This window comes from Neofelis nebulosa, chromosome 14 (assembly GCF_028018385.1).
Source record: "Neofelis nebulosa isolate mNeoNeb1 chromosome 14, mNeoNeb1.pri, whole genome shotgun sequence".
Lineage (NCBI taxonomy): Eukaryota > Metazoa > Chordata > Mammalia > Carnivora > Felidae > Neofelis > Neofelis nebulosa.
Window position 1 is genome coordinate 29,563,719 of NC_080795.1, and position 288,358 is coordinate 29,852,076.

General features: G+C 40.5%; 1 protein-coding gene, 2 long non-coding RNA genes and 1 pseudogene across 3 annotated transcripts; 2 read left to right on the forward strand and 2 right to left on the reverse strand.

Moving 5' to 3' along the window:
- Positions 1–13,277: 13,277 nt before the first annotated feature.
- PAG1 (phosphoprotein membrane anchor with glycosphingolipid microdomains 1) lies at positions 13,278–154,183 on the reverse strand. The gene is made up of 8 exons (XM_058699931.1): positions 154,046–154,183; positions 70,803–70,892; positions 35,138–35,344; positions 33,289–33,340; positions 28,975–29,071; positions 25,838–26,439; positions 22,062–22,121; positions 13,278–17,369 (listed from the first exon to the last, which is right to left on the reverse strand). The coding sequence occupies exons 3-8, from the start codon at positions 35,260–35,262 to the stop codon at positions 17,001–17,003; spliced, it is 1,305 nt and encodes a 434-aa protein (XP_058555914.1). The 5' UTR covers positions 35,263–35,344; positions 70,803–70,892; positions 154,046–154,183; the 3' UTR covers positions 13,278–17,000.
- Positions 81,725–83,492, forward strand: LOC131495126 (uncharacterized). The gene is made up of 2 exons (XR_009253784.1): positions 81,725–81,812; positions 83,080–83,492. It is a non-coding gene; the product is annotated as an uncharacterized LOC131495126 (long non-coding RNA).
- A 54,920-nt stretch (positions 154,184–209,103) lies between the features above and the next one.
- On the reverse strand, positions 209,104–234,950 carry LOC131495137 (uncharacterized). The gene is made up of 4 exons (XR_009253786.1): positions 234,713–234,950; positions 230,561–230,650; positions 212,648–212,754; positions 209,104–209,362 (listed from the first exon to the last, which is right to left on the reverse strand). It is a non-coding gene; the product is annotated as an uncharacterized LOC131495137 (long non-coding RNA).
- Positions 234,951–287,748: 52,798 nt separating this feature from the next.
- On the forward strand, positions 287,749–287,873 carry LOC131495182 (U4 spliceosomal RNA; annotated as a pseudogene).
- The last annotated feature ends 485 nt before the right edge of the window (positions 287,874–288,358 follow it).

Genomic DNA, 288,358 nt, shown 5'->3' on the forward strand with positions numbered 1-288,358 from the left:
TTTTCCAAATCAGATCCTGACTAATACGACCAACGTGAGGCTGTGGGGTATTTTCCGGGGGCAGGAAATGAGGCCAGCACAAGTGGCTGCCACTGGGGCAACGCAGATGTCCCCTTCGACCATCCCTGGAGGTCCCACTAATTCTCTCCCTCGAAGAGCTACCATCTGGATGCCTGCCATGACAGAGTGAGGGGACCACTGGGTTCAAGGTGTTTCCCTTCTTTCTTCTTTGCCCCCCTTCGCCATGCTTTCACTCTCGTCAAACCCCGGAGGGGCCTGAAGTAGCAAGCAGAGGTGAGAGCAAGAGAAGCAGGTGTGGGGAAGGAGAGGGGAAGACAGACTCCCTTCTACCACTGCTGAGCCCACGGAGAGCTGTCCTCAAGACAGAGCGCTGCTAGTGAGTCTGGGAGGGATTAGATCCTAGCAGACACGTAGGTTGGGAAATCGTGGTCTAGGTCATAGTGACTAAGAATCTAACTCAGGTTTTTAAACAAGTCTTTGCAAGGTGGGATCACACATGAAAATGGCTAGATGTGACCGCGTCATTTCCATTCATTTATTTGTTCATTTAACAAATATTTATTGAATATGTATCGGGTGATGGCCATATCTACGGAACAGATCTTCCTGTACTCAGCATTGGGAAAGTGCCAAGGTCCTTCCTGGCTTTCTGTGGCTGTTTATAAGATTCCCCTAGTGGCTCTCAGAAAGATCCATACTGAGACACCAATGTGTCCTTTCTCATCATTAGCAGCATTGTTTAATCTGAAATGCACACACCATAAATTGTCTGATTCTGTATTGAGGAGGCAGCATCTTATTATACACTGGCAGTTTATTTTCTAAATATTTCTAAACTCACCAGGTACCCACAAATGGTGAAACTCTAATCCCTCCAAATCTTGCCCTATAGGTTCGGAAGTAAGAATAGCACTCACCACTGTGTTTCTGCCTTGGATCCCTGGGACAAGGAGGCTGGCTTCTCACCTCTCTAGTGCTCAACTACAAGTTAACCACTTTCTACAGCTGAATTAGAGCCTTGTACTGCAGCCAAAACACAGTGCGGATTAGACAACTAAAGATGTCTTTTCAAAGTGAAACAAAGAAATTAATTAAAGCCAGACAGGAAGCGTCTTCGGTGTGGTGTCTGGCGTTGTAGCCTTTCTCGGGCCCGCAGGCTCTCACAGGGAGGGTGCAACGTGGCAGGTGGTTATTGGGAACCGCGGCCAGACCTTGTAGTCAACAGAGGACCCCTCGTGGGATCCATGGTGGGCACCCCCTTGGTGCTGGCGAGCGGGCTGGGTGGCCCCGGCCATAGGGAGGGAGTCAGAGCTGCGTGTACCTGTGTGAGGGCCTCTGGGGGGCCTGCGTGGCGGAAGGAAGAGGCTATTAGAAGACATGACAAAGATAAACGGGTACCTTGTCTATTCCCCAGCGCAGAGGGACAGGGTGTCTGAAGGAAGGAACGAAGAAAACTAAGCGTGTCGGGGAGAATAGTCAGTCACTTGCATCCATGTCGTTTCATATGTCATCCTTTGAGGTGAGCACCGTCCCATGTTCCCGGAGGAGTAGACCGAGGTCGACGGAGTGGCTAAGCTCACCTGACACAGGTTAAATGGTGGGCAAGTGGCGTTGCTGGGATTTAAGTTCAGGTGTTCGACACCAAGCGAGCCTGCAGCCGGCCCGCTCCCCACACTGACTCCGCAGGGCCTTCTTCCCACGGTTCCTCCCCAGGGATGTGTCTCCTGGGGCCTTCCTGAACGAAACTCAGGAGGGAAATCTCTTTGCCTCGTGTCTTCGTCGGTAAAAGGAGACAGATGAATCCAGTGAGCTCAGACTCCTTCTGGCTGTAACCGTTTGTGAAGCCCGAAGGATTTCAGGAGAGGCGGTGGGGTGACCTAGACTCTAGACGAAGTTAGTCATGGTGGAAAACTTCCCTCCTCATCAGTTCCAGACACACATAGTGGTATTTAGTTTCTCAAAACTGACTTGGAATCGGGCACTAGTCCCCACACTCTTCAGCTGCAGTTCTACTGTTTTTAGAGGGAAATAGAGTGCCTGGCACATCAAAAGATTAGTTATTATCTGGGAGATGAAAGAGTGAGTGGAAGCCAGCGTTGTGCGTATGGGGAAAAGGGAAGGAGCTGTGTACAGAGGAACAGAAAGACACATTTGTGCGTAACAGAATTTTAAATATTTACTACCAGGATCATGTGGCGAAGTCTGGATTTTTTTTTTTTTTTTTTTTTTTTTTTTTTTTTTAAAGCAAAGAAAAGATCTAGTTTCGGTGGGTTGGTTAAATGGCTTCCTTTGATGCGGCTACTTTGTTGACCCAGATACCCAGCTCCTCAGAGGCTGTTTTGTGGAAGGCAAGAAGCGAAACTTTAACGCCGCTGCCTGTTTATCTTTTCTGAGAAGAGGGAGACCCAGAGTAGATGATCTTTTGTATCCAGGAGGCTGTTAATTAGTCTTAGAATATGTAACGGAAGGTCTGGGGCTCAGCTGGGCGTGCAGAACGGGATTGTACAGCATGTTCAAATGAGGAGTTTGGGAAGCAAGTGTGTTCAGAGGAAGAACATTGCGGGTGGACGCCTGCGGTTCAGCTGAGATGCTTAATATTCAGTTCTAACTTTTTCCTGCAGCGACATCTGTTACCTTCATGAATGCTCTGTGTGAATGATTTCCAGGGACATTCAAAAGGTGGGGTCTGAGTCACCGTAGAACAGGAAAGAGAACAGTTGTAGGAGCTAAGAAGACAGCGAGATGGATGGTTTAAGGAGCAAGAGCCATGCATGCCGAAGGTCCCTGGCACTCCACAGATATCTTGGGACAACCTTGGACTTGCACTGTATGTGGGTGCCATTTTGCTGAAATTTAAGAGAACACGACCTTCGTTGATTGTAAGGTCTTGAGTGTGGGGAGCATCGCGAAGGCAAGGAGAGAGGGGCATTTGATTTACAAAGCAGAGTGAAAGCAGGGCCCACAGTACGCATGGCTGCTTTATTTCAGGACTCAGTGGGAAACCACTGGTGCCAAGGGATATGAATATTTAACATTTTCTCAAGGAAACAGTCAATCTGTTAGTTCTACCCTTCCCCATTTAACAAGATGTGGATGATAAGCAAGTGAAAGACACTGGGGACAACTGAAGGTCACTGGATCCAAGTAGTTATGAAAAAGAATGAAGTGAGAAGCACCAGGGGATTGAATACCATGGAGGAAAAAAACCGCTAATAATAATTGTAACTGACAACAAGAATCTCAGAACCAAAAACGTGTCGTTTTCAAAAGCTTCCCAGTAATTAATGAGTAATGGATTAGAGGAGAGAGCAGGGAATATGTTGTTTTTTTTTTTTTTTTATAGGAAAATTATTTTTACTGGGCTGATCAGTAGCGGTAATTCCCTATGCATTCTTTCTTCCCTCTATCTGCTGGTCGGTTCCACTTAATTGAGTCTGTCTTCAGTTACTATGCTAGTCTTCATTCAAGAGTTAGTGGAGTTATTTATCCAACATTGGCTGTGATCCTAATATAACATAACACGTCTTCATTGGGACTGGGGTTAATGTAAACTAAGTTAATGAAGATAGCTATGAGTTTTCAGTAAACCCTCATATGGAAGGACCCACTGATCTGGCTCATGTCTGGTTAATCATCGTTCAGTGGAAACTCCGTAGTTTTCCAATTTAGTATAATTGGAGAGTTTAAATCTCCTTCTTTCCTCCACCCCCAGCCTGGTACACGATATTACCTAATATCTTTTACTAGGAAGCTCAAAGCAATATTATTGAATAATTATGAAACCAGTAGGAAATAGGTGAATATTATATTACCAGTTGTGGAAATGGAAAGGCCGATATTATAAACTCAAACTGAAATCCTTATCTACCCCCCTTCTCACCCTCTTGCTCTGTATTTGTAGTTCATCAATTTTGTCATCTGTCCAGAAACCCAAGAGTTGTCTTTTCATGTCTGTACCTCTAATCCCCGACATCCTATCAGTTGCCAGATCCCTTCTGTTCTACTATCTACTTGTGTCTGGAATTAGCATCTGTTCTTCCTACTCCCTCTGCCCTGGTCCAGCGCTCATCACATCCAAACTGGTCTCTCTGGCCTCTGGTCTCAGCAGCCCCTAGTACAAACTCGAAGTGCCTCAGGTTAGAGCCTCTCAGTGACCTCCCATTGGATCTGCACATGTCACCTGCATCACCTGGAAGGTTGGGTGCTTAAGGGAACAGAGCAAAATCCATCTGATTCACATTTGTGCTGCCAGAACATAGCATAGAGACTGGAGCATTGGCTCCACATAAGCCTCCACCCATCCATCATCCACCCTTTCCACATATGTTTATTGAGGTCCTACTATGTGCAGCTACACTCTAGGTGAATGAGACTATGTCAGTGAATAAAACAGATACTGCTGCCTTTGCATATGTTCCTTCTTACCCTGATGCATATATTTAAGCTTTTATAAACAGGTTTTGTAAACATATGGAGTCAAACATATCTGTGTTTCCTTTATGATTTGTACTTTTTGTGTATTGCCTAAGACATTCTTTGGTTCTAAACCATAATAAAAAATCTTGCATAGCGCAATTATGATTAAGAACTCAGGCCTTGCGGTGGCTGGGTGGCTCACTTGATTGACCATCCGACTCTTGATTTCTGCTCAGGTCAGGATCCCAGGGTGGTGGGATTCTCTCTAAGATTCTCTCTCTTTCTTTCTCTTCCCCACGCATGCTCTCTCTAAAAACAAATAAACAAAAATCCCCTCAGGCCTAGAGTACAGTGACCTGAATTCAAATTCCATCTTGTCCACTAAAAGCTGAGCAACTTAGCTTAGGATTCTGTGCTTTAGTTTGCTCATTTGTACAAATAAGAGCATTTAAGGGTATTTAACTTGTGGGGTTGTTTTGGAGATTAAATGAGCTAATACAATGACATGCATATAGAGTTGTATCTGATGAGTTGTAATTTGTACTATTATTCTATTATGTTCTTTTTTATCATCTCTCTGATCAGTTTGAAATTTGTTTTCATTTACAGTGTGTAAGTTGGGAATTCAATTTTATGTTATTTTTCATATGGAAAACCAATTGTCACTGAATCCTTGTTTCTACTTTTTCGATGGTTTCTCTTTGCTCCTAGAATCACAGTACAATTCCTTATTTTAATCTTTGCTGTATAGGATCTGGCCCCCACCTGCTTACAGAGATCCCTTTTTACTACCCTCCATTGTTGTGCTATTGCTGCCCTTGCCTCCTTTGTGGTCCTGGAACATACCAGCCTCTTCCTCCCCAGGGCCTTTGTACTTACTATTTTCTCTTGTTGGAATGGTTTCCTCCCCAAGTTTTATAGGGCGGCTCCAGGTCATCCAGGCCTTGCCTAACCACCCAGTATAAAACATATCATCCCTCCCACCCAAACCTAGGCACTATTTCATCAGCATTACCTTAGTCCAACTTATTCATTTTATTCATCACATTTATGATCTGAAATTTGTTTTGATAAATCATTTCTTCCTCCACTGAAATGTAAGCTCCATGGGAACAGCAGGCCTTGCCTGTTTTAATGTATTGCTGTATCCTCAGAATCTAGAATTGTGCCCAGGAAATAGTAGGTACTTAATGATTACTTTATGGGGTAGCCTGTCCTTTTCTTCTGACCAAAAAAGGCTTGGTTTTGAAAAAGATTATTCTGAGTATAATGAAGTTTGACTTGAGGTATCACAGAGATAGTTAGGACGGGAACTGGATGGACAAGGGCAAGGGTGATGGAGAATGAGAAATGCAGGAGGCCCGGCAGGTTGTATTGCCTCAGGTCTACTTGCGGGAGAAGAGCTTGGTTTGTTTGCTTGGAGCGCTGGTGCTGGCCATGCTGCACACTCCGTGCCTGGAACACTTGTTCTCTGGCTTATCCTTCTGGCTTATCCTTCTGGCTTCACCTGAACTGTAACCTGTTCCCAGAAGCCTTTCCGGACCCCTGCATCTAGAGTCCATCTCCAAGGACTTGTTACAACTGGCTGAGGTATTGAGTTACTGGGCACCCTGAAAATTTAAATATGTATGCCAAGCCTTTAAAGGTAAGCATTGAGGCCATTCGAAGGGGAACTCCAGGTTGGGGCTCCTGGGTGGCTCAGACTCCCGATTTTGGCTCAGGTCCATGATCTCACGGTTCCTGAGATAGGTCCCTGCCAGGATCTGTGCTGACAGCGTGGAGCCTCATGGGGATTCTCCCTCTCCCTCACTCTCTGCCCCTTCCCCATGAACTCCAAGGAGGCAGGAGTTTTTCTTCAATCGTTGCTGGTTTCAGCAGCTGGCATATGGTAAGTGCTCAGTAAATATTTTCTGAATGGATCAATACATGATTTTTCTATAGTTTCTTTTATTTTCCGGTTAACTTGTTTTCTACTTTGAGGCTGCAGTTTATCTATCATCTGTCTACCTATCCATCCATCCATCCATCCATCCATCCATTTTATGCTGGACCTGAGCATTTAAAGCTGTTTGCGTTGAATGACTTGTCTGCTTTACAAGACAACTGCCAGGTTGTAGGGCTGCTCCTCTACATGTCAGATGCTTCCCTTCCTCTCCCGGCTGCTGCTTTGCAGGCCGGTCTAACTTGGAAGACACTCCTACTTTGTTACTCCACTGTCTCTTCAGAAATTCGCAGTCACAGAGAGGCGTAGGGGAAGAGCTCAAGTGTAAAACTCTCAGGGTTTATACATGCTAGTCCAAGGCAGGCTCACTGGACTACGGTTGATAGAGAAGTGTGAGAATTCAAGTCAGATCAAACATTTATTCAGTGCTTGCTGTGTGCAGGAAACTGTGGTATGTGCCACGGGGGACACTTCAAAGCTCAAATGTGCCCCGCAGGGCAAATGAGGCTGGCAGGAAAGATTCACCGCACTCCAGGATGATCACGTTTTGAGATGACCTCAGGACATACAGATGGAGACATCTCAGAAGAAGATGTGACACCTGGTAGACAGTTGGCTTTGGAGCGCCCGAAGGCCAGCCTGGAGATTTTAGGAATTATCTAGGATGAAAACAAATATTCACAATGGTGACCTTCCAGGAAGGTCCTGAATCATTAACAAAAATAAAAAGAATCATAGTGCAGATTGTATTTACAGAAGTAGAAAGATGGACCAATGAATAATTTTTTTTTTAAACAATGACAAAAAAGAGTGGAGTATATCTGGCTCACCTTAACTAGGGCCTCATAATACTCTACTCCCTGTGATGAGCAGTTGTTAAATATGTCCCAAGAATATGTCCTAGCATTGACAGTGCGCCTCTGACGGAATTGCAAAGACCACTGCATTCCACAGGTGACAGCAAATGTACCAAATTGCTGAGCTCCAAAACTTCAGTTTCCTCAGCTCGTCCCAGTGGGAAACCAGGTTCTGTGATCCAGAGACTCCGAACAAATGTTTAGCCCTGACCCTCTGCACACAGAATGGAGTTGGGACTAATATCTCTGGAAGGGAGAGGAAATTCTCTCCACGTGGTGAGAAACGCAGCAGGGGTTTGAACCGGAGGTGGCCAGGCTCTTCCTGCATTTGCCTTGAGGTTGCCATCTTGCATGAAAGCAAAGGTGGAGAGGGAGCAGAGACCCTTTGGCATGGGGCGGGACAGGGGATGCAGGGAAGCAGGCATGGCCTCTGGGAAGGCACGGCAGAGCATTTTCTGATGAGGCAAATTTGCTCCCTCCTTTGCCTCCCCCATCACTCCCCGCAGCCTCTCATGGGTTTGCAATGCCCACAGTGAGAGTTACGGGTGGTTTTGGCTCAAGACTGTGATAGGCAGCAAGCTCCCTAAATCATAAACAATCCTAGGAGTGGTGGGCACAGTAACCTACCACAGGGAGGAGTTAGTTCCTTAGAAACAAACAGATGAGCCCCTGGGAATAGGGGATTTATAATTGTGCAGATGGGGTGTGGCAGAAGGAGGGAGCAGGGAAAAGGTCCCAAGAGAAGGGCCAGGTTGTGTGTGTGTGTGTGGCTGGGTGTGGGGGGTCTAGTAAGAAGCAATGCGTGAGTTTGGGGGGTATCCAGGAGTTATAGGGCACAGACATAAAGGAATCAGGAGCTTGCCAAAGAAAATCCTCGCTTGCTTCGGCTTTGGGCCCCAAGGCCAGTCTCCTGTTATCAGAAAGGGGGCAGCCAGGTCGATTTAAAAGCTGTTTGCTCTGAGATTCCTGCTGGGGTTAGAACACCCTCAGCCACCAAGCAGGTGGGTTTTCCTGATGGCCTGGGCACTATTTGCTCTCAGGTTGCATTTCTTCACCAGAGTGGCTGGCAGTGTGGGTAGAGGTCGTCACAATTTTCCCAGGCTTGTGAAGATGGTCTGGTTGCATTTACAGAGCGTTTAGCATTTGCGGGGTACCATGCTCAATACCACATTTAATCTCCAAGACAACCCTGTCAGTAGGTTCTGAATTACCGTCCCTCACTTTTTATGTGGAAACAAGGGCAAGGAAAAGTCCAACAGCTTCTTCAAAGTCATCATAGAGCTGGGACTCAGACTCCTTTTCTGCAGTTTGCGATTCTAACCGCTACACTCTGTAGCCTGGTCATTGTCTTTCCTTTCACTTAGTGAACCGATTGCTAAAATCCCCAAACCCTGGTTATGCACGGAGGCATATAAACTAGCATTCCTGACCTTCCCACAATACCAAATGAGTTTTAACAAGCTTTTATATAAAACTGACTTTTATTGCAATTTAAAAAGAACAAAGACAATTTGATAAGTGCCTTTAATTACAATGTACCTGCTATTTACATGTAATTATACTTTTATACACAGCTTGAATAAGGTTCATTACATGTAAACTATAAGGTATTACAAGTTAAACTCCAGCCTTTTGGGAACATTCAGAATAGAAACACTACAGGCAGAAACACACAGAAATCAAATACCCATTTCAGTTCCTTAGGTACCATTACTGGATGAATGATCAAGATTTGGCCACAGAAGAGAATTGTAATTATGCACTGAGTTGAAACTTATTCTTAACATGACTAATAGTATTGCTATTATTTAAACTCTAAACATAACAATTGGATCATTAAAAACAATATAACTGTAATTTATATAGCACCTTTCTTCCAGAGATCAAAGCATTTGTATTTATATTATCTCCTTTGTCCCCATAACATCCCCATGAGGTAGGCAATGGTTGGTATCATTATCCCCATTTTGCACATGGAGAAACTGAGGCACAGAGTAGTTAATTTGTTCAAGGTCACACAGTAAAGTCAATGCTGAAACAGGGATCACAGAGCTGTGAGCTCATCTCTGAATCCAATGTTTCTCTTTAAATTGTCGTCTCTTAGAATTTAATTCAAAACCTCAATTCACTTTTCCAAGAAGTGTGCATTTTTTTCTCCCATAAAAATTGTTGAAATACTATAGGTAAGAAACAAGCACTCTGGGGCAGATGACAGACTGATACCACACTCTTTTACTGAAGTCTTTTTGTTGGCTTTTTAAAAATTATTATTATTATGAGGAGTTTCTTTTCCCAGTTTTACAACCAAGTTAGGTTTTTAAATGAAACACATTTGAAGGATGTATCTTGTTGCCTAAAACTGTAGCTTTGGTAGCCATATTATGCTATCCATAAACCAGGCTTATTCCTGAGTTTACAAAGAAGAAAATGTCTAAAAATGATTGAAATCTTTGAGGTCATCCTTCTCATTTCTACACACTATGGTTTGCTCCTTAGGCTACTCAGGGTGGTAGACAGGGAGCTGGGATAATCTGTTTTCCAGAGACACAAACTGAGACGTGAGGAGTGAGAAGTCTTACCCACGTCGCTTAGTTCAGATTTTATTCCTGCTCGCCAGGCCCCCCGTATCAAATATGTAGTTGCTCCTCAGAAAAATAAATATTTTTTAAATGCCAAAACCTGAGGCATAAATGCTTGTTGACTTGAACATAAAATTCAGCTTGTCTGACACTCTGCACATGCTTCTCCCTAAGAGGTAAGCCCTGCTAACGGTGCGGCCACACGTCCAGGACACCAGTAGTCAGCCACGGAGGAGCCTGTCGGAATGGTCTCTAGTGTGGCTCCAGGAAAAGCAAGAAAACCTATCATCAAAAAACTGCAAAAAAAAAAAAAAAAAAAAAAAGGCAAGCAGGCTTACGGGACAGGTCAGAAACATCATGTCAGATTCATGTGTGGGTTTTACATTAAAAGTACCTAAAAAGGAAATCTTCAGAGATAGACTTGGGCTTTTGGTTCTCGCCTCTTTACCTGGGGAAGGACACTGACTGTTGTCTTTCAGGGAAGCCTTGACTACCTAAATGGGAAGTTCAAGTTAAAAGTTTTTTTTCCTTCTTCTGCTTAAAAAGGGAAAAAGAAAGTTTGCTTTAAACTCATGGTTTCCAACTGCTGAGTTAAAAAACAAAACAAAACCAGACATTGTAATAAGACAGTTCTGAGGTATAAGACAGCCCCTGAGGCTCCAGGGGCTAAGACTGGTCTCCCTTTTAGTCTTAACCGTCCTAGCATGGGTGCCTAACTGGTATACTAGGTGAACTTTTAAAAATTAAATGTGTAAAGAGAATATCCGTTCTTTTAACTTGGCTGGGGGGGGGGGGCGGTGGTGGAAATTACACTCTGGAGTACCCATCCAAATAATTAACTATGACAACTTAGAGTGAAGTAAAAAAAAAAACAACAAAAAAACCCCAAATACATCCTGGATCCTTAGCTGTGTGGAAAGTGAGTGCTTAAAAGGGATCTGGTTTCTCACTTCAAACATCAAACATTGCTCCTTAGGCTACTCAGGGTCATTCGCTGAGTTCAGCGAATGGCCAAGTTATTCTCAATATCTGGTAGCTCCCCGGTGAGATGCTTGACCATTCTTGTGTCCTTGAAGCCTGGCAAAGCAGACCAAACTACTTATAACTACCAGAATCCATAAGCACCGTCTCCCGAGGGAGGGAGTAAATGGCTCTATGGCTAAAAAATATTACACTCAGCTTACTTTATAAGTGATTAAGTCTTATAAGAAAGGGGTGTTTTTCCTTGAAAGGCTCAGCATCCTCCTACTTTACGGTCAAGTTATTGGTCTGTTATTCCAAGGATTTAACTTCACTGGAACTTAGGAGACACAGGCGGTCCAAAGCCTCATGAGGGACAGTGAGCTTACCCAGTTAGAGCACGGTGCTGATTTTTCTGCAGTTGTGACTCTGATTCTGGAGAATTTTTTAAAGTTCTTTTCCACGGCCCTTTAGTGCCAACCATTCCCATGAAAAATGTGGGCAGGTATGAACATGGTTTAGCAAAGCTCATGACCGTACCACCCAGCATCTGCTTCCCCAGGTGGACGCATGACCTTATCTCGGCAGCCTGGGACATAGGAACATGTGAGTCGGGCAGAGCTGTCCGCCTACCGGACAGTGGCAGGGCATGGTTCCATGCTGGCGGGCAGGATCTGTGATCTGAGGAGTGTGTCCATTTTGCAAAAGATGTGTTGGAATGGCCTATGAATAGCAGAGAGCAGCCAGGGTGGGGAGGGGGAACAGGTGTGGTGCTGTGCAAAGTGACAGAAGGTCACCTGTGCGGAAAGAGCCAAGGTAAGATCGGAAGAAATAGTGGCTTTGTGTCCCCGTTCTTTAGACTTGCTCCTTAAAAAGACTAGGGTAGCGGAGGGGAAAAATTAGAAGATGTTAAAGCCAGTAAGATATTTTCAGACTTAAAACTAAGGTTTAAAAATGCCCAGTATCAGAAACAACTTTTTCCACTCTCTTGTGAATTAGACAATTTGACCATTATAAAGACCTTTTGAGACAATGAGTCAAAACGCCATTGTCATGAATTATTTTTGAGTCAGAGGAGCACTTTGAAACTGATCAGGACCACCTATGGGACAGTATGTCGCTTTCTTCTGAGAAACTATTTTTATGAGGAAAAAATGCATGGACAGTGAAATGCAAATTCCTATTTGTTTAGCTATCTTTCAAACTTCCCCTGAAAACTTGAGAGGTGCATTCATAAAACAGGATATTTAAAAGGTAACAACAATGAAACCGTTGCCAATTTCATACACAGAAGTTTGAGGAATGACCATTACCAGCCTTTATCATCCATTACAGAAGGTGATCTAAGACAACCAGAGCATAATATATTTTTAAAAAATACCCATGGTATATAAGTGGTGAACAAAGAAAAATCTAATTTGACTGCATTAAGATAAACGATTACCAAATGGAATGCTTAAAAGAGTTTCCTTTTTAATAAAAGTTACAACATTTCTCATTTCATCCGGCATTAAGAAAAACTGAAATAAAGAAGAACCTGGAGAAACAATGACTACTTTATAAATACCAGAGACTGGACGTAAACAGACCTAAAAATGAGCGATAGGAAAAAAACCCACTTATGAATATTTGTTCTCTTCTGGACCACAGTTTTTAAAATTTACTTTCATAATTCCAGATGAAGACTAGTCTATCACGGTTTCTGGACTGGTCTCTTTATGTCAAACGCTTTCTAGGTGCGTTCAACTTGTCCAATGCCACTATCAAGAATACCGTGTTTACGAAAAGGTACAGCACACAGAGCACTACTACAGGACGAGGCGTATAGATTTCACTGCAAAAAGAAGGTGTATCTGAGATTACAGACACACGTTCCTATTTTTCACATCAGTCACTTACACCAAACGATACACTCGAGCTTCTCCCGGTTACACAGGACAGTAAGCCTGTCAGGATTTCCAGGAAACAGCCGTCAGTACAGCTGTGCTTCCAGGGCCACCACGAAGCTGGCCGGGTACCAGACGCCGACACTTTTGGAAGAATGGCATCACTAGATCACATGGACTCAGTATTAACTAGTACAAGGAGCACTGGAAAAAAAAATGTCATTTACTCATTTACAAAATCCTAACTCAGTCTTGAACTGAAGCTCTGGGATGAGAGCCGCCTCTCAGAACATCTCAGAGCGGTTTTCTGCACGTCATGCTACATCACCGCTCGCTGGTTCTGCGGTAAACTCACACGGCCTTCTAAGGAAAATGAGATAAAATGCAGCCATGTGATAATAGGCCTCTGCTTCTGCTACCAGGTGGCGGGGGGGGGGGGGGGTCACCTCCCGGTGGCTCAGTCCTGGCTCACATGGCTCTTGTTGCATCTCTTCTCAACACTGAGAAGGACGCCTATTTACATTTCCTCCTGTCATGCTGAATATGCAATGAGCCACACACATTTAAAAAAACACCAAAACTATTTTAAAACACCACTGGGTTTCAACGAAGAGAATTATGGACACAATTTAAAACCTGAATTTATTAATAAGAAAAATGGTATGAGGGTAACCTAGGAAGGCTTTCTTGCAATTACTGAGTGAAAACTATTGGGTAGCTTTTTTCTATTTTGCTTTTATGACAATAGTCATCACACTAGTAGGGGAGACATTCCAAAGACATCTTTATATCTGTGTGTGTGTGTGTGTGTGTGTGTGTGTGTAAATATGTATAGGTATGTATGTATAGTATATGTACATGTATACACACAGTGTGTTACTGGTTAAAGTAAATAAATGCTCTAAGAAAACGGAAGTCAAATACGAGAAATAGATATAGTGACAGCCTGAGGTTAAATTTTAGTTCTTTGTGGTGGCTACCTCTTGTTAGCACTTAATCAGAATTAACTCTTGGATTTTGAGGGCAGATACATCAGTAATTAGCCTTCTTCCACAAAAGACAGCAGTACCTTCAAAAGCTTTAATAAACCTAATGACATAATTTAGTGGACAGGAAAGAAAATGTGGGCCACATATTTGCAAAAATTACTTTCTTCTAGAATTTAAAATTTCCTTAAACATTTCACGTAAAATAGGTCATACTTTCCTGCTGACTGCATTTGAGAAATAGTAAAAACAGCATAAAAATTCTTCTAAACTTTCAAAATATCTGACTAAAAACAAAGATCCTGCCTTTAGGCAAGACGAGTTTACAATTCTGACTTACAGGACAAAAAACACTTCCTAAAACTTAGTTTATTTGTGGAATTTCACATAACATAAGTTATAACAATGCATAATATGGATGTCAAAGTTCAATTTTAAAAATACTGTAAAAACTTTCCATGACTACCTTTCACAGATTTAAACTGTAACATTTAGCTGAACATGAAACTTTTTTAAAGAAGCCATAGGCTTTTGTCCAACTCAAACACTAGCACAGATTTTCAATGAATAAAGTAAAAGTGACAAAATTTATGAAATACTGTACTTTAAGGTCAAAACCATGAGGATACATCAATACTGTAGTTCAGTAAGGTACCCAATGGTCTAAACAGCAAGCCTGCTCCCAGAGTTTACTCCGCTTCTCCCTGCCCCCCACCCCTCATGGATTGTGCTATTACTTCTTTTAGCATTTATGCCGGAGGCCCTTCTAGTTTCTTTTAAAATATACTTACAATACTTTAAATCACAACTTATTCTTAGCACAGATTCTCAAATCAAGAGAGAGTTCAGTGCATATTTTATGGCTATATTGCCATAATTTAGCCTTTATTTCAGAACTTCTGGGGGAAATTCTGATAATGAAATTTCAAGATGATATGACTATTTATAAAGAACTTTCCTCTCTGGAAATGATTTTACACTTGAGAGGTCATTCTCACCTCCCTGGCAATAAGTAAAGACATTATGAAATACAGTAAAACTTTGGAGTGGTCAAGCGCTCATAAAGGACATCACTGCAGCATGCACAATACTAGGTATGCGATGTGACAAGGCCGTCCCCAAGTGCTAAAGGAACCCCAGGATGTAGAGATTGTTGGGTCAAACTCATTAATACCAAGTAAGCAATGAAAATCACCAGGCAAAACGGTGCTCATGAAAGATACGAATTCAGAGAACAAGGCCCACTTGTGGCACCTTCCTGATGAACTTTCCCCCCCAATCCAAGGGTATTTCTGCCCTTATCTTCTAGTCAATGATGATTGTGCTTAGGCTCGAGAGGTCTTCATGGGAAAGACCAGGATGACCGAAACATAATGACAACCGACCAGTTTACCCCAACAAAGCTCACTTCACAATTTTCAGAAATGTATCACAGAGCAGTCAAAAATCAAGCCATGAATACAAGGGATGGGAAAAAAAACACGCCTGTGAGCTGGTCCCTACCATTTGCAAGATGCTCCATCCTCCCAACTGCATCCTTTGTCATAATGAGTGAAAACAGCAAGAGTATTCAACCTGAAAAGCCAGACATGTCGCAGCAGCATTGAATAACTGCCTCTTTTTTCCCCCTTTGTCAGTGTAGGAAAAGGTCCCTTTCTGTAGCCACACGGTATAATAGCAGGTTCCTTTTAAAATGAAAAGTGAACAAGTTTCCCAATGTTGGCCTTATAAAGTCTAAAGAGATGATTAAATTCAAACCAGGCTGAGCTCTTAATCAGAGTTATTTCAGCCACTGATTTTTGTAAAATGAAGGGGAAAAAAACCCCAATAGGCAATTTGCATTTGCAAGCACTGGCTTGCAGAACCCATCACTGTTTTCTTAAACACGTAACTGAATCTTAGTGGAATTATAAATACCTTCATGAGGTTAATAATGCAGACATCCCTAGTCATATTTCGTTCTTTCCATTTTTTTTTGACCATTTCAAATATTTCAGTATTGCCCACTGAACTCACTGAAAATGATCCTTTGTGTTTATTCTGCTGATTTCTCTAGTGAGCCAGATGACTTTGACCAGGAGCTCCAAGTACCATTTGAAAAGTTAAGTCTTGAAAAAACCTTCGGTATTTTAAACACTTGATTAGAAAAAACAGCTACGTGTAGTTACCTAGCTTATGTGCTTTATGGTGTCTTTTCAAAATGAGAGTATAAATCATTGTACACAAAATCAAAATAGTTAATATACATTTTTTTCTGGCACTTTCTAGAAATTAGGCGTTAAACATAAAACATCTTATAAATTTATATAACAAAAATAAATGTTTACATTTTAATTTTAGATAGATTACCTTAGGGTAGCAGTTAACTTATGAAATCTCACACTGTTAGTGTGGCAGCAGAGAGCATCAGAAATACACATTCAAGTCCGCAGCCCTTCAGAGACGGATGCCATGGCTGCCGTCCAAATATGTGGTGTGTCCCAACATGGAGATTAAGGCTCTCTGTTTCAGAGAAATGAGCTCTGGGCTAAAACAAGTATAGAAGTACCACAATGTTTATTGAAAATACTGAAAAGGCTCTGAAGAGTTTCAAATACTGGGGGGGCACGCTTTGACTAGAAAAATAAAATAAAGCATCTAAAAACGACTTCAAGTACTTTGGGAGAGGCTGCCGATGTGGAGTGCCTAAATCAGAAGGAATGAAGACCTAAACCTAAGAGGCAGCCCCGGTCCTATCCACCTGCAGTGGTCGTTTTTCCAGGTGCGGCTCTTGGAAGAGGCCTGTGAGCTGACAGGAACCAGCAACCACAGTTTCTTACCATCTTAAAATCCCTAAGTGGAAGGCAAGGGCCAAGCCTCGGGGGAGAATTTTCTCGGAATGAACCATTAGAAATCGGAAGATTTCACGGGGAAGAAATATTAGGGGCAGATAGGAAAAAAAAAAAAAAAAAAAAAAAGGAAGAAAAACCTGGCTCTTCTGAATGGCAGTATTTTAGGCAGGTGGGGTCGTGGTTCTTGAACGCAGTTCTTCCTTACATCTTGGCTTTCCTCACGAATAGGATGAAACCACCGACAGCTGGGACCTTTCCAGAGGGCGGGGGTGCATGAAGGAGATGTGCTTGGGCGTGCGAGTGCCCCCTGCAGGCAGGGACGCACTCGGGTGCACTCGGTACGTACCTCACTGTTTCCGACCCTGCTAAACAGTCTCCACGTTTTCAATCATCTTCAGGTTACCGGAGCAGCATACAGAGTGTGGGTTGACAGAGCTTCTTGTTTCCCGCAGGAGTGCCCCCCAGGCGGCTGAGCCCTCCAGGCGGCTGAGGACACGACATCTGGGGTTGTCTTCGGGGCTGCTAGAGCCTGGTGATGTCTCTGCACTGCTGCAAGTCCCCAATGCTCTCATAGTCATTTTCCTTCGGGAGAAGGCCGTGGTGGCCATTGGTCTCTGGGGTGGCCTTTTCTTCCTCTCTGTTTAGAGCCTGTATTGCTTCATAATCGGGCTCGGGTTCCTCACTGGGTCTCACTGCTGCTGGAAGCATGCTACCGCTGTTTGGAGTTTTCTCGAAGTCTTTAACAGTCGCGTAGAGATCGTTACAGGAAGAGGGGGATCTCTGAGCGGCGCTTTGGATGGAGGTGTAGGTGGACTCTGGAGCTTTAAGAGACTGTCCCGATTTATTCCCTGACTGCCCAGGTTTATTTACTGATGAATACATGGCTGAGATCTAGAAAACAAAGGGTGAATTAAATAAGCCTCAAGTTTGACTTCTTTCTCCCCCTTTACAGTGACAAGCTAGATATTTAGCACTATAGGCATGTGTATGGCCCTTTAAGATTTTTTTTTTTGCCAATTCTCCCCAGCTTTAGTGAGATACTATTGACACATAGCATATGTAAGCTTAAGGTGTACAACATGGTAATTTGATACACATATATACTGTGAAATGATTACTACAAAGCTTAGTTCACTCCTTTGTTACCACTATGCGTGTGTGTGTGTGTGTGTGTGTGTGTCTATATGTGGTGAAAACAATTAAGACCTACTCTTTCAACTTTCAAGTATGATAGTATACCACTGTTAATTATAGTCACCATGCTCTGTATCAGATCCCTGGAACTTACTCAGCTTACAGCTGGGAGTTTGTACCCTGTGACCAACATCTCCCCTTTCCCCTACTCCCCAGCCCCTGGCAACCACCATTCCACTTGCTATTTCTAAGAGTTTGGCTTTTTTAGATTCCACATCTATGTAGAACATATAGTATTTGGGTTTCTCTGACTTATTTCACTTGCATAATGTTCTCAAGGTCTATCCAAGTTGTCACAGAAGGTAGAATCTCTTTCACGACTGAATGATATTCCACTGTGTGTGTATGTACATGTGTGTATACACACATTATATATATATATTTACAATGTATACACGTGGATATGTATCTCACATTTTCTTTATCCATTCATCAGTTGATGGATACTTAGGTTGTTTCCATGTCTTGAATATGGTGAATAATGCTGCTAAGAACCTGAGGGTACAGGTATGTCTTCAACACAGTGATTTCATCTCCTTCAGCTATATACCCAGAAGTGGGTTCTTCACGTGCTAATCCTGAAGTACATTACTAGAGAACAATTATATATGTTCAACTTTGTAAGTAGACCAGTCATATTAACATAACCCCATGACAACCAGGTTCTCTCTGGGTCTTCGGGAAGGAGGAGAGCAGGCAGAATGAGGCCCCCAGGACCTGACTACAGTATCATGTTTTACTCGATTTCTACATCAGAATATTTCACCTGGGGGAAAAAAAAAAAAAAAAAGCTCTACTGCTTTAAGGAAAAAGGAAGAAGACAGATGTTAGAAGAATGGTTCTCAAAAGGCAGGCTTCGAACTGGCAGCAGCAGGATCTGGGTCCCATCCTAGAAGCGCTGAATCAGAAACTCTGGGGACGGGGCCCAGCACTCTGTGCTGATTTTGATGCCCACTAAAGTGTGAGAACCCCTGAATTAGACCGTTTGGTTCGCTCTTTCTGCATCGAAGTGGTCTGAAAAGTAGCTCCTGGATTCTGGCTGGCAATGTACTTCTACCTGTAAAAGCCTCATTTTCCATTAATTTTCAACTTCATTGCATATCACTGGTTAAATAGACATTTACAGATGGGGTAAGTTTTCTCCAGTGGGAAACATCCATTCTTATTTGCAACCAGCCAACCCAGAAATGAAATCTGGGGACAATTCACTTACAGGGCCCTCTTTCCTACTGAAAGCGTGGGCTATTTTCCGGACACCCCTACTCAGTCTCATTAACATACTCCATATAACCTCTACTATCAAGAGGGATTTAATTTTCTTGGTAATGATAGATTAAACACACTGATTAAGAGATATTTTGTGTGTGTGTGTGTGTGTGTGTGGGGGGGTATTATTGTTAGAAACCACGGTTGGAAATAAGTAGAAATATCCTTCATTACCTTCATTGGCCATAATGATTGATTTATTCAAACACCCAGGAAATAAATGAACATGCCTCCTGACAGATGCTTGGCTTCCCAAGTGCGGAGAGATATTTCCTTGCTTTCACATATCTTACATACTGTGGATGAAGTTTCCAGCTGGCCTCAAAAGCGTCTTAAGACAGGCCTGCCGCATGTTAACTGGTCATTTGCATGAGAACTTTTCACTACAGGCTGGTGGCTCTGTTTTGCCAGGCCTTGACAATCCAAAGATTTAAAACCAGAGGAATCATCTTTGGGAAATTCTGCCATGCTGGTCTGACCTGTCTAGTGAATAGTAAATTAACATTCTCACCTTAGAGATCTGAATGGAAAATTACTCTTGAAATGAAGAATGATAATTTCTTTGAAATTAGGAAGAATAAATCACCTGCTTTTCACAGTGAGGTGCAAACATATGGAACTTATTATCTAAAAGGTCGTCCAAGCCAAGAATGTGGACAGATTATAAAGGGTGAATCATGGATGACAGTGAAGAGGGGAGCCAGCAAAGTAGAAATGCACTCTGTGCCCTCAGGGGCAACACTGAAGAGGACAAACACACCATTTCCTGCCCTGTACCGATGAGGGGGGCACACTGCAGCTTCTCGCCTCAACTTTCCTCCCCACGATCCTGCCATTAATGCTCCGCTCTTTGCAACTACTTGGGTTTTCTTGGCCTTTACACTCTTTTTAAAAAGTTAAAGGCTCTTTCATTAACTTGCAACTTACTATTGTCTCTGGGCACGAGCCTAGTGTGCAGAGAATGTTGAGAATCTTTCATAAGTGTTAACATTTACAAGTCTTCTGATGTTCGGATATCTACCTTCTAGGACTATGATTTCCATTTCGTATACAGGTTCCTTTCAAGCCCTGCTGCTATTTAGTGTCACAAGTTTTCTCTTTTAAATTTTTTTTAACGTTTATTTATTTTTGAGAGAGAGAGAGACAGGGTATGAATGGGGGAGGGTCAGAGAGAGAGGGAGACACAGAATCTGAACCAGGCTCCAGGCTCTGAGCTGTTAGCACAGAGCCTGATGCGGGGCTCGAACTCACGGACCGTGAGATCATGACCTGAGCCGAAGTCGGACGCTTAACCGACTGAGCCACCCAGGCGCTCCTACAATTCTTCTCTTTTAAATCTCTCATCTTTATTATTTAGGCTGCAAATTGTTATGATGTTCTTATAAATTACCCTCTTCCTTTCCCCCATTTCTCTTCCTATAAGCAACCCTTTCCCATCATTCTGTTAAATTGGGATAATTGTACTTAAAACTCATGTCTCAGTGTCTGTCTGGACTGGCTAACACTATAGTACAAAAATACCAAAATAAGTGACTTCCATAATTATTTTTTGTAAAGCAGCTTCCTAAAATGAATACATGTGAATCACGGTTCTTTAATCTATGTTAAAAATTCATCAGTGTAACTAGGTCCTATTTTCCCAAACCACAAACAACGTAAGATTAGAAGAAAAGTAATTTAAATTTTTACATAGTCTCTATTTTAAAGGATTTGTTTCCAGACCTCTCATATATTCTTCTTTTTGGTCCCAAGTGGGATGGCCCTGGTGCAGTGGGGACAACAGACTGCTAGAAGAAGGTGAAGGTGCCACCAGGCTGGTGAGGGGCAGGCACAGTGGACACGGACAGAGCAGCATGTGAAAGAAACCCTTTGGAGGTAGAATTCAGGGGACCTGCTACTGCCTGAGCCTGAGGACATAGAGGAAATGGGGGTGTCGTGGATGATGCCCAGGATTTTGGCTTATATGAGCAGGTGGCTAGATGGCAGGTCCTTTCCCTGGGGCAAGAAACACAGAAGCACATGGGCAACATTGCCTATGGAAAGCTCTCTGCTCTTTGAACTCCCAATGGGGGATTGTAGTCTATTTCATTTTTTAATACTCTACACAAAGTCCTATGATGTGAGGGGATGTCCCTGCATATGTATGTCATTTTCCTACATGCACAAAATTTACCATGCTAGGAATTCCAGATAGAAGCTATATACAGCCAGATAAATTGAGGTGTTCAGCCCTCTGAGCCTAGCTTGATATAATAACATATATACCGGCTTATACGATTTTGACGCTTCACTGAAAAGTTTAGCTGGTGAATATTTAGCCCAGGTACTTGGAAGAAGACAGTGCTTTCCTGTTGGCTGCTATTGTCTGACTGTTGCTGCAGCCTGGAATTGTACTTCCTGGAGTTAGTTACCTGCTCTCTGCCTCCATATTCCTCATTAAAACCTTCCCCCTCCACTTCCCAGGCTGGATTAAATTCCTTACACCCACCTGTTCCAGTTTCCTGTGTTTTCCAACCCATGATTAAGTGCCTTCGAAGGTGGACTTCCTTCCTGACTGCTCACTAAAGCTCTCGCACTTAAATCTCTCTCTTGTCATTCTATTCTCTCCCCTCCTCTTCCTATCTTTTTTTTCTGTTCCTTCTTTCCTACTCTGTTTCTTTCACTTAGATGACCTGTTCATCCTGTCTTCCTTTTTCTCCTACCATCTGCCAGTCACTTGAGCCACTATAAAGCCAACATTCCCAAATCCTGGCCTCCACACATATGCTTAAGAGTATTTCAGCTTTGGGGCGCCTGGGTGGCTCAGTCGGTTAAGCGTCCGACTTCGGCTCAGGTCATGATCTCGCAGTCCGTGAGTTCGAGCCCCGCATCGGGCTCTGGGCTGACAGCTCAGAGCCTGGAGCCTGCTTCGGATTCTGTGTCTCCCTCTCTCTCTGGCCCTCCCCTGCTCACACTCTGTCTCACTCTCTCTCTTAAAAATAAATAAACATTAAAAAAAATTAAAAAAAAAAAAAAGAGTATTTCAGCTTTTTCAGAGAAGAGTAACATAACAGTGCATTTATTCAGGGAGAAACGCTCTATTCTTTAAGGTTTTCTGGTTATTTAAAAAGCAACAAAACTCACCTCTTCTTCTGTGAGAGTCGGGTCCTCTTCCCGGGACTTGTACGACAATGAACTAAATCTCTGTTAAAACAAACACAGACCAAGGGAAGATATAGTTTGAAGTCAATAATCCAGCCTTTCTTTTGCATTTGTTTTGACACATCTATAAAAATGTTTCAAAAGATTTTTAGGGAAGATATTATTTTCTACAAAGAAATTATGTCAAGGGGTGCCTGGGTGGCTCTGTCAGTTAAGTATCCGACTTGGGTTAGGTCATAATCTCACGGTTTGAGTTGGAACCCTGCATTGGGCTCTGTGATGACAGCTCAGCCCCTCCCCCGCTTGCACTCTGTCTCTGTCTCTCAAAAATAAACATTAAAAGAAGAAACACTAATAAAAGAAATGCTGTCAAGCAACTAACACTTATAAACACTTGTAAAAAATCTATTGTGTTGGGGCGCCTGGGTGGCTCAGTCGGTTGAGCATCTGACTCTTGATTTCGGCGCAGGTCATGATCCCAGGATCGTGGGATCAAGTCACATGTCAGGCTCCATGCTGACTGTGGAGCCTGCTTGAGATTCTCTCTCTCCTTCTACCCCTCTCCCCCTCTTGTATCTATTGTACAATGTTTTTCAATACCCAGTAGTATTAAATACCCAATGCCCTTCCTGGTCACTGGTGAATTCAACCTTCAGGTGGGTTCTTAGCACTGCTCTGTGTTGGACCACCTTTGCCAGTATACCCGGTCCCTGCTCGGCTGTTTACTTCCCACCTTCCCCTCCCTCCCCAGGCCCCAATACCTCCTCCCCCATCCTCACTCTTACCTGGTGACCTGGAGAAAACTGAAGAAATCAGAAATTTCTAGGAACTTATACCCTACCCCACCCCCATCTCTGCATTCACGAATTGTCCTTCCTCCCTGTCACCAAAGAACTCTTCAAGCCCCTCTTAAAGGTGATCCCCTTCCTCTTATACGGGAGATCCTGCCCCCTCACATCTACTCATGAACATTCACCTCAGCAAGTCTCCCATTCAGTTTATATCATCAGCTTTTCCCTCACTGTGAAATCATTCCCACCCACGTGAAACCATGCTGTTATTTCTCTGACTCTGAAAACAAAACAAACCAACCCTTCTTCCAGTTCCATCTATGGCCTCATCCCTTTATAGCAAAAGCTCTTAAAAGACTTGTCTAAAAAAGTTGCTCAAATAATTTTTCTCTTCCTATTCTCTCTCTAAACCATTTCAGTCAAGTTTCTGCCTCTGACACTCCAGGGCGCCAATGTCCACCATGTGACTAATGTGACTGTCAATCCTCAGCCCTCATCATTCCTGACCCGTCGCTGCGTTTGCCACAGTGGCCACTTCCCTGTCCCTGAACCTTCTTCACGTGGCTTCCAGGACACTGAACTTTCCTGTTTTTCTTTCCTATTTAGGTGTCCTCTGCTCGTTCCTTTTCTTTCCTAGACCTGCGCCCTGGGAACTCTTCCAGTTGTCATGTACACCCAATCAGTGATCTCATTCCCCCCTTAAAGCAATGTCATGGCTGTAAGAAAAAATTTCTGCTGATGACTTCCAAGTGTACAAATCCAACCCAGACCTTTTCTCCTAAACCTCCTCATCCATCCAGCTGCTCTCTGCTGTTTCTACTCAGACATCCAGTATGTATCTCAAATGAAACATGTCCAGCACCGAATACGCAACCTTCTCCAAAAACCTGCCTGCCTGCAGCCCTCTCCATTTCAGTGAATGGTGACTCCATCTTGGTAGTGGCTCAGGCCAAACCTGGGACTCATCATTATCTTTTCTTTCTTTCATCACACATCTGGTCCACCAACCAAGCTCTTGGCTCCAGCTTAGCTCCTCCCATTACTTCTGTCCTGTTCTAAGCCACCATCATCTCTTGTCTGGTCTGTGAGAATGGCCACCTGGTGTTCCTCCTTGCTCCCCCCCTTTACAGTTGAATCTGACAGTACAGTCAGGGGCATCCTTCCCAAAGATCCAAAGAGTCATCCCTTCTTCTCAAGATTTTCTAACGACCCCTGTTTTATTCACATTATGAGTAAAGGCCACATAGGATTGGGCCCCTGGTTACCTTTCTCTCTACTACCCTTTCCTCTCCAGCCACACCTGTCCTGCTCCTCTCCCTTGGACAGGCCGGACGAGCTCCAGCCTCAGGGCCTTCACACTGGCCATTCCCTCCGCTCTTCCCCCAAATGTAGACAACTTATTCAAATGCCACCTTCACAGTAGGCACACCCTGACCACTTGATTCATAATTGTACTCACTCCACTTTCCTAATCCTCCTTATTTTGTTCTAATTTTTTTCCCTATACGCTTTAAAGCCTTCTAAAGTGCCACATACTTTACTTTTGTGCATATTTATGTCTCTCCCCACTAAAATGTAAGCTCCACTGGAGCAGGAAGTTTGGTTCAGAAGTTTTGCTCACTAGTGGATTCTCAGCACCTAGAAGATTATGTGGCACGTAGTAGGTGCTTGAAAAAATCTTGTGCATGAATAAAAACATGAACGAATATTAAATATTTCAAGTTATCTGAGTTGCTTAAAATTAAGATTGTTTATATGAAGATGATGGGTTATTCATTCTTGTATTACTATTGATTCCCAGATGGGTATTTCCATTTTCTAATGGGATATCTGGAGAACCGCTTAGTGGTAGTGGTTAGACAATTGACCTTCTTATCTTTCAAGTGCTTATAAGTAAAAAAAAAACTTGAGTTTTTTTTAGGCATAATAGACTTTACACTAGTTTTATTATCTCTGGTTATATGAAGGGCAAAACAATAGACTGCACTTTTGCATTTATGACTAGGTTCATGAACACTCTTATTGGGGCTCTCAACAGCCGATTTCACAGATAATATGAAAAGTTGAAACGCATTCAGAGAATACCACAAAGAATGACTTACTTGGTATAACCTATATAGCCATAGCCAGGGTTCACATTTTGATCATAAACTCCAGATGTTTTTTTAAGGCTACAACTGTATTCACTGACTAACCCCTACTTGTCGTTCCCACCAAAACCTGAGATGAGAACCTTGCTTTTTCCTGTGGAGAGGACAGAAATCAGATAATAGTTGACTAAAGAAGACTGGGCCTGGTTAAATCCCAAGGAGATACTGACAACTGGAAATGTGAATTTCAAGTTATTGTGGCTCATACATCCAGTTATCAGAAACAGGTAAGGCCCGGGGATTGTTAATACATTTGAGAGCTTTGTTGAATATCTAACCTTAAGAGTTATTGGCTATTGTTTTGAAATTGTCACAAAATAAAATCTTTTACTTGATTTTATATAGAAGTATGCATATAATCAGATATAACCAGTGGCAACTGTGAGTCTGTTCCCTCTGTGTGTGTTCCTATGCTCTGACTTCTGGGATCACCATGCTGCTTGAGGCAGCAGCAAACAGAAGAAAGAGGCTAAACACGGGGCAAACAGTCTAGTTTCCATTTAAATTTCTGGTCTTCAAAATGAAGACAGTAATACTTAGCCCCAATTAGATAGGATGTAAAAACTGGAAAATATCCAAGTAAGGGGCCAAGAGAGAAATATTTTACAAACATGAGTTTTTAGCACTTTATTATTTGGAAGGGTGGGGGTGGGGCGGGGAGAGCCACACACAGGTTACACTGAAGCAGCTTTCATCATTCAATGAACCTGAAAGTGTTTATATATATTTCCCAGAATGATGTGCCAGTAAAAGCCCCAAGATCAGCTAGATTCCTAATCATGACAAAAGCACATGAAGCACAAACATGGGGGCCTACCTTGTTGGTTTCACTGGTCCCCTCTATGGCTCCTTCGTCTCCTGTCTTGCTCTCTCTCTTCTCCTGAAGGTTTTCATTCTCATCCAGAAGTTTAACGGGGACAGGTGGTGGGGCTTCCTCTTCCAGATCGCATGAATTTCCAAGAACAGTCTCTGCATTAACACTCTGTCGACATTTTTTGTTTCTGTCCACCGAGGCATACTCAGCAAAGTCTGCTTGGGGGGCTTGAGGCCCCGGAAGCTCTTTCAAAGCGGAAGTTGACTTTGACCTGCTGCCATGGCCTTTCCCTGGGTTCACAGCTGCCGCCACCTCCTTAATTTCTTTCACAGTTTCATACAAGCAGTCCTCCACCATATTTTCCTGGGAGGAACTATCCTTGAGTACTTCGTACGGCCCTTCCGTTCCCAGGCCCTGGTCCCCATCCACGGCTCTCGCGTTGAGCATCATGTCCACAGCGCTGTCAGGAGGAATTCTGGGCAGTTCCCGGCTCTGATGACATTTTGGCTTCCCCGAGCTGTCCTGGGAGTCCAGCAGATCTGAAGCTGAGGTCTGGACTTCCTCATAATGTTGCATGCAGGTCAGAGTACTGTCTTCTGAAAGAACTAAGGCAGCAGAAGTATTAAAAATGAGGAAAGACAATTCTTTAAATAATTATTACAGCGAATTGGATAATGCAAGGTTAGGTTAAATCAAGGTGCTTTTTATTGGACTCTAAACTGCAAATTACAGATGGTATGATTGTTACTTGATATTCTTTTTTTTTTTTTTTTTTTAACATTTTTAATTTATTTTTGGGACAGAGAGAGACAGAGCATGAACGGGGGAGGGGCAGAGAGAGAGGGAGACACAGAATCGGAAACAGGCTCCAGGCTCCGAGCCATCAGCCCAGAGCCTGACGCGGGGCTCAAACTCACGGACCGCGAGATTGTGACCTGGCTGAAGTCGGACGCTTAACCGACTGCGCCACCCAGGCGCCCCTTGATATTCTTATTTCAACCACAGTTGAAACTAAAACCAGCTATTACATCTTTCTAATACAACATTTAATAAGTTGTCTTGGCTATTAATTTGGTTCACAGTTACTTTCATTGCTTATTGGTGGGACTCTGGTAGGCAGAGTGCCTAACGTGACCAGAGGAAGAAAGTGATATTCCCTGGAGCCAGACCGTGAGTGGCTGGGCACCAAAATGGGGGGCATATATGGTGGCCACCTTCCCTGGCCTTACTGGCCTCCTCCCGTTTGGAGGGAATAACTGGAAACCATTCCCTTTCAGTGGTCACTTTTGTTTGACAGACACGATGGAAACAGGGGGGCAAAAATGTGCCCTAAACCAGTGTAACAAAGGGACTGCACACCTGTGCCTCTTCCTTCCATCTCATTGCCCTTCCCCCTACCATTTCTACCTCACATTAGAAAATCCAAATGTGAAATCCTTCGATTTGCACAGAAATGTTACTGTGCGAAACCATTCAGTCATGTTTTCTGAGTGCCTACTGTGTGCCAGAGATGGTTGGAGTGCGGGGCATACATCAACAAAGCCAGCCCCGCCCTTCTGATACCTACATTGTAGTGAACAAGTTATTAAATTACTGTTGCTCTATTATATGTTCTTTATATACTATCTATTCTTCATGTGTAAGCATAAAAAGTATAAGTATATATGAATAAATGTGTACTAAAATAGGTATATTTATATTCATACATTTATCTTACATGCTCCTTATATAATATATAGTTCTTATATACGATATACAGTCTTTACATACGTATGTATGTGTGTGTTTATAACTTACGAGTTTTAATCTTTATTGACTAGACTGGGATTCTCTGAGACCCCTGCAGCCCAGGACAGTGTCTGACACAACGGCAGGTACCACCCTAGGTTTCCTTACTCATCACAGAGGGGTTGAACTTTTGCCCTCTGGCCCCAGACATGTGTCATGGTGGTCAGAGAACAAGCACTGGAGTCTGCAGATTCTGGGGTAGATACTGCCCGCCCCCCGCCGAGTTTCCTTAGCAGGACACGGGGTACAGGACAACCTCCTACCTCAGGTGAAAGCACTTTGTAAATTGGACAGTGTGAAGCAAATGTAGTTGCTATTTTTGTCAGGGACAGCACTCCGTGCGTGCAACAGGCGGTATGCAGAGTGGATCCAGAGGTGTGCCCAGCACTCAGATTACAGATCGTCAGCACACTGACTGTGATCTCAGGCAAATTATCAGCCTCTCCATGGCGGGCAGAATTATGGCCTCCAAAAGGTGTCCATGTCCTACCCTCTGGAACCTGTGTATGTGTGTGTTATGCTACGTGGCCAAGGAGGAATTAAGGATACAGGTTAACTATCAGCTGACCCTGAGAAGGAGAGTAGCCTGGGTCACCCAGGTGGGCCCAACGTAATCATGAAAGTCTTTTTTTTTTTTAAATGTTTATTTATTTTTGAGAGAGAGTAGGGGAGAGGGGAGAGAGAGAGGATCTAAAGCGGGTTCTGAGCTGTCAGCACAGAGCCTGATGTAGGGCTCTAACTCATGAGCCGTGAGATCATGACCTGAGCTGAAGTCAGATGCTGAACCAACTGAGCCACCCAGGTGCCCCAAGAGTCCCTCTAAGTGACAGAGTGGGGCAAGAGAGTTGGGGAGAGGTGTAAAGATGGAGGGAAAGGCTAGGAATCAAGAAATGCAGGCAGCCTCTAGGAGCTGAAACAGGTAAGGGAACAGATTCACCCCTAGAGCCTCCAGGAAGAAGTGCATTTCTGCTGGTACTTTAAAGCTGTAAGTTAATACATTTCAGTTGTTCTAAGGCACTAAGTTTGTGGTGATCTGTCGAAGCAGCAATGTGCTGCGGTTTCTTCACCTCTAAGCTGTGGACAGTAACAACAGCTATCTTACAGGGAGTGAGAATATTAATATCAGTAATCTTATAGTAGTGGTATGGATGGGTTAGTATACAAACAGATCTTAGAGCAATGGCACAGAGAAACCAATTAATAAATATTAGCTTTTCATCCAAATGAGAGGACATTCACTGAAACTGGTAGAATACCAAGAGTGGGCAAGAACACATTTGCTAATTTTTGAGCTATGTTTTTTGAAATGTGATGGGGTCTGCATGGAAAGCTCGTATTTTTGCATAACTTACTGTCCCCATTGGTGAGTATTCCGTTCTGTTCACTGCTGGCAGGTGCATCTGTGGCCAGGCTAGTTATTGAGCGGCTGAACATCTCCTTGTCAGAAGGCTGCAAAACAAACATACCACATGAACAATCAGACTGTGGGCAGAGGAGAGTGGCCATGCCTTCTTCTAAAAATTAAAACCGCAGCAACAAAAACACAAATCCACTTAAACTAAGTGAAATTAAACAAAATTGAATTGCTAGTCACACTCTGAATGCTCATCAGCTACAGGTGGCTAGTGGTTACTGCAGATCAGGTACAGAACACTTCCATCACAGTGGAAAGCTCTATTGGACAGAATTGTTCTAGAATCTTCGGGGCACTGGGAATCTTCAAGACCATTTGCAGAGCTTTCCACCTGGGGTCTTCAACTGGGCTACAGGTAAGTCATGAGGGATCAGTCCCCTTAGCTTAAGGTGAGAAGGTGGCCAAAAGGCCCAGTGCTGGTCAGAACTGACCCCAGCAGAGAGCAGCCGCATCCTTCCTTATACCACAGGCTCTGTAAAATGCTGTTTTTTAAAAAAAAATTTAATTTTAGGGGCGCCTGCATGGCTCAGTTGGATAAACGTCTGACTTTGGCTCAGGTCATGATCTCGTGGTTCGTGTTTGAGCTCCACGTCGGACTCTGTGCTGACAGTTCAGATCCTGGAGCCTGCTTTGGATTCTTTGTCTCCCTCTCTCTGCCCCTGTCCTGCTTGTGTTCTCTCTTTCTCAAAAGGAAATAAACATAAAAAAAATTAAAAACATTTTAAAAATTTTATTTTAGACAGAACATGTGTGCATGTGATCAGAGAAGAGGGGCGAGAGAGAGAGAATCTTAAGCAGACTCCACACTCAGTGAGGAGCCTGATGTGCGTGGGGTTTGATTCCATGACCCTGTTATAGCCTGAGCTGAAATCAAGAGTCAGATGCTCCACCGACTGAACCACCCAGGCGACCCACAAAATGCTATTCTTAAAGGCATGCCACACCAAGACAAATATGCCATCTGAAGGGAAGAGGCTTAAGTCTGGTCAAAGACAGATACTATAATCGATTTCTGAGACTTTCATAACCAGCCAAGTCTCTGCTTTAAGGTTCACAAGAACAATCATGTTAAATAGTAGGTTTGCAAATCTTTCTCATTCTCACAAATTCTGGATGCTTGGAGGGAAGAAAGTCATTGAAGGTTTTTTCTACTGGGCTCGAATACGGAGATACTATATGGAATAAACAAGTAATCAGAAAGCACATGTTTCTTTAAATGCCCAATTGGTTCCATGTAGCAGCCTGAATCACTGCTAATGTGACCTGTCCCCAAATCCTTCTCGCAGAATACAGTGTGCATGACCCAGGAGGCCACACTTGGACTATGTTCCAGGATTCCACATGGAAATTCTGATATAAACAGCACCAGAAGCTTGGCTAGTTGGCCTCACAAATTCTCTGACTTCTTACTGGGAACCAGATAATAATAATAATAATAATAATAATAATAATAATAATAAAGCAAATAGCTCATGCTATGTCATGAACCCTTAACTGAGAGTCCGCTGTTTCAGTTTCACGCTGCTCCTGAGTGAAGGGTGCCAGGAGGTGGGTCATTGCATTAGGACACCAGGAGCTTAAGGTGCAGGCTCTCATATCCCAGAAAGGTTGCACCCAGACAGGAGTCAGGTGTGAGCGGGGGAAGCTCCCAGGTCGGCTCATCACAGCATAAGTACCCATCGCTGCTGAAACAGCATAACCTGGGTCCTAGCCACCACTTCTCCTCTCAGCTTCCATGAGAAAATGCCCCCAGAGGAGCCTGGAGTGAGCCTCCCTCTCTCTGTAGCACAAGGAGCAAACTTCAGGACACCCCCATGCCTCTGGATCTTTTCAGGCTAGGCTTTAGTGGTGGCCCATCTGGGGCTTAGGAGGGAGCAAGGATGTACAAGAGCTGGGATCAGGGGTGGGGTGCAGAGGCGAGGCTGACTTGGGGGGCTTCTTTGGCCTAACTGGCGAATCTGCAAGTTGAGTAAGATCGAGCAGCTGAGAGAGAAGCTCTTAAAGAGAGCCGGGTGGACGGCTGTGGTGGGTGTGTGTGAGCTCACGTACCACGGCCCGTGTGAACACGTGCTTTTGCGTGCTCTCCCCCACACGTTTGTAGAAGAGAGGCTGTGCGGTTATTAGTTAAGGATACAGCACGGGAATGGCCTGCGTTTTCCTTTCGTCCCCCGTGCCACTACCTTCGACCTCGTCCCTGACCCTGGGCCACGCAGGCATTGAAGGTCTGCAGCGGGAGTTCTCCCGCTGGGGCACGCATCAGAACCACACGGCAGGGGGGCTTGCTGACGGCTCCCTGGGCCCCGACAGGGGTGTAGCAGCACAGGGAAGGAATCTGGGAGGAGGACAGAGACAGAAGCCCTTCCTCTAGCCCCAACCAGCACCAAGGAGCACGGGGGTGGTGACGAAAGCCAGGACCAGGGACCTACGTGTGGGAGAAGCAACCGCAGAGCTACCCCTCATCTCCCCCACCTTTTTAAAAAACATTTGTTATTTATTTCGAGAGAGAGAGGGTGCACACGTGTATGTGTGCATGGGCTGGGGAGGGGCAGACAGAGGGGGGAGAGAGGATCCCAAGCAGGCTTTGCCCTGTCAGTGCAGAGCCCGACATGGGGCTCGAACTCACAGACCATGAAATCGTGACCTGAGCCTAAATCAAGAGTTGCACAGGGTGCCTGGGATGCTCAGTGGGTTAAGCATCTGACTTCAGCTCAGGTCATGATCTTCCCATTCGTGAATCTGAGCCCTGCATGGGGTTCTGTGCCGACGGCTCAGAGCCTGGAGCCTGCTTCACATTCTGTGTGTGTGTCTCTCTCTCTGCCCCTCCCCTGCTTGCACTCTGTCTCTCAAAAATAAACAAACATTTATAAAAAAAGAGTGGGAGGCTTAATCGACTGAGCCACCGAGGCACCCCTCCACCCTCTCGATGCCACCACAGCAGCGATCTGCGCTCTGTGTGCTGGACGGGGGCGCTGTGCACAGCTGAGAAGTGGGGTTGACAGCCAGAGACTGGAATGGGGGTAAGAAAGAGGGCAAAGGGAGAGCTGAGAACGCAGAACAGCAGCGGGTGAGGTGTGCGTGCAGAGGAGGAGGCAAGGACACCCCAGGGGCTGCCGGAGGAGAGAAGCCCCAACAACTCCAGCCTGCTTGGGATACAAGAGCCTTGCGCGCCCTTGGTGGGGGGTGGTGACTGGGCCCGGAGATGCCTCCTGGGTAAGCTCTGTCTGCTGGCTGCCTATTTCACACCCTCTTCCCGACGGCAGATTTTGCCTGATCTTAAGGAATTATGTCAGGGAACGGAGACACCTTCTCTGTTTTAGCACCGCCATGGGGCTCGAGCAAGACCGACGAAGTCAGCCCTGCGAATACGGGGTGGCCCCCTCCCCAGCTGCTGGAAGTGCTCAGCCAGGTAAGGGCATGACCCCGACACTCAGGCTGCTCCTCACCAGGGTGGGTCTAAGAGCCCCTTGTGGCTCGACAGCACCCCATGTGAGAGCTGTGGAAACCCAGCCGGGCCACATTGAGGCCGACGGGGGTCCTACCTTTTGGTTAGCTTCATGACCAGCTGTTACTGGTTGAACTGGATACTCCCCAAATTTCAGAGGTGAAGTCCTAACCTCCAATACCTTAGGAATGTGACCTTATTTGGAACAGGGTCCTTGCAGATGAAACTCAGTAAGATGAGGTCACATTGGAGTCCTTACCAAACGAGGAAGCTTGGACAGAGACATGCAGAGGAAAGACCACATGGAGAGACACAGGGAGAAGACCACGCGGAGCGGCAAACCCCCAGAAGCTGGGAGACAGGCCTGGAACAGATTCACCCTCCAGGCTCTCAGAAGAGCCAGCCAACCCCACTGATACCTGGATTTCCATTTCTGGCCTCCAGAACGTCAAGACAATACATTTGGTATTGAAGCCCCACTGTTTGTGATCCTTTGTTATGCAGCCCTAGCAAACCAATATTAGGCTGCAGCTGGGCAGGGGCTCCCTGCAGTAGGTTGGCGCGCTCTCAGGATCCTTCCGGCAACAGCACGATTGCATCCATTTCTGAAACTCTCCCAACCAACCCGGCTAATTGCACAGGCCTCTAGCCACGCTGAGTAAGAGTCCTTCAGAGGGAGGACTCTAGGCAGCCGGTTAACTCTGGTGAGCTCCTTCCCTCGGTTTCCCTCAGGTTGCCAGCTTGTGGGAACACACTTAGATAAGTGGCTGGTGTTCGAAAGCACACACAGACATGTGTATACGGGCTCACCACGTTCATCAGGTTCTCGTGGTCCCCGCTGTGCTGTCTCGGCTTCTTTTCTCTGAAATGGAAGAGAAAACATTGCTGTAACGTCAAATGTGCCGTCTAAAATCAAACAGACGCTCCCCTTGGCTATCCGAATATTTGTCCACATTTAAATCTCTCTTTTAGGATCCTGGTTTGTTTTGCCAAAAAAGCAAAAGCTGGACCGTGACTCCATCACTCCTTTGCAGGCGTCAGGGTCTGAGGGGGGTCAAGTCACAGCATGAGACCAGTCACCTCTCTAGCTCTCTTTCTCCCAGAGTAGAAAATAGAAGTTCACAAGAGGACTGAGGCACATTCCTGAGCAGAAACTTGTCTCGACTCTAGAATACTGGAAATAATTTTACCTGTTTTTTCCTTTTTTAAAAGAAAATCCAGACAAACTCAGAGTCGACTACCCAGTGCAATGGGACTGGGAAAAAAATGAAAGAAAATACAAATTTTGGCACGTTGGGAAGGATACATGCTCTCAGGATGAGTCATATGTACTTCCAGTCTATGGAAAAGTCCATCGAATAAAAATAGAATTTATTTTTACTCAGGACAGTCTAAGGAAAGCCATCCGTACTAGAGAATACATGTCCCATATTTGTCAAGGCAACAGTGACGCCTAGTGGGAGTGTAAATAATTACAGGCAGGCCCTCCCTAGTCCAGGGGAGCAAACTCCACCAGCCTCTATTTTTGCACCTTCCTGAGCAGACTCAGATCCAGCTGTAGAGCTCCAGGTCTAAACTGGGAGGAGACTGGAAGGCTACTTGGTTGGGAGAGTCTGACTTTCCTCTTCTTGACAGACACTTCAGGGTAAGAAGTCCTGTCAGATTTGTAAATGACCCTTGTTGGGTCTCTCCTGAAGTTACTGAGAGGAAGGTTTGGAGGTAGACTGGCTGGTTTGCTCCAGCCCCACAGCACCAATCTGCCAGGAGGCTGCATGTATCCTTCTTATTGTACAAATTTAACATTTATTCATTTTTGAGAGAGCGAGAGAGAGAGCAAGCAGGGGAGAGGCAGAAAGAGAGGGAGACACAGAATCTGAAGCAGCCTCCAGGCTCTGAGCTGGCAGCACAGAGCCTGACATGGGGCTTGAACTCACGGACCACGAGATCATGCCCTGAGCCAAAGTCGGATGCATAACTTACTGAGCCACTCAGGCGCTCCTGCAAAGTATCCTAACAGCATCTGAACACCTGGGAAATCACTCCCAACATGTTAGAAAGACCTTTGGTTCTGAGCAAAGAGCTTTTATTTTAGGGGGGGGGGTACAGACATTCCAAATGAGGGAGACATGGAAGGGGAGAAGAAGCATAACTCTAAAAACAACCAAGATGATTATTTCATCTCTCTTCTAGGAAAATTAATGTTTCTTAAGAAATTGCAGTTCTAGATCACAAAACTTGAATGGTCCTTTCAAACCACGTAATAGCAATTATAATCAGTAACTGTCAAGTGGCAGCAAAGAGTATCTTTCATGCACATCATACTAAGATTTCCAAATGTCCATCGACAGGAAAACACAATATAAATTTTAACAACGATGTGCTCAAAAGAATGGCAAAATTTCATTTTGGGAAGTTTCGTATACAAGGGTTCTCCCAGTTGCTCCTGAGCAAAATCAAATATGGATTTTCATTCGATGAATACAAAAAACGTCCTGAGGTGCTCTGCAGCACAGAAGCTAGTTAACTTTAGAAACACAGGGGTTTCTGTGAATGTCTGTGTAGCGGGATTCTGTTTATAACGTGCTTTTCCTATGAAGAGTCTTCTGGGCACAGGGAACGGGTTATTTCAAGGTTCCGGAGGATACACAGGAGATCTCACCTGTCACAACTGGAGCACAGAAAGACGAGGAAGCTGATGAGGAAGAAAGTGACGAGAGCCGCCAAACTGCCCCACAGGACCACCTGCATCTGTCCGCTGCTCAGCACGCTCCCCGAAGGTCCCATGGCGGGAGCAAGAAGTGGCACAAGCTGGTGGGTCAGTCAGTCCTTCACAGGTGGTAACATGGGCACAGAGTGCTTCGTCCTCCTGCGGAGAGACCAGTGTGTTTTGTTTTGTTTTGTTTTGTTTTAAATTTTTTTTTCAACGTTTTTTATTTATTTTTGGGACAGAGAGAGACAGAGCATGAACGGGGGAGGGGCAGAGAGAGAGGGAGACACAGAATCGGAAACAGGCTCCAGGCTCCGAGCCATCAGCCCAGAGCCTGACGCGGGGCTCGAACTCACGGACCGCGAGATCGTGACCTGGCTGAAGTCGGACGCTTAACCGACTGCGCCACCCAGGCGCCCCAAGACCAGTGTGTTTTGAAACAGCTTCTCACGTGAAGTGACACAATCTTGTGATTAGTGCATGTCAGGAGGAAGCCTCAGAGCAAAGGCAAGGATGTATGTGCGGGATGCCCTGCACTCACCTGGACACCTGGCTCTGGGCAAGTCCCCTCTGTTGTCCAGGCCTTTGTTTTCCTAACCTAAAAACGTACAGTGGGAATGCACGAGTACCCAGCAGTGCTTGAGGCAACGCGTGGCTTGTTAGTTTGCTATGTCTGGGGACAGATTCTTAATGTCCTCAAATAAAATTCCAGATAGTCCATAGCAAGTAAGTGCTTATTTGGATTTTTTTTTCCCCCAGAGGGGTGTAAAGCATTTATTACAGCTTTCATAAAAATGCAGTTCACATTTCCCCACCTATCTCCCTAGCTCCCAAACCTACTTTTCTTCGAGAAGGTCTAAGGCCAATACAATTAACGAAAGAGAATGTCTTTTATTCACTTTCGTAACAGTTATCTACTGTGAATATGTACCTGTTTTCAGGGCCGGCTCTCACTGCGCTTCTGCGAGCCCTCAGTAAGTACATTTTCAAACGAACAGATGAAAGTGTGTGCTAAGAATACATCACCAGCAGTAAATAAGACCTATTTACAAGCAACTACAAATGAGGCATGAGAGCTGTATCTAGTACATTTTTGGACCTGGCATGTCCTGGGACTCTTGCTATAGGCTTTCCTCACTGAACTGCTACAAGACGGTGAGAAGGCCCTGCTCATCCCCATTTTTCAGACAAGGAAGCTGAATGGCAGAGACACTGAGTAAGTTCTCCTACGATGTCACAGATGCTAAGTGGCCGGTGAGGATATGAGTCGAGCCGTTTCTGACTCTAAACCTGTAGTCTTAGCCCCGCGAGGAAGGTCCTTCTCAACGGGGGTACAGCTTGCTCCCCATCCTGGCGACAATGCTTCCAAATGCAAATGGCCACATGAGTTCTGGGAAATATTTCAAGAGTGACAGATTTTGAAAAATAGAGCCATATACCAAAAATTAATGATTGTCATGGGAGATACAGGCTTCCAGTTATGGAATGAATAAGTCATGGGAATAAAAGGCACAGCAGAGGGAATACAGTCAATAGTACTGTAATAGCGTTGCATGGTGACAGATGGTAGCTACAACTGTGGTGAGCACAGCATAACGAATAGAAATTAAATCGCTATGCCGGACACCTGGAACCAATGTAACACTGTGTATCAACTATACTCACATAAAAAGAAAATGTTTAAGTTTCTTTATTTATTTTGAGAGGGGGATAGCAGGGGAAGGGCAGAGGGAGAGAGGGAGACAGAATCCCAAGCGGGCTCCACACTGTCAGTGCAGAGCCTGACATGGGGCTCAAATTCATGCGACTGTGTTTATGACCTGAGCAGAAACCAAGAGTTGGACACTCACCCCGACCGAGCCACCCAGGCACCCCTCAAATAAAAAAATGCAAGAAAAAAATTTTTTTAAGTTTATTTATTTATTTTGAGAGAGACAGAGGTAGCGCAAGTGGGGGAGGGGCAGAGAGAGGGAGACAGAGAATCCAAAGCAGCCTCCGCACTGTCAGCTAGGAGCCCGACACGGGGCTCCAACCCACGAAACCGTGAGATCATGACCTGAGACGAACCAAGAGTCGGACGCCCAACCGACTGAGCCACCCAGGCACCCCCTCCCCCAATTTTTTTGAACAATTATCTCTTGTCAGAGAGGCCTCATTTAGAGAACGTCTGCTTTGCTCAGTTCTAGAATATTCCATCTTAAAAGGAATAGCCTATAACTTAATACCAAGTTTCACGAATAAAGTAAGCAAATTATTGTGTTAATGAATCAGAACTCAAAAAACTTTTTTGTCGTGCAAAAGACTGTCCACGTTTACATTTTCATTTGCTTCTCTGAAAGAGCCATAACTGCATCTCGGGAGCCCTGCGTTGTCCGCATCCAGCCAGCGCCTGGAGGGCTTAGGGCCAAAGAGGAGCACACCTTGAGGGCTCGGAGAATAAAAACCATTTCAGCAAAGGCAGTTGAACTGGACCGGATTTTCTCTGAGTGAAACACATTGCATTTATCTGCATATTTAAGGTTGAAGAATAATAAAAAGCTGGAGAAAAAGAAACTTTTGTCTACCATGTATGCAGACTATTCTTGATGAAGTCCATGTTTTCCTTAGGTCCCTGAATCAACACCAACACTTCCTAATGCTCTGTAAATATAGAAACATACAACTTCCGGTGTGATAGGGACCGTCTTCCTATGTCGGTTTGAAGTTGCACCTGCAAACACCACACGCGTGCAGTAATGGATGGTCAAATTGCTCTTGTGTGGTTGCCCCTGGATGGCTCCCACCGAATGAAAATGACCAGCACGTCTCTCCTGATTTGTTGAGGCAATGAATAATTTACTTTAAATTTAGACTACAAATTGGTACCACAGTTACTAAAATATAGTCAAGCAGGCACATAAATCAAGGCGACCTATGAATACACAGGATATCAATTTTCATATACAGGTCCAAAGGATAACACGGTTTAGGAAACACAAACAAAAGGTATCTGTTGCGCAGGCATTTGTTTGTTCCTTCCTTCCTTCACTCATTCACTCATACAACAGATTTAATCAATGTCTATTTATAAAGTGCCAGATTCCTAGAAAATAGTTTGCTGTGTGAATTATTCAAAAGCCAGATATCCATCCAGGAAGCGAGTGTGTAATCTGTAGGGCCTTTCTCTATTTCTGTACACGTTTCCTTCTTTTCTCGCTCTCTCTCATCGGGGAACGCCGGTAGAATACAATGAAAACATGTGGGGTGCCCAGCCTACCAGCACAGTGTAGGGAGAGAGAGGATGAAAGCGGGTTATTACGAGATACTGAATAAAAGATGTAACTCAGAGAAAATGTGTCAAAGCTCCTGGCACTCTCCTTCAACTAAAATTTGTTGAAAAGCTACTGAAAGGACTACTTTTAGGTGGACAAGAATCTCCCCATGGGAAGAATGATCATCATCATGTTTCTGAGCCAGATACATTGTAATCCCTCAGGATGGGGGCTCCTGGTTTTTGGGCCGTGTCTACCTCTCAGAAACCTTGAAGTGAAACTCGACAGGAGGACCCGAACACCACCGGTCGCAGCAGGCCTGGCAGAGTGCAGGGGTTTACACATACATGACCTCTGACTCTCACTCACAGCAGGACCTCCCGGGTGGGTTTATTCCTATTTCAGAGGTCTGCACTCGTAAATTCTTCTCTCCTGGTCTCTTCCTTTCTCTGGACTTCCATTTCCAAATTCTCTTGCCCATTCCTTCTCTGGTCATCTCCTTAAATTTTGGTGTCTTATCTACAATTAAGACAGGACTGTCCCCCCGCCCCCTGTGCCTACCCCCCACCCCCCCGCATGTGTGTAGATGGGCTGCCCCCTCCTGCACAGATGCACATATGACTTCCATGTTCTTTTTTCTTGGTGGGGATGGGGAGCACAGGCCTTGTGTGGATGGTCCAGGGCTGTCCGAGCAGTGTGATGGCCTGTCTCACGCATTGGTTTCACTGAGGTTAAACGGCAGGGGTCAAGTTAGTGTGTTCTGAGGAGTGAGCGGGCCAGTGTCTTTCCATGTGGCCAAAAGACTTCTCTCAGGATTAGCAACAGAGAGTCAGAATAAGAGGACAGGAGGCACAGTGTGTGGGAAGTAAAAAGTCACCCTGAAAAGGAACGCTCCTGCCACAATGATGACATTTTCCAGACGACTCACTGTGCCCTTTTACCGACCAGGTTCCATGTGGAAAAGATGATCTAAGGCTCCAAAGTCCATGATACTGTTACTGGCCCTGAGGACCATCTAATTTTCTGCTAATGCCTATATCAAGCGCAGTATTTTCCGAGTACCTAGAATTAATCCACACCAGCAGAAATACATGAACAATTTGGAGTGATCTCTCATTTAAGAGAGATTTAAGCCTATTTCTTTTAACCCTGTTCTTATGTGACTCAATAAAATTATATTCAACTATAGAATATTATTTTCTCGAAGCTTCAAAGATATTTCATTGTCGGACCGCATGTATAAATATTCTATGAGTTACTTAACATAGGGAAAAGGAACAGCATTCATTGCACCTCAACTAAAATTTATGATGGCACCCAAATGCCGCACCAAGATGAGTTGCAGAAAATCATAATATTCACTTAGAGTAATAGTTGCACATCAGTTATTTTTGTTTTAGAACAGACTTCATTATTGGCTGCACTGATATACAATCACGGCTGAGACTGTCACTTAAGACAAATGTGTGATATCGTTGTAACATAGGCAATGGTTCCATCCATCCACCCCAATTATATAGAATTCAAACTACTGTGGGAATTTGTCATTTGGCCAAGAAGGGTCAGTACGTGATCTTATAGAACGTCTGTTGAGGAGCCTCTAAAAGGATCTTAAAAGTTTGCCTGAATAATTATTTTGAGCAAAATTATTCATCTCCAGAATCTCTTATCCTTTTACATCCATTTATGTTTCTAACCAATAGGTGATTCAATCAGTAGAAACACGGATGGGATGGCCTTTTACTTTAAAAAGCAGGTGCCACTATTAACCACAAGGTGGCGGTATAATCCTATTTTCAGCCTCTTCAAGGAGCGACCGCTATACCTGCGGTTGGTGCCTTGTGCTAGGCATTTTGTCTTCATTAGCCTAGACTATCAGCCACCAAAATCAATTCTAACAGGAAAGAAAACAAAAACCAGATGAAATTAATGAAAGGTGACAACCAGATGACAGCTATTTTTATTATTTTTATTTTTTTTATAACACTCTTAGCAGGTAGGTGCTCTGATCACGGCAAATTCTGCAAGTAATAATTTGGTAGTGTTGGGATGGCCGGTGAGATTAGTTGCAGAAGCAGACACTTTAGTTCCTCCGAAGCAGGTTTAGGTTGGTAAATGACAGTCATTACCATTTTACAGCTGTCCTGCTCAACTCATAATTAAGTATGATAGAAACCGCCTCCGCTCATGACCCCTCACTGATGAACAAAATGAGGACAGGACCCAACCCCATGGGAATATTCCTCCTTCCTGGTCATTACCAGGTGTGGGAACCATGAGTTAAAATGATGCTTTATGAGCTACAGATTAGCCGAACAAATTTCACAATGGCTGAGGAACTAAATTCCCTGCAGGGCTCCTGTCCTGTGAGGCACATTCGCTAAGGCTAAATTAACCTCTCAATAGAATTCTCGAGTGCCCTGAAAGAGTTTGAAGCTAAAATATTGAAATTCAGGTAGATTTCAGAGTAAGGAGACAGTGATACAGGCAAGCCTGTATGCTGTACTCTGGTTGAGCGTTGACCAGCCATCTAAGCAAATGTTTGCCGTCCCTCTGGCTAAGGAACAATGGTTCTCTGCCAAATAAGGTCATTACAAAGACATCCTGATTTCTGGGGCGCCTGGGTGGCTTAGTCGGTTAAGTGTCTGACTACCGCTCAGGTCACGATCTCATGGTCCGTGAGTTCAAACCCCACGTCAGCCTCTGTGCCGACAGCTCAGAGCCTGGATCCTGCTTTGGATTCTGTGCCTGTCTCTCTGCCCCTCCCCCATTCGCACTCTGTCTCTCTCAAAAATAAAAACATTAAAAAAAAAACCCCAAAGATGTCTTGATTTCTCTTTTTTCCTGACTTGGGGGAAATATATCCAAAGAGAGGAAGGTGGTAAAGGTAAGGTTTTCTTGCTTATAGTTTCTTGAACTATAAATTTTAAAACATCACTACGGAGCAATGACTTGACATTTCTTTGGTAGCCGCCTAAGGGAAGCACACTACCTGTGAGCACAAGAGACAGGAACCTGGAAACCTTTAGCATCACTGGCTGATCCTGTTATGGAGGGGTTGCTGCTGAAGACAGCAAGAGCCAGGCATTCATTTGAAGAGCGAGTTATAAATCCTTAAGGCCATCTGTCAGTGTAACCTGATTACTTTTCGTACATACCAAACGTATTGATCCACACAGGAAACGGGAAAGCTGACCCTTTCAGGAGGAGGGGTCTGTGTGGCTCTCACTTGTCTTCAAAGATACATTAAACTTATATTACAGAAGTAACATCGTTTACTGTTTATAAAAGCCCCGTCGCCATTTTGGTTTTTTGCCTTCAGAAAAGCCAAAAGGTAAGAGACTTTGATGGATGAGGAATAACTTCTAGGGTTGCTTTTGCTCATATTCTGACTTGAAAACCAATTGCCAAGGTTTTTGGTTTTTTCTTTTTGTTTTTTATTTTTTAATGGCAAATCTCAAGACAGGGAGGGAGGAGAGGGAAAGGGGGAGATAATGATTGATTCTCAGAGACCAGGGGAGGTACACAGGTAAAAAGGGGTTTCATTTTGCATAAGCAAGTCTTCATGGAAAATGTGCAGTTTGGGCTTTAGGGTCTATATCTCCTGTGCCTTCCATGTTTGTTCATCTGATCTGAATTCAGAGCTCCCTGAGGGTGGGGACGTGTCCACTTCATCTCCCACCCTATTCTCAGCATCTACAATAAACTGGAAAGTAGGAACCAATCAAGAAATTTTTATTGAATACTTATTTCTGTAGGAACAATGAGGAGTAAATTCCCAAGCTGACTCTCAAAATGCAACTTGAATAATTTATAAGGCAAGGGAGAGGAGGAGAATAAAAGAGACGAGCACATCAAGCAAATAATTAAAAAATACGCCAAGTATGTCTTAAGGCAAAGCCTTAACTCGTGAATGAACACAGCCACCTGGCTTCTTTGTCCTGTCATCGAAGCAGCTGAACATCTCTCGAGAAAAGGCACAGCAGTGAGAATGCTGGTGTCTGTGTGCATGGCTGCTCACCAACTGTAGCGTCCAAGCTTGGTGTTCCTCTGACCCCTTCTCAGCAACCGTCTTTCATGCCTTCCCGGCTCTTCTAGCCCTCAAAAGGTGCTAAGTCTTACATGTCTCAAGGGAAAGAGGAGCCTTAACTATTCTTGGCTCTTCTTCCCACGTTTTTCATCTGATGAAAGCCTCACCATTCTTCAGATCTCAGTGTAGTGTCACTTCCTTGGAGCGACTTTCCTGACGATGTACTTCAATCCCCTTCCCCCCACACTGCTTTAGTTTTAGGCCTGTTTCATAAAAGCCTGAAGAAGCTTTCTCCTTCGTGGCATTATTCAACATGGAAATGATGAAGCTTTGCGCTGTCTCCTCCGCCGGCCTAAGTTCCAAAAGGCAATGCCATGAACAGACCTATCCGGTTCACAGCCGCAGCCCTAGTGTGCAGCACACACAGTAGGCATTTAATCATCCGAATGAATAAACAGTTGAAGGAACTAACAGATCGGAAGAGAAAAAGCATCCATGAAGGGGTGGATATTGACCAGGCCTTCAGAGACAGGAAGGACCAGAAGAAACCCCTTTTCTCAGTATTTTCGAATGATGTTGAAATTCCATGGGGGACGTGAGGAGTTCCAAAAGTCTGCTTGTCAGGCTACCAGGCAGACGGACTTCCACGGTACTGGCTCCATCCTACTAATGATCATCTTGACCCTACCCAGGTCCTGAAGAGACCTACCACGCACCAGTTTTGACTCAAAGGCTTGAAATTAAAAACACTGAAAACGCCTGAGCACATGCAACACGCCAGCCACTTCCTGCACGTTATGCTGTTTAATCCTTATGGGCCTTTGGGGTCGGGCCACCGTATCTATTTATGGATGAGGAAACCGAAGTTCAAAGCTAAGTACCATGTCTAGGGTCATGCAGCTCTAGGTTTCCTGACTCAGTGTCCCTGGCACTTTCTACCCTAGCCTAGTGCCCAGCAGTGTGTTCTCACAGATGGGGCGGTGACCATCCCCATGGTGTTCATAATCCCCAGGTGGCTGCCTGTCCAGGACACAAAAGCCTCACCCTCTTGGCAATCTGAACCTCTCTCTATCATGACTTGCCTTTAGCACCAGAGAGAAGAATGTTCCCTCTCTTCTGGTTTGCCCAGTGCTCATTCCCAGCCACGCATTCATCATCTGTCCTCCTTCCAAGGGATCGAGAATACTTTATGGCCCTTGCCCGTGTCTTGTGAGGATTTGGTGTTAGCACGCAGGCCAGTTTACTGAGGCCAGGATTTCACAGTATTGCTCTGTTAAGCATTGTTTTGCACTGGTTTTGTTTGGCTTCTTGGGCACGGTGATTCAGCCACCTTCTCGTTCATAACAGTACAAGACTTAACCAAGAACAACTTCAGTGTCTTTGCTGTGAGGTCCAGAAATTTACCCTTTGACATAAACGTCTCTCAAATCCTCCATTCACGGCTGATGACATTTAGGTGATCACATTCACTAGTTGGTTGGACTGTGGTCGGACAGCTAATTATAAATGCTCCAGTATCCATCACACGCCGATTAGCTTTTACCAAGCCCTCACCCGAACCGTGCTGCCTCGTTGAGACAGCACATCAAAGGGTGCTTACCCTGGGAAAGGTAAGCTCTCAAGATGGAAGAGATACAATTTAAGAGGAGATGGCAATTTGTCGTGTACCAGGGGAATCCCACTTTGTAGCGTGGGTTTCACTGTGAGCTACAGCAAGGCTGGACAAAGCAGTCGGCTGTTTCTACCGCACCTTCTGATGTATTTCTACTTGTTCATTACCGTAAGCTCGGCTGACTTCAGAGTTCCTGTTTTCCATGGATGCCGGCGAGCATGTGGCTCAACGTGCCACCCGGCGCCTGCTATACCACGGTCATCTTCGTTCGCACCTTGACTAAGTTTTATTTTTATTTATTTTTTAAGTTTATTTATTTTGAGAGAGACAGAGACAGCATGAGCAGCGGAGGGGTAGAGAGAGAGGAGAGAGAGAATCCCAAGCAGGCTCTGTGCCATCAGTACAGAGCCAGACACGTGGCTCGAGCTCATGAAACTGTGAGATCATGACCCGAGCCGAAACCAAGAGTCGGACGCTCAACCGACTGAGCTGCCCAGGCGCCCCTCTTCTCGACTATATTTTAAAAACACCATGCGTCCTTTGTATTATAAAACCAGCAGACGACAGACTTTTTATTGACTCCAAAATCTTCCAAAAACATGCATGTGGGTCACTTGCTACTATTACCGGGAACTACTTGGGGCTGGGACTAGCCCCTTATGTTAGAGTAAGTCAGAACTTGTGTTTGAAAGTGGAGGTTCTCGGGGCTCATCCTCAAGACTTTCTGCCAGGAACAGGCTATAGAAGATTCCCCAGCTCTGTGCAGACAAGCGGCCGGGCAGTGGTTCTAGTAGGGCAGCGCTTCTCAAAGGTTGGTCCTGGTCCAGAAGCCTCAGTGTCATTTGGCAACTTGTTAAAAATGTAGAATTCTGGGTTTCCCTGAGGCTTATGAATCAGAAAGTCTGGGGTGGGGCCCTCAGTTTTTAACAAGCCCTCCAGGTGATGGTGATGCAGGCTGAAATTTGAGAAGACTGTTCAAGAACAGCACTTCAGTGCGTCTACAGATCACCTGGGGATCTTGTTAAGGTGCAGATTCTGAATTCTGTGTTTGTAACTGGCTGCCAGGTGAGGTCTAGGCTGCTGGCCAAGGACCATTATTTGGAGTCGTACTGTAGCGTAGACGTTCATCTTCCTTCCAACAAGGATGGAAGGGTCATCCAGCCAGATCCCTAGTACTGAAGCTTGGACTTCATCTCATTCAGAGTTACGTGAACATGAGGTCACAGAGCCCCTGCACCTTAGGACTTTCTTCATTCCCATATAAGTACTAGCTCTTTACCAATCCAGGGTCCCATAAAATGGCAGTGAGTGGACACATCATCTGTTCTTTTCCACATAATTAACCAAGCCCAAACCTCTCGTGCCTCAGTTTCTCCTGAAAAATGAGGCCATTTATAAAGTTTCTTTCCAGCTCTGAGACTCTATCATTTTATGAAAGTAGCCAGAAATTCCTCAGGTCTAAAATAAAAATTCAGGACTCTCCACCCAGAGGGACTTGCTGTCGACCCAGCAAGAACGTGAAATTCTCAGTGTGATCAATAGTTTCAACTCCCCAGAAAGCACAGTCTTAGTAATTCCCTGGAACACCTGACAAGGATACAGCAGTTACAGGAATGTTAGGAGGAAGAATCGCAGGCAGCCTTTTTAGTCCCACGTCCAGTGCCAGGAATCCATCCCAACAGTGCCTGACCGGAGAGCCCAGCACCAAACACTGGCTGCAGGGATGACTTATGAGTCTCTGACTAGAGTCATCAACATCTAGTTGGCATAGTTACACATCGATAATTCCTATTTATAACAGCCTTTAAACAGAATGCAAAGACAAAACCAAAAATATGCAGATGGGCATACACAGGTAACGGAGAGAGAAAATGCTGCTGCTGGAAGCTTCTGAGGCTTTTTTAAAGAGGCACATGCCCAAACTTAGGAAGATCTTACACAGAAAGCAAGTCTGAAAGGCATCTATCTAGTTTCCGACCTCAGTACTTGATAAGCCTGAAGAGGCTCCAAATGTAATAGAACATTCTGGAGAAGTTCTCGGTCTCTGTTTTTAAAAATAGTTCTTTGGGTTGGTTTCATTAGTTGCTTGACGAATACCTCTGATGTTTCTTACTCTTTAACACTAAGGCACAAAGTGTATTTTACTCTTTGACACTCTGTAATTCATTAAAAAAATAATTGCTAAGTCCCTACTATACACTAAACACTGTTTCATCTTCTAATCGCCCCTCGAATATGAGACTAGACTGGTTTGAGGCAACTTAATTGCAAAACTCAATATGCAAGAGGGGAAAAGTGTTTTGAATTAAGGTCTTAATACAGAGCTATATTTTGATCAAAGATTAAGAAAACCCATTGTTGAATTCCAAGCATGTGAAATCAGAAAGAAACAAAAAGCCACAAGCCCTTTTCCTTCCACCATATTGCATTAGTCACAATAACTGCAGCTTGATTCTGTGTAGCCCGATGGCAGAGGCCCCATGGCATGGACACAGCTGCAGTGCCCTTGGACTGATGTTGTTTCAAGCTGCGAACTGTCCTCAATGTGTCTGGTGGATTCCAAAGACAGCCTCTGCATGTTCACAGGGTGCGAAGGACCACTTCCCCTGCATGCACTCAATCACAGTCAGGGTTGGCCAGCCCCTGGGGACAGGCCAGATTTCAAGGACCAGGGAAGGCACGTGGAGAGCCTCACCATGTCCCTACTAAGTGGGAGAATAGCTGCTTTCACTTTACAGTGAGAGGAAGCTTAACAAATATTCACGCAAGCGTTGGCATGTGCATTTAAAATCTTACGAAGGCATAAATTACTGGAACAGACCAAGTCAGCTGGTAAGGAACAGGGAGGGGAAGGAGAAGGATGAGAGGGGGGAGGCCAAAATGCAGGCACTGTGTGTCTGAGGTAGGCAAGGGGAAGAGATTTGGGGGCCTTTTTTTTTTGTCATTTTACCGACAGCTGGTCTTCACCCATGGGTTACTTTGTGAATTTAAGAATGACATATGTACGTACCTGTCTACATCGATATATTTATTTTCCTCTCTTCCTTTGCCCAATCTAGGGAAGATAAAACCATACCGGCAGAGGTAGGGGAGCAGGTTAACAGAGTGACTACACCTTGGAGATTCTGTTCTTACAAGGTCTGACGTGACCAAACAGGGAACTCCACAACCGGAATGAGTCACCTCCTTTGGAAAAGGTCCACGCTCATTCCAGAGCCACTCGTATGCTAGGCAGCCAGAAGACTCTGGACTAGATATAAAAGGCAACAGGGAGTGAACTACAGGATTCTGAGGACAGACACGGCAGGATAGAAGAGTACTGCACTTCTGAGTAAGAGAGTGTTTCCTCAGCTTGGAGGGAGGAGTATTTTGGCTGTGACCTTCCCGAATAACTACCCCCGATGTATTAAAGTGCACGGCTTCCAGGTCCCTCCATCCTCTGGCCTCATCGCTTGGCACATGCCTTCCTTCCCAGGCCTTGGGAGAATGCCAGCCATTGCACAGATGTCCTCCAGAATTCTCTCTCAAGTCCTGCTTCACAACACCCAGGGCACTTGCTATGCTGCCAATGCCCAGGCCTGACCCTCAGATATTCTGACATGATAGAGTTGGAGTGGGGCCCAAGAATCTGTATTTTTAAATGTTTTTTTTTTTTTAACGTTTATTTATTTTTGAGACAGAGAGAGACAGAGCATGAACGGGGGAGGGTCAGAGAAAGGGAGACACAGAATCTGAAACAGGCTCCAGGCTCTGAGCTGTCAGAACAGAACCCGACGCGGGGCTCGAACTCATGGACCGCGAGATCATGACCTGAGCCGAAGTCGGCTGCTTAACTGACTAAGCCACCCAGGCGCCCCATGAATCTGTATTTTTAGCACGTATCCTAAGTGATTCTGAAGTGAGGAGTTCACCGAAAACCCTTGGCTCAGAGTTTGCTACGAGCCCAGTGGGGATCCTAATGAGGTGGAAGTCACTCATCAATTTTTCAAAAGTTCAGAAGCCCTCAAAACTGACACAGCATTTGGCCAGGGAAATCACTGTGGGAAGAATTAGGGAAGGACGAGAGGAAATGTTTTTGTAAACATGGCTTCTATATGCTGTATCATTTCTATCGGTTCATCCCGTGAAAGGAAAACTCGAATCCTGTATTGAGTCCCAGTGTACAAGAGGTAATGAGACTCCAGGGAAATCCACAGGGGGATCTCCGCAGGGCACCTCCTCTCCTTACAATGTCATGTAGCTAATGTGATTATAAGACCTAATGAACTGAAACTAATGCAATTTTGAAAATCTTCGTAGCTAATGAAAATCACATTTTCTCCCTCCAGATTTCCCATTTTCTCTGTTTGTAAATCATGAATAAAATGGAAGTTATGGGTTGAGGCTGTGTTTATGGAAAGTCTTAGTGTAATTTGGAGAGGGTTTTTTGTTGTTGTTGTTGTTGTTGATTTATGTATTTTGAGAGAGAGAGAGAGCATGCACAAGCGAGAAAGGGGCAGAGAGAGAAGGGGAGAGAGGATCCCAAGCAGGCTCCATGCTGTCAGCACAGAGCCTGATGTGGGTTCACTCCCATGAACTGTGAGATCATGACCTGAGCCAAAATCAAGAATCGGGCACTTAACTGACTGAGCCACCCCAATGCCTGAAATTTGGAGAGTTTTATATTTTGAGTGTCACAGTGGCTTCCAAGATGAGGGATCACATTTGGAATTCACATTATATACCACAGTATTAAGAGATGTGTGGGAGAGACCCAGAATATGGTTCCTAACACTGACATTTTAGAGATAGCCTTCTTCCCCTGCTGATGTCAAAGCACTCTGTACCTTAAATAGTCAGTGTAGTCCCTCTGCCCCAATTTCCATTTTCTCTGGAAAGCAGAGAACAAGGAGAGTCTTCAGATTGCACAGTAAGAGCTAATTATCAGGGTAAGGCTTTGACATCCCCCACCCTTCATTTCCTTATGCCATGTTTTCACCTCTTTGGGGGAAGAAACATTTCAAAGGCTTTAAACTGAGAGGTAGGGGAGTGGCCTAAGGTGGCAAGCTTCACAGGATGGGAGAGGCACGTGGTAGAGATGTGCTGTGGTAAGATCCGGAAAAAGGTGCCGGCCTTTTTGGGACACATCTTCTGCGTGTCCAAGTTACTCAATTTTAACTGTAGTAAGAAAAGAAATACAGATATTTATGGAGTATAAGGTAAAACTATTAGTAACTCAAAAAATGGAACATGGGAACTCAAAGAAATTTTGCACATGGAGTCAAGAATGTGAGTTCACTCTTCTCTGCCACTGAGAGTCTGAGTGGCTCTGCTTGTGCTGAGAGCACAGACTGGACCATGTGAGTGGTGCCTCCTAGAGGTGTGGGGGGTGCACTGCACAGCCACAGCAGCAGCTCTGTAAATGCATACTGTGGGAAATGTAATAGTGGGATCTGATCTCGAGAGGATCATTCCTTTATTTCTCATGCCTCTATGCAGAAAGACTTCAAGAAAAATATACTTACATAAGGAACAAGAAGGTGTGTTTTCAGGACAAAAAGAAAACTCATTAAAAAAAAATCAAAATAGTGACTGACACCTAGTTATTACTATTGGGGAAAGACGTTAGTATTTATCATTTCAATCCTATTGGATTAAATAATCTAGGCCAGGCTTCATTCCAGTTGTTTTTGTAAGCAATTATTTATAGTGGATATGAGATTTCTCAATACTAATTGTAAAACAATACATTGCTATGGCTGAAATTTAAGAGAAGCAGTTAACTTTTTTTTTACATAACTTTTCTTAGACCTTTCTTCAAACTCTTTGAAATCCGACTTGATTTTATTTCCTGATATACTGGAATATTATATCAGGAATAAGCAAATTTCAGGGACAACTGGTCCACCAGCAGTCACCTACGTCCTATATTTCATCTTCTTGAGAACATGATTAAAAACAATCTGGGACATTCCGTAACATTCACTAGTCTATCAAAAGTCTTTGATTCTGCAGCCAGGATCTATCTAAGATGCCATGATTTCAGTAAAGTCCTCACACTATAAATATTCTCCCAAGACTGTTTCATAGTACTACCACCATAAAAATTGTAAAGGGTAGGGATAGGCTGAAAGATCAAATTCCAATCTTTCATTTCCTAACAGAGTTGTGACCTGATGCCTTTTTCTGTAACCTATTATTGGATATGGCTTTCAGGTGGACTGAAGGACAGTGTCCTACCCTGGTTAACTGGAATACGAGCATCCTCCATATTGTCAATGACGTGGTCCTGTTGTCATGAATGAGGGCTGCATTAGGTAGCAGCTGAACCGATTGACTAACGTCTTAAAGAAGTGGCTATTATAAAACAGTAATATCAGAAACTGTCATGATTTGCTTATCTTCATCTTTTAGTAAAACTATTAATGACATTGTTCTATTGTGTACTACATAAAGCTTGGTGTGTTTGTGTGATAAATTCAGAGATTTTAGTGCCTGGAAAAGGTTTTTTATCCTGATAGCTTAGTTTGCCTTTTTAAATAACTCAACTATACATACGAAAAGTCATATTTCCTTTTCTCTTCCCTTCTCATATAGCTGGCTGGAAGCTCAAAGATGTAATTATCCTCAATTATCGCAATTACCGTAGTCTAGCTTTTTCTTTCCTCTCTCTACACCAGCCCCAAATGCAAGTTTTTTATTTCATACATTTGGAAGAGTCTTACATGAATGTCTTTATTATAACAACCTCACTATTTCTTAGAAGTATATCTTAATTTCTAAATATTGCATACATGAAGTTTTAAATTTAATTATCATGAACTATTCATAGATTTTTAAAAGTTTTCAATGTCCAGAATAGGTTTTAGAGGAAGAGACATTTTTTAAAAGGCAAAGGATAAAAGAAGGAAAAAGGAAGGAAGGAAGGAAAAGAAGACTTTCCCACTACGTTAATCTTTTGGATCGTAAGTTCTGATCTTTAAGGAAATGTTGAAAGAAGTATCCAAATGATATATGAGATGCAAAGACTAAGATAATTAAAATCAAACCAACTTTATCCTAAAGGCTATACAGAATTATTAAATTCCTCTGAATTAGACTAGAGTTTTCAACCATGGCTATACATTAGAACCGCTTGGGAAACTTTTTACAACATACCAATGCCCAGGCCTAACCCCAGAAATTGGCTTCAGTTGAGCAGGGATTGGGCCTGGACACTGACATTTGTAAATGTGTCCCCATAGCATGTGAATATATAGTTAGCGCTGAGAATCACTTAGCTAGACTCTTCATTCATGTTTCTAAACTCTTAACTGGGACCTGCTACTTCACGTTATTTCTTGTAGTACTGAATCATGGCATAGTCAGGATGTGACCGTGTCAAACAGATATAGCTCATTGTTCCTCTCCCCATATGAGTCCACACTGGTAACTACATAAACCAAGTTTTCTGCACATGTATATCCTCAGAGCTTGGGCCAAAAGACAGCATGTATAGAGTCCATTCCAGAAGGTGGCATTTGAGCTTGCAATATAGAGACCCAGACTCAGAAGATGTGGGCACTGAGTCATGTTGTCGGATTGTCCGCTGTAATGTCTACCTATTTTTCTCTGCGTCCCTCAAACACTAATCTAAAAGTTGTATGGCTAAACATAATTGGGTAAATTAAAATAGAATTATTTTACAGTATATTCAAATATGAAAATTTCACCAAGAAATACAAAAAAGTTCTCCTGGTCCGTTATTCTCACATACCACTGGTTTTAGATTACATGCCAAAGTTGACCTAAAAAATACATTCATTATCTTCCACTTGCAAAATGATCTATAATTCTTAGAGGAAGAGCGTCCTGGCAATCAATGCATTATTAAAACAATACCTTTCTTTATGCTTTAGGCTACTTTAACTTTTCTCTTGATCTCTATTGTTTAAGTGGACACAATACACTTTGTTCACCTCAGTTTGACAAACATTTATTGAAAGACTACCATGGCTTTTTCTTTCTAGCTCTTGAACATAAAGAGTTTGTCCTTACCCTGGATCTTTTATAACTAGCTGTTTACCTCCTGGAATGATCATCCTTCAGGTCATAACAGAGCTGCTTCCTCTCCATTTTCTTCTATCCTGTTCAAGCATCACGTTCTCAGAGAAGTCCACTCTGAGCAGTCATTCTAAAGCTCTCCTGCCCATCCCTACCTCAGCCATATCCCATGATCTTCTCTTCCTTTCCCTATATGAAAGCATCTTATATACTGGCCTTTGTATTTATGGTTGCATGATTCCCTTTAGAATATAACCTCCATGAGCACAGGCACTCTTTGTCCGTGCAGCTATAACTCCAAAACCAGCAAGAGTGGCAGTCACTCAGCAAATATTGACAGAGTGAATGAATGCATACCTTTGCAGTCTGACCAAGAGTGTTCTGAATACAGTCTTATATTCTTTAAGGTTGAAACTACTGATGTTAATAGATCATAAATGAGTATGTACAGTTGCAATTTTAACATGCAGTTCTCCAAACAATATGCACGTACTGGGATTTTAATCAGACCCACAAAGCCAGCCACTTTTGCAGAGAAGGTGATATGCACCCTGTGCCTTGCTGGCTCTAAGCTTCTGCCAGAGAGCTTCTCTGTTTGCACATCTTGCAATGTTGGCTGTTTCTTTCAATTCCCAACAGAAAGCAGCTAGACGTTAATGTTTGAAACTGCACTTCCAATCTTCTGTTGGGGTTTCTTTAGACCACTTTATTGGGGGTAACACGTGCTTATTTGGCATAGGATCCTCAGTGTACCAAGGAAAAGTTTTTGGATCCCTTGTTATTGGTCATTCCCATACACGTCTGGCTTGGGACAGGAGTTACATTGCAAAAAGCATCCACTTCATGTTGGTGGATTTATTACAGCCTGGGATCTTTTGTCAGTAATCTTACCCTTCCATCATTACCACATGATACTAATAGATCTGGCCAGGAAGTCAGCTGTAATATCTTCAGGACAAATCCTACTGACATATGGAATCGACAGTTGGACACTACCTCTATTTTGAGGCGCTTCTGTTGGGTCTAGATTAGCACTTTAAGCCATATTGATAACACACTCTGCCAGCTTTCCAAATATGTGCTATGCTTGCGTGTCAGCTCCATTCAGAATCTTCAATATTTCAGTTATCCATTCAGTAGAGAAAAGTATATTGGATATCACTATCAAAGTCAGCTACGTTTGTATCTTGTGAAACATGCAGTTTCGTGCCCTTGCCCAGAAAAGGCACCTGATAAATACTAGTTCCTCCTTCTGCTTTCCTCGCTATTTATATAAGAAGAAGAATATGCATCTTAAAGAAATTCAATGTATATAAAGTACTTAAATCTATAGGTTGTATCTGATTATTTCTCTTTGTTAAAAATGTTTATTTATTCTGAGAGAGAGAGAGAGCACAAGCAGGGGAGGGGCAGAGAGAGCGAGACACAGAATCTGCAACAGACTCCAGGCTCTGAGTTTTCAGCACAGAGCCCAAAACAGGGCTCAAACTCACGAACCGTGAGATCATGACCTGAGCCAAAGTCAGACGCTTAACGGACTGAGCTACCAAGGTGACACTGATTATTTCTCTTTTTAAATAGAGTTAAATTCAAATGGTAAGCTGTAATCATTATCAATATCAGAATTAGCTGATTCAAATGAAGAAAGTTTGATCACACTATAAAGTTCTAAGAGATGGTGTTATCTTGCTTTCTCTTTCTTTTTTTTTTTTTAATTTTTTTAACGTTTATTTATTTTTGAGACAGAGAGAGAGAGAGAGACAGAGCATGAACAGGGGAGGGGTAGAGAGAGAGGGAGACACAGAATCTGAAACGGGCTCCAGGCTCTGAGCTGTCAGCACAGAGCCCGACGCGGGGCTCAAACTCACGGACCGCGAGATCATGACCTGAGCCGAAGTCGGATGCTTAACCGACCGAGCCACCCAGGCGCCCCTGTGTTATCTTGCTTTAACCACATCCAATACATATAAATTTCTGTTTATGAAAGAGTGAAATGAAATGAAATGACATGGATGTTTTTATAAAAAAATATTATTTTAAATCATGACCAATTCAAATTTGTTTAAAACATAATTCAATTTCAAATAGACTTTTATAGAAACTTACAGGAACCTATGTAATGCATACAGTAGGCCATAAATAGTCACAAAGCCAACACATAACTAACCATTATTTCTCAGCAATGATCATCCAAGCCTGTTCAAACTACAGGGTTGGGCTGATAGGAAACTTTGTAGTAAGTGAGTCAGGATGATTACACCTGAGCCCAATGATTAATCTTAATGTCATGAGTGGAGGCATAATCAGACATGGGGTTCTATTGTGTGAGAGGAGGCACTAACTATGAAGTCTTCTTGCCAAAAATGTGAACCTGAACTGATTAACCCTCTAGATATAACCACCAGGATTTTACTCATTTTTTTTTGTTGTTGTTGTTGCTGTTGTTTTACTTCCATCACTGAAATGATCAAATTACAATCAAGGATTTTGTCTCCCCAGGTCAGTTAACTCACACTTACAAGATTGTGAGGTTTCTGATTAAGTTTATGTATGTGTCTATCTATGAACAAGAAAGAACAAATTTTATATATGCCACTTGTATAACTATCCATAATGACTGTTATCAATGTGTCAACTAAAATGCCACGGACTTGTAAGGAAATGAAAATGACAAACTGTGGCATTAACCATACACTGAGAAGACACTCCTAGGGCCTTTCTTGCTCCTTTCCATGGTTGTATAATTTTGTGATTCTTCTTTGAGGTTCAGTCTTAGCCCCTTTTCCTTATTTCCATCATATTTACTTCCTGGAGTCCTACGCAACAAAATATGTATTATGTACGTCTGACTTGGCACTTTTTATGGCAGACCATAGAAAAAAGGCAATAACCACAACATTAATAACACAGGAGATGTACATGGGTTCAGGGGTCTGACAGACACAGGTTAAATCCTGCTCCATTAGTAAATCACCCCATGATCACCCCATGATCCAGGTGGAGTCTCTCAGTCTGAGTCCTTTACTCATCTACGAAGACCCAAGAGTCCTCATCTTCCCTCACCCCACAGGGCAGAGTTTTTTAACTCTAACTTAAGAAAACCACAGCACACAGGGCATGGTGGTTAACACTCAGCTTGAAGTTCAGGGCAGCCATTATTATCACCTTATTTTTGTGTAATACTCCAGAGTTTATCAAACATTTTCACAGATTTTACTTTTTGACTAGCTCAACAATCTTATGAGAAACCTTTAAGGCAGCGTTCTCCTTCTTTTAAATCATTATTGGTGTTTTACAACAAGGAAACAATGGACCAGAGGGAGTAAGAGGCTGGCCGAGACCCCACCTAACCCAGGAAAACAGCACTGCCATCCCTGCCTTCCACTCTAAACCTGATGTTCTTTCCTCATGGTATTGAAAATGCAGTATTTAATACACGGTATTAAAAAAATGTGGTTTCATACAAAACGATGTTCTCATCAACAAGCCAGGAACGCAAAGAGCACACAGCTGTCCCAGCCACCAACTCCAATGCCACAGCGGCCTGGCGGGTACTGCAAACACAGGGGCAGGCCAGATGGGAATTCACTATGCTGAAGTATTTTCTCTTTCGCAAAGACACGTAATGTTTCTCATTTTTCTTTAAAGAAACGTTCATTTCTTTTAAACAACCTGTTCATTCTATCTTCTGCTTTTTTGCTTAACTCGAACTTAATAAAACCACGGCACACGGGACATGGTGGTTAACACTCAGCTTGAAGCTGGGGAATAACAGCGTAGGGTGGAGCAAACCATGACTCCACACCCTCCCACTTTGGGTGCTGGTTGCCATTCTTTTAAAAGGCATGACATCCTCTCGAAGGGACAAAGTTCTACGGTCTTAAAAGGTAGACTGGTGGTGTACTACTCAGTGTCAGCCTGTGAGAACTTGCATTAATACTGGAGATGTAGAAGACAGAACCAGTATTTATGTCTTACTAATCATCTAAAATCTGAATAAGACCAATTATGCCTCCTAAATCTGTCGATGGCTTTCATTTGAATAGGGTTTCCGACAGCTTTCAAAGTGTGTGTTTTAGGTAAAATGTTTAATATACTGTAAATTCTTTATAGTAACAATACCAAAAACCTCAGGATCTCCAAGGATCTCTGAGACTGAGCGTAGCACATTTGCATTTAATTTTTATTTATAAAAAATCATTGCAGTAATTTAAGATATTTGCAGGGTAAACTTCTCTGAATTGGGTTCAGAAGCCTGTATACAACTTCTAGTTTGCCAAACAAAGTTAAAAAATATGGAATTCCCCTTAAAGATATTAGGTATAAACAGAGCCATCAAGTTGAGGATAGCAAGCCCCAGATGGTCTATTAGTATCAGCAAAAACCACTGTCCTTGCCAACATGAATTTCATAAAGCAGAAATCACTCTCAGGCATGCACAGACAGACATATCACGTCCATGAATACTTATTACCATATGCTCGGTACCAGGTAAGGTACTTTATTACACGGTCCATAAAACATTACTTTAAACACAAACACCAAGTGTTCAAATGAACTGTTTACTCTTACGGCAAAGGCACTGCACTCCCGTGTCTTAGGGTGAGACAGGGTCGTGATTATAGCTGGGACCGGCAGGCTTTAAAAGCAAAAGCAAGGCCATCAGCAAACGTGTTTGTGCTGGGCTGTCTTGAATGTTTTAACTTCTATTCTCTTTTTCTTTCTGATAATCTAAATTTCCGGGGGGCAATGTTTGTGTTGTTAATAACCTAATGACTATAAATATGATGGAGCGGCCATGTAAACCTAAGTGTCTTTGTACAATCATTGCTGGTGAAATAAGGAACGGAGGCTTCTAGGGTTTCAGTAGCTCTTCACGCCCATCACTCAGAGAGGAAGAAAGTGAGACAGCTAAGGATGAGGACCATTGGTCTCAATCACTCCGCCTCAAGAATCTTCTAAAATCATAAAAGGAACTGCAGTACAGTGGGAGCTCGGCACCTGGAAATTAGTGTTATCAGGTGGACATGGCCTTTTGAGGGCCTTGAGGCTTCTGGAGGTGGACGGCTGGCTAATAGAGGCTGGATTTGGGATGCAGAGCCCAATGATCATCTGAGATCCCTTTAAGGAGCTTAGAAGCACCACAGATGTAAAAAGCAGACACCATCCTCAATGAACATTTACCATTTTTCTATACTACACGTTCTTGAGTCACCTCTGATGTTCTATTTATTTCAAAGAACATAGATTTTTTTTTTTGACCCAGTTCACATCACTGATTAGAGAGAGTCTAGCTGTCAGATAAATAAATCTCCATTGAATCCAATTTATGGGATCCAAGAGCAGTTTTTGGATCAATCTGGAACTATATGGGGCTACGCTGGTTTTGTGAAAACACTTACAACGCAACAGTGAAAGAAATCAATAAAGATTTATTAAGGTTTTCATTCTTTGCATAGGTTTAAAAATGGGTTCTAACCCATTAAAAGGGCCTTTAATATTTTTGGAATTGAAATACTACACTTTACTATCTCTATTTTTTTTTCTGGAGTTGACTCTTCTCATTAAGTATATCTTTCTTCCGGGCAGCTGTGAAGATGCCTGGCCCCACTGCTAGGTTTTGTCAGACTCATCAGGTGACAATTCCTGAATACTGTGCCAAGATACACACGCACTCATAGGCAGTGAGCTTTTCTCTACTTACATTACTTTTCTGCAACAGGGAAAGAAAGCATAACATTTATGTAACCTTTGTGAATACCATTTGGTGGTTCATCTGATGCTCTTGAAAATAGGTAATTAAAAGAATCTTGCTGAAACTCTGGTTTCTAATATATGTAAGAAAAAGTTAATGGCTTCTACTTACTGAACATCCACTATCTGCCAGACACTTTTTATTTATTTATTTTTTTTTAATTTTTTTTTCAACGTTTTTTATTTATTTTTTTGGGACAGAGAGAGACAGAGCATGAACGGGGGAGGGGCAGAGAGAGAGGGAGACACAGAATCGGAAACAGGCTCCAGGCTCCGAGCCATCGGCCCAGAGCCTGACGCGGGGCTCGAACTCACGGACCGCGAGATCGTGACCTGGCTGAAGTCGGACGCTTAACCGACTGCGCCACCCAGGCGCCCCTGCCAGACACTTTTTAACTTGGAGCCTCATCTAGAAAAATCAAGTTACAGTTAACTTATTCTTCACAGGACTGTTGCGAACCATAGGCAGGTGGAGAAGGTTGTGTAAGTGGTTACAATTCTTCTCTTCCCTGCGTCCTCACCCCTAGCAATATGACTTTGTAGCCCCTTACAGTAAAAAATGCTGCCCATTTCTCTACTCTTAATTCTCACCTAGCCTTGCAACTCACTTTGTCTAATGAAACGCAGTGGAAGCAACAGTGTGTCAGTTGTGAACCTCGCCCATAAGCTTTGTGGATTCCTGGTCTCATTCTCGGAAGCCTGGGGATCCTCTGTGTGACCCTCTGTATGAATAAGCCCAGACTAGCCTACTGAATGAGAGGCAGGTGCCCAGGTATCCTCACTATACCCCCAGCTAGGTGCAGACACCTAACTGACTGTAAGATGACTACAGACACATACGTGAGCCCAACTGAAACCAGCTGCCACGCTGGGCCAGCCCAAACTATAAACCTACAGAGTAAGGAGTCCAGTAAATGGCTGTTGTTTTAAGCCATTAAGCTGTGGGGTGGTTGTTATGCAGCAAAAATGAACTGATACAAAAGACATTACTCTCTTCACTGTACTAAAGAGAGCTATAGAAGGTAGTAACTTGTTTCAGGTCACTCAGATGATAAGTTATAAAGCTATCAGATTATTACATCTGTTTTATGGGCCCACCCAATTTGATGTAAATGATGTAAATGCAAATGAAAAAGTACATGCTGAGTGCCTTCTAAATGCTCTGTGTTGGGCTAGCCATATTTCCCATATTCAGGAAACTTTACAATCTCCATTTTGTTTTTCATTAAGGAAACCGCAACTTGACAGTTTCACTCATGCTATTGTTTTCATCTCGCACCATTTGTTTTCCAGGTTCGAACCTGCTCAAGTCATCTCTCCGAAATCTCCCTTAACGTCCCAAGACAGAATCAGAATTTCCATCTGTGGTTGATTGCAAAAATAACCACAATCACTCTACTCTTTCCTTTATCCTCACCCTTTGTAATAGAACTTTTCAGGACTATCCATCAAGAGATAGAGTCTATTTCCCTAGCCCTTGGACCTAGACCCGACCTATGACTTGCTTGGCCAAGAAATGTGGCAGAAGTGATCGTGTGCCAGTTCTGAGATGAGGCCTAAGGTGCCTCATAACCCTGCATTCATTCTCTAGGTAACCCTAACTCCCTCAAGTGATGAAGACTAGGCTAGCCCTGTTGAAGGATGAGACAGAATGCTGAAGGATGAGAGATAACATGGACCAGAGTTCTGTCAACCAGGTTATCCCAGCCCACACCCCAGACACGTGAGAGCCCAGCTAAGATTAGTAAAGCCAAACCACGGCTGAACATTGTGTGTGGGAGCCTGGTGGGGACCTGAGGAATTCCCCAACTAAGTCCAGCCTTCATTGCCAATTACAGAACTAATGGTCATACTGAGTCACTAAGCTTGTTATGAAGCAAATGATAGCACAAACAGATCCTTCGTACTTTAAAACTTAAAGTACCTTTAAAGCTTGTTTTTGGAACAGCACATGTATTCAATAAATGTTTATTGAATGAATGAATAAATGATCAAATATCCAATTACACTGAGATAAGATTTCTCTGACAAAACAAAACCCTGGCTTTTTACTTTTATTCTGAAGTGACTAACTTTTTCTTTCCTGGCTGGGAGGCAGAATGATGTATAGCACAGGGACTGAAACTTGCCGGATGTGCTCAGTAAGTGTTAGCTCTCACTGATCTTGTATGGGAACTAAAAAACCACGTAAAACAAAAGCCACAGAAAACACTGTAGCACTAAGGCATGCAATTTCAAAATCGGGGCAAACTCTCCTGGTATTTGTGAGGTGGAGATTTAGGGCAAGGGACATGCTTTTGTTCCTTACTACTGGCAAACTTCTTTCCCTTCGGAAGTAGACAACAGTCCCCTCTTATCCATGGTTTGGCTTTCGCGATTTCAGTTATTCACAGCCATCTGTGGTCCGGAAGCAGATGACCCTCTGATACGTTGTCACAAGGTCAGCAGTAGCCTAACGCTATGCCTCAGTCATTCCCCTCACTGCATCTTATCCAGAGGCCTTTTAGCATCTCTCATCATCATCACCGGAAGGGTGAATGTGGTACGACAGGGTACCGTGAGAGAGAGAGCACATTCACATAACCTTAATTATAATGTGGTTATAACCGTTCTATGTAGTATTAGCTATTGTCATTAATCTCTTACTGTGCCTAATTTGTAAATTAAACTTTACTGTAGGTATGTATGTTTAGGAAAAACATAGTATATCTAGGGTTCAGCACTACATGTGGTTTTAGATATGGAGGGTCTTGGAACGTGTCCCCTGTGGACAAGGAGGGGGACTACGGTTCACTCTTTAAGTGACTAATAGCTGCTCAAGTCACCCAATTTCGAAGGGCCGGGGAGTTCTGCTGGACGGAGACCATCGCAAGGCCTCAAGGCCAGGAGTCTCAGTTTTTGCTGCATATTGGAAGCACCTGGGAAGTTTTAAAACAATGCCTCCAGAGATTGGTTTAATTAGTTTGGGGTACAAACTGCACACGGGGATTTTTAAAAGCCCCCTGAGTGATTTTATTGAGCAGTCAAGGTTGAGAACCACTATTCAATTGTTCCGGGAGTACTTCCATCAGTCAAGTGGTTATTATTCGATTTAACTTTCAAGGCAGACCTAAGTTACCTTTCTTTTTTTTATATGCCTCTACTCAAAATACAGCACTGACTGAAATACTAGAGCTAGAAACTAATTTCTTATGGACAATGGCTGACTCAAAAGGAATTAAGAAATAATTATCAGATGAGTAACTTCCTAATGATTAACTCAACAAGTGTAATACGGCTACTTGGCAGGATCTTAAGTGTGTTTAGAGGCCTTAAGCATAATTAGGTATTCAAAATTTTATTATCATAAACTAGAATACCACAAATAAGCTATCAATTATATTAAATAATAAATTCAAACTAAATTACATTTAAGTGTATGATCCAAAGGCACATTAACTGAAAAAATTCGGTTTGAGATGTAACTTATATTTACTTATATGTACTTCATCACAAATTAAGGTATAGTTTAATATTTTAATAGGATTTTTAGTTCAGATTTGATGCGGGTATTTCAAGAAACTGTGGTCTTGTCTTCTTTTAATGCATAAGTGATTCTCACGTGGCAACAGTATTATTTTCAGGGACTATTTCTTTTTTTGGCAGAGTTCAAAAATGCTGAGAAAATGATGGATAATCTCATGCTATGAACTATCATAAAGTATGCAAGTTGGCTTAGTGCCACAATTTTATCCTCAATAAATTCCATAGCTACGATCACAAACAGACCTGTAGCACACAGGATCAGAAGTTTGTATGCCACAGATTCCCCGAGAGAAAAATCTGATTTGGTCCTCTGACTTCCTAGAAATGGAAAATGAGGTCCAGAGAGGTTAAACAAGTCAAGTAGAGCCGCTAACCAAACGGCTGGGAATCCAGCCCAGGGAGCCTGAGCCCACACCCTCTCAGCCCTCTGGAGACGGACACGAGAAAGAAAAGCAACGCATGTGCGAGCCTGACACCAATGGCAGCTGGCTGGATCTGGCCCCAGATGTTGCCAACCCCTGCTACAGACAGCTATGTTCAAAGAGGACTTCGGCAAAAACAGAACCAGTTATCACTCCATACTCTAATTATTCTTGTCACAAAACAGACTGCAGTCAACTCTGCCATTTAATATATTAGCTATAGTTATTGTAATTTTTCTAGTTTACTATTAACTTTGTACGTTAACATGGTACATTTGTACCATTAACGAGCCAACATTGGTACATTATTATTAAGTAACGTCCATACATCATTCAGATTTCCTTCGTTTTCAGCACTGTCCTTTTTTTGTTTTAAGATCCCATCCAGGGTACCACATTAGATTTAGTGTGCTCTATTTTTTTTACTAGTTTAACACTGTGTGTGTGTGTGTGTGTGTGTGTGTGTGTGTGTGTGTGTGAGAAAGAGAGAATGAGGGAGAGAATATGAATATCTCTCTTCTGTTCAGGCAAGTAAGAGCACAGAATTACTACTCTCATATTGTCCAAGGTAAAAGGAAAGGGCATATTTTAATAAAGTAATCTGGAGTTTTAATTATGAGAAAAACACTGTGGAGACATTTAGATTAAAAGGAACTTGACATTTGGAGGGACCCAGAAACATGGTGTCTGATTTCAACATGGGTTAACAAAATCGAAAAAGCAAGGAATGGGGCAGAGTAGTGTGAGAATTTAACGCAATAAAAGGCAGTTCACATAGAACTATAGTAATGCAGAAGAAAGAAGTAATATTGTGCAATTTGTCATTTTCTTTAGGGGAGTTTGCATTTTTAAAATCCACAGAAATGCAGTTACAGTTTCCTTGCCAATATTTGTATAAAACATTTTCCAAACAAGACTGATTCATCTTACTCTGAAATGAATTGTTAGATCACAACAGAGAATGTTAAAGAGTTTGTATCCCTTATAGAAATGCCAAACATTTTACTCTGCCTGATGCTGTACTATAAATAGGGAAATTCAAATGCTAAAAATGTTCTCCAAGTTGCCAAACATAGTTCTTCAGTATCTACTTCCTAGTACAAATGACTCATTCTTCCAAAGTTTGAAAATGAAAGCTAGTTACAACTCACAGAGAAATATTGTAGCTTACATCAAATAATTAAATGTAAAAGAGATTTCGTTTATATGTATTTCTTTTTCCTTAGGTCCAATCCATTGAAATGCTTTTTCAGACTTTTACTGAAGCTTTATTAAAGAGTAGCTATTTCGATGAAGGTGGGTTTTTAAATGAACAATTAGAATAGTCAAGCAACATTAAGACTGTTGGAAAATAATGATGCTGAATGAAATCATTTTGAAATGCATTAGCTGCATTTGAATGTAATAAATGTAAAAATTTCTTTACTGTACTAAAAATAAGTTAATAGTGAAGTTGGAACATGAAAACTAATAAACTCACCTAACAAGACAGTACAGATAATACTCCAGTGACCAAGAACACAAGGAAATGAAACTCTGAGAAATTTAACGTGATTAAGAAAATTAAGACTTCTTAGGAAGAAGTCACCTTTTGTTGTAAAAAAGAACAATAAATAGTGGAAATGCCATTGATTTATGGTTGGTATTTCAAAACAGTATATGTACGTATGTGTATCTTACAATAAGTAAAGAGAACATAATCAGCACGGGGCAGGGGAGGTGGGAACACATCTGAGGTCAGCACTCCCTGAAAGAGGTAATCGCTGACTTTCCCTGAGAGCTGGAACAGGAAACTACAGCAGATGTTCCTGTCATGTAGGGCGGGGGGCATAAGGCAGGCAGAGCAAGAGTGGTTTCATAACATTTTCTTCTAATCAACTGACTCTACCGGTGGCCTTTAATCTTCTTTCTGCAAATCACCATACCTCATATTATCTCATTACCAACCATTTACTCCAGAACAGCAAGATTCTCTTTAAACTGCACACAAATAATTATTGCAACGTCTTGTCCAGGCTGCACTAAAGTCTTCACCTGTTTTGACTTGCATAGTTCTATTTTTGCAAGCCTCCATCAGATATGTTTTGGTTAAAAATTTTATGGTATACAAGACAGAGATGACTTAAGTACAATTATTTGATTTTAGATGGCTTATTATGAAAGTTTGTATTATTATGCTCATTTACATACAAACCTTAATAATTCTGAGGGTTTCCTATTTAACAAGTGATGTGCTATTCAATGAGCTCTAAGTTCCTTTTATAATAAAATACTTGACTTTCAGACAAATTTTTGAAAACGCATATTGGTGTATATCACATATATAAATATTTTCATATGTAAGTTTCAAATATATAGGTTCCAAATTATATTTAATATGTTACAGTACCAAAACAGACAATAATTGCTTTCATTAGCTAATGTTTGAGTATTCAACATTTTGGACAAACATAATCGACCTATGATAATTTTTGTGTTTACTGTTAAAACAATGAGACAAGATAAAAAGGTTGAGGCTGCTGTTTGTAAGCGTTTCTCTGCAACAAACATATTTTGTCTGATCTGACCATGTTGTTAGCTTGCCAACAGGAGCTTGAGGACATATATATTAACGGTATGGATGATACTTAATTCTAATAAATGAAAAGCCAGATTATATGATTGTCACTACTACTTTTTCTTTTTTTAACATTGAATTTTATACCATATTCCTTTTTTGCGCCGGGGTGGGGGGTGGAGAGAGAAAGAGAGGGAGATCAGGGGAAGGGCAGAGGGGGAGAGAGGGGGAAAAAAGAAGAGAGAGAGGGAGACAGAATCTCAGTCAGCCTCCTCACCCAGCACAGGGCTTGATCTCACAACTGTGAGATCATGACCTAAGCCAAAATCAAGAGTTGGGTGCGCAACCAAATGAGCCAACCAGGCAGCCCTACCACACATATTCTAGTAAACTAATATAAAACTTAGCAAATATATTAAGATATTTAAGATTCACAAAAAGTATGATATAACAAATGCTCATATAACCACTACCCAATTTAAAACATAAAACATTATCAATACTATGATAAGTATATAAGAATTTTGACCAGATGTTTGAAGCTTATAATATAACATTGATACTTCTTATGCCTATTGTCTCACTAATCAGCTATCTGGTGTGTGTATATATATACACACATACATACATATATATGTGTATATATATACATATATACATACATATATACATATATACATAGACATATATAAATAAACAATACATGACTGTATTAATTAAAACTGCATTGGAAACTTGCAGCATTTGAGTGAGCATATTTGTTCATCTGACTGTCATCAGTGGCTTTCTATGCTCTTAGAGGTCCTCCAACAGTTTTGTTTTCTTTAAAAATATTTACATAATCACGCTATTTACTAATACTTTAAAAAGAGTCCTTGGACTTGAACCTTTACCACCCTAACAGTGTAAAATCCCTGGGACACCTTTGAATCCCAAAGATCTTCTGAAGAGGCTGTAGGGAAACCCTGATCCAGGCTACGACAAAGGGTAAGAAGTTGGACATGAGTGGGGGACAAGGGGATGAGCGTCCTCAAAACTGAATGGAAGTAATGACAGCGTACAAGGGAGGCCACACAAATGGGCTCTGCTGTATACACCGTGCACCCCAGCACAGCAATCCAGACCTTGGCCTCCCACCACACAGCTCTCCAGGTTCTAGAGAATACTCCAGAGTCCAGAGAAATGAGACCCAGACACCTTCACATATAGCAAAGCAGAGCTGGTCTACAATGTGTAATGATTTAATAAATGAGGACGATGTATCCACAGCTACCTATGAAGCACATTTATAGACGGCCCAAATCTCTTTGGGACCAGCCTGTCACAGAGCCAAAATTTCTATCTAAAAGAGTAAAAGGCCACAAAATATAAACATCATGAGAAAAATTTGGTCTCAGAACTAGGAATAGTTGTTTCTTCAGGAAAAAATGTGTTTTTAGCTTAGGACCCTATTAATCACAAGGCTATGATTCTAGTTTTCTCTTCAGACTGTTCATCAGAAAGCATTGAACAAAAACTTGGTTCTTTCATATTAACCATGAAAGATTTCACAGAATTCATTCTGCATACTAACCTCCCTCCTTCCTCTGTGTTTCCTACATTATATTCCCTGTGCCTCATTTTACCTTCACCTGTTTTTAATCCACTCTGTCTTAATGTGTTATATATTGTGCCTTATTCTTACAAACCCTTCTGGAGCAAGCTAGGATATAAACAAACAGTTGCCAGCTTTTCATAAAGATGAAAAGAGCTTAGAGATAATCCAGTTCTATCCTCCATATTTTACGGATGAGAAATCTGAAGTTCTAAGGTTGCAATGATTATTGGTTTAAAGACGAGCTGGAATTTAGGGATCCCAAATGTAGCTGACTGATCTTTCCTCAATACCTGATTACCTTCTATGACACATCTGTTGTCTCTCCTTTTCTTTTCTTTTTTCTTTTCTCCTTTTCTTAAGGCAGCACTGCCCAAGGGGTGCTGGTAGACATTTCTCCCCATCGGTGGGAATAAAAAATTTAGGAAATTCTGCATTCTACATCTTGCTCTGGAGAGTCCCAAGAAAATTCTGAGAAACCTGCAGTAAGTACATCGATTTAATTTCGTTTAACCCACGTCTCTCAAACATCTGATCGTAAATAAAACGTTTTTTCTTTTCTCTTTCAGGAGCAGCAGTAGGGAGCTGAACCTATTAACATCTCTCTTTGGGAAGTGCTGGGTTAAGTAAGACAAGACCGACCTCCCAAAGCCAGCTGTCTAAATCCTCACGACGGGTGAGAGGAGAGTGGTCAAACATCCAACTGACTGACATATCAGCTTGAATAGCGGCGTCTCTCAATGTTGGCAAGTCCAACACTGCTGGCCTCACGGCTGGAGCACATCCCACCCAGTGAAAGAGGTGCGGAGGCAGAGGGACAGTGGCCGCCCTTGGCTTCCTCCTACTGTTGCTGGGGGGCCCTATGCAGGCGTGCTGCGGAGTCCAGCTCACCCTGACAGCCGTGGGATGTAGTGGCTGGAATCCCAGGTTTACCACACAGCATTAACCTGTACCCACTCTGAATTCTAGAAGGACAGAAATCAAAAATGCTTCTCCTGGGGCGCCTGGGTGGCTCAGTCGGTTGAGCGTCCGACTTCGGCTCAGGTCATGATCTCGCGGTTCGTGGGTTCGAGCCCCATATCAGGCTCCATGCTGACAGCTCGGAGCGTGGAGCCTACTTCTGATTCTGTGTTTCCCTCTCTCTCTCCTCCTCCCCTCCTTGCACTCTGTCTCTCTCTCTCTCTCTCTCTCTCTCAAAAATAAAAATAAACATAAAAAAACATTTTTTTAAAATGCTTCTTCCACCAATGTAAATAAAGGCTAAGAGACAAGGGGTGCACAGTTTGAAAACCAACAATGTAACACATCATGTGCACTTCCATGGGGGTGGCATGTGTGTTTACAGATCCCCAAGGGACATGGCTTCGAAGCAAGCTCTGTCGTTGGTACATGTACAGGAGGTACCTGTGATTGGGCGCATGGAGCCCTAACACACTCTGGCACAGACAGCCCCAGTACACATGCCATCTTCCCTTACCACCTGCGGAATCATGGATAAGTCACCCACACTCTGTGCGCTTCAGTTTCGTCTTCAGTAAAACGGGAATAATATTAATGGTAGCAGTAGTGGGAGAGTCAAGTGGATTAAATGAATTAGTATCTGCAAAGTGCTTAGACCACTGCCTGTCTCATAGTAAGAGCAGTTTAAGTGTTTGTTAAATAAAATAGTTAAGCATTACTAAGCATTTACTCCAATTTCCCTCTATTGGTATGGGTTTCCTTTTGCAACAGACAAAGATGAGCTGTCACTGGTGAAACAAGACCCTTGCAACTCCTCGTTTTAAGACAGGGATAGTCCTTGTCTCCTAGTTACAAGCCTATGAATGAAGCCAGACCAGGCGATTCTGCCTCTAGAGGTGCACACACTGACTTAGCTGCCTGGGAGCTCCCAGTGCTTTCCGGCAGGCCGTGGCCGCATGCTCTGGAGAGCCAGTTGTCACTGGCGCATGCTAATGATCAGGCCTCCAGTGCAGCGGTTACCGGGGATTCCAGCAGAATAGGAACAAGAAGGCAGGATGGGAGCCGGGGCCACCAGGGCACAGAAGCGCTAGCAATTCCTGCAAACTGTCTTCTGAGGCCCGCGGGTCGTCTGCCCCAAGCAGCGTCTCCAAGGAGCCGTTGCGGGGACAGGAGGGACTGGCTGCACCTCGGCCTTACCTCCCTGAGTAGCCCTTCACTGGGTTGTTAAAAATAATAAAATAAAAACGACTTTAAGAACGGACAATATAAATGTACCCATATACTGAAGCAATGAACGGAAACAGTCCTGGTTAATTGTTCTTGGTTCCTTTGGTATTTACTTGAAAATATCATCATATAAATATATTTTGCATATTTTTAAAAGGTTATACAAACACATCTTTGAAAAGATTGCCAAACACACTTTAAAAGACTGAGAAATTTAAAAATTAAGCAGATAATGTACCTGAATGTGTCATAAGTAGCAGAGTAAAAGATCTGCTTTCGGTATTTAAGGCCGACCCTTATATAGGTTACATAAAAAGCCGAGAAGGGTTTGCAATAATCTAATGACTGAGTGTATTGCGACATTATCACAACTATAATTTTAGAAATGTCATAATTTACGTGATATAGTCCTTATAAAAACATGCAGAGAGTTCTTACAAATATAAGCCAAGACTGGGGAATATGATAAATCTCTCTTGGAGCATAAGGACGAGGGGCCCTTGAACTTGGCTGGGAATGGCCCCAGCACACCTGCTCTTGGAGCTCTCCTGGTCTGGCTCATGTGCTCTGTCTGGGAACATAGGAGCCTGCAGCCTGACATCTTTTTCTGCTCTAGTAAGAAACACACAAGCACACATATGAGGTCCCTGGACACCAGGGGCTGTTGGGGACCATCGCACCACACAGTTCCTGTGCTGGGGCGGGGAGGGGGCAAGTGGGGTGAACATAGAACCTTAAGAAGAAGAAACACTGGGCCTCAGTTTTGCTTTGCTTTCTGCCGTTTCAGTTTCCAAGGCAGGGTTTGCACACTGCTTTGCACTTTCACTTCTACAGTTGTTAACTTTAAAGTTCTGAACATTTGGGGCATGGCACCCTCTCACAGAGTCCCTAGCAGTGTACTTCTTGCCTCAAAGCGTATCTTTTAATGGGTCTTTTTTCTCTTACCTTAGGCAGCCCACACCTGCTTCTGTGAAATCATCAGATGATGCACACAGGTTATTTTTCATTTACACTGACATGAATACAAATGCACAGGGAACAATCTCAAAGCAGGTCTGGTGTGTTCATAAACTTTCATGATTGCAATTCTTGTTACTACAGTATTTTAGATAGACACACTGCTATCTTGAGCCTTTTTAATGTAATACATGCATAATGTAAGGTAAGGAAAACTATCACTTAAAGGAAACTATTTCCCCAAATTGTGACTTGCATCTACAATGAGAAACTACTGAAATAAATATATTATATTATATTATATTATATTATATTATATTATATTATATTATATTATATTATATATATTTTTTTTACAAAACCTCTAAGCTAATCTGTTGCTCAGAATTTTGAGATTCTCCACTGTTCTGCTATTTTCCCATTCTGTATGCACAGCACAGATTCCTGCCAAGCCTATTACAGTGAACAAACAATGTCTTCTCTGTCAGAACAGACAATGAATAGTATCAAAAAATTCTCCTCTAACGTACAGCCTCCATTTCCCCCACTCAGCCCCTTCAGAAAAGAACCACCAGGATGAGGACTGATGAGGAAAACATTACTTGCTCCTTGCCATCTGAAACTGCATTCTCACAAGCTAAGGACTAAGTAACGTCAGCCATTTATTAACTGCTAAACAGAGAAAGCTGACAAGTTTATTTTCTTTTAAATTGGATCGTATATTTTTGCATTTCTGTGGGTTGTGTACATGGGTATCTTTATCAGGAAGGAAGGAGGTGTTTTATCAGATGTAATTTCAGGGCTTCGCAAAAACAGCTTTTGGCTAAAGACTGAGCAGCAACAGGGGAACTTCATAGAAATGACACAGCGATTTGTGTTAAAATATTGGCAGCCAATTCATGAATGCTAAAGCTGACGGTGAATTCAGCTGCTTCTGTTAAGCCTTTATTCCCGCTAAGCTCATGATTCATAAAGAAAGCGCCTGGAGTTACTCCTCTGAAATGTACAGTATGATGCTGACAGACTCCTTTTGGGGGTCTCTCTCTCTTCTTCTTCTCTCTCTCTCTCTTTCTCTCATTTTCATTTTCTCTCTCATACGTGTACCCCTCCCCCTCCCAAAAGAGGTATTAAAGATAGGATTTTCCCAACCAAGAACTTCATGAAGTATTTGTCACCAACCAACCACAGGCTCACTTAGTAGGTAAAAGGAGAGCATGGATTTTCTTTAAAATCCTCCACACATTTGTAAGTCTTCGTTGGTGTAAAATATTATGATTCCGCTCCCTTTCCCTTTGTGACACGGGCACAGCATAAATGGTCTGGTAACCTCTAAGAAGAAGGATGCCACACGTTCCCCATAAAGGACAAAATGCTATTGTAATAACCAAACTACACCGCCTATCGCTTTCATGAACACCAGAGAGAGATTAACACGAAGCAAAAAGTACAGCTTCCCCTTTCCTCCCTTCCTTCCCCCCACATTTGGAGCACAACTCCATGAGCTCCCGGTTCAGCCGCCATTCTCCCGGGAACACGGTTAGGAGACACTGCAGGGTGTCCCCACGGTCCTGCTTTCTTCTCTCCCTCCCTCTCGCCATGGCACTCTGAGTCTGTGTTAGTCTAAACAATCCAGCCTTTGTGCAGGACCCCCGCAATCTGCAAATCCTAATGATGGGCCCCCTTCTTGTTACAATGGGAATGTTTACCTTGGAGAAATGTTTGTCCAAATAAGTAGCCAATGTCCTGGCAATGTACTGCCTCTGAAATGTGCTGAGAGGCCTCTCTTCCTCCCCGATCTATAACCAAAGAGAAAGAAAGTTAGGGGGAAAAGGCAGATAGACATAGACTTTGAAAGACACCTGTCCAGTTTGCTGTACAAATGCTTGCAAATTTACGCCAAATGCTAAGTTTTTTCATTCCTTCCTGAGGAAAGCTAGCTGCGAGGTCGAGGAAAAAGTACAAACAGCAGTAAGTAAATAAAAAATGTTTTCTAATACTCAATGGCGAATCAAACACACATCAACTTATTGGTTCTTTCCATATTTCCCCTAATATTGTGATAAATAAATCTATGTGTTATTGTGGTTAATATTAAAATTCAGTTCCTGAATTTGGGATAAAAAGTGATTTATTTGAAGAGTATGTTTTTAAATAAAGTAAGCCACGATTTAATTATGAGAATGTCATATTAAAAGGAGCATTATGGGGGCGCCTGGGTGGCTCAGTCGGTTGAGAGTCCGACTTCAACTCAGGTCGCGATCTCACAGTTCATGAGTTCGAGCCCCGTGTCAGGATCTGTGCTGACAGCTCGGAGCCTGGAGCCTGCTTTGGATTCTATGTCTCCCTCTCTCTCTGCCTCTTCCCCTGTTCATGCTCTCGCTCGCTCTCTTTCTCTCTCTCTCTCTCTCTCTCAAAAATAAATAAAATAAACGTTAAAAAAATTTAAAAGGAGCATGATGGGTACGGTGTGAACTGGGTGGCCTGAATGACACGCAGAGCTCCTAATCCCAAATTGCTCCTTCGCCCATTCCACTGTGGGCGTGAGGGAGCTGTGCACAAACAGAGGGATGACAGGCAGGGATGCTTTCCCTCCATTTCCCTCCTGTTTCATGAGCACCCTTCATCCCATCCCACCCGTGGCTTTGCTCTAGTTTCGGTGCCCAGCCTTTCCTCCATCCCCCTTTCCTCTCCAGATCTCTTCCCGTCCCCTAACAAATATCCCCCGAACCGAACCTCTGTTTGATGGAAGACACCGCAGTAAGTGCAGGGGGGGGTGGGGGGGGGAAGGCATGGAATGAATGAATGACCTCATACCCTAAGGGAGATATCCTAGCTGTTAACTAAGATTCAGAGCTTCTCAATGGTTTTAACAGAGATTCAATTCCTGATTTATAATATAAAAAGCTGAGTAGAACATGAGCCTTCCAGATCTGCATGTAGTGATGTTCTATTATGAGGACCACATATGATCATCTTAAACTGTATGTTGCTTTCTCCCATAGCAGAGTCAGCAGATTATTTATATTATCTCAAGGTACATCTATTGTTTGCCTGACAGTTACTAAGTGAGAAGTGGCTGCCTTTTGTTTGCTGCTGCATTCAGCTATTATTATTTTCTTTTTTTTAGTAAGTCTAAAAAGACCAGAATAGGACACACAATCATGGGCTGTCTTCTTTCAACTCGATTCCAGGTCTTTCCACTGTCAATCATGCAAATTAAGAGAGGTCTGGGCGGTTTCACTGGGTGAGGGCTTGACAGACAAGAGCCTTTCCCAAACCACCTTTCACTCTTTCATTAGATTTTAAAACAAACCTCCTCCTGAAACCCTGCCATGCAGATATCTCTGGATGCGGATTCCAACTGTAAACACCTCCACTTCCGCATGTCATCATGGTTGGTCCCAGAGAACTCTCTGGGATTTGTTAAAAATAGAAGCAAGATTTGATTATCTAAATCAAATTGCTGCAGCAAAATAAATAAATAAAATGAGAAGAATATTCTTCTTAAAATGCCAAATCTTATTAATATGTATTAGAAATAATATTTTTGCATATGCTTTCTCTATTGCTAGACGGGAGTAAAGAGTCTAATTTGAAAATTGAGCACACAACTTGACAGTTATTTTAATAGCCTAAAAGTGGTGCATAATTTTGCACTTTCAGAATATGCATCTTGTGACTCAAAAATATTTCAAAGAAGCAAGGTAATCAGGACACGGTGGTACTGGAATAGGACAGACATACAGTTCAGTAGAAGAGAATTTACCATCCAGAAATAAACCCATATATCTATGGCCAATTAATGTTTGACCAGGGTGCCAAAATTGTTCAAATGGGGAAAAATACTCTTTTCAACAAAAATATCTGGGACAACTGGATAGCCATGTGCAAAACACCGAAGGTGCACCCTCAACTCGGAGCATATGAAAGTTAACTCAGAATGAATCAAATCTACATTTAAAAGCTAAAACAACAAAACTCTTACAAGAAAGCAGAGGGATAAATATCTTCATGAGCTAAGATTTGGCAGTGGAGTTCTATATATGACACAAAAAGCGAAAGCAACAAAAAATAGGTACATTATCAAAATTAAATACATTCATGCTTTAAAGGACACTGTTAAGAAAATGAGCTGGGAGGGGCACCTGGGTGGCTCAGTTGGTTAAGTGTCCAACTTTGGCTTGTGTCATGATCTTGCAGTCTGTGGGTTTGAGCCCTGCATCAGGCTCTGTGCTGACAGCTCAGAGCCTGGAGCCTGCTTCGGATTCTGTATCTCCCTCTCTCTCTCCTCCCGTCCCCCTCTGTCTTCCTCTCTCAAAAATAAATAAACATTAAAAAAAATTAAAAACAAAGTGAAGACAACCCCCCAAATGGGAAAAAATATGAGAAAATCATATCTGATAAAGGACTTTTGTCTAGAATATATAAAGGGGTGCCTGGGGTGGCTCGGTTGTGCGTCCGACTTTGGCTCAGGTCATGATCTCGTGGTTTGTGAGTTCGAGCTCCGCGTTGGGCTCTGTGCTGATAGCTTGGAGCCTGGAGCCTGTTTCAGATTCTGTGCCTCCCTCTCTCTCTGCCCCTCCCCGGCTTGTGCTCTGTTTCTCTCTGTCTCTCAAAAATGAATAAATGTAAAAAACATTTTTTTAGAATATATAAAGAACTTTTATAACTCAATAATAAAAAGACAACCCAACCAAAAATAGGCAAAAGATCTGAACAGACATTTCTCTGAAAATACATACAATGGCCAATGAGCACGTGAAAAGATGCTCAGCATTATTAGTTAGCAAGGAAATCGAAACAAAAACCACAATGAGATGAGACAGCGCTTCATCTCTAGTAGAATGGTGTTAATCAAAAAGTCTACATGGTAACAAGTGCTGGTGAGGATGTGGAGAAATCAGAACCCTCCGTACTGTGCTGATGGGAATGTAACATGGTACAGCCATTTAAAACACAGCCTGGTTGTTCTTCCAAAAGTTAAACATAGGAGTTACCATGCGATCCAGTAATTCCACTCCTAGGAATATCCCAAGAGAAATGAAAACATATGTTCACACAAAAACTTGTATACGGATGTTCACAGTAGCAGCATGCATAATAGCCCCAAAGTGGAAATAATACAAATAGCCATCAACTGGTGAATAAACAAAGAAAATGGGTGTACCGATATAAAAGAATATTATGTGGCCAAAAAAAGTGGAATGAAGCACCGACATGTTACAATATGGATGAATCTTGAAAACATGGTAAGTGGAAAAAGTCACACAAAAAGCCCAATATTACATGACTCCGTTTACATGAAATGTCCAAAATGGTCAAATATATAGATAGAAAGTAGATTAGTGGTTGCTTAGGGCTGCAGGAGATGGGGATGATAGCTAAGGGGTTCAGAGTTTCTTTGTGAGGTAATGAAAACGATCTAAAATCGTGTGGTGGTTGTGCAGCTCTGTAAATGTACTGAACACCATTAAATTGTACACTCTAAATGGGTGAATTGTGCAGTGTGTGAATCATATCTCAATAAGGCTGCTACCAAAAATAAACTCCAAGAAATGTGAACATTAAAACATCAGTCATTTTCCAGGTCAATTTGAAAGAAATATGGCAAACCCAAGTGTAAATCTAGCTGGAATCCATAGGTTACTGCACGAAGCAGGATCACTGGGGTCCACGGCCAACTATCATATTCTGAGACAACCTGAACATAATTCTGCGTGGATCAAGTGTCCCTTTTAGATTACCTTTCGTGTTCATGACTATCTGGAAGTGTGCACAGCAGTTAGTCACTGCACACGATGACAGATCCAATCAAATAGAAATCATATGCTTTCCATGTTGATTTCTTTTTCCGCTGAATGGAGTTTTAGGACTTCTGAAATGAGGGATCTACTCAAACATGACCACCTGCCACTGCATATGCTATGTAAGTGGAATGCCTAACTCAGCAATGTTTCTTCTATACCTATTGCACTGACAGAAGTTTTCATTAGGGCTGTGAGCAGGTTCTTAACATGGATGATGACATTCATAAGGCGGCTCAAACAAGTGAATTCTGATAATTCATGATGCATTTTGTCTGCTAACCTGAAGGCTTGTTCTAGCTAAAGTCACTCAGAAAAACTGACATAGAGTTCAATTTCTGGGCCACTGGGACCCTGCGCGTTGGGATATGCACCTGACAGATGGCTTGGCCCAACCCACAGCTGAGTTGAGGCATTGCTGAGAAGAGGTACAGGAAGAGGAATGTTCTTATTGTTTTGTTTTTTGTTTTTGTTTGTTAAAGTTACGCCCTTACAGTCCCTTCTAGGGAAAGAGTGATGACGCTGATAGCATATTCCCCTGCTATCTGGTAAATACAGGGACTTGGTAGCAGTGACTTGAGCAACCCAATTCCAAATTCACATCTGACTTTTAAAAACTATACTTGGAGGCAGGTAATCCGCTCACTGTGGGACTAGAATCATGAAGCTCAATTAGGATTTTTAAATTTAAAAGAAATTTAAAGATGATCTACAAATCAACCCCACTTGATACTTGGACACTTTTTACAATGTCTGTGACATTGTAGGTTATAAATACAATATCGAAAGGACTTGGTCAAACATAACAGTTAAACGTACTGAGCACAGAATGAATAACAGTGCCTAACATATAATAACTACTCTTTGAGTTGTGGTAGGGTCCCCTCCCTAAGAAAAAAACAAAACAAAACACAAACCTCAAGGCAACCTGGCCATACGCATACGTGACAACATCCCTCACGACCTTGTAACATGAGACCACTTAATCAGACTACATGTTTGTGTGTTACCATATATGGGAGACAAAGAAGTAGAAAACATATAGAAAGAAAAAAAATTATGCCATGTGGCGTTCAGGGCTCAGTTCTTCAGGTACGAACCCAACTGAGCGGTGCCAGTACCAATAAAGTTGCTTTTTGGAAAGAAGTCTCGATGTCACCACTCTCTGTGTGAGAATCCTGCTACAGAGTGAATTAATTTAAAAAATTCAGAGTAGATTTGAAGATATTGCTATAATAAAGCTGCTCTCTCTCGCAGTCCCTGTGGACAAGGAAAGGAAGGAGTGGGATTGGGGATCACTCATGATTGGCGTGTGACCGCAGCAACCTATCACGCATGCAAACGCCACCCAAGTAAACACCATTTCTATCCACGTTGCAATGGAAACAAACTAATAAACAAAACTTAGATCTGCTAATTGAGCCTATGCCAGAATTCCTTCCCTAATGAAGGGTCCCCAGAAGGCATTCATTTCTGTCTCTGGGAAATGCTGTTAGATTTGGGCTGGGGTAAGGAAGGTTCTTTTTCACCCAGCGACTTAGTAGCCTCAACCTAGTTGGAGTCCTGGTTCTAACTTCTAGGGCCATACAGACCAAGTCCAATAATTTCCCTACATGGCAACCTTTCAATGCTCAAAGACACATATTTAAAGAAGTTCCTCTTCTCCTGCCCTTGAGCCTCCCTTTCTCCATTTTAGAGAATATAGTTCTGAGTACCAGCTACCCTAACTCAAAAGAGCACACAGGCTGTAAGAAGAAGGGAGCTAGGCCCTGGCCAGGCCTGCTCACAAGAACAGAGCAGGCTGAGAGCTTATTCCAGCTGTAAAGCCCAACTCAGGAGAGTGGCCAAGCACAATGTCCAATGGACAAGGTAGCCTTGATCTCCTTTAGGAAACAGTCCTTATGTGGGTTTTGGTAATGGTGCTAGGGGGATGCTTGGGGACCAGATATCATAAGGAGACAAAGCTGTCAACAGGGAGCACAGGCTGGTGAGCCCAGAACAGTGCCATTATCACCCTGGGGTCTAGTCACACCTGCAGAATCTGGCCACTGGGCACTGATTCAGGGTAAGAGCCACAATTCTTGAGAAGACCTCCTGGCAACATGAAGACAGACCATGGTACCCAACATAGACGGTCAGTCCCACACATTTAGATACATAGGAAGAGAAAGAGCTGAAACTTGCAAGGTCAAGGAGTGAGTATCATGGGAATCTGGAAGTCATTCCTGAGACACCAGATCCTACACCTGGGTGGCAATACAGGCCACTTGGAACGCAACACTGGTCATCTCAGCGGTCAGCACTGGGGCAACACGACTGTCAGCATGGGAGTTTGAAATTCAACAAACAATTTAGCTAGTATGGAGCAAAACTGTATTGTGGGAAAGGCATGGAAAAAACATGACTAGAGATGTGTTGCACTGCCCTGGGGGCTAGGTTTCAACATCTTTCGTACTTCCTGTTTCAGTGAGAACAAGCTCAGACTCGGGGAGGGCAAGATGATGCATGCAAGAGGAACAAGGAGAAGAAACAGGGGAGGCAGGAGGAGACATGCTGGGGGCCAACACTTTCATTTTTGAGTTGTTCTCTTCCAAGTGACCAACCTCAAAGGCAGTCTCTAAAAGAAGTAGCACTTTGTCACTGAAGAGTACAATAGGCTTATTCGTGTCAGTGCAGACACTATACTCTTATTTAGGAAAACCTGTGATCACAGGAGCTTTTTGCACCAGCTACACTGTACTATTGGTATATATGGATCTTATACTTGACTTAAACAAAATCTAAATTTCTTTCATATATGAGGATTCTAAGCCATACCTCTCCTACTGTCCTTCTGCAATTTCACTGGTGGTGGTGGTGGTGGTGAGGTGCTTACATCATCCGTGTGCCATTCCTGCCTCTTAGATCTGGATCACTGAGGTAAAGGTCAAGATGTCCTCGAATTCGGTTTCTCTACTTTGTTATTACATTAGCCATCTCTCCTAACTTTGGGCCAAGCATTGGTACAGTTTCACCCAAGTGAGGCTGAATGTTGACTAGGACAGGATTTGGTTCAAATACCAGAAAACTTTCTCTAAGGAGAGAGCAATTTATTAATCAGTTCCCTCTGGATATACACACCAAACTGGTTATTAATCTAGCTAATTATACATACCCCTATTTGTCCAAATGATAAATGTTAGCAGTTTGATATACTTTGGGTACAGAAAACCACAAATATATCTATAAATTAATGCATATTTCTTATTAATCCATCTGAATTTTTTTAAAAAAAATTTTTAAATGTTTTATTTTATTTTTGAGAGACAGAGAGAGACAGCATGAGTGGGGGAGGAGCAGACACACACACACACACACACACACACACACACACACACACACACACACAGAATCTGAAGCAGGCTCCAGGCTCTGAGCTGTCAGCACACAGCCCGACGCGGGGCTCAAACCCACAAACTGTGGGATCATGAACCCAAGTTCAGATGTCTAACCGACTGAGCCACCCAGGTGCCTCAATCCATCTGAATTCTATGATAAATTAGTAAATCCTCAATAGAGATCAATCTCAAAGCACAGACACTTGCTTCCATGAAAATGTCAATATCCAGTCCTTCACAATAATCATGCAAGAAAATAATACCGAATATGCTCAATGGTTAGAGCAATTAAAAGGGTAGCTAAAGCCAATGTATATGGGTTATGATGTCCTGAACAATACTGGAAAACCATAATTTACCATGGAAGCTTCTTCCTCACTCATCCCAGGATTCTCGATTCCCTCACTGCACTTCTCCCCTTGCTAAGCTCCCTTGCGTTTTCCAGCAATTTTTTTCTTGCCAGCTCTCCCAGCTGTGTCTCCGGTCTCTTCCACCCCCCAGCTGCTTTAGCTTACACTTCCAGCTTTCCCGGGATTTTCTGTGTTAACAGTTCTGGTTTTCATGCCATCTGATGTCTCCTGCCTCATTTCTCACACGTTCTAACAGCTGAAATCCTTCATGGATGTGAAGCAACAGTCCATTAAGAAAAGAGTGTTTTCAGGGAGTTAATTTTCTTTACTGAGAACAGAAAAATGGGAGAGGCAAGAAAGGAAAGTTCAGAGGTGCCAAAGAGAGGCTACTATGAAGATAAGATGAAAGCAAAAAAAGAAAAAAAAATCAAAAAATTTTTAGGCCTCAGAAAGATGTACATATGACACTGGGATAATAATTCCTTCTGAAAATCCTCTTAAATGGTGTGGTTTAATAAAAATAATCCTGTTCCCGGGGCGCCTGGGTGGCGCAGTCGGTTGGGCGTCCGACTTCAGCCAGGTCACGATCTCGCTGTCCGTGAGTTCGAGCCCCGCGTCGGGCTCTGGGCTGACAGCTCAGAGCCTGGAGCCTGTTTAAGATTCTGTGTCTCCCTCTCTCTCTGACCCTCCCCCGTTCATGCTCTGTCTCTCTCTGTCCCAAAAATAAATAAAAAACGTTGAAAAAAAAAATTAAAAAAAAAAAAAAAAAAAAATAATCCTGTTCCCAAGAAGCACATATTTTTCTTGAATTCTGGGGAACTGATGATAAAAATCCTTAAACACGTATCCTCATACTATCTACAATATACAGAACCCAGGTAAGCACACATACAGTTATAATACACACACCGAGTTATTAACAAATGACATTGTATTAGCAAAAACCTTCTTTTCATAAGAACATTACCTGGAAAGAGGTCTAAAATGACACTATTTCCCATAAGCCTTATCTGTAAGCATGCATCCTAAGCCAGGCTTGGATTTGAATTCCTTGCCGTTTCAATATTAACAGAGAAAAAAACAAAATGACCAAAGTGCTCAACAGGAAAAAAAAAAATTCTTTCTTCCTGGCAAAAAATCGAATAGTTTACAATATGCAAATTTAATGTATTTAAAGAAAGGTGCATGCTTCTCAGACATCTGAACATAAAGCAAGGTAGCACAAACACTAACAATAAAAAGATTAGCTTTGGGAACTTAAATGCTGCTTTGGTGAGCAGAAAATACATAAATTGACTCCTCTACTTACTAGTTAGTGAATTGGTAGTAAAATAAATAAAGACATCCTCCTTTAGGCACTGTAAATAAGCATGGAATAATAAACAGGGCAATTAAAGAAGTCAGCCATTCATTCATTCATTCATTCATTCATTCATTCTTATTCACCTTTCAGCGTTATTTTCCTGCTAAAAACAAAAAGTAAACACTACTCCAGTCCCTTCCACTCTGTTTTATCTGAGAATCTGCCTTTTGCACTGGAACTTAAGCTGCCATTCATAGAGCCTAGAGCTTTGGCTTGTCTTTGCCTCATGATGGGTACCTGACTGCGTACCCGCTTGGCACACTTCACTGTCTATCACAGAGCCTCAGATCGGCCTTCAGACATTTCCTGGTGAGGGGTAATTTCTGTTCTATCTAGTCTTGGGATCATCCAAGAGATAGTGGAGTTGGAGGATCACTGATCACCAAGCCTTCCCAGACGTTGTTTGAAGGGGTGGGTACATACGGGGTGAGGGAAGAGGGCATAGGCAAGGAAGACTTCCCCTTCCCCAGGAAGCCGAGGAAGGTGTGGGATCAAACACTAACTTGAGCTTTGCCCAGGAATGCTTTTGAGAAACCCCAAAATTCACAGAAATCCACTTCCTGTTAGAAGTCCTGGCTGCAGAGTAAGTTCAGGATAGAAAGAGCCATTCCGCCTATTATTAAGGTTCTGCAGAACTGGCTGTATTATTTATGCTGGCCTGAGGTGATGGCTCTGCCTGTGGAGTCAAGAAGGGGGATACATCTAAGCTCTGGTTGTCCTCCTGGCAGCTTTCCACATTATTAAAGATTGCTGTCTGTAAAGTGTCTTACAGGACACTTTTAAAGGAACGCATTTTAAAGGAATGCATAAGGGTGTGTGGTGGGGGCAGGTGGGTTAGCATTTTGCAGATGGATCCTATAGGACCCAGTAATTCACAGTGCCCCCTTCTTTCTGTATATGATATATATATATATATATATATATATATATATATATATATATATATATATATATATGTATGTATATTACAGACTATAAGTCTATATCCACCTCTCTCTGTATACATGTACATAAATAGAATATATATTTTCTATATATGCAGAGGGAGTATACACACTCAGACACATTTGACTTCACTCTGAGACTTTCAACACTGCCTATAGATAGCACGCCAGAACTGCATCACTGGTATACTCATGTGGCCATTCTCTTACAAACTGAGGTAGGTTTTATGAGATGCTATCGTATGTATGACATTTCAATCTTTTCTCTGATGGAAAACAACTACTAAATGACCAAAGTTGACCTTTCGAGAAATTCTGAGACACTTAGTGAGATGTAATGCTCAGTATCCCAGAGAAAGTCAAGGAGATTCATTTGAATGGAAATAATGTGTGACCTAATCATGTATGCTTAAGCACACTAGCAAGAGCCTTGCGACTGTCAATGCTCTATTATGATTTGTGAACATGGTGCGTTTAGAAGAACTGAAGGCATCATGATGGTCTCTGATCTACTAAGCTGCATCTTCTCTGCGGGGTGGCTATACTTGGAATACTGGACTTTGCATGTGTAATCATGACCATGTGCTGCCTTTTTAGCCTGTTATGGGTTGAAATGTCGTTCCCAAGGGTCAGCCCCCAGAAGGGCTGAAGTCCTAATCCCCAATACCTCAGTATGTAACCTCATCTGGAAATGTGATCATTACAGATGTAATTAGTTGAAGTCATAATGGAGAAGGGTGGACCCCTGATCTAATGTGGTCAGTGTCCTCATAAAAGGGGGAGACTTGGATACAGAGAAATGTATACAGGGAGAATGCTCTGTGAAGACAGGAGGTTCGCAGCCACAGTCCAGGGACGTACCAGCAGCTTAAAAAGAGGTGTGGAACAGACAGAACCTTTTCCTGCGCCTTCAGAAGGAGAATGCCCTGCTGACACTGTGATCTTATATTTATAGCCTCCAGAACTGTGAGATAATCCACCCAGTCTGTGGTACTTTATTATGGCAACCCTAGGAAACCAATACAGAGCCAGGGCATGGAAAAAATGGTCAAGTTCTCTAATATGGAGTCCTGACTTAAATGCACAGAGGTGAGGGTGAGCAAGGCAGTGGTCATTACTCTGCATTTCTCATATCAAGAAGGTTTACACATCAGCCCAGCTGCTATACCAGAACTATTTCTTAATTATATAAATTCAAGTGAACATTGAAGTAACAGGGATGTTCACGTAACTCGTGATACAATCTCAAAGAGGGAATCTGTATTTTTAAATGCTGTTTTCAGAAATAGATGAAGGGAACAGTCACCGAAACAATATGAAGTAGAATTAAAGAGAAAACTTCCAATATTTTTTTTAATTGTGAGGAACATTTTGAAGGGGCTCCTTAAGAATCTGGACTGATCAAAACTCCTAAGGTATTTTTGACTTCATTGGGACGTATTATATTTAGACTGATATGACAGATCATTTACTTTTTCTTTGACTCCTGCCCTTGCTTAATTTATGCTTTTCTTTGTCGTTGAAAAGTCCCTCAAAATTCATGCTTAAAAGCCTGCTCTGGTTCCCCGTCCAGTGTTCTACTGTGTAGCACCTGTGCCTATTTCAGAATTGGATTAATATAATTTTAGAGTTAAAAGCAAACCCACAATATTTCGGCCCAACTAATTTTGGCAATAAGAAAACCAATGCCCAGCTGTGATGACACAGCTCTTTAGGGTCTGAGCCATGAACAGAACCCAGGTCCCTTTTCGTTCATTACCTTTCTGTAGTGGTGCCCTCATCATGTCTTATGTGTCGAACACATGTCTACCTGTGTTGTGTTCTCCCTAATCAGCTGATTTGGCTTCAGGGACGGTGTCTCTTTTTGTTTGTCTAGAAATCTCATCCAAAGACTCTGCTACACTGCCATATCCAGAACAGGCATACCAAAATGCCTGTTTAAATATGTATTATTTATGATCTAGCTAAGTTTCTGTAATAAGATACCAGCAATGGAGAGTTCATGACTGCCCTTTAGCATATTGTTATTTTAAGTCCCTTCAATTTACTTAATATCTAGAACATATGTCCACTAACCTGCCTTGTATAACTAATTGGCATTATGTACAACCCAGGTTTTATTTTCTTTATTGTTTTGATTTCCAGACCAATGGCATTTTAAGTGAGACGTGAAGTATGGGCTCTGCTACCGTGGCCCTTTGTCTGTCTGGTCAAAGAAGGAACATAAACCCATCTAACTGATCAAGTAGAAGGGAAAAGGAAGAGGGAAGAAAAAAATGAGAGAAAAAGAGAAGAAAAAAACCCCCCAGGCTTTCAAGACTGTGAACTCCTTGGAACAAAGACACAATCTCTATTATAGTTGATAAAAATCACCAGGAAACAAATGTTCCAGGAGGTTGTATCTTAGCATATAACACAGAGAGAGCTAAGAGCAATTTCCATATCAATCTGCCCAAATGGAAAAACTGGTGTCACCTACAAGCCTAGAAAGAAACAAATATGTCCCCTGAACCTAACTGTGAGAGCCAGAAGCAAGAAATACAGAAGCAGCTTCCTCATGGCAGAATTGCATTTTTTTTTTTTTTTTGGTCTGCCATCAACAGGTATTACCATGGTAACTATCCTGTAGTTAAGAAGTAGTAGAGGTAAGGAAATCTATACAAAACCACCATACAGGAAAAAATAAGAAAAATGTGCTGTCGCAAAACTAACCTCAGACCTAAAAGAATGAGCAACAAGAGACTTTCTTGGCCATTTGTCAGATCTTTATGTTGTTTGAAAGGGATGCTGCAGGGGGAGGGAGGGTCTCAGCCCAGGAGCATATTCCTTGGAGGAAGCAGGGAACTCTCAGCGGGGACCGTTGTGGCTCGTGATTTTATTTCAGGTGCTAATCTATACGCCCATTCCCATGTGCACCTTGTAGCCTTCTGAAGATGCTGTGGGGAAGGTTACAGCTGAGAAGTGTTGTGTCTGGAAACTGCTAAAAACTGAACATCTATCAGTGAATGACTTCCTTACTGTACTTCTAACTCCTGCAGGGAGTATATTTAGTGACATTTTCTCTGCTCTAGCCTTCAGATAGAGAAGCTGGGTTTGCATGCTATGAATTAGTGAAACAGTTGATAGTATTTCTTCATATGAACAAATATAACCAATACCTGTAAAGCTGGTGTCAGGAAATCCCTCAGAGCCTGGCTAAAGCAGAACCCCACAGCTACAATCGTTCCTTCACTGCTCATGGCTTCTGATAACACCCTCTCTATGCTTAGCATCATGAACGAGGAGACAACTATTTCTGAAATTAAATTCTACATTTTTATTTTGTAAGCTATTGTTGGTTCGCCCCCCTCAAAGGGCACAATCTACCCCCTTTTATGTCAAGATTTTTGTTGTTCAAATGACCACTCCACTCAATAAGTGACATGAATTAATATACTCTGCTAACTTCTATGATTCTTCCAAGTTAGGACAGCTGACAAAACAAGTTTTTGAAGGGTAATGTCTGAAAGGTTTAGCTTGAGAGACAAATCAGTGTGGTATTAAGGATATTCTGCTAAGCCAGGCAGACATCAGACTGTCGTACACAAGAGACAGCTGAGATGTGAGCAGATAAGGCTCTGAGACCTAACTACCTCTCTTGCCTGTTTGTGAGACTCGGTATCCCCTTTCATAAAGAGGTGTAAGCACTCCCTCCCTCAAAGGGTTGATATGAGGCTCACATAAAATAATGCGACGAAAGCGTTTTGTTCATAAACAGTAAATAAGAGCGGATGTTGGAAATACTATTGTCCCTTGTTTTTCAAGCTTTCTGCAGTGTTAATATTACTTATCACATTTTTGATGCTAAGTAGACCACAAAATTTTCACATAATGTTCTTGGAAGAAGATCTCTTTCCTTATCATTCTTAGGAGGTGCTTATCTGATTTGGATGTCCCAGTCTTCTATTCCTTTTCTTTTACCTTTGTTTTCAGTCTGGCAGATTTGTATCACAGGCACGGGTGTGTGTGTGTGTGTGTGTGTGTGTGTGTGTGCGTGCGCGCGCGCGCGCAAAGGAAGAAGGGGTAAAGGAGGAAGACAGAAAAGAGGGAAAAGCGAGAGGAACGCATGAGTTAAAGGGGGAAAGTTTTCCTTTCCATTCCACAGATAGGCACCCATCTCCGCTAGTCTGTTCTTTTATCTGCAATTGGTAAGTGGCTAGCACTAAGTTACTGGTGGCCTAATACACTCTTCAGGAGAAGCAGTTCTGGGGACGACACTAATTTCTGCAACCAACTCTCAGCTCATGGTGCTCTGCTTCTCCATTCTCATGGTGAAGGGCTTTGCCAACTGTAGCTGAAGATGAAGAAATCCTATTTCTCAAACTGTAACACGTACATCTTTTTAACGGTAAGATACACCTTCTATCTTTTTTGTTTGCTTCTTTTATTAAAAAATAAAACAGCTCTCTCTCTTTAAAATGTTGCCCCTTTGCTTCTGAGGGGTTTTGAATTCTCGCCTCCCCATCATCCCTTCCATTTATCTCCTGCTTTCCCTGTTCCTTCCGTCCTGCTGTTCAGCACATTCACATACTGACCAAGTCTCATGGGTTCTACCTCCTTGAATGTTTGTTACAGTAAATTTTCAGTTGTTATAATACCTGCGTATTGAAAAGGTTCACAGAATACAAAAAAAAAAAAACCCTACCATGAAAAATGAAAAGTTCCTTTTTACCTTATTGCCCTAATCCCATTTCCTATCCTACAGGTAAGCACACTTAGAATTGAGTAAAACACTTAAAAAAGCCTGGAAAGATATAAAAATCTAAAGTTTTTTTTCTTTCTTTGCTACATATTTGGTAACATAAAGCATCCCTACAGTAGGCATTTTTCAACAGTTTCATTGTACTCATTTGCTGTATGTTAGAGAACTTCTCATTCTAGCACATATGGAGTTATCTCATTAAAAAAATTTTTTTTAAACGTTTATTCATTTTTGAGAGAGAGAGAAAGCATGAGCAGGGGAGGGGCAGAGATAGAAAAGAGACACAGAATGCAAAGCAGGTTCCATGCTCTGGGCTGTCAGCACAGAGCCCGATGTGGGGCTTGAACCCACAAACCATGAGATCATGACCTGAGCCAAAGTCAGACACTTAACTGACTGAGCCACTCAGGCACCCCTAGAGTTATCTCATTTCTTTTAATACCTACAGAGCATTCAATGGTATGGAGATACTATATTGGGGCATTTCCATGCCAATGGATATTTACATTGTTTTTGGTATTCCTCAATTAGAAACAATGTTATATGATTGCTCTTGCCTATATATCTCTGGTTGTGAGTGAGGATATTGATAGGACAGATTCACAGACATGGAATTGATGGGTCAAAGGGCATGTGTACTTTTCATTTCATTCTCCCTCTCCTCACTGACCTAAAGCCAATGTTGTATTAATATACTGTCTATGAGGCTGTAAAAAAGAATGTACTTCTCTGTTTTGTTGGGTTTTACCACCAATCAGATTAATTTATCTTAATACCTTCTGGCATTCTTGGGTATCTTTGTCTGCTAATGGTATATCTGCCTGGCTTTCCAGTGCTGCTGTGGATTTGTTGGTGTCTCTCTCTCTCTCTCTCTTTTTTCAATTTGATGAGAGAAGAATAAAGTAACACCTTATTTACTTGATCAGACATCCAAGATCCATAAGACTTCTTGCCTGGACAAGGTCAACAGGTTCCTAACTCTTCTTGACTCCTTTATATTTATCCTCCACAGCTGACCAAGTGACTTACTAAAATGCAAATATAGTCACTTAATTTCTTTGCTTAAATTCCTTCAGTAACACACTAATGCTTGGTGGGCATTATAGTTTGCATTTTCTCTCCTAAGAAATGGATGTTGATGTCTTAATCTCCAGTACCCCAGAATGTGACCTCATTTGGAAATAGAGTCTTTATAGAGGTAATCAAGTTAAAATGAGGTCATATCCAATATGACTTACAAAAAGAGGAAATTTGGACACAGAGACAGACATGCATGGAGTGAAGATAAAGTGAAGAAGCACAGGAAATGCATCATGTGACGACAGAGGCAGAGAGTAGAATCAGGCTGACCCAAGTCAAAGACTGTCTGGGGATACCAGAACTAGAACTAGCAAGGAAAGGTCTTTCCCCTACAGAATTCAGTAGGAGTGTGAACCTGCTGACACCTTGATTTGGAATTTCAGCCTCCAGAAATGTGCGATAATGAATTTCTGTTGTTCCAAGCCACCCAGTTTGTACTACTTTGTAATAGCAGCCACAGGAAACTAATGCAGAGGGCCAAGTTCAACCTCCTAGATACCTCACATAGCACCTCTCATGCAGTGTGGCTCACTGCCTCCGTATCTTCCTTCCAAACCTTCCTGTGAACAACACCCTACTGCCTTATGTCTCACGTGAAAAGATGCTTCCTACCTCCTTGACTCTGAACCTCCTTGCTTCCGAACACACTGGTCCCTCTACCCAAATGCCTGCATGCACTGCTAATGTGCCTCAGCTGATCTCCCAGGGCCACCTCCTTCAGGAACTGTTTTGGACATCCCCCTTCTCTGCCAGGCTTCCCAGGCATATCTGACTGTCCCGTGAGTCCCCTCTGTGCTGTATTCAGAGCATCTGGACATTATTTTGTAGCTGTTGTTTACACACATCCATCTCCCTCTTCTCTGCTGTGAGCTCCTTGAGGGGAGACCCATTACCTTAGCAGCAAAGTCCCTACATACAGAATGTCCAAAATGGTATTTTTCTCGGTAAACAGTGCACAGTGCCATGACTACAGCAATTTATCATAGACTTTATCTTATTAAACATGTCTTGTGGAAAGAGTGGAGGTTGACTGCAAATCTGATGCACACAACAGATAATGACCGAGGAGTACTTTCCCACATATGAATATGTGACTGCGTTCGGGCTTGCCATTATTTTTTATGAGATTCATTCTTTTAATCTGTCACACTTAGAAACTTGAGATGATTGCTTCCTTCATTAGAGTCTTCATTAGAAACAGAAAGTATATCAGTGCTTGCCTAGGGCTGGGGCGGGGGGGGGGGAGTGCCGAAGATGGGGACATTGTGTGACAGTGAAGGAACGAGGGGTTTCCTTTTGGAGTTATAAGAATGCTTTGAAGTTGACTATGATGATGTTGCAAAACTGTGAATATACTGAAAGCCACTAAACTGTATAGTTTATTTTTTATTTTTTAAAATGTTTATTTTGAGAGAGAGAGAGAGAGAGAGAGAGAGAGAGAGAGAGAGAGAGGCAGAGAAAGAGGGAGAGAGAAGCCCAAGCAGGCTCCCCGTTGTCAGCACAGAGCCCGACACGGGGCTCAAACTCACGAACCGTGAGATATGACCTGAGCCAAAATCAAGAGTCGGACGCTTAATCGACTGAGCCACCCAGGTGCCCCTAAACTGTATAGTTTAAATGAGTGAATTGTAGTACATGCGAATTATAACTATTTAAACACATTAAAAAAAAAAAAAAGCATGATACATTTAATTCAATCCAGTGTGCAAGAACTGTAGTCAAAACAAGTTAACTCTTTAGTTGCCAAACATCTCCATAGATAAAATAAATCTTCTGCACTAATTCAAGAGAAAACAAACAAAAACCATATCCTGTAAAGTTTACAACATCCTAAAGAAATCACGACAGACACCGGGACGTATCACACCAGGCTCGCACACTCTGACCATCCTGTTGCCAACATACAGCAACTTCATTAGGCCTCGGAACTTCTTCTTTCCCTCTGTATCATATTAGAGATATATTTAGTTCAATAAATACAAGAACAAGGAAGGAACCAAAATGATGAATGATAGCCAAGAAGGGAATTACTCAAATCTACCAAGTTTTAGATAATGGAGGGGAAATCAGTTATGTGTTGAATCCAATGACCTCTGTACTAAATCAAGACGGTAACATTTGTCAGGATGTCAGGCAAAAGAACACAGTATCTTCAACACTTGCCAAACTGTTCAATATTTTCTGAATAGACAAGGCAAAGAATGACAAAAGCAGACATCCTGGCACTTACTCATATACTATTTGTATTTACCACCTATGATGCAAATGCCAGTCACATTTCCCCAATGCAATTTCAAATTCTAGAAGACAGAGAAGGTATGGGGGGCCTGGGTGGCTCAGTCGGTTGGGCGACCGACTTCGGATCAGGTCATGATCTCATGGTTCATGGGTTCAAGCCCCGCATCGGGCCCTGTGCTGACAGCTCAGAGCCTGGAGCCTGCCTTGGATTCTGTCTCCCTCTCTCTCTGCCCCTCCCTAACTCACGCTCTCTCTCTCTCTCTCTCTCTCTTTTTTTTCCTCTTTCTCAAAAATAAATAGTAAACATTAAAAGGCAGAGAAGGTAGCTAATGAGCATTCTCTGCTCTCACCATTCCATCCCCAGAGCATTCAGCAAAGAGTTAACAATTGCTTTATGGGGCACAGGATACAGCCATCTTAGAATCTCATTGTACTAAAGGGATTTTTTTTTCCTTTTTAGTAACTAACACTGTTTTGGAGCAAATGTGATTTACTACATGGAATAAAAAATCTATGTAATAAATGACTCCATAATTGATTGTTACTGTTTTGAGGCCCCATTTCTAAGGACTTTATTTGGGAGAAACGTAGGCTATAAAAAAGCCTTCAAGATCAATAGGTTGTTGGCTCATGAACGTATCTGAGCATGACTCAATGAGCAGGATTCCACTGGGTCCACCCAGATTGACATACTCTACAAGTTCAGCTTTGAAAACTACCTCAGAACTAAATCTATTTTAGAGAGCACTTTTAATGTAACCACAGAGATGTGCATCATGGAAAGGGAGGGAATAATTACGCTCTGCAGCATGTCCTTATATAGGTCACATACTCCAAAAATGATACTCTTTGCTATTGAAATCTGATGATTAGTTACCAAGTTCAAGACAAATCTGGAAAACATACAGGTACACGTAATCAGCGAAGATAAGTTATAGAGAGAACCATGCAAATATATGAATACCCCAAAACATTCCCAGAGTTCAATGCAATAAAAAAAAAAAACACCTCTCACACACATTCACAAAGAGATACTCAAGTGTGCCACTTCTGAAGGCTCCTCAGTTCCTATGGAGGGACTTCCCAGCCCTCTGTAACCTCCCTTCCACACAATCACCTTCCCTGTGCCTCTGCTGATACCATTCACGCCAGGAATTTTCTCTCCCCTTCTCTCCTGGCCACTTAGTTCCAAGTACTGAAGGTCCTTCTTTGTAAGGCATATTCTTTTCCTTCTGTCCTTAGATTCTGCTCAGCTCATTTGGCATCAAGTATTATCTTACCTGTCCTATATCGGGAGTGAATCCTTTCTCTACACAGTTCAAGTAGATAACACTCTGGGTTTTTCCTGGGTCTTTCTAATGGGTGACTGGAGAAAGCACGAATGAGGTATCCTAGGCTCAGCAACTCCTTTCATCCTCTAGGGAGTGGGGCTGACCTCTGGGAAGATGTGTTTTTCTCTGATCTTCATGCCATAGTTTGAAGCCCACAGAAAGCCCTGTCCCTGCCAGTGTGGCCTGCACTTACTTCTGAGTTTTGGTATCAGCACAACAAAAAACCCTGCACTCCAACCTGAGCTTTACTAGTAACAAAAGTGATATTTAAGTCTTACCTGCCAATTATTTAACCCTATCTCTTATTTTTTCAGAACTTGGAAGGGTCTGAGAGGTTTCACTATTGTGGTTTTTATCAAAGACTCCAGCCGCATTCATATACATGAGAGTGTGTGCGTGTGCATGTGTATAGATATAGATAGCTTAAAAAATGGATGTGAGGTTGTGTACCATGTCCCTGCCTGGACATAATTTTGCGTCATGTCTCATAAGTCTTTGCCACCCAGGGCTTCACCACAATGCCCAGGGTATAGTAGAAATAAGCTCAGATGGGGTTAATACGAATACATCATCCAATTTATATAGAAGATTAAAAGCAAAACTTAGGACTACAAATACCTGTGAGTCTAGCTAATGGTTATGACTTTATTAATGCATTTTTGGTATCACTTAGCAGTGTTAGCATAAAGTTAATACAGGCGATTAATAAATGCTAAACACTGTGATCCTGCAGAGTAAATTTAACAGCACACAGAGCAAGAAGAGAGAATAAAATATAAGGCATATACTGATTTTTTTCATCAAAACCCACAAGATCTCATTTCAACAAAACCCTGTCATTGAATTTACAGCACATCTAAGAGTGAATTGTATGTGGGGTGTATGCAGGTGTATCCATATCTAATTTCCAAAGCAGTAATGGTAATCCATCATAAGCCAAATTTTCATTTACCTGCACCTTACACCTTCCTATAATATATTACGTTATCCTTTGCTTGCTTTTACATAAAAAGCCTCACATAGACATATAAAGCTACTAATGTGCAATGTTACTGGGGAATAACAATTTGATTCTCTAAGTGTATGTTTGTGTCCTCCATGAAATAACAAAAGTAAATTAAATGCAGAAGTGATTACAATTATGTAAAAAAATACAACTTTAAAGGTCAATTAATGTGATAAATGACTAATTCCTCTTCATTTTTATTTTTTGGCATGCAATCTCTTTTTTACTTACATATGCATTTATTGAATGCTAACTGGATGCTAGAACCAACAAACATATGGTACTAATGAGCAGTCTTGTAACGCAATGATAATGCTAGTAAGGACTACTTATAGAAAGCCCTCTTCAGTTTTCAAAGATGTGTCATGCATTTTTCTTTAACTCTCACAGTATCCCCTGAAACAACAGGGTAAACATTATCATATTCACTTTACAAGTGGGGAAACTGAGGCTCAGAGAGGTTCAGTGATATTCCAAAGAATTGGCAGGGCTGGTACTCCATTTCAGATTGCTGATTCCCAGTAGTTATTCATTTGGAGAATCAATAGTTACTGAGCACCTACTGGGTAATAAAAAGCACGTTGGTGCTGGGTTAAAGATGGTCCCTAGCCTCTCCCTAGGTCATCCTATTTGACATAGGATCAGTCATCGACATGCATATGGCATATTCAATGTACTATTTTAATTTTATATATGGGTAAAAACACAAATAAGCTTGCAAATATTTTTCCTATAAGAGCAAAGCTAGGGAAGGCTGCTTTAAAATTAATACAGCTTAATCGTTTACTTTAGAAATTAAAAACATGTTTCATTGTTACTCCTCAATGCTCAAATTCAAATGATAGTGTTTCAATTAAAATTGAAACTCCAAATTAAAAGTATCCTTTGGCATTTTTAAATGAAGCATTTAATCTATCAAATGAATGAGAATTTAATCACATAAATTAGTCTACCTCATTCATGTACCAAAGTGTCAAAATTTATCTAATGAAACAAACTTGGATTTAAACATTCACAGGAACAGTGACGGGAATGTTGCCGGAGAAGACCCTTTTTGATGTTCCGTTTTGGGTTTTCACATATCCGAAATCACAGGGAAGCACTCTGTAGCTTTCAAGCCACAATTTTAATGTGAGATTGCCTCTTCATAAGTGCAGTGGTCATAAAATGTCAAAGTATGAGAGAGAAGACCCGTGTTTAGTCCTAAAATGAAAAGGAATGGCATCCCCATTGCTTTTTATCTATCTTTGCCCATAAATTTATCAATAAGTGGTAAATACATTTGGATTTAAGGCAGGTTCCCTGCCAGGCAGGAACAAAGGCCAGCAAGCATGATGTAGAGAAACCCAATGAAGCAAGGAAAAAAGGAGTGCAGGTAACTGAGTCAATCGGCCAGTGAGCTGACCCCACAAGCGTGGCCTCGCTCTCGCTGATCAGCTGGCAGAACACAGTAGAACTTGCGCTCATTACAAAGAAACAGCGACCTCCACCTCATACCTTCACGGGTTATCAACCTTCTGGAATTGAACAAGGAGAGAGGTGCACCCAAGTGTGCTGTACCTGTCCATCCCTTCCACCACCTTCTTCCTCTAGAGGACTGTAACTTTATATTTGCCTTATGCTTTCCTTGTCTTGAGATGAAGTCCATCTACGGTTTAAAAAACTCTTAATAAATGCAGCATTATATTTCAGTGTGTGTTCCCTGTCAATCTGTAAGCTACCTCTGATATTGTCTGAATGCTGGGGTAGGTAATTGTGATGCCAAGGTTATCACAAGCCCAAGTATCATGCACGGTGCCTGAGGGCATGGCTCTCTTAGGTAAACTGAGCACAGCCACACTAGAGTCCCTGTTAGATGTGATGAGAGGGAAGGAAAAATGAGAACACAGTGAAGTCCTAATTTATATAAATCACTGTCAGCTGCCATTTAAAAGACCACTTAAGCTTTTTCAAACCATCAGGTCCCAAATTGCCACATAAATTATTACAGAATGGTACATCTACTTATGCATTTCTCTATTTGTATTGGATTAATTAATTGGATAAATCTTCTGTTCAACTTTCCCACCTTCTTTGGCTTATCAGACACAGACAAGATTTTGGCAACCCAGAAAAATAAAAAACAGAAGAGGGGTAATTTACAAAATAATTTCATTCCAGAGTTCATGTTCAAACCTGTCATTAGGAACACAGAATGCATGTTCTTATTGGAATGAGTAAATGAAAGTTATTTACATTCTTAAGACAGGTCATAACATTTATAAAGTTAAATAACTTTGTGGAAAATAAAGCAACCAATGAACATTAAGACCCTGCTTATCTATCATATTCTGAAATTTCCTTTGCTCTTTAATTTTATAGAAATATTTACAAAGTTGCCATCGGCAAAGAAACACCGTAATACACCATTTTCAGTTATTATATCAGATATGCAGTTCCATGTTTCAAAACAGCCTCTATATGCCATTTTAAAAATTATAAAATATTATCTATTTTTATATCCTTGGCCATGTCCTCATTGTTGAGGCAAGTAGTTTCCTCATCTTCATTTTGAAAACACTGTGCTGTTATGAATATCTGCATGACTTCAGCACATTTTTCTCAATGATATGAAGTCATGATCTCATACGATAGAAAATAGGCATCCAGGAAGACCCATTTATTCATAAAGATTGAGATTACTCTTCCTTCCCTCAGCTCACGAGAGCACCTGAGTGACAAAGCTGATACCAGAAAACCGAACAATTGTACAAGATGTACAATTAACGAGTGTATTGCCTCCAATATGGCTGTGGCTGTTGTTACTGTTGCTGCTGTTGTTGTTATTATTGTAACATCAACCACCACTACCAAGACAATTTCCTAAGCATCTATCACCTGCCAGGTGCTCTGCAAATATTATTCCTATCCTTTACAACTTTCATAAAGTAGGGATTAATATTCCCCTTTCACGTATGAAGATGAGCTAAGGGGCCCATCTAAGGCTACACAATCTCCATCAGAGCCACACTTCTAACAGAAGCCTCGATCTCTTTGTTCTGCCCCAAACTGCCTAGTTCTCAGAAAAAGATGACTGGAAGGGACTATCAACCTGCTAAAATCTATTCACTGAAGACTTGAAAGTGATTTTTATGTGAGACCTTGTAGGGAGACTTTGTGGGGCACCCTCCAGCGTGGGTGGCAGGTCCCGGGGGTGCCACTACCACAGGTGGATGGAACAGTGAAATGGTAATACAGGGCTAGCAGTCACCTTCGCTGAACCAGACTGCCTGACCCACAGGGTATTGAGACAATAGTTTTTAGCTTAATGTCCTCAACCACTTGCTTTCCTTCTCTAAGTACTTCAGCTATTTTGAAGTCTGCTGGTGGGTGGCATTTTTCTCTAAATCAGAATGTAAAATCATCCTTAATGTGACAGTAATTGAGCTACATTGCTTCTTTACATGTCTGATCAAAATATAGCTTTGAAAGTCTACAGATAATTAAATTTTCAGGAAGTATTTGGAGAAGCTTATTAATATATTACATAATCATTAACCAAAGAAAAATATTAATCTTTAAGATCACCGTTCAGCACGGGGAACTATTATTCTTGGGATTATTTTGTGTGAACAAGCTCAAATCCTAATGTTACACAAAGGCTAATGTCTTTGCTCAGAGGATTAGAATTAATTTATGACCTCTGCTTTTGACGTAAATGCTGTAAACATTTCTGTTGTTCTTGAAAACAAAGACTGCTCCTGCATAATTTTTCAGATAGAGAAACTGAAATTAAAGCACTATGAAAATATTTGCCAGATAAAACAAACGCCAAGATCAAAAACGCTAAAACACTGAGTGGATATTTATTATCCCCACTAATCCTTTTGCATTTCAAAGTTTATTTATTTTTACTATGCTCTTCTATGGTCCTCATCAGTTATTATAAGCATAATTTTAAATTCATAAAGGAGAATGCAGAGTTAATAATATCATGAGCTTTAAAACAATATTCAAGTAATACTGATGAGGATAGAAATGCGTTTGTTATCTGAATATGTTCTTTGGATGAACCAGAAAAAAAGGGTAATCTAATGTTAAGGTTTTAACTCCTCATGCCCCAGCCAGTGAGGCCCTGCATAAAGAACAAAGATTTAATTTTAAAACATCAATGAATTATTTTCCTTTTTAAATGTTTATTTATTATTTTGAGAGAGAAGACAGAGCTCAAACGGGGGAGGGGCAGGGAGGGAGACACAGAATCCAAAGCAGGCTCCAGGCTCTGAGCCATCAGCACAGAGCCCTATGTGGGGCTTGAACTCATGGACCGCGAGATCATGACCTGAGCTGAAGTTGGACACTTAACCAACTGAGCCACCCAGGCACCCCAAAACATCAAGAAATTCTTTTAAAGTTCCAACCCAGTAAATCAAATAGCCATGTTGTCTTCAGCGTATTCAAATAATAAACATACAATATTCTGACTTCCCAGCACATCTAAATCCTTATTTGTGACACAGTATCTGAAGTTCAGAAATGAACCCATCTTTCCATGACTCAGTTCATGAAAACATTCCAATAATTCCTTCTCACTGAATACATCTTATGGCAACTTCTAAAAGGCCAAAAAAGGGACTTCTAGTCTAATTGCAGGTGGGGCCTGAGAATATAAGAATGATGAGCACGGGTTAACTAAAAGCCTAGATTATGGTGTACAAGGCACTGGTGTATTCTGAATAGTCAATGCACTGGCTTTAGTGACAGATCAGGCGTGAGTATAAAGGAGAGAAGCACCTTGGGCATATGGTGGTGCCATTAACTAAGATAGGAGACTCTGACACAGCAACTGATTAGGGTGGGAAATAAACAGAGGAACTCAGTTTGGTTATGTGTTGACTTTATGGTGGATGTGGGGCATGGGGGTAAAGGAATCTGGTGGGTAGCTAAATTTAGGAATTAAGTTCTCAGGAGAAAGGTTGGAAGTAGTGAGCAATATCAGGGTATGCAACTACTTTCTGTAAGGGGTAAATATTTTAGGCTTTGCAGGCCATATGATCTATCACAACTACTCAACTCTGTCACTGCAGCAAAAAGGCAGCCATAAACAACAGCTAATGAGGGTGTCTGTGTTCTAATAAACTTTATAAAAATAGGTATCAATGTATTTGGACTGGCAGTCACAATTTGCCAACCCAAGTTAGAGGACAGTGAGGTCCTGGGATTGGATATGATCACCTAGAAAGAACATATATATGTAAGGCAAATTCATATGATACAAATTTGAAAGCATTTAATTTTCAATTTCTGTGCAGTTCAGTAAGGATATATTTTTACTTTTTTCCTTGACATGTGAAACAATGGCTAGCATAGGGATACACATATATGGTAGTAAGAAGTACAAGAAAAGCCACTAACCTAAAAAGAAAACATAATTTAAGTTATAAGTAAAAATAATCAATTTCTACATTCTATTTTACCAGTGATACTATTTTTCCATTTTTTTAAAGTTCAATAATCACACAAAACATACTGGATTATTAAATATATTTAATTATAAATTTTTGTTAAAGTCAGTTTTTAATTTCTCCAAAAGCTTATGAACCCTAGGATGAATTGTTCCCACCCATGAAATGGATGGAGTATTTCAATATTAAAGAAAAGCCAAGGAAGGCACAGCAAGAGAAAATATAATGATTTGGTTATGTAAGGGCAAACAGCATTCATAACACTTAAAGTGTGTCTGCTTATTTCTATAATTATTTCATATAACTACAGATAGCTTTATAACTATTTCATTAATAACAGCCAACATCTTAAACATAGACTCCATTGCTAAAGGACTAAATAAACTTTGTGTCTATTTAAATGAAACTCATAGAAACATTCAAACAGGCCTTGGGTGCTATGTTAATGCCAGGAATTAAATGACCAGTATTTATAGCACAAAAACGAAGCACCAGCTTCTACTTAGAAGGTGCAAGTCAGGGTTTGTTACCTGGGCCCTAGAGATAGATAACCCCACGGGGTTTCTGGCCAACTTTGGGAGGGTCTGTAAACGACCTGCAATTATATGCAAGGCTTTCTGTGCATGTGTCCTTCAGAGACAGTCCAGAATGCTCATTAAATTCCTGAAGGAGTCTATTCCTTCTCCAAAGCTAAACTGGGAGCTGTAAAAAGGTGTCTCTAAAAAGCACATTTTTCTTACTTTAAAAGCCTAAGTATTTTTTTCCAACTTCCTATTTTTGAAAACAATAAAAGACGAGGGGTGCCTGAGTGGCTCAGTCGGTTAAGCATCCAACTTTGGCTCAGGTCATGATCTCACCCTGGGGCTTGTGGGTTCGAGCCCCAGGTCGGGCTTGCTGCTGACAGCTCAGACCCTGGAGCCTGCTTTGGATTCTGTGTCTCCGCCTCTCTCTGCCCCTCCCCCCTCAAAAACAAACATTAATTTTTTTTTTGAATAAAAGAATAAAAGACTAGATTAGTAGTCCAAATTAAGCAAATAAAATTTTGTGTTTCTGCCCCAGACCACTGGCATCAGATCCGAACTCAAAACTGTCCATTAGTGAGAAACCAAGTTTCTGTCACACTATTTACCAAGAGAAACTTACTCCTAGAATTTTTAAACCACCCATTATTTTCTGGGATCTAAGACACCTTTTTATAAAGCTCAGAAATAGAAATAAATAAATATCCCAAGAGCTGAGCACTTCTGAAATGCTGGACTATTAATTAGTAGACCTTATCTACAAATTAATCTGTAGAGGTAATTCTTGTATAAGTCAAAGAACGTTGCAGTATCAGAATGTTTTCCTTACATGTTGATTTTTAAAAATTGAGAATCCTACTATTCCATTCATAGGCTATAATCCATCTCTTAAAAATGAAAGGCATTTTGCATCTCTTCGGAAAGTAACCTATTCTTTCCAGAAAAAAATAAATTTCTCTCAAGTGTCAGATTTTTTATTTTTTTAATGTTTATTTTTGAGAGAGACAGAGAGAGAGAGAGAGAGAGAGAGCAAGTGGTGGAGGAGAAGAGAGACAGGGAGACACATTCTGAAGCAGGCTCCTGGGTCTGAGCTGTTAACACAGAGCCTAACGCAGGGCTCGAACTCACAAACTGTGACATCATGACCTGGGCCAAAGTTGGACGCTTAACAGACTGAGCCACCCAGGTGCCCCAAGGATTAGATTTTTGAGAGACTACAGCATTTACAAAAGGCTTTTGATACACCCTCCTTGCTGATTTAATTTTCTGCCTTTTCTGTATTAAGAGCTAAGATCAATTTGGAACAACTTTTCCTTATTATTGAAAATCAGTGAGGAGTGTCATTAAATGCTTTCAAGGTAACTAATATGCAAGAGATTACTACTTCAAAGTGTAAAAGATGTTGACCTTTCTAAGACAGGAAGCAAGTATAAGTAGCAAAGGCCCTGAAATTTAAAAGCTGTTTTCTGTCCACCTAAAACTGTCCAACAATCATCTTTGATGACCCCAGAACCAACATCTCCTTGGTTAACCTGAAGCAAGGGCCCATAAAATTGTATGCAGGCTCTACAGCAGCGTCTTTGTTGCCTGAAAGAATACTTCGATTCATGCATGTTCCAATTTATATCTATTCTGCATAAATGAAGCAGACTTGTAGAAAAGACTGGATTCATTATCATGTAAAATACAGCCATTAGTAGAAAATCGATATTCCCAGACATAACAAGATCAGACTCAGGCTTCTGGGCTGGAGAGGTGGAATGTTTCCAAAAACAAAAGCCTTCCTTCTAAAAGAGTTATTCACAGGGGTAAGTTAAATAACACTACCAAAAAAGGAAGTTACAACAACCCATTGCTTAAGTCTACCATCAAAGCAGAGCCCTCTACCCAGTTGACCTTTAGTATTAATGCCAGTGCATAGGTGGTTCTTAAATGCGTATGTGTTTATCTCTCAAAATCTTTTGTAAGCTATCTTGTGGTTGGAAAACTCGATAGGACTCACGCGCCTGAAATGCCTATCATATTAACACACAGATGTATTATTATCGCACAAATCAGATGCTGCAACCAGGAAGGAACCACCGGTTAATTACAGAAATACAGAGTTTCAAGTACCGTGGATTCTACAGCTAGGGGAGGTGACAGTAAAGCCTGCTTCCAGGCAGTGATGATGAAATGGTTTCGAAGATCAGCAAGAGGGGAAGATCCAGAGAAGAAAGCATATCCAGAACATCTGGGTGCTTACTACATGCCAGGCACTGCTCTAGGCACTGAGGATATAAGATAAACAAAACAGATGAAGAGTCAGCCTACTTTCCTACAGGTGAAGACTGACAAAAGGGATTAACACTAAAGTATCAGATGGGGCAAGTAAATTAAAAAGGTAAAGGAGGGCACCTGGGTGGCTCAGTCGGTTAAGATCCGACTTTGGCTAAGGCCATGATCTCACAGTTTGTGAGTTTGAGCCCCACATCAGGCTCTGTGCTGACAGCTCAGAGCCTGGAGCCTGCCTGCTTCAGATTCTTTGTCTCCCTCTCTCTCTGCCCCTCCCCCACTCACACTCTGCCTCTCTCTGCCTCTCAAAAATAAAGAAACATAATTTTAAAAAGTTTTTAAAAAAGGTAAAGGAAAGGGGTGCCTGGGTGGCTCAGTCAGTTAAGCTTCCGACTTCGGCTCAGATCATGATCTCACAGTTCGTGAGTTCAAGCCCGCGTTAGGCTCTGTGCTGACAGCTCAGAGCCTGGAGACTGCTTCGGATTCTGTGTCCCCCTCTCTCTCTCTGCCCCTCCCCGACTCATGCTCTGTCTCTGTCTCTCAAAAATGAATAAACATTAAAAAAAATTTTTTTAAAAATAAGGTAAAGGAAAGAGGCACCTGGGTGGCTCAGTGGGTTGAGCATCTAACTTCAACTCAGGTCACCGTCAATGAGTTCAAGCTCCACATCAGGCTCGCTGATGTCAGCACAGAACCTGCTTTGGATCCTCTGTCTCCCTCTCTCTCTGCCCCTCCCCTACTCTCACCCTCTCACTCAAAAATCAATAAACATTTAAAAAAAAAAAAAAAGGTAAAGGAAAAAGAAGTTGATAGAGTATCTTGAGGGATTCCTAAGCTATGGCTGCTTGGGGAAGTCTTTTTTGTGAAGGTAACATTTTTTTTTTAACGTTTATTTATTTATTTTGAGAGAGAGAGTGTGCAAGTGAGGGAGGGGCAGAGAGAAGGAGAGCCTGAATCCCAAGCAGGCTCCATGCCATCAGTGCAGAGCCTGATGTGGAGCTCGAACTCACAAACCATGAGATCATGACCTGAGCCAAGATCAAGAGTCAGATGCTTAACTGACTGAGCCACCCAGGCACCCCTGAGAAGGTAACATTTAAGTGGAGATCTGAAAGACAAGAAGGAAACATCCTCTACACTTTCAACCTATAAAAAACTATCTTTGATGGGAATAGGGCATCGCGTGGCAAATTGGAGAAACATAATTTACTCTTGGAACTCAGCAGTTTTCACCATTTTTTTGTGTGTTTGAGGCACACAAAATCTTCAAATATTAGAATATTCATCAGATTATATAAAAAAGATTGTAAGACAAAGCAATCTGAAATCAGTCAACAACAATTTGATCTGTCACTCACAACAATTCAACTAACAATGCCTCAGTCATCTGTAACGGCGCCCACACTCATCCCCACCGTCACCAGTTGGCTTCCTTTCTGAGTTGCTATTTGCAGCATACGTCACAGTCCTATATCGAAGAGGCAAAAGTCTCCAGTTAAAGTAAACAGGAGATCTTTCTTTAGTAGAGGTTCAAGCACACATTCAACTAAAAATTAAACTTCCCTTATCTTCTGCAAACATAACTTGTTTGGCTTAATACTTGCCTAATACCACCTTAAATTGTACATACACATTTTATAAACCACATATATTCAAATGTGGAAAAATAAATTTTAAACATTAATATCTGGTAGCATGCTTGTGTGCTGTGGGGCATTTACTGGGCGATGGCAAAGGATTATGTTAATGAAATGTCAAACCCTGGTTTGCCACTCTCGAGTTTTTATATTTTCTGTCTATCCCACTAGAAAATATTTCAGTTTCACAGAACTCTCAACCTTGTGGTCATTCCCCTACAGGAAGTTATAGGAAAAAGTTTTAAGCTCTTGTCTTTCTCCCTGTTTTCTGATTGTTCATAGTTAAGACCATCAGAGACAGGCTCTCAGAATAACTTGCCTGGTGCCTAAAGACATGCGTGAGGCACACACAAAGAAGGAAGGCCCCCCGCACAATGCAGCAACATATTAAAATCAGTAGAAATCATGGCTGATCCCAGAGGTCCACCACTCGGAATAACCATGTGTTAACTTAGACGCAGGGCCATCTAGCTGTGACACCTATCACTCCCTTGATGACCAGCGCTGATTTGGTTGAGTTCAGAGGACTCTGAAACACAGGGCAAAGGATGACGTTCCTAACCAGCTTCCTAGAGGAGTGCAAAATTGATTTTAAAAAATAAGGCAAAAGGGTAGCATTAAAGACCATGAAGCCGATTATACTGGAGGAACGTCAACAAGACTTTGGAGGACTTTGCGAAAGCTGTTTAGAAAACATAACAAATAACCTTAACATAATGCTTAGAGTCTAAACAGCCAACTCCCTCTTCATCCATAGGCCCTGGAGTGTGCCTTTCACATCAGGCAACCTGGGTGTCAGCTGAAGACCAGATCTTAACCTCTGTGCTCCAAGAAGTAGCTCTCAGTATCTTCTCATTTTTGCCAAGTAGGCCATGCACTCATGAAATGAACAGCAATGTTCTTGGAGTTAATGGGAGAAATCCTGTAACACTGATATGCCACCAGGTTGTGGGGCAAAGGAAAACAATTGTGACCAGCTGCGAACAGTAACCACGGTACACAGTTTTATATCCTTTCCTTTCTAGTTCCTAGAACCCTCCTCTGAAGAGGTTCTCATTGCTGCTACCAGGAGACAAGAAACAGGTGAGATCCAAAAGGACAGTATCTTAGAGACTTCTCCCAGAACACTGGAGGGGGACTGGGGCCCCCTGAGAGCTACAGACCTGGCTGGAGGAGGTGCTGATGAACACATCCCAGTCTCTAAACTTAAGATGTGTCCTCAATGGCTCTGAGGTTTCTAGAGAAACTGTGGCTATTGGTAGCTGAGCTAATCATCTGAAATCTTTTCACAGAAAATCATGGACCATGGAAACTGGAAAAAGATTTCCCAGGAAGAAATCATCCTCATTTCAACCAGCCATTCTTTTCTCTTTTGTTTCCTCTTTCCTTCCTTCCTTTTTTTTTTTTTTTTTAAGTATTGACTAGTTACTTTTAAAGGAGAAAAAAAAGTCTTGATATACAGAAGATGATGGAAGTCAAGTGAATGCTGGCAAATTTCACAAACCTTCATTTACCTTCATTTACATGGACAAACAAAATGACACTATACACAAAAATTTAGTCCTTGAGAAGTTCAGAAATTCACCGTGGGTCACCTGCAGCTAGAAGCAAATAGTGAAGCTAGCGTCTAGGTCATCTGATGCCCCAGCCGGTTCTTCTGGGCTATAAGATCAGATAGCTAACAGAAAATTGGTATTTACAATTCAAGATGGTGACATTCTAGCCACTAGATACATTTTTAATCTCCTAAGAACCAGCTGATGTTAAAAAATTTAGAACAAAATAAAAATACCCATACCCGTGTATGAACAAAAAAGTGAATACTTTCAGAATTACACATGACTTATATAGCCTAGCTATGCAGAGAGCAGTCATATATTCTTTTTTAAAAAGATACATATATTTAAAAACTTATTTATTTATTTTTGAGAGAGTGAGGGAAGGGCAGAGAGAGGGGGGGAAAGAAATCCCAAGCGGGCTCTGCACTGTCAGTGTAGAGACAGACGCGGGGCTGGAGCCCATGAACCATGAGATCGTGACCTGAGTCGAAACCAAGAGTTGGACGCTTAGCTGACTGAGCCACCCAGGTGCCCCGAAAGAGCTGTCATATATTCTTAAAATACCACCAAGTACTCAAAAGTAGCCCAAAGTGAAGGAAGTATCCTCCAAAATAAACACAATTGTGTTGCCTGCCCCTTGTGTAGAAAAACCCACGTTCTGGGGTCCCTGGACTATGAGGCAAAATTACAGGGTTTAGATCAGCAGGGCCAGCACATCTTTTGAGAGTAAGCTGATAGATTTGGTGTTAACAAGGGACCGTTGCTGAGGCTTTGATTCTATCCAGCCTGATGTTCCAATTTTAGTTACACTTCATTTAGGTTCATTTGAAGAGTGGCACAAAAAAACAGAGGAATGAAAGTTAGCCATACGCTGAAACGTCCCTTTCACACGTGGGAGCACAGCAAATGCACTTTTTCAGGCTTCTGAAGTAACCCTCTAGCATCATTGATTTTTGAGTCTTACAAAAGCTCTTTGTATTGTGCCTGCACCACAGATTTACACTGCTATAACTCCTGTCAGACATCATCTTAGCTTTATGAATAAATAAAACTATGCTCTAGGGAAACATTGATTTAAGAGGAAAAATCAATACCCATCTAGCATGTGATAGACTTGAGCTTTAAGGCTACTGATTGCCAAAGTACGATGCAATACTGAGTGTGAAATCATACTTTTTGCACCCTAATAAAAGATAAGTGAGGGTATGTGAAGTTGGCAAGCAGGAGCTTGCCTTCCATGGTGCTAAGTCTATCAGGATGCCCCCTTTCCTTTACAAAGCAGTTAGTGGATACTTCTAAAAGGGAAGAGAAAGGGAAAGAGAAAAAAAGAGAAGGATGAACCAATGATGGCAAAATCTTGGTAATTTGTGAACAGGCATTAGGAGTGTATGAGAACTCACTATATTATTAACTCTGTGTGTGCAAAATTTTTTGTAAGAATTTGAAAAGTACATATGTTTGCTTGGAGAAAATTCTATAAAGCTAGTATTAGCCAAGATGCGGACAATGGTTCTCTTTGGGTTAGAGCCGCCTGTGGGAGCTTTTTTCCTTCCTCGGAGCTTTGTAGTTTTCAATTTTCTGTAGTGAATATGCACATGGCTTTTATAACTCAGAAAACACACACACAATAAATGTAGGCATAAGGATAACAAAAAAAAAGGAAGAAAAGAGAAGAAAAGATTAGAGTGACAAGTATTTTGTTGACTACTGGCCTAGAGAAAGCCAAGATTCACAATGTAACACATACTTATATTCAACTCTTTCTTACTGACCTTGGACATTTTTCAGGGCACAAGCAGGTTGCTATTAAAATTAACAGATTTAGGGGCACTGGGTGGCTCAGTCAGTTAACTATCCAACTTTTTAGCTCAGGTTATGATCCTGTGGTTCGCAGGTTCGAGTCCTGCATTGGGCTCTGTGCTGACAGCTCAGAGCGTGGAGCCTGCTTCAGATCCTGTGTCTCCCTCTCTCTCTCTGCCCCCGCCCCACTCGCACTCTGTCCCTCAAGAGGGACAGAGAGAGAGAGAGAGAGACAGACACAGGATCTGAAGCAGGCTCCAGGCTCTGAGCTGTCAGCACAGAGCCCAACGCGGGGCCTGAACCTATGAACCTCAAGATCATGACATGAGCCGAAGTCTGAGGCTTAACTGACTGAGCCCCCTAGGTGCTCCTAAAAAATTTTTTTTTAATTGACTCATTTAAAAAATAAAGCTAACACCTTATACTGCAAGTAACCTCATCTTTGTGAGCCAAAGATCAAACTAGACATAAAAGTGGGCTACAGTCATCAATTCCTCAGCCCTGCATTCACCCAACAAGAAAACCTATTTTCACAGTGAAGACAGTTGTTGAAAGTTCTGGCAGGCCTGTGGTAACCTTTGATTACAAAGCCACTCCAGAAAGCCACGGCCTTTGCTTTCCTGCTCACAATTAGTTGGAATTAAAAATGAATCCCTTCCTTTTTGTCTGGCTCCTCGAACATGCAGCCTATTGCTAATTGTGTTAACTGTGGTCTCTCAAGAAACACACTTGTTTGTGGAATTGGATCAGGGGCTCAGGTCTGACCAAATAGTTACTGTTGCTCTTTGTTCACATCGCTGGTTTTTCTGATAAGTGGAAAGAACGCTGGAAGTTTAAAACACACTTCCAAGCCAAAGGCACATTAGAAGCCTGAAGATGGGTCGGTGTAATTTAAATTTTGAATCTCAAATTCAAATATAATAAAAGTAACTACTATCATCACCCAAGGTGGTGAGAATATTGGCTAAATCCACTTCCAAGGTGGAAATGACACACAGTTACAAGTTTCAAAAGTATGTAGCCACTGTGTGAGTACTATTAGCAGCAGAAGAGGGAGATGGACCACAGATTGGTTTTAGTGGCTCATCTTTAATGCATGAATATGAAAAGTAAAATAGTAAACATTACTGTTGATAAAAAAATGTTTATACTTAGAGAAAAGCAGAACTTGAGATTACTTTTCACAAATATCATCTTATTTTTTATTACAGTTAAATCTTACCCTCACGCTCAGTGTCCACAGGAGGGTCAGACATACAAGAGGATAATTAAGTACAGTACGACCAGAGATACAACTTAAGAATTCTGGAAGCCCAGCTCTACTGGGGGATAGAGAGAGCTTCTCAGAGGACCTGGAAATTGAGGCGGACCTTGAAAGATGCAATGCACAAAGGGGCAAGGGTGTTCTCAGAAGTGAGAACAGCATGTACAAAGGCCTGTGTGCCTAAAAGGACATTCGGGTGTTGGAGTATCCTGAGAAATTCTGTCTTAATGAAGCAGAGATGTCAAAGTAGGGGAAAGTAAGCAGTACCCTGTGGGGGGGGGGCAGGGGTGCGGGGGGGTTACAGAACCAGCTGTGGGGCTCCACACCAAAGTGTTTAGATCCATTCTCAAGGTTGAAGGGCCCACAGAAGTCACTGAGCAGGAACCAACGTTATAAATTTGCAAGCCAGGTACCTAGAATGGGTACAGTCTGTTGGAAGAGAGCTATATTCGCTCTAGCAACAGACTGATGCATAGTTATGAGGGCCAGAGCTAATGTAGTGATGGTGGGGGGCAGAGCACAAGGCTGGAAACATATCTACAATGAGCATTTGTGGCAGCTGGCAGTTAATGTGTGGCCTCATCAAGCACCAGTCACTGTTCTTGGAATTTTCAAATATTATCTTAAATCCAGAATCTGATGTGGACCTGAATGCAGAGGGTGAAGCAATGCCAGGTCGAAGATTTCTGGCTTGAGTGGCAAGGTCAACAGTAATGCCTTTAATTGAAATATTGATTCCGGGAGAAGGAGCAGAAGAAGGAAGCAGAAGGTGAGAGAGGCGGGCAGGGGGGAGATGTTTCACTGAACCCATATTAATTCTGAGAGCTGCTTGGAATATACAAATGAAGATAACCAAAACATTGGGGTCAGGAATTTGGCAGGGAGCACACTGGAAATCTGACAGAACAACAACAACAAAAATCCTCAGTAAAATGTAAGCAATCAGCCACATACAAAAAAGTAGCACACAGTACAATCCTTTCCAAAAACTTAAGAGTGTGATTCCACTATAGAAACATCTGAGACCTATTCTGGAATATATAGATCCTTGAGTTAAATCTTAATTCCCCCCAACTGGAAAATGCTCTGTGTTTCAGGCCCACAAATAAAATGAGTAAGGCAAGAGGCTCTAGTGGAAATGGATGTGCATTAGAGAAAATATTTAATCCCCGAATCGAGATTCTTGTCAAATGTTGAGAGATCACAGGAAGGCATTTTTGGAGGGTGGATAATCAAAGCTCTTAATGCACTGATTCTTTAGACTAAGTTAACTAACAAAAGGCAGGCTGTTTTCCAGGATCTGTAGTTATATTTAGAAAGACCTTAGAGGGGAACCAAAACAACCCTGAAATTGCTCCCTGTTCTCCTAAGAGGAAGGGGTTACTCTGAAAGAGAAAGAGATTCTCAACAACTTGAAAGAAAGATTTAATTAAGAGACAGTGGCCTATTTTATGAGATTCATTTTGTAAAGAGATTGGGAACATTCAGGCCAGATGTACTCCTTTCTTTCTAGCCCATAGAGGAATTGGATAATGATGTATAATGGATGGGGGTCAGTCAGGTCACAGTGTTTGAGGTTTGTAAATCTTTTAAATGGGTGAACATAGCACTTCAAAGTCCAGGATTCGTTATAAAAATTGATAATCATGTAGGAAACTAATTGCTAAAATTAAAAATGGAATGCCTTTGTGTTAACTTGTCCTTTATTTAGGTTGGATGATTTTTTTTCTGGATTTGGTTCTGTTCAAAGATGACCCAAGATCATTAAAGAAATTTGATATAACTTTATCATTAGCACTACCTGAGATTACTAACACCATTAATAACAGCAACAGTAAACACAATCTCATATATTTTCATTTGGGGTGGTGGTGTTAGCAGTGAATAATGTGGTATCCGAGTAATCTCCCCAACAAACCCACCAGACCATCTAATGATTATCCCCATCTGAAAGACAAGTAGAGAGACTGACAGGGTAGGCATCTTGCCCGGTCTCCCGTTGGCATTAGAAGGCAGAGTGTAATGCCCATCACCAAAGGGAAAACCATACTATAGAAAGCATAACCATTGGTGTCTCACAGTCTCTATGGCAAAAATCCACGGTGCCAAATTTGAAACGGCACAAGCTAATATTCTTGAGATTTTTCAACTTCAAGGGGGCGCTTGGGTAGCTCAGTCGGCTGAGAGATTTTTCTTTTTCTTTTTTTTTTTTAATTATTATTATTTTTTTTAACGTTTATTTATTTTTGAGACAGAGAGAGACAGAGCATGAATGGGGGAGGGTCAGAGAGAGGGAGACACAGAATCTGAAACAGTCTCCAGGCTCTGAGCCGTCAGCACAGAGCCCGACGTGGGGCTCGAACTCACGGACCGCGAGATCGTGACCTGAGCCGAAGTCGGTCGCTCAACCGACTGAGCGACCCAGGCGTCCCGGCTGAGAGATTTTTCAACTTCAAAGCTGTGTCTGCAGTCCTATGATGCAGAGTCCCCAAATACTCTATTGATGCCTGTCGTAAGTTAAGCTCAAAGCAAGCCTGACTAAGCAAGAATGTAGAAAATATCAGATACCATGAATACCTTGGAAACGTTCTTTGCCAGCTCTGAAGTTACACCCAACTGCTGGAATGAGAGAATGACCTCGTGTTTTCTGGAAAGGAAACACAAGGAGAAACAATTTCAAAACTCTGAACTGAAGGAAAATTACAATAACTAAGGGCAAAATGATTACCTTTTCATTTACGTATTCAAGTTTTGAGCAATAAGTAAAGCAACTGACAAACAACTATATAATGAACCTTCAGTATTTTCATGCTATAAAAAAAGAGTGTTGAAAAACAAAGGTTAAAACTTGCTTTTAAAATGTTCACAGACCAAATATTTACCCTAAATTTTATATATGTAGAAAAGTAAACATGGCACGAATCATATGTGCTCCCAATGATGAATAATTATGCCCATGCTGTTTTACACTCACTGCTTCGATCTACCTCTCTCCCCCAGACACCGACAGTGATAGTGGGTTAGTATCGCACACCTCACACATAGACCTTTACAATTCTGCAAGGTCCCATGGATTAAAACAAAAAGGGTTGCATGTCTCAAGAAGATGACAGCCTTATTAGAACAAAGGTGGCTGGAACAAAATTGAAAAGAACCATGCGATAATTATTACAACATAGTTAGCCATTTTATTTTGTTTTCTTCTTGAAACATGCTATATGTTGCATGGTTTCTCATGTGAAAATAAAAACTGTATTACTTATAAAGATCACTTCTTCTGAAAGGAAGTGTGGTTCAAGTTTGAGGAATGTAATCACAAATGGAAAATTCCGTTTTTTGTTTTTTTTTTTTAATTTTTTTTTTTTTTAACGTTTTTTATTTTTGAGACAGAGCATGAACGGGGGAGGGTCAGAGAGAAGGAGACACAGAATCTGAAACAGGCTCCAGGCTCTGAGCTGTCAGCACAGAGCCCGACGTGGGGCTCGAACTCACGGACCGCGAGATCATGACCTGAGCCGAAGTTGGCCGCTTAACCGACTGAGCCACCCAGGCGCCCCGAAAATTCCGTTTTTGTTGACTATGGATCTAAGAAGGCACCTTAAAGTATGCTCAGTGAAGTAAGCAATGGTCATGAAAGAATGACCCAATGACTAGACTGAATATTCTCAGAAACAGTATCCACTGATATAAACCAATGCATTTTTTTTTCTTTTTTGGTTAAGTTTAAAAGGGAAAAGAAAGAGCCATTTCTTACAAAAAAAAAATATGAAAAGCAAAACAATGCTAGAGATTAAAAAAATAGTAAAATTGACAATAAGCAAGGTTGTGGTCCCTCCATGACCTGCCAGGTCAGACTCTCCAGTGGCCAACAGGACAAGAGCTCCCAAAACTCCTCCTGCACCGCATGGGGCTCCCATCTACATGGTCTAAGAGCCTCTTGGATATAAGTTCCAAGAGAAAAGTGCAGTAAAAGGCAAGGGAGAGTTACATGTTGAGGGAGCAGGAAAAGAGTAAAGATCACATTGGCCAACAGTCTGCTTTCAACAAAGAAAGACAATGGAAATTCTTTCCTCTCTCCCTTTTGCTGGGAAATTCCCCATTCTGAACCACTAAGCATTATAGCTCAGCAATATTACGGGTTCTGGTAGGTTTCCTGAAAACTGATCATTTATAAAACCAGGAAGATGCATTTCAAGCTCTAATCAACTGCATCAGAAACAGATGTTGCAAACAGTACCTGTTCAAAAGCGGAGAACTATTTTTGAGATGCTGCTAAATCTGTCTAATAAGCCTTATTGATAAAACTCTGTGCCAAATAAAATCGACGATGGTAAGTCTCAGTTCAAGAGACCGAGTTACCAATATATATATGATACAGAGATACAAGTAACAATAAAAGTATGTACAGATTGTGAATACAGTACAGCTAAGAGCATGAGGGCTCCATATGTAGAACTCTCCACAGATCTTGGGATGAAACCCGAGCCACTGGCATGGTGTGACTAGCTCCCCACCATGGCACCTGCCACCATGCCCAGCACCCTATTTCAACATGTCTCATCTTCCTTACCTCCCACCCACGGTTCTCCATGCCTCTGCCACACTGCTCATTTGCCTGTTGTTTTTTCAAGCAGCCAAACAACTAATCTAGAAATGAGTATCTAATAAAGCACTTTTTTAAAATATTCATTTATTTTTGAGAGAGAGAGAGAGACGGGGGGGTGGGGTGGGCAGACAGAGAGGGAGACACAGAATCTGAAGCAGGCTCCAGGCTCTGAGCTGTCAGCACAGAGCCCAACACAGGACTCAAACCTGTGAACCACGAGATCATGACCTGAGCTGAAGTTGGATAGTTCACTGACTGAGCCACCCGGGTGCCCGAAGCACTTATTTTTAAGCTGGAAACTATTTGTAATGTGCTTATTAAGAGTAAGTGGATCCTGGTACCCAGCAGGTGGGTCCTCTAATCTGTTCCAACCTGGGTCCACCGCCTGTCACATCCTTCTCAATCTTGCCCTTCTTTTACTTCGAGTCCAGTGGAGAAATAAACTATAAACACCAGTGTAAAGTACAGAGAACTGGCATTTGGGGCTGGATAATTCTTTGTTTTGAGGGATTGGTGTTCCTCCACCCCTCAGCTGTGACAACCAAAAAGATCTCCGGACTTTGGCAAATGTGCCCTGAAGGGCAAAATCATTCCCCAGTTGAGAATCACTGGTCTCGAATGAATGATGACTTATTAAACACAGTAATATTTATATCTTAACCCATACTATGCAGAAGTCAACAATTTGGATGGGGACCATCAGAAAGGGCACAGATGGGGGTAGAGAGAGGGAGGAAAACACATATATTGAACAACCTCTGTATTCTCAGTCCTATGTGAGGTCAGTCATCTAATTTAATACTCACAAAACACACTGGGCTTTTTCTTCCTATACTGAAGCTTTCTTACAACCTTGAGAGGCAATGATTTATTCTGGCAATGTTATTAAAAGCAAAACTCTTCAGAATAAAATTAAACTATTTCTAGAACTTCACACAGACACTGATATGCCTTTTTCTTCACTCGCAACAGACCAACTGCCTAAATTCTCATCCTTGAGAATGAGTAGCACCACACATTCTCATGGTGAGTGCCTCTATTGTGGCTCCATAGTATATTTCCTCTACCAGCTTAAAGCCACGTAGTTGTTTTCATAATCGTAGGCCCAAATGGCCCCAAATACCCCCTTTCCTAAATGTACAAGTCAACCCGTGGAATTGTCAAAGGCTAACTGATTACAGCTCTTTGTCAGTGTCCCAAGTGAAGACAACACACTCTGTAGCCCAAAGCAGGTGGTTTGGCTATATCCTGACTTAACTACCAACCTTCCTGAGAGTGTTTAATGAGAGAAAGACAGGAATTCTTAGACAGAATTGGATGTTGGTCATTTTCCCTGCTGATCTCCCAAGGACCTAGCAGGCTCAACTATCTCTATTACATTCAACACAGTCAGGTCCAAAAGAGTCCCCAAACAGGGGTCTCCCGTAGCCTTGTGTATTCAGAAAGGATGATAGTGTCTTTTAAAATATATATATGTTGATATGTCGTTTTTATTACTTGGCTTTTTTGGACTCTGTTCAAATATAATCACATCTTCTACTCTATTATATCTGCTATCTGTTCAAATACTTTATTTAAGGAGAGTTTCCATGTGCTGGACAGCATTCTAGGTGAAGTTTCAATACTGACCAAGACAGACAAAATTCCCAGCCATCATGGAACTTTCTAGCAGAGGTGGGAGACAAGCCATCCATCTGGCAAAGCAGTTCTGATAATTACTGAACTGAAGCTAGTTCGGGGCTGGGTACAGCCCTAGGGGAAGGCATTACTTTAAGTGGGGAGTTGGGAAAGACCTCACAGAGAAAATGCTGGCTGAGCAGGGCCCTGAAGGCATGGGGAAGGTTTGGGTAGGGATGTGGGGGAGAACAGAAGTGGCCAACTGGAGGCACATGCTGGATTGTGGTGGGAAAGCAAGTCAGAGAGGAGCCAGTCATGCTGGCCCCTCAGTGTGACCATCATGATGGCACCACTGGTAGAACTGGAGCATGCCCAGTGCCCTCATGGCTCCTGCAGGGAGGACACCAGACATGGGCCCACATGCAGACATGTGGGTGAATCCAGCAGAGGGAAAGTCAGAAGGAAGGTTATTAGCTGAGAATAAGGACGGGGAAGGAAGCAGTGAAGGTTTCATAGGAAAGCAGAAAGTAGAAAGAAGTCTTCTGGGAGAGGGAAAGCATGAATGGACAAGGGAGGCAGCAGTCTTAGGGGCCCACTGAGATGAAAGTGAGACCTATCAGCATAGGGGTGTGTGTTCCTCCAGCCACATCAGCAGCCCAGGTGAAGAGATGGGGCAGGTAGAGAGTCGAGTTATGCAGGTCAGTACAATGAAGAAAGAGAGAAAGAAGCAAAGAGCCTGAGGATGTATGCAAAGGAGTGTTAGAGAGACAACGGGAGCTAAGCTGGGTACCTGGAAAAGAACTGGAAGGAGTGACAGATAGTGGAAATTAGGAGGACCGATGGACCCTAGGTACTGGCAGAATGCAAAAATGACTGGAATTAAGGTATGGGGGTACAAATGAACAGAAAGAGGTGGTGATTGGAGGATAGGATGCTTGGGGAGGTGGGGGGTTACACCCTCACTATTCAAAGTGTGGTCCCTGGACCAGCAGCATCAGCAACACCTGGGACTTTGAAATGCAGAATCTCAGATCTACTGAATCAGAATCTACATTGTAACATGTGACTCGGGTGCACAACAAAATCTGAAGGAGGACTGGCTTGCTTTGAGCCAAGTTAGCTCAACCCCCACTTGACCAGAAGCCACAGGCACCAGACAGAAAGGTGCTACTGAATAGGTTTCTGAGGTTAGGGACTTCCCTGGGGATCCACTTCCCCCTCCTCCACTTTAAACGGCTCCTTTTGGCTTCTTGGGTCTTTATCCAGCTCCTCACGCCCTTGCTTCGTCTTGCCCTAGAGCCTTATGATATCGCCGGCAGGCTTTAGATTCCATGTACCAAAGAATGCTGGCCCCTCCAAGTGCCTCATTCATATCCCCATCCTTTCTGAAGGTAAGTGGCATCCCCTTGCTTCCTGAGACCAATTTCCTGTTGGCCCCCTCTGCTCGAGGTGGCAAGCTGACACTCAGTGCACTCCGTCAGCCTACATGATTCCACGCGCCTACAGAGACTGGTTACCAGGCACTGATGCAAAATACACGGTATTGGCAAAATACGTAAGACGGCTTTCTAAAGGTTTACCTTCCTGCTATCATAATTACTCAGGATTTTTTATCCCCTTTAATATGAGCAGACTGCCTTCACTATAGCTAATTTTATAAAACAAAGAAAACAGCGGCTGTACACGACATTACGGAACGAAAGATGAGGCTGGGCCTAATTAATGTAGGCTCTGCTTCAATAACAGCTTTATTCCTAATAAACAGAATGTGACACTTTCATTAACCCAGACACAAACTCTCGCACAAATACGCACGCATGAAATAATATAAAAATTCCAAATTTAGAATCTCTTCTCTTTCAAGACCTAAATGATTCCAGAGGCTGCACTTCCAATAGTTTCATCATGATTACTAAAAATTGCAGTTGTGAATCCTACTGTTTGCAGTCACTGTGCTCCACACCCCATACATTCTCATCTCATGCAATGCTCATGAGAATTCCGTGGGGTCTGTGCTGTTGTTATGCTGCAGATGGGGAAACTAAGACTTGGGAAGGTTAAGTAACACAGCCAGTGAGTGAGCCAAGTTTCAAACCCAAGTTTGATCCAAAGCGTGGGCTCACTCACATACCATTTCAGACTAGATTAACTTACAGCTGTCACCTAAGAGTATGGCCATATGATTTCCTCTGTGTCTCTGCATCCCAAAGCATACGCACAGTCACTACGAAATATTGTATGTGCCTACACGAATCAAGAAGGTCTAAATCAATGGTCTCTAATCCCATTATCAGTAAATATTTGATGATGACCCTCTTGGTTAGATGGGACCATTTTCTAGATCTGTGATAATTCTTTTAGCTGTTTCTCAGCTAGAATAAATGAACAAACTGAGCCAATCTGGCATCACTCTGATAAATTTTGATATGCATGCAACAAACCTATTCATTACTACAGGTACCTGAATATACTTCCCGACAGGTGGGGAGCCTGGCTTCGAGGAACAGAATCTGTTCTGCTGTCAGAAGAAAATACCGACAATGGTCACTCGTCTGACCCCTTCCTCCAGCAAGGAGGCAGAGACCTCAGGTTGGTTTAGCAAGCACACAGAAAAAAGAACAGAATCCAAACCTTATTGTGTGAATTAATTGCCACAAGACTTCAGACACACTGGTTTCCTTCCCTGAATCACTGAACTGCCCACGAGGCAGAGGCCACAACGTCTGGCCCTGCCCACCCCCCTAACCCCATTCCTGAGGGCAGTGTGACGACTTGATGGGCCCAAGGCCCTTGGATGAGAAGAGCTGAGGTTAAGGAGACTGTGTCCACACACTCAGCACTGAGCAATGCAAAATCTGGCCAGGACACCTGCTCATGGTAATCAGAGTTTGGCATGTGAGGCTGATAAAATATTTCTTTTGAAGTTAGTAAAGCCAAAATAAACAACAATAACAACAAAGGAAGCCTCAGAAACTGACCTTCCCATTCCCGAGTCCCTATCCATAAAACAGAAACAGAAACCTCTTCAAATACAATTACAGAACAACCCTTACAGTTTCCCAGCTTTTCAAAGGAACCAAAGCTGTAAGAAAAGAAATACCTTAAGGCTCATGCTAAATACATAACCTTTTTATTTTAACATGTTCTGTATCTGGATGAATATTTATCACTCAATATTTATGACTGTCTCTATTGCATATTTCTCCATCTGTCTTAGGTTGTCAAGTCTGATAAGGCAAGGGCCAAACCTATTTAGTTCTTTTTGTAAAGCATGTGAAATTGTTATGCGTAATTAGGCACTTAAAGGGCTTTTGATGAAGATGATTATGAAGAATGAGAACAGTTAATACCATGGCAGGCATGTTTCCTGAAATCTTCCTGTCTTTCTGAAATGTCGGATGATCACACTCTCCCAGCCTTGTAGAGCTAATGGGCTTGGGGATCGTGCAGAGCTAGTTAAACAACATGTGGTCTGCGGCCTAGCAGCAGCGTTCCCGGAAGCTCGTCAGAAAGGCAAACCTCAGGCCTCAGACCTACTAAATCAGAATCTGCAATTTAACAGGATGCCTAGGCAATGTGTATGCACATTAAAGTCTGAAAGCACAGACCAGAGAGCCATTTGGTTCAACAAACTTCATTTTATAGTTGAGGAAGGAAGACACCCGGAAAGCCTCAGTGATGTGCAAGCAGGAGCAGATCCTGAACTGGGCCTGGTACCTTGCGACCCCAATGTTCTACCACCTCTTGCTCCTTCAGGCGTATTCCTCCCCAAATTACTCTTCTGTGCATCTACAAATACATAGCAATCTACAGCTTCTTGAGAACACCGGATGTATTTATTTTCCACTGGAGGCCTTTATTCTTTCAACATTTTGAACACACTTACAAAGATGCTGGAAGCAGATCTAGAAAACCATCTCACAGTAGCAGGCTCGCTCACTACGCGCGGCAGAGACGAGACCACACCGTGGCTTCTTGATCGAAATCCGGATTTCAGGTCCAGGGATGCAGCCCAGGCTGACACGCAGCTCTGCCTTGGACTCCAACTAAATGAATAGAATTCAAACCCTCAACGATATGTATTCCGAGCAAAAAAACAGAACGGCTTGAGAAACGGCAAAAGCTTCTTTGAGTTGCTGTTAACATGCTGGCTTGTCACTGCATCTTAAAGTTTATTTATTTATTTTGAGAGAGAGAGAGAGAGAGAGCACGAGCGGGGGAGAGGCAGAGAGAGGAGAGAGAGAATCCCAAGTGGGCTCTGCACTGTCAGCGTGGAGCCCGACACAAGGCTCCAACCTGCAACCGTGAGATCGTGACCTGAGCTGAAGTTGGACGCTTAACCGGCTGAGCCACCCAAGTGCCCCTTGTCACTGCATCTTTTAAGCCAGTTCCCTGCACACCTTCCTGGACTGGCCAGATTACATATTTCCTATATCAGATTAGGAACAATTTCTTTTTTATTTTTTTATTTTTTTAATTTAATTTTATTTTTTAATTTAAATTTTTTTTTAGGAACAATTTCTAATTAAATTAGGGGAATTTTATTATGGGTTTCCCCCTAGACTTCAGCCACAAAAAGTGTTTAAAAATATTCAGTATTCAAATTCCATCACTGTTGTGCAATTATTATTTTGCAAAAGGCTGAAAAGGACTGACACACACTTTAATCGGATCTGGACATGACAGACATCTGTCTCGACTCACACATGAATACGAACTGGCACCCTCCCAACATATGGTGACTTTTCTGGAAAAAAACAAAACAAAACATGAATTTCTCCAGGTATGAAAAAATTGGCTATATTCTTTCAACAGCTCAGAGGGGTTTTTTTTGCACATTTAGAAATCAGAAAAGAATTTGTTGAACATAAAAGAAATGCACTGCATTGGAGAAGGCATGTTTTAAAAACACAAAAGATTAACCAAGTAAGTAATTCAACGTTTAGGCTAAAGGTCTGAGAAAAATGTGAAAATTCTGCTGTAAGCAGAACATTCAGATTAGTTGGAGCCAAGAACAGACTGACCTATGTTGTAGGTAACACCTCCTAAATAAACCTTGAGAGAAACCACCATATGAGAGAGAGCCAGGCTCACCCAGAAGCATTCGCCTCTCTCTCAAGGTAACGTCCTTCATAAAAGAACATCATTTCATCACTTGAAGGTACAAAGTACCCCCAGAAAATACCAGAAAAGATGAAGGAAAAAAGTACCAAGATACTGCTTGCTGAAATGCACATCCCAAGAAGCCTATCACAAACCAGTTGAGGTATCAGGTTTTAAGAGATTTTCATTGCACTTTTGAGCTTGTGTTAAGTCAGTATATTAAGCACTAAGAACAGGGCCTATGTCAGTAAAATCTACTAGCATTAGACCCACATTCCCAAATTCCCCAAAAGCAGCAACTGAATGAAACTATTTAATTGCTGCCCTTTTAAAAATATGTTTATTTATTTATTTATTTTTGAGGGAGAGCACACACAAGCCAGAGGTGGGGCAGAGAGAGAGAGGGAGGGAGACGTAGAATCTGAAGCAGGCTCCAGGCTCTGAACTGTCAGGACAAAGCCCGACCCAGGGCTTGAACCCATGACCTGAGCCGAAGTCAAATGCTCAACTGACTAAGCCATCCAGGTGCCTCTTAACTGCTGCCCTTTAAATAAAGCCTATGTTCCCTGTTTGCCACAGTCCTTACCACTCCCTATCATCTCCCAGATACCACACCCAAGTACTAGCTGCTTTTGAGCACTGCATGGCACTGATGTTGTTCTTATAAAGAAAGGGGATGTCATCTTACCCACCTCTTTACCAAATCACTGACCTCCTGGGAGGGCTTTGAGATGCTCTGGCTCACTCAACTCATTTATGGCACCCACCTGAGCTTGTGACTCTTGCCCTGAATAATGCTATCAAGCTGTTACTTCTGCCAGGATCATTCTCTTTTCCTTTCCCATCTGCCCAATTAGAATTCACTTTTCAAGGCTTCTGCAGTCTTCCTAACCTCATCAGTCAGAACCTACCGCTTCATTATTACATGTACTAAAATCTTAGAATGAGTTCTCTGGACTATGAATCATTTTAGGCCAATGGTTGAATCTTTTGATCTTCTTCCTCATAATGTAAGGTCATCCATTACAACATCCAGCGGCAACTTCTCAACCTCCTTTCTACTGGAGCCATAGTTATCACCATCCTACACATACACACATACCTCAGAATGGACTGGAAGTGTGAGTGCATATGTGGTGGTGGGGGGGGGGCTCTGCTGGAAGGGATGTAGCAAAGAAGGAGGTAGGTAAAAAGGGAAAAGGAGGCATTTGTATGCCTTCCGGATTTGGATCTCTTATCCCCACAGGACCTATAAAGAAATGCAGTAACTAAGGGAGACCGGAGAAGACGAAGGAAAAAAGTTGTTTCCTTTTCTTCCAGTACTTCCAAACTCCCCCTCCCCAGCTTCCACTCTGCAGGTCAGGTCTACGTGACAAGGTAAGATCAAGAATGAGGAAGAGGTGGAGGTGAAGGCAGAGGAGGCAAGAGATAAGAGAAACATCCCCACTCTGGCTCCTCATGACTTTCTAAGTGACTCTCCATAATTCCCCACCTCTGAGATACAGCAGCTCCTGAAAGAACAGGAAAGAGAGATGCCAGAGAATAAGGGGCAGTCAAATCTCCTCACACCAACCTTGCCTGCCATCTCAAAAGCCTTTAAACTTCCTTCATTCCTATGTCCACTTCTCAGTGCCAAGCTTCTCCCTGACAGCATGAATGCCTCTTCCCACAATTCAGTCTGCTCTTTCCCTTCCGCCTCTAAATCCACTCCAAGGAGCCACACCTGGGGCTGGAAGAGCAGCTCCCTGAAGACCGGACTCACATCTTGCCCAACAGGTGTGTATAATGGTGCCTACCATTGCCTGGCCCAGGAATCAAGGCCACGTGAATGGAATTGGATCGGTGAAAATTCCTGAACTCAAAAATACTTTTCCTTGTGGGATCACTGTTATAAATGTACTTAGCAAAACTCTTGACATATTGAAGTAGGAAAAGAAGAAAGAAAGAAAGAAAGAAAGAAAGAGAGAGAGAGAGAGAGAGAGAGAGAGAGAGAGAGAGAGAAGAAAGAAAGAAAGAAAGAAAGAAAGAAAGAAAAAAAGAAAAGAAAGGGAGAGAGAAAGAGAGAGAGAAAGAAAGAAAGAAAGGAGGGAGGGAGGGAGGGAGGGAGGGAGGGAGAGAGGGAGAGAGAGAGAGAGAGAGAGAGAGAAAGAAAGAAAGAAAGAAAGAAAGAAAGAGAAAGAAAGTGTCTGCTAGTATATTTCTTTTAATGCTAGAGTTTCTGGGTTCAAATTGCTCAGTTACATGTTTTTTCTCACGTACTTGTTTCTTGAAATAAGGTGACAAGTTTTTTCATCTGTATAATAAAATCAACTGCAAAAAACATTTAAGTCTATTACTAAAGATGCTTTAAAAACAAGCGTCTTGTGGGGCACCTTGGTGGCTCAGTCAGTTGAGCGCCCAGCTTTGGCTCAGGTCGTGATCTCGTGTCCGTGGGTTCAAGTGCCACATCGGGCTCTGTGCTGACAGCTCAGAGCCTGGAGCCTGCTTTGGATTCTGTTTCCCTTTCTCTCTGCCCCTGCCCTGCTCGCGCTCTGTCTCTTTCTGTCTCTCAAAAAATAAAAAGTTAAAAAAATTTAAAATAAAAGAAGTATCTTGAAAAGAATTGAGGTCACTTTCACAGTTAACATCAAGGTTTTTCTCCTCTAGTCCTTAGGCAAGTGGGGATAAGAACTAAGTCTTTTTCCAACAGGGGCAAAGATCATCCTAACATTATATAAGTCATGAGTGGCTGTATTTTGGAAATGAGCAGATATTTGGGTTTACTACAAAGACTAAACCTGAAAAAACATCTACGGTTGGAAATAGGTCTTCAAAGAGACGTCTGAGAATGCTCACACATTGATAAGGGTCCCAAAAGCAAGTGTTGCTTTGACTGTCATTCTTTATCCTTCCTTATTTTTATCTAAGTTAGTTCCCAGGCTCCTGACTCATTATATTAAAAGACAGGCTGTTTCAGATGACCTTGTAGGTACAGAATAAAAAGAGCAATTGACCAAAAAGAAAAAAAAATGTACCGTGCAGAGATGTTGCTATTTCTGAAAGGAAACATTGACTGGCGCAGGAGAGAACAAGCCTGTCTTCTGCCTTTGTCCTGTGAGCCTTCCCTCCTATAACAGCCAACACTGCCAGTGGGCTGACAACATACACCAGTCACTGTTCTATGCACTTTTCATCTGACAACAACCCTATGAGGGAAATACGATTATTATCCCACTCTACAGATGAGAAAACTGAAGTATGGAGAGATTATTTGCTCAAGTCACAGAGCGATTAGGGAGAATGGGAGGTAGACATACCAAAAATGTCTGGCTCCAGAGTCCAAACTCTTATCCTCTCAACGTTTACTCTATTTGACACCCTTTTGCTCAACTCTCCATTATGTTCCTTCCCTCTTGCAAATGCTCGAGTTTTGCCCATGCTAGCATTACGAGCTAAGCAGATGCTGATCCCCTGATCTGGTGAAACCCCAGCCAGGTCTCAACCTTCTTAGACCTTCCCTTCGAATAAAGCTAGCACAGATCAGAAGCAAGCTGTGAAATGTGCAGGGAGGGTCCACAGACTAGATCGAGCCCAGGAGACTTTCCATTCCTGAAACCTCCCCCACTTTTCTATCAGCACCAGTCACATGCCCAGCCTGGAAGGTTATCTTCTTCATGGGCTAACACAACTTATGCAGACAAGGCAGCCTCCTGCCATCTCCTCTTTGATCAGGAAACAAACATAATTGTAATATCGTTTGCAATACCATTATCCTCAGACCATGTTGAATTACGGAGGAGTTCAATATCGAACATAATCAGTTCTCTTCTGAATGTGTGCTCTGTACCAAAAATGTGCTAAGTACTACGAAGTATATCAATATGAATAATTTATTAATCCTTCCCTCATGGTAAATTTCCTTCTGTGAGATTCTTTACTCCTATTTCCTACTAGGTCACCTAGTTCAGATTGAATATCTGAGAATGAGGAGATACACTGCGCATTGGGCCCCTCAGGAAACAGTTGGGGCCTCTGAGTTGTAAAACTGAAAACACCAGAGTACTTTGTTAGAAAACCAGATGCAGAAGAAATATCATGCATATTGTGTGCCATGAAACCAGATCAATTTATAAGCACCTCACTGAAATTCCAGATAGAACTATGAGAAAGTCTTCAGCAAGAAATGTTAAAGTGACTATAACAATGAAGAAGTAACTACACAATACTCATTACTACTGATTTAAGAAATGCCAAAGGAGACATATTTTCTTTCACATATACCTATTTCATTTTAGTGAATAACTTCCATAGATGGTTAAATGCTCCTCCGATTACATCAAAATCTTAGAACAACTGCAAATTCTTTAATAATGGAGATTTTCAGAAATACAACTTTATAATTGGGGAAGATACAAATTACTAAGATAAAAGGTAGAACATTAAAGCCATGAGAAAGAAATGTAACGTGTGTGTGTATGTGTGTGTGTGTGTGTGTGTGTGTGTACACAGCAATAAATTCTTACTGAAGAGATCAGAAAGGCTGCATAAACTCTGAAGAAGTCCCATTTGGGCAGGTGAGGTGAGGAAGGGTAGGAGAACACGGTCCTAGCAGAGGTTAACAATGTTGCAGTATCATGAAAGCCAAGAGTCATATATTCAAGTGCTGTCCCCTGTCATGTAGGTACCATATATGAGTGAAGTATACAGGAACTCAAAGCCTTGTCAGGTCCATGATTTGGTAGAGAGGTGGGTATAAATGTGACTTTCCTCTACTCTGCTTTAAGAAAAACAACTGTGCCACACAATGATAGAAGGGCAGCTGATGACTGGCTGTGTATCTGCGAGCAATAAGGTGTGGTGAAAACTGAGGCGAACATTCCTCATCTAAAGGGGTGAGTCACTGAGCAGACAAGCAGACGTATCCTACTTCTTTGGGGGAACTTGGAAATGTGAACCCCGTGTTGGCAGATTTTCTGTGTTTTCTTAAGAGAAGCTAGAAGTTTGGATTTTTACATGTCTCACAACGTTTAAAATTTTTTTTTAATGTTTTTATTTATTTTTGAAGGAGAGAGAGAGAGACAGAGCATGAGCAGGGGAGGGGCAGAGAGAGAGGGAGACACAGAATGAGAAGCAGGCTCCAGGCTCTGAGCTGTCAGCACAGAGCCAGATGCGGGGCTCAGACTTGTCAACTGCAAGATCATGACCTGAGCCCAAGTCAGAGGCTTAACCAACTGAGCCACCCAGGCGCCCCACGTCTCACAATGTTTTAATAGATACTAATATAAATTTTAAAATACTACTTTACCATTCAACACTAAGTAGGTCAACAAAACAGCACTGAGGGTCAGGTCTGAGGGCCTTATTCACTTAGCATAATTCCATGGAGCTTCATTCATGCAAGTTTTTTGTATCAATAGCTTAAGTTCCCTTTTACTGTTGAGTAGTACTCCATGCTGTGGATAGAACAAAGTTTGTTCAACCCTTCATATGCTGAAGGACATCTGAGTTGTTTCCAGTTTGGGCTATTACAAACAGAGCTACTAAAAATACCCATGCATAGGTCTTTGTGAGAACATAAGTCCTAATTTCTCTGGGATAAATGCCCAGGAGTGCAATTACTGGGTCGTACAGTAGTTGCATAGTCTTTTAAGAAACTGCCAAACTTTAAAATCTTTAACATTTTACATTTCCACCAACAATATATGAGTGACCCAGTTTTTCCACATCCTCACCAGCATTTGGTGTTGTCACTATTTTTTAATTTTAGTCACTCCGATAAGTGTGTAATTATTTCAGTATTGTTTTAATTTGCATTTTTCTAATAGCTAATAATGTTGAACATCTTTTCATGTGTTTATTTGCCATCCGCAAACCCTCTTCAGTGAAATATCTATTCCTTTCATTTTCTAATTGCATTGTTTCTTTGTACTGTTGAGTTTTATCAGTCCTTGGTTAAACACATGGTTTGCAAAGATTTTCCCCCACTCAGTAGCTTGCCTTTTCATCCTTTTAAGAGGGTCCTATGGAGAGCAACAGTTTTTAATTTTGATTACATCCAATTTATCATATTCTCCTTTTATAGACTGTGCTTTTGGTGTCCAGTGTAGGACCTTTATACCCAGCTCTAGATCTTAGAGATTTATTCCTATATTTTTCCCAAGAGTTGTATAGTTTTACTCTTTACATTTAAATCCATGATCCGTTTTGGTTTTTACCCATGTGAGACAGGTCAAAGTTCATTTTTTAAAATTATGGATATCCAATTGTTCCTGCAGGATTTGTTGAAAAGACTTTTTCCTGAATTGCTTTCGCATCTCTGTCAAAACTCAGAATCTCTTTATGTTGTTTATAAGCCACAAAGTCTACAGTATTCTGTTACAGCAGCCCAAACGGACTAAGACAATAGCTTAAAATATCTGGGATGCATCATCTTACAGATCCGGAAATGAAAAGATGCACAGCATTCCATCCAGAGGTGTGAGGGGAAAATTTGTTTTCTTGCCTTTTCTGGTGCCTTTTCTGCAGAGGCTGCCTGCAAACTGCCTTGTGACCCCAAGCCACACTGCCTTTACTCCCTCTGCTTCCATCACCACATACATCTCCGTCTGGCCCCCCTGCCCCCCTCCCCCACGCCTCTTGGAAGAAGTCTTGAGATTATTTTGGGCCGGTCCAGATAATCCAGGATATTCTCTCCATCTCAAAATCCTTAATCACCTCTGCAAAATCCCTTTCACTATGTAGAGTATCCATCTCAAAATCCTTAAATTAATCACCTCTGCAAAAATCCCTTTTACTATGTAAGGTTATGTATTTATAGGTTCTCATCATTATAATGTGATATCTTTAGGGAGCCATTATTCAGCCTACTACCCTTAGCTTCCTGCATCTGTATGCTTTAATCTTTTGCCAAATTTGGCAGGTTTGCAACCATTATTTCTTCAAGTACTTTTTCAGCCCCTTTCTCTTTTTCTTCTTCTCCTTGGATTCTAAAGACACAAACATCAGGTCTTTAGTTACAGTACCACAGGTCTCTAAAGTTCTGTTTTTATGATTTCTTTAGTCTGTTTTCTTCTCTTTGTTCAGATTGGGTAATTTTTATTGTTCTTTCTTCCAGGGCAGTGATTCTTTCCTCTTTCCCCTCCAATCTGTTGTTCAACACATCTGCCGAGATTTTTATCCTGGTCATTGTATTTTTCCAGTTTAAGATGTCCACTGGTTTCTTCATTATATTACCTATTTATTTGATGAGATTTTCTATTTTTTTTTTCATTTGTATCTGGCATGTTCATAATTGCTCAGCAAAGCTTTTTTATGACGGCTGCTCTAAAACCTTTGACGGATAAACCTAACATCTCTGTCATCTCAGCGTTGGCTTCTGTTGATTGCATTTTTTTCATTCAGTTTGAGATCTTCCCTGTTTGGGGCATGACAGGTGATTTTTATGAAAACCTGGACACTTTGGGTATTATGAGACTCTGGATCTTATTTAAACCTGTTTTAGCTTCTTTCCTCTGAGACCACTCCGGCAAGGGAAGAGGAAGGCTGTGTTATCATTGCCAGGTTGGGGAAGAACCAGTTTTCCCTACACCACCACTGACACCTGACAGAGAGAGAGGTTCCTCCCTACTGCTGGGCAGGGAGTTGCTGTGGCTTTCCACTGGGCCCCTGCTCACCCCTTCCTGGCTGGGAGGAGTAGGGTTACTGCTTCCTACACAGTCTCTACTGATACCACCCCGGTGGTTGGGAGGGGTGAACATCTAGACTCCTCTTGTGGTTTCCACTTAGAAAGAGGTGGAGGTGGCAGATTTTGTTACTGCCCAGCAGAAATCAAAGTCTTGGCTCCTTGCGACTCAGCCTTCTGTGACATTACCCAGCGGAGGCGGCTGGGGTGCCTCCTTAGAACCTGGCAAAAGTGGAAATCTCAGCTTCCCAATCAGCCTTTGCTTGCAGGGTGGGGCCCTGGTTTTTGCTTGTTTGTTTGGGGTGTGTGTGTGTGTGTGTGTGTGAGTGACGTTTGGCTAGAGTACAGAGTTTGTTGTCTAAAAGTTTTCTGTCTTTGTAGGGTGTCTCTTCTGGTCCTTTGGCTAAAGAGGCCAGGCTTTTGTTGTTTTGTTTGTTCCCATTGGTGTTTGCTGATTGCTGGCTTCTCTAACTCTGAATCTGGGATATAGGAGGCAAAAAGAAAACCCATGTAACTAATCACTGTCATTCCTTGGGTCTTGAGGTCCACGATGCTCTGCTCCTTCTCTCCACCTTTCTCAGCCTTCTTCCGTCTGTTTTACATAGACTGCCTAGGGGTTTTAGTTGCACACTCTGGGAATAACAGGTACAAGGATGTCCCCTCCATCTTCCCAGAAACAGGAATGGTCCTTCCTTTCATTTTGAAGTTAAAACTAGAAACCTTATCAAGTAAGGAGATTGCACTGACTATGCTTGAAAAGCTACATTAAGTAGTAGCAAAAGTTGACATGAAATCAATTGAGAATACTTACCAAATAAATTTAAAAGAAACTTTAGAGTTTCCATGGCACTTAATTTGTAAGAAACACTATTTACAAAGAATATGTTTTAAATGTTTTCAAAAATATCCAAGTTGTATTAGTTAACTTTGTATTTTAAGATATTTCGAGAAAAAGAAAGGGACTTTATCTCTGTGGCTGATGTTTTGCAATTAATTATGTAGAATACTGAGGTTTTTAGCTTCCCCCCTCTCCCCACTTTGGTAATTATTTGCAGGTGTCTTTCTTTCCTAAGCTGTCTGTATGAAGAAGCCGCACAGGTCTTATGCATGATTATATATACATTATCTGAAAGCTTTTCTCCCAAACGACCTCTTTATAGAATTTAAGAGAACCAGATGTATACTAAAGGATGGCAGGCATTATTAAAGAGAAGACAGGGTCCTAACATTTCATCTATTTTCCTCTAATCAATCCTGTATTTTATTTTGAGAGAGAGAGAGAGAGAGTGCAGGGGAAGGGCAGAGAGATGGAGAGGGAGAGAGAGAATCCCAAGCTGGCTCTGCACCGGCAGGACAGAGCCCGATGCAGGGCTTGAACTCACAAACCATGAGATCATGACCTGAGCTGAAATCAAGAGTCGGACGTTTAACCAACTGAACCACCCAGGCATGCCAACCCTTTATTTTAGATGAAATGGGCAGAGTGGCAAAAAAACCAGTAAGAGTAAATAAAAGTCTGCCTAGAATACACTGAGATAAAGTCTGTTTTCAACAGAAATTCTTTTTTACAGTTCAATATAAAAGGTTACTCTCAAAAAATTTAATTAAGAAAGTGTCAGAATCAAATAAGACATAGACAGTCCCAAGAAATGTGTAAATTAGAATAACCTTCAAATTGATAAAGCACTTTAAACAATCTAAGAACAGCTCTGAGCTAAGACAGCTGGGCATTTACTTGGAATAGTTCTGGAAAAAACCAGGGTTTGGATTTTGTGCTCCACTTGCCAATTAGAAGCAAATGGTGATTCCGTAGGGTAGAGTAGTAGTCTCCAAATTCATCACGTTATTACTTCACAGAGCTATTTTCTCTTCCTTGGGTGAACAGAAGGAAACTGCACGGTACAGCACTCAATGGAATGTAAAATAAGGATTAACAAGCCATTCTGGAGATTTAGCAAAATTAAGCTTCATCAACCAGCTTGACTCACAGCCAATCTGGCAAAATGCATCCTAGAAAGAAAACTCACAGTGAAGTGACACGTAGCACAAAAAATTTAAATAACTCACAGAAGCATTAAAATCATGAAAAGGTGCATTGTGTTCTGTGATCAAGCAAGTCCATTACTAGAATAACAAGACTCCATTCTGTACTCAATATGCAGTGCGAAACAGCCCACTGTCAAGTCTGCTTGGGAAACCCACAGTACGTTCTCTTACCTCTCTCCACAGAAGACAACTAATCCACAGAGAGCATCACATAGGAGGGTGTGGAAACGTACTTTCCCTTTATGTGAAAAGGACACTGAGACATCCTTACAGAGCTGAGGTGTGCCAAAGGCCATCTCTAGTTGCCTGGCAGCTAGAGACTGAATAAACTTGGGGTCTGTTTAGTCTGAATAAGTCTTTCCTATACACAACCGAATTATTAATATGGACAGGTAAACTTAAGCACACAATATATGAAATCTTTGAATGCTTAAAAACTAAAGCATGCATTTTGGTCAGTTATGTTTCTTTATGATTTTTTTCATATACAATTATAATTCTTCTGGCAAGCAGTGATATTTTTTAGTCTGGCCAGGATATATGGGCTATTTAAAAACAGGCTTTTGCCCTACTTTAATAGCTAATGCATACTGTAAATCAGAATTTAAGCTCAGACTACCGTAAAAAGTCCTAAAGTTCATTTTCTATCCTCAGGCAGGACAGGCCCAACATGGGTAGTTCTTATTCTCACTGATAGAGAAGAAGAAAAAAAAAGTACGTATGTATGTACGTGTGTGTTTATTTTTCATGAGTTTATTTATGTTTAACCTAGAATCCATATGCTCTAACTTAAACCTATTTCCAAGTATCCATGTCTCCTAGTCTGAAAATAAATCAATAATATCTTCCTTTTTTTAATGTTTTTTTTTTTGTTTTTGAGAGAGACAGAGCACAAGTGGGAGAGGGACAGAGAGAAGGAAACACAGAATCTGAAGAAGGCTCCAGGCTCCAAGCTGTCAGCACAGAACCTGACGTGGGGCTTGAACCCACAAACTACAAGATCATGACCTGAGCTGAAGCTGGATACTTAATCAACTGAGCCACCCAGGCGCCCCACCAATATCTTCCGTTAAAATGCTTATGTATTATTAGTAAAAATATTAGAGCAACTAGTTAGTCATGTAATTGTTAAATCCCACCACACAACCTTACACAAACATCAGTTTCTGGTAAATGAAGCATTTCAATGTAGAAGGCAAAACCACAGAACACTCAGAGGACAACATGGAAGTCTTCCTGTGACCTCAGGATCAGAAAAATTTTCTAAAGACACAAAAATATATAAGCTATATTCTTTTACATATATACATGAAATTATGTAAGATAAAATCATTATTAACTGGGGATTTTTTTCACCTGTGTTTTCCTCTAATGAATATAATCCTAATGTACTTCTCCTTGTTATGGGTAAATTGCAAAGTGACTACAATACCTTTAGGTGCAATCAGAGAAAAATGGGTAAGAAGACCTGGAAAAATAGTTGGAAAGCGCTAAGCCTTAGAAAGAACCCAATTAAATCTGCCTTGCCAAAAAAACATTTAAACAAAACAAAACAACCACACACACATTCAGAAAAAAAGCTAGCTTAACAGGACATTAGAAAGAACCACAGATGCTAAGTGCTAGGAAGGGCATGAAAAGTTATTACCAAAAATGTCAAAATGAAAGGCTTTGGACAAACTAAAGAGGTTCACTTGTCATCGTTGGAGGGGAAGTGGAGTTGTATCAGGAAAGAACGGGAGTCTTTTTTTGGGCAATAGCTGGTCTATTTGTTCTTAGCTATTTGAGAAACCATTGTACCAAACCCTCTTGAAATTCATTACGCTAAATTATGTTTCTAAGTGGAGATATATCACGATGCTTATGTTAAGAACTGTGAAGGCTCTGAGATTTTATCCAACTTGTAAGCTAACAAATTTGCCTGCCAATTTTCATGAATGCTGTAAGAAGACACAAAACTCCTGGGTCAGAGACAAAGGATTATATTACTTATAGCACAGCAAATGACATGAGTTTCATGTTTAGTCATTTCTGCTTGGTGTTCAAGTTCCAGGGGGTACTATGGAGAGGCTTAGGTGGATGCTGTGTTTGCAGTGGGCTTGCATTACACCTAAAGAACCGTGAATTTGAAGAACAGGAATTGTTCATGATGGAGCCTTCCCCTGAAGGAAGACATTATATTTACTGTAACGAACAGTAAATAAATCTACCCTTTGCTATGAATGCAGACAGGATCTCTATCTTCTAAGGCCATTCATATTACAAACATCCTTGAAAAAATAGTTCAGAACGAAAAGGCAGTTCAGAACGAAATGTGCTTGCTAGACATGTGGAAATGTGAGAGAATCCCCGCCCCCCAACACACAACACTCTCCTATGAAATAAAAAAACAACAAAACCTGTGAAGACTTTGATGAAAATTGCATTACAGTTACAGATTAATTTGGGGAGTGACTACATCTTTCTTATACTGAGTTTCTCAATCCATGAACACTGTCTTTCCATTTACTTAAGTCTTCTATGTGTTTCAATAAAATTTTATAATTCTCTCCAAAAAGGTAAGATTTTTCTATTCTTGACTCTTCTGTAGTTTCTGTTGCTAATGTGAATGGTATTTTTTATATTACTTAAAATGATCTAAAGCAATTATTGAATTCCCTTGGTGTTTAGGAACACGATGATCTATCTTACAATCTTTTTCAACTGTTTCCCAGGTAACTTCTGGAATTCCCTCTCTGCTTTATTAATCAATAGCATTCCACAAATATTCAGTGAGTACCTTTATTATATGTCCTTGGAGCGGCCATAAAAACAGTCAAGCATTATGCAGCTCTTACTATGTGCCAGGTTCTATAGTGATGTAGTAGCTCTTTTATTTCTCAAAACAATATGAGATGGATTCTGTTATTCAGATGAGGACAGTGAAACAGACAGGATATGTTGCTTGTCCCAGGTCACATGTTGGCAAGTGGAAGAACATGCTAAATGCCCTCAAAGAGTTTCTAGCCTAGCCTTAAGATTTATATACATCTGAAAACTTCCATTCCTGAATAACAGTGACTTTCCTCTATAGGAGGGAGTTTCTGGGATTGGTGAAAATGTAACTATGGACTTCAAGTCTGGAGGTTGGAGTCCTGCCCCACAAACTCCTAGCTTTTTGATGTAAATAGGCAAATAATGTACCAGCTTTAAATCTTCAGTTTTCAATGCCACAAAGAAACGCTCATTGTTCTACGAATTTCACAGGTTTAGCAGGGGAAGCGAGTGAGAAAATAACAAATTGTGTAAAATGTCATAAAATGTAAGTAAAGTGTAAATTGTCATAAAATTGCAGGCATTAATCCTTACTCTCCTATTTAGGAAGTGTCTATAAAACATCCACCCATCCTATTTTTATCTTCAGTTCATTTCAGATCAATTTAGCAACTATTTGATTGGTTACTAAAGACTAGATTCAATGCTAGACACTGGGGAAATAAACATTAATAAGGTGTGATGTCTGCCTTCAAGGAACTCACAGTCCAATGGGAGAAAGAGAGACCACTAACCAGGCAATTACAAGAATGTGAGTCACTCTTTAAAAGGGATATAATAGAGCATTATGGGAATACAAATAAGAGACGTCTACATCAGATTAGGTTAGGGTGGTTGTACAATTAGAGAAAGGGACACCTGAAGGTGAAGCAGGAGTCAGTCAGTTAAGGGATGTAGGGAGTAGTTTATGCAAAGTCTCAGGCCACACAGGAGGGACTCTGACTTGATATATAAGTAGAACACATAGGAGAGTGTAAGAAATAAGGCTGGATTGACCATCAGGGTCCAGATCACTAAGGACTTTGTATACCATGGTGAGGAGTTAGCACTCTTTCCAGGAGGCCGCATTCCGAAAAATCAATGGAGAGTTTTAAAGAGTAACATGGACAAACCGGCATATCAGGTCATCTTCCCTGTTATTAGAGTGGAAAACAGTATAGTTGTGGCTACATCTGGCAGAATGGAGACGAGTTAGAAGACTTCAAAAATAATATTGGGCCATATGTCATCTAGATGATAACATTCTAAACTAAGAGAATGGCAGAGGGATTTGAAATTAAAAGATTCAATATTTAATAGGTATAGTGTACAAACCTTGTTGGCCAAGGGCTATGAAGGTGAAGGAAAAAGACGCATCAAGACCTAAATGTGAGACCTGAAACCACAAAAACCCTAGAAGAGAGCATAGGCAGTAATGTCTCTGACATCAACCAACAGCAGCATTTTTCTAGATGTGTGTCTAAAGCAAGGGACATAAAAGCAAAAATAAACTATTGGGACTTCATCAAAATAAAAAGCTTTTGCATGCTGAAGGAAACAATCAGCAAAACTAAAAGGAAACCTAGTGAATGGGGGAAGATATTGCAAATGACATATCTGATAAAGAGTTAGTATCCAAAATATATAAAGAACTGATACAAGTCAACACCACAAAAACAACCCAATTTAAAAATGGGCAGAAAACATGAACAGACATTTCCCCAAAGACATACAAATGGTCAACAGACACACGAAAAGATGCTCAACATCACTAATCATCAGGGAAATGCAAATCAAGACTATAATGAGATATCACCTCACACCTGTTAGAATGGCTAAAATAAAAAACACAAGAAACAGCAAGTATTGGTGAGGATGTGGAGAAAAAGAAACCCTTGTGCACTGTTGGTAGGAACGCAAACTGGTGCAATCACAGTGGAAAACAGTATGGAGGCTCCTCAAAAAGTCAAAAATAGAACTACCCTATGATCCAGTAATCATACTACTGGGTATTTACCAAAAACATACAAAAACTAATTCAAAGGCCCCTATATTTACTGCAGCATTATTTACAATAGCCAAATTTTGGAAGTGGCCAAGTATCCATCGACAGATGAATGGATAAGGGAGAATTGGTATATGCACACAATGGAATATTAGCCATAAAAAAACAATGAAATCTTGCCATTTGCAACACCATGGAGGGTCTAGAGAGTATAATACTAAGAAAAATAGAAAAATACATCAGAGAAAGACAAATACCATTATGATCTCACCCATATGTGCAATTTAAGAAACAAAACAAAATGGAAAAGAGAAAGAGAGAGACACCAAGAAACAGACTCTTAATTATAGAGGACTGATGGTTATCAGGGCGGGGGGGGGGGAATGGGTGAAATAGGTGATGGTGATTAAAGAGTACACTTATCAAGATGAGCATTGAGTAGTGTACGGAATTGTTGAATCACTATATTGTATACCTGAAACTAATGTAACACCGTATGTTAACAAACTGGAATTAAAATTAAAAACGTAATTTCAGAGAAGAGTGACTTCCTGTGTTATTTGCCCAGTTTACTGAAGGGATGACAGTAAGAAAGGCAAAGACCACAGGAAAAGATACGATATGGCAGAAGGAGGCATACGAGGCAGAATGACCAGGTGCACATCTGAACATGTTAAGTTAGAATGTCATGTAGCAAATACTCATTTTATGTCAGGCACCCAAGGGGAACTCCAAAAAAAGACACGAAACACAATTCTTCTCCTCCATGACCTGGTTGAGAATGTACATATATGGATAAACTATTCAAAGCAGGACTTGAAAAATGCTAGATGCAATGAAACCCTAAAGAGTGAATAGCAAATTGTATCAATAAGTTGTGCCATAACAGTTGTATCACAGAGTGAAGCAAATAACCCTGACAATATTAGTTTGGACACATGTTTGAATAAAAATAAATCCATTTATGAATATTAAAATGATATCACTTCATACAATAAGGCTTCAGAGAAAGATATTTATCCTGAATACAATTTCATCTTTGCCAAAAATGACAAATCCAAAGAATCTTTGCATCTCAGAGCAAAGGGGTTTCTAAATGTCAACCAACTAACCATCAAATGTTTGATGTCCCTCTACAGATTCAGCAATATTAGCTTGGTCCAAAATTGTATTCCTTGCAATGGAACTGGTCAGAGAACTCTAACAGTGTTACAACTTCATAAATTAGGCCCATCACCTAGCAGTATGCTTTTCTCAACATCATACAAGAAAAAGCAACGAGAAAACTATTTCTCAAGTCAAGTCTGTGGTATACCATTTTAACTAAGTCAGAAGGACATGTCATCTGATTGAATAATTCATTCTTTAACCCGTGGCTGATCTCAAAACTAGGATCTATTTCTTGTAGTGGTGAGCTTTAATAGGAGAAATCACAAGAAAACAGAGGGAGTAAGCACAGACCGTGACTTCTATCGATCTCCCTTTAAGTCCCAACTCAGAGACTTTCTAGCTTACAGGCAAGTCATGCAAGCTTCAACTAGATTTCTTCCCTTTCAAAATGGGAATTGCAGGGCCTTGATGATATACATTAATGTGTTTGAAAAATGCTCGGTTTTCAAGAAATGTTTGATGAATGAGGCCTCTGAGACATAGTCTGAACAAAACAAATTATAAAACAAAGACAATAATATGCTAACAATACACAGCCTTTGGGGCACTGTCAAAGCTAGCTGCGCATAAACAGAAGTGATTATGTCCCCCGACCCGAGGCCGTCCCAGGTAAGTTGTCCTCCCTTCCTTCAGTAGGTGACCCAGGAATCAAGGATGCAGCTGGGGCTTGGGGGGCAAACTAGTACAATTAACTTTTTAAAAAGCTTGAGGGAGGTCATAAAGTCTCGAGTACAGGGATGCCCAGGTGCCTCAGTCAGTTAAGTATCTGACTCTTGATTTTGGCTCAGGTCATCATCCCAGGTCGTAGGATCAAGCCCAGCGTTGGCCTCTGTGCTGAAAGTAGAGCCTACTTAAGATTCTCTCTCCCTCCCTCCCTCCCTCTCCCTCTCTCTCCCCCTCTGCCCCTCTCCATTGCATGGGTGCTCTCTCTAAAATAATAGATTAGATAGATAGATAGACAGAAAGAAGGAAAGAAGGAAAGAAAGAAAAAATTGTGAGTACACATAACAAATGGCATATTATTACTTTACAAGACAGACTATATTCTAGGATATATATATATATATATATACACATACATATATGTATGTGTATATATAATATGTATGTGTATATATAATATGTATGTGTATATATATATATATATATATATATATATATATCTGTCTCCAGATGTTACAATCTACGTAATCAACACATAAATGCTTTAACTAAGATCATGACGCCAGTCTCTCTCTTTACAAATCCACCATTCTTTAGACTGAAGTTAAACCTTTAGCTTTCTTTCCCTTTGAAGACTGTCACTGAAGTTCCTCTTTCACTTACACACAAATGCAGGCACAGATGGGGGACATTTTGCTTTCACAAGAAGATGCCCTGTCTTGCATGCTATATCCCCAGAGGTGGCTCTGAGCCCACCTGACACCATCGGTGATGGGAATGAGACCGACCACCAACACTGAGCAACGAAATGTCCCCCTGGGAAGACCTGTACACACGAAATGAGCCTCTCTGGACAGTCTGCCCCACACAGTAGCAAATGAAGCTGATGGCTGCTGATAAAAATAACCTTAGGAAAGAGTGTTCATCTAATGTTCGTCACCAAAGCATCAATCTGTACTGTGACAATCATGGTCGGGTCTATACACAAAAAGGCCTGCCTCTCCCCTGTCAATTCTACACGACCTAGCCATCCAGCTTCAGGGAAGAGAGTGCCTTCATCGCTTCCAGGAAGCTCATTCCAACTGGGTTCAATCCTGAGCCAGGCAGTCACAACTGGAGTCCAGTGCAGGTGGTGGTGAACGTCCAGTGCAACGTTCCCAGAGGACGTTACCCTCCAGCTTCCCGTTTTCATGCCTCAGCCTCCGAAGGGGGAGCAGGGCAGTGCAGGACATGGTATGAGTGGGGTGACCTTGCTCTGGGAGAATTTTTTTCTTGCCCAGTTTTCATGCTCTTCATCTCTACATATTCACCTGGGAGTGTGGGGGGGGGGGCGGGGGGGGGCTTTTATGAGCTGAACTGTGTTTCCCCAAAATTTATACACTGAAGTCCTAACCCCTAGTCCCTTAGAATGTGAGACAGGACCTTGCAAGAGGTAATTAAGTTGTGATGAGGTCATTAGGGGAGGCCCTAATCCAATATGACAGGTGTCCTTACATGAAGACGAGATTAGGACACAGAGAGACACCAGGGACACACATGCACAAGAGGGACAATGATGTGAAGAGGCAGCAAAGTGACAGCCTTCTTCAAACCAGAGAGAGAGGAGGGAGAGGGGCCTTGGGAGAAATAGAACCTGCTGACACTTCGGTCTTAGACCTGCAGTCTCCAGAACCGGGCGAAAATAAATTCCGTTGTTAAGGCCAATCTGTCTGTGGTATTTGTTATGGGAGACCTAGCAAATGAATTCAGGGTGCTTCCTAAAAGTCAGGCCACTGTACCCTTTATTATGAAATTAAATCTTCCAGACAAATACATTCAATACCCTATTAACAGAAGAAAATAAAGCTGGAACCTTCCTCACATGTTCAGATGGGGGCAGGCAGGTAATTCATTTAAGTAAATGTGCTTTCAAGCCAGCTTTTAAACAAGAGTTCTAATCATCAGTGGACTTTTCACTCAGCAACCCTCCTCCACCTGTTCAATATCGTTTTTACAACTCTCAGTTCAAGAGCCACTTAAGAAATAAATGATTCATGGCCACTGAAAGCATGATAATTTTCTGTGAGGCATAATGGTTGGGTTTCTACGTCCACAAGTAATAAAAAATAATGCTACCCCTTAACCCTCTTAACTTCTCTCACAGAAAAAAAGGCAAAAAGACCCCCCAGAAAGACCCAGAAAGACCAAGTCTCTCCTTTGCAATATGTATTTCCCCGTTGGGCTTAAAATTCTACCTTTAAAAAACAAAATTAAACTTTAGAAAATAAAAGCTAGTTAACAATGAACATTTCTGGTTTTATCTGAAGATGGGATGCGTTGAGTCTCGGATTTGAGAGAAGGACCGTATTCCTTCATAAAACGCATTAACCTGCAAAGGTTTTCTGAATTTTGCAGGGCCAGAATTCCCATTTCCATACAGGCAGGCCTATCTACAGAAAGGGGCGGACTGCTTTACCAGTCATAACACGCCCCGGCGGTGTCACCTTGGGCCAGATGCCTCATCACACTCACCCTGTTTCCTAATCTGTAATCTACGGAAAACACACTTCTCTTACAGGGCTGTTGAGAGAATTAAATTGGATACGCAAGTAACAGCACAGTCCGTAAACACAATATTTCTCAAAAATTGGTCTACAGACTTCATGCCTCAGACACCTGGAAGCTTCATGAAATCGTGGGTCTCACTCCACACACCACCAGATGGGGATGGGGTCTGGAAATGGGCATTTTTAACAAGCATTTTAACAAGTGAATTAAGGCTCATGTCCTTGACAGGCTATGAGGCTCAATCTGGGTCTGGACAGGGGACAGAAGGGGAACCCAAGATCAGCTTCTTAGCATCCAGCTGGCATGCTGCCTGTTTTGTTCTCAGTAGGTACCCTGGTTCCGGGATCTGGGTTCCAGCCCGGGGCCCCACCATCCCTGTCTCTGATTCCAATTCACCTTCTGTCCTGCCCCACAGTGACTGTCCTAAAATACACACCTGGACATGCTGCCCCCTGCTGCAGAGCACCCAGCCTCCCCACCCCACCCCCAACCCCATCTCTTCTGACTGCCTGAGTCTGCCTGCCCGGCGGCTGGTCTCTGAATTCCAGACAGCCCTGCTTGCTTAGCTCACAGTTCAGCTTAAATGTCTCCTCCTCACAATGGCGCTCCCAACTGCCCAGTCATTCCTAATAACATAAGTATATTTTACGTCTCTGCCCAGGACCTAATACCTGCCAATATTCCCTTCTTTGTGCAGTTATCTGTTCCCACCATAAAGTCAGAAAAGGTAGCTTGTTGGCCGCCATATGTCCTACCTCTCATGGTGCCTGGCGCACAGTAGGAACTCAATAAACACATGCTGAATGGATGAACACGTTAATGAATTTCTGGCCCATACCGCTGCCAGCCGTGGTGAGGTTCTCACACTGTATGTGTCAGGCTGATAGACAGAAAAGTTCCATTTTTCATCATGCAACAGGATGACTGTAGGGCAGTACTTTCTTTGTGCAAGATCTGTGGCTAAGGGGAAAGTGTTAAATACGTTTTCTGTAAACTGACCCACTTATATTAAAGAAAGCCAACATTTAAATCGCTCCTGTATCTTCACGGTTATTTGTGAAGTGAAGCATTTTTTGTTCCTCGCACAACCAGATTTTCTATAAATTTCACAATGGATGTCCTTAAAACAGTTAGCTGTGCATACTTTTTATGAGTACCAAAACCCCCTCACTTAAATTTTCCTACTTATTGATAAAAATAAAAGTATTGTCTTTGGAACAAAATATCCCTTAACAACAAAACAGTCGGCTCCAGACAGTATTATAAATCTATTCATGTTATAACCGTTCTCAGCCCCTTTAGAAACTGTGGAACAATGGAGCCCATCCAAAGGCTCTTGTGTGCTGCTCTCTGGAAAATGGACAGGCATTCTGACCACAGAAAGTCTAGGGAAGAGGCTTTATAAAGAAGGCTATCTGAATACATTTCTGCCCAACTTCTGAATTCTTTATTGTGTAAGGAAGAATTTCAGAGACCCACAGGTATACTAAGGATAAAAGAAAACTATGAATAGATGCCAGTTCAATTTTAGTAGTGGCCTCCCCTCACCCCTAATTCAGAAAAAATTATATTCTATACAATAGTTTCCCAGCAAAGACCCTGCCACCCATCTTTCTCACAAGGGAAAGGCGAAGTGAAAATCTCCACCTCGGAACTTTAATTGGTTATCCTGTACATGTCTTGACGGCAATGAGTTTCAAACTAACAACAAATGAGGGAGGAGGGCACATGGCTTTGGTCTACCGAGAGTCACAGAAAGGAAAAATGGAAACGGTCGGTTGCAAGACAGGAGGCCATAGTTACGAAAGGAAAATAAGGCCCCTTATGGTCAGCCTCATGAGGAGATAAGTACACACTTCACCTCAAATGGTTTCTTGCCTGCCTGGGGCACATGGCCGCCAGGGATTTACAGTTGGGAACATAGTCCACACTGGGCAGGTACAGTGGCACTTACGGAAACCCATTCCTCTGAGCTGAAACGGAAAGTAAAAAAGGGACAAGGGAGTGTTGCCATTGTTCAATCTTTCTCCAACCTTTTTCAGACTTTCCTGTTCCTCCTTCCATAGTGGCTTGAAACCTACAGCACCCAACAAGTATCATGCCCTCTGAACAGGTGGTTCTCAATGATGGCTGCAATACCTGGGGGGGGGGGGGGGGGAGGGGCTTTCAAAAACCACCAAGGTCAAGGCCCCCCCAGGGCACACCAATCAGAATTACTGGGGGCAGGCCCTGGGTATCATGAAGTATTACACCTCTGCAGGTAACGCTCTTATGCAGTCAGTATGGTGAACCATTGCTCTGAAGGTAGCTAGAGAGAAAAAAGGAGAAAGATAAGGTGAGACAGATCAGATGATCCGGCCCAACAGAGGGGAAAAAGCTTCGCCAGAACACAGAAGGGGAGCATACTTAAATGAGGAAGGGAATGCAGCAGCCACAAGGTGAGGCCCCTGTGGGCTGTCAGCTCTTTAACAACAGGAAATGTGGTAAGAAGAAGAAATGCTCGCAAACTCAGGAAGATGCTTGGCAAGAAAAGACAGGTGCAAAACCAAGGCAGGACAAGTTTAGCTCTTTAAAGTTGGGAGATAGGAGAGAAAATGATACTTGCAAGGAGGCTGCAGCTGGGGGAGGAGGTGGGTGTAAACCAAAACACCAAGAATGAGGTCTGCAGACAGGAAAGGCGAGGGATGTACTTCCACTATCACGTGTCAATGATTCAACATCTTTTCATGTTGATGGTTCACCTTCAGATAAAAAGTTTGGTATTACTCTGAAACAATGAAGAACTTTAAAAAAGAGGTAACAATAGCCATATAGTCCCTAAAACATGCTCCTGAATACCTACACAAACATTCAAAATTACCAACTTACTCACTCAGCTGACCTTTAGCTCACATTGATCTTCAAGAACTTATTACTGTCTTAATGATGTTCTCGAGTCCTCAAAAGGCAAAATTCTTGGATGGCCCTATAAGCATGCAGTTTTACCCCAATGCTACTGTAACACTCCACTCTGTTCTCTCCTCTGATTTACAAAGATTGGGTTCCCCTTGCTGGTCAGTGGGTTGCACAATCTGTGGTATATTCTGCCTAAGTAACATTGCCATAGGACTATGCATACTCACATGCAACAAGGGTAAATTTCACACATTGATCGAAATATTCATTCACATTCATAGCTACTTAGAAGTGCCATGGAAAATCAGTGAAACCCCAGGGCCAAACAGTTACAACTTTCTGAGTACCACCATTGGAATCTGGAAATTAACACAGATATCAAATTCATGTGAAATAAATCGATATGAAAATAAATACATGTGAAAAAAAAACTAACAAGACTCACTAAGTAACTTTAGGCAAATTATTTTAAGATAATGGAGAATTTTTAAAAAATTGGAACAAGTCTGAAATATCTCACTTTGTACTAGTGTCTTACTTCCAAGCTGAGAACCCACTCGATAACACGTTACGTTCTTCATGTCTTTATCTTTTGTCTCACTGCCCAAGATTTTGGAATGGGTGTGAGGGTTACTTAGCATGAGTCTGGGGAATGATGGCTGCCATTGTTCCCTTTGGATTCTTCTCCAACGACATCTTTTGGACCTAATAAAACCATCTTCATCTTCTGGGACCCTTGACCCCAGGAGTGGGGTTGGGCGGGGAGGGGGAGGGTGGGGACTGGAGTAAATGAACATGGCTACAATCCAAGCCTAAAACAGGGAGGTGAAACCACAAACCACAAGAGAATGTAGATCTGGCGGCCATAACACATCCATACCTGGCCTTCTTCCACCAAAATTGAACAGCTAACTTGGCATTTTATCAAGTCTGATGGGAAGCTAATGATGTGAAAGAAAGACAAGTACACTCAGGGCTAAATTGCATGAAATGTGTATGTGGCACAGGGGACAGGAGAATGGGAGCTGGAAAGAGGATGGAACAATTATTTGGAATGTAATCTCCTGGCATACACTGGGACACGTTCACAAACCTTTTCCCACAATTCCGAAATGCAAAATTTCCTGAAAAGAGGGTTTCTTTGTTATTTTGCTACCAAATGAATTTACTCCAACTTGAACTGGCATCAAGTTATTTGGTCATTCTACGTCCTCCTAAATGTGAACATTCATCCACTTTGTTATAGAAACTACTGTTGCCTGGATCGAATGAGACTGTTACATAGCATACAGTATATAAACTGTATTACCTTTCTAAAAGTTGAATTCTGTAAAGCATTTGGCCCCAACGGGATTGCTGACCTCTACACAACTCTCCAGACCAGTGAGTTCTCTGGATTTAATCCTTTTGTAGTTTCCCCACATCGTGCAGGTATGTTCACCCGACCTCAGTCAGCTTATCAGTGATTTCAATGACATTATTTTAGTAGACAGATTCACAGGGAACAAAACTGTACAAAGCTGAAAATCAGGCATACCACGGACTCTTTAATGTAGCATACATGCTGCATTAAATACACATGCTTATCTTCTCCTTTGCCACATTTTCACCTGATTAGTCTGACAATTCTGATAACGAAGTATACCCACACCTGCCACTGTAGCATAGGTTCGGCACGGGTAATATGAAAAATATAAACGTGATGACTTTCAAAAAGAAGATATCAGGGGCCCCCTCAGTGACTCAGCTGGTTAAGCGTCCTACTTCAACTCAGGTCATGATCTTGTAGTTCATGGGTTTGAGCCCTGCATCGGGCTCTATACTGACAGCTCAGAGCTCGGCGCCTCCTTCAGAGTCTGTGTCTCCTTTAAGTCTCTCTGCCCCTCCCCACCGCGCGCATGTGCTCTCTCTGTCAAAAATAAATATTTTAAAAATTAAAAAATAAAATAAAATAAAGTTCTTAAAAAAGATATTAAACTACATTTTTACTTGTAAAAATTAATATCCCAAATGAAATGTCCAGAGACTGGCTAAAAGGCAAATCTATAGAGACAGAAAATGAGATAGAAAAGAGAAAGGGACAGAAAGATCAGTGGTTGCCTGGGGTGACCACAAACAGGTACAAGGGATCTACTTGGAGTGATGGAGAAGCCCTAAAACTGGACTGTGATGATTGTTCCATAATTCTGTACATTTACTAAAAATCAGTGAATTGTACACTTAAAACAGGAGAGTTTTATGGCACGTAAATTACACCTCAATGAAGATGTTAAAAAACTAATATCCAAAACTTCTAAAATAACACTTTTTATGTCCCTACCTCCTCTTCTTTCCTGATGTTTCAAATTAATACCAGTTGACATGGAGAGAGAAGGTAATAAACGACCTATTCCTGATTATCAAGGGAAAAACAGAAATTTCACCCACAAATGATTAATTTTAAATGTAGCCAGAGAACATAATTTCTTCCAGATAGTCCCTTATATTTAGCAAATAAAATCAAAATTAATTTTTAACATGTCATACATTCCTCTAATTACAGCATATATCACATTGAATGATAGTATTTTATTTGCCAGTCATCTTCAAAGAGAGTGTAGGGGCACCTGGGTGGCAAAGTCGGTTAAGTGTCCGACTCTTGATTCCGGCTCAGGTCATGATCGCACAGTTTGTGAGCTGGACCCCATGTCAGTCTACGTGAACAGCACAGAGCCGACTTGGGATTGGGATTCTCTCTCTCCTTCTCTCTCCCCTCCCCCACTTGTTTCCCACCCCCCACCCCTGTCTCTCTCAAAATAAATAAATAAACCTAAAAGAAAATTAAAAACAACAAACAAACAGAGAGTGTAAACTCCTGAGGGCTGGGACGATGTCATGGTGTGTCCTGTACTTTCAGGACCTTTTATTTTAGGTGCTTAACAAACAATTACATTGATTGCAAGGATTTCCTCCCAAGGACTATCTATCACATTTCCATTTGCTTGAACAATATAAAGACAGGCCTTGCCTTCTAGATCAGAGTTTCTCAACTTCAGCACTATTGACATTTGGATCAGATCATTTTTCTCTGAGGAGAGCTGTTCTGTGCACGGTAGAATATATGAGGGCAACACTGGCTTCTGCCCCTACATGCCCACAGTACTCTACCCAGCTGTGACAACCAAAAATGTCTCCAGACATTGTCAAATGTCCCACGGAGGGCTACGTCACCCCTCGTTGAGAACCACAGCTCTAACTAGAAAGAGTGTAAGACATCCACAATGCCTTTTGTGTTATCATTTTCTGAAGCTAGCAAGAACCCTGAGAAAGAAAAAGTGTATGACTAGGAAATGATAATTTTCTGACCGTAGGTTTTGGCATATTATAGGGAGAAAAAAAGGAGAAAATGCCCTTTATGCTTCTTATAACTGTGGAGATGGAAAAGGCTTATTCTAATCCAAGGCTGACAGTTTTCAGGATATGCAGAGCTGTGAAGATACATAAGAGAAGGGTCCAAATCCCAAATGGCCCGTGGCTATAAAACAGTATAAAAGAAGCATGTTTATTACCAGCACCGGGCTGGTTATTATGAATTGTATCTAGAAGAACAATTTTGAAAATGCTATTGAATATTTATTAAAAGCAAAGATCTATAATATAATAACTCAGGTCCTGGACATGCCACTATTAGCAAATCACTCGGCCAGTGAGAAAGGTTAAAAACTGTGGTGACAGGGGCACCTGGGTGGCGCAGTCGGTTAAGCGTCCGACTTCAACCAGGTCACGATCTCGCGGTCCGTGAGTTCGAGCCCCGCGTCAGGCTCTGGGTTGATGGCTCGGAGCCTGGAGCCTGTTTCCGATTCTGTGTCTCCCTCTCTCTCTGCCCCTTCCCCGTTCATGCTCTGTCTCTCTCTGTCCCAAAAATAAATAAAAAACGTTGAAAAAAAAAAAAATTTAAAAAAAAAAAAAAAAAACAAACTGTGGTGACAGAAATTAAGTGTTAAGTTTAATATTTCAGTGTTTTATTTTTCTCAACAATGATAGTGTTTAGTAATCCTGTTCCAAATATTCCACCACAAGGCCTAAAAACCTGTTATCCATACTGTATGTTTTCGATGAGACTCCAAAGTTTTTAGTTTTAATTCTACGTTGGAGATACTGAGCATTTCACACTGATGTTAAAGTTCAAGCCACACATTCTGGGCAAAGTGACTATTACATAATGAAGCGAAAGGAAAATATTCTTAACATCATCCAAATATGTTTGAATATTTATGAAGATTCATACTTTGCTTGAAAGCATCTTTAGTTTTTATTGAGAAAAACAAAGGAGTACGTTTCTATACTCAATACCAACAATTTGGGTTCTATAGATGACAATCCTAGTTTTCAACCACTTCTGCATTTTCAATCTGTTATATATAAGCTACGGTAGACAGTTACATGTCAATTCCTAACATTTAAAAAGGCAGTATATCTTTTAAATTCTGTTTGTAAAAATGTTTATGTTTTTCTCTCTGCCTATTGGTAAATGTAACCAGGTTTAGGACTCTGAATATTAAACATGTAATTCCTAAATCCAATAAGAGAAAGAATATATACAATATGCAAAAACTCTCTATTCAATCAAGCCCTGACTGTACACATAAATACAGAATTCAAATTAGATTACTAATTTAGACATGTTCTATCATGTCAAGTATACACTAGCATAAAAATATCTGAACAAAATTCAGGAGAGGAAAAAAATTGTTCTTTTTAGCAAATGAAAATTCCTAGTACATAACATTAAAATATATATACTCATAGATGGGGCGCCTGGGAGGCTCAGTCAGTTAAGCATCTAACTTGGCTCAGGTCATGATCTCACAGCTTATAGGTTCAAGCCCTGCATCGGGCTCTGTGCTACAGCTCAGAGCCCGGAGCCTGCTTCAGATTCTGTGTCTCCCTCTCTCTCTGCCCCTCCCCTGCTTACACTCTGTCTCTCTCTCTCTCTCTCTCTCAAAAATAAATAAACACTAAAAAAAAAAAATTAAAATATACACTCAGGGAAAGATTAGTAGGAAACGTAGCTTAATCAAATCAACTCAACAGAATACTAACTCTGTGCCCTGGATTATCATATTTGCATTTGGATGAAATTGGGACACATGAGGCATGAAATGGCCAAATTAATTTTCATTTTACTTGAGTTTCCTCACATATTAATATAAATATAAAATGCAATAAAATCATATATAAAATACCATATTACTTTGTATTATTCTCTAAATTTTAATATGCCTCTACTATAATTTCTCAATGACCCTGGACCAAGGCCACTATAATACACCAAGGGTAATGGTAATTACCAGAATTAAGATAGTTGCCTAATGTTTTTATAAAACTTTTTAAAATTTATAAATGTATGGTTATTTTTAAAAATAAACACCAATAACAAACGACCAAACCATAAAACGTCACAAAAGCATAAGCCCCTTTGGATTCAACTTTTCCTACGGAAGCTAAAATGTCAAATTGGTGCCGTGAAGCTTGAAATTGAGATTTAAGGATAAGCACTGGTACCAGCATTTTGCTACTTGCTAGAAATTGCTTTCATCTGGAAATTGCCATTTAGCAAGGTTCATACATATTTTTTGGTGAAATAAAAAAAACACAGCATCATAAACTTTTCAGTCACAAAATTCCATGTTTGCATGATTCTAACATTCCTGTTTATTAATAGCTGATATCTGATTTAATGTAGCAAAATTAGGTAAATCACAATTTTAGAATATCAGGAGCCAAAAGAGAAGCTGTAAAACTAAAATAAACCCTTTAGATTTATCCTGCATCATTCTACACTGCTCAAGTGTGAAATGCTCAAGACAAATGTTTTACTACTTAGCCTTAAATGGGTAACATAATAATAGCTGCTTTGGCCAAGATAAAGCTAGCTACATCATTTAATGTATTTGGAATATACAAGATTAATATCATAAAGAGAAAACCAACAATTTAAACCTAACTTGACTGATTTTTGTTTCACATGCACACACACACCCACACAGAATGCTTCTCACATACAACAACCATTGCAACAACTGAAAACAAGTTTCCATTGCATCACAAATACCAAGTTTAATTACAATAATTTTGCAGTTTAAAATATTAAATTTTTTTATTTTATAACTCAGATACTTTTTTTTTTTTTTTAACGTTTATTTGTTTTTGAGACAGGGAGAGACAGCATGAACGGGGGAGGGTCAGAGAGAGAGGGAGACACAGAATCTGAAACAGGCTCCAGGCTCTGAGCTGTCAGCACAGAGCCCGACGCGGGGCTCAAACTCACGGACCGCGAGATCATGACCTGAGCCGAAGTCGGATGCTTAACCGACTGAGCCACCCAGGCGCCCCTCGGATGCTTTTTTTCTTTTTTATGCTTTTAATATAATGAAAGAAAAAGATGCTCATTTTGTGAAGAAAGTTTTTTTTCCCCAGTCTAACTTACTTACATACATTTACATAAATAACCCGTGGCCCATCAAACACAGACTGCAGCCAACACAGTTCCTACTGCTGGTGCTTTAAGTAGACTAATGAAAACAATCTCTTAAATGTTCCACCCTCTCATTTTTCTTTAGTAGCTATTCACGGAGACACAGGCAATGTGGTGGGATGGCCAGAAGCAACAATGTGAAGTCAGATGCCTCAGGTTAGGTCCTGCTAGTTCTACCATTTATCACCTGTGTTATCTCCACACCGTTGTCTGAACCCTGCATCTCAGTTCTCTCGTCTCTCTAATGGGAATAATTCTGCCTGTAGGTCAAAATCAAAGCCAAAAGGGATGACGACTAAAATATATGATCTCAACTAAAATACATGGTCATTATTTCCATCATGCCCAAATATTCTAGGTTGTCTATAATATAATGAGGCCTGTTTTTATGACAAGTGGAAATTATAGGAAACTACGCTCACTAGATCCCAAATAGACCAATGAGCCAAATGATTATAACTATAAAAGGACTGGTTCAAAGGTCTGAACCCTCTAAAGATGCTATGGCCATGATCAAAGCTTAGTGTCTGCAAACTGTCAAATAATATGCCATTTCTCACTTTTCCTTCCAGCATGCTCATTCATGGATACAACGAGACATGCCTGTTGGAAGAACCAGGCACTTTATCCACTGAGAAAATGACTCTTCCGTCCTTCCCACTTTCCCAATGTGCCCTCATCCTGCTGTCAAGAAAGGAGAGAGATGAATGGAAATGAAAAATAAGAAATGGCAAATTTATCCTCTATGCAGCTTCAGATCCAGGAGCATGTTTTTTCAGGATTTTCTTTTTTCTTTACCCTTATCCCCACCCACTTTCCAGACGGTAGGCCTTAATGTTTATGGACGGGGACAGAAAGCTCTATGAGAATGCACCACCATCATCGGTGTAGATACAAGCAAGTTAAGAGGCAGACCTGCCCGTCTGCTTGCTGCCTTTTCTTTCTCTTTCATTCCTGTTGTTACCTGGCTCCCATTCAGGCACCTGATTTTGCTTTGCCTCTGGCTCCTGCCACTTTGTGTCCAAGCACTTGTCAAAAACTTCTCTCACTTCATCTCACTAGCCCTTCTCCTTTTCTTCGGCCTGCCACCTTGGCCCTCATCTTTCTTTCCCACTCCACAAGTGCTCCCAGGCAGATCACTACCTCAGTAACAGTGTCAAACACACAGAAGATCTGCAAACTTTCGTCTTCAGCTCGGCCTCAGTCTTGAATTCCAGAACCCCAGGCCAGTACAACGGCCCACTGAATCTCAAGCCCCGGATGTCCCTCTGGTGCCTCACATTACATAAATCCACAGATAAATCTGTCCGCTTCCCCTGCAAACTGCACCGTCCTCCGGGTTCACGATCATGACCAATGGCACCTCTGTCCACTCAATCACCCAAGCCAGAGACCTGGGAGTCATCCTCAGAGTCACCACTCCCTCCCTGCTTCTTCCCCTCTCTCCCTCTCCCCACTCTTATGGGTCTGAGTTCAGACCTCAGAACCTCACTAGGGTTCATTGAGCCAACAATTTTTATTTATTTATTTATTTATTTATTTATTTATTTAATTTATTTATTTATTTTTACAGGGCTCCTCGTTCTGCCCCACATCCCATTCATTCTCTACAGAACACCCAGAGTAATTGTTCTGCAGGAACAACCTAAAGTGCTCACACTCATCTGGACCAAATATGGCCCCCAAGACCCTTCCTGAACCAGCCCCAGCCTCTGCTCTCCACCTCCAGCCTTGTGCACTGCCCTCCATGTGGACCAGCCATGTGGAACTACCAGCTGCTCTACAGACACACAGCCTGCCCTCTTTGGTACTTGCTCTCTGGTCCCTCTGCTCAGAGTGATTTCTGTCGGCCCACTCCCATCCTCAGCTGCCCGGCCTGCTCTGACTTGCCTGCCAGGCTCAGATCCACCCTACTTCCTCCAGGAAAGCCATCCCCTTAGGGTCAGGTACCCCCGACAGAGCCCAGCATCTTTTACGCACTGGTTCCAACTGCATCTTTTCCCCTCCCTTCTGCTGAGATTCTTGAGGGCAGCGCGAGGATTCTTTGTACGTTTGAGGTTTCAACATCCAACAACATGCCTGGTATCGTATCAATATATGTTCGGTGAATGCATAAATGAATAAATATCACTCCAACTCCATCGGATGCAAATACTGCCATGCTGCTAGTGATTGATTATGTGTGAATTAGAGGTTCACAGCTCTACTTAGAAGGCGTCAGAGAAAAAAATACTAAGGCCACAGTGGTTGCAATTCCCGAATGCTGAATGCAGAGACTATAGTATTCTTGTGAGCAACCGTGTTACAAGTTGGTTTTATTCAATTAAAAAAAAAATCATTGTGTTGTGTGGTTTCATTGTCTCTGACTTATAGCATAAGCTGCCTCAACATTAAAGTTTCCAGATAGCTTCAGCATGTTTAACCATAATGGGAGTGATAGAGGAACGGGTACAGGGCCAGAGCAAGCACAAGTGACATTAACAGCAATGATAGAATCACTAATGAAGTGAGACCAGATGCCCAAAGACTTACCTGATCACCCTACGTCACTTAGAGAATAAACCCACAGAAAGGCTTACATATGCAACGCTGGGAACCCTCTGAAGACTGGAACGACAAATGGTAACAATACTGATTTAGTCACACCTTTGGGTACTTTTACAAAATCATCAGAAGCTGATAACTTGCAAATGAATATGTGACATGGTATGCAGAGACTGGGCCTGGGTCCTATGAAATTGTAAAGAAAGGTACAAAGCTGCTGATGATCAATTTTAAAACTTTTTTTTTTTTTTTTTACTTCCCTATTCCATAAAGTTCATAGGGTTTCAAGTGCTCTGTATTTTAGGCACAGGCCCTCCAGTCAGGCCAGATTTCCCTCGTCCTTTGCAATTAAGTCTATATTTGGAAAATTGAATTTTTCATAAGCTTTTAGTCACTCACAGGTTGGAAAATTGTACAGTCCTATAAAATCAAGGAGGGGGAGTGGATGAAACACCAACACAGTATGCCAAAATGCTGCTACAACAAAAATAATAACTCAAAACCCAAGGGATATGAAGAACTTATTGAACAAACGTTGGCTCCAATGTGAAATCTAGAAAAAAAATCGAGGAAGTGGGGCTCAGAGGAAGGGTTTTGAAAATATTACAAGTTGGTTATAAAACCTGTCTTTGTACTCTGTGTTTGGACTGAAATTAGACTATAATGCAGGCACAGAAGATTGGATGCAATGTCCCAATTCTGAGACAACACACTGGAACCTTGTTAGACATGCATTCATTTACTTTATAAACCATAGACTCATTATGAATAATGTACGACACTGCTGTAGTAATGTTCATAACTGATCATTTAAAAAACTTTTTTCTAAGTTACTTTTATTTATTTTGAGAGAGAGCTAGAGAGAAAGCGGGGGAGGGGCAGAAAGAGAAGGAGAGACAGAATCCCAAGTAGGCTCCACACTGTTAGCGCAGAGCCTGATGCAGGGCTCAAACTCACGAACTGTGAGATCATGACGTGAGCCAAAGTCAAGAGTTGGATGTTTAGCTGACTGAGACTCCCAGGAGCCCCCAATAACTGATACTTTTTTAAACTTTTTTTTTTTTTTAATCACCGGAGAACAATCTCAGGTCTCTACACTTCCCCTTTCTTCAATGAGTGACACAATCAAGAATATGACCCAAACATAGACAAAGTTAACATGCCTCTCTACTGTGAGGTTCAAGGCTTTATGCTTCCTATTTCACAATGCTAACATGTGATTTTCTTTTTCGAGCTTGTTGCATGAACTAAGCTTAAGCTCTTCCTCCACAAAGACAAGAGAGACGACACTATTTGTGCAGTCAATGCCAGCTGCTGGCCATGGGCAAGAAGGTGGGCAATGAGCCTTCCCATCATCCCTTCAACTCCATCCCAGGTTCACTGTGGGGACCAAGCGAGATATATGGGATTATTTAGAGAAGCACAATATAGGACCCCTCGGCAACACAGCTGAACTATCATAAAGGCTCCAAAATTGGATGCGGAATGTGCTGTAAGGAGCCCAGGCCTCATCGGACAGCCGTGGGCTCCATTCTTGGCTCCATAGCTCACTAATGTGACCCTGGACAGGTGCCCTGACCTTTCTAGGCCTCAGTTTCCACTTTTGAAAAACAGGATAAGAAAGTAACTACCACATAAGGTCACTATGAGTTTAAAGTAAATTCTGTATGTAAAGTTCTTAGCATGGCAGCTGGCACATGGTAAGTGCTCTGTATTATCTATTCACTCCAATTCTTATCCAGAAGGCATGACCAATAAGGACTACAGATGTGGCAGATAAATCATTCTCAAAACAGTCTCCCCCCATTCCCACGCTGTGTCCTTAAATTCAGCAATGCCCCAGCCTTGAGGGGTTGTTTCTGCCATGTTGAATGCAAACTGCTTGCTTATATGACCATAAACTTGTCTCATCTCATGGATGAGACATCTCTCATGGATGTATTAAACTCCAATATACATGGATGTATGATGCAAGAGCTCTAGAAACAGAATCAGCTCCTAACTCTCCAAGCCAGAAGAGAAAATAATTCAAAATAGTAGATATGACTAGGGAGAGTAAATGATCTTCATTTGCTTTATCCATATTGAAATTAGAGTGTATTTCCTGTACATAGATCTTCTGACGGCAAGAGAAAGCTGGTGTCAGAGAAGTTATTTGGAGATATAGAGGGGGCCACAGATAAGCCAATCAATAGTTGACACAGACAAGAAATAAAACAGAACTATGTAAATTCTAAAGAATGAGTTAAAACTAAATTATGGAACTAGCTTAAGTCACAAAAGTGGTCAAGGACAACTTTTACTACAGAATAACCCAGAAAAGAGGAGCATCTGAAACGTAAATATTGATGGGGTAAAAGGGAATATCTGTACTCTGACAAGAGGGGTTAAAATTGAAGTAGAAGGTATTTCAAAGATTTCAAATCAGCAAGGGCTCTTTTTGGCACACTGTCTGTGGGATTGTGCCTAGGCATACTGAGGCCCTCTCCTGAAAGCTCATTCCCAGGAAGTTCTGAGATATAATTGACACATAAAATTATATCAGTTCCAGGCATACACCATGATGATTTGATATATGTACATATTGCAAAATGACCACAATAGGTCTACTTAGCATCTATCATGACACAAAGTTTTCTTGTGATGAGAACTTTTTTTAAAAGTGCTATTTTTTAAAGTTTATTTATTTTGAGAGAGAGGGAGAGAAAGAATCCCAAGCAGGCTCCACACTGTCAGCTTGGAGCCTGATGTGGGGGCCAATCTCACAAACTATAAGATCATGACCTGAGCTCAAATCAAGAGTCAGATGCTTAACCGACTGAGCCACCCAGGTGCCCCTGTGATGAGAACTTTTGAGATCTACTCTCTCAGCAACTTTCAAATACACATATGGTATTATTAACTGTAGTCACCATGCTGTACAGTTTTGATTTTAAAAAAGAAAGCCAACTTAGAACATCTGCCTTGAAGTACTTTCAGTGGCAGAATACGTTAGCTAAGAGGTTATAGCAGTCTGTTGCTTATGTGCCTTATATGGCAATCAGATTTTAATATTTAGAAAAGAGAATATTTACCAAGAGCTAGAGCACTATGTAGTATCTGGATGATAACCTAAGAAAGCCACACGCGTGTACACACACACACACACACACACACACACACACTCACAAAGTGGCCTCTCAATCATTTCCAACCTCTGAAGTCAGGTGAATTCAACAGGCTCTGGAGTAGACTTTTAACAAAGTACTCCTCACAAAGGACCCCCTGAAACTACTTCCAGTGACACTAGTATTAAGGCCTAGAAGAAGCATGTTTATCTGATGTAACATAAATAATTTCCATTTCTGAATATACAGTAAAATGTGCGGCAAAGTACAATCCTCTCCCTGCCTCCCCCACCTCTGCCACCCATGGTCTCTCTGCCCCATGGCTGTTCCTCAGCTGGGGATGCATTCATGCTCAGGTATGGTGCTCTTTGTGGATACATGACAGCTGCTTGTGGTGGTTTACTAGGCTAAGTGGATCCCTGTAGCCACATCTGCAGGCAGGAAACAAAACAGAGAGCACCTTCCTCCAGCATGAACTGTAACATTACACCATCCCCCCACCCCCTTGATTCTCTGAATATATGAATGAGGAAGTAAAAAGCAATGGAATCCACTTGAAAGTGGAGGAGAAAACATACTTCACCTGCTGGCACATCTACCTTGTGCTAGGCTAAGCAAGTTATTTAACAATAATTATGGTCATAATAATAGCTCCCAGTCTTGGAGAACTATGTTGTGAGTGCTGTTAAGCACTTTGCATACTTTAATGCTTAACGTGAACTTCCTCATCTGTAAACTGAAGATAATAATGCCCCTATTTTATTATTATGAGGATTGAAGGAGGAAAGATGCCTCACTTTGCAAGTTGAGGCAGCAGGGTCAAAAAGGACATGATTTGAAAGAAACAGACCCGTGGGTTAAAATCCCAACTCTGATTTGATCTCACTGAGCTTTAGTTTCCTCATCTCCCGGGCGGAGAGGAAACCAACCACCTCAGTGAGGAATTGAGGGAGACAATAAATGCAGCTGGTGTGCATCACTAGAAGGTGTTTAATAAATGTTTATACCCTCTCTCCTGTTATACGTGTGACCTGTTTCTGGCAACCTCCATCAGTAGCCATTCAATGTCCCCGGTACCCAATGATGCATTTCCTTTCAGAGCAATGATAATTTTATCAGTTTAATATGCCAACGTTACGGACTTATTCAATCCTGCTCATAAGAGGAGATAAAGACACTGAGACACAGAGTTTAGGTAACTTGCTCAGATTCAAACACATGTTCCAAAAGCCAGCAGCTCAGCTGCCTAGTGTACTCTCCTAACTATAATCCAATAGTGTCGATGGGGGTGAGTCAATTTGACATTCCATGCTTGGATGTATTCTATTCTAGACATAAGCAATGGATGCTGTCACAAACCACAACGTGATGACTAGCTTTCTAACTTTTGAAATAACATTTTTGTATTTTCCTAGAATTCTTTAAAAACCTATGATGTTTTTAAGTGAAGTGCCTAAAAGTAGCTCATCTTGTTCTATGTGTTGGAATACCATAAATAAATGCACTTCTCTTTCTAAAGATTACCTAAATAAATCTTACATGAAAACACACTCCTGAGTTTTGGTTTAAACATTTATTACAAGTCCAAATTATACATATATATACATATATGTATAAATATATACATGACTAATGACTATGACACCAAATAGTCTGAAAATTCTCCTTGTTTATAATGTTCAGTCTTAACAGTCATGGCGGTACCATGTGTATTTCAAAGTATTCCTTTTACAAATTTAATCAACTCAAGTATTAAACATCAGTGATCATAATCTATTGCTTTGCTTAAAAGGAATCGCTAGGGGACAGATGAAAAAGAAAGGTTATAGAATTCTATCCTTCAAAGTAGGACAGGGCAGCTACCTATAAATTATGCTCTTTATTTATTAAGATAATTAAGCCCATCAGTACACTTAACTTTCAGACTCAACAAATGTCTGGGACGAACAATTTCCACTTTTTCTAAAACAAAGGGGATGTGTTCAGAAAGGGTCTTCTGCAAGCTCTCTGCACAATGCATGCTATTTTAAAACATGATTTATGTGTCTAATTCCTGAAGCTGCCTTGAAAAATATACTGGGTTTTTCCTCTCATGCTACCTATTAGGAGAAGACACTCCAATTTGAAGAGTGCACTGTTTCAGACTACAGGACGCTCTATCATGTCAGCATTTTCATTAAATACTGTTCAAGCTGGACCTTAAACAAATGGAATGGAGAGCCACAGCTGCAGCCACTGCAGACACAGGTATCCCGCCGGGAGGCTTATATAAGAGGCGCAGGACAGTCAGGGTGAAACCCAAGTGTCATCATCTGAATCCTATTTCTTTGAGACTTGCCCACATTCTTCAAGTGAATGAAATCACATACCATGAACGGATTTCTCATTTTATTTGCCTTATGGCACAAAACGCTCTATTGACTTAAAGTAGCTTTTCCCCTAAAGGACTGGGCTCCAATTTAGGAAAACGCTGGCAACTTCTGCCTAGGGGAAGAGTAAAGTGGGATGCGCGGGAAGCCCGAAGGGCTGGGAAGGAATGGCTTAGCTCCCATCCCCAAAGACCTATCTCATCCAGGAATATTACAGAAGTCACTCCCCGGAGGACTTAGGATAGAGGTAACAAGACCCTACCCGCACAGCCCCCACCCCCAAACATATAGTCTAGGAGCTCGGAATGTGCAATCAGCAGCAGGCGAAATGCCCTCGGAGCACCTGTCCTCTCACAGCACATTTCCAAGTGGCACATTAATCAGAGGCTGCAGCCAGTCCGCCCTGGACTGCCTCTCCCCGCGTGCAGCGTCCGTTTCTTCGCACCCTGAACTCGCCGAGATGTAGCCCTGCTACTAACAAGAGGGGCCACCCCAAGCTTCCCACAAGAAGATATTAAAAACGCACCTCCCCTTCCCAGGCTCCCTCCAACTTCAGAAACTACAGTCAACTTACTGGGACGCAGGAGACAGGGAGCCTTCCAGGGGGACCGAGCTGCGCAGCGCGCAACCCTGCTGGCCTCTCACTGCCCGGGCGACAGCGGCGGGTGCAAAGATAGGCGCTGTCGCTCTGCACCAGCCGCCTAGCTCCGCCGTGCCCGGGGTCGGGCACTCGCCAGGGCGCACCGTCCGGCGGCGGCGGCAACGGCGACCGAGGATGCACCCGGCCGCGCGGACCCGAGAGCTGCAGATGCCACCGACCCCGAAGTGCGGCGCTCCGAGCCCCTGGTGCGTGTCGCCGGCTCCAAGGGAATGGCGACTCAACAAGGAACGCGGCAAGGGAAGAGCCGAGGCGCTGTTGCCCGCAGAACCGCAAGCCCGCTCCCAGGCAGTCGGTCACATCGCGGGTGCGCCGGCGGGGGAGCTAGCGGGCGAGCACCGCAGTCCGCACTCGCCGCCGCGCCGCGGAGAATGACAAGCGCCGAGGCGGAGCAGCCGTGCGGGGCGCGGGGCGCGAGTGCGCATGATCCCGGCCCGCTGCGGCACGTCACGGGGGAGGGAGGGGCGGGGAGGGGGCGAACTGGGCGGGGCCGGGGGGGGGCCCCCGGGGCGGACCCGGGCATAGCGCCCTGCTCCCTCGCGGGAAGGTACAGGAAGTCTCCCGCCTCGGGGTTCGTAAACCTGAAGCTGTGTGGTTGAACTTGTCTCCAGAGTCCATTGTCCCTTAAAAACCACTGTTTACTCTAAGCGGTCCTTAGGGCGCTGGGCAAGGCCAGAAAAGCCAGTTTAACTCAGGTTATAGCCTAATCATAAAGGACTGCCATTTAGGGTAAATTGGTCCTCTACCTGGCTGTGCCTTAGAATAACTTGGGAAGCTTGTAAGAGCTGTTTGCCCAGACCGCACCCCCAGAAACCAGATTAAGTACAGGAGAAATCCCTGGGCGCAGGTATCAGTAGCTTGTAAAGCTTTCCAGATGATACCGAGGTACAGCAGAGGTTTTCAAGCCTTTAATGTGTATCAGAATCTTTTTTATTCTTCTGAGGATTTTGTTAAAATGCAGGTTTCTGATTCAGTAGGCCTGGGCGCTAAGGGAAGATTCTTCATTTCTAACAAGTTCCCAGATGATGCCAGTGCTGCAGGATCAGACCATCTTCTCTTTGCCACTCAAACCGTAGTGTAGAATTTTGGAGCAGAGCTTCTGAAACGTTGGGCTGTGTGAGAATCACCAGAGTAGTTTTTGTTTTGTTGGTTTTTTTTTTTTGGGGGGGGGGCTGTTTGTTTTTTTAATGCAGTGCACATTCCCAGGCCCTATTCATGTGGTACAACGGCTGGGGCTCTGCTAATTACAGCGGTAAGGAGCACTCAGATAAGTTTGATAAGGGGGGTTGTTTGGACCAAACTTCACAATGTTGGACCAGCAACCTGGAGGTGAGCATACGCTTTTGCACTGAGAAGAGTCAAGCCAGGTCTAGAACTCAGAACATCTGACTGCAAGTTCAAGTCCAAGCCTAAATGGTGCTTTCTCTGACTAGTCCAAATCTTCTACAAGTATTATGCAATACTTTACTTAGTAGGAAATATATATAAATCATATGAAACACACAACACATTCTGTATTCTTGACACATATCGTTAAAGCGAGCTTCAAGTTGGCTGAAGAAGAAGGCTCATTAGAATGCAAGGGGTGGAATAAAAGAGTTTAGATGGCCTGTACCATTGCACATTGCAGAGGAAAGGGTATGTAAGAGGAAACAAATCTTAGGTTCACCCTAGAGTGTGGGAAGGCACCTTGGAAAAGAAGATTCAGGGATCTGGCTTGGCCTCTGGCCTCATAGCACCGTATGAAACTCAGGTGTTCAAGAGCTTATGAGTATATGGCATGTCACATGTATTACCTCATTGAAATCTCACAATGCTCTTGTAAGTTGGATAAAAAAAAAATAATAGGCCCATTTTACAGATAAAAAAGGATGCTCTGGACATTAGTGGACTCGCGCAAGCAGTGGAACTTGAACTAGACACAGATCTAAATGTTGGATGTGGCTTCTGTAATTCTAAGGAAAACAGTGATTCCAGTCTTACAAAGAAAATGGTTTCTGTGTTTATTGTTCACATCCTTTAAAGACTGTGCCTAAGTTTTGAGTTAGGAAGGGTTTCATTTTTTTTTGTAGAGAAAAAATGCATTTTGTGTCTTCACTCCAGTTTTGCAGCTCTAAAATTGTAATGCAAGCTGTTGTTCTAAGAGCATCCCAGTCCTGGGACATTGCACTTACGTAATGTAGGCTTCGCCAAGAAGTTCAAAGAGCAACACTCTTGTTTTCTGGTGACAAGTGTAATTACCATCTTCATTTTCTCCAGGCCCAAAGAAGTAAAGTGATACAGATAAAATCCAGGCAAGAGCCAGTCTCTAGCCTCTGTCCTTTTCCTCTGCTCTCCTTTCACCAAATGACATACTGAAGATTATTTTTCATTTCCATATTTTTCAAACCAAGATTTACCATCATTAAATTAGAACCCAGTGTATTTCAAAGCCACTCCTTGATACAGAACCAGAAGTGTGAGGAATAATTCTTGGGCTAGTGGTAAATGCTATAGACTATATTCCCAAGCTGCATGAAGTTGTGGAAGAAAGTATGTGATACTTATACACAGTCTCTCAATGCAGAGGTTTGCCTTGGAATCCTACCCACCTTTATCTTTGCTTTCAATGTAACTTTTCCTTAGAGCTATTCTTCTGTGTGATTAGGAAATAATAAATGAATGGCTGGTTAAAAGAGAATTCTCTGTAAATGAAGGAGCTAGTTGTGGAATTTTGTTAGTTCCGTTTTTAATAAGAAAATATTTTAAATAAATTTTAAAAATAACAGAGGTAATATACTAGTCATCTTGAGACTTTTAGAAGAAACCAGAGCTGTCATCCTATTTTTTTAGGTGTCAGAAACTCCAATAAAAATATTTTTCTGTGTAGTGTATGAATTCATTTGTATATTGATTTAAGAGATCCAGGATTTAATTATATAAAAAGTTAATTGGTATGTCCTACTGCCATTGTATTTTGAGCCACTATAATTGGTATTAAACACATGAAATGTGTAATATTGGCTTAATATTGACTGTCTTAATATTGACCATGTCTGAACTTAGAATTTGCTTCTCATTAGCTGGTAGTGGTGGCTGGCAGGAATAGCAGCTACAATTTTTCCCCCTCGGAGGTTTACATTCCTTACGGGTCAGCAAAATCTGCTCTTTGGGTGAGAATTTCTTCATTCAATGCCTTTAAAAGTCCCAACAGTGAGGATTTCAATTATATAGACACTAGCAATACCAGCAAACGTATTCTCTGCTCATTCAAGAAGCTGTACCTGGAAGAGATTTTTTTTTTTTTTTTTTTTGGGACAGAGAGAGACAGAGCATGAACGGGGGAGGGGCAGAGAGAGAGGGAGACACAGAATCGGAAACAGGCTCCAGGCTCCGAGCCATCAGCCCAGAGCCTGACGCGGGGCTCGAACTCACGGACCGGACCGCGAGATCATGACCTGGCTGAAGTCGGACGCTTAACCGACTGCGCCACCCAGGCGCCCCAGGGAAGAGATTTTTATTAAGCTCTTTTGGCTAAGAATCACAGGCTTGTCACCTAACTGAGAAGTTTGGGCACCCAAATTCTCTATATGTGTTCATTTGATATCCTCATCCATTCACTCAAAGGGATACTTTGACATGAAAATCTTCCAACCTCTGCCTACTTTGTACTTGTAGTCCAGATAAGAGAACTGTGGGGAATCCAAGGTGACTGGCGAAGCTGAGACCCAAGTGGGAACATAGGATTGGATTTCACTAGGCAAAAACTTAAGGTTGCCGTAAAAATTCATACAAGTTGTGCTTGATTTGTTGGACATGGCTTATTACAGTTAGCTTTGTTTGAACACATGCAGCTGCTAGGAACTTCACTGGAAACCATAACTGAATCCCTGGTGGAGTGTTCAGGGGGAGGAAGTGGGGATAGGAAGATTAGCATTCTGTCTTTTTCTCCTGGGAAACTTTGGAAAACTATTGGAAAGCTCAATTCCTCTTGCTCTAACTCAGGAAATTTACCAAGTGCCTGAATTTTTACTTCTAAATTGTTTGTTTTAAAGAATTTGTTTAGAACTTAGAGCAGTCAATTTGGGGTGCCTGGGTGGCCCAGTCAGTTGAGCATCTGATTCTTGTTTCAGCTCAGGTCATGATCTCACCGTCGTGAGTTCGAGCCCCACATTGGCTCCTTGTTGACACAGCAGAGCCTCTCTCTCTATCTTTCCCATGTGAGCATGCTCTCTCTCTCCTCTCTCTCAAAATAAATAAATAAACTTAAAAAAAAAAAAAGAACTTAGAGCAGTCAATGTAATAAATGATCTGTATTTTCAGTCTAGCTCCAAAATGTTTTTTAAACCCACAAGTACGTTAATATAGGGTTCACTGTCACCCTAATCCTGAAAGGAAATAAGTTCTGGGTGAGAATTCTGGCCTAATGGTAAGAGTAGGGATTGGGGCTGGAGAAGATGGAATTTGGGAACTGAAGAGGGAGACTGGCTGTGGCCTTTAGTGACTGAGGAGCAGAGTTTGGTGAAGAGTGGATTAGCAGCATCTGAGATAAAGTTGGGAGAAGTGTGACCTTGTGACCAAGGAGAGAAAGAGGGTTGAAACTGTGCCTGGAGCTTAGTGCTTTTGCCTTTACTTCAAGTTCTTAAGGGCCCCACGTTTGACTTAAGCCGCAGGAAAGAATGATCAGAGATGAATAGATTATGAACCCCTTGTAAATAGATAACAATAGGTTAATGCTTTAAAGAACTGCTGAAGGAATGTACATTCAATTGGAATCTCTAAGAATTGCCTGCACCACCCTCCCAACCACGTTGTCCACTAGCAGAAGAAGGTAGCTGGCGGAGAAGCCACGTGCACACTCAGAACCACACAGAGTCATCTGGCTCCCGCTGCCCTCGTGTCCTTCTGTCCGCCGAAATCACATGGCTGCCAACCACAATCACCTAACATGGCTTCAAGCACATAGTAGGTTCTGAGTAAATGCTAGTTGTTAGTATCAGCTTTTTTTCTCCCCTAGAGTTGAAATCTTTAGCTAAATGTCTCTTCATGTCCCCTTATCATTTTAATGTAAGCAGTGATTAACTGTAGATTTTAATGGAGTGCTTTCCTTTTCTGACAGAAGACTTAAGAGTGACTTCAGGGCTCTTCTGAGAACAGGGGAATCCTGTAGAAAAGGATTTCAGGGGAGATCAAGACAAAGCCTGCTAATGTTACTCTGTGGCCTCACGCTGTACTGCAGAGGAAAACACGGGGCTTAGGACTTGACATATGTAGATCTTTCTACTGGGAGAAAGAAATGATGGTGGGAAGAGAGAGGGTACCTAACAAAAGTGAAGCAGTGCCTTCAGGAAATGTCTTTACATTACAGATTAAAGAATGGATATTCCCACCACCTTGTCACTCTGACCTTACACTTTCCTTAAATTTCTATCCTGACATCTTCACTCAAGATTTGTGGCTGTAAAACTAATGTGGATTCTCATGATTTCAGAGATTTCTTAGGCTTGCTTTTTAATTCTTCCACCTTTGTTACATCCATAGAATATAATTCCTTTTTTTAAGTTTAATTTATTTTGAGAGGCGGTGGGGGGGGGAGGGCAGAGAGAGAAGGGGAGAGAGAGAGAGAGAGAGAGAGAGAGAGAGAGAGAGAGAGAATCCCAGGCAGGCTCCGCACTTTCAGTGCAGAGCCTCATGTGGGGCTCAAACTCATGAACCGTGAGATCATGACCTGAAGTGAAATCAAGAGTCAGATGCCTAAACTGCTGAGCCACCCAAGCATCCCTTCCATAGAAATATAATTCTTACAAACCTCTATTTTAAGTAGGCATCAGAGAAAACTGTGTCTCATTAGTAAAAATCATTTATTAGTCAACAAATAAAAATTCAAGATTGAGAAAGGAAGATGTATAAAATGAGCAAGAGTTTTACTTCCACAGCGTCCAAAGTCAGAAAGATGTGAAAGCCTTTAGCGGCTAATGCAAGTGTGTCATTTCTAGCCCTACTGTACATTTTCTTCCTCCATTCCCACTCTCTCAATCCTTCTTCAGCAAACACGCTTTTCTGCTCTCAGACTCACACTCTCCCTGGAGTAGAGGCTGTCTCTTGCTACAGAGGATAAAAGATGACAAGAAGAGGAGATTCAGCATGCTGTGGTTTTCTCCCCGAGCCAGAAGTTCATGTAGAAATGCAGGAATATGGACTGTTTACATGGCTTTCTTCCTCAGTCTACATAAGGTTCCTTAACTTGAAAATGAGGATAATGGTAGTAGCTATTATTAATCTCTGAGTCAGCCATTTACCGATTCCTACTTCCCCATGTAGAAGGGGGATCCAGTTTCTGCTAAACTCTTTTCCCTTCCCTGCCCATCCCCCAAAAGAACCCCTTCTAGGGACAAATGGTGGTTAATACTAGTGAATGCTAGTGAGAGTGAGGGCTCCCCAAAGTTTCCACACACTTGGCAATGGTCAAACCTACTACTGTTCTGAACAGGCGACAAAAATTCCTGCAATTTGAGATGTTACTGGTGTGGTTGGTGGTCAGACCCTTAGTGGAGTCTCAAACATATTCTTCGGGGAATGAATAAAAACACAATCATGTAGCCTGATGGGAAGGCAAAGGGCCTTGGAGATTTCACAGCAATTCATATAGAGAGAAGAATTTGCAAAGGAAAAAGCCATAAAGTAAACCATCACTCCAAGATGTCTTGTAAAAACAGCAGTTGGTTTTAGAAATATTTAATCCCAAATTCCACTGAAGTGCACGTGGTATTTCCTGTTTCTGGAAACTTGGAAAAAAAATTAAGCTCTGTTTGAAAGCAGGCAGGCAGAGCCAGATGTTGGTGTTGGTAATGATCCGCAGAGCCTAACACTCGTGTGGCAGCAGTCAGGGAAATGCGTGACAGCTGTCTGAAGCCACGGGAGCCTAATTTCTCTTGGCCAGAAAAGAAACAAAGTGCAGAGTCTGTTTTGTTTATATATACAAGAGGACAGCTGAGCCCAAGGCACATTATTTTGGTTTCCAGAGCCAGTAACAGCAATTTGAAATATTGTTTATATTCCTTTGACATACTTTGTCCAAATCACTTATTCAAGGAGTGTTCAGTTTCTAACCAACTCCAGTGCCATTCTAAAGTTTTGTTGCTGTCATTGTTCCGGGTGTTGTTGGGTTTTTTCGTTTTGCTTTGTTTGTTTCGTTTTGGTTGTTTTGTTTTGGTTTGGTTTGGAAAATACTAGGCTATTAAATTTTGAGGCCAAATATAGGCAATCTGATAGTAGTTTTCTTTGCCCATATTAATAATTAGAATTTTTTTCTGAAAATACATGATTGAATTTCTTGATTAAAAGAGCCTTGGGTATATAGGAGTGCTTACAATGGACTTTAACTTTCACTGTACCCCATCATAAATCTGCTTTGGTCTAACTGGTTTGCTCTTCATTGCTTCACTATCCTTTGTACTTTCTTGCTTTTATGTTTTACTTTTGTTTTTTACTCAAGTTTTACACTTACATCTCTGTTCATCAAATGTTAGCCATACTCTAGTGGCTAATTCATGTCTCACCCCATTCATGTAGTTGACCTTGATCACTCCAGCTCCCCTACTGGAGGAGTCTCTCCTCTCAAGAGCTTCTGCAACACCTACTGTCTCTATCATCCACATAGCACTCCTAAATTGTCCCTGTTGCTGGCACAGAACTTCAAAAACCCTTGGAATTTCTTGAGTGATAGGAATGTGTTATGGTACACATAATGAACCCCTTTGGACCATACTTGAGTTTATGCTAATGAAATGTGGAGGAGAACCAACTAAGTGCTTAGAAGGTTGGAACCTTCAGCCTCGTCCCCTGACCTCTGGGGAGAGGAGGGCAGCTGGAGATTGAATTTAATCACATGGCCAGTGATTTAATCCATCATGCCTATCTAATGAAATAGCCATAAAAAACGCAGTACACCCAGGCTTGGGGAGCATCCTGGTTGGTGAACACGTTGACATACTGCGATGGCGGTGCACCCTGACTCCACAGAGACAGAAACTCCTACACTCGGCACTCTTCCAGACCTTGTGCTATGTACTTCTTCATCTGGCTTTTCATTTGTATCCTTTATAACAAAACGGTAACTGTGAAGTGTGGTGCTTTCCTGAGTTCTGTGAGTTGTTCTACTGTATTAGCAAATCTGAAGGAGGGTTGTGTGACCTTCCGAATTTGTAGCCAAGTCACACAGAAGTGCAGGAAGCCCGGGGACCACTTGCAGCTAGCATTTGATACAAGGGCAATCTTATTGCGCACCCTACCCTTTAACTTGTGGGATCTGATGCTAGCGCCAGTTAGTATCAGAATTTAATTGAACTGTGGGACACTCAGTTCGTGTCAGAATGCAATATTACATAGTGCATTTAAAATCACACCGTGTTCTTGCCTTGCTTTATTTATAGTTTTGATTAACATATAGCAGAAATGACATCACCACTTCAAGATGAATAAAGCAATTATATCAACCGTTTATGTCTATGGCAGTCAAACTGCAAAGTTGACTGATGGTCAGTTTAGTAATCAACAAATTTTAGTATGTGCATCCCATCCCTTCAGCTGGACTGAAGGCTTCTGGGAATCAGGTTCACATTTGGTTTTAAACCATGCCTAGTGAATTGTCTTAAGAGTCCTAAGTGCTAATGACTGGCTTTATGGCTTATAAGATGATGTACAAGTAAGTACTTACTAATTATAATACTCACCTTGCATTACGTGCCTATTTAACAGTCTCCCCTCTGTGGACATTACTTTAGTACTCTTTTTTCTCCTTATTTAATAAACAGGAAACACTAAGCCATAGATAAGCATCTTTCCTAGGATCTCAGAGTAAGTCAGAACCAGAATTGAAATTAAAAGTCCACCTCTGCTGGATTAAGTATTAAGAGATTTTGGTCATTTTCAGTTCCAACCACAGCATGGACGATGATAGACAGTGAAGTAGCCATTGAAGTTCAGAATCAGATTTTATTATGCATAGTGTGCTTGCTATTCTTCTTAGAAGTGTTCATTTAGCCTTATGTTTATGCTAGTAATTAAATCCAGTGTCTTCTTGCCAAATTAAGTCAGTGAACCATTTATGATGCTGGAAAAGTTTAGGAATCTAACTTAATTTAACATGTACACTTTTTGAAATGATGAGAAATAGACTTCAAGTAGTGACAAAAATAGAAACAAACATTTAAAAAAAAGAAATCTTGAGAGTATAAAAATAATTGTATTGCTTATCTAGCAGGTTAAAATTTAATTAGCCCTATTGAGTTGGAGCTAGACTCACTCTTTTTGAATCTTCTTCATGTTATAAATCATAATTGAAACAGTAACTTTAACAGCCAGAGTTTTTAATGGCTATGGGGAATACCAGCCAACAATTTATTGCAGACTGGAGAACAGAGAGAAAAATCTCATTTTATTTTATCTGATTTAATGTTACTCTTCAGAAGTAATTACTTGCTTTTCTAACACACCAAACTTTTACTTTATTACTAACAGAATCTCTGAAAATGATGGCAAATGGAGTTAGGGAACTGTCATTACTGTAACATTCTATTTGACATCATGCGATCATGTCCATTAAGAGCTTTAAATTCACCTCAAATGTGTGGTAGGAAACTTCAAAGTTTATTTAACCCGGTGCTGAGTACACAACAAGCTTAATAATAAACATGTGCTGATAAAATGATTCTCAACCCATTTCCCTAGGAGCTTTATCTAAACGGCAAACACTGGCAGAAATAATTGTTTTCCGCAGTCTTAAGTTTAGACACCACTTGTGACACTTTCTCAGAGACAAAGCAGATGATTTCAGTGGCCATTTTGTAGTTGTTGGAAAGGTCCATGGTCCTTCCCTTCTAAAATACTCTTGGATAGTGACATGCTCTTGACCCTGGATGTCTGTTCCATATAAGCTTTTGTATACGTATGCTCTTGAATGGAAGCCACCTGCCTGATACTTCTCAAGAAAAGGCCTCAGACTTGGCCTGATTCTAATTATTTCAACACTATTTAATTCCAGGGGAGTCCATATCACGGGTTTTCTTTTAAGATCCACTTATGGGAATTCCAAACTTTCAGAATTTCAGAGCCATGTCTAAGCCAATCTAGATGCTTCTGAATTAGGGATGATAGGGTTCCCGGTGGGCCCACCCTCCTGGAACCACAGGAGACTCGATGGAGGCTTGGGTAGAAAAAAGTAGCTTTGGTTAGAATTTTGTATCTGCCACAGTAAGGATCCCCAAACAGTTTGTCTTTTATGTAGAAGAGAGCTGATAATGAGGTTTGGCCCCCAGCACAGGGGTTAGCAGCAGGGGCTCTGGTGGAAGATAACCCAGGTTTATACGCCTCCATTGACAGGTACGGAATCCTAGCCCAGTTGCTTATTCTCTTCATGTCTCAAAAAGGCTCCTTTATAAAATGTAGCAACAGCTTATCTTATTTAATATTTAATAATAAGATACAAATCAAAACTAATGGTTTCTAAGCATTTGGCACAGTCTCTGGAACCTAGAAAGTGTTCAAATAATAACCAATAGTGCTTAGTCTGTGATGGGGAGGTCAGTGCAATATATTTTTATTTATTTATTATTTATTTGACAAAAAGTGTCAAATAAAGGACTAAGAGGAAGAGAGAGAGAGAGAATCTCAAGCAGGCTCAGCACTGTCAGCATGGAGCCAGACACAGGGCTTGATCCCCCGATCCTGGGATCATGACCTGACCTGAAAGCAAGAGTCAGTCACCCAACCAATTGAGCCACCCAGGCCCCAGGATATCTATCTATATCTATATCTATATCTATATCTATATCTATATATAATCTATATCTATATCATCTGTATCTATATCTATATATATTATATATACATATACATACATATACATACTTAAAATTTCACAGTGTGAGATACCACATTCCCATATTACAGATGAAGAAACTGAGGCTCATGCAGGCTAAGTAGCTTGTCCAAGATCATACCACTAGTAAGTAGCAGATTGCCTCTACACATTTTAATTCAGGCCATGTGACTTCAGCGTCCATGCATTTCACCACTATTTTCTGCTGATTCTCTAATCAATAAATGCGATCTTTCATTATTGTTATTTTCCTTCCTGTCTTTCCAGCTTCATGACACAGACATGCCCTTTGTTCCCTCAAGTCTTGTGTTCCATGAGAGGCAGCCGCTGCCTCCTCCTATTTCCAAGCCATCCATAACTCATGGCAAGCCACTTATCGCTTGCACGATTCCATTGTGAAGGGGAAATGGTAGCAGGAAGATGGGAAAGGCCACACATGAGGAGTTACATTCTTGTTTGGATTGGACACTCTCCTGGCTATTTGAATGTGAAGCTCTTCTCTGGGCCTTAATTTCCTAAATTATAAAATGACAGATTCAAACTGGAATATTTCTACACATCTTCCATATCTAGGATTTCATAATTGTCTATTTACCTAAACTTAAATATTAACTAAATACCTACTAAATGAGAACACTGTGTTCTTTGCTAGGACAAAAAAAAATTAGTAGCAATAAAAATGATGGAAAAAATGAATAAATCGAAACCATGATCCCACCCACAAGTAATTTTTATCAAACATGATAGACACCTGCATAAGTAAATAGGGTGGAGAACCTGTGAGGTAGGAAGACCTGGGCTCAAATACAGTTTTTCTTTCCTACCTGTGTGTTATGTTAAACAAATTATCTATCTGAACCTAAATTTTCGGGGCGCCTGGGTGGCTCAGTCGGTTAAGCGTCCGACTTCGGCTCAGGTCACGATCTCGCGGTCCGTGAGTTCGAGCCCCGCGTCAGGCTCTGGGCAGATGGCTCAGAGCCTGGAGCCTGTTTCAGATTCTGTGTCTCCCTCTCTCTCTGCCCCTCCCCCATTCATGCTCTGTCTCTCTCTGTCTCAAAAATAAATAAACGTTAAAAAAAAAATTAAAAAAAAAAATGAACCTAAATTTTCTCATTTATAAAATGGGCTTGATAATACTTCCCTTGTAAGATTTGGATCAATGTTATTAAAGGTGTTCAACAAAGGCTCAGAGTAAACACTTATTAAAAAGAAAGAATATAGCAATTCAGTAGGAAAAATATATGCTGTGGAAATTTTAAAAACGCATATGGAATCACGGACGAACTTGATTTCCATGCTCTGTTTTCAAAATAAACTGAAAAAGGTTATGTTCCAAAATTCATTATAAGCTGGTTAAGAATTTAAAGTCAAGACACCAGCACATGATTTTTACAATTAGGGTCTCTTCCTTCTCATGATCACCAGAAATGCCCTCATCATATGCTTTGGCAGATGTGTTTGTGCTCACCTGTGGTGTGTGTGTGTGTGTGTGTGTGTGATCTTTTCGTGGACGTAGCCAGACAATGCATAGGTTGTCTGCTATCTCAAGACCCAAATCCCTGTAAAAGGCAGTCACATATGTATAACCAAAAAAATGTGTTTTTCAATAGTGAAGAAGCTGTTCTTTCTTATCTTGCTACTATCTTCCATGTAAAAGGGGTTCCGTTAGCCTAAACTGTCTGGACTCTTTTCTCCCTGTGACTAGTTCCCCCACCAAGGAGGGAGAGTGACATATCTAACTGGCGAGGTTGACAGAAGGAACAGGGTGTGTCCAGCCCATCCCCTCCTCTTCTCTTTTAGGTATGAGCTGCCTGTAGGAAGTGAGTGTTTTGCTCTGTTCTGCTCTGCTCCTTCTCCTCTTTTGTGTTACGAAGACTGGTCTGCTCCCAAAGTCCAACACCCTCTGCAACAGAGAGAGTGAGCCTGCCATAATGAGATCCTTGCTTGCCCATGGATGTATAAGTCACATCCTCCCATGACATCTTTATTGGTAATAAATGTTATATTGTAGCCTCCATCTACCTAACTTCCCTAGGTCTTAATTTACTTGGAATTCAAATGAGGAAAACAAGGGCGTTAACTGTTGAGTACCCTTGATCTCCAATATTCAAGAAGTAGTTGCACCTACCCCAGGGGACGTCTGGTTTTCCTGCTCAAGTAGATGGGCTTATACTGAGTCATTTTCATTGTCTTCGTTCATCACTCCCTGATGGTGCCATGTGGTTTTCAGCATGACTGTAGACGAGGAGAACAATTTCCCACATAGGTTTTGAATACTTTAAACCTGAGTCAATGAGTGGGAAGAATTTAATAATCATTTCATTCTCTGCATGTGAAATGTGCTATAAAGAGATGTCAACGAATACTCTCATAATTACAAATACATAATTTTAATATATTATTTTAATACTAAAGGAGCATGTTATTGTCAGACACTTGATAAGAGTAAAATGTGTATTAAAGTGGGATACAGCTATGAGACGTGAGAAGCATGTCATTTAACCAATTTATCAATAAAAAATGAAGTGGAAAGAGATGAGTTCAAAGACGCACTGCCCATTGGTGACCAAGCTGGATGCAAATGATGGCTTTGTGAATGTCCTGATTAAGCCCTGACTCTGGTGCCCTACCTGAACATCACAGTGCAGAGCTAACACAATGATGGCTTTTCAACTCAAGGCTCCCACAATAATGTTATCTGTTCAGTTCAATCCAACAAATATGTATTTGACTCAAACTTTCTATATGCTATGCTCTATGTTCTGTTTGGGCAAAAGAGCAATGAACCAGACAAAATGTGGGCTGTGCCCTCACGGAAAATAATGGAAAGAACCTAACTGTATTTGTTAGTTAAATTTGTAATCCTTAGCAAAGAACTATTTTTTAAAAAATAAAAATGCCATATTTTCAATGTATGTACTATGATTCTTATTGCTTTATTTTTTTATAATGGGAAAAAATAAGGAAAAATACCCTGAATGTCTATCAACAAAAGATGGTTTCATAAATTACTATACTTCTATTCTATGGAATATTATGTACTTATTTGATAGAATGCAGTAGATCTATCTGAGGAGATTTAGGACAGCATAATGATTCATTGCTAAGGAAAAAAAAATTAGTTATGTGTACCATTCCATTTTTATAAAAACAACAATAGTGGCAATCATATTTATATGTATATTGTATGCCAGTTTAGCAAAGGAACAAGTAAGGAAAGTGCATACCAAAATTTTAATAGTGGTTACATAAATCAGGAAAACTTTTGAACTGTAACACAGGGAGGTAGTAACCTTCAATTAGAGGATTGGAATAAATGCTTTACTGGTAAAATAAAACACTTAATGTCAGGTAGAAAAACAGATTACATCTCAACTAAGAAAAACAAACAGGAGTATGGCAGGAGATGAGAGTGTCAAAATGTTAACATTTGCCTCAAGGTAGTACAATGTAAGGAAGATGTTCATGCCCTTTGACTTGTTAATTCTACTCTTGAGTTCCTTTCTGAAGAGAGAATGTATCAGAAGAATCAAAATAAGAATAGTTTCTTTTAAAGTAATTACAAGGGAGCTTATGTTGTTAGTCCAGCAATGATTATTTAAAACCATTTTTGGAACTTCTTTTGGATTTGCCAGTGTATTCAGCAGAATTGTTGTATGTTACACATCCAGTTAAGCAGAAATTTATCATTGAGCTCATCTCTATGAGCTAGCCGTGTTCCAGTCACTCTGGATAAGACCCACTCTAATCTGTGGTATCATGATGTAAACGCATAAGAAAAAACGCACATCTCAGAAATTACACAAGACTTTCCCCTCTAGCTATTACCTATTTAAAAAGAGACATACTCTAAAGCCGTCGAAAAATAATAAATAATAAATAGGATGCTTCTTATACAGAAATTTATATTCTCAAACCTGAGGAGCTTAAAACTCAAAAATGTGTTTTCCTGTATGAACACAAAGTGCGAGGGTAGAGTAGACAATCCATTTGACAAACACTATTGGTTGCCCACCACGGTTTATCTTCTCATCTTTGGGAAATGCAATGGCAGGCATGAATAGAAATTACACCAAGTGTGGTTGCTAGTCACCGAGACCACTTCTGAGGCACTTGGGCTGGGCACCAGGGAGTGAGATGGAGAGAAGGGAAATACACAGGGAAGTGGAAGCTTAGTTCCTACCTGGAAAATCTAGGCTGTTAACACCTGCACATGGGACAAGAAGAGCTGAGGTGGAGTTTTGTCACTGCCAAAGTTTTTGAACTTGAACATGTCAGTTAATGTTGGAGCAATGACGCTTTGAGTTGCTCTACGCCGAAGTGAAAAAAAGCTGTAAAAAAAATATGCAAGTGCTTTACAAAATTATTGTGAGGGTTAAAGGAGATAATGTATGCAAAAGTGTATTTTATAAAGTGTGAAGTTCAATACATAAATTTGATATATCAATAACCAAAGGTATATTTATACTATTGGGGACACCTCATACAGTGTCTTCCACTTGGTTATTTATTGAATTTGGTGTGAGAGGACATATGTTGGTGACGAAGCGACGTTTTGACAGCTATCTTCATAGAAAAAGCTAAGGTTCCCTGGGTAGTGTAAAATTAAAAGACAGTTATCACACTTCATATGGGCACCGAATACTTAACATCATTCAATTTTAGAACACTTGACTCAAGTTTCTATTGGTGACTGGTGTTTTCTCATCTATTCTTTCCTGGAGCACCAATTCACTGATTCAGTGTGACTCATTTTTTAAAAAAATTTTTTTTTAACGTTTTTATTTATTTTTGAGACAGAGAGAGATAGAGCGTGAACGGGGGAGGGGCAGAGAGAGAGGGAGACACAGAATCAGAAGCAGGCTCCAGGCTCTGAGCCATCAGCCCAGAGCCCGATGCGGGGCTCGAACTCACAGACCGTGAGATCGTGACCTGAGCTGAAGTCGGATGCTTAACCGACTGAGCCACCCGGGCGCCCCTCAGTGTGACTCATTAATTCAATTATTCAGCCAGGAAATATTACTTGAGAACTGACTGTGTTTCAGACACGCTATCAAGAGCTGTTGATACAATGGTAAGGAAAGGCCTTCATACTCCTGTCCTTAAGGAGGTTACATATAGTATATGAGACAGATAATTGTCAGGTAATCACACAAACCCTTATAACCATGACAATTGCTCAGAGGGAGAAATATGTAATTCCACAGGAATCTATAATTTCTATGTTTGATTTGGTCAGAAAGTCTAGTAGTACCCGGAAGGTGAAGATGAGAGAGAAGAACATTCTAGACAGAGGGAAAGGCTTGCACAAAAGCCCTGAGGCAACAGGGAGCCTGGCAGTATGAGTGAAGGAAAGAAAGCCAGAGTGGCTGAATCCAGAGTTAAAGAAGAACATGAGGTTGGAGAGGTCCAGGGAAGCATAAAACTTGAACACTATGTTAAGGAGTTTGCAATGTTTCCAGAGAGTAGTCGAAAAGTAATTGGGGTTGTAAACATGTGTGTCTTGACCAATCTAAATCACTCACATGGTGCTTGCATGACTAGACAGAGAGGTGGGCCAGGGTTAATGTATTGGTTTTCTACTTCTGCCAAAACAAATGATCACAAATTAAGCAATTTAAAACAATATCACAGTTTCCATACGTCAGTTTTCTGGGCACAGCATGGCTCAGCTGGGTTCTCTGTTTATGATCTTAGGAGGTAGAAAACAACATATTGGCTAGGACTGAGGTTCTCATCCCAAGCTCATGGGCTGTTGCCAGAACTCATTCCCTTCTCCTGCTTTCTAGGCAGCCCCTCCCATCTTCAAGCCGGTAAAGCCACCGGGTCAAGTCCCTGTCATGCTTCCAATCTCTCCAACTTCCTCTTCTGCTGCTTTCTGCCGGCAGAGAGCTTTGCTTCTAAGGGTTCATGTGATTACATTGGGCTCACCTTGATTATCCAGGATAATCTATGTAAAAGTCAAATTTGTTAATAATCTTCATGACATTTGTAAAGGCTCTTTTGCCACGTAACATTAAGTTATTCATAGGTGTGACATCAGGGGCAAAGGTTGTGAGGCCAATGTTCTGCTTACTGCACTTGATATACGGATACCAATTAGGAAGTTATTCTAATAGTTCAAGCGGGAGAGGTTGGTTACCTGGACAAGAGCAGTGTTGGCAGAGGTGGAAAAAAAGCGTATATGTTAGAGGAATCTTGGGGAATGAGGGACAGAAAGGTGTAAAGGCATACTCCCAGATTTCTTGCTTGCACAATTGGATGAATGGGAAGCTCACTACCTCACAATGCAAGCTGTTCCATTTTGGGACAATCTCCATCATGATTCTTCTTTCTTTCTTTTTTTTTTATTCGCTATAATTTATTGTCAAATTGGTTTCCATACAACACCCAGTGCTCATCCCAACAGGTGCCCTCCTCAATACCCATCACCACTTTCCCCTCTCCCCCAACCCCCATCAACCCTCAGTTTGTTCTCAGTATTTAAGAGTCTCTTATGCTTTGCCTCCCTCCCTTTCTGTAACTTTTTTTCCCCTTCCCCTCCCCCATGGTCTTCTGTTAAGTTCCTCAGGATCCACATATATGATTCTTTTTTCATGAGCCTTCAGTCTTACTGCTAACTTTCCAGCCTCTCTCTATCCTGCATTTCAAACTGTTTCTGCATTTCTTCTTTTCTGCATGGAGGCAGCATTCCGGCAGATGCTCCTGGCCTCCTACCATTATTTAAAACATACACCAGAGAAGATCTGTTTCTTTAGCAATTTGTTTCTGATTGCAAATGCTATATATATATATATATATATATATATATATATATAGAGAGAGAGAGAGAGAGAGAGAGAGAGAGAGAGAGATTGTAGAAATCCATTAATACCAACCTTCAAGTCTAAGAGAATAAAAGCCCCAACCTCAGAACCACTGTTTATAAGTTAGAGTTTATTCTTGATTTTTTCAATGTATATAAATATTTTTTATAGAAAAGGAATAAAAATATACTCTTCTATTTTTCTTAGTGCTGTATCTTGGCAATCCTTACATGTCACCATATGTGGATTTTTCTGGTTCTTTTAAGAGTGGCATAGTATTTTCTTTTTAAATAGATGTGCCATAATTTATACAACACGTCTCTATTAGTGGCCTGTTTTCAATTTTTGCTATTATAAGCAATGCTTTCATCAATATCTAGGTGCAATGTCTTTGGTCACTTGTGTGACATATCTCTGAGATAACTTTCTAGAATTGGAATTGCTGGATCAAAAATTATACATATTTAAATTTTTAACTGTTATTTCTTTCACTTAGCCTGGTAGACGAGAGTATGATTTCATTTAGAACCAAAGGAAATGAAAATCTAACTAAGATAAGACCAAGCTTATCTCTTCAAGGAGTCTAGGAAATGTAAGTTTTAACAAAGATAACACATTTGTCCCAGTGTTTCTGGTACTATGTTAGGTTCTGGGAATAGTGTCATGGTAGTGGGGTGATTCAAAGAATGGGAGTTGAGTCTTTTCCTCAAGGATCCCTCAGGCTAGGTGGTAAAGTGTAAGGGTGGTGGAAAGCATTAAAGAAGCACGAGGGGAACTTGGGAGGTAATGAATTTGGAAGAGTTTGAGCTGAGTCATTTTGGTAAGCAGGATTTTGGAGGGAAAGCATTTTTGTGTCCATCTTTAAATAGCTTCATGAGTGTGCAGAATACAAGTAGACTTTGTAACTTGAGGAATAGGGTACATACGATAATGAGGCTGGAAAAGCAAGTGATCTCAGTCTGTTTCAGTCAGGAATGCTTTTTATTGCAAGTGACAAAAAAAGAAATAGCAATGGCTTAAACAAATACAGGTTTATTTTTTTTTCTCCAAGTCTAAGTGTAGGAGGCTGAGGAGCTGGTTTGGTGACTAAATGGTGTTGGGGCCGGTGCCTCTGTAGTTCTCTTAGCCTTTATCTCAGGGTAGCAAAATGGCTACCTCAGTTTCTGGTCGCACCTCTGCCTTCAAGGAAGAAGGAAAGGCTGGCACTAGAACGAACAGCTGCCCCCTGCCTCAGGAAAGCAAAAGCTTCTTCAGGAGCCCCCACAGCAGATTTCTGTTTCTGTTTTACTGGCTACCACTCGTTGCAAGAGAATCTGAAAGTATGGAAAACAGAAAGCCGTAGTTTGCTTGGGCCAGCTACGACCACTGCCAGGAAAAGGGCACACAGATTCCCAAACAAAACTAAGGCTCTGACACCCCAGAAGAAGAGGGATATAGATGTCAGGAGATACCGAAAGCTATCCTTGTGGGTTAGATTTTGAAGGGCCGGTGCACTCTGCTGGACTATGAACTTCTCGGGAGGCCAAAGGCAACCAACCACTCAATTTTCCAAATGGATTATAAAGGTTTCCGGTAGTGACTGTTCTTTTCCAAGCAATTCAAAGATTCTGGACTTGGTGGAAAATTATTTCAGAGTGATAGCCACTGATCAAATGAACAACTCCCTTTATTTACTTTACAGTATGAAAGGACAAGATTGTGCTATCTCTTTCATCGGCAAAGCTTTCCTGACTTCAAACAGAATATTGTAAACAAAAGCACTTCACAGGATGTTGAGATGAAAACAAGTTATGAAACCAGTTTACATGGCACAGTTTAGGAAGAATCATAAGACATAAACAAACAGCCCTTTTGGATTAAAAAAATTCCATATTTACATACAGATGTGTAATCACTATCAAGTTATTATAAATCTTGAAACATCCTTAATTAGGTAGGCATACAGTTAGCTCAAATGTGCCATGGTTTTTATGGTTCCACATAGTTTTTCTTAAATATAAAACAAATTTTGTTCTCATCAAATCAGAGTAGCTGAGAACTATAACTAAACGCTCCATATTAGGTTATCTATAATTCATATTCTTTCACTATGATTGTTGATATATTTATATTTAGTAAACAAATGGGGACATAGAGAATGAGAATAGGAAGTCCACTATGAATCTTATATAAGTTTACCTGTTGGGGCACCTGAGTGGCTCAGTCCATTAAGCGTCCGACTCTTGATTTTGGCACAGATCATAATGTCATGGTTCATGAGATCAAGCCCCGCATAGGGCTCTGTGTTAAAAGCACACAGGTGCCTGCTTGGGATTCTCTCTCTCTCTGTCTCTCCCCTGTGCACTCGATCTTTCTCTCTCCTTGTCAAAATAAGTAAATAAACATTAAAAAAAAGAGAGAATGTTTGGAAATTATTGAATTGGCCTTATATTAGAATTACTATTCTCTTGTTAAACATTAAAAGTATTTTGGGATAAGAGAAAGAGAATTATTTTCTTAAATAAATTACTGCCTTTTTAAACTAAGCCCAATTATAAAGCTATAATTTCTTATGTGAAAATATTAGTAGAAAGATTACAAGCCTAGCTATATTCTCCATAGACACTCATCAGAGTTATGCCCACAGCATATGAATAAATGGCTGTAGTATTCTTTAGGAAGAAAATTTTCATCATATGAATTGTTATTTCATGTTATTGATATCCAACAAAAGGCATAAATGTTTCAAACTTTCAACAACAGACACTGCCCTGAGTTACTAGGTCAATTCCACACTAAGTTATTATAAACACAACTAAGGGACCAAAAAGAGGAAAAAAAACAAACAAACAGGCAAAGACTCAGCAGTGATAAAAACATTGATATGCATCCATCCTCCCCGCCATAGGTGAAAAATACATTGATGATTGACAGATTTCAAAGTAATAAGCACAATCCCCACTCTCAGAAGGATGTTGGAGATAACCAGGCAAAATTTGTTCTTTTTGTCAGACAAAGTGTTCCCTACCCCTTCCCTTCCCGAATACTTCCCCCTTGCACCCTATTGGTGCTGACCAGTCTGCGGTACTCTGGAGAAGACCCCTAACATGGGTCAGGGCTGCTCTTTCTTCTTGCTTCATGATTGCGTCAGCACAGGTCCTCTGGGAGACCAACAGCAGGTGTGCAAGAGGTTTTTCTGGGGCGTTGTCTGTGGCAGGAGACAAGGGGAGGCTTCAGATCACCCTACAGATCCGACACTTGCGAGAGGAGAGAGGAAGAAGGATTGGGCACACAGAGCCCACGCAGGGTTGAGACAGTCTCAGTCAGGCTGATGGGAAATACTCACAGCAAAGTCTCCCATTGAAGAGGTTCCCTGCTGGTCAGAAAGAGTGGCTTTGGGGTATTTACTACTGGGGTGAGCCCATTTACAACTGCTGGAGATCATCAATCATGGCTACTCCCCGAGAGATTGCCTTGGAGAGAGATCTGAGTAAGGCATTCCTGTGGCCATCACACCAGCATCATCTTTTTAATTCTGGATCGGCTCATGTCACTTGCCTATCTGAAAGTCTACAATAGCTCCCTGTTGGCTACAGAATAATGTCCACTATGCATTGAAGGTTTCCTCAACCTTGACATAGGATTCATTCATACTGTCTACTTTCCTTTAAGTGTATCTCCTCCCGATTCTTGTTCTCCAGCCAGACAACTGAACACCATTCCCCAGAGCTCCAGTGCAGTGTGGGGCCTCTGAGCTTTTGCTCCAGCTGGTTCTACACCTCCACACTCTCTTTCTCAGCTCCTCAAAATACCATTCGCATTTCCATGTCCATGTAGACTCCTTCTCCTCTGAGGCATCTTTCTTGAGCCATCTATTCGGGATGCAGCACCCTCCTTTTGTGTTAAAACAGCATATTGTGCAGATGTGTATTTGGCATGGATTTCATCTTACTTTGTCTTATGTCTTTGCTTCAAAAAGCTAGGGGACAGCGACTGTATCTCTAGGACCCTTCCTGAGTCTTACACATAGGAGGGGTAAGTCGACAAGTGTTTACTGAAAAGAAATTAATCCAAATGTGGGAAAAGACATTTGTTTGTGAGAAGAGAGGATGGGGGAAGAAAGGTGGCATTATCTAAGTGATCCCCAATACATTTCTGCACACGTGCTTGCTAAATTCTCTTTGCTTCTCACGGGGAGATAAAATATCCCCTTCCCAGAAACCTGAAGCACATAGTGTCTAGCAAAGTCGAGAAATAAGGGGCAAGGAAGCAGATGGAGCTCCCTTTTTTATGCAGCCCTTAGAGGGCTCAGCCCTAAAGAAGACAATCCAATCTGTGTTTTCCTGTAGAACTCTTCCCTTTCTTACTTGGTGTATCTGTGTGGTCTAAGATTCCCCCACCTAGCTCTTATGTGAAGACCAGACAACGAGGTTTCTCATGCCTTCTCATGTTTATCTTTGGGACCCTATCACCCAGCAGAGGACCTGGCAGAGATTTTGTGCAGAATAAACGACCGCAGCGAGCTGCATGAGCGTGATGTGCGCTAAGCAAGAAAGCAGGCACTCTTACAGAAGCAGAGATCTAATCGGCAGAGGTGGTTGCCAAGAAATCACATAGAGAATTACAGAGACAAAACCGGTAGCAGAAGGTGAAGGCACAGATGGCGGCAGGCAGAAAAGAAACAGAGGGGAGACACTTGGCTTTGCAACGGTCAGCTGGATCGGGCTATTTCTGACCCCAGTAGAAATAAAAATATTGATTGAATTCAAGTTAATAAGTCTTTGTTGTGGGCTCATTTTTGCAAAAGGCCATCTTCATTTCTGTAGCTGAGACCTCCCCCCCCCCCCCAAAAAAAGTAGGATATAATTAATTTCTGGGTGCAAAGTAATTACAGTCCAATTGAGAACACATATATAAACACACATTAAATAGCTTAATTATGACAGGATAGAAGACATATTTGAGTTTCTTTACTCTTCTGTGTTTAATTTACCAGTAAATCCTGATGGCTTAATCGACAAAATATATCCTAAATTTGTCAGCTTTTCTCCATCTTCACCAGAAAACCTTAGTCTAAACCTCAGTGCCCCTGACCTGCAATAACCTCTTGGCTCTGATTTTTGTCTCCCTCATGGTCAGTAGACAAAGAGATTTTTTTTTTTTTTAGTTTATTTATTTATTTTGAGGGAGAGTGAGAGAGAGAGAGAGAGCACAAGCAGGGGAGGGGCAGAGAGAGAGAGAGACAGAGAGAGAGAGAGAGAGAGAGAGAGAGAGAGAGAGAGAAAATCCCAAGCAGGCTCCACACTGTCAGTGCAGAGCCCGAGGGGGAGCTCGAACATACGGACTGAGATCATGACTTGAGCCCAAGTCGGATGCTTAACTTGCGCACATATGAGTCAACCAGGCGCCCTGACAAAGAGATATTCTGAAAACCATAAGCCATATCCTATCTTCTCCTGCCTGAAACCTTCCATGGCTTCTGGATACACTCAAAGTAACAGCTGAGGTCCTTATGTGATCCACACTAGTCTTCCTCTTAGATCCACCTCTACCCAACTTCCCTTTGCTTGCTACCTCCTATCCATACCTTCCCTCTTTCTGTTCCTGGAAACTGCCATGCGTGGGCTCCCTTTAACACATTGGTAGCTTTTGTGCATTCTGCCTGGACCATTTGCACTCCATCTTTGCAGGGCTAGATGCATTTTTATTCAGGTCTCAGCTCAAATGTCATCTCAGGGAAACCCTTCCTGACCCCTTAATCTAAGCTATCAATCCCCGCTTCAGGCACTTTCTATTATCACCCTGTTTCTAATGGATCTTCCTAACACTGAGCAGCATACAAAATAATCTTTTGTTTTGTTTATTGTCTGTGCTTCCCCCAGAGAATGTGAGTTTTTCAAGAGCAGCGGTCTTGTTTTTTGTTTTTGTTTTTTTTTTTTTCATTTCTGTATCTCTTTTGCCCTAGTATCACAATGCCTTGTGCGTTGTCCATTCTCATTAAGCAGTTGTTTAATGAATGGATGAAAAGTATGAGCTATTGAAAGACAAAGAAAGGAGATTGTAGCTCAGCCTAGTTGGGAGGAAGAAGTACTCAAAGGAGTTCTTGGAGGAAGATAGATTTTTTTAGCTGTGAAGAATGGTATGGGGAGCCAGGACTCAGAGACATGCACACGTTTGTCAAAGGGAGGACTCCGGGCCTGGCTGGAGCAGAAGGTACACAGAGATAAAGGCAGGTGTCACATCAGGCAGTGGAACCTGGAGGGAATCAGAAAGCAAAGGAAAGTCATCACAGGGCCACATAGTATATGTGCATTTTGCCTCAGGTGGCAATGCCCTGGAATCCCACGGGGTGCGTGAGAGTTAAGATGTCTATTTATCATCTTCCTTCCAATTGCAACAAATATGGAACAAATGACGGTCCCCGAATCACAAACATAATGAAAAAGATTTAGTAAGCCCTGTATACTTCATATTTATATTAGCAATGGTGTTTTTATTTTATTTTTTGGCTCCTCTGCTTCTCATGAAGTGGTTCACTATTTTGATAGAGTTGCTCCCTGAATTATTCGATCTAAGAATAGTTTTCATTTACTTGACATTTTATTTTCTCTCAGGAATGCCCCTTATAGAATATGCATTTCTTTTCCTTGAATGAAATAATATATGTGAAAGTACTTTGCAAGCCATCAGGCACCTCCGAAATAGAAGGTAGAATGATTATTACCGCTAAAGGTCTTAAGGGACATTACTGAAAGCGGCAAGTCTCACTGCCCTGGTTTCCTTGCTTTTTATCGCAATAAGGTGGACTATTTCATTATACCTGGAGATTATTTTCTGTTACAGTCAGGAGGCAAACATGTTTGTTTGTATATCTCCCAGTTATTAACTCAAGGAAATTAACAAAACCCGTGTATTTTGAGAAAAATCTTGGATGCACAATCGATCACATAGTACATTGTTGTTCAGAACAAAAAAGAACAAAAATTCTGCTGATTTAAAAGAGCACTTATTCCTCGCATTCCCACTTGACTCCTCTCTCATTAGTACAGAATGTCTACGCGCAGAGTCAAGAAGAATGGCAATTGCTGTGAGCACCTGAGGTGGCGATGGACGACTGTAGAGATTGGGAGACTTTAGTTTTCTGTTCTAATTAATAGTGAAACGGTTCCATTACAAATTTTAAGGAACGTACTTGAAATACGAAAATGTCTTCTGAAATAGGATCCATCTCTCTCTTTGTCCTCCATGTTTAGCTCGATCATAGTTCCTGAGCGTAGTATTTCTGTGGTCACACTGATGCTGTCTGTGCAATATTTTATAAAGTGATCATTTTCTCATTTTATAGATATCATAGGGGAAATGAATTCTGTGAGATCCTGGGGCTCCCGGGGCCTTCTCCAATAAAAAATAAAACTCGGCTTTCGGTTAGGAAGCAAAGGTCAGTTAGAGATAACAAGGAAAAGAGTGGTTTGGAGTCCTGACCTGGATCGAATTCCAATGAAATAAGCTGCAGTAGCAGCAGAAGGTGGTGGGGCAGATCTAGCTGAAAAAATTAGGGAAATAGGGACGCAGAGAAGGGTTTCCATTGAAGAGTCAAGTCAAAGGAAACTGTAGTGTTTTGGGTGGAGAAGTAAATGGAATCTAAGAGCAAATGCAAACTTCTAAGAGAATAAGGGGGACTAGGATCCTACCTACTTTAAGAATGGACTGGGTTAGGGGCACCTGGGTGGCTCAGTCAGTTGAGCGTCCGACCTCAGCTCAGGTCATGATGCCCCGGTTCGTGGGTTCAAGCCCCGCATCGGGCTCTGTGCTGACACCTCAGAGCCTGGAGCCTGCTTTGGATTCTGTGTCTCCCTCTCTCTCTGCTCCTCCCTTGCTCACACTCTGTCTCTCTCCCTCTCTCAAAAATAAATAAACACTAAAAAAAAATTAGGAAAAAAAAAGAATGGACTGGGATTAAAATTTGTCTGAACGGGCCAGAAAAACCTGGACTTTGAATGCAAAATAATAATAATAATAATAAAAATAACAAATATCTACTGATATTGTTATTATTAGATTATTACTTTTTTTGATTTCTAGATTATTATTAGATTATTAGATGATTATTATTAGACTTCTTTTTATTACACTATACGTTTTCATGAATCATTCTGCATTATCTTATTAATCTTTACTAACTCATGATGTAAGAACTAAAGTTATTCATATTTTATAGTTGAGGAAGGAAAGGTTTATGAATCTATAAACCAAGTGATGGAGCCAGGACCCAAACTATGCCTGCCTCATTCCAGCACTCGTGATCTATCTATTTGTCAAAGGTATAAATACAGTTTGGGATATATACTCACTTTGAAAAAAAAGAGAAACACATATAAAGAAGTTAAAATTCACCATAATTTTACCATGTAAAAATAATGTGACATAATTCTTCAGATAACCCCTATTCCTAAAAGTAGCTGCTGTTAACACTTAAGTTTATATAACTCCTGTATATATATGCAGTTGTTTAGTGTACATATTTTTTTTCTTTTTTTTTTAACTTTAAAATTTTTAAATTTTAAATCCCAGAGAGAGGGAGACACAGAATTGGAAGCAGGCTCCAGGTTCTGAGCTGTCAGCACAGAGCCTGACGTGGGGCTTGAACCTGTGAACCGTAAGATCTTGAACCTGTGAACCGTAAGATCATGAACCAAAGTCAGATGCTTAACCAACTGAGCTGCCCAGGCACCCCCATATTTCTTTTCTTAATGTAGAAATGTTTTATGTTTTCTTATAAACAGTGTTCTGCAATTTTTTATATTGAAAATGTATTATAGTAAACCCTTCCATATCTGTGTGCCTTTTTCCCCTGAGGAAAACAGTGCTACAAAATATGTACATACGCATGTGTACATTATGTATATGTGTGTGTACGTATGATATAACTATATATGTGCACACATAGTACATATATATTTTAATTGATACTGCTATAGGAAGTGGTACCAATTTATATTTTCCTCAGTGTATGATGTAAGATCTCCCCTTTTCTCACATCTTTGTGAAAACCAGTGGTTATTTAAAAAATTTTTTTCTCGGGGCGCCTGGGTGGCGCAGTCGGTTAAGCGTCCGACTTCAGCCAGGTCACGATCTCGCGGTCCGTGAGTTCGAGCCCCGCATCAGGCTCTGGGCTGATGGCTCGGAGCCTGGAGCCTGTTTCCGATTCTGTGTCTCCCTCTCTCTCTGCCCCTCCCCCGTTCATGCTCTGTCTCTCTCTGTCCCAAAAATAAATAAAAAATGTTGAAAAAAAAAAATTTTAAAAATTTTTTTCTCATACAGGGGGCGCCTGGGTAGTTCAGTCGGTTAAGCCTCCGACTTTGGCACAAGTTACGGTCTCATGATTTGTGAGTTGAAGCCTGTCCTTCTCTCGCTGCCCCTCCTCCCTTCTCATGCACACACTCTGTATCTCGAAAGAAATTTTAAAGACTTAAAAAAAAAATAAAATAAATAAAAAGCTTTCTGATTCTAATAGTGGAGAAATAGCTCATGTTTTGCATTTTTTTGATTACTATTGAAGATGAACGTTTTTCACATATTTGATGACTAACATAAATGTTTCTCTTAAATATACTAACATAGTTATATTTTTTCTCTTAAACCTGTACTGTTCTGTGTATCTGTAGTTTTACACATGTGCATAATATGTAATCTGGGAAGTGGGGATGGATAGTATTGGGAAAGAATGAATGTGGTGAAGGTTGGTGTTCGTACAAGGGGAGGAGCGCATCGAGACAGTACTTGACTATTTTATAGAGCTATCCCAAATATTTGACGGAAGGTGATAAAAGAATGTTTAAAAGCACTGTTTCCAATCTTTGATCATTTCTACTCGTTGGTTGTCATGTATTTTTTTTTCCACATCTATATCTCCTTTCTAATTTATAAAATGGGGATAAATTTTTATTTCCTTTTAAAAGGATATTTTGAACATTAAAAAAAAAAAAAGACACGAAAACACTTTGAAATCATCATTACTCCATAGTATGATGACTACTTTTATTTTATTTTGTTTTATCAGTGACATCCTCTCAGGTCTGATCTAACCCATTTCAAATCCACCCCCACACTTTTTTTTTTATATCCCTCTTATAAAAACACTTTTTAAAATGGTGGAAATAACACATCTTTGCCATTCTTTTGGATTGCCGTTCAATTGTCTTTCAGGCTTAAATAAAGATGTATTATTCTATTTTTAAGTATTTTTATTTATTTTTGAGAGACACACAGAGAGAGAGAGAGAGAGAGCTAACAGGGGAGGGGCAGAGAGAGAGGGAGAGAGAGAGAATGAAAAGCAGGCTCTACACTGTCAGCATAGAGCCTGATGTGGGGCTCGAACCAATGAACCATGAAATCATGACCTGAGCTGGAATCCAGTTAGACGCTTAACCAACTGAGCCACCTGGGCTGCCCAAAGGATGTCTCCTTCTAAAGTCAAGAGTGAATTATCTGCGTTATCTTTTAGTTAACGATGAGAGTAGGAGAGTTTTACAAAGAAATGTAAGGCTCTGGAATATTGATTTGATTCAAAAAAATCTAAACCTGTTGTCCTCCAGGGCATTACACAAAGCCTATCTGTTAAATCAGGATTTTCCTGATAAAAATGGATATAAATGGGCGCTCTTGACAATTTGACCTATTTGTATTCTGCTGGGCTGCTAAGCATATGCCTAGAGGGTCCACCAAAGAGTAGGTATTATAAATCAAAATAAAAAAAATCCTCTTGGCTGTATTAGAGCCATTATCCATGATCCATTAGAAGTGATCCCCCAAATCTTCATCTAATCAAGTGCAGTTTTATTAACGGCTATACATTCTTAATAGCCAGCTCGCTCTATTCATTGTAATTCAAGGTTGTGCCTCTGCTGCCATCGTAAATCACTTGTTATGCTCTCCTGCTTTATAATACCAGTGTAACCTTTTGCTATACCTTGCTTTCAAAACATTCCAGTCTGATTTGATGCAGTTTTATTCCACACGCATCCTTCTCTAACCTACAGGATAGCAGACACGATCGAGCACATCTGAGAATTTTTTTTCCCCAACACCTCTAATAATTGAAACTCCAAAAGAAAATGGAAAATTCTTGACAATTGTGTTTATCATTAAGAGCTTCTTTTCACAGGCATAGCAAACAAGATCTGGACTGTGTACAATAGCTAGTCAAAGATGGATGAATAATTGAAGCTTTATTTCCCGAGCATTCCAAAGGATCCCATTTATGAGACAGCTAAAACATGATTCATTGGATCCATTAGTGGTTCCCACACCAGTGGCAGACTGGCAAGAAAGACCCACATTTCCAGGCCTTATGAAATGGTAGTCTTTATATTGCTTAAAACAAAAATGGTTTCATACTACTTTTCATATAGATTTGCAGACTTGCATTGATTTTTCCCAGGTTGTTTTGCAAGACATAGATCTTCTCCAGATGCTTGGGTCACACTTGCCAAATAGGTGCTCAATCCAAGGGTCTCTGGCCTTCCATACCAGCAGTTATTAGGGAGATACTCTAAAAAGCATAAAAACTGAATGCGTACTAGAGATTTAACTAATGGCGTAAACTTTTTTTCTCTTACCTCACGCTTGAAACACAATATGATATATTTTGGCTGAGAAGCGTTTTCTCTTACTTTCTATTTTTATACACAAACTATCAGACAGGGGCACAGGAAATCTATGGCAGCCCAACCCAAGCTGTTCTGAGATGAGACTAGAAATTAAGCTTCTAGCAGGAAACCACATGCGTTTTGAAATCCGGTATAATATGCAACAAAAAACGTCTCTTCCTCTTCTCTTTCCTATACCAATGATCATTATCTTCTTTTACTGGAGAAATTGGCCCTTCGCTTCTTCTTTTGTTCATGGGGGAGCATGAGGTATCGTTAGAATGAGATGAACTTTCTTCGCTGGTACTGAAGTATTTGCTCTCTTGATGTACTTTCCCACCGTTCAATTCTTTGCGAAAAGCTTAATTTTCTTTTTAATATCCCTTCTATTAGTATAGAGTCAGATTTCATTATTTTTCTTATCTATAGTTTCCCTAGCCATATCAAAGATGCTACCCGGGAACCAATTCTTTAAAAATAAAAAAAGGGCTTAAGGCCTTTTATTGCTTCTCATATTGAAAAAAAAAAAAAAAACACTAGAAGCCATGAAAAAGAAAGGTGTTTTGCTTTTGCTTATCTAGGAAAGCAGTGTAATGTCATTGAAGAGAAGGACCTCAAATGCGTCACAGTATTTCTGCAGGAAAATTGGACTTATCCCTGATGCATGGCTGGGTGCAAAGGACCCAGATTAGAAGTACAAAATACTCCATTTCTGGATCCCTTGTACAGAGTGGAGAGGGATGTTGCTTTGCTAGAGAGGCCAGGCAAGACCTCTTTGAGGTGACATGTGAAGTGATCATGAGATCAGGAGAGGCAGGAGCCAGGCGGACAAGATGTAGGGAAAGAGGGCTGCAAGGGCAAGGAAGAGCAAGTCCAAGCCTGAGAAGGAAATGAATGTGGTGATTCTCAAGAGCCAGATGGGCCAGGGCACCCGGAATGAATTGTCAGAGCAAGAGGTGAGGGTGTGGGAGATGTCAGCTCACAGAGGACCTCACAGGCCAAGGTAGGAAGTGTGGATTTCATCACGGTCTCAAATGGAAGCCACCTGAACATTCTCAGCAGAGGGCTGGCATGATGTGACTTGGGTTTTGCAAAGTACATCTGCGGAGTTGTTTGCGGTTACTGGGCAGGACGTGGTCTGGCAGGAGGCTCAGGGAGACCTGGCTGAGGAGCCTGTTAGGAAGTGTAGGAAAAATGTGATTGCAGCTTGGACTAAGCTGTAGCAGTGAGGTTGGCCAGAAGTGCTTGGAGTTGGGGTATATTATGGAGGTGGAACAGGCAGGACCTGGTGAAGGATTTAATGAGGAGCTTGAACAGCTGAGTTAGTGAGTGATCGGCAGAGGTTGGACAAACAGGTTGGTTTTACTGAAGTGGAAAATATAACCAGGACATTATAGGATATGAGCACAGTGAGCTTCCTCAAGCCTGTTCCTTGGAAGTTTGAGTCAATGAGCGAGTGAAGAGGACTGATCTGGAGGTCACATACCTAAAGGAGACTGGAATTTGATTCCTCGTGGCCGAAATGGGCAGAGCACACGGGAAGCTAGCATGCGAAGGTGGTAGCCTGAACTTGGGGAGGATAGAAAGGAGCGCTGGAAAGCATAAAGCTGAGACATGTTACAGGAAGTTGGTGGCCCATCCGTTGTGCCAGGAACTTCCAAAACAGCAGTCTCATCTATCAATTCGGAGAAAAATCATTTAAACCTGGTGGAGCATCATGGTACCGGGGTGGCATCCTACTTTGGCTCAGGTCATGATCTCACGGTTCATGAGTTCGAGCCCTGCATAGGGCTCTCTACTGTCAGTGCAGAGCCTGCTTCTGATCCACTGTCTCCCTCTCGCTCTGCTCCCTGCCCCCCCCCCACTTGTACATGCTCTCTCTCTCTCTCTCTCTCCCCAAAATAAACATTTAAAAAATTAAAAAAAAAACAAACCTGGTGAAGCATCATATAGATGGGCAACCAACAGATTGACTGCATTCCCCACATGTTGTCTACTTGTCTCTATACCTACAGACACAAAACTTTTTTTAAGGATTGGATGGAATAGATGAAGCAAGGAAAAAAATCTGGATTTCATTTCAGACGTGGTTTCAAATCCGTGCTGCCTTCTATGACCGTGAAAAACCCTGGAGGGAAAAAAAGGAAAGTAAATGGATGTCCTTTCATATAATAGCTAATGAAAAGCCTTTACCTTCGGCTTCTGCTTAGGGAACATTTTTATGTTTACATTTAAAGACAAGTGGGTGTGGTTTTCTGGAAGTATTATATTTAAATATAATAAATCAGTGGAGTACAAACCAGACTCAGGACATGCTGGGAAGCTACTTCGCTTCTCAGCATCAGTTCTGCACTGGAAATAGATCGCTCTCTCAGTTCTTCTGGAAAGATGATCTTTCTTGAGCCTTCCTGTGAAGATTATGGGAAGAAGCTGTGTGTTGTGTTTAACATCACGAAAAATGAGTTGAGAGGTCAACAAAGCTATAATAAGCTCATTCGTGTATTCACTTGACACATAGGAATTACACTCAAATCCAAAAGTATGTGATAAATATTCAAACGTCTTTGAGGTCAGGAATCCTATCTGGTGCATCTTTGTATCTCTTACAGCACTAAGCACCAGTTGGTGAATGAAATGAATAAGACTGGACAAAGGAAAGGCAACTGTTTGGAATGTTTAGAGAAGCCTCATGGACGAAGTAGAATTTTCACTTGTCCTTTAGCTGAGGGAGAGTCTATCTCGAAATGAACAGAGGTAAGGAGTTATAGGAATTGATAAATCTGTAAGTAAGATTTGTCTCCTAATCCAAATGTGAGCAGACGGACTTAAAATCATTCACTCACTTATTCAACAATTCATTTAGGATCCACTATGTTTAAGGCATTGTGCTATGTCCTCAGCATGCACTATAAAATAAAATATTCATAGTCTCTGCCCTAATGAAACTGAGAATCTAGTGGGGGAGATAAGAAACAAATAAATTCGTAACTGAACTGAAAAATAAAAACAAATAAGCCAAAATAATCCAATTTTTTTCCTTGTGATGAAAACTTTTAAGATCTACTTTCTTTGCAATTTCCAAATATATGATACAGTAGTATTAACTATAGTTACCTGCTGTACATTACATCACCAGAACTTCTTTATTTGATAATGGGAAGTCGGTACTTTTGTTACAAAAAGAATTTGTAATGGCGTGGGGTGATGAATGTTGAGTAGACTTATTGTGGTCATCATTTCACGATATATAAAAGCACTGAATCATTATGTTGTATACCTAAAATTAGTATGTTGTATGAAAAAAAGAAAAGAAAATCTAAATTGTTCTGATAGAAAATAACGAGGGATTGGTTGATTGGTGGGGGGGGGGGGCGGGGGAGGTGGGTAAGTAGGGGAGGTTGTTGCTGAGGAATTGACATTGCATTTGGATGAGAAGCAACCAGCCACCTAAACAGCAAAGAATTTGGTGGGAGAAGGAGAGAGTCAAGGTGGTTGATGTTCCCGGCCGAGGAAACAGCATGCAAGAGCTGTGAGACAGCAAATATCTTGGCTCTTTTGGGAGCTGAAAGGAGGATTTGTAGCTCAATTTTTGAGGCTTGGTTTTGAATAAAAATGGGATATCTAAGTGGAGATCTCCTAGAAAAGAGGAGGAAATTAACAGCCTAAAAGGGAGTGAAATGTCACTGGTAATATTGATTCATTTCATAAATATGCACGGCGTCATTCTGGGCATTCTGGAGGTAGTGGTAAGAAGAGCTGGAAGGGGATGACAAATCAGAAGACAAGTAGCTCAATAAACAATTTAATTTCAGATCACGATAAGGTGCTATGAAGATGGCACACGGCATGGGAGTGACGGTAACTGCTTTAAGTAGAGAAGTCAGGGAAGGCTTTGGAGGAAAAGACACCAGCTGCATAGCCTGGAGTAAGAGCATTTCAACAGAACATGTGCAAAGGCCCTGAGATTTGTGGTTCTGTGAAGCTTTTTCCAGTGTCACAAAGGCTAGGAATATCCTCGTGGTCCCTCTGTCTCACAGCATGTAGGTACATCTCACTCCTTTGTGTCCAAAGGCAGCCTATAAGCCAAGGTTGTCCCCACATGCTGCATTTCCTCTCTCTCCTTGACCTTGGTCTTTCTTCCTGTCACCCTGTGCCACTTATCTCCCCTCCCCCCACCCCCAGCTACACTTCCAGCAACATCTTCTCCTTCTTGAAACGGGCACAGTGAAGTGCTGTGGGCTATAAGCTGGGAGGGGCCCCCAATAGCCAAGAACAGGAACCCTGTGTGACCCAGAAGGCTGGGTCAGGAAATTGAGTGTATGTAAATGTAATCATGGGCATTGCTCACTGACAAACCCAAGATTCAGTTCAACAACATGTCACTGAATTCCTGCTGTGGGGGCTCATGCTTGCATCACCCTAATGTATGTATGCATGTGTGGCTGAGAATGTGAGGTCTAAATGTGGAAACAAGTGCTGTGGTAGACCGAAGTAAAGTAGAAAATTATGTTCTCAGAGACACTGAGACTTTATCAAGTTGCAGTTAAGGATGAACTGAGATGTTATTAAGATGCTATTTAATGAGAAACTATATAAAACAGGCAAATATATTTTCTTTATAAAATTAAGTCATACAAGAGTCAGACTCAACAAACATTAAATGAGCATCTATTATATACCAGTACTCTGCTTAGAAAATAGATTTGATTCTGTCCTTTGCAATAAGTTTAACTTCCCCATTTTACCAGCCGGGGGGATGGGGGGGGAGGGGACAGCCTGACACATTGGTCATGTACTAGAAAGAGAAGAACATCTTGTGAGAACAGGTCTTTTGATGCCAGATCCTGGGGTCATCTGGTGAGGCACCAACTGCCTATTCGGCATAATGGCGGCAGGTTGGAAGGGAGCCTGGAGCGCAGTCACGTCCAATGCTGGGTGTCCCCGGACTACAAGCGTGAGTTACAGTCTGTTTTATCTCTTTCTAGCCATGTATGATTGGGCCAGTAACTTTACCTTCCCAAGACTCAGTCTCCTGATCTTAAAATGGGAATAATAATAAAACCTACCTTGTAGGGTTGTTCAAGGATTAAAGGAGCTTCTTATATCAAATATCCGGCATCACGTCTGGCACATTTGGCACTAAATAAATGACAGCTACCTATCATATCAGAGGACAGATGTTAGCGTTTAGGGTGGTCTTTTTTATATTTATTTATATTTGAGGAGAGAGAGAGAGATTGAGAGGGAGAAGGTGAGCAACAGGGGGACAGAGAGAAAGGAGACACAGAATCTGAAACAGGCTCCAGGCTCTGAGCTGTCAGCACAGAGCCTGATGCGGGGCTCGAACTCATGAACCACGAGATCATGACCTGAACCAAAGTCTGACGCTTAACCAACTGAGCCAGCCAGGTGTCCCCTACGGTTCTCTTTTTAAGCTTGATGACATCCACTAGCTTATTGTATCCTCCCAGACTGGAGGGGGTGGTTCAAATGGAGCTAGCTGATGGAGGAAGGGGTCTCTCAATAACATTGTCCCCAAGCAGGTGCTCTTGGCTCTCCCACCCTCTGCATGGAGGGTGAACATCCCAGTTGCCCTCATTAAAACATACACTTCCCACCACCCAGCCTCCTGGTGACAGAGATGTCAAGGGGACATGGGTGGCAGTCAGCAGTGACACTCATTATCTCAGAGCATATCTGCAACCTGAAGTCTCTTGTCAGAGAATGTTGAGGTTTCCAACAACTGAAAGTCCTCATGTTTGAATCAAGGTGCTGCCTTCTAACATAATCGTCGCTCCCCTGTACCTTCTAGATGGCTGAATAGGACGATTTACATAAATATCCTGTGCACTATGTCAGAACATTTAAATGTGAGTGTTTGAATCAGGCTCTTATTAACAGGAAATTCGTTGCTAATTTAATTTAATTTAAATTTTTTTTGCATGCTAACCTCATCAAGTATCCTGCCTAATAAATTATTGAACAAAAAAGTTAAATATAAGTGAGCCACATGACGTTTGTAGTTAGAAAATAAATCAGAGAAGAAGAAAAGGGAAGTGAATTGTTGTAAGTATACTAGAAAGGCCTTATGTATTCAGAAACTCATTTACTTTTCTCCCAATCAATATGCAGTGCTCAGCACAGAGAACTATCCGAGACCTACTGAATATAAAGCACGCCAGATAACAGCAGTGATTACAACATGCAATTGTGCAGCTGTGATCCAGCCCCTCCCCTTCAGCCCGGTCGCCTCCATCAGATTGGCTGCTATGTTAATATTTTAGGCTTAAAGGACCAGAATTAATGCATTCAGTTTTATCTCTGATGTGTTCGTTTTCTGTCAAAAATTCCTGGCAGAATTAATAACCAAGGAATCAGGATAATTAGATGGAGTGATGTACCCCAGGCAGTCCTTGGAATCACTGGGCACACCATCTTCTCCTGCCTGGTCATGGAAACTTGGCACAAGATGATATCCCCCCCTCATTTTTCTGCAGGGCAACAATTTTCAGCTATAAATAGGCTACCGTTTTTTTCCCCTCCAAATAATGAAGATAGAGGATAATTTTTCTCTGTTTTGATGAACAGCAGCAACTACAAAATCAGATGAAATCTGGGGAGGAAACTGGAAGAGGTGTAACAAAGTCTCTATCACTGACAAAGTTTAAATTAAGAAGAGTATATATAGCCTGATCATTTTACCGCCTTTTTTTTTTTTAATGGTGATGAAGTAGTTGTCTATTAATAGAGAGCCTGTGAAATAGGCAAAGATCCTCCAGAGAATGTTCTAGTTCATTCAGCCCAACAGTAAAAAAAAAAAAAAAAAATAGGGAGGTTTTTAGGGGAAGACAACAGACACACAGAAAGCTGACAGCTGGAGAAGATAATGTAAAACTATAGCAATTTCACCCCTCACCCCCCTTTCCCACTCCATCTCCTTCTTTTCTCTGATGCCCTTACTCTCGAACAGGAATGTGGAGGAAGAAAGAAGGGGAAAGAATTATAGAACTATCTGGCGGCCAATAAAATGAACACCTACTTTATGGTCAGAAATGATTAATCTTTATGATCTTTCTTTCCGCCATTTCCCCAAGAACGGTAGAGAACTCGGAGTCCTGTTGCTGTCACAGGCTAAAATCTCCCTTATCCAGTTCTACTTCTGGTTTCTAATCTCCTGTTGGTTGCTCTGAGCTAGATTTCTTCGCTTGCCTCTGAGCAATTTACTTAATCCTGAAGACGTTCAGAGGGAGAAAATGCTACCACAGATCATTCTGTGTCTAAGCTTGTGACCACTGTGGAAGGTGCTTTTGAAGCTCTGAAGGGAAGGTCACATCTTAGGTGGCCTCTGACCTGAGCCTCCAAGAGCGTTAGGCTTTGTCAGGAACAGGAACAGCTTGCTGAGGTCAGCTGAGGAAGTCAGCATCAAGCTGTCCTCAAAAAGGAGGTGAGGGGCGCCTGGGTGGCACAGTCAGTTGAGCGTCCTCCTTTGACTCAGGTCACGATCTCATGGTCTGCAGGTTTGAGCCCCGCGTGGGGTTCTCTTCTGTCAGCGTGTAGCCTGCTTCGGATCCTCTATCTTCTTCTCTCTCTGCCTCTCCTCCACTCACTCATGCTCTCTCTCTCAAAAATAAATAAACGTTAAAAAAAAAAGGGGCGCCTGGGTGGCGCAGTCGGTTAAGCGTCCGACTTCAGCCAGGTCACGATCTCGCGGTCTGTGAGTTCGAGCCCCGCGTCAGGCTCTGGGCCGATGGCTCGGAGCCTGGAGCCTGTTTACGATTCTGTGTCTCCCTCTCTCTCTGCCCCTCCCCCGTTCATGCTCTGTCTCTCTCTGTCCCAAAAATAAATAAAAAATGTTGAAAAAAAAAAAAAAAAAAAAAAAAAAAAAAGGAGGTGAGCTGGGGGAGCAGGAAGGTGAGAAGCAGATGAAATTGAAAAAAGAAGATCTCTCTCTTGATTCTTTCTTCTTAAATCAGCAGAGATGGGTCAGCAACAAAGGAGACAAATACTTGGTATGTCAGAAACAAAGCTAGTGTAAGAAATTAAGAAACTGGCTATAGCAAAAGTCCGATGAGATATACCACCCACCCCTAGAAAGATGGTTTCCCTTTGCCCTGGGACGTTGTTTACAGTAAGAAGTTGAGTAATGCCCACGCTTTAAAGCAACCCAGTACAGATTTCCAAATGCCCCGTCACTGTCCCAAAGCATCTGGCCCTATCTACTCTGATTTACTGTCCTGGGAGCAGTGACTGGCATAAATAATTAAATAAAAGTACCCACATAACTCTTGTCTCCAATCCCTTATCTAAAACTTTCACTTTCCCGGGGCACCTGGGTGGCTCAGTTAGTTAAGTGTCCAACTTCGGCTCAGGTCATGATCTTGCGGTCTGTGAGTTCGGGCCCTGTGTCGGGCTCTGTGCTGACAGCTCAGAGCCTGGAGCCTGCTTTGGATTCTGTGTCTCCCTCTGTCTCTCAGCCTCTCCTCTGCTCTCTCTCTCTCTCAAATAAATTAAAAATAAAATAAAATAAAATTTTCACTTTCCTAAATTGTGGAGAAGATTAATTTTTAATGTTGTTATATTAGTTAGAATAAAACCTAAGAATAGGCACATTTGAACATTTGATAGAATTGTACTTTCTTCCACTCATAATGAGAGTAGCATCTAAGGCCCCCTTCTCATTCAACTGTTACTAAAACTTTAAAGGGAAAACAATCCATTAAATAAAAATGGCTAAGCATTGAGAAAGTATCAACTGAATTGTCCCTTAAGATTACCAAATTCAGTTAATCAGAAATATGGTCAAAAATAAAATATACCTCCAATTCTTGGTTATCCGCAGAAAGCAAAGCAAAGCTGAGAAGTGAATCACAATATAGTGACCACATGATTCTAAAATGTGTTTTTATTTGATTTTTAAATATATTTAGATACATTTTCATTGCAGGAATAGAGACTTTGTTGTTGGACCATGTTTGGGGTTAAATCAGATGTGACTGGCAGATCTCATTCTAAACTTTTGTACTTCCCAAGATCACTTTTTTTATTTAAAGTTTTTATTATTTTTAAGTAATCTCTACACTCAATGTGTGGCTTGAACTCACAACCCTAAGATCAAGAGTCGTGTGGTCTTCTGACTGAGCCAGCCAGACTCCCCCAAGATAACTCTTAATTATAGGACCACCAGACTACTAAAGACTCTTAGGCTCTGGAAAAAACTTATGGGTGGTGTGTGTGTGTGTGTGTGTGTGTGTGATCACTCAGAATAATTTCGAAATATAATTTTTCCCATACCATTTCCTATTGTGGTAACAATATAACACCTATGTATTTAAACATTTTTGAGTGAATTTATTTTATTAAGTATGAGTTAAAGTATTTTAAAATGATAACAACAACAAGATAATAGGTTTCCAATTCTGGCCATTCTTAAATCTCCATCTTAAAAAAACATTTTGGGAACTGTAGCACCAGTCTCAATACACTAGTGAGTCCTTTGATCTTTTTGTTTATTTAAAAAATCTAGATGGAACTAAAGTATATTATGCTAAGCGAAATTAGTCAGTCAGAGAAAGACAAATATCGTATGACTTCACTCATATGAGGACTTTAAGATACAAAAGAAATGAACATAAGGGAAGGGAAGCAAAAATAATGTAAAAACAGGGAGGGGGACAAAACATAAGAGACTCTTAAATATGGAGAACAAACAGAGGGTTACTGCAGGGGTTGTGGGAGGGGGGGATGGGCTAAATGGGTAAGGGGCATTAAGGAATCTACCCCTGAAACCATTGTTACACTATATGATAGCTAACTTGAATGTAAATTTAAAAAAATAAATTAAATTATTAAAAAAAATGAAAAAAATATCTGAAAGAAAGTGAAACTGGTAAGAATGAGAATACATACTCCCAAGCATACCTTACTAGAGCAATATTGTCATCCAAATTTCTGATAAAGACATTTAAATGTATAAAAATAGACCACTTGTTTTACAAAATATTGAATTCCACAAAATTTTTGTCAGGAGAATTTGATTAACCCACCAAATTTCATTCAAATTGAATTTGACTAGATCCTAGCTGGAAAAGCTGATTCTACTGAGACAGAACTGCTATAAACTGCATCATAATGTGTTCAAAGTACCGACTCTCCCGGATGGGACTCAGGTAGCAACATAGGCATCTAGAAGCAGTTTAAGAAGTGATGAAGGCCCAAGGGCACAGTGAAAACAACAAATAATGAAGTAATGGCTGAATAAGATGTGTTCTTCTTAAGTCCATCAAAGGTAATGATAAAAAATATCCTAGGGATGGAGTTGATTACCTCTTCTTAAGATTAAATTCTTTCATTAAAACATCTTTAAAATATTTATTATTTATAAATGTCTTAATATAGATCAACTGGGGACATACTCATTTTTTAAACTGATAGGAGACACCAAATGCTTACAAATTTTCCAGAATTTAATATTAAAATAATTTAATGATAAGGCATCTAAAATCACACCTTTTCCACTCAGCGGCAAACTCTGAAAGAAAAAACAACAACAACAAAACCAATTCCTAAAGAACAAGAAAGAACGGTAAAGCAAAAAATATCATGGACAATTTGGCTTACAATGTCATTCGCTATAGTCTTGTGACTCCTGGAGATTATTTTTAAAATGCATGAGAATTTACGCATTTTATTTTTTAATTTATATCAGTTTTACATATCATTTTTAAACTATTAAGTCTGGGGGAAAAAAGATTAAGGCTACAGGGGGAAAATTTTTGCGTTATTTAGTTCAGTGCAATAAAGTCATTTCATTTAATGTCCCAAATCTAACTCCAAGGAAGTCTGTGCATTCTTTTCAAGGCCTAGGAATAACATTCCAAATGAGCAAGGGGACCCTAGCTGCAATTTTAACTACCGGTGCTCAAAAGTCCACAGTGATCTTGATTTGCTTTCCTCTCCTTTTTTTCCTGCTCTGTGGTTTCTATGATGGCGAGTTCCTTTAATACAGGTAGACCAGTACCCTCTTCCTTGGACTCCAACAGTTCCAAAGGTGCCGCATCTCAGCAGGTCTCTGTGAAATCCAATCCCAGCAAGGAGAGATCTAGAAATCTACCCACAGAAAATAGATAAGCTTCCAATAATTAAAAAGGGAAATCAGGTTAAACGATTTAATGAGGTTTTGTTCTCGAAATTAGTCTCGTCGTTTTAGGAAAAAAAAAAAAAAAAACAAACCCCAAACAAACTCCAACGAGCCTTCTGTGCCATAAAAACTCAGATTTGCATGGTGTGTGCAGGTTTACCAAGTTTTTTCACAGATAATTTTATGTTAAGTTATATAGTGCCTGTTTAATCTTCCATCAGATTACAGAATTCTGTTGTGATCACAGTCTGAAGTTCATGGCTGACTACAGGCACGACCTGGTCAATAGCGGTTGAGTTGTCTTGGATGAAATAGAACGCAGACCGATAATGGAAGCCCCAGAAGGCACTTGTTCATATACTATTCCCTCTCTAGCATGATCTCAGAGCCAGGACTTGAGAGTTAACATCACTGTGAGACTTCACTGTACCTAATTTGATTTTTTATTATTCAAAATCATTTCCTGGGAGACCACATTCTTACTTAAGCTTAGTTTTTAAAACCCCTTTGTCTTCACCACTGTTTCTTTTAAGCTTTCCAGATTGAATTCTCACAGGAAAGTCTCTTTGCAGCCAACATCCACAGAGAGGAAAGAGGAACAATTGATACATGGGTTTGATTTTGAAACATTGATACGTTAAGGTAAAATCAAATGCTTCACATTGTGAAAGTAGCTAACATTCTTATTTCTAAAATTCAAATAAGCATTTCCTAATCATTTGTGTAGATCCAGTTTTGACTCATAATTTCCAGACTGCCACCTGGATGCATTCAAGCTGTTCTGTGACACAGTTGAGCTAATTTTGAAGGTTCCTCCTTTGTCTCTGGGCTCCTTCTCTTTTATCCCCCTAGGACTCTGCCTCAAATTATTTTATCTGAAGCTATGTCTGAACATGAATAGACAAACGGAGAACTGAGGCAATTATGCTATTAATTCAAGCAGAAAAAGAAATACGCTTTGCCAGAGTTATCTGGAAATTCCTGGCAAACGTCTTTTTCTGTTTCATTGATCTGGAAGATTGCCTAACTTCTTTTTTGGGGAGGTGTAGATCTGGTTGATGTCACATGGCTCTGAGCATTCAGCGTCCACACATGATTGCCTCATTTCCTGCCACCTCAGACTGTATCTATTCTAGGAAGGCTAGGCCATGATAGAAGGGTTCAGCGGTCCTGAGGTACAGTGCTTCTGAAGATATCCCTGTGACCACTTGGACTGATATTTTAAGTACTTAACTGACCTCAGGGACTGTTAAACCACTCATGGTGAACTGGACCGAGTGACGTTTTTATTCATTCATTCTCTCATTCTTCATTTATGGGCGCTCTGTGCCAGGTCCTGAGGTTATGAAAATGAGGCTGTCGGCACAATCACTTGCAGTGTTCAAAGACCCATTAAAAGGTAGGTACGATGCAATGTAATAAATGTGAACAATGAATCTACTGTGCACAAAAGCACACACCCTCTAGAAGTTTCAAAGACAGAGAAGCAGAAGCCACAAAAACAATTTCCCATGAATCTATTTTTCATGCTTATCTTGTTTTATCTTTCTCCTACAATCCCTTAAGAATGAGATAAATCAGTCTTACTGGAGACTCATTTGCTACTTCTCAAAAAATATTCGGTCTCTGAGAGTTCTGGGGTAGACATTCTCAACACATGAGGGCTTGGCAGAGGTTTGTCTAGTTATCTCTGCCAAGGGCTCTGCCGGGCAGATGGCAACAGCTGTTTGTGATAGATTCAAAGAAAGTGCAGGAGGATGTCCTTTTTATTACACGAATGACTTTTTCCCCAAGAGTGGTTTCTCACTGTATCAGTGCATAATTGTTTTTGCTAATGCATTTGCTCCAATCATACAAATATGTAATAACTCTGTGTAGTGAATCATTAGCAATTTCCTTAAATTCATTTCAGTGTTTGCATGTTGGTATTCAGTTTATGCTAATAAACCTAAAATATTCATGCCTTTAAGTCTAAGATTGCAGACTGTGTTAAAAAATTTGTTTTAGTAAATGTACATTTTAAATCTGCATTTGGTAGAATCATAAAGTGTCAACTCTGCGGGATTATCCTTGAAAACAGTATTCTAATTTTCTATTCACTTTTTAAGCAGAATTCTTTTATTTCCTTCACACCCCGTGATCACTTAGCTACAACAAAACGACACATGGTCATGTTTAACTTCAGAGCATGAATTGGTGTTTGGTAATGGAAGAAGATCAAAAGTGATTGATGTTGACCTTTTTTCACTTTGACTTATTCACATTGAGATGCAGGCTCTGATGCATTTGCTGAAACAGATATTGGGAATAAGTACCTTATTATCATTGCTTTTAATCAAAGAAGGGGAAAATAAACTTTGAATTCAAGCCATAAAAAGACACCACTATGAAGTACAGAGGTTTTCTACATTATTATTCTTATTAAACATAAACTGTGTGTCGGGTACTCTGCTTAATACTTAAGGTTCCCCATCTCATTTCATCCCCGCCCCCGCCCCCCCCGAAGTCCAAGTGGTCCGCACTATACCCTCAGCTGTGGTGTTGCAATAGTGTGTCTCAATTGAAGGCGATGTTGCCTCCCTGGGGACATTTGGCAGCGTCTGTAGATGTTTTTATTGTCACAGCTGGGGAGGGGACAACTGGCATTTCACGGGAAAAAGCCAGGGGGTACTACTAAACGCCCTGCAATGCACAAAGCAGCATCCATAACAAACAATTGTCTGGTCCCAAATGTCAATAGTGGGTCGAGAAACCCTGGTGTAGCAGCAGCTGGGTGGGATGCCCGCGTCACAGTTCCTCGGAGGGCTCACTTCAGAGCAGCTGTGCGGGACAGCTGTGGTGGTCACTGGGCCACGATGGCCAGCATCTCACCACCACGAGACGTGGTGGCTCTTTGCTTTTCTGCCGCAGGGCTTTCTCTGAAACACCCGTGCAGGTGCATCCGGAGGTGGTTCAGGCATTAACACCTGGAGACAACTCTGTATCCACGTGCAACCTCCCTGTTGGCCGGCGGGATGATTCTGAGGGCCCTCTATACACTTCCTCTGCACATCCCCGGATGGAGCTCATCCGCTTCTATATGAGTGACATCTAAATATCTGCACATCCCCGGATGCACATCCCCGGATGGACGGTCTTAGTTGCCTACAGTGGTAACCCTCGTGGACAGCAGGCACTTACTGACCTAGTGCCATCTCCCACCTGCTGAGGGTTGCCCCAGGGTTGATAACAATCTCTGCAGTTCCAGGCTGTGTGTGTTGCTGAACCTCAGAGAAAGCTTTGGGGGCAGCAACACAAAGACACTACCACCTGAGCTTGAGGAGGAACGCTGGTTACTGCACTGAACCGTGCGTTAGCTGGGGGAAATCAGGAACATCCATGTTGTGGGTTTTATCGCTTCCCTGTCTCCCTTCCCATACACTTTCTTCTTAGACTTGCCTCCCAAATAAAATACTTATCACCGGAATCCATATTTTAAGTTCTGCTTTCAAGGAAACTCAAACTAAGACACCAATCTACCACGTCTGCTATGGTATATGGAAAATCCAATAAAAATAGAACCAAAAGCTGGCTGTATCACCGGATGAGCAAGGGAAATCAGTACATTAGCACCTTTTGGCTAAAAGCCCCTCTCTACTTTAAATTTCATAGTCAACTACTTAATATTGCTTTACTAGGGCTCTAAATTCTGTCAGTAGTTTATCTTTTGCAAACCCAATAACCCATCTCCAGTGACGGCATCAACCTTGTTGTTGTTGTTGTTATCTGTGCAGAAGTCATATTAGCTTGTGGGAGGAAGCCAGTTGGCCTGACCTATTGCAGATTTATGCTTGAAATTGGCTTTTGCTACTGTTTGGAAATCTTTCGTGAATCTTTTAATAACTTTGTCACCTATTTCTCATTCCTTTTTAGCCCCTAACCTGACTTTGTTAGCTCTTTTCTCCATGACCTTTTTGTACCATTTGACATCTTCTTCATGAATTGTTTTTCTTCTTTCAACTGCCATTTCTATACTACATTTACTACTCCTTTGATATCTCTGACAGCTCTCTCTCTCTCTCTCTCTCTTTTAATCCACTGGTTTCTCTTTTTAGTCCTTCCTCCCATCGGAGGACAAGACCTATCATCTGCCTTTTTTCTGTACTTACTCTCTGGGTGAGCTCATCCACTTCTATATGAGTGACATCTAAATATCTGTTTTCAGCCCTGATATTTCCCCTAGGTCCCAGGGTCATTTCTCACTGTCCACTTGATTAACCTGTCAGCTAATCTTCTCCTAGGTGGCCCATATGGCTCAGAAGAAGTTAAATCCTCTCCCAAGGGAGGGTGCATCCAGGAATGCACCAGAATGGTCTAAGGAGATTCTCCTTCTTTTGCCCAATTGGTCCAGCAGTTGTCATGCAAACCAGTTCAGTTCCCTGAGATTCAAGAAAAGATTTATTGGGGCTCTGGGGGAAATTCTTCTTTTGTCTTCTGAGAGAGCTTCTAGAAGCAATTCTTTTTCCCTTGCTTTTTTTTCAGGGTATATTCACGGGTGGATGTGACATCTGGATTGAGGGAGGTGCAGAGAGAGGGGGGGAGAGAGGATCTGAAGCGGGCTCTGTGCTGACAGGAGTGGCTCAAACTGACAAACCGTGAGATCATGACCTGAGCCAAAGTTAGGGGCTCAACCGATTGAGCCACCCAAGTGCCCCCCACCTCCCCCCCCCCCGCAACCAGACTTGTTTTTAAGACTTCTCGTAGTCAAACTTCTTTTTATATACTCAATATGGTTTCTCTGTGTTCCCCGGTATTCAATGACAAACTTTCTTCTGAATATTCTCTCAGCTGGGAAGTGTTTCTCCAATGAAATTCAATATGCGCTTTCAGTCTCCATTCAAGTCCTAGAATCTCAATAAACTCCTTCTGAATAGAGCTAGCCTCTATTTATTCAAATAGTCTTTATTAGGTGCATATTATATGTTTTAGGCATTCAAGAGGCAGTGGAGCTATACAGACAAATGTCTGGAAAAAAAAGTGTCCAAAAAAGTCTCCCTAGGGGAGCAACAGAAAAAAAGAAAAGTTGAGAAGCACTATTCTAGATACTGGGTAAATAGCAGTGAACAACAAGGAAAAGAAATCCCTGTTTTTATGGAGCTTATACATGGGAGGAGGATCCACAGGAAACAGCATAATAAGTAAAATGCATAATGTAGTAAAAAAGCAGTAAGTAACAAGGAAAAAAGTAAAGGAAGGAGATACGAAGTAGATGTATGGAAGAAATGGCATTGACACTTGAGATAAGGTGGCCAAGAACATTTGAGTCAAGGCCTTTTTGAGCGAGGGAGTGAGTGAGAATGTTCCTCCACAAATGGAACAGACTGTGCAAAGGCCCTGAAGCATGAACAAACCTGGCATATTGGAGGAGGGGCAAGCCAGTGTGGTAGGGGAGGAGTTGGGAAAGGACGTTAAAAGGCCATGTCAAAGTGTTCACCGGGCCCAAGTCACGAAGGACTTTGTTTTTAACTCTAATGACAAAAGAAGTCATTAGAGTATTCTGAAAAAGAAATAATGTAATTGGATTTACACTTTTACCGGGCTCACTGTCACTGCTGTGCTGAGAATGGACTGAACAAGGGAAACAGGGCACCAGGGAGATTAGTTGGGAGGTATATTAGCCTGCTTAGGCTGCCATAACAAAATATCACAGGCTGAGTGGCTTCAACAACAGAAATTTGTTTCTCACACTTCTGGAGACTAAAGTCCAAGATCAAGGTGCTGGCAAGGGTTTATCCTGAAGCCTCTTCTCTTGGCTTGCAGGTGACTGCCATCTTGCTCCGTGCTCGCACAGTCTTTCCTCAGTGTGTGTGCGCACTGAGCGAGAGCAGGCTCTTGCTCGAATCTTCCTGTAAGGGCACTAATCACCCCAGGGCTCCACCCTCAACACCTTGTCCACACCTAATCACATCCTAAAGGCCCTAACACCAAATACCATCACCATGGGGTTAGGAATTCGAGATACGAATTTGGGGGGTGGGTGGGACACAACCATTTAGTCCCCAGCAGGAGGTTACTGCAATAACTTGGGTGAGAGGTGATGGGGAGTTCCTATGACATGGTGTGGTAGTAAAGGACAGAAATGAATACAGTTTTAAATATATTTTTTTAATGTTTGTTTATTTTTGAGAGAGAGAGCACACGCACAGTGTGCGAATGCACACACAGACACACACACACTCATGGGGGAAGGGCAGAGAGAGAGGGAGAGAGAGAATCCTGACTTGGGGTTCGATCCCATGACCCTGGGATCATGACCTGAGCCAAAATCAAGAGTCTGATGCTTAACTGAGCCACCCAGGCACCCTCAATACAATTTTAAAGGTGGGACAGACACAATGTGTTGTTTGATCTGCTGTGGGAGGTGAGAGAGAGGAGTCAAAGATATTCTAAGGGATTAGATATTCAGAATATTATATTTCTACTGAAGTTTTCAATATTGGTACATTGAAGAAAACAAACCAAAGCCAGTAAGATTCTTGGGAACACTGGAATTTGAAAACATTTGGTCTAATGAATCTCAATTTGTAAATCAACATGTGGGGACAATTTAAATGAAATTAAATTTTAGGGGTGCCTGAGTGGGTCCGTCGTTGTGCCTGACCCTTGGTTTCAGCTCAAGTCATGACCTTACGGTTTGTGAGGTTGAGCCCCATGTCATGCTCTGTGCTGACACTGCGGAGCCTGCTTGGGATCCTCTCCCTCCCTCTCTCTCTACCCCTCTCCCGCGCTCTCTCTCTCTCTCTCTAAAAATAAACAAATAAACTAAATAATTAAATAAATAAATAAATGTAAATTTTAAATTAAATTGAGTTAAATTTTGTTTAACACAATAGTTAGGTACATTGGTATTTAAAAGACAATGGCCTGGAACTGAAACCATCTTGCAGGGCATGGGACACTCCCGCACAACTGAAGAACTCTTTGCCAAGGATTCCATCACTGCTGTTAAGAAATATTGGTGCAGTCTTTTTTTTTATGTGTGTATTTATTTTTAAAATCTGTTATTGCACGTCAAGGCAACAGAAGACAGTATTTTACTGCCAGCTATTTAGGTCCATTCCCTCCCCTCCCCCACTCAGCTGTGGTCTCTGACTTGAGGGCAGATGTGACCTCATGTATTTCTTTCACATCCTCCTAGAGAGAATGGCATAAGATGCCTTTACTTTGGTGTGCCTCTCTCTGTCTCTTCCCTTCTTCCTCTGTCTCTCGTTTACTGTCTCTGTCTCTCTCTCCACATACATGCAGTATATACTCTCATTTTATACTCTAATTTCTTACCGGAGTGCATGGAATGATATATGCTAAGATGATTCTAACCATGGTTAAGGGTTGACTTTTGCTTCAAGGACTTACCATACAGGAGATGGTAAATAAATATTAGTTTTTATTTGTTATTATTTTTTAATGTTTACTTATTTTTGAGAGAGAGAGAGAGAGAGAGAGAGACAGAGAGAGACAGAGCGTGAGTGGGGGAGGGGCAGAGAGACAGAGAGAGACGCAGAATCCAAAGCAGGCTCCAGGCCCTGAGCTGTCAGCACAGAGCCAGACATGGAACCTGACCCCCATGAACTGTCAGATCATGATCTGAGCTGAAGTCATACTTAACCAACTGAGCTACCCATGCACCCCAATATTACCTCTTATTAATGGTAATAACAGGAAGCATCTAAAATGATTTGATGGAAGCAAACGCATGCCTTACTTAAAAAGTCTTCTAGTCGCTATCACTTTGCCTACTGTCTTAAACTCATATCTTAATAATAGAATTTAAAAATTATTGTCAGAGTGCCTGAATGGCTCAGCTGGTTAAGCAACCGACACTTGATTTCAGCTCAGGTCATGATCCCATGGTTCATGGGTTTGAGCCCCGCTTTGGGCTCTGCACTGGCAGTGCGGAGCCTGTTTAGAATTCTCTCCCTCTTTTCCTCTGTCTCTCAAAATAAATAAATAAGCTTAAAAAAATGTAAAAATTATTGTCAAATTAATGAAGTTTATTTTCTTAATCTTAACATAATCTCAACTCGTTAATATTTATTTCTTCATATTCTCTAACAAATTTTGTTCACGTGTAGTTGGTTTTTTATTAGAAATAATAATAAGTGAATATGTATTATTCACTTATCATTTTGTAAATATGTTTCGATGTTTCTACCTGATTATCATAGTTATCATTTTAACAGCTGCATAATAACCCATCAAATTTACTGATAGTTCCTTATTTTTGTGTTGGACCATTTGTTTCTCATCTTTAGTGAGTTATATATGATGTTTCTGCCTAGGCTTTCTGACATTGATTTTTCTTATCCTCTATTACACATAACCCCTCCTCCATGGATTATTGTCTATTTTCTTGGTTTCTGACAATTGTGATTTACAGATGCATGCTGACATCAATCCACCTATCTGCTTTAGCTCTGATCAATAATAGTTGCTTGATCCTTCTAGCTTTTCTTCAATATTTACATTCCTGGCTCCCAATAGCTAGTGCTTCGGATCTCTGTGGCTCAAGAAGGATTTGTTATAGCTTGAGGCATGTGTGGGAAATCGGTTGGATGTTTCATGGTAGGAGAGAAAACCTATCCCAGAATAATTGAAACTTTTTAAAAATAAAAGCCACATATTTCTTCTTTCAATGAAGTTCTAAATTATAGTAAATATACTTCCAGGGTACCCATGAATTGCCTGATGATAATAAAAAAATAATAGCTGAATATTGTTTTCAATATTGAAGAAAAGCAAACAAATCCACAGCAATCATAACATTACTTCATGTGCCTAAATTAGGAGAGAGTAATGCTTTCATAGAAGATGTGATCTGGGCTCAAATAACATTCATCGGATGCAAAGGATTTGCTCTTGACTTCAAGGCACATTAAATCTCTCAAAGTTAAGGTTCAATATAGACATAGGTCAGATTCCATGACAAAAACTCAAAGAAAGCAACCAAAATAAGATAACATAGTAAGGTTGTAGGTAAATAGTCTACAGAAGTCAATTTTATATATTTGATAAAAAGGAGGAAAAAACTCTATTCAACAAGCAAGATGAAATGTTTAGGAATAAGTGTGCAATCTATGTAAGGATCTACATAAAGAACATTAAAAAAATTAATGTCTATTTATTTTGAGAGAAAGAGAGTGGAGGAGGGGCAGAGAGAGAAGGAGAGAGAATCCCAAGCAGGCCCCACACTGTCAGTGCATAGCCCGATGTGGGGTTTGAACTCATAAACTGCAAAATCATGACCTGGGCCAATATCAAGACTCAGACACTTAATGGACTGAGCCACCTGGGCACCCCAATAAAGAAAATCTTAAAATGCTACTGAAACACATAAAAGAAGATGAATATATGGAAAGGTATTGCACTTCTTTAATAGGAAAAATCCATATCATAAAGATGTGATTCAATAAAAATAGCAGCGGCATGTTGGAATTATTTTGGAATCAAACAAGCTAGTGCTGAAGTTCAAATGGAAAAAGGAAAAACAAGAATCGTCAAGAAAAATCTGGAGCAGTCTTGAGAAAGGTTAGCTCTTCCTCATATTGAGACATACTTTGAATCTTCAATAATAAAAATAACGTGACACTTGAGCAGAATGACAGATCAGTGGAACCAAAAAGAAAAAAAAAGAGAATTTAGTATATAAAGAAGGTGGCGCCCCAAATCAGTAGGATGAAGATAGAGTTTTCAGTGAATGATGATGTTCAGTCAATTGGTAACGTCATAAGCAACCTATAACTTGATAGCGCGTCTTTGTATCGACCTTCCTCCTGTTTCTCTTCTCCCATCGCTCACTCCTCTAGATCACACTTTACAGTAAACTACTTGCATGAAAGGCTTTGTTGCAAGTTCTGGTTTCTAGAAAACATAGGCCAAGGCACCTTTTCATCTCTAACCTCTTCATCCCTCTCCCCATCTACACTCTTTTCTTCTATCTTTTATAACTTGTCAGAGGTTATACGTTTCCCATTCATCACTCCCTTTCCTGTATTTATTTAAGTCTTGGTCTTAACAGTCATTTAGATGCAGTGCTCGCTGTCAGTAACTGGCTAAAGATTTTCCTCTAGCTGATTCCTTAGGAAGGGTTTCCGGGGACGATATTCCCTGAATTCTCAAGAGTTCAAAAACAATCTGTCCGTTGTCCTTACACCTAAAACCCAGTTAGACTGGGTATAAAACGTGTAAGTCACAATTTTTCTCTGAAGATTTTGTAGGTGTTTTGTTTTGTGTTTTGGCATTGGAAGGTGTAGAAAAGTCTGAAAGTAGTCTAAGGTCTTTTTTTCCTGAGTGCCCAAAGAGTTTTCTTTCTTTTAAAAGTTTACTCACTGTGTTAGTGCATTTCCCAGTATGGGTCATTCTGGGTTGGTTTACTCTGGCAAGTGGTGCATTGTCAGTGTGTGGAAAGTCATTTATTTCAGAGAAGGCTTCCTGATTTTTGTTTTCATTTTGCTCGTTTAAAAAAAATTTTTTTTATCTCTGTGCTTATTGTGGGACTTTTACCATGTTTACTTCCCTGAAATCCCCTCCAAATTTTACATTTATTTCTGTTGTGATGATAATTTTATTTTACTTCATTCCTAAACTCCTCTGGCTCATGTTGCACCCCTCTCTGTTACCTTGATATCTCTTTTCAAAGTTATTGTATTTCTGTCTTATGCCCTTGTTACATAGAGATGATGGCTTCATTGGACTTCTTCCCCTTGCTTTAATTCATTGCAAAATATTCGTCCATAATTTTTTTCTGCTCCATGGCAACTTCTTTCTGGTGAGATTTTCATCTTCCATCCGTTTTTCTGTTCCACTTCTTATTTATTTTTCCTCCGAAAACTTTTTGGTATGGATCCTGTTTTAGTGCTTTTTGAATTCCATATCAATAAAGTATGCACATTTTTCTCAGGTAAGTTATTTGTAGGAGGCTCATGATATCATGATATGGATGAGTCAAGCCTATATATCAGGCTAACTTGAATTTTTCTTGTGATCTAATACAATAAGTCCTTATTTCTCCCTAGCTTGTGGAGATAAGTTGATAAACTGCTATGCTTTTTTTTTTTTTATCATGAAAGGTCCTTCTTTTCTTCCACTGCAAAAGAAATGGACTGCTTCCTGCAAATATGGCAGTGTGTATGATTCCCCATCTAATCTCATGTTCTCTGCCTCTTGGTTCCAAGCCAGGTCCAGGAACCTCATGCTGCTCTTTGGTTGCCCCTATTCTCATTACAGCAAAAGGTTTACATTTAGCATCTCATGTGGTCTCCCCAACTTCAGGAAATTTATTTTGTTGGCTCTTTGTGAGATCTGCTACTACTGAGCTCCTTCTGTGTGGTATTCTAAATCTGCTCCTTCCTCCAGTCTCTACTGCTTTGGGCAGTCTTCCCACTTTTTAGAGCCTAGAGTTTTAGCTGTCTCCTAGTTTTACTAAAAATGGCACCAGAAATAGAGTTTGAGCTGTTTTGTTTTCCTTCCCCCGTATTTCTTGTTTTTTGGATAGTTTTCAAAGAGAGAAGAGGTAAATGCTGACTTAATATCACTATGTTCCAAAAGAAAACCCTAAGTTTCTCTATAAGCAATTTCCTCATGAATGCCATCAACAAACGTTTGATTCTATCTACACGAAAATAGGCTTTGTTCAAGCGCCCAAAGAGTTTCTTTATCCAGATTCCATTATGACACTCTTTTATGCCCATGTTCTTATTACATGAGTACTATGTGCATAGACTATATGATCCCCTCGTGGTGCCTTAACTCAGGTGATCCACTCACGCACCATAGTCTATGGTCTCTCATGTTCTTTCACTTCGTATTCCTACTACAAGTATTCTTGCATCTAGCTGATATCTATTCCCTTCGAATTTAATTTTCTCCCAATTTATCACCATGATAGATAGAAGTTTCGTTCTGTATCCAGCTTAGGCCTGCACATGATGTTGATTTTAACAGTCTCTTGGTAGTACATGAGTTCCATAACCATCTAGTATATCTGCCAAGAAAAACCCAATCTCAGATTAATCTAAATGCATCTTCTCTTCTCTAATACTGAGAACTGAGAAGAAAACCAATATCACACAACCAGTGAGATGTGTTACCAACACAAATATATGGTACCTACTCTCAGCCAAGCAGTAGTTATGGTAATCATCATCATACTAACACTAACTGGTTAATTTATTTAAAGCTTTCTTATGGGAAGGAAGAGAGACTTTGCAGTCTTTCCCATTCCCTACTCATGTTGTTTTTATTTGAAATCTAGCTCCGTATCTTTCTAGCTGTGTGATTTAGGTAAGTTATTTGACCTCTTGGTCTCAGTTTCCTCATCTACAAAATGAATAAAATAAGAGCATCTACCCCTTAGTGCTGTTGGAAGGATAGAGTGAGATAATATGATTAAGGGAGAAGATTAGTACATGTGGAATTTAAGAAACAAAACACATGAACATATGGGAAGGGGGAAAAAAGAGAACGTGAAACAAGCCATTCATAAGAGACTCTCTACGATAGAGAATAAACTGAGGGTTGATGGAGGGGAGTGAGTGGTGGATGGGCTAAATGGGTGATGGGCATTAAGAAGGATGCTTATTGTGATGAGCACTGGGTGTTATATGTAAGTGGTGAATCACTAAATTCTATTCCTGAAAACAATATTGCACTATACGTTAACTAACTAGAATTTAAATAAAAATTAGAGAAAAGGGATAAGATTGGTGTCACACACACAGTTTATACTCATTAAGTGGTAGCTAGTGTCAGTATAATTTCTATATATTTTTAAGACACGTTTTTCAGACAAGACAAACTGAGACACAGACTGAGTAATTTCCATGGAGTAAAATTCCACAAAGGCAGTGTTCTTAGTCTGTTTGAGCTACTATACCAAAATACCACTTGGTGGCTCATAAACAACAGAAATTTATTTCTCACAGTTCTAGAGGCTGGAAGTCCAAAAATAGGTTGCCAGCAGGGACAAATTTTGGTGGAGGCCTTCATCTGATGTATAGACTGTTGACTTCTCACGTGCACTCACATGGCAGTAGGGGTTAGGGAGCTCTGTGGGGTTTCCTTCATAACAGCACCAATCCCACTCATCAGGGTTCCTTCTTCATGACCTGAGCATCCTCCCCAAAGCCTCACCTCCTAATACCATCACACTGGGCCTTAGGATTTCAATATATGAATTGGGCGGGGGGGGGGGGGGGGCGCGCATAAACATTCCAACCATAGCAGGTAGTGGCTATATTACTACTTTTTTTTTTCTACTGCTAAATATCTAATATTTTGCACAATACCTGGCACATATGAGGGTCTATTACTCAACAAATAGGTGATAAATGAAAGAAAGAATGAATGAATGAACAAATACACTTTCCACAGGTCATACAGCTAATAAGTGGCAGAGCTAAAATTTGAACTTGGATCTTGTAGGCTTGTCAGTCACATCTATTTCAGCCACATTCTATTGCTCAGAGCAAGGCATAAGACCAACTGGATTTCAAGGGTTGGGGAAAGAGGCTCCAGTCCTTGCTAAGAAGAACTACAAAGAATGTGTGGCCATAAGTAAACAACCACAGATATTCTCTCCCATTCCCTACTCAAATCTTTAGCACTCTCCTTGAGTCTCCTTGCTCTTCATATATGTCCACCTTGGGAAGGTAAATAATCTCTAACTTATGGAGAAAATGGAGAATCTTAGACAGAAATTACTTTTGTTTCCTGTTTCTACCTGGCACTTAATTCACTGTAGATTGTGCCTCTCCTATCCCCCAACTCCCCCATCCTTGGCCCCACTCCCAGAAATTAGTTGTTCCGATACTTACCTTTTTATTCTTAATTCCAGGGTCACAGATGTACAGGTCTTATTCATGAAAAAGGCTAGTCTCTTTACTGTTATGCCTGTTCCCTACTTCCACTTTTTCTTCAAGAAACTTCCATCATCGCTAAAATCTTGGAATAACTTAAATATCTGTTTTTAAGTTTCAGGCCATTTTATAAACATGCTGGTATCTTTTTCATATTTTGGAAAAAAAGCACTCCAACTTTATCTTTTGCTTTTAGTCACATGAATGTATTTGCAAAGAGATATCTCCACTCACCATCTGTTTTTCTTTGCTTTCTACTGATGTGTCAACCAGTCAACAATAGGCTTTTACACGAACATTCCAAAAAACACAAATTGTTTCCACAAAGGTTACCCATGACTTCCCGGCTGTTTAACATAATGGATTTGCTTGAATCATTACTGGATGCTTCTTATAATTTCACTAATTTCTTTTCTCTACTCATGTCTTAAATGTTGGTTTAAATTAATGATTTTACTCATGACTGAAATAATATGATCTCATACTGGATGATCTCATACAGTCCCTGGTACTGACCATCATCATAATGGCCATATTATCTCTGATATGTGCTCATAGACTCATATCCAACTCCCAAATGGACATTTTCCTCTGGATATTCTACTAGCATTATATCAGTTCTCCACTGCTGTATAATAAGCCATACTAAAATAATATCTTTAAAAAACAACAATTTATTTGCTTATGATTCTGTAATTTGGAGCTCAGATGGGTGGTTCTTCTGCTGGTCTGGCCTGAGGTCACTTAGGTGGCTGCAATAACCAAATGGGTTGGCTGGGGATTGGCTAGTACAGAATGGCGTCATTCATGTATTGGGGGGTCTCATCTCAGAATGCCGGGATGGCTGCAACTCTCTCTCTTTATGTTCTCTCTAGTCCTCAGGAGGCTAGTTTCTTCACAAGGTGATGACAACCTTCCAAAAAGTTGAGAATAGAAACCGTAAGACCACTTATCGTGGGGACTTACCAGTCACATGTTACTTCTGCCATATTCTCTTGGTCAAAGCAAATCATACAACCAGCTATATCTTAAGAAGTGGGAAAATAGACTCTATGTCTTGCTAAGAAAACCTGTAAAGAATTTACAACCATATTTAAACTATCACATACACCTTATATTTAACATCCCCTAACCACTGTTCATCATCTTCCTTAAATTTTCTAATACTCCCATATTTTCTTTTTTAATTCACATGGTCTCCCAGGCCATAAATCTAAGAGCATTTATTGACAACCCTCTTTTGTTTATCAAGTCCAATCAATCTCCAAATTCTGTCAAGTTTATCACCTCACTTTCTCTCAAATCCATTTTTTCCTTCCTATCATGTTAGCTTCAAGTTTTGTATGGATCTTCGGATTGAAACTCCAATTTGGCTCTGTAATCTACTTGCAAGATTCCTGCTAGGGTGATCTATCTGAAGTGCAAAATGATCATAATGAATCAAAGTAGATGTATACCCTTTTTTTAACAAACTTATTTTTTAATGTCTGTCATCTGAATCTCATTCCCATGCTTGATTTGTTTTACCTCTTTCTGCATTTTTCCCCCCTCTTGCTGTTGAAGCTGGGAAGAATTATCACTGTTTCCCTAGCCTGTGGCTGCTGGGGTGCATAACCATAGCAGACATGCCTACTACAGACTTTGAATCCAAAGCAAAAAGTGGCAGCAACACCCAGTCTCCCAGGCAACAGTACCAAGAGTGGCCTCCGAAGTCCAATGCTGGGAGTTCCAGCATCCATCAGATGTAGGGCATCGGCGTTTTTGTCCAAACAGTTTGATGTCATGGTCCTGCCGTGTTTTGTTCCTGCCTATTTTCTGAGCCTCATTCTAGTCTTCTACATAATTCTATGTACCACCCAATGGCTTTTCAACATATTGGTTTTTCTTTTTCTCTTAAAATTGGCCAGGGTTGGTTTTTGTTGCCTGCAAATCAGAATTTTGCATGCCTCCTGCAATTTTGCCTCATATCTTTCAATGAATCATTCAAGAACTAATGTCGAGTAAACATTTATTGAATGAATTATTGAACCTGGTGTCTGACTTGGAGGGGCAGGCAATCTATAGAGGGAGAAGAGACCCATAAACATGAAAAAGTTCCATGATATTGTTGTCAGTAGTTTGTAGTTGGATACATTGTAAATTACTTTATGAAGTTCTCTCTGGGCTTTGGCATGTGTTCTATGTTGGTGCTGTTAAAGAAAAACCATTATATAGGCTTGGCCCTTAGGGCTAGCATTTAAGAGAGTTCAAGGATGCATAAAATTATTTTAATTTTAAGAGAAAGACAGTGGTGCTCTCTTTTCTTAATAAAGTGTTGGTAGAAAGTATAATTTAATCAGTTAAGCCTTGGACTATTATACAATGGCAAGAAAAACAAACAGCTACATTAAGTGCCACTCTGTATTTTATTTATTTTTTTTTAAATGTTTATTTACCTATTTTTGAGAGAGAGAGAGAGAGAGAGAGAGAATCCCAAGCTCAGAGCACAGAGCCCAACACAGGGTTCGAACCCATGAACTGTGAGATCATGACCTGAGCTGAAATCAAGAGCCAGACGCTTAACTATCTGAGCCACTTAGGTGCCCCTCTCTATTTTAGAGTATAACAAATTTACTCTGACCCAATCCTCTTGGCACAATATGGTTAGAATCAGTTAATTAGTGACCGACATTCATTCATAATTCTAAATGACATTATGGAATGTCCAGAAGTTTCCAGTAATCTCATTCCATTTTAGCTGATTCCTGCTGAGTTAAGTTTTCATTGGTAGAAAATACAAAGATGCATGTTATTTGTTACTAAATAAATGAAGCAAGTAGCAAGTATAATAGTAGTTCCGAAAACTTTTATAAATAGTATCCTTCACTTTTCATTCCAGACTAATATGGCCTTTGAATTCATTGTGCCTTTGAATATATGTGCTGGCAACACTTTATGAACCAAAGAGATCAGGGAAAATCTATTAGAAATGCAAGACTTGATCTGGGTTGTGACACATGACAAAGATTTAGATACGGATATGCAGAGAAAGACAAAGGAGGTCATTAGTGAGTGGAAAGACAAAAGAGGTCATTAGTAAGTGGAGAATGGAATGGGCAAGATATATGGAAGAGGGACTGTATTTGGCATGTTAGAGTGGAAGTAAAATCCCAGTTCAGTTGAGGAGTATTAAAATAATGTAGTAATTAGAGAAGGGGTTGGGGAAGGTAAAGTTAAGGATAAGGAATAGCCATCGACAATTTGTGAGTGGAAAAGGAATGGATGTAGTGTATAGACAGATTAATTTGACAGTCATGTGCATGATGGATGGAAATGAAGAGATATTGGAGTCAAGAAGAGTAGGTAAGTTGGTTAATGCAATTATTACCGCATGGAGTTATTGTCATTATCAGCTCACAAAGATCTGGCAGTGAGTCAGGTAACAGTAATGGAAAAAAAGCAGAGAATTTTAAAGATGTTATGAAGCATAAATTCACAGAATTTAAAGATCAGACATGGAAGGAAGTCCAGAGAAAAATAAATGAAGAGTTAGAGACTTAGTAGCTTGTTGGTTTATTAATGTAGAGAAGCATGGCTTCACTAACACATGTGAAGTCAGAAGAGGACAATTTTAAAGGCAAAAAGACAAATCCGTTTGCAGATATGTTGACTTTGAACACGTAAGTGGAAATGGTCAAATTCCATTTGTATATTGTAACCTAAAAGAGGCACTCTGGGCTATAAATTATCCTCATAGAGAAGATGGTTTGGTCTGGGATGAACGAACTAATGAGAAAAGTAGATCTCTGGGAAATGGCCATTCATTAGAGATTGGAGGAGAACAAGAAAGCAAAGAGAACTGAGAAGGAGCTATCTGAAAAAACAATGGAAAAGTGAAAATGGAATCTGGATTTGGAGGGCTAAGCAAGAATGGATACATTAGTATTGTTAAATTCTATTCCAGCATTTCCCAAGCATCCTTAAGTTTATTGCATTTTATCTGTATGAATTATCTGCCACTATAGAACAACACTCCCTAAAACAAAAACAAATATTTGCTATAGCAAACCATTTCTGCAGGTTAGGAATTCAGAAGTAGCTTAGATGCAATGTTTTGGTTTGGGGTCTCTCATGAGGTTATAAACATGATGGCAGCTGAGTTTGTAGCTATCTGAAAGCTTGACTGGGGTTGGGGAGTTTTGCCTCCAAGATGGCTCACCCACATGAGTAGAAAGTTGGTACCGGTTGTTGACAGAAGAGCTCAGTTCTTCTCTACATGGATCTTTCCAGGGGGTACTTTGCTGTCTCTGAAGCATGGCAGTGGACCTCATCCATAGCAAGTGAGCCAAAGAGAAAACAGGAGAAAAAAACACAGTGTCATTTATGACCTAAGCTGAGAAGTCCCACTCCATCATTTTTTGCAATATCCGACTGATTAGACATAACAGCCCTATTCAATATCACAGAGGACTAGACAAAGGTATGAATAGCAGGGGGTGAGGATCGTTGAGGGCATTTTAAAGGTTGGCTACCACAACATGCCTCTTCCTGTCACCAATCAGAAACTTCGAAATATTTAGCCTTTCCTATAAAACTACTGACTTCTAAGAAATCAAGTTGATGAAAAATTTCCTAAAATAATGAGAATACCCTTTTATAATTAATTCTTTTCTTCTTTCTGGCTCATTCGTTTTTCATCAATACCTGCTCTGAACTTGTAACTTGGAATGCAGTATTATGAAGTAATTGGTTAAATCCATGGGGTCAGTCACCAGACGCCAACGTTATCCTCCTTAATGAGACATTTAATGTAAAGCAGATGGATTAGTGATGTTTCCAGGCTCATTTGTTGATTATTAATGCTTGCTTTTTTTCTCTTCCCAAAGCATGTAATCTGCTTTAAAGGCACATTGATTTTTTAAATTTTATTGTAATTTTATATTTATCCTTTTATCATTTTTTTAAGGAGGCTCCACACCCATCACAGAGCCCAACATGGGCCTTGAACCCACGAGTCCAAGATCAAGACCTGAGCGGAGATCAAGAGTTGGATGCTTAACTGGCTAAGCCACTCAGGTGCTGCTATCCTTTTATCATTCTTAAATGCTCTTCCAGTATGATAAATAAGCAAGGCCTTAATTAATTAATTAATTAATCAATTACATTAATATTTAGTGAAAACACAAATGGCATTTTCAAAATAAGCCATTCTTCTCAAATTTGAATGTGCAGAAGAATCACCCAAGAAGCTTGTTTACAAATGCAGTTTTCAGGGCCCACCAATAAAAATATACTCAGTAGGTCTGGTACAGAGCCCTGGAAATGGAATTTTAAATGATTAGTCAAGATGATTCTGAAATAATAAAAAAAAAAGATGATTCTGAAATAGGTGATCCACAGAATGATAAAGTGTTGCATTCTTATGAAACACTTTCATTAACTTATAATGTTTATATCCAGCATTTTGCCAAATAAATTGGAGAGAATAAAAGATTTCTGAGAAAAGTAGCTACCAAATTTTCTTAAAATAATATATTTTAGGCACATACCTAAGGGAAGAACAGAACTTTCCATAGTTACTAGCACAGGCTTGAAGAAAGAGGTAATGTGCAAAGCAGCAAGGTGTGGAGATAATACCAGGGTTTCTCCCAGGGTAATTGTAAGGATTAAATAATTAACATGAAGTGCTTAGAACAGTAACAGTCACAGAGTAAAATTTTCATAAAATTTTCTTGATGATTTTGACGCTCTACATTTTATCGTTTAGACTGGACCAGAACATATATTATTCTTCTCTTGGAAACAGTGGTTAAAGATGACCACCCATTAATCAGTTAGCAGGAACTAAATATTGCTGTCAGATTCTATTGTGTATATACTCTTAATAGTTTGCAGTACATAAATATGAAGAGTGAAGTGTATGTAGTTCTTATGTCAATGAGTTCAGACATCTTCCAAAAATACCTAGCTGCTTCAAGCTGAAAAACACAAAAGAGAAAAACAAACAAAAGAACTTCTGTATTAGGGCTTCCTAATACAGGTTTCCTGGGGCTGCTGTGACAAAGCACCACAACTTTGGTTTTGGTTTAAACAACACAAATGTATCCAAGAGTCACATGCTCTCCCGACTGAGCCAGCTAGGTGCTCCTCCCCTATTGTTAACATACTAGTACATTTGTCACAACTAATGACTTGTTATTGATACATTATTAGCAAGTAAAATCCATACTTTATTCATATTTTCCAAGTTTTTATCTACAAGTTTTTACCTAATATCCTTTTTTCTGTTCTTGGATGCTATCTTAGGTACCATGCTACATCGGGTCCTCATGTCTCGTTAGGTTCTGACAGTTTCTTAGACTTCAGTTTTTCACGATACAGACAGTTCTAAGGAGTACTGAGCAGATGTTTTGTAGAACCTCATTGGGGTTTATCTGATGTTTTTCTCATCATGAGAATATGGCTGTTTGCTGAGAAGGAACCTAACAGGATTTTGAGGGTCATCTAAAATGTACAGGGGGAAAAAAAAGCCCATCAAGTAGATTATATAGTCTCACAGTTCTGGAGGCTGAAAGACTAAGATCAGCCTGTTGGGAGTGTTTGTTCCTCCCGAGGGCCATGAGGCCCGTTCCAGGCCTCTCTCCTTGGCTTGTAGATGGCCTTCTCCTCCCTATATGTGTCTGTGTTCAAATATCCCGTTCTTACAGGACATGCTGAATTAGGGTTCACCCTTGTGACTTCATTTTAACTTAATTACCTCTGTAAAGATACCAGGGGTTAGGATTTCAGCATATGGATTTGGGGAGGACACAATTCAACCCCTAACAGACTCTCTCCAATCTCCTTGCAAGGTTTTGTCTTGTTTACAGACTTTCAGATTGGGATTGAGGGTCCCTAATGAGCAGATTTAGAATACACACATGCACACATACACACGTACAAAGATAGTCAAAGCCTGCTTTTCCCACATACTGCTTTTTTTTTTTTTTTTAATGTTTATTTATTTTTGAGAGAGAGAAACAGAGCATGAGCAGGGGAGGAGCAGAATGAGAAGGAGACACAGAATCCAAAGCAGGCTCCAGGCTCTGAGCTGTCAGCACAGGGCCTGATGTGGGGCTGGAACTCACGAACCTTGAGATCACGACCTGAGCCAAAGTTGGACACTCAACTGACTGAGCCACCCAGGTGCTCCCCCACATACTACTTTTGTAATAAAGCTTTTTTTTTTTTTTTTTTGAGTAGATGGAGGTTGTGGTAAAATTGGTGATATAAAGGAGTGAAGTATCTTGTCCTTGCCCCAGCAGGGCTTACACTCACAGGGCACACAAGGAATAAATGTGTAGAAAAAAATGAAATAACAGTACAGAAGCGTCTATGAGCTGAATTGAATTCAGCTGAGAGTGTGGCCGCATGATTTGGGTGTAGCACAGAGGAGGTGCTCAGTAAACCATATTTCTTGCTACTTCAGCGCTAACTTGGTGTTCTTTCAGAAAGACTTCATATGCAATAAGAATGGGCTCTAAGCAGAAAGAAAAGGCCAGTAAAGTAAAACACGTAGGGCATCTTTGTCTGGAGTCGGTTCTTTTGTTTATAATCTTAATAACAGGGACGAAGTGGTCAATCATTTTCACTTTTTAAGTAAATCAGATTAGAAAGTCTTCCCTTTCGTTATTCTTATTTTCTTTGGCTCTGAATTTGTCTCTTTTAATATTGTCCTACTACTATACATCACATTGTAAATCTTTCATTTTTTTTAATGTTTATTTATTTATGAGAGAGAGACAGAGAGCAAGCAGGGGAGGGGCAGAGAGAGGGGGAGACACAGAATCTGAAGCAGGCTCCAGGTTCTGAGCTGTCAGCACAGAGGCCGACACGGGGCTTGAACCCACAAACCGTGAGATCATGACCTGAGCCGAAGTCAGATGCTCAACGGACTGAGCCACCCAGATGCCCCTGTAAGTCCTTTCAAATAGATTTTGGAACAAGATGAGATATAAATACAGTAAAATGCTCTGAAGGAATTGTCTTATTTTGTTTGCCATAAGGAAAATACTTTTAGAGGTCAAGCTTTCAAAAGCTTGAAACTATAAACAAGAAATATGAGCTAAGGAAAGGTCAAATACTGGATAAAACTAAATCATGTAATTTGGATAAGATGTGTGTGTGTGTGTGTGTGTGTGTGTGTGTGTGGTGTGTTATGAGAGAGTAGAATTGTGTCAATTTAGTCGAGGGTAGGTTTACTAGGAGAAAAGGTCACCAGTCCATAGCTGCATGCACTTCATAATAAACCAAGAAACAGAAGTGAATAATAGTGATTTATGGGATTCCTCTTGATCCTGACATTTCATTATTTTTATACGGAAATAACGTTCCTAGTGCATGCTTTTCCTCATTATGTTTCCTCATCCTGCTCTGAAATAATATATACATTGCCATGAACCAACTCATTTTATAGTTTTCTGACTTCTATCAGGAAAATAGTTGTACCATAAACAAGGTTCTTGATCTGTTTTTAATTGTGTTTCTGAAGGTATGAAAAGGAATGGCATGAATATGAAACCTAAGACTCAAACCTTACTTCTTACAAATTACGCACACACACACACACACACACACACACAAACCATTCCACTAACTGGTAAACACAGTTTTGAAAGAAATAACAAAATTAAAATGATAAACTTTGTTCTTCCTCTTTAGCTGAATTTTTACACCAAAAATTTAATTATGCTTTTTTTAGAATTTTTTTTAATGTTTATTTTTGAGAGAGAGATAGACAGAGAGCATGGGAGGGGCAGAGAGAAAGGGAGACACAGAATCTGAAGCAGTCTCCAGGCTCCAAGCTGTCAGAACAGAGCCCGACATGGGGCTCTAACTCACGAACAGTGAGATCATGACCTGAGCTGAAGTCAGACACTCAACCGACTGAGCCATCCAAGTGCCCCTAATTATACTTTTGAAACAGTATGATTACTTTTTTTTTTTTCCAACGTTTTTTATTTATTTTTGGGACAGAGAGAGACAGAGCATGAACGGGGGAGGGGCAGAGAGAGAGGGAGACACAGAATCGGAAACAGGCTCCAGGCTCCGAGCCATCAGCCCAGAGCCTGACGCGGGGCTCGAACTCACGGACCGCGAGATCGTGACCTGGCTGAAGTCGGACGCTTAACCGACTGCGCCACCCAGGCGCCCGAAACAGTATGATTACTTAAGAACTAGAGAACAGAGCTTTATTTGTAGCAAGATTTTAATATGGTTCTCCTCATTGCCTACCAGTTTTTTGTTTAATATGGAACTTTGTCATAAATGATTCAAGGCACAGAATTTTAAGAAGGATGAAGAAAGTTTGTTGGGTCTGGCAAAAATCTGTGGCCTATATATTATGATTTGGCTACAAACTCATCACATGGTTATGACTCTGACCTCTAGTCTGCCATTTCAGGATAGGAGTGTTGTAGTCAGATTGGACACAGGATTAAATCTTTATTTGACACTCAGTTGGAAGAGGTACTTTATCTTTCTAAGCCTCAATTTCTCCATCTGTAAAATGAAGACAATGATACCTATCTTATAAGACCTTGAAGAGAATAAAATGAGATAATAATATATGTGACCAATGCTAGGCATTATCTCTCGGAGCACTTTCCAAGCATAGTTCAAAGGCTAATTGAATGAAATGAGAGTGTTTAAAAATAAGACTTATTGAAAATTAGACTTGGAGGGAACAGTGGTAGTTAGATTGGCCAATGCCTTCTCCAAGTAAACATCTTTTGACTTTATAGCTTCTGCTCTAAGATTGTCGGTAAAGAAGTATTCGCCATCTGCCAGTGTGGTTGGCTCAAAGCTGAACTGTTTTAATTACTACCACATTTGCTATGTCATTTTATGAATAAAATATTGACATGCTGCCTCTAAAATCACATTGGAAAAGGAGATCACGTTATTGCGATACAAGGCTGTGGACTTTACACTCGCAATGACTATGGTTCACATGGCAGGAAAATATGGCAACCCCATGGTATCTAAGTGAAATATCTCATGCCTGGGAGTGCATCCTTTATAAAACAGATGGTTCTTTGTTGAAAACAAAATATGATTATGGTGTTTGCATGCAAGAAATTTTATACTATCTAATTATAGGAATCAAACTAGTTGTAACTGTTTTGGTGTGCAAAGCTTCTTCAAATCTGTAGGAAAATTTTGTACTCTTAACTCTATACAATTGAGAAAAATGAGATACAGGTAAACTATCACTTTAATGAATACTATTATGATGACCAGATCTACGAAACAAGACTGTTTGCAGGTTCAGACACACGATCCGTTGTTAGTGTATCCTGTTAATTTGGCTAGTCTGGCTTCAATATATACTACTGAGCCAAAAAGTTAGCATAACTGATGCTATGTTCACTAGGCCCTTTCTAGTTAAGACTTTAATATTTATTAATATTGCCTTGACATTTATCATTGCATTGTAAGTGGACTTCAATGCGGCAAATGTTTCTTTAACAGATATGAGGCAAGAATGACTATCCTTGGTTTTAGAGAGGGTATAGGGATCAGGTAGATCAGCAGAACTATGAGGGGGGATGGGAAGAGGGAAAATGGAGAAGTTTCTGAGTGAGCTATCTTTAGTTGATAAATGAAAGTAAATAGCCTCTATGTCAGTACTTTCAACAGAGGTAATTTTTCCCGGGGGCGCTTTGAAATGTCTAGCGATATTTTTGGTTGACACAGCTCCAGGAGAGGTGGCATTGGCATCTCTTGCGTGAAGGCCAGGGATGCTGCTAAACGGGACAGCCCCTCACCGCAAAGAATTATCTGGCCCCAAATGTCAATAGTGCCAAGACCGGGCACCCTGCAACTTGCAAGTCTGAATTACATCCCCTTATATACATTGTATGAATCGACATATCTATTTCAGTTGGACTTGTAATGTAATAAAGCAATTCTTACATTTTCTCAGTTTCATTCATATGGGATTCTACTCAAATTGTATAATTTAAAAAATAGTTGCTTTCTGAATGTCACAAGAAAACAACATCTCACAGTCATAAAACCTATCCTGCACAAACAGTAACCTTAGTCGTTCTCTAAATATAGCAGAAGAGGAAAAATACGCAGACACCAAGTTTGTAAACACCTTAAGCCCATTTGCATCCCTGAAGATTCTATGGACGGCTCTGGGCAATAACAGAAAAAACCAATCAACCCATGGGACACGGAGTTATGGTGATTTAAGTTGTAAATACTGGGGCAATAGTAAAGACAATTAAATTGGGTGCAATATTGAAGAAATGGCTGGGAGCTGGAGCAAATCAGCTTAGCCTGGGGGGAATTAAGGCTCACGAGTTAAAAATAGGAAAAGCAGCTCCAGAAACAGAGCTGAAAGGAGATTAACCATCAGACCCTAGGCTGTAGACTGTAGTCCCCATAATTCTCATGTTTGGTCAGTTATTATTACGCAACCATAAAATCTTAGTGCCATTCAACAATAAGTGCTTATTTTCCATGCGTCAGCTTGTTGACTGGAGTTGGCTGATCTAGACTCAGATGGATGGTTCTGCTTTAAGCTCAGGCTTGGCTACGGTTGGCTCCACTTGTTTTTAATCTGGGGCAAACAGGTACGCAGAATTCTTTTCATGGCAATGACGGAGACTCAGGAAGATAATTGCACAAGCACGTTTCAAGCTCTCGCCGATAGTGCAAATTCTAAAGACAGGGAAGAATACTCCTGTGGAGGTAGAAAGGGGGATGGACACTTTAAAACAATAATGAAGTTTGCTACGTCATTTATAACTGAGCCCAGATTTTTTGAAGCAGTATAGCTTTTGTGTATTCAACTGCAATATCTTACTTTCAATTCTCGGAAAGAAAAGATGGCCCAAGTAGTGAGTAATGGATTCCCGGGTCTGAATATCACTCCCTCTTTCTACCACTGATTGAGAAGCTGAGCAGATCAGTTTTTCTGCAGTCTCATCTCTACCATCTGTTACATGTAGATAACATTTGCTGTTGATTTACTCTTGCATGTCTTCCAAGAAACAAGGTAACTCAAATTTGCTAGAAAACCTCCGTGGAAGGCAGTAATGAAGGACTCATCATTATCTAATTCTTGAGCCCCGGTCATTTTTCTGCACATCCTTTGATGTTATTTAGAATATTTTCAGAATGGAGGAAAAAATTTGTCCAGACAAGCGTTTGATGCTTTTCCTCATCTCTCTCTCCAAAGGATACTGCTTTGAATTTGTTTAGCGTTTTAGTAAATCCATTAACCTTTCACCTGAGACCTAGAGAATGGGCCTGATGGTTTAATTCCATTTCCCGAGGAATTTAAAACCACATCATAAACGGCATCGTGTTAGACATTAATTGTGATGCATTTTCACACCAAATTCAGAAGCAGGATAATGAAAGTAGAGAAAATAGTTACTGGAGAAAGCCAAAGGAATTTGTCAGTCTTGGCTCGTGCTAATTTTGGCACAGCTGGGTTAACTCCTGCTGATGGAAATGGTATGTACTTTTACAAATATCCACTTAAAATAAGCTTGTTCTGTATGAACTTGCCTGTATGAGTTTGCCACCTATAACCTTTATTTAATCTGTGACAGTCTTAAGTCTATTGGTTTCTCCATATGCTATAATGTTCACAGTTTGGAATTAAAAGGAATACCACAGAAAGAACGATCTCAGTTTCTGAAAAGAAGGGCTAGTTGTAAAAGTCAGTCTGCTTTTCTGTTGCCTCATTTCATTGCCTGAATCAATCCTGAAAAGCAGGAAAAACATTAACAGCCTCAGCAGGTTACTCTGAGGGGAGAAAAAAAAAAGAGACTTCGTTTCCTTTATACCCCACACAGGTGTGATTATCGCTGGGAACGGACACCCCAAGAGGCAAGAGCTGACTGGCGCCTGACCTGCTATCTACCACCCGGATAGCACGCCTCACCTCCATACTTTCCACCACTCACATCAAACCTAGGATAGTGCCTACCTTGTGCCTTAGCTCATGTTCTGCCTGCTCTCCAGCACCTGAACATCAAGGTCCACCTGAGGGATTCGGCATTGTGGGTGTCCACGGCTCATTGTTCTGCAAACTGACCTTACAAAGGTTAATCTTATAACCAGGTTCATTGCCTCCATTTTCTTTTATTCGATCAAGGATTTCTCTCCAGTCCAATTTCCCATATTGTTGAGGTACCAGAGGACCTTATCTGGTTAAGGAATTAAAGTCTCTGATGAGCAATAACTTTCAGGAAAGGGAAAATGTGAATGCAAATTCCAACATTTCTCGCAGATGTCATTTTATGAAAACAACGTTTTATTAGAATTATCTTAGGGGCACCTGGGTGGCTCAGTCGGTTAAGCATCCGGCTTTGGCTCAGGTCACGATCTCATAGTTTGTGAGTTCAAGCTCCGCATCGGGCTCTGTGCTGACAGCTCAGAGCCTGGAGCCTGCTTCGGATTCTGTGTCTCCCTCTCTCTCTGCCCCTCCCCTGCTCATGCTCTCTCTCTCTCTCTCTCTCTCTCTCTCTCTCTCTCAAAAATATAAATAATAAACATTTTTAAAAAAGAATTAAATCATTGCCTAAGTAAGTAAGCCTTTATTATTTGTGAGATGGAAGTAGGTGAGATGGGAACAGGCAATGGCTAGTGATAATACGACCTCCACTCTGTGGTATTATAGTGGCCATTCATCAAAAGATATTACTTGGAATTTCTTGTCTACTAAATTGGAGACAAGAATAAGTTTGGACAGAGAGCTATTATTTACCTTAAAAAAAATCCGAGTTGCTGGTTTTCTATTTGAACTGGAGTAATAGTTTGTTATTTTCCTAAATAATATTCACCTTTTTGTATATAGTGTACATGGTACTCTGTTGCTTTTCTAATTCTTTTAGGTATCTGTAGTTTTATTATATTTTTCACTTATAATACTATTTACTTCTGTTGCTGTCCACTTTTTCTTGATTTGATTTACTGAGGGTTTCTTTCACTCATGTCACTCTGTAATTATTTCAAGCACTTACATTAAGTGATTGATTCTAAATTTTCTGTTTTCTGACACGTTTGGTTTTTGTTTTGTTTTGTTTTTTAGAGAGAGAGAGAGGGAGAAAGAGAACGTGAGTGGTGGGGAGGGGAAGAGGAAGAGAGAGAAAATCTTAAGCAGACTCCATGCCCCAGCACAGAGCCCAATGCAGGGCTCAATCTCCCAAACCTGAGATCATGACCTGAGTTGAAATCAAAAGTTGGATGTTTACCCACTGAGCCACCCAGCACCCCTAACTCATTAGTTTTTACCTTTACTTTTATTCATCCCGTTTGATGCTTTCCTAAAAGTTGGTCTCCTTGGGGCCCCCTGGGGGGCGCAGTCGGTTAAGCGTCTGACTTCAGCCAGGTCACGATCTCGCGGTCCGTGAGTTCGAGCCCCGCGTCCCGTGAGTTCGAGCCCCGCGTCAGGCTCTGGGCTGATGGCTCGGAGCCTGGAGCCTGTTTCCGATTCTGTGTCTCCCTCTCTCTCTGCCCCTCCCCCGTTCATGCTCTGTCTCTCTCTGTCCCAAAAATAAATAAAAAACGTTGAAAAAAAAAAAAAAGTTGGTCTCTTATTAATGTGTTTTGCTTTACATTACTTTGTTTGATCATGAATCCTTTTATGCCTAATGAAAGTGTTTTATGTATTTTGTCTTTTTAAAACAATAATAGCAGTTAACGTTATAAATTTATACCTGAATATTTAGAGATGTAATCAACATATCGGTCACTTGGTCTGTACCACATATTCTTTTCTAATAGTGCTCCTGCACAACCCTTAATGAGTAGGAACTTGGGGCCCTATGGTCCCAACTGATTAGACAAGGGTGGGCATCTTATTCAGATGTACCTGTTTTCATCTTATTCTCCAGCTCTCTTCTCTATTTTTCTCAGCTTGAAGATCATATTTGAAAAAGTGACTCCAGTCAGTGTCTGCTAGACGTGAAGTGGGATTTAAGAAAAAGCCAGAATTGGAGCTACCATGTTGAACCCAGCATCACCTGGAATGGAAAAAGCTAGGCTGCAGGTAAGCCTGTGCACAAAGAGAGGAAGAACCATGCAAGGTGAGGCAGAAAGATAGAGAAAGTGGTCACTTTGATTCTTGTAAGATTTCCTCTTCTTTCTATAGTTTGGCTTCTCTTCTAGACTTTAGTTTCCATTTTACTTAAGCTAGCCAACAAATGCTTCCTAGCACAAAATGATTCCTAGTACAGTAGGAATCTCCCATTGTATTTTAAAACAATTTAGTCATTTTTAAAAATTATTTTAAACTTTAAAAGAATTTTTTTAAATAGTGACTTTTGTTCATATGTTAGCCTGTGGGAAAACTAGACAATGAGTTCATCTATCTGTGCTACAGTTTATCTAGTAACAGTAATTTGAATTTTCAGTAAAGTTCCTGGATTTCTCTTCTCCTTTCAATAACACTCATGATTATTTTAATGAAATGAAATAAGCAGTTTAGATGGAAAGGCATGTATTAGTTTCCTATTGCTGCAATAACAAATTAATGCAATCCTGGTGGCGGAAAACAACACAAATTTATTATCTTACATTTCTGCAGGTCAGAAATCTGAAATGGGTTTTATGAACTAAAATCAAAGTGTTAGCACAGCTTCATTTCTTCTCGAGGCCCTAGGAGATAATTACTTCCTTGCCATTTCTAGCTTCTCAAGTTCACTTACATTCCTTGGTTGTGACCCTTTCTTCCATCTTCAGAGCACATTACTCTGAGCTTTGCTTTCACCATTTCATCTCTTTTCTGCTTCTCAGCTTCTGTCTTTCTCTTACAAGGATGCTTGTGACTGCATTGGACCCACCCAGATAAACCAGGATCATTTCCCCATTTTTATAATCCTTATCTTAACCACATCTGCACAATCTCTTTTAGCATTTAAGGTAATGTAGTCACAGGTTCTGGGGATTATGATGTAGACATCTTTATACCCAGCCTGTATAAGAGCATTAGATTAAAGGCTATTTATTCAATGTCAGTTCTATAACTTACTGATCTTAAACATGTTACTTAAATTCACTGTGCCTCAGTTCATATATCTGTAAAGTAAGGGACTTATAGTAATCACTTTTTACAAACTCTCTTCCTAGGCTAAAATTCTTTTTCTGTGCTACCATGAATAATACATAAAATAGCACTAAATTGCCAGCATAATCTTGAAGATGGTTACTTTTTCTCAAGAGTATTTTAATAATTTTAACTACTAGGTTTCTTAATTTTGGGAAAGCATTTCAATGTTCCTTCTCATTTGACAAGAACAGCATACTGCTTCACTGTATATAATCATTTTGTACTTAATGACAATTTTCTTCATTCTTATTCAATACTTCCTTTCCTTTCTAATGCTTCTTTTATTCCTTCCCACTCATACTATCCCACCTCCTAATTCTTTTGGCTAAAAAAAAAATCTTGATCTAGAAAATCTAATAGATGGTGTCGTTTAAGAAAGTTTATTTTAAATAAACATTCCATTGTTTTTCTATTATCACTAGCTTTTACCTATTCCCTACCCACCCGTGGTACCAAGGGGACATACGTTTGATAACATTTTTTTATTTTTATTTTTTAAGTAATTAAAAAACCACTGGGTTAAAGCATGGAGAGCACTGGTTAAAAGGTAACATTAAGGAGTTAACATGCTAAGTTATTATTAACAATTACAAAATTTTCTCATAGTGAGTCTATTAGATTAGCCAATCTACTCTCTAGTACCAAAGGAAAGGGGGAAATAAAGCAGACACATTTCAGGGGAGGTGGAGTGTAAAATATTCAGGAAAGCACAATTGAGAAAGGATGTTACCGTGGAAAAAGCTAAGAGAGAGCTTTAGAATCAGAAGAGGGTCTGACTATCAAGAGGCTGGCTATGGTCTCTGAATAAATCTCCTTCACTGCCCCATTTTGCTTAGAGTTGCTGGGAACATAACACTGTCCTACTTTTGTCTTCATGGTTTCCCAGGGAATGTCTGTGAGGAAGAGCAGTCATATAAAACATCTGGTTTTCCTATTTAAATTTCAGATGTGAACTAGATAATCACAACCAACAAATCAGACAACCTAGAAGAAATGGATACATTTCTAGAAACATACAATCTACCAAGACTGGATCATAAAAAGATAGAAAATCTAAACAGACCAATTATTGGTAAGGAGATTGAATCAGTGATCAAAACCTCCCAACAAATAAGAGTCCAAAACTGAAGAGTTTCACTGGTTAATTCTACCGAACACTTGAGAAAGAATTAATACTATTCCTTCTCAAACTACTCAAAAAAAAATTGAAGAAAAAGGAACACTTCCAAACTCATTTTCCAAAGTCTATGTGTGACAAATCCACAGCTAACATCATATCCAATGTTAAAAAGCTGAAAGCTTTTCTAAGATGAGCAACAAGACAAGGATGCCCACTCTCATAACTTTTATTTAACACACTACAGGAACTCCTAACCAGAGCAATTAGGTAGGATATAAAGAAATAAAAGTCATCCAAACTGTTTCTATTTGCAGATGATGTGATACTGTATGTTTAAAAAAAATAACCCTCTAAGGACTCTACCAAGGACCTTTCAGAACTAATACACTACAACTAATAAATTCAGTAAAGTTGCAGGATACGAAGCCAATTTACAAAAAAAAAAAAAAAAAAAAATCAGTTGCATTTTATATGCTAAAAACAAACCATCAGAAAGAGAAATTGAGAAAACAATCCTATTTACAATTGTACCTCAAAAAATAAATACCTAGGAATACATTTACCCAAGAAGATGAAAGATCTCTACGCTAAACACTATAAGACATGGATGAAAGAAATTGAAAAAGACACAAATAAATGGAAAGATACTCCATCCTCATGGACTAGAAGAACTGATGTGAAAATGTACTTACTACTCAAAGTAATCTACAGATTCAATGTAATTCCTGTCAAAATTCCAATGGCATTTTTCACAGAAATAGAACAATCGTTCTTAATTTGTGGGGAACCACAAAAGACTGTGAATAGCCAAAGCAATCTTGGAAAGAAGAACTAAGGTAGAGGCATCACACTCCCTGATTTCAAACTATATTAAAAAGTTGCAGGGGCGCCTGGGTGGCTCAGTTGGTTGAGCATCTGACTTTGGCTCAGGTCATGATCCCACAGCTCATGGGTTTGAGCCCCATGTCAGGCTCTGTGCTGACAGCTGGGAGCCTGGAGCTTGCTTTGGATTCTGTATTTCCCTCTCTCTCTGCCCCTTCCCCGCTCGTGCTCTGTCTCTCTCTCTCTTTCTCAAAAATAAATAAACATTCTAAAAAGTTTTTAAGAAGTTACAGCAATGAAAACAGTTTGGTATTGGCACAAAAACAGATATAGATCAATGGAAGAGAATAGAGTCCAGAAAGAAACCCGTGTATACATATGCTCAATCAATTGACAACAGAACCAAGAACATATAGTGCAGGAGGGTCATATCTTAAATAAACGGTGTTGGGAAAACTAGAAAGTCACATGCAAAAGAATGAACTGTACCCATATCTTACATCGTACACAATAATAAACTCAAAATCGACTGAAGACTTGATCATTAGACCTGAGATTGTAAAATGTTTAGAGAAAAATACAGAGAATAACTCCTTGAAATTGATTTTGGCAGTAATTTCTTGTTATTTGACAGCAATGCAAAGGTAGCAAAAGCAAAATAGAAGAGTGGTATTATATAAAACTAAGAAAACTTTTGCATCCCAAAGGAAACCATTGAAAAAGGAAAAGGCAATCTATGATGGGAGAAAATATTTGCAAACTACGTATCTGATAAGGGCTTAATACCCGAAATATATGAAGAACCCATACAACTCAATAGCAAAACAAAACAAAAACCAAACTGATTAAAAAATGGCTAGAGAAGCTGAATTTCTCCAAAGGATGCACATAAATGGTCAACAGGTACATGAAAAGATGCTCCACAAGGCACCTGGGTGACTCAGTTGGTTAAGTGCCAGATTCTTGATTTCGGCTCAGGTCATGATCTCAGGAGTCATGAGTTCAAGGCTCTGTGCTGACAGTGTGGAGCCTGCTTGGGATTCTCTCTCTCTCTCTTCCCCTCCCCTGCTTGTGTTCTCTCTCAAAAATAGATAAATGAGCTTAAAAAAAAAAAAAAGATGCTCCACATCACTAATTATCAGGAAAATGCAAATCAAAACAACAATACTATCTCCCTCCCATTAGAATGGCTATAATTAAGGGGCGCCTGGGTGGCGCAGTCGGTTAAGCGTCCGACTTCAGCCAGGTCACGATCTCGCGGTCCGTGAGTTCGAGCCCCGCGTTGGGCTCTGGGCTGATGGCTCGGAGCCTGGAGCCTGTTTCCGATTCTGTGTCTCCCTCTCTCTCTGCCCCTCCCCCGTTCATGCTCTGTTTCTCTCTGTCCCAAAAATAAATAATAAAAAAAAAAACGTTGAAAAAAAAGAATGGCTATAATTAAAAGCCAAGAGATGACAAGCGTTGGTGAGGATGTGGAGAAGTGGGAATTCTCCTGCACTGTTGGTACTGCTACTATGGAAAACACTGAAGTTTCCTAAAAAATTAACAAACTAGAAATACGACACAACTCCACCCCAGGATACATATCTAAAGGAAATGAAAATGAAAATAGGATATTGAAGAAATATCTTCACTCCCATGTTCATTGCAGCACTATTTACAATAACTAAGACATGGAAACAACCTAAGTGTCCATGGATGAATGAACAAAGATGTGAGATAGATAGATGTATATACAATCTATCTATCTCACATCGATATAGTGAAATACTATTCAGCCATAAAAAATAAGGAAATCTTGCTGTTTGTGGCAATTTGGATGAACTGAGTGGAATAAGCCAGACAGAGAAAGACAAATATGGCATCACTTACACGTAGAATCCAAAAAATAAATAAAATTTTTAAAACAGTCAAACTCATCGACACAGACTGTAGAAAGCTAGTTTCCAGGGTTTGAGGGTGGAGTGGAAGTAGGAAGAGGTTGGTGAAAGTGTACAAACTTTCTGCTATAAGATGAGTACGTTCTGAGGATTTAGTGTAAAACATGGTGACAGTAATTGATAACACTATACTGTATAACTGAAATTTGTTAGCAGAGTAGAACGTAAATGTTCCTACTGGAAAAAAGAAAGAAAGAAAGAAATACATGAGGGGATGGATGTGTATGTTAATTAACTTGACTGGGGGAGTCCTTCCATAATGCATATGTATATCAAATCACCACAATGTACATTTTAAATATCTTACAGGGTTATATGTCAGTTATTCCTCAGTAAAACTAAAATAAAAAAAATTATCAAGCTTATGAGAGTAGTTTGAACACTTATATATTTACTATTTTTGCTTCTAAGTGGTCTCTTAATTTAGCAGTTTCCCCATTCTGTCAAATCATAGTGACCATTCATCAAAAGATATTACTTGGTAGAGCGGATATGTCTGGATCAGTTATATCCTCCCATCCCTCCTTTAGATTGGTCTCTTTTCCTCACAAATCTTTATCGAAAGTGATTTTCTTCAGCTGCTTGCAAATGTTACCATCATGAACACGTTAACATATAATGTGTCATCTGGACTATGAACCAGGAAGAAATTCAGCCTATATTTACAGTTGTTAATCAACAGGGTTGCCCTGTTTAACCCTTACGCAAAAATAGCAGTGAAAATATTCATCCTAAACATCAAGAATTTATGGTTTAATAAAATGAAGGTATAATTAAGAAACTTAGGCATCAACATTCTGGGGGTGGCACAGTCTGTTAAGTGACCAGCTCTTGCTTTCGACTCAGGTCATGATCTCGTGGTTCGCGAGTTTGAGTCCTGCATAGGGCTCTGCAATGACAGTGCGAAGCCTGCTTGTGATTCTCTCTCTCTTCCCCTCCCCTGCTCTCTCTCTCTCTCTGTCTCCCTCTCTCTCTCTCAAAATAAATAAATAAACTTAAAAAAGTATCAACATTCTGAATATAAACTAAAAAGGTTAAGGTAAATGGGCATAAATATTTCAGCTGCTATTTCTTCAGAAATGTGTCTTTCCCTAAAGAGAAAAGTGTCTGTAGCCACCGAGAGACTGAAGTGTCTGAGCCTCGTTGCCCAACTACAATTCACATGTGGCCTTCTCTTTTGGAAGAAACTCAAAGCAGTTCTCCAGCACGAGAAAACTATTCCCACAACTGTCAAGATGCTACGTCACAGCTGTAATGTCCACACTAATTTTTCCAAGGAAATTATGCTTTTATGGAGAAATTAAAGCAAATTTTTTTTTACAGAAAATCCTGAAGAACTTGACAGAATTTATGTAGCCAATTAATTCTGAGATGTAGCTACAAGCAGGTTCATTGCTTTCTCTTGACTATCTTTAGGACCAGTAGTTTCTACTGAGTCTAATTTTTAAGCCATGCAAATTACAGGAGGCTTCAGAATGCCAATAATAGCATGCTGGGGTTAATTATTGACTCAGAAGGGAGAATGTCAACTACTGAATCATCTACATATCTCTTGCCACACCTGGGGTTTTCTCTGGACGACTTCCACCCAAGTGTTGACAAAACTTGACCTTGGATACTCGCTAAGATTTGTTGGGACTATTGCCAAAGGTACTTATGTGCCAATAGGACAGGGTCCACATACATTAGCCAGGTTATTCTGCTCCACATATGGCAAGAAGGGTACTTTTTGAGTTTTTCACATTAATACTGATGGAAAGCTTCTAGACAAAAAGGCTCTTATTGCTGTAATCCCATGCAGTGCCCTGGATCCTATCCTCACGTAAACTTTAGTGCATAGCTAAGTCGAAAGACTAAGGCTCATTGATGAGTCACCTGGGAAGAATAAGCATGCCCATTTATTAAAGGTAAAATACAGGCTCACAGCCAGAATACTACACTTATACCTGCTGAATGGTCTTGGCAGCAATCCTAGTGGGGTGGGGGTGGGGGACAGGGGGTACATTATTTTCCAATTGAATTAACTGGAGCCAAAAGTACAGTTCTGACCCCAGCTGTGCTACTGATTTGTCTGGGGAAAGACACTTAACCTAGAGTCTCCCAATTCTCCTTGGAACATAAAATCATTAAGTAACTGACCTTGAAGGTTATCGTGAGGAATGATGACATTTTAAGGAGGCTTGGCTTTCGCAGAAAGGGTGCTTCACAGCAGTCTCAAAGGCCTTGGTGCTTCCACAAGGGGTGGTAAATAGATTAAAGAGAGTGAAATAACAGTAATGAAAAGGGAATTATAGAAAAAGACTAAATAATGTTGTCTAGCCTGTTAAAACCATTTCTTGCTGCTATTATCTATAATTTCTAGGTCAATTATGCTAATGTCAACCCAGGGCCTAACTGAGTTAAGGAAAGAATACAGGAAGATTTGTATTGACACGATGTCAAGAGAAGAGTGGCATGGGGTATGGAAATGCCTCATCATGCCTCCATTTGTATATAATAGTCTGCTTTGGTGCAAGCTTCTAATAGAGCCTGATGGTTAATCGTATCCCATGTGGAGTGAAACTTGTGCCTCACTAGACTACACATCCCAGAGATACTAGTTTCACAAAATGTGAGGTTGACAGCAAACTTTCACAACTAATTCTCTAGAAAGTATCCTTTAAAAGAGTCTAGAAGATTGGCCAACAGTATTTATTGAGTGTTTTCTGCATGCCAGGTCTGGAGTAGACTCTTTAGACTTAATCACAAATTATTGTCAGGTCGTAAAGCAAATTCAATGGATGAACAGAAAATATCTAATATAAAAATTGAAATGTATTAATTTTAAAAGTTAACATATAAATAAATTGTCCTGCCCATTGTCCCCTAGGAAGTCTTCACAACCCAGGAGAAAAGATTCACTCCCTAATTTCCACACCCCTTACACCTGCCATATGCAATGATGACACATATTCTTTTTTTTTTTAATTTTAAAAATAGGTTTTATTTAATCCATTATATCCAAGATAATATCATTGCAACATATAACAGATATTTTAAAAATTGAGATATTTTGTATCCTTTTTTTTTTTAACTAAGCCTGAATCTGGTGTGTATGTAGATGTCACAAAATTTATAGTCAAAGCAAGTAGATTCGAATGTCCAAGTTGTTCCAAATACAGTTAAAATTTTTCTAATAACTCAAACCAAGAACCGATTTTTAAATTTAAATCTCAATTCATTAAAATTAGGTAAAATTGATGAGCACTCGATGTTTTATATAAGTGATGAATCACTAGATTCTACTTTTTTTTTTTTTTTTAATTTACATCCAAGTTAGTTAGCATATAGTGCAACAATGATTTCAGGGATAGATTCCTCAATGCCCATTACGCATTTAGCCCATCCCCCCTCCCACAACCCCTCCAGTAACCCGCTGTTTGTTCTCCATATTTAAGAGTTTCTTATGTTTTGTCCCCCTCCCTGTTTTTATATTATTTTTGCTTCCTTTCCCTTGTGTTCATCTGTTCTGTGTCTTAAAGTCCTCATATGAGTGAAGTCATATGATATTTGTCTTTCTCTGACTGACTTATTTCGCTTAGCATAATACACTCTAGTTGCATCCACATGGTTGCAAATGGGAAGATTTCATTCATTTTTATTGCTGAGTAATACTCCATTGTGTATGTATACCACATCTTCTTTATCCAGTCATCCATCGATGGACATTTGGGCTCTTTCCATACTTTGGCTATTGTCGATAGTGCTGCTATAAACATGGGGGTGCATATGTCCCTTCGAAACAGCACACCTGTATCCCTTGGATAAATACATAGTAGTGCAATTGCTAGGTCATAGGGAAGTTCTGTTTTTAATTTTTGAGTAACCTCCATACTGTTTTCCAGAGTGGCTGCACCAGTTTGCTTTCCCACAACAGTGCAAACGAGATCCTCTCTCTCCGCATCCTTGCCAACATCTGTTGTTGCCTGAGTTGTTAATGTGAGCCATTCTGACAGGTGTGAGGTGATATCTCATTGTGGTTTTGATTTGTATTTCCCTGATGATGAGTGATGTTGAGCATTCTTCCATGTGTTGCTTGGCCATCTGGATGTCTTCTTTGGAGAAGTGTCTATTCATGTCTTTTGCCCATTTCTTCACTGGATTATTTATTTTTTGGGTGTTGAGTTTGGTAAATTCTTTATGGATTTTGGGTATAGATTTTGGCATAGATATGCCTTGTTGATGGTCGGTTTTTATTGAATTTAATGGGAGTCCTCTGTGCTTCCTGGATTTTGATGTCTGTGTCTTTCCCCAGGTTAGGAAAGTTTTCTGCTATGATTTGTTCACATAACCCTTCTACCCCTTTTTCTGTCTCTTCTTCTTCTGGGACTCCTATGATTCTGATGTTGTTCCTTTTTAATGAGTCACTGATTTCTCTAATTCTTAAATCGTGCTCTTTTGCCTTAGTTTCCCTCTTTTTTTCTGCTTCATTATTCTCCATAAGTTTGTCCTCTATATCATGGATTCTCTGCTCTGCCTCATCCACCCTTGCTGCCATAGCACCATTTGGGATTGCAGCTCAGTTATAACGTTTTTTATTTCATCCTGACTGACTTTTACTTCTTTTATCTCTGCAGAAAGGGATTCTAATCTATTTTTGACTCCAGCTAGTATTCTTATTATCATGATTCTAAATTCTGGTTCAGACATCTTGCTTGTATCTGTGTTGGTTAAGTCCCTGGCTGTTATTTCTTCCTGTTCTTTCTTTTGGGGTGAATCCCTTTGTTTCATCATTTTGAAGAGAGAAAAGGAATTAATGAGGTAAACAAATTAAAATAAAAAATTTTTTAATTAAAATTAAAAAATTAAAAACAATACACACACAAATCAAATAAATGATGCTAGATCCTAGGTGTGTTTTGGTCTGGGTGTTGAAAGGCGCTTGAGAGATTAGAGAAAAAAGGGGAAAGGGAAAAAAAGGAAATAGTTTGAAAATTTGAAAAAATGAATACACTGAAATAGAATAAAATGAAATGATGGAAGTAAAATAGAATTTGAAAAATTTTACACAAAAGTAAAAAATATAGTAGAAAAAATAAAGAAAAATATTTTTAATAAAAATTGAAAATTAAAACAAAATTTTTCTCTTTCTGTATTCAAGAAAAAGAAATGAAAAAGAGAAAAAAAAAGGAAATTGAAAATATGGACCAGCAAACAGACTGAAATACGATTGAAATTACTTCATTTTCCCCTAGAAGTCAAACTGTGATTTATAGTCCGTAAACTAAGCAGGTGGAGAGATTTGTGTTCCTGAAGAGCGAGGTTGGCCCAGTTGGGTGGGGCTTAGTGTAAAGGCTCCATTATGCTTAGCTTACTGGGCTGGATTGTGGTGGTGCTTGTAGGTGCGGATGGGTGTGCACGGGAGCGGTGAAAATGGCGTCACCTAGCTAGCAATCTCCAGTATCTGAACTCTGTTCTCCCCGATCAGTAATTGCGTACCTGTCCTTTGACTCCGGCTTCTGTCCACTCCCTGCTTTTACACTGTCCATGACCAAGCCCCAGGCAGCACCTCCCTCCTGTGTTTTATCTCAGATGTGGCTGTTTTTCCCAACCCTTATTTCTGAGGGACTGTGGCTCTGACCCATTTTGTCCCTCTGTGGAGGGTCTCACCAAGCAATGGCTGGATGCCAGCCACACCCAGGAATGTTCGCAGGACCGTTCTGGTGCCGATGCCCAGAGACTGGGGCTGGCTGCCAGCCCACCCCAGAAAAAGTTCACGTGATCGCGTAGCAGCAGCGTTTCAGGAATTATGGAAAATCACAACACACATCTGGCACCAGGCTTCACTCCTAGCGACCTTGTTTCAGCACCAGCGAATGTGGCTGTTCCGTGGGGTCTGATGGCACCTTTGTCAGCTGCACGGCCTCTACCAAATGTCCTCCCAGCAAGGGAACCGCTTTTCCCCTTGTGGCCTGAGAACTGCCTGGGCTTCGCTCTGCTCCTGGGGATTTGCCCTTCTCATCAGAGCATCGCCAGGTATCGAGCTGCGGAGTTGCAGACTCTCCGCTCCCCTTGTTTATAGAGTCTTAGTGGCATTTAAACCCTCTCTTTTCTCCTTTCTCCCTTTTCAGTTCAGTCCCTGTGGCTGTTTCCACTTCTCCACTTTCTCTCCAGATGTTTTTTTTTTGGGGGGGGTGCTTTTCCCAAACTCTCCCCCCACACCTCCCCCGTCTCCTTCCTGTCTCAGCCCGCAAAAGCACCTCCCTTCCCACGGCTTCTCTGTCCCCCAGTTCACCTCTCTGTGCCACATACCTGCTGAGTTCCGTGGTTCAGGTTGTGCAGATTGTTGTGTTATTCCTCAGATCAGTTTTCTAGGTGTGCAGGATGGTTTAGTGTTGGTCTGGCTGTATTTCATGGTCACAAGACATAAAAAAACTGCCATGCTGTTCTGCCATCTTGGCTCCTCTCCCTGATGACACATATTCTTAAACTCAGGTACATGGGTCTTTGTCCTGTGACAGCCTTCCCAGCACACAAATAAATTTCCCTCCACATAGGAAGCTATCTGAATAGGGCAAAGAATTCTTCCCTAATAACTGGACGCTTGAGACTGGGTAGGACAATTAGGCCATTCCTTTTGGAAAAACCCTGTCTTCCTTACTATGGGGCCCAGCATTGGTGTAACTTTATCTGAATGTGCACAAGTTTTTGTTGACTCTTGTGTAACCTGGGAAAGGAAAGGAAAGGAAAGGGATGAGCACCTTGATATGTCAGCACCATGTTGGTTCAATTTTGACATGTAATGTAGTATGCATAGTATGCATTCCTAAGTGGGATCTGTAAGCACGGCCTCCATGTTCAGGGTGAACACCCATTGACGACTGTCTGGGTATTGTGGATGGGGAGACAGTCCTCTGCTCACACGTTGCTCTAAGAGGTAAATCCGGGTAACATTTGGGTGGACAATCCCTACACCTCCTCGGCCAAAATAACTATTTGTTCTAGCCTTTTTCTCACTTTATTTCCCAGCACTATCTGGCAACTGAGTAGATGTATTTCCAAGAAGTCTAAGCTCCATTCTCTGATATCTCTCTGGATTCCCCAAACCCCCACGAGTGTGTTTAGCTTCTTCATTATCGGCTGTAGATTTTCTTCCTGGGAACAATTTACCATGAAATGTCCATTTTCCAGACAAGCAAAGCAAAAAGATGTGCACAAGTAGAAAATAGTAAAAGGTATTAAGGTAGAGGATGAATAGTATATTACAATTAGTTGTACAAAGAGATTGACCTAGAATCACATATTATGACTTCAAATATAGGGAGGGAGGAGAAGAATAGGGGGAAAAAGGTAATGCATGCTGATTGATATAAAATTTTATTCTTGGAGTTGATAATGTGAAAAATCTGGTTAAATATGTTCTTAAAAGTTTTAAAGCAGCCAGTGGCATACCACAGAATTAGACTAAAAATGTAACACAAAAGCTATTTATTGTAATAATCAATTTAAAAATTAAGTGACCCTATTAAAAGAGATTCTCAGATTGAGTCAATTAACTTAAACTATTCTGTTTACAAGTAGAATTCTGTGAATGACTACACCTAAAACAAAGCTACCCATTTAGAATAAAATCACAAGATGAATAAGAATGTAGTAGACAAATACAAACACAAAGAAATCAGACATGCATTAAGATGGGCAGAGTGTGCGAGTGGGAGTGGAGGAAGAGGGGAAGAGAGAGAAAGAGAGAGAGAGGGAAAATCTCAAGGAGTCTCCATGCTTAGCATGGAGCTTGACACAGAGCTCGATCCCACGACCTTGGGATCATGACTTGAGCTGAAACCAAGAGTTGGACACTCAATCAACAGAACCGTCCAGGACACACCCAGAGGGTCTTTTTTATTTGATGTGAAGTATAACTGATTTACTAATTTCAACATTTATTGCATGCCCACTACCTGCCATATACTCTTCTGGATGCTGAAGATACAGTGGTGAGCCAAACAGATGAATGTATAAAGGAAAATAAAACAAGGCAAGAGGACAGAGAATGCTGAGAAGTTGGGGTGGAGGGAATGAAGATGTAATAAAGGATTATTTTTCCTAAAACATACAAAGAAAACCACTGATAGAAATATAAGCAGAAATAGAAATACAGTTCCACTACATCTCTTTAATACATTCACTCACTTTTTTGACAGATGAACAGGTAGATATAAAAGGAGATATAGAGAACTTTAATAATGTGCCATTAACATCTTGACTTATTGATATGTATGTATATATTGTGCACAATCTCCGTGCTTTACAAAGAGAAAACATTTTCCTCAGGATCTGTGAGTATTTCAAAAATATATATATCGTCTACTATGTCACAAAAAACACAATAAATTCTCCAAAGCAAAAATTACACAGACTATATGTGAAATAAAATTAATCATTAAACAAATTTTTTAATGTTTATTTATTTTTGAGAAAGAGAGGGAGAGAGAGAGAGACAGAGCACAGCAGGGTAGGAGCAGAGAGAGATAGACACAGAATTGGAAGCAGGCTCCAGGCTCCGAGCTGTCAGCGCCGAGCCCAGCACGGAGCTGAAACTAACAAACCGGGAGATCATGACCCGAGCCAAAGTCTGACGTTTAACCCACTGAGCCACCGAGGTGCCCCAAATTGGGCTTTAATTTTAAAAAGTATTAACCCATAGCCTGTGTGAACATTAAAAACTCCCTTATATAATTCTTGAATCAAAGAATTTAAGAAAATGACAATGGAAAGTGTTATATATTAGAACATGAGATAGAGTCAAAGAAGTATCCAGAGACAAATTCATATCATTAAATACTTTCATTTACAAGCAAGCCATAAGGAATACAAGTGACCCGAAGCCAGAATTTCCTGAACTGTCCACAGCACCAAACCACAAAATGTTAGTAGTATACTGTAGAAAGTATACTGTACTACAGAGAGTATACTACTCTATATGATGTATATATATTATACTATACTATTCTATGAAGTATACTATACCATAGAAAGTGTTCTGAGGTAAAAATAATTTGGAAAATGCTGTGTTAAAAAAAAAGCTAAACGTTTTTTAATTTGAGAATTCCTCAGTATCTTTAATGTGATAATGAGGGTTGTAAAGCACTAAGAGGAAATACAATATTCACTGTTTCCCAAACTATTTGATCAGAGAAAATTTTTTTCATAGTATACATATTAATATCTCAGGGCAATGCTCTTCTGAGTAGTTTAGGAAACATAGAGCTGAGCATTCAACTTAAGAAGCACTGAGAAAGAAGTAATAGTAAAAGAGAAAGTAATAAAACCACAAATTGTTCAAATTAATAGATGAATTCGTAATCTCGTTCTCTAAAAATAAAATAAAATGGATTATACTTGATAAGCCTAAATGTAGAAAAATAACAATACTATTTGTTATAATAAAATTGAAATACCAATGAAGCATTTTTGAGTAAACTATATATTGCTTAAATTAGCTCAAAAGGAAAACAGAAAGTCAAGAAAATAAATATTATGATAGAATTGGGGGAAAAAGTCACTTAAGTGCTTTTATTGAAAGGTCACAAATTACATGATTAGTTATTTTGGAACTTAAACAGATAATTCATTTATTATGTAAATGGTTCCAGAGAATAGAACATCATAGAGACCTTACCAGTTCATTAAATTTTTGTTTATGTTTATTCATTTTTGAAAGACAGAGAGAGACAGAGCACAAGCAGGGGTGGGGTGAAGATAGAGGGGGACACAGAATCTGAAACAGGCTCCAAGCTCTGAGCTGTCAGTACAGAGCCTGATGCAGGGCTCGAACTCACCAACTGGGAGATCATGACCTGAGCCGAAGTCAGATGCTCAACTGACTGAGCCACCCAGGAGCCCCCTTACCAGTTCATTTTCAATATCTAGGGTAATATTTGTTTTAAAATGAAAACAGGATTGTACAAAACAGAAAAAGAAAGAGTAATTTTTGTGGGAATAGATTAAAAATTTCTAAATAAATTACTGATAAACTGAATGTCTTATTTTAAGTGTATATAAAGATATATTCTACTTTATTTATTTAAATATTTATTTTATCAAAATATTTATATACTGTTTATTAAGGAATGCTAGCATTAGTGACAACTAAGAGATTTTTTTAAATTTTTTTGAATGTTTATTCATTTTTGAGTGAGAGAGAGAGAGAGCGTGAGTGGAGGAGGGGCTGAGAGAGAGGGAGACACAGAATCCAAAACAGGCTCCAGGCTCTGAGCTGTCAGCACAGAGCCTGATGCAGGGCTCAAACTCACCAACTGGGAGATCATGACCTGAGCTGAAGTCAGACGCTTAACCGCCTAACCGACTGAGCCGCCCAGGTGCCCCGACAACTAAGGGGTTATTAACATAATCCATCAATAGCAAAGACCAAAATGTGATAAACTTGGGGCCCCTGGGTGGCTCAGTTGGTTAAGCATCTGACTTCAGCTCAGGTCATGATCTCACCATTCATGAGTTCCAGCCCCACATCGGTCTCTGTGCTGACAACTCAGAGCCTGGAGCCTCCTTTGGATTCTGTGTGTGTGTGTCTCTGTCTGCCTCTCCCCCACTTGTACTGTGTTTGTCTCTCAAAAATACAAATAAACATTAAAAAAATTTTACAAAAAGGTGATAAACTTGATAGATGTTGAAAAGGCATCTGAAAGTATTCAAAATCAATTTCTGATCAAAAGCATTTAGTTATTTTAAAACAGAAGAATTCTTTCTTAACAAAAAATATTATCTCAACTTCAGTGCAGAATTTTCTGATAGGCCAACTAAATAGGTATGTAGAGAACCAAAGAATTTGAACTTGGTATTTGTGAAATACCCACTGAAGTAGTCACCATTAGAAAACAGAATTCACCAGAATTTCTTGATAATATTTTGCAAGTCAGTGCTGGTTCTGTTTTGAATTGCATATCGAATCATAATCTTTTCATACTTTAAGCCTCTATATTGTCTTTATCTGGCTCTGCACATGAAATAACCAACCTCATTCTTAACAGAGGTTGCTTAATGCTTAAGCAATTAGTATTCATATTAAAGTCAATAACAAAACAATGATAGTCATCATCATTTGTATTTTAATAGGTCTGCCAATGTAGTAAGACAGGAATAATAAATAAGAGATACAATTATGAGATTCAGGGAGGCAAGATTATCACTTTATGCTAAGGATATGGCTGTTTACTTTGACAATGCAGGAAAGCAATAACAAAAAATTATTAGATATAGTGAAAGACTTCATTAAGGTGATTGATTATAAAAGAAATATACCAAACCATTCATTTTTCTATTTAATTATAATAACAAGTTTGAAAGCATAATGAGAATAAATCTCGATTACAATAGGAAACAAAATTATAAAATCATCTTGGCATAAATCTAATCAAAAGAAGGGCCTAGAGCACCTGGGTGGCTCAGTCGGTTATGCGTCCGACTTTGGCTCAGGTCATGATCTCACGGTTCACGGGTTCGAGCCCCGCATTGACCTCTGTGCTGACAGTTCAGTAGTTCACAGAGCCTACTTCAGATTCTGTGTCTCCCTCTCTCTGTCTCTCTCTCTGTCTCAAAAATAAATAAACATTAAAAAAGAAGGGCCTATATTAGTAAAATTATATATTTCTTTTCTTATAGACATAAAAGAAGATTGAATAAATGGGGGCATATAACTTAATCCTAGAAGGAAGTCTCAAAATTTTATATATTGTCAATTGCAACAAATTATTGGTACAAATTTCGTGCTAATCCAGTCAAAATATGGCTAATTCTTAGATGTTTCTGGAAGAATAAAGTCTGTCTGGATTAAATATTTTAGGTAATAAAACAATTAAAATTGGGGCAAGATGAGAAGAGGCCTTTTAAATAAGGTAGGAAATTGAGAAAAGCTATAAAGGATAAAATAGTTTGACTACACAAAGAATTTTTAAATGTCTTATGGCAAATTATATCTTAAAAAAAGTTATAGAGAAACCAATTTGACAATAAATTTCATATTTAAAAAAGTTATAGAGAAAGAATATTTAAAATGCACATTATTGGTAAAGGGTTAATTGTAATATACAAACGGCTTCTATGCATATATAAGAAAAAACCCAAATAAAATAAATAGGTAAAACAAACAAGGTATAAATGTGCAATTCATAGAATTGTATTGTAATAGTATTTAGCCATGAAATACAAATTCTTATCCATTATGTTAGTAAAATTAAAGAAATCATAATACCTAATGCCTGCAAAGATTTGGAAAAACAGTATTCCCATGGTCTTCTGGCAGAAATGTAAATTATAACACCCCTTTTTTTGGAGGAACCAATCTGGTTATATCTATTTCCAGATACTACCCTTCAACCTAGAAATTCTATTATTATGAGCTTACCACATAGAAACAAAGCTTTGATGCCTTAGAACTCATGCTCAAAAATTTTTTCTTGTGGGACTGTTTGTAGAAGAAAAAGGTCATCAAGGTCAGTGATTGTCCAGCAGTGGGAAGTTAATTGAATATATTGAATAGAATATAAATCCACATCCATGCGTGGATTTATGCAACCATGAGGAGGAATGACTTGAATCTATACCTATTGAACTATATATTTCTGTTATTCAGTGAGAAAATCAAGATGGAGAAAAATGCTTACTTGCAGGCAGTGAAGCTGATAAAAAGCCCTGTATATGAAAGGGTGGGTTGTATATGTTTGTGACTGTTGCAGGAGCATGGATAAAGAGGAGGAACAATTCACAGGCTGCTAGTGCTTATGGTCAAGGTGTAAGGAGAGGAAGAGGGGGAGAATGAGAAGTAAGGCTTTAAAGAGTCTACAGTGTACTGGAAAACAGTTCTGTTCTAGACAACATGGAATCCAATCTACATTATTTGTTCACATTGTAAAAACCAAATCTATGCATGAACGAGAAGGTAACATGAATGGATTAAAACACGGATTCGTCCAGGACTCTTATTTCAAAATACTGAAGTTTTGAATAAAGAAAGAAAAAAAAATTCAGTGAAAAAAGCCAGGAAAACTGAAGTAACAATAAGGAGGGGAAAATTGTCACAGCCTGTTAATTAAAATTTGCTGTGCTGGTTGTGTTTGTTCAGATGTCATCTCTGCTGATAGGGAAATAAAGCTGAGGCAGAGTAAAGGGGAAAAGGAAATGATCTCTGAAGGTCTCATGGAGATCTAACGTGTTGCTTATTGCTGTTCAGGATAGCAAAGTGACTATGGCCCACTGAGAATGCAGAATTCCAGTGTCCTCCACGCTTAGCTACATTTCAGGGGAATACAACTGAGGTCTCATTTTCAGAGGTGGTAGGATCCATCATGTTTAGTGTATGGGTGGGAGCCAGAGGAAGAACAAAATTCTTGTAGAAGTAGAGATATACCCCACTGGGAGATGCCAGGGACCAGCTATCCTTTTGCAGCAGTCGTTTATTCTTTTTTTTTTTTTTAATGTTTATTTATTTATTTTGAGGGTGGGTAGGGGCAGAGAGAGGAGGTGGAGGGGGGGGGAAGAGAATACCAAGCAGTCTCCCCACTGTCGCGCAGAGCCTGAAGGGGCTAGATTTCACAAAACCCAAGATCAAGAGCTGAGTTGAAATCAAGAGTTGAACACAACTGGCTGAGCACCGCCCCCCCCCCCCCCCCCCGCCCCCGCTGCCCCGGTGCTCTAATTTACTCTTGATTCCAATTCATATGGTAACAGAAGTTTTGGCACCCAGAGGAAGCCTACTGTGACACTGCCTTTTCTGGAAGCTTACCTTGTCCCTTTCCTTGCCCATGTTCTTCCACCTTCATTCCCTCGGAGTCCCCAGTCATTATCCCATAGAAATAGGGCCGTGTCTTGTCGTTGGTCTTAAGGCACATTCCTTCACATCGTTTATAGGTTGTTTTCATATAATGCAGTGACAGACACAGGTTCCCAAGTCATCTAGGTCTTGGACTTTAGAGGGGCCCTGCAGATAAGTAGGAGTTGTTGGTCACTGATGACCATATAGTTCTAGCATGAGATGTTCAGGATTTGGGGAGAAAGAAAGGTAGGTCATGAGAGTCTTTCTTTAGCTTAAACTTGATGGGCTGATAGCATGTCTTCAAAAAACTTGTGCCTCCAATTTCTTAAAGTCTTCTAATAAGTAATGCATTATGTCTCAAATTTATCTTCTTTCTGGAATTTACTAAATGCTTTTACATATTTCATGCTTTGTGATATGCAGCTATGTCTTAAAGGCAAATTTGATGCATTCCAAGCTTTATACTCTTCATAAATATTTTAATTCAAATAAAATAAATTTCAGAGTGTTATTTTTTCTCAAGACCAAAAATATCGCTATTAATCATTTCTAACTTTATGTTCTCTAAATATTATAAACAAAATTAATATTATAAATCTTGGTTTAGGCTGTTAATTTTTAAAATGGCTCTAGTTGGGGCGCCTGGGTGGCGCAGTCGGTTAAGCGTCCGACTTCAGCCAGGTCACGATCTCGCGGTCCGTGAGTTCGAGCCCCGCGTCAGGCTCTGGGCTGATGGCTCGGAGCCTGGAGCCTGTTTCTGATTCTGTGTCTCCCTCTCTCTCTGCCCCTCCCCCGTTCATTCTCTGTCTCTCTCTGTCCAAAAAATAAATTAAAAAAAAAAATAAATAAAAAAAATAAAATGGCTCTAGTTTATATTGGAGGAACTTTTAAAATTTTTGAAAATATTTATAAAAATGGTTCATTTTCCCTGAAAATTGCATCTCCAGTTGTGTATCTCTAAGTGTTGGGTTTTATCAACCTGATATTTTTTCTACATCCTACCTGCCTAATTTATCATCTATGGCTTGTCACAACTCATTACTTCAAATATATCACTCTTTTGTTCCACCAATTAGAAATGCTTATTTTGTTTCTGAGGCCAACGATCCCCTGTAGGGAAAGGTACAAATAAGAGAAACACAAAATATGAAAAAAAATGTTTTCTCTTTTTTTTTCACTTTGGCTGGGAGATATGTACACTTAATAAGGTTCATAAATTTTGGTTTCCCTCAAAAGGAACCTGAACACTAATAAAATAGCTTCACGTGAAATACTCCAAATTTTGCAAGCCATCCTAAATTCATTCTCATTAGCAAGCAAATGATTAAGAAAACCCACCTACAGACAATTTTAATTTCCCTGAAGAGGGTGGTTTTTTTGGGGTGTGTGTGTGTGTGTGTGTGTGTGTGTGTGTGTGTCTGTGTGTATGTGAGATGAAGCAACTGAAAAGCTCTGTAGTAAGGCAGAGGTATTGCTGATATAACCCTGCTCTGGTTCATTCACTCAAAGATTTTAGAAACAGAATATAGAGGTTTTCTCTTTATTCTACATCCTCCTACCCTGTCATTGTCATTTGGAACCTAGGTTTTCTTTTTCTTTTCTCTTTTTCTTTCTTTCTTTCTTTCTTTCTTTCTTTCTTTCTTTCTTTCTTTCTTTCTTTCTTTCTTTCTTTTTCTTTTCTCTTCTTTTCTTTTCTTTTCTTTTTTTTTGGGGGGGGAAACTTAGTTTTAAAAGGAAATATTAACAGGCTGTGCAGAATGCTAAAGTTACAGTTATTTTCTGAGTTCCACCCTATAATTTTTTTTAAACCAGAAGACTATACTAGATAATTGGTATGGTTTAGGAAAATATAACAAATAAATTGAACACACTTGGATTAATTCTCAGATGTTAGTTCATTGGGAATGTATTTACTAATCAAACAAACATCTTCAAACCTCTAAATACTGTTGGATACCAAGCTATGAAACACTTCAGTAGTGGGCTTCCATAGTGCTTCCATAGTAGCACTCTGGACCCTGAAATACCACAGTATATGTCACATTGTTACTTCCATTGGTACCTTGAGGGGACGAATTAGCATCTTTGATTGGATGTCTTGTTCCTGCCCAGAAAGTCAGTTTAGTTTGGAAGCAAACTTCTCAAGCCTGCCTACCTCTCATTATCACTGGATCTTGGTTCCATAGGCTTATATTGTACACAGATGACAATAATTCCTTTTTCTCTTTCTCCAACTTTTCCTCAAAATGATGTCTTAGAGTAGAGGGCATCTCAATGACTCAATACACCTGCTTTTTCTTCCTGTTTGAGTCACTCATTATCTTTTCTTACAAGTATTAATTGGGCACCTACTATTGGGTATCACTGCATAGGGGATTCAAGATAGTTTTAAGGATTCAAAGGTAATTTCTTCATGATATTTTTCCCAAGAAGACTTGAAGACTAATAAAATATATGAAAGCCATGTCTATGACTAGTATACGAGCAAGAAAATGAGAAGGACATGAGAAAGGGACAGGTGAAATCTTAGGAGTCAGAGGAGGAAGCAACTGCTGTCAGCAGAGGGATTAGAGACAGTTTATTGGAGAAAGTGAAGGCCAACCGTTTCCTCTACTGAAGCAGACTACACAGATGCACGTGGATTCACACATAAGTCACAATGCTGCATTACTCTTTAGTTGTTACCCTAATGCCCTCTTCCCCACTTAAGCTTCTCTAAAGCTTCTAAGCTTCTACCCTAAAGCTCTCCTCCCCACTTTAAGCTGCCTCACTTAAATCATGAGCCCACTGCATCCATGGTAGACTGGTCTGTCCTTACCACTGTATTAATGGCCCCATCCAAGTGCCAACTGGTCCCCTAATTGTTACTACCACTAGATTCTTTTCAAGCCTGATTTCATTTGATCTCTCTCTCTCTCTCTCTCTTGCATCTAATACTTTTGACCACCCCTTTCTTCCTTTGACATCTTAAATAGCATCCTTTCTTGATTCTATTACCCCTCCAAGCAATGTTCCTCAGGATTCTTTCTAGCTTTTCTTCTCCTAACAACTTCTTTAAGTGTTGATACACCTCAAATTTCTCTGACTCTCCTAGATAATCACTCATTCTGTCCTCCCTGAATGAGTTCATTTGGTCCAATGGTCTCAGTTAATATCTTCACTCAAAATCAGTCATGTTCTGGGCTCAAAAGTGCTATAGGACATTTCTACTTTTGTTGATCGAAAGCACTATTGTGGGTTGAGGTCTCTGAAGAAGCACACCGAGAATTTGTGTGTAGGGTGTTTGTTAAGGAGTACTCTTGGGAACATCTTTAGATGGGGAAAGAAAGAAGCATCTTGGAAAGAAGGAGAAATTAACTTCGGTAACTTCTTGAGGAGCTCTGAAGCTGAGATGATTCTACAATATTGTCTGTAGTTGGAATGAAGAGGCTGGGCCTTTGTACCCATGCACTGACCAGCAATGGATACAGGCTACCCTAGAGAGGGGACTAGACTTGGACAAGAAGCCTCTCACTCCCAGCAGTGCAGAAAGTAAGTCCTTCAACCCCACAGGGGTACCAGCACAATGTTTACTACAGGCACCTAATGTGTCTATAAAACTGTGTTCATTATTTTTTCCATAAATGTGTTACTTCTCTTGCATTTTTATGTTTGTGGAATCACTCTCCTATCTAGCAACCCATATCAGATCCTGAGGGATCACTGAGTCCATTCACTTAGTTCTCACTAGCAGCTAACTCAAAATCCAGATCTTTCCAACCTCCATCCTTAATTTTCTCTTTTTCCTCCTCACCCAGCTTGTTGTTAGGGGCCTAATGCAGACATAGCATCTCCCACCTAAACATCTGCGTCAGCATCTTCACTGGTATCACAGGTTCGTGTCTTTCATCCTTCCTATCTTTTATTCTCTTCACCTCCAAAGTGATATTTCTCCACTGTAAAACTAACCACATCAGTCCTCTGTTTATTCAGTTGCTCCTGTTGTCTTCTGTATAGTGATCAAATTTCTTATCATGGCATGAAATTTCTCCAGCCTTGTCTGAGGCCCACAATTCAGCCATTCAGAAATGCTTGCAGTCCTGCAAGTACATCAGGCTATTTCATATCTCCCTGCCTTTGATCATGGTGTTCCTTCTGCCTGGAATATTCTTTCATCCCACTCCCTTGCCACTTGAGAATGCCTATTCGTCTTTCAAGTCTTAGTTCAAGAAGTACCCCTCTGTGAAACCTTTCCTGGCTGGTTTTACCCCCTTGAGTCACCCCATTTTTTATTTATGGCCCCACTATGTCCCAACATACTGCTATCTTTAAATCTATAATTTGTAATTGCACTCTTTGTACTCATGACTATCTGTCTTACTATTTGTGTTCTCCTGGAAGGCAGAAATTATGTCTGATTTATTCCTGAGGAGTGTGGCAGAAAACACATTAATTAATGATGACTGAAAAGATTGTTAAGTAGAAGGGAGGGGCCAGTTGCTAACAGACAGGATGAATCTGAAAAACAAAAAACAAAACAAACAAGCGTGGTTTTGTGACTTTCTTCAATTATACCAAACAGCCTCACAATAGAAAGGGAAGAGATCATGTGAAGTGCTCAGGGTACAGAACTGAAAAGTTGGGTCTGTTGGAAGGATACAGCATGGAAGAGATCAAGGGTTCTAGTGAGAGCTTTACTGAAATAGGGAGTGGTCTGTGGTCTGCAGGCAAAAAAGGAAGAAAGGAAAGTTCTGGGCCTCAAAATTTTAGAGATAAAGCAGTTTGAGGTGTTGAGAAGGGCCGAAGTCCAGTCTTAAATTCAGGTTGCTTATGGGGAGGGGAACAAAGATAAACGTTGTTATCACTAAAGAAGATGAAAATCTTTGAAGTCGGGAAGCTATGTGGGTTATTATTAGAGTGGCCATATATCCTGGTCTCTTGGCCCCTTTCTGAGTTATGCCTGCTGTTCCAGCATAATTATTAATGGTGTTTCTCTCCCTCTCAAAACTGTCCTTGTTTGAATGATAAATGACCGTCATTCTAGTTATTATTAACTTCCAAAAACACCATGATAATACTCTGTGTAGCTAAGATAGCTTTCTGGACTTTTAGAGAAAAATTAGGCTTTCAAAATTAGAATGTTCACAATTAGAATGAAAATATAGTAGGGGATTTAAAGAATAGTTATTGCAATTTACCATGGGAAGATAATAATAATAAATGCATTTTTAATTAAAACGTATATCACAATTAGAATTTTTTAATTTCACGGTTACAAACAAAAACTTAAGTTTTCTGTGGTATGGGTCTTACCTTTTTATGTTATTTTAGAATAGAGTGCATTTAAACAAATAAATAAATTTTAACATGTAGCTTAATAATTTACACTTAAAGAAGAGTCTGTAAACTTAGAGATGTTTCAAATATAATCGCTCCATTGTGTAGAGGAAAGAACACAGGATAAAAGCCAGAGGTTGTAGTTCAGTTTCTTACCAGCTAACATGAAAATAACCAAGTTAATTATTCTAAGTCTATTTCCTCACTGGTAAAAGGGGATAATAATAGTCATCTGACTTCTTAAAGGGGTTGTGGTGAAGACGAAGTGAAATAATGGAAAATTCTTTTAAAAACTGTACAAATGTAAGTATAGCAAATGTCCTTACTAAAAACAAAACAGAAACAAAAACAAGAAAAAGAAAGAGCCCAGGTCAGTTATTGATATTTTTGTTTTTAATTAACTTGAATATTTTTACATAAATGTAGAGTTAACAGATTTGTCGCTGTTAATATATAAATAGATGAGTTGTTCAAGATTTAAAAATTCATTTCATAAAATAGGATGTAGAAAGAACACTGAGAATAACTGGAAACCATAGTTATCTTGTTAGAAATCTGTCTTCTCATTTTACGTGAAAGACAGAGTAATTAGGGAACCGAAGGTCTGATGAGAAAATGAGGTAATTTTTGGAGACAGAAATATCGAATTCATTTTTTTATAAGTGCTTTACCTATTAAAAGCCCTCAACCTAGCCATCAGAAGGTCAACCATTTTATAGATTAACTCACTCAACCTATGTCAGAGGTTAGGAGCTCTCTGGTGAGAACAGCTGTTTGTCATTTGTCTTTCCACATCAAAGACACAGGGAGATTCTTTAGTAAATTAGGGAGGTCTTAAGGAGATGAGATTAATTCCTGGTATAAAGAAAATGCATACAACAACACTAGTTTCCCTATAATGAAGGTAGGAAATAATAAACATTAATTGGAGCAATAAAGCTTCCTAGAAAATTTGGCCTAGGATATTTTATTCTAAGTTTGCAAGTATGTCAAAACTTATTTGTAAAACACCACATGTAAGTTTATATGGGAAAATTATTCATTTTTCATGCAAAACATAGATTTTTCTGAGTGTGAAATCAACTTTATTAAAAACAGGCAAGTTTATTTTTGCATACAGTTTGCAGTAAGTTCATAGAATAATAGGAAGAGAATGTAAATACTTGTGAAAATGAATATACTTTGGCAAGAAAAGAATTTATTTTGAATTCCAACTATGGTCTAGGATCTGTGCTATGCATATTACATGAATAATGACATTTAATTGCCATAGCTATTGATGACGTAGGGCTAATCTCCACCCTCATTTGTGATAGGGAAAACAAGGTACAGCAGCTAGGTTAAGTCAGAAGTCGTTAGGCAGAAATCTAAAGATTCTCCCCCCTTTAGCCCAGGATTCCCTGGTTATTTAATCAGATGCTAATCTAGGTAATGCTGTGAAGAGATTTTGCAGTTGTAATTAAAGTCCCAAGTCAGTTGACCTTAAGATTATCCAACTGGCCTGATTTAATCACATGAGCCTTTAAAAGACAGATTCGGAAATCTAGAGAGAATTAAAGCATGAGAAGGACTCAGACTTACTCTTGCAGCTTTGAAGATGGAGGGGCCGTGTGAGTGTGGGCAGCCCCTACAACCAGAGAGTGGACCCTGGCTGATGGCCAACAAGTAAACAGGGACCTCCATCCCCAAGGAAATGAATTCTCTCTACCCTCCTTAGTAAAGAGCCCATTCTGGTCAACACCTGGATTTTGGCCTTGTGAGACCCAAAGCAGAGGACCCAATTGAGCCATGCCAGACTTCCGAATTACAGATGGTGAGGGAATAATTGGGTGTCCTTTTAAGTTGCCTAGTTTGTGGTAATTTGTTACAGCTGCAGTAGAAATCGAATACAGAAACTCAGTCATAGAGTAAATAACCAGGAGATCTAATATTTAACCCACTCAGCATGAAATATAGTAATGAAAATAGAAGTGAGCAAGAACAGCGCATTGATTTGAAGAAACTTTTCTTTCTCTCTCTCTCTTCCCTCCTTCCTTCCTTTCTTTCATCAACTATCAAATATTTTTGGACTACGTTTTACATAACAAGTGTATCTCTATAGAGGCTACACAGATAAAAAAATCTAGTCCCTTTCCCCAAAGAGTTTACAATTTAAGGGTTGTGGACAGACAAGCAAATGGGTTGGCACAGTACAATATATTCTTAAGTACTATAAAAAAAATAGGCTAGAGGTTATGGTAACACAGATTCTTTTAGTCTGATTTCTTAGTATGTTCCCAGTGGTAGGCAGAATAATGGGCCTCCAAAAATGTCCTTGTTCTAACCCTCAGAAGCTGTGAATATACTGTATTACAGGGCAAGAGGAAATTGAGGATGTAAGGTTGTTAATCAGCTGACCTTAAGAAAGGGAGAGAATGCAGAATTATCCAGGTGGAACCAATTAATCACAAGGGCCCTTAAAAGTGGAAGAGACAGGCAGAGAAGTAGGTCAAAATGAGTTTATATGAAGAAGGTCATATAAACTAGACAGCTGGCTTTGAAGATGGAGGAAGGGACCACAATCCAAGGCATGTGGGGAGCTTCTAGAAGCGGCAAAAGACAATGAAAAGAGACTTCATTGGGGTCTCCAGGAAGAAACACCCCTGCTGACACCTTGATGTTAGCCCTGTAAGAATCATTTTTGGACTTCTGATCGCCATAATTATATAAAATAATAAATTTATGTCATTATAAGCCAACAAATTTACGGGAGTATGTTACAACAACAATAGGAAGCTAATACATTGCCTGAATTTCCCTAACATGAGATGAATTAAAACAGGAATAGAGTGGGAGAATGCATTAGGTTTGTTTTATTTTAGCTAATATTCAAGAGGCATTTCTAAACATTAAGAGCATTTGAAAAAAAGAAAATGAGTTGCAAAAAGCTAAATCATAAGAGAAAAATTAAATTTCATCCAATTAAAATTCTGTCCTAAAGAAACGATTAACAATTTTTTTTTTTTAAAAAGCTCAGACTGGGAGCAAATGTTTACAAACATAGATCAGGTAAAACACTTGTATCCAGAATATGTAGAATTCTTACAATTAATAAAAAGACAAACAATACACTTTAAAAATGGGAAAAATATTTTAAGAGACATTTCAACAGAAAAGATATACAAATGACTAATAAGTACATGAAAATATGCTTAACATCATCAGTCATTAGGGAAATGCAAATTAAAATCGCAATGAGATGCTACTTTGTGCCCAGAATGACAAAAATGGAAAAGATTGACACTGTAAAGTGTGAGCAAGGATGTGGAACAGCTGTGAGTCTTGTACATTGGTGGTACAGATACAAAATGGTAGCAGTACTTTGGATGATGGTCGGTCAGTTTCATGTACATTAAATGTGCACTTAGCACCTGACCCAGCAATTCCACTTCTAGATACTTATCTAAGAAAAAATAAAGCTTTAGATGTCTGAACTAAGATCTGGATGTAAATGTTTATAGCAATTTTATTCATAACCACCCAAACTGGAAACAATCCATCAGCTGACGCATGGATAAATGAAGTATGGTATATCTATACAATGGAATACCATTTGCTAATAAAAAAGAATGAACTGATGTATGCAGCAATATGGGTGAATCTCGAAAGTATTATGTTACGTGAAGAAAGTTAGATACAAGTGACCACATATTGTATGATTCCATATGATATTCTAGAAAAGGCAAAACTATAATAATGGAAAGCAGATCAGCGGTTGCCAGGGGTGAGGGTGGGGGTGCGGGAGGTAATTGCAAAGGGACACGAGGAAACTTTTGGGGATGACAAAAACATCATGTAAGTTGTTCGTGGTGGTGGTAACATAACTACATATACATTTATAAAGATCCATTAATCTGTACACTTACAAGGAGAATTTTTATTGTATATGAAACATACCTTAGCAAACCTAATTTAAAATTCTCCTTCCCGCCAAAAGAAAATAAGTACATAGCACATGGTTTAAACAAGGAAATGACCAATCTTACAAATGCAAGCTCTCTCCAGAAAATCTGGTTTCTCAAATACATAGGGCAGCAAAACCATATAGGTACAAAACTTTACAATTACTGTTCGTGCATTAAAAACTAACTGTAATGTATGAGTCTGCTATATTTAATCAGTGTAAAACTTAAAAAGGGATATTTTAATTAAATACAATAATCCAGAGATGAATTAAGATAGCCTGAAAGAAAAACAGGAAATGTTCTCATATCATCCTCATAAAAAAAATGCACTAGGATAAACAGTTTGATGTACAGTGAATAGAACATTGAGAATTACACAATAGTTTGCTGAAATGAGTGCAATTTATCTCACTCAACATTCCGGAATAGACTTTTTAAAAAACTCTTTTACTAAAAAGAGAAACATTTCCATGCTTGTAAAGTGCACTATGCTCCTCAGAGAAAAATACTAAGTATAGGGTATTATTATTTCATGAGCATTGGGCTTACTTTGACAGTCATTATAGTTGTTCCATTTATAATTGCTGGGACTGCCTCCATAAAGTGCGTCTTTTGTACATGCATTTGTAATTCATGAAAAGCACACGCTCATTTTGGGAAATGCCATTTTAGAGATATAGGCATTGAATTTGTTGTGAGAAGGCAACTACTTTGCCCAAATTACTGTGTGCCTTCCGAGGCATAGAAGGGATGAGCTCCAGGAGGGGCTCCTGGGGTATTGCCTTCTGTACCCACAAGGGCTCAGCAAATCTCCCTGGATTATTTACATGAGAGAGATTTCTTAAGAATTTTATTTTGTGAACAGTTCTTTTTGAGGATGTAATTTTACAGAAAAGGGCCTGAAGATTGTAACAGGAAAATCATTAGATTAGAAAAACACAATTTCATTTTACTTATAAATTCTATAATCTAAAGGGGGAAAAAAAGGCCCAGCCCATTTCTTTGTGAATATCCCTCAGTTGCAACATATTACATTTGTAAATGCAGCAAGCGTCTCACTGTTTTAATAAGCGTTTCTGCCTTTTCCCTTGGGGGTTTGTGGTCGTCGTCAATAGTTATAAAGATGTGATGGGATGTTTTATCTCATTAAGATGCCACACAACCAGGATTCCTTCATCCGCCTTACATCTGATTTGTGCTCCTCAAATATGACCTTTAAGGCCTTCGTTGCTTTGCACACACATTGCATGTCCCAAGGGTCCATAATTAAGTAGGTCACATGCTTCATATGGCATATTAGTACTTGCCTTTCAACATGCATTTCCCCTGTTCTACTGTGGGAAAATTCCCTTTTTCCTAAGACATTCTTGCACCAGCTCTTGGCACTTTCCATAGAAGAAATGTCCTTGGTATATTGTGGGAACACTTAAGGTCATTTGGGATTTTATCGGTCATGAGAATAATTGGCCTCATGTTTTCTAAAGAGCAGAGTCCACTCATACTAATTGTAGTATTGCCTGAGGCTTGTACATCTAGGGGCATAAAAGAGCTCTCATGGATCAGTTGTGGATGTACCCTTCGCCAATTAAAGTATGTCAATAATTTGTGAATGATGCTATCCATAAAATGTCACAACAAAAAAAAATTTAAAAAAACATCTTGATAATCTTTGACATTAATAAGTTGGCTTGCATAAACGCATATGTACCTGGTGGAGTTTCTATTAATTCCTCTTGGAAATGGTATTTACTATGCACGCTGTAGGATTTTCCAATCAAATACATAAATATGCATGCTTATTTATGCTTAAGATAATTTTGCTTTCATAACTTTAATAACTGAGTGTGAACTTTTAGCAACAAGATAAAATATCATTTTGCTGACTATAATTATGGAATGGTAAAAGACTTAAAAATATTTAGTACAAGTAGATTTTGAAGAGAATCAGGATTACCAACTCTGGTTGTCCAACTCCACGATCACAATCTTTAATCCTTTGAAAATCAAGTAAATTTTCCCTAAGAAATCAACTAGTGTAACCCTACACAAAGCATTTGTGTCCTAATTAATAGGCCTATTTAATTCATTAAGTTGGATTGCAGGACTGGTGACTTGCCCCTTTTAGTGATGCTAATAAAGAGATATCAACAAAACGCAATTGTTTTCACATGATAATCGTGTTAAGAAATTAATAGGAGATAAAACAGTGGCAAAGAAGACAAAGCCCTACAGAACAGTGACTCTCAGATTCAACGTCTCTATGAATCACCCGGTGAACATGTTGAAACATGGATTCTGATTCAATCACTCTTGGGTGGAGCCTGAGATTTTTCCTTTCTAACAAACTCTTAGGAGATGCCCATGCTGTTTGGTGCAAGGGACCATGTTTTGAATGGCAAGTTTATAGACCATCACGGAATGGCAGTTCACTATTTGTATAGGTACTATGGATTGGCCCATATTTCCATGGCACCACTCAGGGCTGAGCTGTCTCCTTTTGTTGTACCTAAAGAAATAAGAGCAATGCACTGGGATGTAAAATGTACCTTCTGGATTAAAAGTTTGCCGTGTCTCCCTTTTATTCCCTGCTAGAACTGAACCACAGCTATTGACTTTAGAAAGAACAGTGCTGATCTTACACTGAAATATGTTGATGGGTGATGGCGACAGGGGAACGTGTGGGCCTCATTGTCCTACAGGTGTCATCAAAAAAAGTAATTTGCTTGGAGGAGGGGAGGTGCTGTGCAGACTCTGTATGTTTGTGTGTATGATTGTGTGTGCCCAAGTGTGGACTTTCATTCCTAGTTCAGCGGAAACATACTGAATGGGCTTATTACTTTCATTTTTCTCCTAGAACGTGGACTGAAGCTTTCATTTCCAATCTTACTGGATACAAAGACCTCCTTTTTATTTTAAATTGAAGTATAGTCAGGCGCCTGGGTGGCTCAGTCAGTTAAGTGTCTGACTTTGGCTCAGGTCATGATCTCACGGCCTGCATTGGGCTCTGTGCTGACAGCTCAGTGCCTGGAGCCTGCTAACGATTCTGTGTGTCCCTCTCTCTCTGCCCCTCCCCTGCCCGTGCTCTGTCTCTGTCTCTCAAAAATGAATAAATGTTAAAAAATTTTTAAAAATTGAAATATAGTTGCCACAGGTATTTCAGGTGTGCAGCATAGTGATTGAACAACTCTGTTCCTTACCCTGTGCCATGACAGGGTAGCTACAAAGACCTCCTTTGTAATACAAAATATATCAAATAATTTTATTATCCAGCTGAAAATTCATAACCAAAACATTTGAATTGGATTTGTCCTTAATTTTAAGATTATCTACATAAATTTGGGGCAACTCCACACCCCCCCCCCAAAAAAAAACCACAAAATGAAAGCAGAATACCTCTGAGAGACATAATGTTCATTCAACCCACAGACAATAGTTTCTCTGCAGCCATGGTTTTGGGGACAATTAAGATGATCTGGTTGATGAAACTCTCATTTCACTATACCACTTTCAGATCTGCTTCTGTTTTGTTCTCCAGGATGACTGATTTCTTATAAAGAATAGAAAGTCAAGAAAGACTGGAGATGATGAACTTACATAAAATCCAGAAGAACTTGAGGGCTACAGAAAATTTATATATATATGTATACATGTATATATGTATATATATATATGTATGTATGTATATATATTCCTTCCTTTAAAAAATTTTTAACTATAGTTGACACACAGTTAAGTTAGTATACATGTATACATATATACATGTACATATATATGTATGTATATATATATATTCCTTCCTTTAAAAAATTTTTTAAGTATAGTTGGCACACAGTTAAGTTAGTTACATTAAAAAAATTTTATATATATATGTGTATATATATACATACATATATTCCTTCCTTTAAAAAATTTTTTAAGTATAGTTGACACACAATGTTACATTAGTTTCCAGTGTACAATGTAGTGATTCAACTTCTCTATACTATTCTCTCTATGAGTATAGCTGCCATCTGTCACCATACAAAGCTATTACATTATCATTGACTATCTTCCCTAAGCTGTGCCTTTTATTCCTGTGACTTATTCATTCCAGTCTCTGTACAGAAAATTAATATGTAAAAGTAAGATGCAAGGAATGTTTAACTTTTCTTTAACATAATAAATGATGAGCAATGACAGAAAATGAAGATTCTGTTTCAAATGTTCTTATGAATACTTCAAAGTATTTTTTTTTGCTTCTATTATCTTTGTCTGGGTGATATTTCCTTATAGATAAATCAGCAAAGCCAAACAGTAATGTGTAAGGCTTATCACCAAGATTCTGCTAACAACAGAGATTTCCATGTTTTGAAATAACAAATCAGTTTTCAGCCTGTGATGTGTTCTCCATAACCAATTTCCTTTTCCTCATAGCAACTTGCCTACCTTTTTCACCCTCCACTGTTACTTGTGGCTATGTGACTGAGTTCTGATTAATAGAACGTTGGAAGAAATGTGTTCCTTCTCTAAGGCTGTCATTAAAAACTCCCCTGCAAGTCTGCATGTGGTCTGTCCCCTATTTTGACTGGTTGCAGGGGGAAGAGCACTGAGAGAAGGGAAGAGCCACAAGCCGGAAAGAGCCTTTATCTGTGATTGACCATTTCAAAGGTTATCTGAAAAAGAAATTCAACATGGGACCATAAAGTTAGAGAAAACTAAACTTCTAGTGTTTGGAGGCATTATCCACTTTGGATTTATTTGCAATGCATTAAGCCTACTCTCAAAAGCACAAATGGAAACTGGGAAATTGAGTCTAGCTTTGATGTCTATATTGGGGAAAAGAATTGGGTCTTCATCTTTGAATATTTGGCAAACTGCCTTGTGTTATAAGATGCCCCATACACATCTGCTGAAAAGATTTGAATTCGGTACTACTCTCTATGTCCTGTTCCTTTTCCTGAGCCAGGGACCCAGAGGTGACGGTCTACGAGCCCACATTGCACTCAGACCTGTATTGAGGAACAATTAGGGCTATTCCACTTTTAAAACTCTTCTCAGGTGTACTTTGCCTAAATTTGTTGCAAAAGAACTTTTGCATGAGTGGTTTCACCTGTCAGTGTTTCTGTTTTTGAATGACTTTCTTTTGTCTTAATCTAAAAGATACTTTTATTTAGCAGTAAGAAAAGGCTAACCTCACTTATTTGGAAATAATGTCTGTTTATTGGCTAGAAAGGAAGAGAAAAGGATTCCTTGTATCATAAAATACATATTGGGCTTAGTTCTAATCTCCAAGGAGTTTTCACTTTCTGGGAGTAGAGGGGACATTATCTTCTATGATTATTTCTAAAATCTTCTCTTCATACTAAAAAAGTGATAACAGACTGACGCCTTCTGCTTCTTGGGGGCCTACCCTCTGGCCATGGTGTGCTATCTATAGGAGATCTGTTTCTTTGAAGATATTTTTTTATACATCAAAATAGTGATGTGCCCAGTTTTCAAAAAAATATTTCAGCACCTAATGAATTGCATTAGGTACCTAAGTATACTATATTAAGTACCTAAGTACCTAAGTATTGTCTACTTACCAGAAATGCCTCCTGCTTTTTGTAAACCTGTTCTTTGGACAGAAACAGAAGCCACTAATGTGGACTTAAAAATAACACAGTAAAGCCATACAAGTGTCAAACATAGGATAGATGGCAGCATTTGAAAGGAAAAAATATCTTTTGTGTGGGAGGATGGGAAGCACACTCAGAAAACTTGCCAAAGAAGAGAAGATACATGCTTTGTTTCGCCTTAGTATCACTCTTAAAGGATTCTTATGCCAGATCTCTAAAACTGTGAGAAAATACATTTCTGTTGTTATAAGCCCTCAAGTTTGCAGTAATTTGTTATGATAGCCATATGAGCTAATATATTTCCCTTACTATAATAAAACTCCTGGAGAGTAGACACTGTGTTTTGTTCATTGCTGCAGTTTTCGAAGTATAGAACAGTGCCTGGCATGAAGCAAGTGCTCAATAAATACTTGTTGAAGGAATGAGTGAGAAGAAATAAGGAAATGTATCTCCCGCTTATTCAAAAGATGTAATTTCCCTTTGAAATAGATTTAATAGTCCTCTCTCCCTCTCTCTCTCAAAAATAAATAAACATTAAAAAGGGGGGGGGGCGCCTGGGTGGCTCTGTTGGCTAGGCGTCCGACTTAGGCTCAGGTCATGATCTCGCGGTCTGTGGGTTCAAGCCCCATGACGGACTCTTCTGACAGCTCAGAGCCTGGAGCCTGCTTCGGATTCTGTCTCCCTCCTCTCTGCCCCTCCCCCACTCATACTCTGTCTCTCTCTCTCAAAAATAAACATTAAAATTTGTAAATAGATTTAATAGCCATTATGAAATTGTCTGCTCCAGGAACCATTTTCTGGTTTGTTATCATTCTGAGACAGTAGTGTGTAGAGGTTAAGAGCTCTGAACTTGGACAGACTTGGATTTAAACTCTGGCCATGGAATCACTGGCAAGCATGAAATTGAACAAATTAATGAATATTCCTAAGCCATAATTTCTGCATAAGACTGTTGGGACTAGTGTACTATTCCTAGAATAGTACTTGACCATGTAAGCATAGAGTAAATAGTGAATCACTATTATAATATTAATTATAATTAATTGGAATTAATAGGGAATAAACTAAAATTTTATACACTCAAGTATCTTTTAATTTTCAGTTGCTTTAAAACGACATCCATCTACTATAACATTTCTTTACTAAGAATTTCAGTCAAGTAAACTCTTTCTAACCAGAAAATTACCTACTATGGTATTTGCAGATCTATCTCTGTGTACCATGTATAAACCATGATGATGTATTAAATATGTGCAAATTGCTGGGAGTTCCAACTTGCACAATGAACTCGGCCCCTTCTGCCTCGCCTGCCTCACCCACTGTCTCAAGGTCACTGGACAAGCAACTGGCCTTTTGCTTCTCAGTCCTTCGGCTGACTGGGCACAACGTGATCTGTCAGTTTTACTACGTCACGGAAACAAATTATCTTTGTGCTATTTACGTTGTGATTCAGTGCCTAAATATCATATTCTGATATTGTGTGTCACTCAGGGACACAACATTTCAAAAGCATAAGTATTAATTTGCATAAATTAGCATAACATTGAAACACAGATGAAAATTCTTGAGCTACTCCATCACCACTGCAAATAAAATAAATTTTTTTATTTATATAAATAAATATAAATACATAAAATAAAATAAATAAAATAAAAATAAAATAAAATAAAATAAAAATGAAGGAAGATCTTTAAGAATATGAAGAAGTGTTTAGATAATAAAGTTGAGGAGTAGTGCTAAAGAAGGAGGCAATGAATGTATGTTTTTAGAAGGCAAGACAAGTGTTCTTAATCCAGTTTTATTATTTTTTTCATTGAACATAAAAATATTTATTGGACTTCAATAAATTCATTCTCAACCTCAATCCCTTTAATTTTCTGCTAGGGTATTATATTTCTCAACTGTGAGGTAAAATAGTTTTGGGGTTTGGAGACAGAATATGTACTATTTATTGTATAAAAATCTCAACTCCTCACACTGCTGGAGATCTTGCAAACTGTACCTTCCTACTCCAGGCGGTGCCACAACAGTTTCCTTTCTGTTCCTCGAAAACAAAGCTGAGGAGCATAGCTGTTTCTTTGGCCTAGGAATGAACTTTCCCTCATTTTTATATGGCTGGTTTCTTTCGAGAGGCATCCCTGCTTGCACGTCGTCCTGGTTTTATTCTTTGCCCAGCACTGATATTTTTCTCGGTGTGTGTGTGTGTGTGTGTGTGTGTGTGTTTGGCCATTCATGGACGAACTGGTCATCTCCTATCCCATTAAAAAATAAACCCCGTGAAAACAAGATCTTGTTTATTTTGTTTGCTGCTGTATATCCAGTGCCTAGAACAGTTCTTAGTATAACCTATTCGATGCTAGTAAACACATATTAAACGTAATCAAGGCAATAGCTTCCTATTCATTAATTTTATTGTTAGTTTCTCTTCTCAGTCCTGGATATTTCAAGTTCTGATTTCCAAATTTTAAACTGAGGCTGAGATATTACAAATCCTGACTTCTGGAACTACATAATGATGTTTACATTAGCATGGGATAGTAGGCACTGAATACTAATACATAGTGATGTTGGCTATTAAGGTCCATGAGGGGTGTGTCAGAAAGCACTGGGCTAGGGGATTCAGTAATGTGAATATTCTCTTATTACTAGAATTTCTTCTACCCTGGCATTCTTTGGGGAGAGAACCTGCGGAGAAACACAGGCAAAAGGCAAGAACAGCTTTATTATGAGTGGTTCTGGCACCTCAGATCGCAGTGCAGAGCTGTTGACAAAATGCACTAGAGCAGGAGGCTTAGGCCCATGGCCTGAGATGTGTGATGGGGAGGCAGCACCATTTGATAGTTTTATCTCCCCAGGTGCAGATAAACATCTCGGAATCTTATCACTGTCTGGCCAACAAGACACAAATGATGGCAAAGGTCTGAAACACCAGAGATGGACATTGGTTCAGCTTCTTCCGTAAGAGAGAGGCCCTTTGCTCTTTTACTGGTCTAGACACATGGATTTAGTAAAAAGAACTGCACGCAGTGGATATATCCCTATCTAAATTGTGGTGCAGAGTCTTAAAAAGTTAAACATACATTTACCAGATGACCTAGTGATCCCGCTCCTAGGAATTTGCCCCAGATAAATAAAACCATGTGTTCACACAAAGACTTGTATTTGAGTGTTCCTAGCAGATTTATTCATAATAGCTAAACACTAAAATCAAGAAAATGTTTGGTGTTGGTAAATGGATAAACAAATTGTAGTGTATCTATATAATAAAACACTAGCAATAAAAAACTCCACTGATATATAGAATGTCATGAATGAATCTTAAAAACATTACATTGAATAAAAGAAGCCAAGCCAAAAAAAAATGGCATGCTGTCTGATTTCATTTTATAACATTCTAAAAAAAAAAACTGTAGTGACAGAAAGTAGAGTATTTGTCATCAGGAGCTGAGGAGCTGAGAGAGGGTTGGGAGGAAGGGGAATGTTTGCACAAGGGCATGTGTAATTTTTGGAGTTATGAGAAATATTCACAAGAGTGGTCATGTGCACACAACAGTATATGTTTGTCAAAGCTCATCAAAATGTGCACTTAAAACTGGTGAATTGTATTTTATATTAAGCATACTTCAAAAGGCTGAAGTATACATTTATATATAAATTTAAAAATATATATGTAATATAAATATATAACCCTATAATACTCTGGAATCTGATACAAAGACATTAGTATTTCTTCCTTTTGAAGAGATGGAGAGAAGGAGGAAGAAGGTACATTTTTGGTTCCCATTTAAAAGAACAGCCTCTGGGGCATGTTCTAGCAAGATTACAATGGGTGACATATTTTCTGTTTCACTCGACATGGTTCTGAATGGTTCTTCTCATTTCACATTTTGGAATTACAGATTCTTCTTTGTGTTCTTCAGTGACATGGTTTATGACTGGCATTTTTTTTTCAGTAGGACTGGGGGATGGGCAGGGGGCATTGAGAGAAGGAGTGAATTGCTACAGAGTTATGTAGTTTCTATGAAACAGGAAATGGATAGTTAAGAATCTTCATGTTTGTTCATGTGTGGATAAGGTGTGATTTGAACTTGCTATGCTTTGGCCTGATGTATCTCTTATACATTTAGAGTGACCCCATCATGAACCCTTCATTTTCACAGAAGTCCAGATATATGGTGATCTGAGTAGAGCCTGTGTTTTATCCCAAGGATTGTAGGAGTGTCCCTTTGACTTACACCTCTAAGTTGGGCACTTCCATTATTGAATTTCATTAGGGTCATGCTTTTAAAAGATATTATTTTAGGTCTTTGAGCAAAGTTTGCTTGAGTTTTGACTTCAACCTGACGAACTTAATAATAGATAACAAAGGACAAAATCAGGTTCTGCCTCTTAAATTTATTTTTTGTACTATGTTTCTCTTTAATTATCCCTGTTAAATATTTGTACCTGACTCAAATTAAATAGTTGAAAATCTGACAGGGTGAAAGAACAAGTAAAAGTCAATCCACAGTAGATATGTGGTACTTAGGTCAGACCTTCTCCGGGGCATTAAGTACCCCTCTCAGGTCCTGGTGAGTATTCATTCTCCAAAACAAGGTTTGTCACCCTAGATTTACTGTAGCAGATAAAGGTATGGCCATTTGAAACCGGAGATATTTTCAACTAAATAAGTCAGGCTTACAGTATCCCCCTCCTCAGTAAAGGAAGAAATGAGAAGACTCATAGCCTCTTGGGTTTTCTTTTGTAGGTTACAAAATTCCAAATATGTGGGAAATTATTTTCGTGTTTGTGATTCTTGATTTTGAAAAATGAAAATTTTTCCTTTTAAGGCTTAACTTCGTATGGAAGAATATTATTCCTAGTCCCAATTTGCTTAATTTAATGGGAAAACAGCTATTTCTAACCACTGCTAAATCCCAGAAGGCTTCCAGGATTCGACCGCACCCAGTCCAAACTCTATCCAAGCCAGGCCGCTTCTGCCATCTAGTGACCATCTTACTGAACTACATGGGTAGGGCATTACCTAGTCTGGTCTGTTCAAAGGCAAGATTTTTAATTTAATGAGTCATGTGATTTGTTTTGGCCTTCACGACCTTTCATGCCTATCTACTATCTGTGTGACCGCGGGAAAATTATTTATTTCTGTGACTCAGTTTATTCATCTGTAGAATGGGAATAAAGACCCACCTCTTAGAGTTTTCATGAGGCTCATATGATATGGAAAATGCCTAGCAGAGTGCTTAGCACAAGCAAATCCTGGATAAAGATTTGATGTCATTGTACTTACAACTATGCAAGTCCAGATCTAAAAAATAGGCCAATGCATGGAAAATCAGTTATGATATATGAAATATTTCAGAATAACTTAAGTATATAATATCTAAAGCTTGGAAGAAGATCAAGTTTATTTAGGCTTTTCGCATGCACTGCCAACAAATGCATTATTGCACTTGCCTCATTCCAAGTCTTTCCCCACTTCATACTGAATGTTCCCATCACAGCAGACAACTCATTACTCTGCATACATTTTAAAGCCTTTCTTCCTTTTCCCGAAATATTCTCCATCACATTTTTACATTTCACAGCCCTGAACTCCCAACTCAAATGTCAGCTTCCCATACACCCTCCTCCAGAGCTGTCAGGTGGAGTTAAACGCCATGTAGCCTTTAATCTCGTTATTAGAGCATCTGATGCAGACAGGCTGTACTGGAGATAAGTGGGAATCAGGTGTGTGTAGCCACATAACTGGAGTGTGAAGTACCTGCTGTGGGATATCGTATATTGTCCTTGTATCTTCTCTCCTCCGACCCAATGCCTAACACAAAGACTTCACACAATAGGACTCCACAGAAGCCTGCTCAATTGAGATAAAAGCTTAGCAAATATCTTAGAACAACTTTTGAAGAAGAACTGAATGACTCATAGAGGTTTCTAATGTACATTGTACTAAATTGGCCCAATGGTTTGAGTTGGCAGAATTAGTCTCATCAAAATATGGTTTTGGATTAAAAAAACACGTAATATCTTAATAATGGTAACAATGGATTTAATTAAAGAACATTTGGAAATTACTAACAATCCAAAAGATAATCATGGCCCTACTACCCAAATAATAATATTTGATCTTTTTTCAGTATTTTGTCTATATGTTCTTTTTATTACATGGCTGTGATGCTTGTCTATTTGCAGTTATATACCCTGATTATTAAACCTAACTTATTGTAAATATTTTCCCATTATACTACATACACATTAAAAGCAATTTGAAAAACCAGAAGTCCACTAAATAAATGTGCCATAGTGTCCTTAACATCACTATAGTTTGGGCATTCAGCTTGTTGTATATTTTTGCTATTATATGCAATAACACAAAGTAAATCTTTGGACATAAAGGTTTTCCTTTACTCAGGGTTATTTGCTTTTATGAGTCCCAGAAGTATAATCCCTATTGACTGTCTTATTATAGTAAGTCCTGATGGACCAAAAATTGGTTTTAACCAATGAGTTTTGACTTATGATGGCTCCAGGTCACTATTATGAACTTCAACTGCCAAGAACTTATTGAAGATGTGAAGAAAGGCTTTAGGAGATTAGACTGAACAAGTACAGAAGGCATACTATTTTCTAAAACCATTCCCTGATATTAAATTGTTTGCTTTATTTTTATGGTTTGTTTTTTGTGTGCATTTGTGTGTCTGTGTGTGTATTTTATCATGCTATTTTACAAGAGAAATACTCAGGCCTGATTTTACATCTTTCTCCTGCAAAGAATGATTCCTTTGGTGTCTGGATTTATTCACTTATACATTTATTAATGCATTTTACAAATATTTATGGAAATTTACTCCATGCCAGGCGCTTCTGCTAGGTTTACAGAGCAAGATATTAACAAGACATGCTCTTTTTCTAAAATATATTTTTAATTGTTTATTTATTTTTGAGAGAGAGAGATGGGAGAGAGAATAAGCATGAGTTGCGGTGGGGCAGAGAGAGGGGGGGACAGGGGATACGAAGTAGACTCTGTACTGACAGCAGAGAACCCAATGCAGGGCTCAAACTCATGAACTGTGAGATGAGAACCTGAGCTAAAGTCGGACACTTAACTGACTGAGCCACCCAGGCATCCCTAATAAGACACATTCTTAAAAGCAGTTTATAGCTCACTGAGAAAAAGACAACAACAATGTCATATGAAACTTACTTTAATAGAAGTAAGAATAGTATGGCTTTGGGGGCAAAATGCAGGAATTATTCTGTCTGGGGTAATTGGAAGACTTGACAAAGGAGCTTATACTTGAGTCTTGAATGACGTAGGAGTTTAACTGTTGGGCTTCGGGTGGATTCCAGTCAGAAAGACCAACATATTCATGGGTGTGAAAGGGAATGACGTGGAAAAATTGAAAAATTCTTTGCCACTGAAAGGGGGATTACATGGAGGGAAAGAGCAGGAAATTGTGCTGTAGAGATAGAATGAAGCTACATAATAAAAGGTTTTATATTTTTATAATGCAAGTCAACAAGTGTATATGTTTTATACTGTAACCCATTAGGAGACATTTAAAGTTTTCTTCCTCTTGCTTTGCATCCTCTTCTCCTTCTTCTTCTAAAATGAAAGAGTGACATTAAAATAATAGTATTCATGGAGAGCCTGGGTTGTTTGGATGGTTAAGTAACTGACTTTGGCTCAGGTCATGATCTCACGGTGTGTGGGTTCAAGCTTCATGTCTGTGCTGACAGCTCAGAGGCTACAGCCTGCTTTGTCTCCCTCTCTATCTGCCCCTCCACTGCTCTCTCTCTCTCTCTCTCAAAAATAAAATTTAAAAAATAAATAAAAATAAAAGTAAAAATAAAATAATAGTATTCAGTAATTGGTACTTTATGCCAGGGATGTTACTTGAGCATTTTACTTAAGAAGGTTTAGAACAATGCTATGAATTAGTATAGTTGCCATCCTGAATAATATAGAAGAGGAAAATAAGATTTAAAGAAGTTAAATAATTTGTCCAAAGTCACACAGCAAGTAAGTGGACAAACAGAGGTACAAACTTGAGTATTGCTGACTGTAGAGCCCAGCCTCTTAAAATTTGGTCTATTGGCTTTTCAGTGTAATATTTTAGAAAGACACCTTTGGAGCCTGTTGGGAGGGGATTTATAGTTGAGAGAGACAGAGACAGAGACAGACAGAAATCAGAAAGCCCATTTGTGAAGCTATTGCAAAAATGCAGGACAGAGGTGATGAAGGCCAGAACTTGGAGGGGAAAATGGAGGCTGAGAGATGGGAAAAACAACAGCTATAGGTGTAACACTTGGATAAACAGAAAATCATAGCAATTCTGGAAAAAATAACTAAATTTCACTAAAAAGACTGAAAATTCCCCCAATTGTGGCACCTGCCATTTGGGGACTATCTATCACAATGTTCTAGGAAAAAGTTGTCCATCTCTGGCTGATCTTAGATAAATGACATTTCTCCTCAACATCCAGAAAAATTTAATTTTTCATCATAGGGTTGCCTTTAATACACAGAAGAATTGTGTTCAGGGAAAATTCTTTCTTCAACCATCTATTCACTAAATTGCTAGATGCCGGGGTATGTAAAGATGAATAGACTCAACACACTGTCTTAAAAATCTCCCAGTCAAGAAGTGTTGGTAAGATCAGTACAAAATAATCACACTGCTGACAAAATGTACCTGATGTCCTGAAAAGTGTTGACAAGGCATCCTGAGAGCCCCCAGGGAAGGGGAGAACACTTCTGGTTGTGGTGTATAGGCGAAGTCTACCAACAGTTTGTGGAGAGAGTTTGCATTTAAGTGGGACAAGAAGGATTTCAGGGGAGTGAGAGGTAATGAATCCCAGGCAGAAAAAAAAGAGAATCATCACAGAAGGAGAAGAAGGCAAGTGTTCGGTATTGTTGGGGAGAACAGAGTAAGGTTCAATATGGTGGTTGCAGAAGGGATGTGTTGGTGAAGAGAGGGAGGTAGGGACAGAGAGGTATGAGGGCAGCAGAATGCCAAAGCAAGAAGACACAAACAGTAGAGCAGGACAATATGACTGGTGCTGTAATTTTTATACTATTAACTTAGAAGGTGTGTGCAAGTGAATTCTCTAGATGGTAGAGAAATTTTTTATTGAGAATTCACCAGGTTATAAATCCTTTGGAGTCCTCACACCTCAAATATCCACACAGTCTTTTTAAAAAATGTTTAATGTTTATTTATTTATTTTCGAGAGGGAGAGAGAGAGCAAGCGAGCAGGGAAGGGGCAGAGAGAGAGAGGGAGACAGAGAATCCTAAGCAGGCTCTGAGCTGTCAGCACAGAACCCGATGCAGGGCTTGAACCCATGAGCTGTGAGATCATGACCTGAGTCGAAGTTGCATGCTAAACCAACTGAGCCACCCAGGTGCCCCTCAAATATCCACACAGTCTTGATGGTGCCTGGCACATTGCAGATGTGCAGTAAATTTTGTTGAATAAATGGATGACTTCCTTCCTTCTATACATATGATAGGGAAGGAGATCTGTTTTTCAATAAGCATGCATCTTCTCAGGCCTTAAAGTGAACTCTGGAGTCAGGCATGGCTCTGTGACTCACTGAGGACAAATGATCAAGCCTCTCTCTTCAAGTCCCATTTCTTCATTTTAAATTGGGAACAAAATTAGAACCTACCTCATAAGGTTGTGACATTTGAAAAGCCTGGCACCTGAAGCACTACTGTTAGCTATTATTTGGGAGCTGTTAGAGTTCTAATTTAGCAACCGGAGTTCTTTTCTTTAGGTTTCTGGCACCAGTAGACCTATCAAGAGATTATTCTACCTTATCCTCACATCTGTCCTCCTGCCATTTTATTTCACTCTTAAAAAGACCTAAGGCACAGAATCGTAAACATAAAAATCATCACTTTTCCTTGCCCTGATTGAAACCCTTTTTGCATGACAGGCTTCCACGGGCACACTCACTAGCTGCCTGCTGGACCCTGTCAGCTCTTACAGCATGCTGCCCAGGCCATCTGTTACGCACCACAGCGAGCCATATGGAACCTGGCCCCCACTCCTTTGGAAAAGCCTAGCTTTTTCCTTCTGTGGGTTCTTTGCTTAGCTGTACTTCCCCGGTCTATGGAGGGCAATGGTGGTGATAACTGTCCCTTATATTCCATCCTTGCGAGGAGAGTCTGTGACTAAAATTTTATTAGGAGAGCCTTTAGATCGTGCATCAACACTCATGTTACGTAATGACCAAATACTTCACTAAAAGCCCTGTGACATTTGTGACACAGGAGAAATAATTCAGAAATCACTTTCTATAGTTCTTTCCTACCACTGTCCCTGTTCCCCACAAAGGGAATATTCCATTTTCTTTCCTACTTTCCGCTGATACTTTAAGCTACAATTATCTTCTACCAAGCTTAGAACAGCAGGTACAGCCGTGCTGAGATGATTAGTTCTTAACTGTTGCGGGTTATTAGCTGTGCAGAAAATTATATGCAAACCAAGATATGGTTTGGCTCCTACTGTGATAATCTCAATGAGATTTACCAATATCAAGGAGATTTCTAAGCTCTCCTTAAAATTCATAGCAAAAAATCCTTGTCTCTTCAAAGTAGGAGCTTAAATTAAACCTTAATCAGTCTTCAAAAATAACTTTTGAGGATTTTGTCTAAATAAATAAAAGTGGATGGTTGCTTATTTAAAAATACTTTTTAATGAAACAGGAAAAAAGTGTTTTAATGGAACAGAGGTAAGAGGATGCAATTTTTGCTGATTTTCAGCAAAATCATGAAGTGAGACAAGCAAGTTTTCAGCTGCCATACATCGTTTCCACGCTTCTCAGTTTTGGTTTCCACTATGGCCCTAAGCCACTTACGAATCATATTTTTTCTATCATAAGAAAAAATATATTAAAGCACTAGGATGTTAGTATGAATTAATTAAAAAAAAATATCAGACCCCCGAAGAGAAAAGAAAGACATGCTTTACAAAATCATTTCAGAGGAGTTATAAGCAATTAACCTTCATTCTCAAGGAGGAATAATTTCCCTCCTCCATTCTTTTTCTCTTAGGCAGTGATTCTACCTCTATAAAAAACAAAAGCTCTTTCCCTTCAAGTCCTTTCCAGAACAGAGTCAACATACTCAAATTCCTGTTAGCCTTGTTTTTCCCAAAGCACTTACCATGTATTGCCGCATAATATAATTCTTCGGGTCCTGCTTAATGAGCTCTGCCAAAAAGCTCAATTAACTGCATCTTTTTTCTTTGCATGTCCTGTTGCAGACACAATGGCTGGACCTACTAGGTGTGTGATAAATGAATCTGTGTTGAATGATGTGTAAAGTCCATCATTTATTACAGAACAGAGAACCTGGCATGGACTGAAGGCATCTCTGGAGTTAACTGTTTCAATTACATTTGAACCCAAAAGGGTTTCCTTATAGTTTTGTGGTTCTCAACCTTTTATGTTTATATGCACTTAAAAGTTTCTAAGTTTTTTTGGTGGCCCATTTTAAAGAATTAACAAAACAAATCGAGCTAAATAATTTAGCCACAAATACAACCTTGGCTAATATTTTGCCGCAAGGCATCAAGGGCTCGGGGCAAACTCCCTGGGAAGGCATGGCCTAGGAGCTGCTTTAGCCCACCCCTTTCCCCATGCAATCTTCATCAGCGCCCCCCCCCTCCCCCCGCTGCAAGCCAACACACAGTTTAAATAAAAGTTTAAATAAATAACACACACCAAACAACACACAGTTTAAATAAAAGACAGATCTAGCTATGCAAACTCAGTTTACATGTCCACTGTCCTTTCCTTCCAAACAGACAAGCAATCTACACAGCAAGCTCAGCAGTCACCATTGGTTAATTTTTAGGTCCACTGCCATCTATTTGATAATGCCTTATCTGCCCTGCCCAAGCTCTTTCATACATTAAGGAGGCAGTATACTCTTGAATCCCACTAAACATTTTTTCTTTGGCACTGATCATTATGCAGGCAACTGTTCGTATTCTACACGTATTACAAGCTCAATTCAGTGTTCTGGCAGACAGCCATGCTGTAACAGCATTAATAATTGTAGCAAATATGGAAGAAAAGTGGGGAATCTCTGAAAGGTCCACAGTACTCCACTGACCAAACAGGCCACAGAAGCGGAGCCAGCAACTGTGAAGAGGGGTCAGCTGGCCTCTGAGACTCCCCTGAGAATTGACTCCCTTCAATTTCCTTGTATTGATTCTTTATAGCTCCCCTACCCAGGGGCAGATCCAGATTGTGTGGGCTTGAAACATACAATTTGGGAGTTCTTCTTTATGAAAAATAATACAAATTTCAAGTACAGAATTAGCTACAAAAATAAATATGTATTTCAACTGAAAAAAAAAAAACCACAACAAATGACACATCCTAAAAATCTAACATAACCCAAACATCACAAAACCTACAAAAATAATATAAGTTTTCAAACTCATAAAGGCTTGATGGAACTTTGCACTAATATTTTCCTACTTTTTTTGGCTGCCTACTCTTTGGTTACTTCTTAATATGACAAATGGCAAGACTTCTGGGCATTTCCATTTCACTCAAGCACTGTGGTAAGTCAAATCATCTTGCATTGACAATACTCATTACTCATTCAGCTATTATTAACAGCTTTGTAGTAGCATGTTATGAATCTTATGCTATCTTTTTTTCTAATGTTTTTATTTATTTTTGAGAGAGAGAGAGAGAGAGACAGAGTGTGAGTGGGTGAGGGGCAGAGACAGAGGGAGACACAGAATCCAAAGCAGGCTCCAGGCTCTGAGCTGTCAGCACAGAACCCAGTGCAGGGCTCGAACCCACGAACTTTGAGACCATTACCTGAGCCACCCAGGTGCCCCACGAATCTTATGTTATCTTAATCAATGGTGGTTATTTCCTGTCAAATCAACAAGAAATTTATCTTTTCTCAGTGTGCTGGTATAATTTACTACATTACTAATTTGCCTATCAAATAATCCAAAAGCTTACTCATTATTTCTTTTCAAAGTTTACCTTTTTATTTTAGTTAATTGTGGCTTTTGGTATGATCTGAAATTTTATCAACTTTTTAATAAACTTATTGTACTGAACTTCTTTTCTAAGTCTTCAAAAACATACTTTAGATTCTTAAAGTATTATTGTTCCCATGCCCTAAGTCTTGAACAGCTTTATAATAAGCGTTTTATCCCGCGTCCAGGGTTGTTAAAGAAAGTCACATGCTGTTAAAGAAAAATCCAACTCACCTGCGTTTTTAAAATGCCTCATGTACAAAACAAAAATGTCTTGCAAAATTTGAAGTAGTCAACAACTCCAGGTAGAGCAGAGTTTTTCCCCTCTAACAATGAGATTAAGTGAATGAGCTGCATACTGCTCACATTCCGCAACTAATTAATATTTCAAAGAGTGCTTGCAGCCATTTGTCTTCACCAATGTCATATGCTAATGTCTTTGTTAAGTATTTTACATGCATTACTTCTTCTTATTTTCACCACTATCCTATTCATTGTGAATATAATAACTATTACTATCTCCATTTTACAGGTGAAACCATGAGGCTTGAAAGTGTATGTAGATGGCGAATGATTGAGCCAGATGTCAGGCTCAGAAACTCTGAATCTAGGGCTCAGGTTCTTACCTACTACCAGATACTGCTTTCTTCAATTGCTGTATTGATATAAGTGAAAAGATTTGGAAGGAGGAAGTGTTTGCCCTGAAATACCTGAAATATTTGTACTGCCTTAGCTTAAGGCTATGTATGGCAAGAAAGACACATTTAGCAAAATTCCCACTACTGTTCTAATGATTGATTGGATTGTGGCGGCCATTTTTAGCCTCTGAGACCTGCAGAGGGAGAATGTAGGCTTTAAGCTCTTATGCTATTTTGCTAGCTATACAAGACTAGCCAATTGGAAGGACTGTGACATCTTGGATCCTGTCCCTGACTGTCTGTGACCTCTGTTACACTATCTTACCAGACTGAGCTACAGGTTCCTCCTCTATAAAATTGTAGAGAACTACGCTAAATGGTCTCCGAGGTCTTTTCCGGCTTTAAAATTCTGTAAAGTTGACTGCAATGTCAGTTTAAGGGGGGACATGGGGTGTACGTAGAACCAAAGACGTTTACTTTTTCATGTTTAGTTGTTGAAGTCATATTGTTTAGATATGGAATCATAGTTCCAGGCAGAATATACAGTAAAAGACAAACCAAAGGTTCTCTCTTCTCAAATATTCTGATTTATTAATTATCCACAAAATTAAAATGAAGGGGCTTTGACATTAATAAGATTTATTAAGTAAGGATATTATAGGAGATAATCCACTGATAAAATAATAATAATATAATAATATAATAATATATTAATATATATGATTATAACATAATCATATATAATAATAAAGTTCTCACTTGTATTCATATTGGTTTCTGGCAATTTGTAAATCCAATTTAGAAAATCAGTCATATTGAGGCATGTTTACAAATAAATGTTCCTGACTAAAAATTATAAATGGTCAATAAGCTCATGAAAAAGTATCAGTATAGTTGAGAATCAAAGAAGTGAAAATTAAAGGAAAGAAATACAATTTTCTATAATCTAAACTGATAAAGATTAATGGAAGCGTAATTTGGCAAACCTTCCTAAGGGAAAATTTGGTGCTATATTGAGATTTCTTTGTAATAAAAAAAAAAAAAACAAAGAACTTTATGAAAGCAGCTAAACTTAGCACTAATAGCACTTTTTTTTTTCAAAAGTACCACTGAAGCAAGAGTTCAATATAAGCATAGTCTAATTTCATGCATTTCTGATTAATTATGACAATTCTCCATTGCTCACTTCCTCCCCATTCATGATTCAAGGAGAAAAGTCCTTGTCATGCTTCCCTCACTTCCTTAACCTGGCTGACCCTGCCTCGGGCACCAGTTGGAGGACCCCAGTTGAAGGTGCCATCGGCTAAAGGTCCACAGGCCATCCTACTTAACCAGGGGTCTGATTGCAGTCCCAGCCCCTCTCGTGCCAGGTTGCATCTGGCTGCCAGAATCAACCACCCTTCCAGGTCTTTTCCCACATGGGACAAGATGGGAAACCAGCGTTGGTCTGAACAGATTTAAGGAGGTTTTATCATGAGGACCTGAAAACTGCCAGAGCCTGTCCTTGTCCTGCATGGCCCTGTTAGTTGAGCACCATGGTCACAGGGAAAAGGGCAGAGGCTGCCTTAGTCCTTCTTGCCTCCTGGAGCAAGGAGCATCCCTGAGCTGAAGCGGGTCAGAGTGGGGGCGGAACCGTAGGGGGTTCCAGCTTCACTCAGTCTAGGGGCCATAGGGTGGAGGTGGGATGGAATGTTTTGGAACTAGATAGTGGTGGTGGTTGTACAACATTGTGAATATACTAAATGCCACTGCATTGGTCACTTTAAAATGGTTAATTTTATGTTACATAAATTTCATATCAAAATATATATATATATATATATATATATATATATATATATATATATTTTAAATTAGAGGGACGCCTGGGTGGCTCAGTTGTTTAAGTATCTGACTCTTGATTCTGGCTCAGGTCATGAGCTCGCGGGTTCGTGGGATCGAGCCCCACATCTGGCTCCACCCAGGCTGTGGAGACTGCTTGGTATTCTCTCTCTCCCTCTCTCTCTGGCCCTCCTCTGCTCACTCTCTTTTTTTCTCAGAATAAATAAATAAACTTTATTAAAAAAAATAAAAACAGAAGTTAGTAGAGACTTTCTTTGAGTAGTGGTGTTAAGCATGATTTCTTTTAAATACATTCTTTTAATGCATTTGCCTGCATTTAAAAATTGTTAATAATGAACCATATTGGTTTAATAATTAGGAAAGAATTGTAAAAAAAAAAATTAACTCCCAGGAAACGTACAATTTAAACTACACTTTAAGGCAGCTGGAAAAAAGGCTAAGGAAAATCTAGACATCTTTTCACATACTTTGAGAAAAATATATCTTTGAAAAAATATATTAAAAACATAACATTTATAATTTTCATCTCGTTTATTAACAATTTTCTTTCCATTTATTGCTTCGCAGAACTTTTTAAAAAAACTTTTAATGTTTATTTATTTTTGAGAGAGAGAGAGAGTGCAAACGGAGGAGGGGTAGAGAGAGAGGGAGACACAGAATCAGAAGCAGGCTCCAGGCTCTGAGCTGTCCATATAGAGCCCGATGGTGGGGGTTGAACTCACAAACCGCAAGATCATGACCTGAACCGAAGTCAGACTCTTAACCAACCGATCCACCCAGGCGCCCCCAGCAGAACTCTCTTAAGCCAAGATGAATGGCAGGAGAAAATTTCATAGACTTATTTTACAGCTAGTGCCTTTTGGGGAAAGGAGAGGTGGTGAGAAGGGACAGGATTCTTGGGACAAAAAGGTTAATTCAAATCTACTTTCATGAAAGAAACCACTAGCCATTTGGAGAATGAGAACAAAGTTCACTTCACAGCTGTCTTTATTTTCCTCTCTGCTAGATACAGGATTGAGAGAAAGTAAATGCACAATACCTTTTTTTGTTTGTTTGCTTGCTTTAATCATAAAACTATTCCCTGAAGAGTTTAGCTAGAGCAGTTGAGTTTTGGTTTGAAAAAATTAGAGAACCGATAAAGGAGAAGGAATTGCGCTTCTCACTGCCTCCAATTTTCTTCTGTAATGAGTTTCCTGCTTAAATGTGCGTGCGGCTCGCTCTCTTTTTTTATGGGAAAACATGTGCAGAGAGGCTCTTTCAGGAGCCAAGTGTCCTTACAGTGATCAGTTTGCTCTGTTGGGGGAAAATACATACAATTAGTGCCGCCCAGCCCTAGTGTGGGAAACATTTGAAAGAACATAGAGGGTGTTGTTGAAAAGAATAATAGATTAAGGATTTTTTATTTTTCTACAGGCTTTTTAGAAGAAAAACATAAATATCTAATAAAATAATCAGATATTGCAAAAGAAAAATGATGGCTGAAAGTGTTCCTCAAAGTGCGGTTTGTGGACCATCTGAATCAAAACCTAATAAATAGTAGGTTTAATCGTGGAACTGCTGAAACAGAAACTGTGGGAGATGAAACATTAAAAAAAAAATACGTGTGAACACATTCTAAGTCAGAGGTCAATGAACCATGAGCAGTGGATCATATCTGACCCACTGCCTGTTTTTATAAGTAAAGTTTTATTGGCACAAAGCCACACTCAGTCTATGGCTGCTTTTGTCCTCAGATGGCAGAGATAAGTGTAGTTGTGGCAAAGAACTCTATGGGCCTGTAAAACTTAACTGTTTACCATCCAGCCCTTTACCGAAAAAGTTTGCCATCCCTGCTCCAAGCCAATGCCTCTCAAAATTTAGTGTGCATATGAATCACTTGAGAAAGATTTTGATTCACTAGGTCTGTGCTGGGGGGGGGTGGGGGGGGGTGGGGGGGGCTGAGATTCTTTTTTCTCTCAAATCTCCTATGTGATGGCAATGTTGCTGTTTTGTAGATCACATTTAGTAGCATGGTCTAGAGCAGTTTTTCTTAGAATATGATAAATGCAAATTCCCAGCTCCAACACAAGCCCACCAGATCAGAAATGGTGTGGGTTGGACCCAGCAATCCATGTTTTATCAAGCCCTCTAGGGGATTTCTGATGTATTCCGAAGGATGAGAACCATGTGTCCAGATTATCCTCATATAAACTAAAACTATCTTCAAAGAGCCTGAAATTATATGTTTATGTCAGATTCCATTATCAATGATTTTCCTAAGCGCAGTATGTATTTGTTGATCATAATAATCAGCAGGGAAGGAGACACTGTATGAAATTGCCACTTAATAGTGTCTCATTTATTTCTTCCTGTAGTATTCATTACGGCAGCCTCAAACAACTAAAATTTTAAGTGTGTCTTCTTTGGTTTATTCTAGCTTAATTAATATTTGCTTTTGGAGGGGGTCTTCTATTTTTGTGCTTGCTCAAAATAGTTTCAAATGCCATGTCATTTCTAAAATGAACAACAGAGGGAGCTGGTGTTATAATCCTAACCCTTGAGGATTAGGGGAATTTTTCCCCTTTATAGGTTGAATCAAAGAAAGAACAGCCTCTTGACTCATCCTTGAATGAAATGTTATTGTTTAGTCCCTGTTATATACAGCTTTCTAATGCCAAAACAGTTCGAAATGAGTTCGAAACCTTGTAAGCATTTCCATTCAATTACTCTCAACACTCACAGAACTTCTAATATGTGTGTGGATACTAAGATCAGAGATGAACCATGACCAACAGATAGATGCTTTGGTACATTTCCTAGAAGTGGTCTTTTGGGTACATGACATGAGTAGTCACAGGAGGGACTGAGCCATGTAGCACTGAGCTGGAGGATGTCTCTTAACAAAGCGCTGGAAGTACAGACTGTTAATTGTAACTGTCCAGTTTGTCGGGAGGAAAGACAATGTTTACAAAATTCAATGGAACATATTCCCGGGGGGGAGGGACCAGCACACAGACGACAAACAGATGATATTATATCCTTGCTTTTAGCACCAGAAAGGTTTAAATGGGTTTTGACTGGCATGGATTCATCAGGACTTGGCTTTGCTTATGGAGTCAAACAAACTAATGTTACTAATATAGTTGAAGGATGGAAACAAAAGATATTGTGTCAGTTTGTCCTACCAAGTGAATTTTTTCCTGATCAAGGAAACCATTTTATGGCACATTCTGTATACTACTTAGAAGTACTTAAAGAAATAGGGACTAAATAAATATTTGCTTATATATGAAGAGGTAAATGGAGAACTGAATGGCTGATTGGATTGACAGAATAAAGAAATAGTCAAAGTCTGATGAGGGCATTATTAGTGAGAATGAAAGAGAAAGAAAAACTGGAGAAATATTGCCTAGGTGGACTCTCAGGATTTGATGATTGTTTGGATACAGAGATATAGAAGTCAGTGGGTATGTAGATGACTGGTAACAAGGGATGATAAGGTCTTAAGCATTAATTAAAAAATTAGAGGGGTGGCTGGGTGGCTCAGTCAGTTAAGCGTCTGACTTCTGCTCAGGTCACGATCTCATGGTCCATGAGTTCAAGCCTCACATAGGGCTCTGTGCTGACAGCTCAGAGCCTGGAGCCTGCTTCGGATTCTGTGTCTTGCTCTCTCTCTCTCTCTCTGCCCCTCCCCCGCTCATGTTTTCTCTCTCTCTCTCTCTCTCTCTCTCTGTCTCTGTCTCTCTCTCAAAAATAATAAATAAACATCAAAAAAAAAAGAAGTAAAATGTATACTGTTAGACAATGGTGTGGAGAAAAGGAAGGCCTGAAAGCAAGATAGAGAATGTTAGAGTTAGGGGCTTTTACTTTTAAATAGGATGACCAGGGATGGCCTTGCTGAGAAAACCACATTTGCACAAAGACTAAGTGTGGGTAAAGGAGCATGGGTGTACGAGAAGCAAATGTTCCAGGCAGAACATGAGTAGCAGCAAGAATAATGAGCACAAAGTCCCTGGGGTAGGAACATTCCTGGAACACTGGAAGAATGGCATAAAGGCCAGTGTTTCCACAGTGAAGTAGGGCAAAAGATAAAATCACGGGGTGACAGGGAACAGCTCATGTAGGAAGGACTTGTGGGCTGCTGACATGACTTTGCTTTCCACTACCAGAGGGAGCTCAGCGGAGGAGTGACAGGATCTGACTCATATTCTGTAGTATCACTCAGGCTCCCATTGGGAAAAATTACTACCGAGGCAAGAACAGAGGTAGTTAGAAGACGAGTTTGGGAAGGAAATGATGTGAATTAGAGCAGGTTAAGAGCAGCAGAGGTGGAGAATGGTTGCATTCTGGATGCATTTTGAAAATAGAACCAGTGGGACTTGATAGATTGATCATGGGGTGTGAGAGGAAAGGGGGAATAAAAGATCACTCCAACATTTTTTTGCCCTGAGCAGTTGGAAGCATGGCTTATCATTGGCGAGGATGAAGAACACGTAGATGAAGTCTGTGGGAGGAAGGAAAGAGCAGGAAATTTGTCTGAGCATGTTAACTGTGAGATACCCATGAGACGACCAGGTGAAGTCATGCGAGAGGCTGTTTTATATATGAGTCTGGAGTTCAGGACAGAATTGTAAGCAGAAGATATAAATGTGGCAGCTGTCCTGTACAGATGGTGTTTGCAGGCTGAAGCAGATGATATCACCAAGAGAATGAGTAAGATAGAGAGAAAAAGAGCTCAAGACTTCAATCTTGGAACATTCAGCATTTAGAGTAAGAGAAAACTATAGGAACTAGTAAAAGAGGGGTTGTCAAGGAGTTTATACTAAAAAGAGACACATACACAGATAAACGTAAGTATGTTTGTACTTATTGCAGAGGGATTTAAAGGACGAGGGACGTCGAGTCTATCAAAATAGTGAAGGATCAAGAAAGATTTGATAGGGAAGGACGCTGGGAGTGGGTGAGGATGTTCCAGATACAGAGATGACATCAGCAAATCCAGCTCATTGGGGTGGGGGTGGGGGTGGGGGTGGGGGTGGGGGTGGGGTACAAAAATGACTCTGAAGCCAGACTGCCTGGATTTGAACCCTGGCACCGCACTTACCAGCTGTGTGACATTGGCCAAATCACTTCAACCTTGTGGGCCTCAATTTCTTCATCTGCAAAGTGAGGGTAATAATAGTACATACATCACAGGGTTGTTATGAGGATTAAATAATTTAATATTTGTAAAGTTCTTAGATTACATACACAATATGTACTGTATAGAGGCGTTAGTTAAGGGGCGCCTGGATGGCTCAGTTGGTTGAGCATCCGACTCTTGATTTCAGCTCCAGCTCAGATCATGATCCCAGGGTTGTGGGATCAAGTTCCACAACAGGCTCCATGCTGAGCATGGGGCCTGCTTAAGATTCTGCCTCTCTCCCTCTGGCCCCCCTCCACTGCTTGCTCTCTCTCTCTCTCTCTCTCTCTCAAATTAAAAAGAAAAAAAGGAAGCGTTAGTTAAATAAATAAGTACATGGAGATTTGGAATTCTATGGGACAATTTGGGAATTATAATGATTAGAGTGCGAGGTGGGTGGGGAGAAGAAATGGTGAGTCATAAGGCTGGAGAGGCCAGCTAGGGCCAAGTCATGGAGGCTCTTCCAGGTATTTAGATTTTTTCTATAAGCAACTGATCAGATTCATGTTTTTGAAACACCATTCTAGCAGCAGGGTGAAAGTTACTGAGTGATGAGGAGAGGTCAGAGTCAAAACATGAGGAAAGGGAACGTGAAACGTTCACGCTCAGACGGCGTGAAAAGAAAGAGCAGGAGCAAGTGAACTGCAGAGCGTTAAGAAGGCAAAATTGACGGCGTTTGGTCACTAATTGGATGTGAAGAGTAAGGCGAAAGAGAAAGACTCTAATGACTCCCAGGTTTTCAACTGTGTTATTGGTTAGCTGAGAAGGAATATAAGAGGAAGAACACGTGTCTTTCAGGAAAGATAATCCTGTTTTGTGAGTGCTGGGATTGAGTGCTTCTGATATTCAGACTAAGATGACCAGACTCTCTGGGAAGCAGGAGCATGGGATACGATCTGATGTATGACTGTGACCTCAGGAGAAGAGTCTAAGCTGGACATGCAGATTCAGAAGTCAATGTTGTGTAAGTGGTTGTGGGAGCCATAAAATGAGAAGGGATGTCTAAGGAATAGTACAATGAGAAATCCAAAGCAGAGCCCTATGACGCATCAACACCTGGGGAAGAGACAGCTGAAAAGGAGGCAAAATTGGTATAGTGGTAGAAGAAACAGAGTAACTTCTTAAATTTTTTAATTTATTTTTGAGAGAGAGAGCGCGCGCGCAAGCAGAGGAGGGGCAGAGAGGGGGGGTGGGGAGGCACAGAAGCAGAAGCAGGCTCCAGGCTGTCAGCACAGAGCCCCACGCGGGGCTCAAACTCACGGACCGCGAGATCATAACCTGAGCTGAAGTCTGCGCTTAACCGACTGAGCCACCCGGGTGCCTCCCAGAAAAGTGACTTCTTAAAAGCCAAGGAAAGGAAAATAGAGGGATAATGACTGAAGCCCAAATTGTTGCATACAGAAAGGTCAAGGAGGAGGACAAAAGAAATGTTATTAGGTTTGACAATTATGAGCTCATTGGCTCTGTATCATAAAATGAGGTAGTAAAAGCTGGAGGCTAATTACAGTGGATGTAGTAGACACATTTGGTGCTCCTCCCATATCCTTTGGCATTTGCCATTCCCATACCTGCTGATGGCTTCCTACTACAAACACTGCCACTTTCTTCTATCTTTGTGGCCAACAGGAGCCCAGCATTGTCTTGGAGCTGGCCAGAAGTGCTAGAGAGTTAATGTCGCTGGGAGCAACCCTCAATGATCCATGATGAGAGTTGATTGGTAAGTCCCCCAGGATTCCCCCCCTTCAAAGAGGGAAAACTCTCAGACATGTCCTAATAGTTTCTCAAATGCCCTCAATGAGATTCAAATCTCAGTTTCTCCCCACAGTAGTACCCTAGGCACTGACACATCCTGTATTGGCTCTTTTCTTTCTCTAACTCACCTCCCCACCCCCCTAGCTGGGATTGTTCCTCACATAAGCCACTCCCATCAAATTCTCATCAAAGCCAACTTCTGGAAGTGCCCAACCAAAGACATTAGGTAATAAAAGTTATAAGAGACAAAGATTAAGACAAATTAGAGTATTTATGTTTGATTGTGAATGAAAAAAAAAAGATATAGGGCAGTAGCTAACAGGTGGCTTGAGGTAAGAGATTTTTTCTCTAGATCATAGGAGAAAATCAAGCAAGTTTATATGCTGAGAAGAAAGAGCCCGTAGAAAGGGCTGGAGGTTATAGGACAGGTGGTAAGCTAAGGGATCAATGTCCCTGACATAGTTGGAAGGCAGGTGATTGCACAAGCAGACAGTGGAGGAAAAAGGGCACATTTTTACCGAGTGGGAGGAGAGGAGACATGGTGGGTGTAGTGACAGATAGGAGTTCAGTGTGTATGTTCTGGTGGCCAAAAAGCAGAAAAAGAGCTCAGTTTCTCAGGGTGAAGACGATTAGGGTCAAAGTATGAATCTGTTAAGCAAGAAAAGAGATAAATGTTGAGACTAATAGAATGTCTTCATTTAGATCATGAATGGAAAAGAGAAAAAGTTAGGAAGGTAGGTCCAGAAACAAGTAATACAGTGACATGGACATGAAAGGAGAAATGCTTTTAAAGGAGAAAATGATCAAATTGTCAAGGCTGTAGAGAAGCTGAGATGATAGGAAAAGCTTTTTGGATCTTACAGTTTCCTGATTTTTCAGTGATTTTGGAGAGAGGAGTCACTATTGGGATGCTAGACTAGAAGCTCTCCGGTCAAATGATAAAGGAGTAAGTGGCCGGGGAAAAGACAAAGAAGAGGAGACAGAAGAGCCCTTGATCAGATAATAATTCAACAAAATAGATTCACATCAGTTTAATGGAGAAAGATGTTTCCAGGTATACCCAGTGCCCATATTCGAAACCCATTAGTTATTTGGTTGTGTTATATGAAATTGCCAGGGTTTGACCATTTTTAACTACAAATACGGTAATTTCATATGAATCAACACAGTACTCAAAAAAAGCCATGGGTTAGGTTTCTTACTGACTAGAAGTCAGATTCTCAGGTCCTCCTTGTCAACTATTAAGTCCATAGGGAATACCTGAGGCATCAAGTTGCCAGGAATACTTTGTGGTTCATGAGACACATGGTTGGAGGATAATGAAGGACAAATTATTAGTTTCATTGTTACTGTTTGCTAATAATGCATACTCAAAGCAAAGAATAATAATTTTGGGGACGCCTGGGTGGCTCAGTCTGTTGAGCGTCCAACTTCGGCTCAGGTCATGATCTCACAGTTGACGAGTTCGAGGCCCGTTTTGGGCTCTGTGCTGACAGCTCAGGGCCTGGAGCCTGCTTCGGATTCTGTGTCTCCCTCTCTCTCCGCCCTTCCCCCGCTCACGCTCCGCCTCTCTCTCTTTCAAAACTAAATAAACATTAAAAAAAGGAATAATAATTTCCATAACACAGTATTAGAAATAAGCAGCTTTCTCTGTGCTCGATTTTCACAAATATTGAGAAGATAAAAATCTTTCTCTAGATCCCTTAGCTTTTTAATCTAAGTATTTTTGAGAGTAAAATAGCTATAGTAGAATGAAACTATGAATGGCCATTTATCTGCTAGAGACACTATTAAATGAAAGCAACTTTAGTGGACTTGATTATGTGGACCTTCCTCCTTGCTTCAATAATTTTTTCTCAAACGTAATTGCTTCAAGGCCAATGATGAAGGGCATGTAAAATGCAATTAACAGATGAAAAATATCTCTTGTGATTTGATATTAAACAGAAGTGATGGAGTGTGACATTTAAAAAATGGTATCAGAGGTACACACTCTGCATTCCACTTTAATTATATCAATTTCAGATTCTAGACCACTGCACTTTCACACATGCTTAATTAAATTATGTCAGCATCAATACTTTTAGGTCAAAAAAATTTGGGGGGAGGAAGTTTCAGAGACAGGTAAGATTAGGACAGTAATTCCTTGCCTTTCTGGCTGCTGGACCAGAATAAGCTCTTAAAGTCTTTCTTACCTGTAAAGATATGTGGTTGTAATAAAAAGCGATTTGAATGCAATTCAAAGCCCCTAAGACAACTGACACTATTTTGAGCATACTTTTGGGCTCATAGAAGGGAGAGTGATCTGTATTAATTTCACAACGCTCCATAAGCAGTTTCAGACTGATGTACTTTCTTGAAGATGTAAAAAACACAACAGAGAGACAAATAAAATTTTTAAAAAAATTTTTTTTTTAACATTTATTTATTTTCGAGACAGAGAGAGACAGAGCATGAAGGGGGGAGGGGCAGAGAGAGAAGGAGACACAGAATCGGAAGCAGGCTCCAGGCTCTGAGCCATCAGCCCAGAGCCCGACGCGGGCCTCGAACTCACGGACCGCGAGATCGTGACCTGAGCTGAAGTCGGACGCTTAACCGACTGCGCCACCCAGGTGCCCCCAAATAAAATTTTTTAACAGTTAAGAATTAAATTATTCATTTCTCTTCAAAGAAGACTTTAAAAGCTCTAATTTATATCCATTTTACATATCAGAAACTAAAACTTCAAGATCTTAATGTTTAGGTGGCATACAGCTGGTTGTCCAGTTGATATACAAGTTTCCCTATAACACAGCATGCACTAAATTCCCATTCTACATGTTCCTTTCAAGGGATTCTGTGAATATGCAGGAATTATATATATATATATATATATATATATATATATATATAAAATATATATATATAAAATATAAATATAAATAACATATATATTATATATATAATATATAAATATAAATAATATATATATTATATATATATAAAATATAAATATTTATATATATAAAATATAAAATAAATAATAAATATATATATATTTAAATATATATAAATGTTATATATTTCTTCCCTTGTCCCTATTTATGCGAATAGTGATGTTCTTTTTACCCTTGCCATTGCTCATGTCCTTCCCTCTTCCCCACTTTACGCTTTTCCTAGAGACATTCCACTATAAGAGTTCAAGTGAAAGTCATTGAAGCAGGTCTCAAGTCCTCCTGTAGGGGGCACTAGTTATGCTGTAGTACCAAGTAAGTCTTAGGGACATATCGGTTAGCTTAGATTCTGAAGAAAGTATCTGGAGCCACAGAGAATACCAGCTCCAGACATTTTGAGATAGGCCAGTTATTTGCTGGGGCCAGGACTGTGCTTTTGGTTCATTTTAACACGTAATAAAAACCTTGAGATAACCGTGTGTTATTTTAAAATACATGCACATGTAGTATAGTTCCCATTTAAATGGATATTATGATTCTTCTTTAAAGATGAGGACACAGAGGAAGTAAGTGACTTCCTCAAGATCATACAACTAGTATGCAACAGAGCTCAATTTCAAACTCTGTTCTATCTGGCTCCAAATTCCACACTTTTCCCACCCCGTGTAGTCTCTAAAAGGAGCCTGCAAATATTTCTTAGTTACATCTCACCTTTGTGGTTGTTACTGTGACCTTGTAACGTAGAAGATCAAAAGTTATTGTGTTCCTTAATTGCTGAACCCAACCACCTCTAGCTGTACTCAGCTGACAGGTGAAAATTGACAGAGTAAAAACTTCCAAGTTAAGTATCCCCTAACTAATTAAAATAACAAGGAACTCTTTTGTAAGCTAGGATTAATAATATATGTAAGAGTTTTATTGAACCATTTACTGTTTTTTCCGAGACAGTGAAGATATTTTCAAGTTCTTTCACTAACGCTTCCATTTTCCTTTTAAAATGAAACATTCCTAATTAAAGCCTAACACTAGATAGAGAAAAATGCACAAGTCCTGTGTGTCCAGGTTGGTAAAATATCACAGCACAAACCCATCCGTGTAATCATCTTCTATGTAGATAACTTTGCCAGCACTCTAAAGCCCCCTCATGCTTTTCCCAAGGGCTCCTCCTTCTCTGCTTCCCAAAAGAAACCATTGTCTTGGCTTTTATTTTTTTTTAATTTTTTAACGTTTATTCATTTTCTGATAGAGACAGAGTGTGAGTGGGGGAGGGGCAGATAGAGAGGGAGACAGAATCTGAAGCAGGCTCCAGGCTCTGAGCCTTCAGCACAGAGCCTGACACGGGGCTTGAACTCATGGACCATGAGATCATGACCTGAGCTGAAGTCAGATGCTTTACCGACTGAGCCACCCAGGCACCCCCCACTTTTTTTTTTTTTTTTTTTTTTTTTAACGATGGCTTTTAACACCATAGATTAGGGATACCTATTTTTGACATTTTTTTTTTTTAAGTACAATATTCAGGTTTTTAACCTGTGTGGATTCTTTCACTCAACATTATGTTTATGAAATTTCATCCAAAGGGTTGCAAGTAGCTGTAATTTCATTTTCATTACTGAATGCTGTTCCGTTGTATGAATACACCACAATGAAAACCCCAATCTATTGTTCATGAGCATCTGAGTTATTTCCATTTGTGGGTTGTTACAGATATCACTACCATTAACAGTTTCACACATGTCTCTTGGTATAAACATTCACCTTCAGTAGATAATTCCAAACAGATTTCCAAAGTGGTTGTAGCAATTTACAATCTCACCGGCTCTGAATAGGGTTCCCACTTTACATTTTAGTCTCAATTTTTAATCTTTATTAGCAAGGTTGGGAGCTCAGAAGCATCACCTCTGTCCAAATGCAGCGTAGGGATTTTATATATTCCACCCCAGGTAACTAAGCTGTCTTTGGGGTCTCTTGTCATTGTGACCTACTCCCTAAATGTAACTGTTCACACCCTGGCTGGAAGTGTATGCTATGAACATAGATAATTTAATAACATATGGCAGCATACCAGTGTGATGATTTCATGTATGAAAACCACTTTAAAATCATGTTAATAAATCATTGTTGATTCACTGGCCTGAAAAGAGCAATGTCAAAGTAAGCCATTGAGAGGATGAGACATTAAGCCTGGACACTATGCTAAAATGAACACTGAGGTCTTCCTAATGTATCTAATGCTTATCATAGTGTTTGGATGAAAGATATCAGACCTTTTGCAATACATCACTCTAGAAGGTAGCATTAATTAAACAGACAACAGGTGCCTGAAACTTCTGACCCATTTTTTTTTTAAGTAGGTCAAAGCCTCTTATTAAAGTTCCTTATAAATCCTAACACTCTTATTTCAGAAATTCTTATGAACTATTCCTACTTTTTACTCAGTTAAGAGAAAACCTGTGAGATATGATCATTTACCTTAAATAATCCTGGGTCCAGGAACAATTCCAGAAATAAATTTGCAAAATTAAATGTCTATTACTTTAACTTGTCTTTGAAAAGTTCAGTGAGACTTTGGAGATGGTGTGGAGTAGAAAAGAGAATGGCATTCTTAATTTATTTGTAAGTAATGTACATGTATCTATAATTTTTCGTCTTGCTGATGTTAAGGAGAAACTGAACAAGCCAGTTCAACCTGTAGCCTTCAAAGAGAACCTCCCCTCTTTGCCTCATACACCTTAAATGGGTGAAGAAGAAATGGAGATGTAATCTCTCAATAATGAATGGAAGATTAAGGATTAAGAGAGGCTTAATCTCTATCGTATTTCCAGTACCCAAAGTTCTTTTCTCCCCCACAGTTTCTTTAACCACAAAGTCCATTATCAACCTCTTGATTTTCTTTTTTTCTCTTTTTTATTACATGAATGGTCACTAATTTCCCAAACGGCATCAGTGTTCTTCATTACTTTTTCTTTGGCCCATGGAGTCATGTGTAGAATGGTGCTGATATCAAGTGTCTGGTGATAGTAAAAAAAAATAAACACACCCAGTAACCTAAAAGTGAGGTATTCACGTTCAAATCTACTCATGCTGTCTTCTTGCCATTTGCTCTCCACGGCATCCATTGACTTAGTTGATTTAGATAATACATTTGGCATAGACCCTGGCGAGTTTTTCAAGAAACACTAGAAATCCTTGGTAGGCAGTGAAAAAGAAGGAAAGCAAGAGTGGGTTAAGGAAGGAAGAGGAAGTATGGGCAAATGAGAGTCCCTCTTATACCTTTTCACAGGCCTAAGTCAGTACACGTGCGACCGGTAGGTTTAAAGAGGGGTCTTTTTATGAGGGCAGAAAGCAGCTTCCTCCTGTCCCTCAGACTGAAAACCCTCTGTCAGGGAAGGGTGGAGACATATCAGCTATCTTCCAGTCTGACCCCCACCCCCGCCCCAAGCTACTCTGGCTGCTCTAGAGTTGGGGAAGAGAGGAAAAAGAAAGGGTAGAAAAAGTCTTATTTGACTGGAATGGTTTGATCTGAACCTTATATACGTAAATAATAATAAAAGTAGATATATCTGAAATTTTGCGCTTAGTGAATATTTAAAACTGACTTGTGTGTGTGTGAGCTGTTATTGTGGATCTCATGTGTGAATATCACCTCCCCCACCTTCCCATCACTGAAAATTGCTCACTTGCAGTTTCCTTAACTCCGGGAACCCTTCCATCTATTTACAACACCCCCTTCGGCAAGATCTTGCTGGGCAGAAGGGGGGCTGGGCAGGAAGAATGAAGGTTATATTATAAAATTTGTTCAGGGGTCTGAGTCTGAAAACAATCACTGGCATGAATTTTAATTTTCAACCATTATATTTCATCCTTACATTAGATAACAAATGATTAAAAGGTACAGTTGGGGTTTGTTGTTGTTTTTGGCAATGGCAGCTTTCTTTCTAGGTGGTAAAGATGTGAAATTAATGGGGCACCTGGGTGGCTCAGTCAGTTAAGCATCCGACTTCATCTCAGGTCATGATCTTACAGTCTGTGAGTTCAAGCCCCGCGTCAGGCTCTGTGCTGACAGCTCAGAGCCTGGAGCTTGCTTCAGATTCTGTGTCTCCCTCTCTCTCTCTGCCCCTCCCCTGCTCATGCTCTGTCTCTCTCTGTCTCAAAAATAAATAAAAACTTTAAAAAAATATTTTAAAAAGATGTGAAATTAATAATATACATCCTTGAAACTTGATTTACTCTCTTCTCTCTTCTTTTCACAGTGGGAAAACAAAAATCCAAGCTTATACAGTTATTTTGTAGCAGATTAAATTCTAGAAAGAGGGTCTCCTACATCCTAGGCCACTGTTCTTTCAACATTGTGCCTTTAGGGTGGATACTTAAAAAAATGATTGGTTTATGAGTGATGCTAGTGTTTCTTTGCCTGGCCTATCTTAAAGTACTTTAAATACCTTCTAAAGTACTAACTCCCTTAGTACTGTTCTAACTCGACTCTTAAACCATCTTTAAAAAAAAAAAATGCTTATTTTATTTATTTTGAGACAGGGGAGGGGCAAAGAGAGAGAGGGAGAGAGAGAATCCTTAGCAGGCTCCATGCTCAGTGTGTCAGGGCTCAATTCCACAAACCGTGAGATCAAGACCTGAGCCAAAATCAAGAGTTGGACGCTTAAGCGACTGAGCCACCCAGGTGTCCCTTAGCTAATCTTTTTAAGATTGTCTTTTCCAGCTTAAGTGAAGGCAGAGGACAACTGATGTCAGAGAAATTGTGATATTTTTAAAAATAAGTTTAACTAAGGAATCTAAAGGTCCCTTACAGTTTAAAAAGTGAGCAAATTGTGTGCGTGTATTTATGACACATATTGTTATGACGATTTCTGGTTTTCCTAAGGAACAAAGGTGGAGGCCAAACAATTGCATACTTAATGATAGTGTTAAATTCTCCATGCTACTTAAAATCCGTATACTAGCATTGCTATAATCATCAATTCGTAAACCAAATATGAATTGATAGAAAAATTTAAATTCTAGGCCATTCCTCTTGCCTTATTTTTTATTTTAGTATTTCTCCCTATAAAGTATTCTTTAAAATGCTTAAATAATTACTGAATACATTTGGCATTCTTGGTAAACATAGGATTTGTGGTTATGGTATTTCTTACTCTGGAAAGACTTTATTCAGGCACCAACTGCAGTTAGATTATGCAAGTATTCTAATTACTTTGAGCGGAAATGATTCTTTTTCAGAACGTTTTGTAATAGTCCTGCTAAATAACTTAAAGTCATTATTTGGTCCTTCCTGGCCTCTAAGATTATTCGAAATTGAAAACGTAGCTTTGCGCAGTGGCAGCTTCGTAGCCAATGAGGTTTATCCGAGGCGCGATTATTGCTAATCGAAATTGAAAATGTAATTGGAATTATTCTTCTTTTTCAATATTATTTTTGCTGTAACTCATACCTCTCTCTTCCTCTCTTTCTGTCTCTCTCTCTCTCTCCACACACACACACACACACACACACACACACGCATATGCACATGGATACACATAACATATTTTATAGAGTTTTATTTATAGTTCTCTCTCCCAGGTATTTTATATATAATACATTTGTGTATCTAAGCAATTTTTTTATACTGATGAAATATCATCATCCAATACTTACAGGCTTATAGAGCCACCACAGAAGAATAAGTGAGCAAGCATTTTGTTATTTTAGAGGGTCAAACTAAGACCAATATCTAGAAATTACTGGAAGCAGATCTCAGCACAACAGAGATTATGGCTTTCTCCCAATCAGAACTATTAAAACATAGAAATGGCTTCTTGGTGAGGAAGTGAGGCCTCTATTAACAGAAGGATTTAAGCAGAGCCTGATTTTATTTGTATTGAGAGAATCCTAATGGGCTTTAGTTGAAGTAGAAGACATCTATAATTCCTCCA

Bases quoted from the DNA above. Each gene is read 5' to 3' on its own strand.
- PAG1 (XM_058699931.1), bottom strand. From the start codon at position 35,262: ATGGGACCTTCGGGGAGCGTGCTGAGCAGCGGACAGATGCAGGTGGTC. The intron at 26,440-28,974 runs GTAAGTTATGCA...CTGCTGCCTTAG, and splicing joins AATACTCACCAATGGGGACA to TTCTTTCAGAAGACAGTACT. The intron at 17,370-22,061 runs GTGAGTTTTGTT...TTTGTTTTCTAG, and splicing joins CGACTCTCACAGAAGAAGAG to ATCTCAGCCATGTATTCATC.